The following is a 270992-nucleotide window of genomic DNA, read 5'->3' on the forward strand; positions in this document are numbered from 1 at the left end:
TGCTCACATGTGATTTAATGCTATACATCTCCCTTTGTATTTTTAGTACCAGACTCCAGTAGAATATGGTTTGTTTCAAGTAATCAAAATTGTGACCACATAAAACCTTGTTATTGTGTATGCACAAAACTGTGTGTGGGTTTAATTTAATGGGATTTTTGTTTTAACAGGGTTTAGCAGAAAACTGTTACTTTCCCAGGTTTAGAAATATGCTTTCATCTCTGCCTTCTTATTTTATCTTTTCTTAAGTCAGATGCAGCCTCCCATTATGTTTAACTGAATACACAGAAAGTGTAATAGAACGTCATCTGGTGCTAACCTGCAGGTTACGTCGTGCAATGGTGAAGACAGTAGGGTTTCAGTTTCATTTGTGTTGTCAAATTGACGGATTAGCCTGTGCTTGTTGTGGGTTATGTGCCAAATGATGTCTTGAATCTAATTCCAAAGAAAACAACAGACTTTCCAATCGATGAAAGCCTTGAAGGAGTTCTTTCTGGTTGTTAGAAATAATAGATGACTGAAAAGCTCAATCACATAAAACTGTACACACTGCTGTGTTCATTGTAGTTTACATATTGGGTGGAGCTTAGGAAATAGTATAGTATCATGATTTCATTAGGGAAAAAAACCTCTAACAATATTAAAACTAATGTTTTCAAAACCAGCATTATGATATGGTGATATTCTACACAAGTCCTTGAGGTGGAATGTATTTTCAGACCTTCATGAAGGAAATAGCTATGAAGGCTCTTTTAATTTGCCATAAAAGTAGGGGCATCTTGCATCTGAAGCCTGTTTGCACCATCAATATGTGGCTTAGAAGTTAGTGATGCTCTAGTGGAAATTACATTAGAACTGTGAGATTGACCTTTTGATTCTGAAGTGTTTCTCTTTTGTCATTCTGGACACACTTCTGGGCAGGGAAACCAGAATGAACGTGAAAGCACGAGAAGGTAAAGAAAGTATAAAAGAATCTGGAAATACTGCTGAACTGAAGGGGCACTAAGGAAAAATTAGTAAAGGAAGGTTTAGTCTCACATGAACACCAAGCAATTTCTGCTATCTACTATTGTGACTATTTCTGATAACCAGACAAACTCATTTAAAAATAATCAGTTTATGCTGAAAAGTGTTGTGGTGTGTGTATATTTAGGGCCATTACCTCAACACATAGGTGAATTGTCTCAGGTAAGTGAAATAAGCAGAACAAAACACTACAGAAGGTGCAAAACTGTGATGTTTTGGTTCCCTTTTTATATATATATATAAAAATATACCTTTTTTTTCCCCCTCTGTCAAGTTTTACAAGTTTATTCTGCCTCATTCACACAATGTTACCAGTATACTGTAAAAAAATATTTCCTCTGACATGTTTCAGAAATGATAGATGTAGATTAGATGTAATCTTGTTTTCTGCAGTGAAGTAAAACAGCCATCACAAAATTACCACTGAAACTTCTACTGCTGCAGTTGCAGAAATCTGATTTATCTGCATGTCTTTCAAAATGATGGAAGGTTTCCTGTGCTATATTTTGGAGCTTTGTAGTCAATGCATTGTCTTTAACAACTGGACGTCTTAGATCAAATTAATTGCTCTGGTACAGATGCTGGCAAGAAGTATGGGTGAATTAGAAACTTTGTTTCAGATATTTTGAGTCTTCATGTCACATGTTTGTGAGGTTCAACAAGGCAATATGCAGGGTCCTGCACTTGGGATGTGGCAGTCCCCAGTTTCACAGTATCACACAGTATCACCAAGGTTGGAAGAGACCTCACAGATCATCAAGTCCAACCCTTTACCACAGTGCCCAAGGCTAGACCATGGCACCAAGTGCCACATCCAACCTTGCCTTGAACTGCCCCAGGGACGATGACTCCACCACCTCCCCAGGCAGCCCATTCCAGTGCCCAATGACTCTCTCAGTGAAGAACTTTCTCCTCACCTCGAGCCGAAATTTCCCCTGGCGCAGCCTGAGGCTGTGTCCTCTTGTTCTGGAGCTGGCCACCTGAGAGAAGAGAGCAACCTCCCCCTGGCCACAACCACCCTTCAGGTAGTTGTAGACAGCAATAAGGTCACCCCTGAGCCTCCTCTTCTCCAGGCTAAACAACCCCAGCTCCCTCAGCCTCTCCTCAATACAGTCTGGAGGATGAAAGCACTGAAGTGAGCTCTATAAAGGATTTGGTGAGTAGTGGTGCTTGAAAAGTTGGACATGAGCTGGCAATGTGTGCTTACAGCCCAGAAGGCAAACTCAATCCTGATCTGCATCAAAAGAAATGTAGCCCGCAAGCTGGGAGAGCTGATTCTACTGCACTCTCATGAGACCCCAGCTGGAGTACTGCCTCTAGTACTGGACTCCTCAGAAGGGAAAGACATGGACCTGTTGGTGTAGATTCTGAGAAGGGCCATGAAAACAATCAGAGGGCTGGACCACCATTCCTACGAAGACAGAGTGAGAGAGTTGGGGTTGTTCAGCCTGGAGAAGAGAAGGTTCTGGGAGGACCTTAGTGTGGCTTTTCAGTATTTAAAAGGGACTTATAAGAAAGACATAGACAAACATTTCAGCATGGTTTGTTATGATAAAAGAAGGGGTAATGATATTAAAAGAGGGTAGATTTAGACTGAATATAAAGAAGACATTTGCCCATAGAGGTAGTAGAAGCTCCATCCCTGGAAATACTCAAGGTCAAGTTGAGTGGGGCTCTGAGGAACCTGATCTAGTAGAAGTTGGCCTTGTTCATTGCAAGGGGTTTGGACCAGATGACTATGTCCCTTCTTACCCAAACCATCCTGTGATTCTCTTTACACTTCCCTGTTCAGTTGCTTCATATTCTTGATAAATACCAAGTCCTTCAAATACTAATTATCTCTCCTAAGCCATGACAAATCCACATTTCACTGTCTGATTTGGTTACAAATGATACTGTGATAGAAGTGTCAGGCTATTTATGATATTGCTGGGAAAGCTTAAGGGATATTTTTGATTTTGACACATAACAAGAAAAAATAAGTCTCCAAATGAGAAGCTGAATGCAAACTAGCCGTGGAAGTGATAAACTAATATGGCATCCTGGTATCCAAGCATATTCCAAAAAGTTTTGTGAATTCATGTTGTCCAGTGTGCACTCTGTAACAGTTTGCTCAGTTAATTTGGTAGACATTGTCATTTAGAAAGGATTCTATTCTAATCAGCTGTGATTATTTGCTACAAAATTATTTAAACAGATTGTAGCAGTCTGGCTTGACTTTGTTTTGAGGTATTAACAGTATTTTTTCTTTTTCTATAAGAGGAAAACCCATTATTTTTAGTTTGGAATGTATTCAAGTGTAACTATTCAGAAGAGTGCCCAGTGTTCTATAGGCTCTAGGAGACAGCATAATGAGAAATCATGCTGGGGAAACATAGAAGTGGGCCACCAGTGCAAAATGAGATGTCAGCATAACATACTACTTAAAGATCTGGAAATAAGTTGGCATTTGTTAACAAACCTATTAATACTAATTTTATCAATGCGGTAAGGCTCTTCCACTCTGAACTCTTTGTTTCTTCTGTGTATTTTATTCACTTTAAAAGTGAATGCCCAAAGAACCAGATTGGCTCCATCATTCAGTTATGGGGCTTACAGAAGTGTAAATAAAATTATTTTAATCAAATTGAAGAGGCTTTGAGTTAGGCTTGTAGCTAGGTAGGAGTTATAAGAGCATAACATAATCCTGGTTATTCTATTTGATATCTGAACTCCTCTGTGCTGCCATTGTTAATTGAGCAGAACTTATATGACAGTGAAGAGATGTAAAACTGTCCCACAGTGACATTTTCTTGTTTGATACCTGGTCTCCTGGTGGTACAACAGACTGTATGGTGGTACAAAGGTGGAGGTTCCCAGAGAAGCCTGCCCTCTGTGATGCTTATAGCCCTCTTTGCCTTTACACAGCCTTGGCTTTTTCTTAATCAGTACTCCAGTGCTCAAAGCTGACCCTTCACAGTGGAGTCCTGGCATGAGTCAGGGATGGCCAGCTCTGAAAGTATTGGCATGTCTCAGAGTTAAATAGAAGCGACATGGGATCCATTTTCTTTCCCTACTGGGGCATCAGACAAGTGACTTGCAATTTTTGGTAGCCCACTGTATATTTACAGTACTGGTTTCTGCCCCTTAACAGACAGCATAAGAAATCTAAAAATGAAAATTAAAAAGCGATCACAGAAATGATAAAACAGTTGGATTAACACATGCACACACTCAAGTTTGTTCCCTTAGGAGACATCAAAAGAAGTTGGTTAAGACTGCTTTAGAAATGGACGTGATGAGATGTAAAAGTGCGTAGCTGTGTGAGTTATAGGAGTTTAGAGAAGCTCCTGCTTTTATGAGTTCAACTGATCAAACTTACCACAAAAGCCTTTATTCATAGTCCAGGCTGAGTTCCAGGATGAGTTCACACATTATAGTTTAAGAGTGAGTTGGGAGCAATTGCTCTGAGGTGAGTTATGGTAGTCAGGCAGACAAGCTGAGAAAAATTAGTCCTGGGTATGTGTGACTGCTCTTAAGAGAAAAGGGTCACAGATTGTTTACCTTCAGTCTTGGGCACAGATAGTTTAATGCTTAGATCAGTAAGGAAATAAGGAGAGGTGACATTTGCATTGGACACTGAGTTTTATCTATATAATCTCTGGTGTATGGTAATAAGAACAGTCAGAACCGAGATACCATCATTTCTTATTTTAATTCAGATTGAATTAGGAAGAGTTTCAGAAAATGCACAAACTTAGTTTCTCTCAAAATCTAGACAGCACAGTGTCCTGGTGCCCCAGATACCCTGAAACTCCTCTCACTCCGTGGTTCGAATGGGAGAGGACAGGTGCAAAAAGCCTGTTCCCCCCCGCCCCCTGCCCTGCAGGCTTGGAGCAGCTGGGAGCAAAGGGCCCTTCTGGCACCAGGGGTGCCCTGTGCAGTGCCTGCGCTGGGATCCGGCCGGGGACTGGCTGTGCTCTTTGTGCGTAGGCAGTGCTAACTCAGCTCTTTGTCTAGGAAGGGTATAAATAGTGGGGTACTGCCCGCCTTGGGGTGCCTGCCTTAGAGTTCTCCCTGCCTGGATAGTTCCTGCAGAGAGAGTTCCCTGGCGCTGTGAACGACCAGCTCCTGAGGGACGGGACCAGACCAGACGGGACCGGACCAGACCAGACCGGACGGGACCGGACCAGACCAGACCAGACCATCGCTCCTTAGGACGGCTCCCCACCGTAAGTAGCCTTTGTGCAAGCTTCATAGGCCTCACGAACCTCAGGAAAGAGAGAGGCGACAAGCATCTGGACTGCCCTTTCTCTCAGCCAGCCTAACTCACCCGTGAGTAGTACTTTCTGCTCGGCCTGGTTGACATTGGGAAAGCTGTGTGTATAGCTTAGCCATTTCTAAAACAGCCAAATTTATCTCCAGCATCCTTTGTAAGATATTCTCAATGAAACTGAGTCTGCTAATTAAACTAAATTAATTTCTGAATATAGTTTTGGGGGGCAGGGTTTCAGGAAAATAAAAATGATTCTATTTTTATATGTACATTCCTGACTCAGCCACATTAATTCCCTGCCTCCACAACACATAGTTCTATCAAATACCATTTTAAGTGGGTGGTTATAACTAAGTGTGATTTTGCTGCAGTCCTGTGAGCTTTAGTTTCTTGTTTTGTCTTCACAAAAATTTGGACTTGTGTGGTGGAAAGAGTAGCAAATAACTTGAAGTTGCTTTTTGTGAGTAAAACCAATGTCACTCATACATTCCCTTCGACCAGTGAAACTTTCTAGTGCCATTGTTTGTAACATAGACTGTGGTGGGAGCTTCTGCTCAGAACATCTAAATATAGGTAGTTATTAAAATAATGTCCTTTCCAGGTGAACTTGTGGAACTATGTATGTATAACATTAAAAGCTTATTTCTAAATTAATATAATTTGATATTGTGGTGGAAGATCCAAACGATGCCTGGAACACATATCCATCACATGCCCTAAACACCTGCCCAAATACCCATTTTGCGCCCCCCCCCCCCCCCCTTTCTGCTTCTTCTTCCCGGGTGGAAGAAGGGGGAAAACAGACAAAAGCTTTGGCGCATCTCAGTCTATCACGGACTCAATATTTGGCGTTGTTTTTCAGCTTGCTTTGTTTTGTGACAAACACAGGTCACGACCTAGGCTTGTGCAGCTGCCTTTTTTGGATAAATAACTGAGGAATGGTTCTAGGTGTGTTTTTACCTGTTGCTGTTGGTCAAAGACACTCGCCAAAACGCTTAAAACCTAGCTAAAACCTAGCAAATTTGCTTGTTTGCTGCTGCTGCTTTTGTTTTGTTCGCGGTTTGCCTTCCGTGCCTCTGTGTTCCACGACACTTCGCATCGCGCATTAAGTGGGGACTTGCCTGTGTCTGGCAGCCTGACCCTGCCTGACCGAGCCTGAGTATAGGTAACGACCCAGCAACGACCTAGCAACGAGTTGCGACACTGGGACCTGCCGTCCCGCCGCTCCAGCCCGCCGTGCCAGCCCGAGGGCCGACTCCTTGCTACACACAGCACTCAGTCGGACTGCTGCAGCCCGCAGACCTGGCCCCTGCTTGGCCCAGGTGGCTGCTGACCACCCGATGACTTCCTGAGAGCCACGGAAGACCTTCTCGTGTCCGTGGGCCTCCTCAGACGGCGTGCTCAGTCTGGACTGAGCAAGCAGCACAGCCACATCGCAGCATTACCACCTGAAGTCCACCACCTGGCGTTCACTATATTTATATTTTTTTTCCCGTTTCCGCTTTTGGTGCGCAAATATTGATACTTTTGACCAGTGAGTACCCTAACTCTCTTCACTCAAGTTTGGAAAGGTTTATACTTAGCCCTTCAGCGGCAGTTTGTGCTGGAAGTCTCTCTAGTTATAAACGTTTCTAAAGTTTTTTCCTAAATCATTTGACTGTATATGTATATTCTGCAAAACAGTTTCACCAACCGCATCATAGAATCTGTGTCTGTTAGTTGTAAATAAGTTTGGGAAAGTTTTCTTCGTGTAATTAATAAACTATTTAATATTAAATTTTTTACATCGGCCTCATTACAATTCACTCCTAACCCAGAATCAACCCCCTCCTTAACAGATATGGCCATATTGTACTGTTTATTTTTTATAGTAAGAAAAGCTGTTCTAATTTTTTGTAAGTCGGCATTCTGCTGAAGCAAAGATTTCAACTCAGTGCTGCTGTTAATTTTCGGAGGTAATCTGCCTCTTTTAATTAAACTGTACTCAAACAGTGAAACACTTGAAAGCATTTTAAAAAGGAACTTGCTTGAAATACATGATGAATGTGAATGTGATCCAATTTGGCAACCACGACTAAAGAAAGAAATAGTTTTGTAACTGAGTTCCCCCCTTTTCTCCACTGACTGAGACTTAGCGGGAGTGTTTCCTTCACAATAAGAGGAAATCTCATTTGTTACATGGCGACTTTTAATGTTATCTCTCTAAGCACTGTTTAAAGACAAATTACAATACCAAACGTAGATTTAATGGAAAAAACATGAATCAAACATGGGTAAAATGTATAGCTTGGTCCTAAGAAAATATATATGTGTAATATTTATTTATTTTTAAGGATAACCTGTTCTATGTAAAAGAAAAAAAAAAGGAAGAAATTGTTTTCTTCCATTTTATTTCATTTTCAACAGATGTTCCATGTTTCATCCTGTAAACGATACTTTAAAGTCATCGGTGGTGTAAAAGCTGAGAATAGTGACAGAAAATCAAAGCATTTGTTTTAAATTTTGGAAGAGGAGATTGGAAGTGGGCATGATATCTATAATGGTGATTCAGGAACAGTTTGCCACCGAATTTAATGAAACCTTGAATCTTCAGTCAACACATCCAAAACTACACATAATTAGCTATCGTAGTTTAAGGAAAACTAAGAGATGTAACATTTTCTAATCTCAATATCGAATACATTTTTTGTATTATTTTTTCTTAAGAAGCAAGATACTGATACAGCAAATGGCAGACAACACAGTTTACTCTTGTAAATGACACGATTGCTCTAATCTGAATTTCTGATCCTATATAAACCTGCATAACTACTTGAATAGACTTTGACTGAAAAGATTATATAAATCTTAATGACTTAAAATAAAGATGCTTAACTAATCTACCTATAAAATACAGGCAGTAATCATTATCAGAATCTGATTTATATAAATGGTACACAAAAAAACCCTAGATGTAGGCAACTCCATTCCTAATTCTATTTTGAGGTTTTCAGTGTGCTGCCACTGCAAAGTCATTTCGTGTGTGTGTACCTCTGGTTCTTATTTTGGAATATGAGGGGACTTAAACTTTCATCAACATATGGTTTTATAAATATTAATGTGTTAGTACTGCTATTGGATATAGTTTTGTATACAATTCAAACTGTGTTATACTTCATTAAATTGATTTATTATATATTCTGGCAAGTGCTGGAACAGTTAGGATTTCTCCCTTTAACAAAGTAATACAAGAAGAGGAAAACAACTGAAGAGAGTAGCAACTGAAACAGAAGAACACTGTAATGTAAGCAACAGAGTAGAACAGCTCTATGACCATGATTCAGAACGTAATCTAGTGTTTAATATGTGTCCTTTGTGTATTTACATTTATTTTCAGTGTCAATTTTACTTTTAATTCTGTTCCTTTGTAATATTAGATTTTGAAGTTATTTCACTTCCATATAACACGTATTTCTCTTGCAACTGCTGATGCTTTCATAAAATAATCTTTGTCAAAATGTTGGAATAATAATGAGATTTGTTGTATTGGATTGATACTGTTTAAATTTGCAGTCAGCAGGTAATAGACAAGTCAGTTTGAGTTTGCAGTTTTAGCCAGTGACAATTTCTTTGCTTGATTTTATTGAACTAAATAGATTTAGAATAAGAGTAATGTCTCAAACCTTGCCTTGTCACTGAGAGGAAGGAGGGTCACCTATTAGCGACAGGAGTGTATATATAGAGAGCAGATATGATAATACTTCTAAATTATTACTGACAACATTCTCTAGGAGATGTGTATAAATGTTGCCAGAAACTTAGAGCTCCTCTCAGGAAATTGTATTGTTCTCTGGAATTTACATATTAGAAATGGGACAAATGGACACATCTAGAAAGAGAAACTGAGAAATGGACATCTAGGGTAAGATCTACAGGAGTTGAGTTGATTTAGTGCTTTAGTCAGCCGTACACCTTAGGTTTTCCTACTTCTTGCAACTGAGTCAGAAGCATTTTTTATGTTTTAAAGAAATTATAAGAAAAATCATAGGCATAGATAGTCAAAGCATGTCAACAGTTTATTTGCCTAGTTTGTTCTCTTACCACAAAGCAGTATAATTTATATACTTATCTTCCTCAATGAATATTTATGATTAATCTGGACACAGACCTCCAGCATCCCCAAACAATTTGTGCTAATGCTTTGTTGTTCTTACTTCTGGGAAACATCTGTGTTAAAATGAAATCTTATTGAGTCATCTCTTCTTCACATGCTTCTGTAAAATAATTCTGCAATTTATTTAATCACCTTAGTATCTTCAAGATTTTGTGACATCTGAAAGGCCATTCTGTATTTGAAGACTGCAATATTGACTAAACATGGCTTCTTTTTCCAGCTTGCAACTACTCATTGCAGTTATTTCAGTTTTAGTTCGTAACGCTTTCACCTGATTGCTCTTCCTGCTAATGAGCACAACATGGTCTAAAATCATGCTTCTGTAGAACTTCCAAAGATTTGTTGCTGTTGTTCATTGTGCAACACAAGTCAAATGTTTGAAAAGCAATGATGCAGAGTCTAGAGAAAAAATAACTTGTTCAAACAAACATTTGCTGCTATCAGTAGTGTTGAAGACAGAAGAGTAATTTGCTGTGTACTGGCATTATGCTATTTAACTAGTCACAATGGCAATGCTTCTTAAGACTGGTAGGGCTTCAGACAGAATAATATCTCTGGATAAGCAATAAGGACTTTTATGAAATCAGGAAAACAGGAAACATGCTGTCAGGCCACTTTTCTGAAATATGAGATCCTTTAAGAGTCTTAATATTCTTAGCTAAGGATCTGTTTTCCAAAGAGAGAAAGTGGTAAAAATTGATTGTTTGGATAGAATGCCAGAAACAAAGCATTATTTTCCCTGGACTCTCCTGTTGCATCAACAGGCAGGTAGCTTAGAAAGTATTTCTTGTGTACTTTATAATAAGACTTTCCATAACTTTGTTTTGCCATTGATTACTAGTAAAGTTTCAGAAAATCTTGCCAATAAGAGAGTTGCTTTTGTGTCATAGTTGTGTTCAGTATCTTGATCTTAATATTTACTTGACCTGATCACCAGTTATATCTACATTAAATGGGTTTGTACTGTTATTCGAAATAGATGCGTTTTTAAAAAGTGATTAGCAGACCATGTTGTGGTCCTATAAAATGTAATTGGTTTATAACTGTTTTTGTTTATAACTTCTAAACCCAGTTTGGGTTAACATCCTGTCCTCATTTTTTTTGTGAAATAGAATTCCTACTTTGTGATAAATTAGAGGTTTCCAGAAACTGTGATTTCTGTAGTAATTGTATTTTCATTAATAAATGAATGATTAGTAAACAAATTCACAAGGGAAGAGAAAGAATCTGTGGATTTATGAAATGCCTAAATTATTGACTGGATAATTATGACTGAGAATAATGACACATTTTGTGCAATAATTGCAAACTATTTCATCAGATCATATGGTACATAAATGAAAGTCTTTTATTGAATGCTGTGCCAAAAGAAACTAAGTTGAAGCAGGTATCTTATCTCTCTTCAGATTTATTTCACCTGAAACTAAGCGAACAATTGTTGAATAAGGCTAGAGAGACAATCAAGATAACTACATCACTGGCCCTTAAATGACTATATTCCTCTATCAGAAAGCAGCTTTCATTTCACTGACTAATGGATTTTAATTTGTTTTAATGTTTTATTCACACTATACCTTTGACTAGGCTGTACCGGTAGTGTTAAATGCTTTGGGGAGTGTTCCTATTAAATGATAACTTGGATATTGATAAAAATAAAAATGCAGGAACAGTTAAGTTTTATTTCCACTTGACCATGATACAACAATTGTTTCCTTGAAAATACAGTCCAGTAATTAGTTTTCATATGTGCACAAAAAGATTGTAATCAGCCATCTTTGCAGGTTAAGCAGTAACTATGTCTCAATATTCAGCTAGTTATCTCTAGAGAGCAAATAAACTCCATTATTATAATAGTAAAAAATAGTTTTACATGATGCTATACTGTTCTTTGAATAGTTTGCAAATATATGTAGCTTTGGAGATACTACATGGAAGTGTAAAAAGATTGATTCTTACATCGTACCCAGAAAGTCACTGCTGTCCTGTTCTGAAACATAATAAAGCCAATTGTTTCTTTAGACATAGATTACTGTTCTCTCATTTGGTACTCATGAAGGTGAAAGGATTTCTAGAACAATCTGTTTCTTCCAAATGAGAAAAAAGACTGGAACGATTTAAGTGCAGTTTCTGTTAGGTGATAAATATAAGGTTCAAGCTTGAAATTTTAACTTCAGAAAATGGATCTACATTTAGGAGCCTCTGGACAGCAACTTAAGCTATCTCCAGGTATAAAAATGAAGCCAATACATTAGTGGATTAGAAGTGTTTGAGTTCACAAGAGCTTTCTCTATTCCTGAAACATTCATTTATAAACTAGCTAGAGTTCCTTACTGGAATTCAAGAATAATGTAATTTAAAATCATTACATGTGTTTCAGATGGGCACTTTTTGATAGCCTGAAGTTGATCTGGAGCTTATAAAGAGATAAATCTTTATCACAAGACTACCATCACTTTTGTTGGAAATGTAAAGCTGTTGTTTAGGCTAGGAAGTGCTGGGTGAAATTTGTCAGGACATTGGGATAGCCCTGATTGTGTTATACTCATCTACCTAGCAGTGAAATGCATCAGTATCTCCCACTTGATGACTAGATGCTGAAAATAAGTTCCTTTCTTTTACACCCAGACATGGGAAATCATGACCCTGTGAAGTCTAAATTTGATGATGGGGTGAGTTCAACTCAATAAATTTTCTCTACCCACTGGTAGCTCATTGTAACAAGTCACCAATGTAATTGTGAAGAGAAGAGGAAAATCTCTAGACAGGGCTAGATTGTTTCAAATTGGTTGTTTGTTTCTGACCTTAACCTTTTCAAATTACTACTTTCTGTAATGGACAGGCCTCTGTTTATTATAAATGAAAATGTCATGAGGTGTCTGAGGAATTTCTTTCTCTGTTATGCAGGAATAGATGGTCTCTTATTCATGCTGGGGAACAACTGGCTGCTATTTATGAAGAACTGACCACCAGTTCACTATCAATAATGAGAAGTTGTGTGATATTTGTGTGGACACATGTCCCAGGCTCATGCTGTCAGCAGTTACCAAAGAAATAATTTTGAAAACCTTTTGAAGGATAACATGATGCTGCAAACAACGTGGCTTTTCAGCCTGCTGCTTACAATCATCATATATATAGTAGCTTTTAAAGCAATTGGTAATGAAGCCAGAAACATGATGAATATAATGGAACAAAACTTCTTAATCAACATTCATCCCTGGAGTTTCATTTGAAAGTAATTGTTTCCTTTCTTTAGGGAAAACTCTTTGCAACACAGCCAGCATAGGAATCTCTGATCTTAAATCAAACCAGCCAATAATTGTTAGACTGACATAAGCATGATAACTTCTGGCAAATTCACATCAATTAATAAAAAAAATTATTAATTGCATTTCTGCAACTAAATCCTTATCTCTCACACACACCCATACATACGCATTTCATCATTTTTATTGGATAATATACTCCATTTGAATATTGCAGGATAGCTTATGTAAAGCATTCGCCCATATCCTTAAACCATTTTTTTAATATTCATCAGTATTCTTGCTGCTGTAGCATTGTAAATCCTTGATAGAGTTTTCTAATGTCACAGTTTGCAAATAATTCTTTCACTTACTATTTCTAAAAAAAGCAAGTTAAAAAAATGACCTTTAAAAAAGCTTTAAAATACTTATTTGGGTTTGAAAGGAAACATGAAAAGGAGGTTAATTAACATCAAGGAATGTAAATCATATGACACTTTATTTGTTTAGATAGGCAGACAGAGTTATGTGATAGGGTGGAGGCAGGATATCCTAGCCATCATAAATTTTTCCCCTATAATTATGAGTCCTAATCAACTTTTTGCGTGCATTTGTTTTACACTTATGCAAACACCCAGATGAATTGATGGTAGTCTTTACACAATTTCTAGTCCTACAGTGGTTACTGCTAACAAGTTACCTTTGCATGTGTTGTACAGGCCTAGATACCTTGAAGAGGATTACCATCATTTGTGTGCATAAAGAATTTTCTTAAATTTATTAATTTGAGCCTTAGTGCATGGGAAAAGGCTTTTTCTGTTTTTAATCTGAGTCCAGTTTTATTACTCCTGTTTGCATACAGAAATCTGAGCCTTGGCCATCTGATCTGAAACATACATTGTATAGGTGTACTTCTACTTTTGTAGCCTCCCTCCACTCAAGTTGATTTTCAGCATAACTGTTGACTGCCCATAACCTTAAACCTTTATTTATGGGATACAATATGAAGTCCTCTTAGGCTTTTATGGTCACAGAAGAGAAAGCTGGCCCAAATTATATGGAGCTTCCTCTCATTTGTGACTTGCATAAAAATGCTCAGAAACAGTGAAGAAGCTTATTAAAGTTTTGGCACTCTCCAGATTAGCATAGAGTGTCACTCTGAAGGTGTTTATCCTGTTTTCTGGATACCATGTGTTTGGGAAATGCCTCAGCCGTAAAGATATGCTCCAATAGAGACTGATGCCTGCCTGCAACAATGCTTAAATCATTTGTTGCTTCAGCTATCCTCTATACAGAGATTAGTAATATCTGAGAGATAGTATTGTATTGATTCATATTCCCTTCTGTTGCTCAGCTGACTCTAGTGATGGCATTTGGAGAGCCCAAGTGCATTGTGAGTGGGCCAGAGAACAGCAGAGCAGGCAATGCTCATGAGCTTATTCCAGAAGGCTTGCAGTAACAGTTTAAATAATTTTGTGGCTTATATCTTTAATATAGAAACCTTGTTTACTTTGAGAAAAATACAGGTACTTCTACTTCTCAGTTGCCAGAGCCAGTTACTGCCAGCTGATCTCATAGATTTCTATAGTAGACTTTCTTGTTTGGTCACTTCCTTTTGTCAAGCAGCAGCCAAAATATAGGGTTGGCTCAACAGAGAGAACATAAGATATATTTGAATGTTAGACATATGCTTGAATATGTTTTCATATATTAAGCATATAAAAATATTAACTTTAGAACTTTAGTTTTCAATCAGGATTATTTTTATAGAAATTGAGGTTTATTTTTTTCAGAGCAATATTTGTTACCCAGTGCTAGACATTTTCACAGAAATGTCACACATTTGTTTGAAAAAAACAACTCAAACCAAAATCAATGCAAAAAAATCCCAGCCTCCACCTTCCTGCTCCCTCCTGTATTTTTTTAAAACATAAATATTTTCTGACTGGATGATGCTATCTTACATCCAGCTGTGAGTTGGCATTTATCAAGACTGAATTTATTACACAAAAATATGAAAGCAGTAAGTTTCTATTGAGATTCAGTATAAATTCTGTTTGTTTTTTGAATAATTATCTAATCAAAACCAGTTGTGTCTTCTAATGCCTAATCAGTCAGACACTAAGACATGAAAGTTAAAACGTGAATGTAATTGAATGTGAATTTATAGAAAAATCAAATACTCGTTTAGAGTGCATGTCTGTTTGCAAGTGAATGTCAAATTACAATAAACCTCAGAGTTGAAGATTTTCCAGAAAATTAATCAATTGCAGCTCCAAGATGGCATGCAATTAGTTGCTTTTCCGGGTCAATAAAGAACAGTAGTCAGTTGTGTATAAGTGACAATGAAAGAACAGCATATCAATAAAATGAGAGATCACAATGAAATGGATTAAAAACCAAGAAAAATCAGCTGTAAATTACATATGACAGAAATAGTCATGGTAAATTGATTTAATGTTGATTTAGACTTCACTTGCAATCTACTTTCTGTTAAATGAATAGGTAAATTCAGATTAGCATATTTGGATATGTTTCAGAGTCTTTCAAACTTGCCTTTATTAGAAACTCTAAATATGTAGGGATTTTTAATTATTTCCCATGTGCTTATGCATGCTTTCTCTCTTCTTGGTTTGTACAGCCGTTCTGAAATGATTAATATGATATATACACTGTATACAATGTATTATTTGCACAACACAAACAGTATTGCATTTTAATGTGCATAAGTATATTCTTGTAGTGCTATAACTGCTAAATTTCTAGATTTCCTGTTTAGTATTTCCTTACCTTGCAGGTTTTCATAGGATATATAGAAACTAATAAACAGAAGTTAACTACACTAAGTAAATTTTAATTTCAATTCAAATTCACTTAGGTGTGTACTTCATAAAGATCTTTCACCCTAATGGCATCAGTGGACTGAAGTAGTTGAGGATAATGTTTGGTTTCTTCAGTTTCTTTGGTTTTACAAATGTAAAAAGCAATATATATATATATAAATATATATATAAATATATGTATAGTCTTAAAATCATCAAAATTCATTGAAAAATAGATATACAATCGTATACATATAATAAACATATGTATAGAAAATAGTAATGCACAAAACATAATAATATTTATATAAATTTATTCTATATTTCTACAATATTTGTTTTGTCTCATCTCAAATACAGATAAATTGTGGTATACATGACTTGTTAGATGTGAAAGTTCTTAGTCTCATCTTGTTTTGTTGATCTTAATTTATGTTACAAGTACTCTTTTCATCACTGAAAAATATCTCCAAAATATTTTAATAGTCACCATTGCTGTAGAAATCATTCCTTACACTTCACTGGCTTATAATCTTTCTTTGAAGTGCATATTCTTAGAAAATATTCTTTGATTAGTATGTCTGCAGGTAACCAAGTGTCCTTCATTGCTCTCCTGTGTGTTTTTTATAAGCAATTTATTGAAAGATAAGTATGTTTGTTTTTTTCTCTGAAGCTCACTAGGCAATATTGGAGCAGCTTCTCAAAGTCAGTCTTCACCAGTAAAGACAGACAAGCTGCTCTGGTTGCTTTATGGCACCTGAAAGACTGAAATAATGAGAGTTTTCTGATTTTTTTTCTTTTTAAACTAAGGTTTAGTAACTAAGTTGGTTAAGGTCTTGTTTAGCACCACACCTGGTAGTTAGATAATGACCTGACTCAATCTCAAAGGTCTTTTCCAATGGAAATATTTCTAAGATTCTGTGAATTTCCTTTCTGTTCATGTAGACATTTACTCCCAGGAACTGAACTATGGGTTTTACTTGTGAGAATTGAAAGAGACAGGATGTTGTACACTCTTGTCCTCAAGGCTCAAAAGGGTGTTCATCCGCAAACTGTTTGGTCTAAAATTTTAAATCCTACCACAAGCCATTACGAAGTGGGGAAAAAGCCCTGTATATTGCGTGTCTTCCTTCCCTTACTTCCTGACTACTTCATTAGCAGCCTTGTAAAATCCTGTGCTTTATCAGATTTAATTTATCTGCATTAAGGATGACCCCATCATGTTTGTCCATTGTCTGCTTGCTCATACATTAACTCACAGCTGTCAGATCTGTAATAGGTGGAGGTCCAGTGGGCTGGTACTTCCTGCTCAGTTCCAGATGTACTGATAAAAGAGCCTTTGCGTGGATGTCTCTAAGGGTTCGAGAGGCTGTCAGTCTAATGCTGAAAGGCTGTTTCACTCCCTTGACATATTTTAAGCACACATACACACATTTTAGCATCAAGAGCGTGAAAATAAATCTCCAAAAGCCAGAAATAGTAACTTGTTCAGTTATGGTTTCAAGTTCTTTCTTCAATCTAGTACTAGTAATGTCCTCCTTTTCCCTATGAAACATCAATTAATGGGTAGGAAAGTAATTCCAAGTGACAAAAGCAAGACAACTACTGCTTTGGAGTATTTTGTTATTTAAAAATGTCTCCTTGCCATTCCTGTGCACATTATCATGGCTAAGTAAGTAGAGCACTACCTACTCTACTAGCTTTTTCTCCTTGGTAGTAATATAATGCTGAAATTTAGTATGTGTCTTCAGGAAAAAATCTATGAATTTAAGATTCAAAAATTATTTAAGAGACACAACTTGCCATTAATTACAGAGATAACTGAATGATGATGAGGAAAAAAAGATACTTTTGAATATATTGACTTTAGATTAAAAAAATGCTGTATCAGTTTTGACATTGAAACTGGATATAGTTAGTATAATATAGATAGTAGACAGCAGTATAATATCTGTCCATAAAACTTCCACCGTAGTAGAAAATAATTTAAAAATAATCTTGCCTCTGGAATACTGCCCTAGAATTTGGCAGCTCTCTCTGGCTGTTGTGAAGCTTGAACTGAGCTGCTCAATCCCCACCAGGGTGTTAACTAACTTCATCCATAAATAAATTGAGAAATTATAGATAATTATAAATGCACACAACTGGCTCCATTTATCTGTGAAACTTCTACAGTGTTTGAAGGTCTATTGTCAAACTATCTTTCTGGGAATTAGAGGGTGGAGTGTTAGTGCTTCAAAAATAAATAAGAAAGGGAAAGGGTGTGTTGTTCCTTGATCAATTCCAAGCCCAAGTCAGTAAGATGAGACTTTTATACATTTGGACTTCTGTAGTGGATTGACTGAGTACAGTTACAGGGAAATGTTACATACTTAATGCTAAACTAATTTTCCCCAAAGATATTGCTCTTCCAAGGGGTGATGTGTCTTAAATAGATGTGTATCAGTATTTAAGATCATAAAATTCTGTATGTAAGAGAGTAAAAAGAGAAGAACTTCTTTTAACATTTTTGCAGCACACTTGTGATGATTTTTACATTTTGGAGAAGTACACAAATCAAGAAACTAAAGGTTACTTGGTGCAAAGCGATGCTTTCCGTTATTGATGCTTATTCCAGCAATGAAGACATTCTACCTAACTCATTTGGAATGGCAATGTTATTGGTATCTGCATGAAATACAGAGATGTTGTTTGGCTTGTTGGGGAGTCTGTTGCTGAAACTCATCTGAAGAGGGGGGAGAAAGAAATGATGGTCCAGGAGGTCAAAAGGGAAGGCAGGCAGGGAGTAGCTGGGTAGTTAGGCACAGATCAGAAGCAGGGATATGGTCTAATCCTAAAAGTGAGAAAAATTACCATATCAAATAAAGACTTCATTGAACATAAAACTTCCTTGCTTATATATAAACTGTAAAATATTTTAAGCATTTATTTCCTTACTTGTTCAAATTTTATTTGACTCTCAAAATTAATATTTTGGCTGCCTTAAGGATTATAGGATTTGTTCTAATGCATCTGATAATGGGATTTTAAATTTATTTATTTTTTATAAATGTGTTGAAACAGAGTATCTTGAAAATGTTATTCTGGTGGTCAATGCCAAGGTGAATCTTCACTTTTCTTTTTTTTTTTTTTTTTTAAGAAAAATCTTAACCAAAAGCAAAACTTATTTTCAGCATATTACTTCCTTCTGAGTCACAGAAGCTATTTTTAAAAGCATGTATTGACTTTGGAAAAATTTTGTTTGAGATTAACAGCCCACTGTGCTGTTCACATCGTTGTTTATGTTTTTGATTGTAGCTGGAATGTCAGATACACTTATACATGCGAGAGTAAGCTTGCAGAATTCGGCAAGAAACTAAAGTTTGTGGGAAAAAATTTGATTATTTGATTTTATGACATTAGAACTAATGAAAAGTACTCTGCAAGACTTGATGAGGCATTCTTCCTGCATTTTGAGCACTATGAGTATGAACTGTCATTTTTCCAACCTAAAAGATTCTATAATTCTAAAGAAGGTTGCTCTTTAACATTTCATAGGGAGAATCTGAAGAAAATTTCATGGCTGTTTCAAAGAAGGGAAATAAGATGGGAAAGGCCAATGTTTTGCTTAATTTATTCTTTGGATAAAAACACTTTTTTTTTTTTTCATTTTAAAATGACAATTTCTGCTTTAGAAGTCATCTTAAGTTAAAAAAGGAAGAAATAGGCAAAAATGTTAAAATCAAAAAATGCAATGAAATGTTACATCTTGGGTTAAGCTAAATAGAAATGCGCTTTTTAGAGCTGAAGGTTGGTTTTCAGTAATGTTACTTCCCTGCTTTCAAAACCCTAGACATCAGAGATGTCTGGGACAAGAGATGACATTTGTTTTGTTGTTTGCTTATTTGTTTTGCTTTGTTTTGTTTCACCTTTTCAATTACTACTGCAGGGGTACTAGTGGGTGGATATGGGTTAACATCACCATGGGCTGTCATTAGCATTTCTAAAGTTTGTTTTGGTTCGGTTTATTTCCTCTTCAGGTAGAACTGCTGCCTTCCTTTACGTTTAACTGACTTCAAGCCCTAGACTAAGTCCATGCTGCTTAGTTGCCACCCAGAAAATGTTGGCAAAGAATAATCATTTGACCAACTGTCAAAATCTGTATCTTCTCCCTTAGCTGAGAGTGTCTAGTTGCAAGCTGGTCAAACTGGCCTACATTAGTTTAAATTTTTTCAGTGTCACTAGTTGCAGACAGAGACTTTTTGAGACAAACCAGAAGATGATAATAGGGGAAAAGAAGAGATATTTTCTGGAGAATTAGGAAGAAAGGCAAATAGCAGGTGTGAAATAGAACTGGAGTCTCCTGAGGAGAAAGCTGTGACTGTCCTGGTATTCATTATTATTGTGCAGTGCCTTAAAGGTTAAAATACAAGCTTCTAGTTTCCATATATACATACATATATATATATATATAAAAAACACCAGGTTCTGCTTACTAAAAATGCTCTACTTGAATTTTAGGTTTCCTGAAAGGACTTGACACATGGCTGCATGGAATAGTGGGAGGTGATGGATCACTTAGGTATGATTTTAACAGTTCTACATAATCTTGGCTTTCAAATGTGAGAAAGGGATAAATACTCTGTTATATTCACTTGTACTTATGTGAGAAGAATCATGATAAGACGATCTGTGTCAGTGACAAGGTAGTAGGGGAGTTACTGCTTTATTAATTGCTCCCGTGTTGAATTCTGTTGCTACACCGACCAAACGTTAATCCCTAACCTAATGTTTAGTGATGATAGCTGTCTCCAAAGTGGCTTCTCTAACAAATCCCTGATAGATCTACAGACTACATCATCTGAAAAAAAAAAAATAACCAAAGGAAACCTATCCTCATGTGATTGGGATAAAGACAAAGACTATCCGATCTCTGCACTGCACAGTCTCACTTTGAGGGCCTAAAGACCTAGTTAACTAATAAATTTTCCATTATTGTTTTGTATTTATAAAAATGAATATATTTATGTTTCTATATCTGAGTCCTTGGGGATACTTTTACACCACAAGAAGATAGTGATTACAGCAAAATTTTAATGGGTTATCAAAGGCACCTTGAACATTAAAAAATATGTGAGATACTTAGGTAAAAAAGTAAGTAACTGAAAAAATAGTTCAGTAAATAGCATGCTTGAGGGATTTAACTCAAGGTCTTGGGCAGAAGCTGCGCTCCTTACATTCATGAGGTTAGTGTTTCATAAAAACCAGCCCAGTTTTGATTTAAGTGTGCATTGTCTTTTTTCTTTTTTAATTTGTTGCTGCTTACTAATTGGTTTTGCTTTTGTTAAGCTCAATTTAAGTGTTATTCATGTAGTATTTGATGGCACTATGCTTTTCATTTTTTTCTTGTTTTCTATGAGGCTCTCATGAGCCCTAAAGAAACTTTTCACAACAATGTTTACATGCCCAGAAGGTCAATTACACTTCCCACTGGCATATTTTCAGACTTTATTTCCAAATTAATACTTAGCTTCTTTGCACAATAGCCATCATGCTGTGCATGTAAAAACATGTTTTAGCAGGTGCTTAGCAAGTCTTTACAGATGATCCATCTTTTACCAATGCAGCCAAACACTTAAAAAAATTACTTCAGGGAAGAAATAAGTTATATAGTAAAGGCAGAGGAACAATAATGTCTTCAGTTGCCAGCATATGTTTATACTGGGTGGGCTATTGGCACAAGTAATCCTGAACTCCATTGCTAAGTGCATTTTCCTGTAAATTCCCTATAGCATGTTCTATTTCACTTGATACTGTACCTAGCCTGTCTCTAAGGCAACTAGGCTTGCTTTTTAACTTCTGAGACAAGAAAATCGTAAGACCTACATAGGTATATGCAAGAAAAAGAGACATCTGTAAGGAATTTAAATACTAACCATAAACTTTTCACTCTTATCCTAATTATCCTTGCTTATACATAGGATCCATTCCCATTGATCTGACCCAGATGAATATACCAGTCATGAGTGAAGCCTTTATTTGAATGATAAAGAAGTTTTTTGGGGTTTTTTTTGTGTTTGTGTTTTTTTTTTCCTGAAGTATTTTTATTTGAATATGAGGAAAGGCAGTCTCTCTTTAAAATTTTCCAGGGGAGCAAATAGTTGAAATTAAAAGAGTAGACTCAACTTCTGATGGAAGAAGGCTTACAGAAAGATTTTTTTTTAATTACATTTTATGTTTAAATTATCTTTAATGAATACAACTGAAGAAAGATTGGAGCCTTTACTGTTCTTAAATTATGCCACTGTAATACACTACAGCTGAATATTGCCAAGTTTCTGAGCTGCCAAGTGGTCTTTGTACTCAGGGCTCCATATGAAAAAAAATGATTTCTTGCCATATGATGACATAGAAATAGGAAGGCCTGTTTCCTTGGAGGATATAATTTTCTTTTAACTTGAGAGAATATTTTATCATCACAATCTCACACATAACTTTAAATGTTATCTCACACTTCACGTCTGTTTCTTTGTTTTTGTCTTCTGTCTGTTTTGATGAATATGTTCTCCAGGGTTCATTGTGTGTATGCATTCCATTTATGCATGATAAAAATTGGTGCTAGGCTTCATTTTTATCGTACAACTGCTTTCAGTCTTTAGTTTCCTTTGATTGCCTTTTCATTGCTTTTATTTGGTGTCTGACTACAAGCCAGACATTTCTGTAACCAATAGTAATAGAAAAAAGGTATGTAATTAGGATATGGCCCAGATCCACATATTAATTTAAATGAGGATTTCTAACTGGGCATATCTGTCTGATGATTTATAAATGATCACCTATCAGTTTCTGAGCATCTGGCCTTCTTAACCCCTTCAGACAGGTTGGGTTTGGTGGGGTTTTTTTGTGTTTGTTGTTTTGTTCGCTTGTTTTGTGAGGTTTGTTTGTTTTTTTCCAAAAAACTTTATTTAGAATTTGGATAGCAATGTAGAAGCAATAAAAATATATATCTTTAAATATTTAATACAATGTCTTTCTCCTAAGCTAGTTTTCTTAAGTATTGCCATATTTAAAACAACATTGCTCTTCTGAACTTCTGTATTTGTCAGCTTTGAGGATGATTTTCATTCCAGTTCCCTAAATGTGCTGACTTTTTCGTTGTTGGGTTTCTTTTCTTTTTCCTTGTGAGAATCTGACCAGATATTGATGTCCATAATACAGATATCCTCATCAGAGTTAGTCATCTGGTTTGATTTATTGGCAGGTTAGAAATAGGCACTTCTAGGCCATGATTGTTCTCACCCTTTTCAGTCCTCTCCATTAGCATGTTACTGTCCACAGAGTTGGGAGAGATCACCATTCAGCAACCCATATGTACAGTGTGTAATTAAAATCAGATGTATGTACTACTCTACACACAAATACAGGGTCCTATTTTGCTACTAAAAGTAAAAATTAATTAGAATTTGGTTTTGTATTTTATTGCACTTTCTTGACTTGTTAGGCTAATAAAATCCCAAGACTCTTCATGAACTTCATGGAATCCTTTCTTAAAATCTGAATCACAAGTACTATTATTGCAGTTCTTCTGTGCTCCATTTAAGTTATGAAGTTCAGAGTTGTTTTAACTTACTAATACAGAATTTGCTAGTGTATATAAAAATTTATATCAAAGCATCTAATATCTTGGCAGAATATTGTTGCTCCAGAAATATATGATCAGTAATTAGAAATAAGTAATGCAGGCAAAATTGATCACGATGAATGCAATTCATCAGGTTTGCAATTTTCCCCTTACATATTTTTGTTTGGTTTTGGTCTTTATTTAAAATTCAGTAAATTAAATATGTCTGTCTTGACAACTTTGAGGAACTTCAGCTTTGTATTTTTGTGATGAAGAAAATTCCATTGGACAAAGAAGACTGCATCTCTGATTCTTTGATAAGCCATCCTTGTAGCAGTTTGGTTAAAGGCATTGAAATTAAGCACACACAAGTGAACAAAACCAAGACCTCAGGGCTTCCCATGGGAAACGTCTTTCTTGTTAGGTCACACAATCAGGCCATCTCTTGTGCATTCCATATCTTCAGGACAGAACTTCTTTTACTACAGAGATGGAGACTAGTCCCATAATAGCTCACTTATAGTTTATCAGTTAGGAGGATATGCTGTTTCCTGGAAAAGTGCTCCACTCAGAAGGTTATTGTACAATGACAGGTAGTTTGCACTATTTGCAATCCTCCTGCCTGTCTTCAAGGCAAATTTCCTAATTTAGAAACTTCGCTACCTCTGTCTTCAGTACTGACTTTGAACAATGTACAGTAAGAGTAAAGCTTTGCATGAAGACTTTAAGGAGAAACAGTCATTTTTTGCGCAGCATTTATATTCAGCAGTAAGTTCACAGTATGAGAGAGGAGTGCTGAGAATAAAGTCTCATGCAATTATATACCTACTCCCCTTTGGTAATGGTAGGGAATAGCCTAGAAAACTTCAGCTTTGTATTTAAATACTAGATTTTGTGTTGTTTTTTTTTTTCAAATTCTACATTTTTTTAATATAGAGTACACATAGAACCAGACTGCTTGAAAAGATTGTAGGTTTTTTTAGTCACTCTGATCAGTCTGTCATGGAGAGCAAATTAAAAATGCCACCAATGCATCCATTTCAAATCCAGATGTCATTGGGTGGTACAACTGAACTGTGACTTCACAAACATGTGAAAATACAGAGGCTTGCTCGACCATGTGTCTGTCCTTCCTTTTTAATTCTACTACTGTATTTTCTTCTTGGTAAGTATGTTAACAAATAACCTACCTTCCCTAGCCATACCTTCCACTGTCCTGACTTGTTACATGAATTGCAATCACAGAAAATAAGGTATCATAGAATCAATCAGGTTGTAAGAGACCTCCAAGATCATCCCATCCAACCTAGCACCCAGGGCTATCCAGTCAACTAGACCATGGCACTAAGTGTCTCATCCAGTCTCTTCTTGAACACTTTCAGGGTTGGTGACTCCACCACCTCCCTGGGCAGCCCATTCCAATGCCAATCACTCTCTCTGGGAAGAACTTCCTCCTAACATCCAGCCTATACTTCTCCCAGCACAATTTGAGACTGTGTCCCCTTGTTCTGTTGCTGGTTGCCTGGGAGAAGAGACCAACCCCCACCTGGCTACAGCTTCCCTTCAGGTAGGAGACCAGAACTGGACACAGTACTTGATGAAAAGTAATTTACCATCATCAAGTATTATCAAATTGTGGTCAGGGTTAACTAGGATTACACTGTTCTTCAGGGAAAAAACAAACCAAAACCAGTTTCTTAATATGGAGTTTATTCCATAGCATCAGAATGCTTAGGACAAATATAAAGAAGGGGATATCCTTCCACCTCTTGAGCAATCTGAAAACCTAGAGAGCCATGTCTAGGTCATTATGAGGGTAGCCAATCTTACTGCTGGGTTACCTTAGTTTCACCAGACAGGCTTCTCCTTCTATGTCTGAAGAAAACTATGATAATTTCCTTAAAAACAGAGTCAGACAAAAAGAAGGTCTTGTAGATCCTTTCATTAGGTGATGGAGTAAGTTCTATCTTGGCATCACAGTGGGAAATGGTAATAATACTTAACATTTCCTTTGGTGGTGTTCTTGTGAATGATCCATGAATTCAGTGAAATTCAGACTGCAATTTTATAGTACAAATTACAAGAATCCTGAAAAACGGATTTTGACTTGACTTCAATTCCAAAGGCAAACATAAGTCAAAATTAAAAACACTTCTCTTAGGAGCAGTTCCAGAGCACACTAGATGGTGCTGTCATCCAAGCAGCAATTGTTGAATATACTTGACAGTCTTCCTGCTGTCAAGGCATAAGTTGTTGCTGTTAGCTTTTCATAATTTTGGTTTTGTTTTAATAGGAACAACACTGAATGCTCTGATTTTTCATAGCCTAACTTTTGCTTTAGGAAATAAAGTCCAATATTTTTGATTCTCATTGTATTTAGAACCCAGATTTTTAAATCATAGAAACATTTTGGTTGGAAAACGCTTTTCACACATTAAGTTCACCCGTTATCTAGCTCTACCAAGTTTGCTGATAAACCATGTCCTTTAGCACCACATCTATTATTCATCTTTTCATCACCTCCAAGGATGGTGATGCAGCCACCTCCCTGGGAACCCTATTCCTGTATTTGAGAACACTTTCAGTGAAGAAGTTTCTTCTGATATCCAATCTAAACCTGCACTGGTGCAACTCCAGGCCATCTCTTCTTGTTTTATCACTTGTCGCTTGGAAGAAGAGACCAACTCCCACCTCACTATAGCCTCTTTTTCTCCAGACTAAACAGCCCTAGTTCCTTCAGATGCTCATCATAAGGTCTGTTATCCAGACCCTTCATCATCTTTGTTACCCTTCTCCAGCACCTCAGTGTCCTTCTTGTAATGACAGCCCTAAAAGTGGACACAGTACTCAAGGTGTGGTTTCAGCAGTGCTGAGCAGTGGGGTACAATAACTTCTCTGATCCTGCTAGTCACTCTATTCCTTTTACAGGCTGGGATGCTCTTGGCCTTTTAGGTCACCTGAGCACACTGCTGGCTTATATTCTGTTGATCAGCACCCTCAAGTCTTTCTTTACTGGGCAGCTTTCCAGTCACTCTTCCCCACCAAGCATGTAGTGTTGCATGGCATTGTTGTGATACAAGCACAGGACCTGTCATTTGGCCTTGTTTAATCTTATACAATTGGTGTCAGCTCATCAATTCAGGCTGTCTAGATTCCTCTGCAGAAGCTTACTACTCTCAAGCACTTCCTCCTAGTTTAGTGTCATCTAGAACCTTACTAAGGGTGCACTCAATCCCCTAATCCAGATCACCAATCAAGATGTTAGGGAGAACTGGCCCCAGCACTGAGCCCTGGGGAACATCACTGGTGACTGGCTGTCAACTGGTTTTAGCTCTATTCATCACCACTCTTTGGCCCTGGCTATTCAGCCAGTTTTTCACCCACCAAACCATACACCCATCTAAGCCATGAACTGCCAGTTCATGGAGGATGCTGTGGGAGACAGTGCCAAATGTTTTATCTAAGTCCTGGCAAACAACATCCACAACCTTTGCTTCATCCACTAAGTGGGCCACCTTGTAGTAGATTTGGTTTGTAATTTTGGACACAGATTTTCCTTCTGTTGTATGTGTCTTGGGAAAATTGTGGCTATCATGCAAAGAACTTCTAACCATGAACACCATAATAATATGTGCCTGCTTCTGTACTAGCACTTTACCAACATCAGTGACATACTGCACATAGTCTGGGATAGGCATAACCAAAGTGCAGGAAAACATATCTGATTTTAGCTTTCCAATACCATCCATATTGCAGTCACACAGCCTTGTAGCCTCATATAGAAGGTGCCATTGCTAGACAAATATTGCAGTTCTTTGTGCTAAGTTAATGGCACAAGCTTCAGGTTTATTGGTCTCTGTCTGGACTTTCTCTCAGTCTTCCTGGAAGGCTTTTTTAGTTTGTTTAGCTGTTACAGCAATTACCTAATGAAAACATGACCATGAAACATTTCTTCTGTCTTTTTCTTAGCTTTGTGCAATTTTGTGGTATGGTGGTTACTGTTTTGTATATATTTAATTATAGGTAATAATATAATTAAGTTATTCTGTGTAGAATGAACTATGTGTGACCCTGGAATAAAATACAGAGCAGAGGGGACAGGGTATGACAATGGAAGCCTTTAAATTATTCTAGAGACTCTGCTGTTATAAACCACTCCACGTGGTCAGTCACTGGTCACCACAGAAATGCAGCTATGGGACTGGTCAAAACCAGTATCAAGGATTGCAGAGAGAACAGAAGTATGCAGTATGTAAAAACATGCAGTATACAGCAGATTTGTTTGTAGTGTGGAATTGTAAACCAATGGTATGAGCAACATATAGGACATGTTAGAAAGCACATCAAAATACTGTGATTAGACTGTTAACATTTCAGATTTATAGAAATTAGTTGTAATTTTTAATCTTTAAGGTGTTTCTTTAATGTATGTCATCTGCACAAATTTACTCATGAGCAGCTTGGATTGTAATCTGGGTGCAACATCCCCAGCATTTTTGCAGCACTGCATCTTACTTCTTCTTAGAGATCATTGCATGAGCAGGGGAAAGAAGATAAAGAAAATAAGTGGAAATGGTAGGATGAGAGAATGAGACTTCATAAATGCTATGTGTGTTTTCAGATGATGTGATGTTTAATAACTCTTCTATAGCACTTTCTCATTCTTCTGTAATTCAAGTGTCTGGGTTATCACTGGCAGATAAACAGTATTTCAACTTTTCTATTCATTGTTAGTAAGAAGAGTGAAAACTGACTACAGCTTTCAAAGAAAAAAGTCATTCCACCACTGGATGAAATTATCTTGGAAATATTACCCGTACTGCATTTGATATGTATGGTTTACAAAATAGCATGCATTCACAGTGGTCCTGTTAACATATCAGTAACAGCTGGAAATACTCTAGTCACTAGGTGAATAGGTAATGGTGTGGGAAGATGAGGAGCACTCCAGTTCAGCATTTGTATTAACACTTTCAGACAGTTTGAACCCACATACTGGAAGCAAGTCAAAAGAGCTACGTATTTTTATTAGCTCTGCACAAGTCATATATTACTTTACTATATGGGATTTTTTTAATTTAGAGTTCTCTTGTCAGCTGTCCTGTATTAAACTCTAGTTAAATGCTGACTGACATTCACTGACAAGGAAAGGTGTCACCAGATGTTTACTATCACGTCAGAAGGACTTTGCCTTGAGTAGGCAAATGTTGCAGAAATAAAATAATCTTAACCTAAAAAAAATGAAGAATTAATAGAATTCTTCTAAAAGTCCTTATCATGCTGTCAGCACTAATTATTTTTAGCTTTAACAGAAAAATTGCCAACCCTTTTTATGAGCATAATTTGCCTAATAGTACCTTTGCCTTATGATTTCTCTAATTTCAAAAATAACCCCTATCTTTTAACGTTTTAAGTGAAAACTATACACAGTTGACTCAAAATAAATTTCTACACTCAAAATTGAACCAAACCAGCCACAAATTCCATTTTATTAATATTTTTTCCCATTATAATTGGAAAGTATCTTTTTTGCTACTTCAAACTTCATATTAAAACAACAAAAAAAGACCAGTCAAGCGCCCTCTCTTTTTCTGACAAATTTTGAATTGATCTACTTCAGCTGATTTTGAGAAAGCAACAGTATCATGTAATTATAGAATGGTTTGTCTTGGGAGAGACCTTAAGGATCATCTAACTCCAGCCCCATTGCCACAGGCAGGGACAGCTTCCACTAGACCAAGTTGCTCAGAGTCTCCATAGGCTTCACACAAGTTAATGAAAAGGAATCTTATGGATGAGTGATGCTTTCTGACTGAAACACTGTGGTATTAGGTTAGCCTGAAAAATTCTGTGGCATTCTGAGTTGATCCACCTGTGGGAGAAGACTCAACTCCCTTGACACCTGCGCATCTAACCAAGAGACCCCTAACCATAAGAATCCAAACCTGAGCCCCATTGCTTTTGTGAGAGTTATAGCAATAGGGCTAGGTTTGTTTTTCCCATTCTGTGGGAGCAATGGGGGGATAAATAAAATGCTGTATTAATAAATGAAAAGAAAGTAAACATTTTTTTCTGGCATATGTTCTATCTGTGAAGCTGCTTCTGCTTGAAACTGTAAAATCTTTGTCAGCACCTCTGAAACAAAATGTTTACTTCCAGTGTACTACAAAACCCTAATGCCATTCTTTTGAACCAGTCTACAATCTGCTTCCTGAATGATTATGGTGCTTCATAGAGTTGAGGTCACCTTCGTTGCTCTATGTTTACCAGACACCTACTCTAGGCTACTGTGGTGGTTTTTAAAGAGAGGTGACAGAAATGAAGCTCTTGAATTGGAGAAAAAAACATAGAAGTATATTTGGAGAGACACAGAAAAGAAATTACAGAAGCAGATACAACAGTCATGGTGACCCCTCTTGAATTTTCCCGCAGCCCAAAACTAAATCTATAATTCCCAGTGCTCCAATCCTCCCACACCAATGCCTCCACCATCCAAGAGGCCTAAACACAAGCCTCTGGAGGCCTCAAAACAGGCCTACTGCTTACATGTTTCTCCCGATAAAGTGGCTCCCGCCAGACACAGGGCTGGGGGAGGAGAGCGAGCTGGCCTTGCTGTGAGTTTATAAAGAGATAGCAGAATTATGGGATTGAACAACAATCTTCTAGTCCCCAGAAGATTTTTTTAACCCTATAGTTCTCAACCTGGGACAGCTACGTATTCTGTGGCTCACCATGATCGTGGTGAGGATGCTTCATTACAGTGACTTGGGCAAAGGGACAATTTCAGTGGCATCAAAACCTGCAGTCTGTCAGGTGAACTTCTTAAATACTGTTAATTATGATACCGTATAAACTCTTGTATATTCTTTTTCTCTCCTTTTGTAATGTGGAATTTAGATAAGATTTCAGACTGGGGGGGGAAAAAAATCACATTTCCTTTTATTTCAATATCAGAAACAGACACCTCTTGTCTTCTCACTCTATGGCTTCTGAAATTATTCCTCCACAGTTCTGAGTACTATCCAGTAACTATGAAATCTTCAGGCTAATTTCAGTGGATTAGGAAAATTAACTAACTTGTAATGATTTGGATGATCTGGATTGTTACTTCATGTAACATGTAGTGTGCCAGAGTAAGTAAATGCCATTTCCACATAGGAAATTAAAACAATGAATACCTATTTTGAGATGAGAAAGATGCTGTCATTTTACATAGACAAAAAATCATCATCGCTCACTATTTTATGGTTGCACAACAATTACAATTAAAGATACTAAAAGATACTGTAGATAGTACTTTCTACTGTACATTGCTAGCAGCATAATGAAGCAATATTTGAAAAATCTCTACTTGGTTTGGAAAAGTTAATATAGCATTCTTGATCCATAACTGATCTCTGCAAAATGTAATTTTTGCCAAAATCTTTTTAGCTTTAGTTTCATATGCTCTATTTATACTTCTCTCAGTTTATACAAGGTGAAAGCTCTTTCTGTTTGATTAAACAGTAAAGCACATCCATGCTTATGCTCCTCTGGAATCCATAGACAAAAGAAGAGTTGGATCATTATAGGGCTTTCCTCTAACATTTTTTTTCTTTCTCTTACCCCTCTCCCCCCCCCCCCCAAAAAAAAAACCAAACCAAAGGCTGAATAGAACTTTTTAATAACCAGATACCACTTCAGTTCAAAGGCTAAATCTTTAGGGTCCTTCATCTATTCTAGTGCATCTTCCGTTGACATTCCTTTTGATACAATTATTCTGCTGGCAAAATTTACCTGTTAGTTAATACTCTGAGGTTTGGGAAGTCTTAACTTTTATAGGAGTGTGACCAACATTATGGAGTTCTTCCTGACAAAGAAGATGATGTTCGGCAATGGACAGCCTTCAATAAAAAACTACCACATGTGCTTTTGATTAGTTCCTTGGCAGACATGGAGAAAAACCTGCAAACATTACAAGTAAACCCAGAGAAACTAGGTGAAATCTGCTTTCTAATTCTGTCTGCCTCCTCCCCCCAGGATAACTAACTGAAACACAAAGACATAAAATGTTTGGAAAGTACTTAGGTAAATAGAAGCTCATATTAGTTGTATTCCTCTAGTGATAGAATTGAAAGCTATCACTAGCTTTTATAGGATGTTATTATTTACAAGTTAACAAAACACTGTTATTTTAACTAGTAACAATGCAGATGTGCAACTGAAATAATTTTACCTGAGAATAATCTTTAATGACCTAATCTGTTGGGTTTTTTTGTCAAGTCTAGCAACCTGACATCTTTGCAAATTACAATTAATATAAGATAATGGTAAGAGTGAAAAAAAAAAACAACTTTAAGAACAAATTTCTGCTTTTATAGCAATCTGCCAAATTTAGGTCTGGCAAACTCTGCTCAGAATCCATGCTATAACAAAATTCCTAACATTTCTTGCATGCTAATCACAGACATCAAGGCACCCTAAATACAGCCACTCTTATTCTCTAGCTTGCAGGTATTTGAAAGTTTTCACTATCTCCTTTTATGTCCATACTCCACTGAAGTTACTAAGAATCTGGCATTAGTACACAATTAGCACAATTTTGTTAAGTTTTGGCTTTTCTATTTAAATCTCTTCAACTTTCTTCAGCACTTCTCAGTTTTTGGAAAATCATCTTTTTTTTTTAAAGAGAATTTGAGAGACTATTTAAACTTATCATTGTACACTATAAAAAAATCATCACTGCAAATAACAATGTATAGTCAGACTATGTGATAGTTATTGACCTTACATCTATAAAATCTAAAAATGAACATTAAAAGTCCTCAGTGTGGAAGTCCACAATGTCACTTTTATCACTGAAACAGAGTATAAGGAATTTATTTCTGCAAAGAACATTGCCTCATGCAGGAAACATGTAAATGTAGTTATTCTGTTAACAATTTTAATTTTTACTTTGCTTTTCAACTTAGAAGTGCTCAAGAGTTTTAAAAGCTACACAGAGCAATTTGTAAGAGCCGCTTAGATCTGAATTATGGTCAGTTTGCCAAATCTTTGTGTTTGTGCCACTTGGCTTTTCAGTACTTTAGTTTATTTATTTTTGCGGTGCAGAGAGGTAAGTTGTTTAATTGAATTATATTCCTGTGGGAATGATGGTGATATATTCACTCAATAAAGAAAAAAACACCTCATCAAAAGAGGAGAATTTATTTGGATAAAGCCTGCAATATTACTTTGATTAAATACAAGTCTTAAATCTTTCAAGTTCTGAAGGTCAGAGAAATCACTCATTTGATCAATTTAATTCCTTCTCATAGTGTGTTAATACATGTAAGGGTAAAGCAGAAAGATGCAAACAAGGAAGATATTGATGTCTCATGTTCATTATTTTTTATTTATTTGTAAGGATTACAGATGGACCTTGCATAAATTGGTGTCTGTTATGTTTTAGGAGAAAACCTACTGATTTTATTTTCCTCCTCTGATTTATTCTATCCAGTCAAGCTCTCAAATGGCATCACCAAATCAGAATAGGCTGTGGCTTATTTTTTCAGGAGTTATCTGGTTTGTGCAATCAACTGCAATGATAATAGCTGTGACTATTTGCTGGTTTAAAATGTAACCCTGTTAAATATCAACTAAAGGCTTCTGTAGAAGGCTGCTGTCTTCAGCTGGTGCGTGACTTGGCTGTTTACAGAAAACTGACTGGATGTTTCTGAGTGTTTACAAAGTGCCTCCAAAGGTTTACTTAGCAGCGGTCTGCTTTCAACAAAGTTGTGCATGCTATTTCTGACTGGGTTTGTTGGGTTTTTTTTGGTGGTTTGTTTTGGGTTTTTTTGGGTTCCATGAAAACAGAGAACATTTGGAGTTTATTTAGGTCTACGTCTCACTTGTAAACTGGCTTTAGAGTTCAGAAGAAAGTGTTTCCCCTTCAGGGACAACCTTTTCTAGAGGAATTCTCTTCTGCAGATTTATAAAGGGTTTAGGTTTGTTGGCACCTACCTCAATTCTGTCTTCCAAAGAAGACTTTAAATGAGAGAAGTTTAGATTTAATGTTCATGTTTTAGTTTTTGCTTTTAGTAAGATTGTGTATTGTTAGAAGGTCCTCAGTGACTAGGAAGGTGCAGATATTTCTTGCCTGGTTTCACCCCATCATCGGTAACAGCTTTGTCTTTTTCTTAAATTGTTCTCAATATAATACACATGTACCCATCTAATGATGTATCTTGTTTCCTAAAGACAGTTCTCCACTTGGCTGTACTATGCTTCTCTCTCCATTTTTTTTTTCCCTTTTCAATTTATTGGTTCTCAACTCTATTGCTTGATACCAAAGCTGTTTCATCCTGATTCATTATCTTGTACATTCCTGCAGGGCATTCTCATCCCTAATGATACATTTATAATAGTACAGTTCTCTCCACTCTTAGATTTATCATAAACAAAAGGTCTGTACCTTCACCTGCAGGAATACATAGAAGAAACTTGGACTGTGAGGAAAAGAACTGTTTCAAAACAAATACTTTGAATGATGGCATTGCATCATGGAAAATGTGTGTGGCCAGTGTGGCCAGCAGGTCGAGGGAAGTGATTCTCTCTCTCTACTCCACTCTGGTGAGACCCCACCTGGAGTACTGCATCCAGTTCTGAACCCCTATTACAAGAGGGATGTAGACATGCTGGAGCATGTCCAGAGCAATGGCCACGAGGATGATCAGAGGGCTGGAGCACCTCTGCTATGAGGATAGACTGAAGGAGTTGGGGCTGTTCAGTCTGGAGAAGAGGAGGCTCTGAGGTGACCTTATCATGGCCTTCCAGTAACTGAAGATGCCCCACAAAAAAGCTGGGGATGGACTTTTTAAGATATCAGGTAGTGACAGGACTAGGGAGAGTAGAGCAAAGCTGCTGGAGGTGGGTAGGCTCAGACTGGATGTGAGGAGGAAGCTGTCTAGCATGAGAGTGGTGAGTGCCTGGATTGAGTTGCCCAGGAGGCTCCATCCCTCAAGGTGTTTAAGGCCAGCCTGATCTAGGGTAGGGAGTCTCTGCCCATGGCAGGGAGGTTGGAACTAGATGATCCTTGTGGTCCCTTCCAACTCTGACTGATTCTATGATTCTAAATACAGAATTCTTACTTACTCCAGACTATTTTTTAACTTGTATTGAGTGAACTGAAACTTAGTCTTCATATTAAGGAAACAATAAAGTAAAAATTAAAAGTACACCTGCATTAATTGCAGGCTATTCCATATATTATTTGATTTCCTTCTAAGAAAACTAGACTCTTTGAGGTGGGAAAATAAGCTGGTATAATAATAGTAGAGAAATTAAAAAATCCTAGCAGTCCTATGAGGTCAAAATTGTAAAATAAATTTTATACAACCTTTTCTGTGGTTTAGATGAGTGTGGTCCTTTAATGTTCTGTTTTAAAACTTTGAAACTACTTCTGTACGTGTGAACAGATTTCTGGAACGTCTTTGTTCTTGGATAATTATTTTGAGACAGCTTTAAATAAGGACCAAAACATGACAAATCCATACTCTGGATGTCAGAAATAAAAAGTAATTTGCTTTTTACGAGATACAAAACCACCACAGAATATCTTTGTGATTCTTCAAATTTCCATAGCCATTTATTCTATCAGGGTACGTAACAGCAATTAAATCTTGAAATACAAAGAAAGGATAAGTTAATGGTTAACAGCAGACATATTTAATTTTAGTATTTGATTGCAGAATCACTGTTGTTTTGGATTTACCACTTGTAGTTGTCCAGGTAGGGCATAAATCTTGCCAAGAAGGGTTAACCCTGGCTCTCCTCCTGTCGTGCAGGGGTCCGGGAGCAAGCAGATGAGCAAACAAAAAGGGTTTGGCCCCAGCAAAGCCTTGAGGGCTAGGGGGCTTGGCACCTCGTGTCAGGTGTCCTGTACTGCCCTCACCATGCCTGCCTAGTCAAAGGAGGCACAAAGCTTAGAATGCATTCGCCAGAACAACGGGTGCTAGTGCCTACTGGACAGTTTGATTTTCAGATGAAGTATATAAAGGGGGGATGATTTCGAAACCCGGCCTTTCTCTATTTAGCCTTTCTGCACCGTGCCTTTCTTCGTGAGCCTTTGTCTGCACAGAGCCTCTCCTCGTTTGCAGGTGGTTAGCAGGCAGCCACCTGTTCCTCGTTTGCAGCTCGTTAGCAGGCAGCCACGTGTGCCGTTTGCTGCTCCTTAACAGGCAGCCACGTGTTGCTGCAGCTGACACCAGTGGCGTAGCAGCATCTTCTTCCTCCTGTGCTTGAAATACCTGTATTTTACCCCGGGATCAGCAAGAGGTTGAAAGCGTCTTTCTTACGGGAGACTTACCGAGGGACCAAAGAGTCGTGAGTACATATGCTGGAGTGAATGCCAAAACTCCATAGGCATAACTAGACTTTCTCCTGTTCTTGTGTTACTGTCTTCCAAGTTCTGGTTGCTTAAATTGTTTAATTCTGTGCAGTAGCTTCCTGTTAACCGAAAATCCAACCTCAGGGAACCTTAGGGAATTTTCCTGATGTTTGGATATTAATAGAAGGTAATATACAGAAATTAATAGTCATAAATCATAAAGATTATTAATTTCTGTTACAGTAGTAATTTAGAATTGTGAGTATTGTTTCTTCAAAAATATGCAGTGAGGAGTAAATAAAATAGCAATTAAAAAACGCATCCACGCTTGGATTCAATGGAATTATGAGATCAAATATTTCACTGCTGCAGTTGGGATATATTGAATGATATTCTTCAATCATCTATCTCTAATCCAATTACCACTCGAATATTATTTAATGTCTTGAATAATAGGATAAAAATAATATATAGCATATTGGCAGATAACAATGACTCAAAGCCATAAAGCATAGAGGATTAGAGATTAGATTAGTTTTTAAAAACAAGAAAATATTTCAGAAGCATGTGACAGAGGGAAAATTTATACACTCTTTAATGAGACAAATTATGAGGTTGGTGGAAAGTAGGTGGGATGCAAAACCTTTTAAGGCCTGCTGGGAAATGTGAAGAGAGGGGTTACATGTAACATATATAAGTGAAGATTGCTTGATAATCTTTTTCTGCAAACTAAGTTTGAAAGATCTAAACATGTTTTTAGAAGACCCAGTTCCATGAAGAAATATGGCAGAACTTTAAAGTTTTTTTAGTTAAAGAAAAAAAAAAGGTGTAGGGGAAGGCTGGTTTGCATGGGGAAAAAAAAAACTGCTTGAAATGAGTATTTTTTCTTTCTATATCACAGAAATAACAGCTGATAACACAGAAAGCTGTTGGCTCCAACTTGCATGACATATATAGTCTGTCATCTTACATATGATATTTTATAACTGCAGACTTCCAGTTATATGGAGTGGTATATAAGTGGGTTTATTTTGCTCTTGTATATAGAAGAAAAATCTCAAGATATTAAAGAAGAAAATTGATAGATATTCTCAGGTGTTGTGAATATTGAGCTGGCAACAGTTTATGGTGTCTGTTGAGAGCTTTGGATTGTGAAATTAAACTATAGTGTTACTGAAATGCAACATATGTCAGAGAGAGCAACAGACTTCAAGCTAACCATAAAATCAGTGCCTAGCAGTAACAACACAATTTAAAGACATTTTGAAAGGTATACCTGGCATGATTACATTGCAGGTAATAAAATAGGACAAATTTTAAGTATTTGAGGTTGATTTTTAGATGGTATTCATACAGCAGTAAGCAGTCAAGCACTTCTGCGTTTGGTTTTGGTTGGTTTTGGTTTTTAAATCCCTTAGGTGGCTGTGGTGCTGAATATAAGAAAATATATACTCTTGTTTCCTAAAAAGAGTAAGGTGAATTCTGACAAAGCAAAAAGAGGTATTCTTATGTTGTGTATCAACCTCTATGTGTAGAATATAATGATATACTCTGCTGCAGATGCATAAGCAGCTGCATGCAGAATGGCATTATGATTGATGCATGCAAAGTAAATCTAAAATCAGATATTAAATATATTCAAGGTCTAAACAATAGAATAACTGGTTATTTCAAGAAGCAACATACATCTACTCTTAGGTTCCCAGCTGAAAATAGCTACATTCAAGTTCTTTCCCAATGATACAACATAGGTACTATAAAGTAGCAGGTACACATTCCTCTGAGCAGAAGGAAGAGAGGCAAGGAGGGGAGAAACTGTAAGACCTGAGAAAAGAAATAATACAAAAGCTTTAGCTGACTTTAGATTCTCCTGACTGTTCTGTGCTGTGTGTTTCGTTGGTTTGTAATAGTAAAGACAGTTTCAGTCCAAGTCACAGAAACATGTGCACCTGTTGCTTGAGAGGTTTTAGTTATATGCACAATTGGTGGTGTACTTAACTCTTCTAAATCTCACTTATTACTTAAAGAGAAAGCATCCTTGATTCATTAAAACCAAGCTGCAATCCTCAGGAGCCCAAACAAACTACCTAGTTACTGATTTAAGCGACTACTTCTTGGTTCTTCTGAACAATTTGATATTCTTCATAAAAGTTATCATGATCCTCAAGTACATGTGCTGGAGCTGTAATACATTTTCTTAATTAAAGAGTATGTGGAAATGCAAATTTGCAAAGATGTTGCTCTAGCTCAATACGGGAGGTAGGAAGTCATTTAGTATTGGCTGAGGAAAATAGATGTGCATGGAGCTGTACTACAGAGCTGGGAAAAATGACCTGGGCCTGCTAAGATGCTGCACTAGGTTGCTGACCCTGGAAAACAGGGAATTTTTCTTCAGTATAGGCTTCTAGCCTGTAATCACATAACACTCCATAAAACCACTTTCAAAGTCATACTGTAGCCTAACTCCGAGTTCTGAAGGTTATGTATTTCATCACTTTGGAATCTCAGTGTCACTGGAAATGGAAGGTAGCACTCAAATTTGGGCGCATTTGAAAATTATGTTGTCAGCCCAGTCCCTGAAGAACAACGGATAGTTGACACAGCTTTCAACAGACAATAGAAGGAAATGCCGTTAAGGGAGCTGTTAAAGAGCCTTTTAAAAGAGACAATAAGTCTTTTTTTTGACTCTGCCTTCAGTTCTGCCACAAGATGACAGTACATCAGGAACTCTTAGGGTGGTATTGAGGGGTTTTGCAAGGCTACTACATTAGATAAAGATGTGAACTAAAAAAAAAAAAGAGTATTTTGCAAGAGTGTACACAGAATTACTTCTTCAGAAAGTCACAAAGGTGAAGAGGGCAATTCTAGCCCATTTTCCTATGAGTCTCATTAAGAGCAAAATAAAATGAAATATTTGTCTTAAGGTTTCATTTCAATGAAAGTCAGCTATGGGGTAAGAAACATGCTTCGAGAAGTGCAACAGATGTAGTAGGTCACTGCTTCTGCTAACCTCATTTTGCTGTTGGCATAAAGCTAAGTCAGATAACTTGTCCACATTTCTTTTTAGTGACAGTGTCTTGATGTCATCACACTGTTTTCTGTATATAACTGAAAACAATTCAGTTGTTAGGGGAAATAATTAATTTATGTAAGCTCTGAAAAGTATCTTTGATGGAGTAAATATACAAAATTCATAAGCTTTTGTCAGAATTGACCAGCACGTATCATCTGTCTGTGTGTAATCAGTAATGCCACACGTAACCTTTGGATGGTACCTTTTGTAACTCCTTCCTTTCCCAGTAGAGGAGCTTTACTGGGGAAGAAGGAATCCTACAAAGGAGATACTGCAAAAACCCTTCTTCCCAGCCAAAATCTTTCTATCTGTACTAGATCAGAAAATGCTCCACCGTTTACCAAGTATAGCATTTCACCTCTGAAATCCACATGGCTATAGATGATTTTTCTCTCTGATGCAGACTGAAATATGTGGAAGTCTTGTTTGATATGGCTCCCACGAAAAGCAGGAGTGAGTGAGAAAAGCTTTTAATTTACTGTCTTTAAGAGTGCTGATGAAGCTCTCACCATTGGTACTCAGCAGAACACATACAAGGCAGGATTTGAGAGATTCTTCCTGTTTAATTTTTTGCCTCTGAATAGCTTTTTGAGATTTTATTTGACCCTTGAAAAACAGATTGCTACAAGCCAAGAAAGGGAACTTGACATGGGGAAAAAAATATTACCAATGAAATCTTCAAATTCTGGCCTGTAAAACTTGCTTCTAGATAATAATTCAACGTAATCCTTTACCTGAAAGCAATTGGTATCAGATAGTCTAAAGCTTTGCTTATGATATTATTTTTGATGCTTAATTTCATTAACTGCATTCTTAAACCATAATCCCTATTTGCTATTTTATCTGAAAGGATGATGCTTCATGCAGAAGGATAAATGTCTTCTCGGTTCCTCCTTTGAAATGCATAGTGCAAGCCTTCTTGGCTAAATGTACTGCTCCTTTGTATTGCAGTGACAGCATCCTTTCTCTCAGCTCTTCTCTTTTTTTCACTTGCAAAAGATCTACTGCTGAGACTTTTATATTCTTCTTGGGCCTTTTCCATCATCTATCACATAGTATGTATGAGGTATATGGAAAAGCCAAGATGATACAGAATTTGGAAAAGCAGAAGCATAAAATAGAGTTCATATTTCCTCTCTAAAAATATATATCTATTCACTTTAAATATAAACTAAATTGCCTCAGAAAAGATTTGTTTAAATATTTACATTAGCAATTTGATTCTTTAGTTGTTTTCAGAAGATATTTAATTAAACAAATGTTTTTTAGCTTATCCATCCAAATTAACAGCTGTCATAATACGTAATTTTAAAGGTCAGTGCTTAGGTAGTTACCTTCTAAATGTTGAGGTGGGCGGGAGAGGAAGAAGAGAGACAAAGATCACTGCTTAGATACTTTGCCTTGCTTTGAATTGAAAGAAAAACCCAAACAAACTGTAAAATGTTAACAATCGCTTTGCTTTCATCATGTTTTAAAAGACTTGTGCAAAGCCTTTTTCCTTTATGAAGCCAAGTAGGATTTTTCCTTTTATGATAATTGTCTTTGAGCAGTTAAAGTGCAGGAAAATAAGTTTCACAGCTGTCACAATTAGTGCAACTCCAGGGACTAATAAACAGAGAAACTGTAACGTTGACACGTCAGATAACATCCTTGAGATGTGGGACAACACCTAATGTGCGTTTCTTCTGACCTACTATACACGTGTGTGGCAGCCCTTGAGTATAGTCATTAACACAAGGAGAGATACTATGCTTAGGTTTCAAATTATATATACTACTTAAAGGAGAATAAACATTTTACTCTAAGTCGGGGGTGGGGGTGTCAAAACATACCCTGAATTCGTAGAGAGCTGCATTGCAGGAGTGATGCATTCTTAGATGCCCCTTGCAAGATGTGTGTACTTTTGTTGTCTCTTCAGTGTGTGAATGTGTGTGTGGTGATAATGCTCATGTTTATAAAATGTTTTTTGGGTGTATGAGTGACCATATGTGTTCAATATATAGCAGGAAACAGTAAGAATTACTAAGAATGCATGATTTGAAAGTACTTCCAGATGCTAAAATTGACAATAAAAACATTGGTAGAAAATAAAAGTATAAAAAAATGCAGAGTGGTATTTTAAGAGAAGTTTGGCTACAAATTAGTTTTAATTGCCTTGAACTAAATAGGCCAGGGATTTGAATGCAGAATATAATTGAAAGTCAAAATACCACAACAAACCTCAAATCCCAAAATAGCACCTTTGTAGGGAAGGTATCTAGGCTTATGTAGATGAACTTTCTTCCTCTCACCTTAAAGACAGCATGAAAGAGGTGTATCTTGTAGGTCAAAGAAAGTAGGAAGAGATTAGAATTGCCAGAAGTCAAGCTGAAGTGACCTTTGCAAGCAAATTAAACAAACAAAAAGATTCTTTAGATATATAAATAAGAGGGCAAGATCTGTTTGCACAAAGGAACCTGTATTTGCCCTTGACAAGAGTAGTGTTTTGAGTAATTTTTAAGTAGTGCTACAAAATATCTGCAAAAGCCAGATGTTAATGGTTATAAATATGCAGCAGTGGAAATCAACTCCTTAGCGATGGTACTGAAGTTCAGAATGAGCCATACTATGAGTGGATTGTGGCTGGGAATGGATAGGGGGTTTCAAGAGTTTTGGCATTTCGGGTCTGGTAGCAACTGTGAAAAACTGCTTGAGGAGTAAAAGGAAAGGGAAAAAGAGGTAGAAAACCAGTGCAAAGTACCATTTAAGCCCACCAAAAATACTATCTTCCTAAACTAATGTAACTTTTGACAAGACAAATTCTAATTTTGGTAATATACTTAGGTATTTTCTGTCTCCTTAATTAAAACTGTCCAAGTAACTTGGATGCTGAATATGACCTTGAGGTGATTAACTCTTCCCGTTGTCGGTGATTCATATCCAAAGCTCTCCACCTGCAGCATCTACACAGAGAAAAGCTGTGCCATGCTATCTATGGCATGACCTTCCTAGTCCCTTTTATGGAGGAAGATGAGCTTACTTTAGAAGTAGTTCAGCACAGCTCTGGCTAGACAAAACAAAGAACAGTGGCATATGGAGCAGTGGAAGAGCTGGTTGGACTCTTCAAGGAAGGCCTGCAAAGATTTGAAATTCTTTAAAGCAGCTTTACCACATTCTGAATGTCTTTGTCTACAGACACAGGATAGTTACACATTGGGTAAAAAGAGTACTATTTTTTTGTCTCTGAAGTGAGACAAAATTATCCCTGATTTTATTAAACATAGCTGCAACATATGCTACAAAACCTAAAGCTCAGTACACTCAAAAGTCAGTGCTAATAGAGAGTGCTGCTGCCTGCCCATTCACAGATGCAAGCTGTTAAGCATGATAAACTTTTACCTTTAAGAATATTATACCATATTCTCTTTGTCACATTTTCTGTTCTACTGATTAATCTGAGGAACAACATTTGCACATTTTTAACAGTGATGTTTAATTGGTGGGATATCCTTATCTATGTATTTTTCAACATCTTAAGACTAACATTCAAGATAATTTTTTATTTGGCTGAAGTTAGGGCTTGAAGGTTAAACCCGTTGGGTAGGTGGGTCTGGTCTCCCTTGTGCTCACACTTGGATTAGATTATTTTTGTAGTCTGCCTGTAAATTTGAATTAGCTTTTACTTGGCTACATGTCTTCTGCTGACAAATTCTTGAACTGTGGTTATAGGTTATTTTTGCTTTAAGGATATTTAAAGAGAATAAAAAGAGAAAATTGCATTGTATTAGGTATTTTCATTCCAAATGTTATTTTAATTCCAGAAGAAAAAAGAGTCTGTAACTTACTGCAAAAGAAAATAACTACCAATACGTGGAACACTTTCTGTGTTCATACACTCCTTACAGGTTGAAGACATGAAATTTCATTCAAATCAGCATATCATATGCACGTTTCCATAAAGTTTGAAGTCTTGTTTCACACTTCAGCACTGGGAATCGGGATTTCCCAACACAATGAGGTCACGAAAAATGAATTAGCATTGACGCAGAGCTCGTGACCTCCTTGGCGCCAAGGGGCTACATTTAGCCAATTTCCTGCAAGGATATGGTTCAAGGAAAGTTTCTCACCAATGCCTAATATAATTTATAGGATCACATTTACTTTTACAGGAGAGACTTTTTTTTTTTTTTAAATCTGCTTTTAACAGTTCAATACATTCCCTCATTGAAAATAAGACTTAATTCCACTGCCTTTCTACACGACCTGTTTGACTGCTAAGTCCAAGGTTTTGTTATTTCAGCAGACTTCAAACGTGTAATAAATAAATTTCCACTGGGTTGGCACTTCCTTTTTGCTTCCTGAAGTAGGGATTGATTGTTCTTTGCAAGTCTCTGGGGATTTTATGAGCTTTCTCAGAATGACTGACTTGACCATAAATTCAACTATCATAATTTTCAGAAACCATTCACACAGGAAAGCCAATAGAGGCAATTTTTAGAACAATAGTAGGTGCTGCATATTGTATAAGATCAAATGCCTTCTCAGGTGTAAATGGAGATAGAAACAATGATGGAATGAACTGAAATATTGTTAGCCATGGGGTTAGTTGCAGGGAAGGTTGTCAATATGAAAAGTTGTGTAAGAGAATATTCTTAGAATAAGGATTTCTCACAGTGAGTGTCTGTATATGCATAATATCACCAATGTGGTCACTTAGACTAATTAGCAACCTGGAAACAGCAAGTACTATGGAGATGGAACAATATTAAAACTACTTACTGAACCCACTTTAGAGTAAGAATGTAGTAAAAGCTAAATTATCTAAAAAATGTAATTGAATAAAATACTTCAAACTAAAATGTTCTTTTAAAAAGAAACTAATAAAAATGGGTAAGTAAGCAAGTAAAAGCTCAGGGTTAAATCCACGTGATGTGAGATGGATAGATCATATCTAGTGGCATTTTAGATGTCCAGGTGAGTCCTGGTCTCATGTATGCCTCACATTAATGCCTGGGAGGCCTGAAGTGTCAGATATGCTTCGTGCAGACAGTAGTGAGAAATAGCTGCAATCTACAATCACTCAATAGGTAGCAGGTCCTTAGTCTGGTTTTGGGCAGAGCAAGCCTGGTTACCTCAGTCTCTCCTTCTCTGCTTTGTGTACCACAACCATCTGAGTAGCTTGCCATTTGACTTCCTCCAGTTTTGCTCGGCTGTTGCTGAACTGGAAAAAAATCTCTTCCATGTTACTTCTGCTTATTACCTGTGAATGTCTTCACTCAGCCTTGCTTCTTTGCTGCAAGTGCACTTTTCTGGATCTGGTGAACTTTCTGGTCACCTGGATCTTCAAACTTTTTGTACAAAGCTGTTTTCTTCAGACTGTCTGCTCTCGGTCTGTAGCGTTGTGTGAGGTTACTCTGTCCAAGGTGTGGGGTTCTTAACTGTACTTCATGAGGATTCAGTCAGACTTTGTCCTTTAGGTTGTCTAGATCACTCTGAATGACGGCTTTGCCTGCACAAGGCTGAAGTCTCCTTCGGTGGTGTTCTGGAACTGTTGCCATGGGACAGAGGAGAAGCAGTTGTTTTCTCCTGCTTGTGCATTGCTTTCCGGGGTTTGGCTTGGCTTAGCACATTTGGGAATGTGGCGAGTTGTGGCTCTTTGAGATGTGAAGATTTGGATATATGATCAATGGATTTGAAAAATTAAGACATAGCCTTTCTTAGTCCAAATGTTAAAAAAAATACTGTTGGCAGAGTCATTGACTTGAGAATGGTGGTTACTTGACTGCACTAACGAGCAGAGTATAACATCACTTAATTTTGCTATGTTCCTAGCACAGAAAAAGTGATGAGGGCTTTGATCCAAAGCAATCACATTTCCTGTTTTCGTCCACTGGTTGTACAATTTACATTTTGACCATGTTGTGTGGAAAGACAGCTGGAATTACATCCTGTATAAGCAACTACTATACAGGTTTGTACTTGAGAAGTAAATGAGCTCAGAAATATTTGCACAGACTGCCGCATGCTGAAAAGAACTGAAACTACTTATTAATTTCTCAGTGTATCTATGTCCTATATAATCATGACAATTCAACCATTTTAATGGGACTTTCATGCCCAATGGTATAACTTTCAGTCTTCAGTTGTAACTATTAGAAAGGTAAAAACTACTTTTGGCACAGCACTTTTACTCATCCACCTGCATGAATTTAGAAAATGACTACTGAGACCAGAATTGAGAGTTTAATTTCTCTTGCTCAGTACTTAATTCAGAATGGGAGAAGCTATATGGAAAGTAGTATAAAGATTGATATTTTCACAATCACAGCTCTTAAAAGAGAAGGAGAATCTGATTAGAGGAGATGCAAAGTACTAGTCCTGCCAATATAAATATCTGATGTTCTGAATCACTGAGCTCAATTTTGAGACTGTGCTGTTTTATTAGGAAACTACTGGATGCCACATTCAAACCTTCATTACAGCTTACTACTGTGGAAAACAGAAGTAGTAAATGAGTTGGGTGCCACAACACTGGCTTGAGTTTAGGCATTGAGGGTGAACTGTCTGTAAAGTGTTTTAATCAAGGAAGAATTTCGCTTCTTAATAGAATGTGTATAGATGTGGGATTTTGAGATTACATATGGAAGGACGCATGAATTTAAGTCAGAAAGGAGACAACTGCTAGACTCTTGTGAAGATACTGGTGTTCCTCAGAGAAAGAGTAGCTGTGGGAAAAGGACAGAAATGCATCAAAAAAAGTTGGCTAAAGGCTGTATTGCTAGTGTTGTATGGGATAGGAGTATATACAAACAGAATATTATGATACACAGTGAGACTGCCTTACTAGTGGCTGAACATCAGGTCTAAACACCTGGTTGTGCAGCACTTCAGGCATTTTTAAATCTCCAAGCTTGCAGTGAAGCAGAGGATATGTCTTGTTTGTATTTTGTCATGGGAATTTGTCTGTGTTTTATGGACTGTTTAGCAAATAGACTAATGTTGGCCTGAAAATGCTTATCCAAGAGCAAAAAAGCCATTTTTATTGTTTTTATTTTTCATTGCATGTCCTTAAATAACCTTTTTTTCATTTGTTAAAAATCTTTGAAATACATGGAACTGTGTGTTCCAGAGCACTCCAAATTCCTTTCTTCCCCCTCCCCCCATTTGAATGGGGAGGAGAAGGAGGAGAAGAAAGCACGAAAACTACTTTCCCCCAGCCTGGCCCTGCAGGCTTGAAGGGACAACAGCAGGAGGCACCTTTCTGCATGTGTGCTGACCCGTGTGGGAGCCTGCACTGGAGTCGACCTGGTGGTTGGCTGGGTTTTTGCACCTACTGTAGAATGGCAAATGGACACTTTGTCTAGAAAAGAATAAGTAGAGCAAAGGAGAAGATGAGGTGGTTCCCACCTCGAAAGAGTTCCTGCCTTGACAGAGTGCCCAACAGGACAGGTTTCTGCTGTAACAGAATTCCTGTTTTGGACTGTCCCTGCTTCTGGACAGCTCCTACCTTTTTACATGGGTCTCAATTTTACGCTGTCCCTGACTTTATATAGTTCTCACTTTTGCACCATTCTGTGCAAGCTTGGCAGGTCCTGGGGTCCTTTGAAAGAGCTGCCAGTGGCACCCAAACTGGCTACTCTCGGACCATATCAGCAGCAAACTTCCTGGCTGCCTTTCGTACTGGGAGACCCTAGCAGTTCGGCTCTCCCCTGCCGCTGCTGAGGCAGCATTGCTTGCACAAATCCCTGTCTTCTGGCAGCTGTGTCTCGAGACACTTCTGAGTTTGGTGGCTTTGCCACTTGCCTTGGGCTTCTGCCACATGGATCCAGACTATTGGATATTGCTTGCAGCGTCAGAATCAGTTGAGCTACAGAGAAAGCCAGCAAGGGCTCAGCGACGAATACCTATCTGACCTCTGTGAGTAAAGCCTGCTGTTACCCTAATTGTCTGCTCAGCCTGATTGATAGTGGGGTAAAGCTGTGTTTATAACTTAGCATTTTCCATTTCCTGACTTCATAAATCTCTAAATTTTCACATAACCTCCTTTTGAAGAATTCCTGGTCAAATTAGAATCTGTAAGTAAACCTAAACTTGTTTTCTATATAGTTCTGGGGGGCAGGGTTTTCAGGAAAATAAAATCATTAATTTTTTTATAATTCCTGACTTGGTCACATTTAATTCCCTGCCTCCATGACAGCATGATTTAATTGGGTTCTATTAAAGCCTTGCAGTGTTCTCTATTTTATTTGTAGTTAAGTGTCCCTAGAGAATAAGCTTAACATTGGTTTTTAGACATTTTGTCATCAAGATGCTGTGTCTCAGTTAGAAATGCAAGATAATAATCCGTAAAGAAAACAGGACTTAGCAGAATTCTAAGTAGAAAGAAAAGTTACTGCAGTATGATTTTTGTACAATGCATTAGGGACATACTTGTTTGTCTCATAAATAGTGTGTTCCTGTAGATGGGAGGGTCCATTTGGTTATTAATGTTTTCTACTCAGTAGATGACAGTTTAAGTCAGTGATTGTTTTCTTGGGTGTGAAAACAAAATTAAATGTATGAAACACAAGTAATAAATAAGCAAAAATTAAGATTCTCAAAGGGAGGAAATAAACCCCATACTTTCAAGGCTTTAGAGGTAGACTGGATTGGTTCTTATCAATTCCAGAATACTGTTTTTGACTTTGAAAGACAATTGCATTTTTCTTTATTTCAGCTAAGCTAAACCTGGACATGTGAATACTAAGTATTAATGCACATGTGGATTGTGAAGATAGGCAAGCAGAATGTTATCTGATTGCTGCAATGACTGATTTTTACTGCAAGATAAACATTTATCAGATAGCTTAATCAGAAACAATGAAACGGAGGCTTAAAATAGATTCATGTGCTGTGTGTAGATCTGTCATATATTAGAGAAACTCAGGATAAGCTTTTTTGAAGCCCACTCCATGGAGTGCTAGCTCTTGTGACTCCAGCTCTGCCCCCTCCCCTGAGAATTTTATACTTTCTTTAGTATCCAAATTGTGTGGTGAAAAGTAAAAAAGACAAAGATGGATTTTCAGCTATTTGCATCCAGGAAAACAAGTTCAAAATTTGTCACCTCAAAACATTCTACCAGAATGAATTAGTCTCAGTTCTATGGTATTGTTGGTAAGTACTATGAATATGTGTTTCATTCCTGCACATGGAGCACTAAAATGAAATGTGCTCTTTGTATGAGCACATCTAAATCCTTGAGAATGTCATTTCAAGAAAGCTTCTTCTGTAACTTTAGTGGTTCATACATTGCTCACCATGCAAGCTGGCTGAAGCATCAAGAAAATGGCAGCTGTATCTCTCAGCTTTATACTGGCTGGCAGCAGTTTTACAGCATGGAGTGCAATTACAAGGAGGACTTGCAGAGTGGTTATCACAATCAACCAAAGGTAAATAGATGTTTATGTACTGATGTCAAAATGGAACTCGTCCTGATTTTTGCCACAAGTTTATATTATGAAATTATAATAATCTTGGAGTTGAACGCTTGACAAGACTCCTCCTGTGTGTAAATATAATCCAGTATTTTGCCTACTTCAAAGGAAAAAAACCCCAGACTTTTATTACTGACATACAAGATATTACCACAGCTTTATTAAAATCTTGTAACATATTTAAAAGCACTGAGGTTTAAGTAAAAAAACTCTATTTTTTTTTCCAGAGGTTTTCCTTTTATGAATTCTTTCAGTAGTTATACCTGACTAAATATGAAGATGAGAACTCAGGAAATGGAAATTTATAGTTTTCAGTGATGTCTATAAAGTACTAAATCAACAGTTGGTATTGTAAACCAAGAAACACTCTAAAAGGATCAAATGCACAGCAGGCAAGGCTGAACAAGACAGATGGAACTTTAAGCATAAACAAGTTCTAATTGTGCCAGCTTATTCTACAAATTAATGAAACTGTTACCAAAAATATAAAAAGATGTGGAGGTAGAACAATTGCAGCTCACAACACTAAGGTCTTCTTAGTCAAAGAAAATGAAACGTGTCTTATCTTACATAAGAAAAGCATGGCAAGAGTGAGAAATAGGGATTAGTCACATGAACTAGAGTAGGAGATTTATTGCCATACTTGTCAAGTCTCCAGAACTACAAGCTAACAGGAAGTGATAATAACTAGGACAGTTTATTCCCTCCTCTGACATCTCCTGGCATGTTACAAGAAGATGATAGTCAGTTAAACAGTACTTGAATCCAGATCTCTTATTTTAAAATCAGCAATAGTTTGGAATATTATAATCTCCATTACTGATCTGATTTTTGTCTACTTATTTCAAACAAAGTATAACCACTCAAACAGATGGGACTGACAGAAGCTTCTTCACGTGTTTTTGGTATAAAGATGTTAGTACATTCTCAGTATCTCCTGGATTTTACCTCACAGGATAAATACAGGGGTCAACAGTATGTGTATCTTGATGGAGTTTAGGCATACAATTATCATAGGAAAAAACAGGTTGGAAGAAACCATTCACCACCACTCTCTGGGCCTGGCCAGTTCTTGACCCATATCAGAGTGAATCTGTCTAAGCCACAAGCTGCCAGTTTTGCCAGGAGCTGTTGTGGCAGACAGTGTCAAAGACTTTGCTGCAGTCCAGGTAGACTACATCCTCAGCCTTCCTCACATTCACCAGGCAGGTAACTTAATCATAAAAGGAGATCAGGTTGGTCAGGCAGGACCTGTCTTTCCTGAACCCATGCTGGCTGGCATTTGCAGAAGCTAGGGACACTTGTTTTGGAAACTTGCCACCTATGAATTTAGGATAAATGAAGGCTGATTTTTTAGGGTCTAAACTTAGGATTTAGGTACCACTCACAGCAATTATAAAATCAGTTTTGGATCTAGTCTGTTGTGGATCTAGTCTCTTGTATATGTTTTCTTTCTATGCCCTTTGTGTTTCCTTATGTGTTCATCATTTGTCATGATTTTTCATGACAAATAATAAAATTTTAAGTGCTAATTCATCAGTATTTGTAGGACTTAGTTTTTTGTATGATATCTCACCACATGCAAACTCCTATGGCATGAACAACATAGTTATGAAGCCACAATTTGGTCTAAACTATCTGTTTTAAAACTTCCTAACCTTACTGAAAATAGTTTTGCTGTCAGTGGGAGTTGTTTCAAATGTACTTAATCTTAAAAATGTACTTAATTAACACTTCATTAAGATGTTTAGTTTCCTCATATTTTCTTTCAGTCCTTTTCCATTGGACATGCTTTGAGCTTTGCAGTGTTTTTCTCACTCTATTGAAAAGCTAACAACAGTTCTAGAAGACATTGGTCACTTAATTTTGTGCAAAAACTGTACCTGAAGTTATGGATGATGTCTTCTCACACTACAGAGTCCTAACAGCAATAGTTACCTATCTGGTAAACTTAGCGGGTTTTCAGGTACAATATTCATGAGTATATGTAGCTCTTCCCTCCAGTAATCAACCATGTTAGAGCAAACTGTAAAGAACAGGAGTGCATGATGACATTTACCAGGCCCTGCTACTCTGAATTGATCACAGTCTTAAGAGTGATGCCATTAAAATGAATAATACCGTTTAAGCCAAAAGAAACAATCATTGATATCTGCAACAAGTTATAGCCTGCATACATAATGGCTTCAACCTGCATTTAGCTAACATCTTCTTGATGTTATTTTCAGAGGACAAGAGAATATTTTTTTATTTAGTTAGTAACTCCCTCATTTTTGCTTTCCTGTGTATTGCTTTTTCTTCCTGGCAGTTTGAGAAGCTCTTAATAAAGATAATCCTCATCTAAGCTAAAAGCAAATTCAAAGAAGCTGTCTTATGGGTGACAGAAGAAGCCAGAATCTTGGCAGCATGGGTGGCGGCAGCTGCATGCTCAACCTGAAAGTAATGGGGGTGAGTATGCTGGTTTAGGAACCACCACATGCACAGTTCTGCAGGACCCTGGCTGGTGGTAGAGTGATTAACTGAACAACAACTGTGGGATGTGAAAAGTGAAGTTTTATTGAACTGTCTGGTTATTTATGGGCTTTTTGTCATATTATTGTTTGAGTTACTAAAAAAAAAAGTTATTTCATAAGTACTTTCCAAAATAAACTACAGGTAAAGAATATAAGGTACACTTCCTGTATGTTTTAAAGAACAATGGCAAATAATTAAGGGAAACATTAACTGGTAAGTCTTCAATAGCTAAAGACTTGTAAAGATATGTAAAATCTGGAAGTTTGTAATGTGCTGGAGTAATGCAGTACTTTACTGATTGTATGGATGAATTTTTATCACCTGGATTCTTTAAAGGATAACTTGGTACTGAGTAGTAATCTTTCAAAAGAATATAATGCTTTTTACACATAATACTTACAGGAACATTGTATCATCTTAGCACTTCACTGCCTGTTCCTGCAGATAAATACATGAAAGTGCTTTCAGTTTTATAGTTGCCCCCTGAGATGACAATAATATGTACATAATATGCATTTGAAAACTCAGTCTCTTATCTTTGAAAATTACCTGTAATGGATGCTTTATTTTACACAAAGCATGTACTTTTGTAGTTTAGAAGTGGAAGTAAATGTTAGTACTACATCTCCCTCTACTTGCTGTAACTGATTTGACCTAGCGTCAGAAAAAATATTTCACTGTTTCCTTGGTTTAGGCTTACTTAAATTTTACTTGAGTTTAATTCCAGATAAGGTTCCAAGAAGCATGTTCAGGTGTTTGTTTTTTTTTTTTTTTCCTGAAAGCAATACAAGCTCAAACTGTTTTAGTGCTTCAGTAACAGGTCGTTTGCTGTATTTTAAAGTATTTCTAAAATAGTTCTGTCACTTAACAGCTTTCTGCATCCAAGTTACTGGACACAGTAGAGGCTGGTGGAAAGCACATTCATCATACAAAGGAAGCCTGAACTTAAAATACCATAGTATCTTCAAAAATGGCATTATCCATCTGGGAAGGATCCTGTGACCACGTTTCATCTGTCTTCAGACTGATGTAAAGCATAGAGGTAAACATGCCTCTGAAACAGACCAGACCTTGGCTTTTTTTGTGGCATGTTTGAAAAGACTTCTAACCTGGCCTTGAGCCCTAGATTTTTTTTCCACACAGTGTGAATGAGATGTGAATATATACAAGGCTGAGTTTAACTCCAAAATACTGTGCTGGACATTGTTGAGGGTGCAGTGTTAGATTGCAGAGATAGTATCCAGCATCCCACAGAATTTAGGATTGTATTTTACAAGAGGCATGATATCTAATTGTCATTTATGTTTCAAGTGTAATCTGCTAGAGTGATTTATGCATCTCTTAGTTTTATTCGCAAATTTGCTCTGGGAGGCTCTCAGATACAATTTCTTAATTATTTGTTTGGACAGATTGATCTGCAAGTTTGGAATGTGAAGTTTCAGACTTCTTTTAAATACTTGTTCTTTCAAGCACGTGTAGTTAAGACTACCACTAGACATCTAAAACACTAATCCCTGTGTTTGCATAACTATTTAAGATAGAGAGAGAAGAAAGGTCTTAATGTCGACAGTGAGAAAAGCGATGCCTTTTTTAGTGAGAGATTTGACAGAAAAGGGAAATGCAAAGGTTTGAGTTAGTAGTGATAGGTGAGGAAGGCTGAAATAGAACCCATACAGAAGAAATACAGAAATTATGGGGAGACTGAGATATGGCCCAGATATCTAACAGAAGTAATTTGAGAAAGGGGGAAAAGCAGAACAGTTCATTGACTATGTACAACTAATTATAAGTGTAGAAAACGGATAAGGAGTTTGATGAAACTCAGTTGAAAGGTCTGTCAGGATCAGGTACCCTTGCCCAGGAGAAATACCTGAATTCTCTACACTCTCAGGTTGCAGTAAGGTTCCTGATTCACAGCTTCACACTATAGATAAAATAAACATTTAAGAAAAATCATTAATTATTGAGATCCTAGGAACTGTGCTATTGTAAAATGAGTGATCTCTTAATGACTGCTATTGTTCAGATTTCATTACATGTTCCAAATCCCTTACAACATTTGGATGTGAAAATATAAATAAAATTAATGCAGAGATGTTATTCTATGAAAATGCTTTTACCTAAGAACTCTGGTGTTGTCTGGAGCCTTATACCTCGTTGTGGAAGGCCTGAATAGGCCAGAGTAGGCCTGAACATGTCCTGGCTTGTCCAGACATGTTGTTTTGCTCTCCTTCCTTCTGTTGTTGGGAGAAGCAACCATGGGAAGGAAGACAGAAGGGCCTGGTGCCACCATGTCTGTCCAGACTTGTTTACAGGGTACCCGCACATGCTTATACACTTGTTTGTGTTCTGCCCTAAAAGGTAAAAGCAAGCCCTGACTTCACCTAGCCAGCGTGACACTGCCAAAACTGCACATCCAAAAGACGTTCTGCCTGCCCCTCTGCAAGCCTGCCTGCTGAGTCTGGAGCCAGAAGGAACCAGGACCAGGTCAGAGATTGTCTGCTCTTCTCCCGGCACCCCTGTTAAGAGCCTGGGAAGATCAGAAGCCTCAGCGGCTAAGAAGACCAGCATATTTCCCGGTGAGTGTTTGGCTGCTGTCTGAAGCTGTAGCTAGTCCCATGAGTCAGGAGCTGATTTTATGAGCAAATACTCAAAGCTTCTTTAATAAATCTTTGGCAAACTCTGTAATTGAAGCTAATTGAATCCGAGCCTTCTGTCTTAGAGAGGAGCCTCTTGAATCCATTTAGTGGGCAAGCAGTATACTGACTGCAAGAACTTCTCTTCCAGTTCAGTTGAGTCTAATGTTGTATTATTGCTAGTTACTTGTTCTAGATACAGTTACTCCTTTGTATAATGTTTCCATGACCCGTGCAAAGAACCTAATTACTTTTAAAAATTGCTGGGCAGGTGGCAAGAGTTCAGAATATCAAAACTGATAAACAATACTAATTTTGAAAAAATACCACCCTCCATTACAAACCTGCATTAAACTGGACTAATTTTATTAGTCTTTAGTAGTCCTTTGTATTTATTACATTTTTTTTAAATGAAATACCTGGTCCATTTGATCTATTTCATTGCTCAAGACAGAAAGTTGTCCTGGGTTTTTTCTCAGAAAGTTTGTCTGAAATAAGAAAAAAAAAAAAAAGGATTCTATTAAATAAATTATCAACTAATATTTTTTTTTAATAAAGTAAAAATCTGGTAACATTTATTGCTCTAACATTAGCTAAATCACAAAAAATCTGAAAATTCTGAGTTTAAAACCTTTAAACTTTTCTACTTGAGAGCAACCTTTTGTACCTCATGGTAATGTAAAATTAAAGAATATTTAATAAATTAAATACTTTTAATGGACATCTTCTTAAATATAAATTTTTAGAATATTTAAAAGAAGGCAGTCTGTTCCTCAGGCTAACCTACTGATGAGCTTACTGGCTGTGTAAATTATTTTGTTCCTAGACTTTGGCACAGGTGTGATAGCAAGTTCTACTTTCAGAAAATCAGAGAGGGAGAGATGTTAAAACTAATGGGCATCTGGAGTTGGCACTGAGATCTGAACACTGAAAGCAACTCTAACACAAAACCATTCAAGAGAACATGATACATACGCTAGAATGCATGCTGGTCTGACTTGCTGTCAACTTACTGAACGTTAATCAGCAGCACTATGACTTAAAGCAGTCATAGAGTCAATAGTATGTTCTGCTAATACAGGTAGCAGATGGTTGCTCTGTGTAATTTAAGGTCTCCATACAGTATGTTATTGAAATAGTACAGAAACAGACGAAGTCATAGAATTGCCTGGTCGGAAAAGACCTTAAAATCATGGAGTCCAACCATAACCTAACATCTCCCTGTATGCAATTTTTAAGACCGTGTCACCCAAATCATAAATCTGTTTACTATCAAATGTGATTCACTGTACTTAAAAGAGCTCTGTCTTCCCACTCTTGTATCATTTGTAGAAGTTACAGGTGTTTTAGACAAATTACAATTTAAGCTCTTTTTTTTCAGTTGGTGTAGAATAAATTATACACAGAATTAGCACCTGCATTTTCAGATTTTTAAGCTGTGTCTTTATATTTAAAAACACTAAGATTTGAAATGAAGATGCAAGAAAAGACACTAATGAAATAACACTTCAAAACTGAAGGCTGTGTAAATCTATCAGCTGCTTTATATAATAGATGCAGAGAAGATCTGCTATGCAGATTATACTGCCACTTTGTATTTCTCCACAGATAAAATACTTAAGGATGATTTTGTGATGGCACTGAGAAACAGAATCACCTTTTGTCACACAGAAGGCGTAATCTGTAGCTTACAGAGGTGATAATTGTGGTATTTATCGTGTTACAATATATAATGTGTTTTAAAAACCACACTATTTTCATTTAAAGCTGATTTGGAGAGCTTGTTTATCAGAATTGCTTGTAAATTTTTGCCCCATCTGGTTTTATTAGCTCTGTTGTCATGAATTTCTTTTAAACAGTTTAGACATGTAAAGTGAGCACAGCACTGCAGCATGCACTTTTTAATAATCTACATGGAATTACTTGTTGGAATGCAGTTTTTCGTTGTCTTCACTTATGCCTGCCTCCTTTTTAACCACAAGCACATATTTTATCTGTTAGATACTGCCTTACTTAGCTGTATTCCTAGTTTCAGATTTGACATGTCCTTCCCTCACTGCCTTTCTTCTATATTGGTCTTGGACAGAAATTAAAAAGCTTACTTTGAGTGTTTCACTTACAGATTGTTTTTTCAAGTCTTCATTGAAGTTTTCTCTTTATTGACTTCTTAAGTTTCCTTGAGGCAGCAGACACATAGACATAGATGCCTGGATCTTTACTAATGCTGAATCAACTTCTGACTCTTAACCTCTTGCTATTACACTGTCATTTCCAGCTTAGACACTGATGATTCGCATGATTTACTAATTCAGCCAATGGGAATTGTGAGCTGTTGTAGATAGAACTCTGGATGACAATTTAATTGTGATATGCACCTTTAGCTAGTACATTTCATTGGACAGGTAAAAGAGTAATAGAAGATATTCCTCAATATTTGTATGCCTAAACTTCATCCTGTTTGGAAAACAAATAGCTGGCCTCCTAGAAACAACGTTCAGGACACAAGACATGCAGTGGAAAGTGTGATGTCTCAAAATGCCTCTCATCCTGGCTACTCTATAGACTGTCTCAACCCACAGTGAGGACTCAGTAATCAAAAGTAGCTTTCACTCAGTTTTAGGAACTCCTCTACCTAAATATGCAAGAATCTAGAAAAGCAGCCCCCTATCTTTGGAAATAATAGTTTTATGAATAACTCTAAGAACAGCTGCTTAGAACCAGCATGGGCATCTAAAGTTATTTTTAAACATCTTCCCACTCCTAACACAAAAATCTTGTTTTACAGCTTGGCTTGTTTCACTGCTGTATCCAGTAACGTTTCTATAATTTCACATTTCCTTTCAAATTCAGATAGATTTTGAATAGATTGAATGGTTCTTTGTGCAATGCTCTTGTCGTGCAAATTAAAGATCTTACCTCTTTTTACAGTTGTAGAGATTCTCTTTAATAAAGAGAAGTAATTGACAACTTCTAATGTAGAAATTATGTCAATCCATATCAGACTGGTAGAGTCCTTTCATGTTTCCATAGAAATATATTGTTTTTTCCATTGCACACCCCTACATTGTTGATCAGAGTATCTGACTACATAAGTAAAGTGCATCAAAGCATTCTGAATTAATTCAGTTTTGTAAATTTTACAGTGCAGCATGTAATACTAAATGAAAAGCATAGCTGGCATTCCCATTTTCCTACTAATAATCTTCAGTAGGTATTTTATATTATTCTTTCAGAATGCTAAGAAGAAATAACAGAAAGTGAAAATACTGGAATGTGAATAGTTGCTGGTGTCCTTTAAACTCTGTCCCTATCCTTGGGTAATGTACAGAATCCCCAGTGTTTAAATTAGTTATTAATTCTAAATAGTTTGCTGATTTTGTTCTGCAGACAAAAATATCACTGAGCCATGAAAGAGTATGTACAGCTCTTTCTATTTCAAAAAACATATACAATAGTTAGGAGAAATGTCAGTAATCTTACTTTCATGAAAGTGCTTTCTCTTAATTGCATTTCCCCCTTTTAAGTATCCTGTTAATGTTGAATTGCAGTTCCTTCAGGCAGATGATGAAACATTCTCACCATTATATAATACAATTTCCATTTTATTTTAAACATACTTTGCATGATATAAAAATATTGATCACAGTGAGCTTTAACAATTGTTACTGCTATAAACAGAAATGCTGCACAATAGTTTTAGTGGAAATAAATTATATAGTCATTATCTCTTAAAAAAAAAAATCACAAGAAAGAGAACCTAGGCTGTTTGGTCATTGGCAGAAAATAGGTCCTTATCGAGTTCTTTACAAAACACGAACCCCAGTTGTTTTCTACATCTGCTTTCCACGTCTCGAGAAAAGCATCAGGAGTCTGTCTCTGAAAGCCCCACAGGGTCTCTGGTGAACACTTAATTCCAAATATCAGCACAGTTTCTGTTTGGTTTGTTTTGCTTTTTTTTTCTAATGGGAAAATATACCCCAAAACAGCAAGTAGTGCTCTCTTCACTAATTCATATGTGGTCTTTTCCAGTATGTGGGTACACAGCGGCACACTTCTTCACTGAAATAAAATCCAGCATCACAGCGTTTCGTTCGAACTGTACACGGCGGTCTGTAACAACTAAAGAAATGGAAAAAGTGAGTATTAACATAACATGGTCATTTATACTAACTTGGCATAGAAAGCTGTGTCCATTTAGATTGTTATTTCTTCATGATCTATTTAATTCCTGCAGACTTCTGCTCGTGTTCTTGCAAACACTTTTAACTGGACTACTCTTCACAAAAGACAATGAAAGAATAATTATTCCCTTTCAGCAGCTACTCATTAATAGTTCTAAAATACAGTCTGGTTGTAGTCTTAATTAGCATTTTTAAATTTAATTTTGACAACACAGTGATGACTTGCTGTACTCAAACTAGCTTGCTATGACCTACTGCATGATGTAAGTTTGAAATGGCAGTCCAGAATTATGTGATAATCAAGTCTACTGTCTTTTTACCCAGGACTTTCTCAGGCTTATTGCATTAGTGAATAAGGTTAGAGAGATTTGTCTACTTATGTTATGCTGTGACTCTGATCTTGAAAATGAGAACATACATCCTTTCTAGTTGCAAACTCCTATAGCCACTCTCTGAAGCCACAGGAAATGTACCTACACTTCATATTGCATCTGTGTGCATTCTCAAATAAGATCAGAGACTGCACGTTTATGATAAATCTTAAAGGGAAGAGAACAAAAATTGTCCTTTTTGGAATAAACTAAATTTAACAGGCTATTAAACTGCAAGTCACATCTACCTAAGAAACAGTAGGATTTTTCCTCAAAGATTGTTGACTGAAAAATAGAACTTACACAAAGATAATATCTATGGTTGTCCCTGAACTCTTCCTTTTCCTATTTTATTTTTCTATTAAAACAAGAACTTGACCTAAAATAACCTTACAATAACAATGCTAAATAGTTTCTGGTGTATAATGGAGACAAAGTACAAGTCTGGGTTTTTTTTCAGACGCTGGCAATGAGTCAAAAGACAAAAGTATATGTTTTGAATTTCAACACAGTTTTACTTAAAACTTGCATTTAAATAATGTGTGCCTGCTTGTGAAACACTGATTTGATGATTTATTACTGTAATTCATACTTAAGTTCAGAGTTAGCACAGTACACTATATTAAGGCAATGTCACTATCCTCTTCCCTAGGTCATTTCTGCTTCAAGCTTGTGGCTACTCTAATTATCTTTACAAGTCAATAATAAGTTAATATGTCCTCTGCTTGTTTGGGATACCAAGTCACTGCTCTGTAATAATTTGTTTACGAGATGAGGTCTAGATTACAGTTACATTAATTCACACCAGGTAGTTCAACCAGTGAATGTAGCTATGAGGAAAACAATATGGAACGAGGAAGACTGCAAACATGACATTTATTAACTAGTCACATCTTGTTCAGTGCTTTCAATGTCATTCATGATAGATCAGTTCACCAGTACGTTCTCTGCAATTAAAGGAGTACCATTATTTTGTGCCACTTGATATACGTATTTGAGATCAGTTTAACACACCACAGGAATCTCTCTCAAGGGCACAATGAGGTTTGTAAAAACACTGTAAAGGGTAACAAAAATGTCTGCCAAAGGCTCTAATACTCTGAGCAAATGGACAACAGGAGATCTGTTCTGGGAAAAAGAGGTGCAACAGATGAAACACTAAACTCGCTTGCCTTTTTTCACATCTCTGCCATGGAAGCTAGACTATTTAATGTACTAAAGGATCATAAAATGAAATAAGAGATAATAAATAGGCAACATCAAACTCTTCTTCTGTACAAAATTAAATGCTGTCACATAACTTTTAAATATGAGGAGTTGAGTTTGTTTGGGATTCATATCTCCTTGTGAACTGTGAACTTCAACTTAAGTTACAGTTGAGAGTGCTATTACAGAGCATCACTCCCATGTGAGTTTACGTCTAGCAGCAGTCAAGGTCGGGTTACTGCAGTCTTATCCTTATTTGGGAGGTTTCAACAGAGCAAGAAACCCCCTCTGCTCCTCTAAAATACTTTGCAGCTGAGGTGCCTGGTTATCAGGCCGTGCCAAAACTGACCAAAATAAATTTTTGAGGTGATAGCACAGGGTGAATAGCAGTGGAGGCATTGTAACTACATAAATGTGGTTTCCTTAGGAAACTCTGATGAACAATAGACCAGGTCTTTCAAAAGATTTGGGCTGAGTGTTGTTTACAGAGTGCTTTCATGTGACAGATGTCTGTTTTGATGAGGAGCAAGTCAGAGGTAAGATAGATGCTCAGTCAGTATATACTGTGCTGGGTGAATCAGTGTCAACCTTCTCTTTATGGTCAGTAATTGTGATTTTTTTTTTTTTTTTGTAACTGAATGCCCAGGTTTGTAATTTTGGACAGTTTAGCAACTCCATGGATGAAACTGAAGCAGAAATGCTACTTTCAGTGGTGGTAATAGCACGATCACCCTAAAAGCCAGTATGCTTTATGGTGCTTGTTTTTTATCTTACTTGTTTTCTTCTTTCTTCCCATCTTGTGCTTTGTAAATGACTTTGTGTCACTTTCCTCTGGATCAGGGTATAAAATACCAGAGGTAGAGATATTTTAGGCAGAGTGCTGGGTGCTTCAATCCCAGAACCTATGGGGCCTACTTTTCTGCAGAGGCAGCTGTCCCAGACATGGCCACAAGATTCTGTTTGTGTCTAGGTACTGGGCACCTTGCGCAAACCTATAGAGTCATGCCTCTGTTTATGCAGTCTCACAAGAGCAAGCAATCTATTTCAAAAACAGGGTATTGCAGGTTTTTTACTCCTTTTTGAGGAAGTTTGTGGTGGGCAGATAGAATGTAAGAAACCTGTTACTGGTTGTAGAGCTACAAAGTAACATAGCATACAAATATTTTTCTCCAAACAAAGATGAACTGCTTAGAAATAAAGAGCCAGCTAGAAGCATCTTGTATCTCACTGTCCTTGGAAGTGAGAAAGTGATCTGTATTTAACTACAGGATCACACAGAAATGCTGGCCTCAGTTCTCTCAGATATTAAGTCTTAATATCAACAGAGGTGACATCAGATATTTAATATGGCATTTCTTAGATTTTTAAACACTTTTCTCAGAGGTGATTGTGTAGCACTGCTGGAATTGCACACTACAGTAGTGTTAAGGCTTTGTAATGTGTCAAAGCTCATGTGATAAGGTTGGGTTTTTTTAAAGTCTGAAATTGAAGTAACTGAATCATACAGGAAGAAATTATTTCTTATGGTTCTAAAAACTCTTCTGTTTCGCTCAAAAACCAAGCACAGGAAAACAGGTAATACAAGTAATTATTAATCTCTCCCTCTACTTTAGAGACTTCAACATAGATGTCATTCCTAATGTTGGGCATTTTCTCTTTAAGAGAAACTAATGCATATGTATCTGGCAATGTAATTAGTCAGCATAAATATGTTACATTAAAAATGCATCATATTTACTTCTGATAAGCAACAAATTAATATAATAGAAATATTTTCCATACAATCAAATGTGATCTTTCTGTTCCAAATAGTACTGTGTCTGCTTTAACAAATTCACTTTACAGGAAAATGTTCCTTACAAATTATACAGAGCAGGAATAATATTGCTTGTTTCTCAGAAACTGAAGTAATGCAGATTATTATATGTAGACTGCTACTGTTATGGGTGAAGAAGTTGTGGAAGGAAAAGGTACTGTGATGTATAAAGTAATTATTCTTCTTCCTGACCAAATCCCATTTTAAATGATGAATGTGGGTGGTCTGGTTTACAGTTATCTGTGGCTATTTTTCACAGAAGTCACCCAGAGCTATGACTTTTAACACACTCATAAATCTTTAGTATCTGATGAGTGATTTATTCTATAATCCTTTTCTACCAGGGTAGTTGGACTAGATGGTCTTTAGAACATGCAATCCCTTCCACTGGTTCTTTCCAACCCTTACCATTCCCTGTAATTGCATGTGAGTGACATGACACATATGGAAAAAAAATTAGGAATTGAAAATTAATAACTAACCCCTGAAAGCTAATTAGGAATATTTGAGTTATTTGAACAACTTCAGTTCTTGGGGAAAAATAAAGTGAGATATTAAGTAGCATAAAAACCTACAGAGCTTAAACTTGCAGCTCATTTCACCAAAAGAAAAAAAAAATTAAAAACCACCTGAAGTAGTAGAACGTGTATAGAAAACTAGGCATGATTTCAAATACTCATTCTGCCTACTATTTTTTTTCTTGGAGATGGTAAAAGTCATTAAAAAACCCCAGAAGACAGGCTGCTTTCTTCAGACTACAAAGCATTAATTCAACAAGCCATAACCCAAATTTTTATACCATAAACACAATGAGAGTGCTAAAGACTGAGTTCTTACCTGCATGTTTGGTGGTGGAATCTCTTTCCTTTTAAGAAGCATTTATTGGGAGATTCTATACATTCACAGATGCATTTAGCAGGATTTAGTGGCTGATGTTTAGGACAGGTCTTTTTACATACACACTGGCACTTAGCTTCATCAAATTCCTTGTTGGGCCCACAGGAAGCAGGGAGGATTTTGTTTTTGCATGTGCACTGACATGAGGATCTGTCTAATTCTTTGTGAGGTCCACAGCTTGAGGGCTGCAAGCCTCCTTTGCAGACACATTGACAGGTTTCTTCATCCAGTTCTTTGTTTGGTCCACAAATATGGAATCCTTCAGATGTATCTAAAGTACAGCAGAGAAGTTGGACAATTATCAGAATTTTGTGTCTACCCTTCATAGAATCAACCAGGTTGGAAGAGACCTCCAAGATCATCCAGTCCAACCTAGCACCCAGCCCTATCCAGTCATCTAGACCCTGGCAGTACGTGCTTCATCCAGGCTTTTCCTGAACACCTCCAGGGATGGCAACTCCACCACCTTCCTGGGCAGCCCACTCCAATGGCAAATCACTCTCTCTGGGAAGAACTTCTTCCTAACATCCAGCCTATACCTCTTCTGGCACAACTTGAGACTGTGTCCCCTTGTTCTATTGCTGCGTGTCTGGCAGAAGAGACTAACCCCCACCTGGCTACAGCCTCCCTTCAGGTAGCTGTAGACAGCAATGAGGTCACCCCTGAGCCTCCTCCAGGCTAAACAACCCCAGCTCCCTCAGCCTCAAGTCATAGGGTTTGTGTTTCAGGCCTTTCACCAGCTTTGTCACCTACTTTCAAGTGAAGAAATTACAGCAAATCCATACCTTCCCAGGTATTTTAGGAAGAAACATATGTCAAAAGACAAGTAACAACCAGTAAAGTTTCTCATAATGAAAAACATCTATTTAATTTTCATGTTTTAAATGTCTCATTTAGGAAAACCAATACCTGGAACTGCATTTAATCCCTCAAGCAAAACTTCTTACCAGAATCTCCAAGGTGAGAAGAGAAACCAAAATCATGTTGTGACAAACATCTGCAAATTTGATTATTCCAGATATGATTTTTTGGACAGGTCTTGTTTGACACATGACACCTGTGGAAAGAAATATACTGTTGATTTATCATAAGAGCTCAAGAAAAAAAATGGATCAATTTTAGGTGCTAAGAGCTTTTGCTTCCTTCCATTACAAAAACCTTTCTAAGAGCTTCTGCTCATTCATAATCTCATTTTAAACTCCTATCAAATCTGTAACCATTAAGAAAACAGATCAGTATAAATATGTTCATATGCCAAATACTGCATAGGTGGTTAGCAGGCACAAATTTTGATGAGATGTTTTCTGAAGTACAACAAGGTTTTCTAACTTTTGATATATATATCAAAAGACAGTTTCTGAATGAAACCTGTAAAGAGAAAATCTGATTTCAAAAATCATCAGATTCCTTTCCACATTACATGGAGGTTATGTGCTATTAACTGTCTCTTTCTCATCAGCCACTCAAATCTTGGACAGCTTTCTTGAATCGAGAGATTTGGGCCTCAGCAGTGACATCTCTTCACTTTGGAAATGAAATACAATAAACGACAAAACAGTTTAGTGCTCTTTACCTGCAAGAGTTTTGCAGCCAATGTAGTGTTACCAAAGCAAGCAAAAAAACCTAAAAGCAGCTGGTATCTTGTTAAAGAATAACTGAACTAAGCAAGCAGGTACACCACAGATGGAATATGTATTTAACATATTATCTTGCCTTCCTTGATTGCAACTTCTTTATCCTGACAAGCGACATCACAACTTTTAACAAGTTCTGCCTAACTTCATGCATGCAGACTGTGCCACTTACTGCTTCTCTAGTATTTCTAAAATGCTCACCTATTAAGGAAGCACATACATTACCATTTTAAGCGTTTCTCATTCCCCTGAGCACCATTACTCATGCACTCAAAAATGCAAGCGCTGGGCCATTCCTCCATAATCACCGTTCAAGTATACCACTCCCCTTCACCACATTAAACAACACCTTGCTTGTAAAGACAGTTGTAGTTTAACATCACTCTGCATTGCCTCATGTTTTATCAAGCCAGTGTTTCTTGATTTCATTCCGCTAATGATCTCACACTTGCTCCCTCATTTGGCACGTATGTCCTTTTGCCTGGCTCATGATTCTGCTTGAGGAATAGCATGGATAATTTACAGACATATTATTGTAGTCTAGTCACACCTGGAGCAGCCTGGCATTTCAAACGAACCACAGAAGTCAGTCTGACAGTATGAAGAAAACAGCAAGCACACATGAACCCAGAAGAAGATGATGTTGATACAAACCCTAAGTTACCAGAATCTGAAGAAAACACTACATATTTCAGTGTCGGGGTTGAAGTCATCCAGCAAAAGGAACTAGAGTTGCTTTTTCACAAATTCTACTGTTTGCTAGTACAGAAAATTACTGGGGAATATGGCTGAAATTTTAAATGCCTTACTATAACAATTCAATAAAGTTCAGGAGGACTACTAAAAAGATTCAGTTAAACCACACTTTTCAGAAATGTTTACTACCTCTTTCCAAGTCATTGTATCTCAACAACAAAAAGTTTGCATACTAAATTTTAGAAAGTAAAAGAGAGGAAAAAAGAATAGAACAGGCAGAAAGCTAGACTTAATCCTCAGGATAAAGTTGTGCAGAGAATAGATTTTACACAAAAATATTATTGACTGTTTCTATTTATCTTACATGTTATTTCTCCATTCTTTCTAAGATGTGCCTGTGCATCAAGCCTTGAATTCTTACTACAACCTTAAAACTAGGGACTCTATTGGGTGTTTCTTTTCAGTAATACATATGAAAGTCATTCTTGTTTCTGTTAAAATGAGCATACACATGAATACATGCACACAATGCACAACTGTGAAAAGCAAGTACATCTCCAAGTTTTGGCTTTACACCACTTTCACTGGCATTGAAACAAGTAAATAAAAGTGTTGAAGTAAAACAAAAAGTTGAAAACAAATTGAGAAACTTAGTACAAATTAAAAAAAACACAGTAGCATTCCAAAAAGCACCTAGGTGCCTCCCAGGAAAATTCAAGTATCTTTGCTCTCTATTTGAGAGTGCAAAAGCACTCAGCATGAGTTTTTGGGTTTTTCAAGTATTTTATTGTAAAAACTCATCAATTTTAAACTTAAAGAGAGTACTTAACAGTAGAGAAGGCCGGTAAATTCTGATCTAGTACTACTCAGTCTTATCTTTGAAGCACAATTCTTATTCATAAGACAGTCTGTGAGTGCTGGTCAAGGTCTACTGTCTGTATGCTTTCTCCTCTCCAACTATAGATAGCCATTTGCTAGCCAGAAGAAACTCTTGCAGAGGCAATTAAATCTGCTTTTATTCTGGAGGCATTAAAAGGATGCCAACAGTCAGCATAATTTGACTCTGTTATTGACTTCTGGGGTATGCGTTTTAAATAATCTGCTAATTCTGCAAATTAAACTAGTAATACAAAGACTTCCTAATGTTTTTTCTAATCTACTGCTTATGATTCATATTTTGAATTAAAATAGAATATGTTTAGCTGGAATGTGTCAGAAAACATTCTGGATGAAAACATGGAGAAAAGAACCTGGCTTACATCTCCAGGCATTTTGCACTATTCGCTTGCTTTATTAATAACGTCTACCACCATCTGCAGTTCAGACTCTCGTCACTGCTTCTCCCATAAAGTCTTCTACTTACTTTTGGCCTCCTAAATATTTACACGTCATGAAATAATCACCTGGTCTTCTACAATGAAAGGAAGGAGTTTTTCAAGTGTTCTAGTAATGCTTGTGTCATTATTTTCTATGTTTTTCATTCAAGATCATAAAGCAAATCAATGTGCTAATTCTGTGGACTGCCAATTAACCCTTCATTTCCCCTTCCCATTTTGGTTTTGGGTTTTTTTTTACCTCTGGCATACCAAGACATCCAAAAATATTTCTAGGTAATGATAAAAAATTTGGAGAAATATACCTACAAATTAAGTGATGTTAGCTTTTTTGGATTACTTTCTTCTTAAAGAAGTTGACTTTATTGCTGCTTCCCTGTAAACAACATTATTCTTGAGTTTAAAATCACCTAGCTCCAGCTTATCCACTGGGTAAAATGGTAATGTCACTTTAGTAACACATCAGGTAAAACAGTATTAGCTCCTTAGCAGAAGGCATTCTGCCAATAGTAACGTCTAGGTCACCTATCTTAATTGTGAAAGGTCCCAGTAATATTTTACATGTAATTATATGGTCTAGCCTGTAATGTGAAAGGAGAGACAAATCTCATACTTACTGAGTTGGAGTTGCTGGTAAGGAACGTCTTATGATGGAATGAACTTGTCTGTAAACATCCAACTTTGACATGCATCGGCAGGACGTGTGATTGGCAAAACTGACTGTTACAGGTTTGGGGCCGTGGGATAGAGGCACTGTGATCTCAAACAGCTATAAAAGGGAAAACAAAACAAAGAACTTTTGTTATAGATCAGCAATACTACAAGTAAAAATAATACAAGGACATACAAAAAAGCTATAAGGAATTAAACTTTAAGGTGATGTTCTCTACTATAATTCAGTGGCACGTTCAGTTATACTGCTAAATAATTGTTGTGAAATGAATATGGTAGCTATGGAATGACAATATTTTTAATGTTAAACCCTATTACGTGCTTGTTAGCTTACTGTAACAGTTAAACTGACACTAAAAGAGGAAAATGTACAAAGCGCTCATTTTTCTTGAGGAAATAACTTCAAATTGGCAGCCTTTTAAAATACCCAAAATGTAACATTTGGAAGATAGTTCAGGAAGCAGGAAGATGACAGTAATTTTTTAAAAGGTTAAGCTACAGCCCAATACCTCAGTTGCACAACTGCAAGGCTTGTGTAAGACAGCAGTGTATTGGACTGAGATCAAAATGGTTTTGGATGAACAAGTTTTGAGCTGCAGCATACTACAGTTTCACCTTCCCAGTATTTGTATCAATGTAAATTATATGGTAATTATCTAGAATACCTCTTGAACTGTTAACGTTTTTCAATATATTAAGAAAAATACACTATTAATAATGTATGTGCTAAGCATAGTTCTCCTGGTGGAAGGGGACAGTTTTTCTCTAAGTGGAGAGCTTTTATTGCTGCAGTTTTTACAAAACTGTTAATAATTATAGCACATTAAACAGGAAATTGAATTACATTAAACAAATATTGCCGGAGTTAGAGGCAGATACTCAAAACTTAGAAGAAAAAAAAATAGAGTTGCCTTGTCAGTGCTGTCCTGTTTATTTGTGTTACCAACACCACGCTGTCAGGAAACCAGTAGAAAACAGCAGCCGAAGCAATATGTGGTAGCATAAAGAGTATACAGTTAACGTACTTTAAAAAGTTAAAGCACACAAAATCAGTCAAAGCTCTGTCCTGGCCTCTTACACAGAAGCTGATGTCATACAAGTCAGTAAAATCCTGTTAATCTCAGTATATAACACATAGTAATGAAGCTCTTTGTAACTATATTTGAAAGCCATACATAACCAGTGCGTTTCACAAGAAGTTAACCTGTGCTCTCAGTCAGTCCAAGGCCCTTGTGTCGTACAAAGCCCGGTGGCAAGTGGTCCAGTCTTTCTCACCATTTCTAGCATTTCTCTTCAAAATACTGTGTTCAGTCCTTGTCTCCTTGGGTCTTTGCCCAACACTGCATTTCGCTATGCCAACCTTCTCTTATTTCAAGTAGTTTCCCTTTCAGCTAGCTCACAAAATTTGGTTTCCCTTCCCTCTTTTGGGGCTCCTTAGCATAACTTACAGTGTTCAGACACACAGACATCTTGTATCAGCTACTTTCAGATCAGCCAGTTCCTTCCTAACAAGATAAAGGTGGGTATATAGATGACAGATTCTTCCTACAAGATGGAATTTAGGTGTCTAGATCTAAAACTGTGACAGATTTTTATTCTGCTCCAAATGTTTTACTCTGCTCCAAGTGTTCTAGCTACAAATTAATCCAAGTCTCCTATGTCTTTTTTGTTATAACACTTAAAAGTATGCAGACTGTCTCAAAGATCACAAAACACACATTCCTAACAGAAACAAACGAGTATCATATGTTTAACCTAAAATAAAGGAACATGACTTATTTTTAAGCTAAAAAATATTAAATATCTAAAAGAAAATTGTTCTTCATGATGAAGCTATATACACTTCTTTCTCACTCTGGTCTAAGAAAAAGCAGAACCATTACTTCTGCTGAAGTTAGAAAGCAAAAACAACACATAAAGCTGAGTCAGACATCTGGCAGAGAAAATTTAAACCCATGTTGTTAAAGGATATCTGAGTCAGACTGAGAATGAGAGTAGAGTCTATAATGGAATATTTTGGATAATCTTAGCATTAGGCTACTTACACTAGAGTTGTTTACAGTTTAACAAGATTATGCGTGACCATTAATGTTTTTTTCCCCAGTCTTCTGTCATGAAAAAATTGAAGAGCTTTGTACAGTAAATGGCCCGAGTAAAAATTGTGTGCCTAAACCAGGCACCTAGTAAGATATACTACAGACTTAACAATTTTACTACACTGCATCAACCAAAATGAAAAGGCAGCATGTCCTATAGACCCAAATGTTAGTTTCTTGTTCTTGTATTTTCTGCCTCTCACTACAGGCAACTATATAATTAAAGAACTTTTCAGACTAGTAAGAAGGTGAGTAATTGGATCACAATTATGTGTCCAATTATAAAAAAAAATCTTTTCCTTGGATATTAGTTCATTTACAGAACAGTGTTTTAAATCCATGAAGATCAGTGCACATGGTCTGTACTGTGCTTCTCATGTGAAAAGCATGGCAATAGGATGCTGGGAAAAGAGGTCTCTGAACAGCTCTGCTCAGCAAGTCTTGGCCTTTGGCACTCCACAATCTGCAATTACTGTGATGCAAAGTGCACCAGTCCACCTTCTTCCCAACCTTGTTATTTCTTCAGCCATCCTTGCAAGAGCTTCTAGGCCAGAGCTGCGTGGTCCTGCAGACCAACCTGTTGCAGGCTCTTTTCACTTCCCACACTGGCAGCGCTCTTCCTTTATCCATTTATAGAGCTGGAGTGGAGAAGAGAAATAAGGGTGGGACCAGAGTGTGGTCTACAACCTAAAGCTCAGCATGATTTTAACCATAACGAAAAAAATCAAACAGCAATCTGAATGTTTGACTAAAAGTACTATCAGAATTCCTGTAAAAAAACCCTCTTTCCATATATTCCTCAGCACGGACCCTTAAGAAGGTGTATAACTTTGATCCACTGCATTGACAGTTCCTTTTTTAGACTAGAAGGACTTCACGCCATACATTCCAGAAAAAAGAGTCTTTCTAAATTATATTTTTCCCTGGCTAAAGGAATTTATTCAGAATCATTATCATATGACAGTCAGCAGATAGAAGGTTAGTTATTGTACGATCACTTTCTGAAATACAAAATTATCAACACTGTTACTTTCATGTCAGAATGAGGGAAGTTTGTAATTCTAGAAAGTATTCAACTATGGGATTCATTTGTGGTTTTCCCCCCCAGATTTACATTAACTATACTACGTTATTCTGATGGACTGCAGTTTATTTTGGAGAGTTTCTCTTAAATTGATTGTCTCTCAGTTTCCACAGCTGATGACCTTTGCAGCTCCTGAAGTGCCAGTAAAGCTGGCCAAATGTACCCTGTGTAAGAGAGCACAAAGCATCTAGAGAAATCTTCAAGGTAAGGATGTAAGGTTGTTTGATTTTGATATTTAAACATCTCTATAGTGGAGAGAATAAAACCAAGCTATTTTAAAAATGGGACATCACTGTTACTTATTGTACTATCTAGCTTTGTGAAAACTCTATTTCAGGGCTTATGTGTGGTATAAAAGGCAACTTCTCTGACATAGTAACATTTCTCATACCTATTCAATACGTTCCTTAGTGTATCTTTTCATAATTGAATCACTTCCCTCCCTCCCCCTTTGAATTTTAACAAAAAACGTTCTGAAGTTTTACTGATGTATCTCCCACTATCAGTAGTACCCCTACAATCATCAGTCTGAAGTAGAAAAATGAATCAAAAGAGACATCAATGACAGTTTCAAACAACCGAAAATTTCTTGTGCCACATGCATCTCCAAATTGTGCGAAGGAACATTATGTACATCTCAAACATGTACATCTCAAACATGGCAAACAATTTCAAGCTGTTAACCCGTTTACTGCGAGACAAGCTCCTCTAAATTTGATTTCAAACTGCTCGGAAAGCTATTTTACCTTGAGGAGCTATTACAGTAACAGGAAATAAGAAGATTTAGGACTTCTACATCAAACAATCTGAAGGAAGACAAAAAACTGTCCATCCTGCCAGCCAAGTGGAAGAAAGGAATGAGATGGCTCTTTGACATCTGTTCACTGTTTTCATTCAACCTATAAACAAAGCACCTACATTTGGGATATAAAAAAGTACAGTGGAGGAAGAGGCTACTGCTCCAGGTAGTTACAATCTTTGGAACTACTGTCAAGGAAACCAGGAATGGCTGGTCGATTAGTAATAAATTAGAGAAAATAACCTAACACAAACACACCACAAAACCTGACCTACCACCTTCCTCTTAGACCTGTATTAGACAAACCACCACTTACAAGGTTGGGCTATTATGGTGCCAGGGATAAAAGAAAGGAATTAGTGTAACGGGCCCTTAAATATTTTCATAGACCTTGTACCATGTCTTAATTTATGACATTATCTCATGTCCCACTCACAGTTGTATAAACATCCCATAGCAACTACAGAAACAGTTTTTGTGAGAAAAAGGGTATTAAAACCAAACCAATATACTGTTCTGCTTTTGCTCTTTATAAAGTTACATAGCTAGAAACAAGGAACACAGCTCAGGGTAGAGAACTATTGACCTCTCTGGACCAGCAGTGTTTCACAAACCAACCTGGGTACATCTGACTTAGTCCATTCTGGCAATCCATGATTTGCTCCCCATAAAAGTAACTTCTCTTATTAGCTCTTTTCTTTTTAATGAAGTTTTGATGAAAGACAGTATCAGCTTTAGATTTTAATGTCTGGAACAAATGTCAAGGCTTGCCCTCCAGTAAGACCTCTAGATGAAAAAGTTAACTTCCCATTAAGCAATTTTTCTGCAGAGCAAGCAGCATATAGTTACTTAACAGTATTCATGCACAAATACAGAGCTACAAAAATACTGGTCTGTGAAAAGACAGAAGATGCCTGCTTACTAACCATTTGCTCTCATTTAATTCAAAAGGCGAACGGTAGTGAAAATAATTACTCAGGAGGGTCTCAAATCCAATACTTTTTTCTTCCTAATTTGCATCTAATATGAGCTCATCACTGTCAAGAAGGCTCGAAGTGTGAAGAAGTTTCATCACAGATGAACAACATTTCCATGGGTTACAATTTTGTAGATGGCTTTGTAGATGTGTTTTCATTATAAATATGCACTGCATTTTCAACTACATTGAATTCAACTAGTTGAATAAGGAAGCAAGATTTACTTTCTTCAAGTATCAGAAAGGTGAGGTAGAAAAGCCCACAACCAACAAAAAACCTGCCAAATACTGAAACAAATGCAAATTACCAAACATTTTGAAGAATGGCCATTTTACACAATTTTTGGGATAAATGTTGCTGTAAGATAACACTGATATAGCTACTTAGAGTAATGCATATTTTTCCTTTAAAGAGAGCTCACAGGCTCAATGCATACTCTCTGTATATACTCCCACCCGATCACTAGCCTTCACTGAACTTGAAGAGTAAACACTGCATGTACACCTAAGGAAGGTGCATGAAAACCAAACATAGAGGCACATTATACTAACATCTCTTAATAAAGTAAGTTGCAGTTCCTAAAAGGCATTACTTGCTGCATATATCCTGTCTGCACATGTCCTGAAACAGTCTTCATTAACAAAATTAAAGGGTATTTTCCCAGGGTGCTTGCCTTATATGGTAGGCAAATGGTAGAGAAAAAGGAAAAAAAGACAGAATTAAGTTTCATGGAGAATCTCAAAACTGAGAATGGGGCATCATCGCTTTTATTTCCCTCTCCCTTAAAATATATATATATATATATGTGTGATGGAAACAAGTGTTAAACACTTTCTTCCAGGCAGTAGTCTCTTCAAGATGTTATTTGTATATATTCCGGAACTGATTTTTCTCCTCCTTCATAGCAGGAATAAGAAGGTTTAAAATACACATGATCATCATACATGGCTTTGCAAGGAGTGAGAACTTACTGTCTTGCTGATGTAATTTGTGCTGATATTCATACACTGGAGTCCTTCACTATTGCAGCAACCTCCACATCTGTAGATGGATACACATGGGGGTTTAAAGAAGGTGTTTGTAGTTGCTCCAAACTCTTTTCCCACATCCACACACACTTCACGTGGCATGCACTGAGTTTTTCTCCATTCAGTATCAATACCTGCCAAGTTATAGGGAATTTCATGTGTTATAAAGTGACTGCTTAAAAACAATACTCTCCTGCAGTAAATTAGTGGAGGGTTTTGGGTTTTTTTTGTTCACTGGGTTTTTTTTTATAAGTTTAGAATCAGAATATAAACTGCAGGAGTCCCATCCTTTAGTCAGTGAAATACATATCTCTGTGCTAACTTTCAGCTAATATTTCTTCTTCGTAGGGATGAGACATATTGTCATGGAGCAGAAGAAAAGTCACAGTGGAATTAAAAGAAGGAACCTAACAAGGTTGGGCTGATCTTATGACACAATTATAGAATTTTTGGTTTGGAAGGGACCTTCAAAGGTTGTCGAGTCCAATCCACCTGCAATAAGCAAGGGCATCTTCAAAACTAGATCAACTTGCTCAGAGTCCCCTCCAGTCTGACCTTAAATGTTTCCAGAGGTGGGGCATTCACCACCCCTCTGAGCAACTTGTTCCAGCATTTCACTCTGCTAATCATAAAAGAAATTATGTTCTATATCTAGTTTAAATCTACTCTCTTATAGTTTAAAGCCATTACCCCTTATCCTATTGTAAGATGCCCAAATAGAATATTTGTCCCTATCTGCTCCCTACCTGGACCTGAGCAAGGCCTTTGACACTGACATCCTGGTCTTCAGGCTGGTGACACATGGGTTTGATGGGCAGATCACTAGATGGATAAAGAACTGGCTTGATGGCTGTACCCAAAGAGTGGCTGTCAACAGGTCCATGTCCAAGTGGAGGCCAGTGACAAGTGGAGTCCCTCAGGGATTAGTCCTGGGACCAGTCTTGTTCAGCATCTTCGTTGGTGACATGGTCAGAAGCACTGAGTGCACCTTCAGCAAGTCTGCTGATGACACCAAGCTGTGTGTTGCAGCAGACATGCTGGAGGGAAGGGATACCATCCAGAGGGACCTGGACAGGCTGGAGAGGTGGGCACAAGCCAACCTCATGAAGTTCAACAAGACCAAGTGCAGTGTCCTGCATCTGGGTTGGGGCAATCCCAAGCACAAATACAGGCTGGGCAGTGATAGGCTGGAGAGCAGCCCTGAGGAGAGAGACTTGGGGGTGCTTCTGGACAAGAAGCTCAACATGAGCCAGCAGTGTGCACTTGCAGCCCAGAGGGCCAACCAGATCCTGGGCTGCATCAGAAGTGTGGCCAGCAGGTTGAGGGAGGTGATTCTCCCCCTCAACTGTGCTCTGGTGAGATCCCATCTGGAGTACTGCATCCAGATCTGGAGCCTCTATTACAAGAGGGATGTGGAATTGCTGGACCGTGTCCAGAGAAGGGCCACTGGGATGATCAGAGGGCTGGAGCAGCTCTCCTGTGGGGACAGACTGAAAGAGCTGTTCAGTCTGGAGAAGACAAGGCTCTGAGCTGATCTTAATGTGGCCTTTCAGTATCTGAAGGGGGCTACAAAAAAGCTGGGGTAGGACTCCTCCAAGGTCTCCTTGGAGCTTTCTCTTCTCCAGGCTGAACAATTTCAGTTTTCTCATTCTTTCCTGGCTCTTGGCATAGAAGAGTAGTTCCACTCATCTGATCGTTTTTGTTGCTCTCATTTGGACTCAACTCCAATAGGTCTATGCCTTTCTTTGCTGAGGACTCCAGAGCTGGACACAGTACTCCAGGTAGGGTCTTACCAGAGCAGAGCAGCAGAATTTTCTCCTTTAATCTGCTGGACAGCAGCTAAAGTTGTACATATCCCTTTTTGTATGCCTGGGATGAGCCTCCCCTTGAGTGAACTCTAAAGAAGTACTGCATATCTCCACAAAGTAATTTTAATCAGTTACACACAGTACTTGACTTTAACACTCTATATTAGAAACATTAAATTTGATACCTACACGCTTGATGTGAAAGTAATTTGGACACATTTTTCCTTTGTTATCCACAAAAGACTAATTTAAGCAAAACATTATTACTTAGAAATTATATACACCACAGTATTTAATCTGAAAGGTGGCATTTACCTAGATTATCCATGCAAATTTGGGCAAACCTTTTATATCCTGTTATACAGTCTTTGGGCAAATTCAGCCTTACACTAAATGGATATGACACCCCTATTCCCTCTTGGCACCAGCTTTACTCTTCAGTAAAAATGGAAATTTCACCTAGTATCTACCTTAAAATGTCTATTAAGGTACACAACTTCCAGTATTATGTCCAAAAAACCCCACCTCTTGCTACAGATTCTCTGTTTCTCTACCTGCAAGCACTTGCTTAAATTGCAAGGTAATATATTTTCATCCAGGCCACCTGAAACACCAATCAGCATGAACATATTTGTTTGAAAGGGTTTTTTTTCCTGTTTTGAGCATAGAATCAATCAGGTTGGAAGAGACCTCCAAGATCATCCAGTCCAACCTATCACCCAGCCCTATCCAGTCATCTAGACCATGGCACTAAGTGCCTCATCCAGTCTTTTCTTGGACACCTCCAGGGATGGTGACTCCACCACCTCCCTGGGCAGCCCATTCCAATAGCAAATCATAATATCATGGCAACTAGTTAGATTAGTTGTTGTTCTAAAGCAGTAATGTATTAAGAGAAGAAAACATTACCCAGCCATGAGATAATTGTAGAAACTGAGCAGAAACAGTCCAAGGAATCCAACTACTGGTGCCTTCTTAGCTGTCTGAAAAAATATTGTGGCTTCTCTAAAGCAGGATCCCTTATATCTGAAGACAAACACCTCACTTCCTGCATCTGCTGAGCTGAGAAAGCAGCCTATGCCTTTCTTAGAATGAACGTACCAAAAACACACCTGTGGAGCAACTTGTTTCATTATGGAAGGCTGACTGTCAAAGATTTTATACTATAGACATGACATCAAATCAAGTTGCTGAGGCTGGACTACTGACAATGCTTAGCTTTCAGAATATTTCTGACCTAACTGGGAAGCCTTTGGATTTTACCATGTTGTGTTGGAAGGTGTTCCGTGCCTCTACTTACTTTTCAGGATCTCTGCATTATAGTGTGCTGCGGCAAACTTCAGGGAATCGTCTGATCTCGTGTCAAAGCTGGAGTGTTCCCTGTTGTGCTGCCAACCTCCTTTCCTCAACTGACACTTGAACATTTTCCAGTATTCTGGGTAAAGTACTGTCATGAGTTCATCCACACTGGACACAGACCGCAACTGCTCTTCCAGGTCTTTGCTTGCATGAGCCTGTCAAAAGTAACATGCAAGATTAATTTTTTCCCTATTACACCAGGTTTGCTGGAAACTAGCCTGAAAAACAACTCATACATTGTAAAATAAAGTTGTGTTCAAAGAGGTCCTCGTTGTAAAAACTGCTTCTCAGTCAATGCCAACGTTACTATACTGACAAACACTGAAATATTTTGCTTCTGCTGCTAGTATCATACCTGTAGTACAAAACATTCGTGTGAGAAAGGAGATGCAGAATTAAGCCTATACAGTTTGCAGATTTTTTTTTTAAAAGGCATTTTTATCCTGGAAATAAAAGGTTTAATGATAAAAGTCTGCATGCTTAAACCCCAACGTATTTTATGTTCATGTTATTTAGTATCACATACTTGTAAAGTAACACCTTTTTGTTCCCACCCATTTCCCCCTAATCTTAGGAAATCTAAATATCCAGAAATGAAAAAATAATTCATGTTATTCTGTACCCTATACATCTTAATGAGCAAATTCTACTATAAAGCACTAACCCTTAAATCAGCAGGACTCAAGGACTTTGGTACCTTTAAGAATCTGAACTGCACACTCTTCACGACTAAGAGTTTCAACTGAAACTCTTCAAGGCTTTAAGAACTATACTCCTTGGCTTCTTGTTTCAAGAGCAGCCTCAGATGCTGGAATCTCCCTTTCTTATTTGCTGACTCTTAGACAGACTGCTGCAATCGCATTTTCGTAGAAGACTACAACTGAGATTCCCATTATAATTTCTTAGATGAAATAACATGCAAGGATTGCTGTTACTTCCTGCCTGCTCTTTTCATCCATGAAGGGAGAAAAAAAAAGTACTGAAGAACCTTTAGTCACCTCTCAGCCTACGTGGCCCTTAGATGGCAGTATGAGACGCAAAATACAGAGGTACTCCTTATAAAAAGCATCTTGCAACAGTCTGCAAACTCTGTGCATTTACTACACAGCTGTTCTAAGTTCAAGAAACACCTGTAAGTGTAAACTGCATCTAAAACCAGAAATACGAAACTGCAGAAATTAAAACTTAAGATTCCTTAACAAAATCTACTAAAAAAAGTCTTTCAGCTCAGTGATTTTTTAACATGTGAATGAAACAAACAGTTCTGAATGAGCTCACCTGAATAAAATCTGCTCTTTGTCTCACAAACAACTGAACGGGTACAAAATGACATGTGCTGATGCATCCACTTCCTTATCAAGTGTCAGACGTAGGAGAAATACCTCCAGGTGAAGTGGATCATAGAACTCATTTCCGTAAATACAGTTACAGAAGCCAAAGCTAACACAGATTGCAAAGTGATCTTACATGTGAAAGTATTACCAAGTTAAAGGAAAATTTTCCACTAAAGCTTCACTAACCACAGTGCCATGACAACTACTCTGTCCAGAGAGATTTCAACAATCAAGCTATCAGTAACAGAAATGTGCTCATGCAGGACTTCCTCTTTTTCTTTGCCCCATACGAAGGGTCATTTCTAACCCAAGCCACCCAGCAAGCATTACCTTGGGGGCTTGCCTTCAAACTGCCTTCTGCAACACAGAGCATCGTGCTCCCCACCACCCTTCCTCTCCTTTACAGGATGCCACACAGGTTTTTAATCAGTGGGTCACAGACAAAAATCCAAGCTGAACAAACAAATAATCCCGTGATTGCTTGCTTTCATCTCTCCTGAGAGGTGAAGAGAGCAGGGTTTGATTAGCCTCATTCCTACCAGACTGTTTCCTCAGGGTGCTGCAGTATATGTGCCTTGACTAAAGGGAAGCAGGTCACTGTAGCAGCACAGTAAATGGCAACACCGCAGATGCAGGTCTGACACATGACGGGCATGTGCATGGCACAGAGGTGGCACAAGGCTGAATACCAGTCAATTATGTAAAAGGCACAGAAATGAAGACAGCTGAGTCGCCTAATACCCAATCCTAGGAGGTCCTAGCACATCATGGAAGTGACATCAGAAGGTTTGTCAAACTTTGATTAAAAGCCTGTGCACAGCACTGGGGAGAAAATGGTAGCTAAGTTTTTGTTTCAAGGTACAGGCCTAGGCCATCAGAAGAATGAGTACTGAAACTTGAATCACTTAGTTTATACGAAGCCAGAGTATGGAACAGAAACAAGATCACACTTGTCAAAAATAACATGTGTTGCTGAAAACCTCTTTGGTCAGGAAATCAAGTCTCACCTTTCCAGCTAGACAGAAAATCTGGTATACACACACAAAATACCCATGAAGAAAAGTCAAAATATGAAGAAGTTAGTGGCTTAAATAAAGTATTGTATCAAATTGAACAAGCTATTGTTTTCAAGTGCACTTCCTCCTGGAAATCCCATGGGCCAGAGTCTCAGGTGCTTACAACATGAAGTGATCATATGCAAAAAAAGAAAATAACTTCTGGAGTGGATGAATTATTTTTAAAAGTGAATCATCATTATTGCATCTGAATAATTTTGTGGTTAGTTTAATAAAGCCATTTGCCTGTAAAGATGGCTTCAATTCAAGCTTACTTTCCATGCTGTGGAAAAAAAAAAAGATCATAGAATCAGAATGTCAGGGACCTTGAAAGATCATCTGCTCCAGCCCCCCTGCCAGAGCAGGATCACCTAGAGCAGATCACACTGGAATGCTGAGTGCTCCCAATGACCTTCCTCTCCTTGATATGGCTAAGCACAGCACTGAGGATAAGCCACTCCGTTATCTTTCTGGGGATGAAGGTGAGGCTGACTAGTCTATAGTTACCTGGGTCCTCCTTCTTACCCTTTTTGAAGATTGGAGTGAGGTTTGCCCTCCTGCAATCCTCAGGCACCTTACCAAAGATGATGGAGAGTGGTTCACCAGTGACTTCGGCCAGCTCCTGCAGCACTCGCGGGTGCATGTCATCAGGACCCATGGACTTACGGATGTTCAGTTTACCTAACTGTTCCCTAACCCAGTCCCCATCAACCAAGAAAGCCTCCTCCTCAACCTTGTCTTCCTCCATGGCCTCAGGAGTGTTTGGGCTCCTGCGTATTAGATGGAGACAAAGGCGGCATTCCGCAGCTCTGCCTTACCCGCATCCTCCATCACCAAGGCACCCATCCCATTCAGCAGTAGGCCTGTATTGCATCTAGTGTTGGTTCTGCCTGAAATAAATTTGAGGAAGCCCTTTCTGTTGTCTTTGGCCTGCCTTGCAAGACTGAATTCCAAGGAGGCCTTAGCCTTCCTAGTAGCCTCCCTATATCCTCTTGTACTTCTCCCAGGTGGCCAGTCCCTCCTTCCATGATCTGTGGATTTTCTTCTTCCACTTGATTTTGTTCAGCAGCTCCCTACTTAACCATGCAGCTCTCCTGACTCCCCTTCTTGATTTCCTGCTCACTGGAATGCTCTGATCCTGAGCTTGGAGGAAGTATTTCTTCAGTATTAACCAACTATCATGAACCCCTATCACTAGAGGGATTTTGTTCTCTCCCCTCTTATGATTTATCAAGAAAGGGAGAAAGAAATACCTAATTGTATATTAAATTAAGAAGAGAACACCTAACTGTCTACTAAATGCAGTGCCTAGAGCTGGGGAGAGAGAGCTAATTTTTTAGTATGTTTCCAGTATTCCCTTGACACACAGATCAGTGATCCCTTCCTGGTACATTCACTGTAAGTCTATGTATTATTTTAACTGCAGCAGATTACTCTTACCTATGTCAAAGTGTTTAAAAGAAACATATGTGTAAGGAGCTTGTGGAGTGATTTTCTACAACAGTCAAACTTGACTGCTGACATGAACATCAGATGAAATCTGAAACTCTCATGGATTAGAAGTGTCCCCCCTGCATACAGAAGCATCAGATTATTAGAGCTTGTTAGGAAAAAAAAAATATACTTTTTAAAAGAGAGGAATGCAACTGCTTCTGTAAGTAAAATAACTGTCTAACAACATTTGCTGTATTGTAATTTCAGAAAAACACACTTAGTCCCTATCTTCTATTCCAGACTCCTTCCCCTTTCTTAACTGTGTGCTGCCTTTAGTACTAGTCACTAAGCTAGTTTTTCCCAAATAGAATTTTTATCTATATATCTATCTAATGCTATCAAACTTTGTGATAAGAGAAATTCTCCAACTTTTAAGACCAAAGCAAGCTTTTTGTACACTGGCTTTCATTTCATCAGTTGTAGTGAACTCTCCATGACATCCCAGACCAAGTATATGATGTTTTACTGGAAAGGCACTCTGCTCTCTATATTCTACATTGAGAAGGAAGCAGGAAATCATGCCCATCAGTGCCTGCAGACCAAATAGTTCGGGTTTTTTAAACACCATTACTGTTCTAATAACTGTTTGTCTCTGACCTTTGTCTGGCCATCCCTACGGTTCTTGTAATACCACCTGAAAACTCGAGAAGCTATATTCTAGAGAGAGACATTAAGCAAACCTTTGGCTAGTCAACCCTTACAAGGTGATAGATAATAATAGAGCAAAATAGCAACTTAAAATGCAAGAATTAACAAAGAATACAGTAAAAACAAGCCTGCTTCATTTCACTTGCACAGGATTTTTTGAGGAGCACAAGAAATGACAAATACACATATAAATAATGCAGTAAAGGTTGACAGCAAGTGTCCTCTCACTATTATTCACCTTGGGAACATTTTATTCCACTCCATTACACAGGAAGTTAGAGGAAGGGATCTTGAAAGATCATCTAGTCTGACCCCCATAGCCAGGAAAGGATCACCTAGAGTAGGTGAAAAACTGTTTATGAGGAACATCCTATGCTCCAGCTTGAACTGTTGCCCCTTGTCCTATCCTTGGGTACCTCTGAGAAGAGGCTGGCTCCATCCTCTTGACACTTGACTATCATGTATTTATAAGCATTACTGAGGTCACCCCTCAGTCTGCTCCTCTCCAAGCTAAAGAGACTGAGCTCCCTCAGCCTTTCCTCATCAGGCTACACCCTTAATCATCTTTGTGGCTCTGTGCTGAACTCTTTCAATCAGTCCCTGTCCCTCTTGAACTGAGGAGCCCAGAAGTGGACACAACATTCCAGATGTGGCCTCAACAGGGTAGAGTAGACAGGGAGGAGAACCTCTCTCAACCTACTGACTGCATCCCTTCTAATACAGTCTAGGATGCCATTGGTCTTCTCAGCTGCAAGGGCACATTGCTGTGCCTCTCTGTCCACCAGGACCCCAGGTTTCTTTCTGCTATAGTGCTCTCCAACAGGTCAATCCCCAACCTATACTGGTACACATGGCTGTTCTTTTCCAGATGCAACTCTACATTTGTCCTTGTTGTATTGGATTAAATTTCTCTCCATGCAACCCTCCAGAATGATTAGTTTTTCCAGAAAACTGAAACTTGCAAAGGGAGAGGCAGGATACCAAATACACTCTGTAGCCATTAACAAAATCAAATCTATAGCAGATTTTCCACACCATTACATTATTTGTCTTTCACATGTTTGCATCATCTGTCTCTATTATTAATAACAAGGGTCATAACACAATATTTGGCAACATTCTTGACACATAATTGATGGTGCGTGTGCTTTAATGACACTTTATGCATCTGTCAGCTTATTATATTTTCAGGGCTTTCACTGGAAACTCCCAACAGGAATATGCTGATTATGAACACCTTCATTTTGGAATGATTATATTCTGTATTTATTGACTGATGGAACTGTATTAAAAACCAAGGGGTTAATTCCAAACCTTGCAATGGTGTGCACGAAAATGGAAGTTGATGCCAGTAAAAAACAAAACCAAAGCAAAAACCCAAACCAGACCAAAACCACCAAATGAAACCCCTCCCCATGCATCATCTCCTCCCCCCAAAAAATCTTAAATAGCTTAGCAACACTTAAGAATTACTCTTTTGTTCATTTCTACAATCATACTGGAATAGCCATGACTTTGATTTCATATGCACTAAACTGTGACTAGTGAAACTGAATTAATGTAGTTTTGCAACTGTAAACTTTTAAGTTACCGTTCAACATAGCAACAAAACAGTGCTTTACAGAAGGAACTTTCTGGGTAATAGTGAGCATAATTTGTTATTTCGAGATAGAAATTTTAAGTAACTAGCAAACCCACTGCAGTTAATTTGAACTACATCAAAACATCATGAGAACAGCAAAGAGATCAGAATCAGTTTCTGTTCCAAAGACCTTACAAAACACATTAGACAAACATAAAAAGACGGAAAGTATAAAAGAAATAAAATGGTCTGATCTATATTGTAAGTGTTCTCTACTCATTCTGACATTTTAAAAGCCAAGAATAACACCAGGCAAAGAAACAAATAAAAAGGGGGGGAGGAGGAGGGGGAGCAAGGAAGGGGGAGAATGTACAAAGCTGATAGGCAACGAAAAATAAACAAGTTTGAGGAGAGATCTGAAAGTGAATTTGTTAAAAATGAAGAAAAAGAGGATAACCTTTAGACTACAAAAGTTTTGTTTCTATATTATATGTCACACTTTTTTCTCTTGCCTGGAATATTTTTGGAGATGAAGTCGTACAAACTGCTAGAAAATCATCCTAGGCTTATATTATTTAATATTGCTTTCCTGTTTATGCTTTCCTGAATTTAAGCTGAGGCAGGCAGTGTAACATTTCCATTTTAAGGGAAATTCAATTTTTATGCAAGTCAGCATTTTCCAGGTGGTATTTATTTTGATTCTTAGAAAATGCTGAAAAACATATCTATGATTATAGATGTGCACAAAGGCACTTAGGTTAGGTCCTTCAGTCAAACATTTTGCTGTTGCCGAGGTACTGAAACACAATTCTTGGCTGGTGCTTATTCCTCAAGTACCTGCATTCCTGAACGGTTCTCAACTTTCCATAATAAAATGCCAGTACTTTCATGCATTCAATGAGAATTATTTAGGAAAATACCATTTTTTTGATCTGAGTCTGATTTCCCTGGGAAGCAGAGAAAGAAGTTATTCTGGTCACTTTCTAGAGTAATGGCCTGTTGTACTGCCTGTTTTTTTAGAGGCTTGTCTTGGATGGCAAGCTCTCCCAGGTTTCTACAAGCTTGGACAATTAAACTGCTGTAGGCAAGAAAAGTATCTGATACAATTCAAGGTGGCAATGCTACAATGCTATATGAGAAATCCGCACTATCTAGACATGTATGCATGTGTGCAAAGAAACTGGAAAAGAGATGTCAAATACCATTCCTGGCTACGACAGCAGATTGGAGAAAGAGGGTTTGGTAGCACCTTAGCCAGACCCTGATTATCTGTGACCTTTTGGAAGCAATTTCACAACTCGATTATAGTAACAGAAAAGGTTTTGTTCTCATGCACGTCAGCTTGATCTTTGAAATTTGCATTCTTCCACAGCAGTATTCTTTAACTTGCATTCATAAATCCCTGCAAACTATTTCAAAGAATACAGCAAGTCACAACTGCAAAAGAAAATACAAAAATCAAGGCTGTTCTCAATAGACTTGATTCACTATTCAGGAGCTTGCACTAGATGAGCCCACAAATGAAAGGTCAAAGGCTACACCACAGCAATCATCTGTAAAGTGGTGCTGTAGCTAGATTATTTTATTCATCCAAAGACTCATACTGATGTTTCCAGCTAACACTACGAATAGACTTGGATCAATAAGGATTTGTATTAATGCTGCCAAAAGGCTTACATTTTGGAAACATTAGACAGTGCTATCTGTACCAAATGACATTTAAGTATTATTTCCTTGATCATCCCCAAATACAGTGGTCAGTGGTGACAGGTGCAAGGATCACCATGCATAACCAGAAGAAAGGGGAAACCAGTTTTAATTAAAAACCATTTGTATGTAAAAAGCATTTATAAAGTGAAAAATACAACACTGTGATGATTGCTGGCTTATCAAGGTGGTTATCAGACATATCAATCTGCTGGAAAGCAGACAGCTAGCAGCATGAGAAGGACAGCACCCTCTGTAACACAACCACTGGCATCAATTGCTTGAGCCCTAACTATGAGGCATCTGCCACATGGCAGTCATGCAAAATCCAACACATTATAAAAACAGTATGTTTTCAAATGAAAAAAAGAAGTTTGAATATCTCTGGATTTTTGAAATAGTCTGTGACTTTGTGTTTTCTTTCCAACAGTTAGATGTATTTCAGCAAAATCATTACACAAGTATGTTCCACCAGGCCTTTATAAGAAGATTGTTTACTTTCGGTCTTTACTGAGCTTTAATTGGTATTATCTTCATATTTATTAGCAACTGACATTAGCTTCATTGGTAAAAGCAAACACTATGGAGGCAGTTTCTGAAGAAAACTATTAACATGATAACACTGCAATTACCTCTCATCACTTCAGCAGATGTAATACAGGCAGTGAGAATTAAAAAGCTTCTCACTGTCAAGTAGAGATTTACTAAGTGGGAAGGTAATGGTCAGCCCCTTCATGTTAATTTGAATGCCAGCCCATTCTGAGATACTGCTTGAGCACAGTACATGTGCTATGCAAAGACATCCTAGACGCTAATTAGTTAGTGAGAATAAGAGCTCTGGCCATGTATCAAGTTCTGGGCTTCAAAAACACAGTAGGTACAGTTTTAATGTAGTGTTTTCTACTCAATGGGTCTATAGTACCAAATAAAAGGTTCCACTAAGAGCTGGAATAAGAAACTGCACACTCTTAAGAGCATTGCTGAGTTATGCTGATCACATAGGCTACAGAAAATTGTGCGTTTTCACTGTGATGACAGTATTCAGTTTTCCATTTCATGCTCTTCTTAACAATGTGGTCTCTTACAGGACAGAACACATCACCTCTTATCACTGCTGTACAGTCGCTCTCATTACTAAGTAACTTTCCTTTTTAACAATTTAAAAAAAAATCTCTATTTGAAGACCTGAGTGTTTGTACTTCATCTGTAGTCTAAATATTTAGCAACAGGTCAGAGAAATCTCTTGAATGAATGATACTTCTAAAACAGTTCTGAAATAATTTCACAGGCTATGAAACAAGGTCAATTCTATTTCAAAGAAAAAGTCAAACTTTATCTCTAAACAAATGATTTAATCTAACAGAACATGATTTCTGTGTTGTTAAACAAATCGTGCACAGTTTACAGATCTGCACAGAAATATTAATTAGAAGACCACCTACTTTGTCACATTGCCTACTTCAACAAATATTCCAGCTATAAACACAACACTACTTAAAACTCAAAAAAAAAGCTGAAGAATAACAATCAAGTTCTAAAACAGCATTTCCAGTTGCAAAAAAATACTTGTTTTAAATTACTATGAACAAGTTTTTTAATATACGGAAAAGGAAACAAATTTAAGGCTCTGAGAAATCTGCACATTATATTACATTTATTAACTGGTTATTTTACTTAGCATCAAGTTTCTTCAGTTTACTTTACTCAAGTCATTAAAAAAAATGGTCTGTTTGGTAAATCAAAGTAATATGCCAGGCTAATCAGCCTTTGGTAATTGAAATATTAAATTATGAGATTTCACTAATAAACAAAATACCAGCAGCTTTCATTTTTGTTGTTAAAGTTTATGTAAAGGTTCTTTGCTGTTGTAAGTAAAAGATAAAATGAATTTTGTTAGCCTGAGGTAGGTACACAGTGCAAAGGACCTGTTACTCATCATCCACTTGTGCCCACCCTGATAACCTGGATTTGAAATTTGCTCCATCCTAAATTCTGTGTGGAACATCCTTTGGATCACCATTTGACATCTGTTACAGAGGAGCTATACAGAAATAAAAACATTTGTTTAGACATTGAGCCTATAATACTTTTTTTCCTTGCCTTTAGATGTTGCAGGAAAAAAAAATAGCCAGACGAGAGAGAAAAGCACTATCCAACCTTAATCCAAAAATTCCAAATGGATTAAAGCCATACAAAGAGAAGATTTATCTTCAAGCCTTTAAGTACGACATTACATTGAGAGCATATTAAAAGCAAAAGAGAGTAACAAAATCCTTTATCCACACACAAAGCCATAAGGGTCTATTAGGAGAAAATGATTTAAACCCTTGAAAACACACTACTTTAACACAGCAGTATTTGAGAAGGACGGAACAGTGCGGCATGGAAGAATGCCACTGTGTTCTTCCTCTGTGTGAATAACCTATGCCAGGTGCACACTTGCAGGTACTGTAATCAGCAGCTGAGGTACTCCTCTCCACTGAAAGGGTAGCATGATGTAAGGCATACCTCTGCTTCTCCCGAAGTGCCTAACTTTATTGCAAACTATGATACAGAGACAATCAGTAGCTCTGTGGTGCTGTTGCATCCCATCTGAACTATAAGAAGGTGTGATGGTTTGGGTGTTACCTGCCCCCCCTCACTTTGGAAATCACCCAGACTAGACTCAGCTGCCTCTGGAAATTGAACGAAGATTATTATTTACAGTTTAGCAGAATATACAAGCAGATAACAGAAATAGACAAGAGAAAAGGTAACACAGAAACACAACTCCCCTCCCAGAAACCTGAGTCCCCAGGAGGGGCTTCCCACCACGACTTCACCTTCCCCCTACCCCTCTCAACCTTACCCCAGTCCCAAGGAAGAATGGAGGTTCAGCCAGGGGGTTAGGAAGCAAAGTGGATTAGTCAAAGAAATGGCAGAGAGGGGTGAGGTTAGAGATGTAGCTCAGCCAGTTCCCCAGTAGAAGAAGCAAGTGCCTTATCTATGTTTTGATTCTTGTTTTTATACATCTCAGCAAGCCTATGAGTGAGGTAGACATCAGCCTTGTTTTCCTTCCACAGCCTACAACCTAGTTCTTCTCACCAAAACATTCTAGCTAGGCTCAAACTAGCACAGAAGGAGAGAGGCAAAAAAAACCCAAGGGATTTTTGTTCACCAATGACAAGTAATATTTGTGTATTGAAGGAGAAAGCCTACTGTACCACAGAAAACCTAACGGGTATTAACAGATTTGTCAGCAAGCCATGAGAAATAGGGAAGGGCAAAAGAATCCCTGAGAATTGCAAAGCCAAAATCTAGATTGAGACTTGGTCATAATTCCCTTTCATGCAAGCACATCAAGAGAAATATATGTTGCCCATTATTTTGGGCTTATATTATTCTGAATAGTCTATTGTACTGTAATGTTACTTAAAAAGGGTCAAGGAACATCAGCAGTATTAAACTAGATGCTAATGCACACTGACAGGACACAAAGTAATCCAACGTTGAACATAGTAAGTTATAGGAAGACTTTCTGAAGAAGGCTTGACTGAAAGAATGAAGTTTTTCCAAGAACAGACTTTGAAGTGTGTCCTAAACTATCAATTTCCACGGGAATATATATAATTTCTAATGGAAAGCATAAATTTGGATCTTGAAATCCATGATAGTAGAAACTTGTCCTATACCACCTTGCTGAGTTGCCTGTAATCTTAGCCAGGCCCAGAAACTAATGAAAAAGGATTTATAGGGATTATATATATTAAAAGGAGGCATACAGAGAGCAAAAGAAGGGGGAACAGAGGCTCTACTTATTCAAGGTCTGTGGAAAGATGTAAGGAAAATGTCTGAAATTAAGCTAAGCATATGTTATATTGTTGTATTGAAATATTTTCTCATGATAAGCTTTTTGTCTGCTCTTAGAAGCAAATTATGAAAAAAAACTTCTGTATCACTGCATTTTGTATTCATCTGGTCACAGTCTCTTGAAAAGAAAATACATTAGGTAAGCAAACCAAGGTATCGTGTTTGTGAAGTGAAAATGGAAGTGGTGAGGGAGTATAATTTGGTTCATACCAGGACAGTGCAACATAACACCTGGTCTCAGCCTTGGCACCCTGAGATCTTATTCTTCATAAGCAAAGGTACAGTTCTTGAGATGACAGATTCTAATACAAAAGGAAGAATCAATTAGATCAGAGGGTTCCAGACCCTCTGAATAAACCAGCCCTATCATATTAGGCAGTGTCCTTAAAACAAAAGGCTACAGAGTTCCTTTGAGATTTTAGCAGAAGAAAGTGTCAAAGCAGGAGAATTCACACAGAAGCACAGAAAAGAACTTCCAAATTCCTCAGCACCACTAGTAGTTTTTCAAGCATATGAAGCCACTTAGCAAAGCCTAATCATTATTTAGAATGATTTGGATACAAAATCATGATGGGAGTTATGTGCACAAAAATGTAATGTAGTATGAAGTTTCTTTTGGCTTCCCCCCCCTACCCCCAGCAGTTTAATGTGTACCATGAAGAACATAAACATTACTTCAGGACTGTGGTCCTGTAAATTATAATTTTGGACAGACACTTGTTATTATCAAGAGTCCATTGTAATCACTGAGGTTAACATTCACCGGACCAGATGACGATGTTCTTTTCTAGTCTATTTCTAGCATCTCTTTTACTAAGCACTGCAGTTTCCTCAATACTCTGAGACAGCAGCTCGTTTCAAACAAAGCAGATTCAGACACAGGGAACACATGTCCCATTAGAGTAACTGGCAGTGAGAATGACATTTCTGGTATGCTGAATTCAATTTTATTTCAAAAGAAAGTGTTTTGTTTATCTTCAATTTTATTTGAACTAGGATTGCAAGAGAGAGGAAAAAAAAAGGAAATGAATGATCTTCAAGAACATTTTGCTTCATACTGAGAGTTTTAAAACAATTTGGAGAGCAATTATTAATGTCCCTTTATAAACATGTAAGGCAGATGCTGTTGTATATTTTTACTAACTGACCTCCCACACAATAATCTCCATCACTATCTCACATTTCTGAACAGATTAAAAAACTCAAGATATAGTATTAGGGACAAAACTAGAACAGCATCTATTAAACTCCTGTTTTGCCTGAGAAGGAGCAAAGAATGGAGAAGTTTGCTATTCCAAAAGAGTCGTATTTTAAAAGCATAGCCTTAATTGGTGTCTCCATAGTTATGTGCATTTGTCATTTGGATCAGTTAGAACTTTAACTATGGCATAACTGTTTGGGATTTTCTCTGAGTTCATTAAAATTGACTGTGCCTTTAAAAAACTATGCTCAGATGCTATGGGTATAGCTAATAAAAGGCACAAAGTCCCAGTCAAGATCAAGCTGCAAGCTTGTCTCTGATTGCCCAGTTATACATTCCTTGCTCACGCAAATCTTCTACTGACTTCAATGGGTTTTTTGTTTAGTGAGGATTACAGGATTCTGCATCCTAGCTTATGTATTGCATCTATACATCACTGTATGTAGCATGTTTCAGTCCCTACAGATGCAGCATCTGTACTTTCACTATCCCAAAGCCTTAAAACTCAGTTTTCTTTCATTACATTGACTTTCTTTTGCTCTTACATGATCAACACTACTGGACTTTGAAAATGAGTTACCTGGCAATGTTTGTCCCATTGCTGCCATACTTTTCATTTCAAACATACTAATTTGCTTCCAAAACCTACTGACCAAACTACCACGTTAATCACTCTGCTAAACCACAAAGACAGTATTTTTCCTGAAGCCTTTCTCTGAGATCCTTGGTTACATTGCTGCTCCTTATTAGCGCAGTCTGGCAATTTCAAGAGTATCTTACCAATGCCCATAATAGATTTGTTGACTTCTCTATAAACATTTTTGCCTGTCACAGCTCATTTGTATGATGAATTCTCAATTCCAGGTTTTTGTAAGCTAATTGCATCAGGTTGCCTGCAGTTCTTCCGTAGTATACTGCCACAACATATGCTCACAAAACATTTTTTCATCATTATGCAAACACTACAATCTAGACAAAGTGCATGCTATCATTTTTTATCAGACCAGCTGTATGATTCAAAGGCAAGGGTGTTTCTCTGTTGTCAGTTCAGGCCTGTTGGTCTCTTCCTCATCCAAATTGAACAAATGAGGAAAACCAGGCACAGCTGACAAAACAGTTCGCTCAAGGGCCTGCTTCTAATAGTGCAAACACAGAATGCCTCGAGTTCATCTTTGGCATATCCCAGCTGGTCCAGCTCCGACAAAGCCCTTCTACCACCTCCCAGAGCACACAATAGGCACCTGCAGCAGTATGCTCCACAAACACTTTTCCAAGGGGCTGAAACATACTCTTTGGCTATCAAAAGACCCAAGATACACTAAATACAAACAAAAAACCAACAACAGCAAAATCCCTCTGAAGAACCCGCCAAAACTACAAAAAACTATTATGCCTCAAAGATGTTGTGTGGGAGTTGAGGGGCCCCATATAAACTGCTATGCTAAATGCATGTGGTCAATCTGATCTGTGCAGCATTGTCACAGGTCAATCCATATCCATGTGCCTTGGGGGCTAGTCTGCTCTCTAACATAGTCCACAAAGACTAAATATTGTATTTCTTATGGAAGAAGCAAAGACTATGTACATGAGATATATAAGGCAGAACCATTTTCAGCATCTTAACTTCCAGTATCTCCCAAAGTAATGTCTGGCACATGGACTCCCTGGAAAGTAAAAACAGATCAATGCAATTAGAAGGCAACGCATAATTTACAACATGGTAACTTGCCATGCAGGTTACATCACAGGGAATCCAAGCAGCTGCAGGTCTCTACAGTTTATTCTAATAAATCTCTAGATTCATACTAATTTTCTGTTGTGTTTCTCAAGGTACTTATGTTTTTAGGAAATGGGCTTTTGCTCACTATTCACACCTGGGTAAGGCCTTTGTGAAAATGCAGCAACCTCAAGGTCCCCGATGAGCTGTAGTTCTAAACTTCCTGCTGGATTAATTTTAAATGTAAGTGTTAATACTGAAAGACTTTACAAATCACAGACTCATCTTGTGCTACTCCAAGAATTTCAAGCAAAATATCCAAAGTAATCCAATGGCAACTGTCCAGGCAGAAAGCTAATGACTTACTGCTAATTGACTGTTTCACATCCTTTGAACTCCCTCAACACTTTTCACTGTATCTCAGGTCTATACTGTCCACTTTAAAGTAATGTTCTCATCTCAGAAATATCTTCTCCACTGTTGTAGTAGAACACTTTGATACAAATGTAGAAAAAAACCCTGTGTTAGAAAACATATTAACTGTGCACCACAGACTGAGAAGCTGTGAGTTTTAAAGATTGATTTTTGTCTTATGAGAGGCTATACTTTTATCAACAAAGCTTCTTTTCCATACAACTGCATTTTAAAAGAGTAGGGGGGAAAAAAAATCATATTCCCTAATCTATGTTTTTACAGTTAAGCCTAGAACTATAATTTTCTTTCCTCTGGTGTACATATATGTCAGTTTAATTTCATTGTCATTTGAACAAGCTGTTTTGAGCAGTGGATGAAAGAATTGGTTACAAAGGCATCAGAAACACTAGCTAAAGCGACACACTCAGTAAAGTATATTTATTTAGTTAAAAAGTCACCTGCAAGCAACAGAAGATGTATAAACACTGCTCAAGTATCCAGTTTCTCTAAGATCACTACATGAGTAACCAGAATACAGTTTAACAGAGTCCTCTTTCAAGGTTACATTACATTCCAATGAGTGTGAAACAATCACTGCCAATCCACATGTGCACCAGTATTTTTCATGCTTGAAAAGCACAAGCTAACCAGGAGATTTTATCAGCTACTTACTTTAAATATAAAAGAACACTTGACTCCTACTAATAAGCAAGGGACGCAAACTTAGTGCTGAGTTTGGGACACTGCTACAAGGCTACAGTTCACAGGCATGGTCTGATTCGGACCATTTGCAGATAACTTTTGGGGGCTCAAACACCGGCCTGACCTTCATACCCTTGTCTTGGCACATACAGTAGCAACACAGCTAATTGCCAGATGATGTACACTTCAGTACATATTTACCAGCTTTGCATGAGAATTAAGGCTCCTTCAGTCTTCAGTATCACATTATTGAGTCACATCAAATAACACAGGTTGGATAACAAGAACTGGCAGACTGATTCAGTTCAAAGTCTAGACTGACAATTTAAATGAAAGATGTGTTTTATCTTGCTATTCTGTCCATAAGCAACATGGAACACACACAGAGGATATGAATCAGAACTGGATAATCCAATTTTTGGAAGGTACTTAGCTGCCCTGGTTTCAGGTAGGATAGAGTTCATTTTATTCTGAGTAGCTGGTAGTGCTGTGTTTTGGATTTAGTGTGAAAACGATAACACACTGATGTTGCAGTTGCTGCTAAGTAGTCCTTATCCTAAGTTAAGGATCTTTCAGTTTCACATGCTCTGCCAGTGAACAGGTGAGCAAAAGCCAGGAGGGAGCATGGCCAGGACAGCCAAAACACACTAGTCAAAGAGATATTCCATTCTGTAGAACATCACACTCAGTATGTAAACTGGGTGAGTTAGCCAAGAGGGACTGTTCTCTGCTCAGGCAAGGGTCAGTGGGTGGTGAGTAACTGCACTGTGCCTCACTTGTCCTTTCTTGAGTTTTATTTATATAGGTTATATCCCTTTTAATTGTAATTATTATTATATTTCACTTTAGTTATTAAACTGTCCTAAACTCAACTCACAACTTTGACTTCTCTTATATTCAATACTCCTCCCCATCCCATTGGGAGAGGAGAGGAGCAAACAAGCAGTTACGTTGTTCTTAGATGCTGGCTGGGGTTAAACCATGACACAAGCCCTGCCACGCAGATTCACACTTTTAAGGTAACTTCAGGTCTATCTTTTCTGTGAACTGAAATTCTTGTGTGGCTTGTTTCACCTTCTTTCTGTAAAGCCTGCACTAAGTCATAGTAGTCTGCATCCTGCAAACAGAACAGAAAATCTTTTTCCCTTTGAAATGTCCAGATGTAAGTTTTCCATTCTTAACTTTTTCTCCAGAATTTAAGGTCTGAATCCTGTAACCATACATGTTTAGCTTCCTGAGCTTAACTGCAACATTCTCTCTGAGCATCCCTTACATGAGATGCATAAAAGCTGGAGAGCTGTAACCAGTGGAGTCCCCCAGGGATCAGCACTGGGTCCAGTCCTGTTCAACATCTTCATCAATGACGCTGATGAGGGCACAGAGTGTCTGCTCAGCAAGTTTGCTGATGACACCAAACTGGGAGGCTTGGCTGATACAGCTGAAGGCTGTGCGGCCATCCAGCGAAACCTGGACAGACTGGAGAGCTGGGCACAGAGGAACCAGCTGAGGTTCAACATGAACAAGTGCAGTCCTTCAAGAAGGAACTCTCGAAGGCACAGGAACAGGCTGTTCGATTGTGCTGGGAGATGAGCTGACAAGGGAGATGCCAGACTGGATGGGCAAGGAACTCCTAAGGGAATTAAGGAAAAAAAAGAGGCTCTTTTGGAAAAGAGGGGAGGTATCCCAGGAAGAATTCAAGAATGTTGCTGGGTCTTGCTGGAAAAAAAAAACATTTGGAACTCAAGCTGGCCACTGCTGTCAAGGAGAATAAAAAATGTTCCTATAAATATATTAATGGCAAAAGAAGGGGCAAGGACAACCTCCACTCCTTATTAGATGGAGAGGAGAATATAGTAACAAAAGCTGAGGAAAAGGCAGAGGTACTTAACACCTTCTTTGCCTCAATCTTCAATAGTGGGACAGGTTGTCTCCAGGGCAGCTGGCCTCCTGAACTGGCAGATGGAAACAGGGACCAATATAGTTGGGAGGGTAGAAGAGCCCTGCAGAGACAAGACCTCAACAAGCTGAATGGGTGGGCAGAAGCCAATGGGATGAGATTTAATGAGGCCATGTGCAGGGTTCTACACTTTGGTCACAATGACTCCAAGCAGTGCTACAGGTTGAGGACAGAGTGGCTGGAGAGCAGCCAGGCAGAAAGGGACTTGGGGGTGCTGGGCAGTGTGCCCAGGTGGCCAAGAGAGCCAATGGCATCCTGGCCTGTATCAGGAACAGTGTGGCCAGTAGGACGAGGGAGGTTATTCTTCCCCTGTGCTCAACACTGGTCAGGCCACACCTTCAGTACTGTGTCCAGTTCTGGGCTCCTCAATTCAAGAGAGATGTTGAGGTACTTGAGATACTGGAACATGTCCAGAGAAGGGCAACAAAGCTGGTGAGGGGCCTGGAACACAAGGCCTTTGAGGAGAGGCTGAGGGAACTGGGGTTGTTTACCCTGGAGGAGAGGAGGCTCAGGACAACCAGCAACAGAATGAGGAGACACAGTCTCAAGTTGATCCAGAAGAGGTACAGGCTGGATGTTAGGAAGAAGTTCTTCACAGAGAGAGTGATTTGCCATTGGAATGGGCTGCCCAGGGAGGTGGTGGAGTCACTGTCCCTGAAGGTGTTCAAGAAAAGACTGGATGAGGCACTCAGTGGCATGATCTAGTTGATTGTATAGAGCTGTGTGCTAGGTTGGACTGGATGATCTTGGAGGTCCCTTCTTACCCAACTGATTTTATGAGCCAAATATGCTACCCATAATGTCACCCATACCGGCGTCGCATCTCATCCCAATCCACAAGCTAGCTGTCAGCTCACATAAAGCAAACCACCCATTCCTTTGTTTCCTTTCTTTCTATATGCACCCATGACAGTTGTTACAATGCCTTAGTGAGGTGTCTGCATACAGAGCTCTACCTCCATCTGACTGAATCCTAGGTTCCACACATTTCTATGCAGGAAGATCTTCCCTGACAGTCTATAAACCAAAGGACTTACGTTTTGCTTTGAAGTTCTTCCTCCGATTTGACCATCTGCTGATAGTATTCTCTGTCATCCCTGTTTTCTCCTGACAATTTTTTCCCTTCTATCTAAAATCTATTTCTATCTCGTGTCATTCCAGTAACAAAACATTAATTAAAAAGTGTGTAGAGACAATCTGACAAAGCAGCAGTTTGCCTGTCAATTATCACATGTTCAAATTAGCATTGCTACTTTGGGATAGCTGTCATGTGGTAAATCAAAATTACAAAAAACCTGTAGCAGTCTATACATTTGCATGTTTAATCAGTATCACATATGCAGTGGAAGGTAAGGCTATTGCTCCAAAAAGGCTAAAATCTCTTCTAACAGGAATTTTTAAGACTAACTGCAATCTTGGATGGAGAGAACAGCCATATAAAGTGTAGATATCCTTCACCAGTACTCCAAAAGCCTCATTTACAAGTTACTCAGGGGAAAACAACAGATTACAGTACTGAGATTACCTAGCTCCAGTGTTTTGCATGGGATACACAGGACCCCTAGCTGGGAGATATTGTTGAGCCTTACAATGGACAAGATGCCTTGCAGAGGGATCTAGACAGATCAGAACACTGTGCAATAATTAATGGGATGAAATTTACCAACTCCAAATGCTGGATTCTGCATCTGGGACAGAGTAATGCCAGGGGCAAGCACAGGTTGGGAGAAGAGTGGCTGGAGAGTAGCCCTGCAGAAAGCTGTCAACAGCAGAAGTGGAGAGGGGTGTGCTGACCCCTCCTCCCTGGGATCCAGTGGGAATAATTCAAAGCTGTGTCACAAGGGGTTAGACTAGACACTAGGAAGACCACCAAGAGGGTAGTCAAACACTACAACAGGATACCTAGAGAGGTGGCCAATATCTCAAGTCTATCAGAGTTTAAGAGGCATTGGGTCAATTCCCTTAACATCATGCTTCAATTTTTGGTCAGCCCTGAAGCGGTCAGACAGCTAGACAAGACGATCACTGTAGGTCACTTCCAACTAAAAGATTCTATTCTGCTCTAGTACCTGCAAGAGAACAGTGTTATTCCTTTGAAGCTGTACTGCACGCTGAAGGGCTAGTCTAGAACCACATTACAAAGAAGAGGTTTCTCAGGAATGGTGACTGCTGCACTGCCACAGAAAAGCAGAAAGCACGTCTGCTTCAACTCCTAAAGAGAGGCCCAGAATGGATTGCAATACTTACACTACCAGAGTTTAGGGCTTAGATATATAGAACACAAAGCAAGAGAACTCAAAATATGTCCCAAGCCAGAAAAATCAGCAGTGCCTCAGTTCTGCTGGGGATATTGCTCAACATGACACGGTAACAGTGAACAATAACGAGGATCACCAGGTCCACATTTATAAGAGGGTATGCTGCTTCTCTTCTAGCAAGTCAACTGACTGTTGGCAACTTAGTATTTGCTTAATGAATGGAGAGGACTAAAAATCCAAGATAGTACTGAATCTCTGAGAGGAAGAACAGATCCACATGTCAGTATGCTGATAAAAAGTACATTGTTAATGTTGACTACTATGCTGAAAAACATAGCAATAACTTCTCAGTGGAACTTGTCTAATGTCAAAATCACAGAGCACGCATAGGTCTTCATAAAAAAAAACCAAAAAAACCAACAGCTGCCACTCAAATTTCCACTCTTGAGGCCATTTTTATCCAGACATTAATACTGAGCACATTTCTTTCCAATTAAACCAAGAAGGTAAGCCCCAAGGTTAAAATAAAGCAATATAGATAGAGTTGGAGTACGGATTAGACATTATATTTACTGTTGAAACAAAGCTGTTAGGAAACACAAACAAATGTTGTCTGGTGACTACTCCAACATTTATAGACTCTTAACTGCATAACTGTTGACTGTAATTCCCTACATTTTTGTTATTTAGGGAAAAAAATTTACAAGGAAGTTCATAGCAAAATAGGCATAGAAAAACCAAAGGTGCAGGACCAAAAGATGCTATGTTCCACATCATTTCATGAGGTCTTTTTTCAAACTTCAGACAAAGGCTGTATATACACTGTAAGAGCACTAGAGTAAAATCAGACTTATTTCCATAAATAAGTTCTGCTCTGTTTTGAACTCTGGAAAGCTAGCCCTTTGCTACAAGCGCCCACAAATCAAAAAGCTCAGTCAAAATACACTTGAAGGAGCAATTCTGTCTTTACAGCTGTTGTGACCACAGCTACACTAATTTTAGTGGAGTTCAGGCTATTTACAGCAGCTGAAGATATGTCTCTCAATTTAAATTCTGTCTTGACTTTGAGTAATTCTGTTGAGGTCACTAGAACAGGGTTACTCAGGACATAAATTCGCCTCAAGGGCTTTTGTTGCCTAAGCTATATTTGTATTACATTAATGTATAAACAGAAAATGTCTAACAAGTTCCAGTAAAGCAATTCATGTAATTAGTTTGTAACTTGTGCTTAGGTCTCTCAAGGGTTACTGAGGGTCAAATTAGGGAAATATATTTCTGAAAAGCACAAGTCATGAAATAATAAAACTTCAGATTACATTTCAAAGTGGTAAGACCTCTGTCTTCTAACAACAATTTTAAAAGTAAATAGACTAAATCAACAGAATAAAACATATCTGAAATGATGGAACATCATATTAAAATGGAAATGGCCGGGGTTTGTTATTACAACTAAAAATGCTTTAGTTAGTTTCTCTTTAAAATTCAAAACATGAGGAAGACATAAATAACAGCACCACGGAAGTAATGCTTTCTCTTTTTTTTCATGTATTTTACAATGCACAAACAGTTTACATACAAACAAAAGTACCCTCTGTTTTATATTATCTGTAATGTATCCTAGATTGGAGTTGAAAATTCAAGTGAAACTTTCATCATATAGAGTACACATAAATTAGCAGGATTGAGCTCTAGAAATTAAAGTGGAACAGAGTGAGGTGTTTGAGGGAACTGATAGTACCTGTCATACCCACGTAGAGAGTAGCTGTGTCTTCTTTCACAAGCAGCAGTGCCTTGTCATTTTAGAAAGGGCAACAACTACATAACTTGAAGGTCACAAAACAGCATAAAACATGCATTATCTGTCAGATTCTGAGTGAGGAGATTTTTTTCTTATCAAGTAAACCTGTTTGAGAACCCTAAAGAGTCACTAAAGTATAATAAAAATAAATTCTCAAAGGTCACCATGAGCGAGTTGTTCATTTGGATAACTATAAAGGCAGATACCAGTCGTTGATAACTCTCATTTATTGAATTTACTAGCAAGCTGCAGGAATGTGTTTGCTGCATTACATGACTATGCATACTGAACAAGTGTTTTATTTCAACTTCACTTCTGTATTTCAACTTAACTTTCTTCCATTTCACATAGCCCACAATCTCCTGCACTATGCACACTTGTAATATTTTCTCTTTTCAGATTCTGTTACATCACATAATGACGTTTATCAACACACCTTTTAGCTAGAGAGAACTGAAAAGTAATAGCAAGGAAATGCAATCTCTCTAAAGCCTAAAGAGGACAGATAAATCATGATTTTGAGACAAATACTTGTAGCATACACTACATTTGCATGCCAGTACGTCAAACCTCTGGACTTTTTCATGCTAAATATGTAAATCCCTTATATAACACTTGCTGACAAAGCAGAAACGTTGCAAGTGGAGATCAAAAGGTATAAACAGTCAAACCTGTTTGAGTCCAGTTAACAATACAAAAACATGATGCTTCCATATATAGCTACAACACAAAGACATCAACTTTTACAGAGCAAGACAGAAATATGTATTGCTGAATCATGGGCAGAAATGGAAAATTGCTTCTGCCATAGCTCATCAATGACAGCAAATCCTGATAACACACAGGTATTTGTGGTGCTGCTTTAAGGCTTGTATAACAATGATTGTGTAGACAATTCTAATTTGTAACTAAATAAAAAGGCCTTTGAATTCAAAAAGGAATTCAAGCAAGTCAGACAGTTCACACTGAAACAAAAGGAAATATTATTGTTTCTGATTTATAGGGGAGGAACAGCTGGCACTTATTATGTCTATGTACCACATCAATCACCAGCAATGCATAAACTATGATAAATCTACCTTATGTCCCCATAAATACAAAGCTGTTTTCTCTTTCCTAGACCAGACTGTCAGCTTATGTAAAGTGGCACAGCTTAAAATCCAGCCTTGGATCTTCTAATCAGTTCAAGTGATTTACCAGGCACATTTTTTTCTAGTTTAACTTTTAAAGATTTTATTTTTTTAAACCAAACTATTTGAGTCCTGCATTGAACATTCCTATAGCACAAACGGTCTATCAGCACAAGAGGGTACAAGCAAGTGCTGCTGGTTTGGTCAAAGCAGCAACTAAAAGAGATGCCAATTGTTGCACCATTTCATCTGCTACTGTACATGCTGTTTATAAACAGGCAATACTGCAATTGAACAGTGACATCAGTGAAAAGAATAAAGGTGGTGGCGAGGATTTTAAGCACAGGAAAATGAGTAGGATGTGGCCTCTTACAATTCGACCCCCCAGTGCACTGGATGCTACAACTGAGAAACAAACGTGCTTTAACTTTCCAATCTGCCAAGGAAAGAACGAGGCAGAACAGATTGTTCAGCAAGCTTTCACTATGTGCTTATCAAAATTTTCAGCACAGAGGATACAAAAAAAAAAAGAAAAAAAAAAAAAAGAAAGAAAATCACTAGAGAAAACAGAGGTTTTGATTGAATAGTCCATTGACCTTAAAAGGAGCAGTTTACCAACAGATTATGCTGAGAAGACAGATTTAGATTTTCTAGTCTTTTCTTTCTTAAAAGTCTGCTGCACTCTGGCAACTAACATGACTAGCACTGCAACAAAGAGATTCAGCTACAATGGGGCATGTTAATCTGGACTTTAAAAATCAAATTACTTAGTCTTATTTACCCTAAAATACTCCCAATTTTGACAGAGAGAACCACAGAACTAGTAGTTGCTGTCTTTGAGAAGGATAACCAATCTGGAACACTGGTAGCTTCAGGAGACTGGAAAAGAAAACCAGAGTTTCTATCTCAGGGCAAATCCAACTGAGCAACTGAGTGAACAGTAAATTAGCAAGCTGCTTGAAAGCTCTTGGGAAGTGGAAGAAGAAGAAGAATCCTTACCCCTTACCCCTAAGAGATTGTAAACATCTGATACAGCCATGTACAATGCACAAATCATGTCAAATGAGTATCATTATCTTTTCCTGTTACAACACGGAAAGAGCCATTGTGATAAGGAAAAAGCCACAGGGATCAGATGCGTTAGGATAAGCCCTCTGCATGATAAGTGGCATTCTAACATTTTCACATGGGGAAGAGACACACTTCCTCCCTGCATGCCCACAGCCAAGCCTTGCTGCTCCCAACACCCTTCTCCCAACCTCATACTGTACTTGCATGCAAATGCAGGCACTAATCAGATCCAGGCAGCTTCTGCTGCTAGACAGATCATTCATACTCTTAAACTCACTATTCTTGCAGCATAATAAAAGTTTGCAGCTGAAACCTGTTATAGCTGCTCCACAGATACTTCTATAATAGTTCTGTTCCCCCTATCCTCCTCCCATGATCCTACCTCCCATACAGGAGTTTGTGCGGTCCTGTGGCCAAAGCCACCCATTGAAATATATTGTGATAAACAAGCCTGGCCCTTTCTTGAATGTGTTCCACTGATTAAAGACTACAAGAGATAGAAATCGTTGTCACAGAGCTGCATTTCCTCTTAAAATTATCCTTGAGAAAAAATCTCCGTCATTTTTTCCTGTCAGCCAAGATGCCTGGCCCTTGCTTTCTTGGAAAGCTTGTGACCTCACTGTGAATTACAAGCCACATCTTGTCCACTCTAATTTATTTTCACTTCAGTAAGACTTTTTCCTTGATATTCTAAGATGCAGGAAATATGATCTAGAGGAAGTTACTACAAAGAGGGAAGCAAAACTGCTGGAAAACTGTACCCTACATTGTTTGTCAGTGGCTCACTGTCAAAGTGAACACAGCTGTACTCTCGGTGCTGTGCTGTTTAACATACTTATTCTGGATTTAGGTGGCGGAAGAGGGAGATGCTTACAAAATATGCAGCTGACTACTTTGCAACAGGCTGTAAAAGCCTTAGAGGACAGGATCAGAATTCAAAAGAAATTTGGTCTATAAGAGAAACTTCTAATCCTCAAGATCTCTTAAGTTTTGTCCTTCAAACAGGAAAACTCATCTGGAAAACACAAACTGAAGAAGTTAACAGCTTTATAGCAGCTTTCCAGAAAAGATGTCTGGGATTCACAAGCTGAAGACAAATTAACAACTATAAAGAGCAAACCGAAGGAACCATTGTTTTGTTTAAAGAAGAGCCTGGGGGGAGTGAAGGCCTAAATACAAAGGAGGAGGAAATAAACCATCTTCCATATCCATATTACCCAGGACAAATAATAAGGGACTTAGGTTTACAAGCACACAATATTTTCACTGGATGTTAGCAAAAACAATTGTGTTGAATAGCCTCCTTTTCTAGTCATCTACACAGATAAGCACACAAGCAAAGTTTCCTATTTGTCTCATAACACCTCCCTTTTACTGTTCCATGAAAAGACCTTTGATATCTTCTCTGCTCACTTTTAACCTAGACAGTGTCTTGTTTTTCTGCTAGTCTTGGGTACTGTACCATCACACATTAAGCCACAGAAAAGAGTCAAGAAATACTCCAAAGCATATGTAACAAAACACATGATTTCTTGATTCTGAGGCTTTGGCTAGATTCAGTGGACCAAATATTGATTCAAAACCTACGCAAAAGCTCTATAAGGGGGTTTGATTCCACGAAAAAAAAAAGTCCTTCTGTGAAATTAATGCTACATATTAGAAGAAAAGGACAGTTACTTTAAAAACGCACAAGAAATAATCCCACAAAGTGTTTTTTCATTAAATGTGTTGGAAATAATCAGCCAACAAAATCTCTTTCTGAAAACACATGAAGTATCTCTAAGTAACTGTTTTGGGCTGAAGTTACAAAATGGCCTAACAGATGTTGTTTGGACACCTGTTCCAAAATCAGGACTCCATATGCCTGCCATACTGCTACCTGGTACTTTAAGAGGAGGAAGGGGAAGGAAGTGACTAAAAGGGAACTAGATCTTCTTCCAACTAATGCATCAATTCACAGTATCACAGTATCAACAAGGTTGGAAAAGACCTCACAGATCATCAAGTCCAACCCTTTACCACAGAGATCAAGGCTAGACCATGGCACCAAGTGCCATGTCCAACCTTGCCTTGAACTGCCCCAGGGACGGCGACTCCACCACCTCCCCGGGCAGCCCATTCCAGTGTCCAATGACTCTCTCAGTGAAGAACTTTTTCCTCACCTCGAGCCTAAATTTCCCCTGACGTAGCTTGAGGCTGTCCTCTCATTCTGGTGCTGGACACCTGAGAGAAGACAGCAACCTCCTCCTGGCCACAACCACCCCTCAGGTAGTTGTAGACAGCAATAAGGTCACCCCTGAGCCTCCTCTTCTCCAGGCTAAACAATCCCAGCTCCCTCAGCCTCTCCTCGTAGGGCTGTGCTCGAGGCCTCTCCCCAGCCTCGTTGCCCTTCTCTGGACACGTTCAAGCATCTCAATGTCCCTCCTAAACTGGGGGGCCCAGAACTGAACACAGGACTCAAGGTGAGGTCTAACCAGTGCAGAGTACAGGGGCAGAATGACTTCCCTGCTCCTGCTGACCACACCATTCCTGATGCAGGCCAGGATGCCACTGGCTCTCTTGGCCACCTGGGCACACTGCTGACTCATGTTCAGGCGGCTATCAATCAGCACCCCCAGATCCCTCTCTGTCTGGCTGCTCTCCAGCCACTCCGACCCCAGCCGATATCTCTGCGTGGGGTTGTTGTGGCCAAAGTGCAGTACCCAGCACTTGGAGCTACTGAACGCCATCCCATTGGACTCTGCCCATCTGTCCAGGCGGTCAAGGTCCCGCTGCAGAGCCCTTCAGCCCTCCAACCCAGCCACATCTGACCCCAGCTTAGTGTCATCTGCAAGAGACTGTCTTTCAAGGAAGACGACCTTGGTCTGACAACGCAGAATTCTGGTCCAACTCCCACTGAAATCAATAATGAAATATCCACCAGTGGGCAATGAACCAAACATATACACAGGGTGCCTACATCTATAAAAGCAGATTTGAGACACAGTAAGCAAGAGTACTGCCTTCATGACTTAAATCACCCTCCAAAATTCTCCAGTCTGTTGATTATACAGAAAGTGACCTGAAGTAGAAGATGTAAAAAGAGGAAATAACATGAGTGGCATTAACCAAGCCCATTCAAGCTTTGCTGCCGTCTGCAATAATTCATACAGCTGAGTCCACAGTTAGTCATCTCCTAAGGGAAGTTTACAGGACCACTTAAAGGAGCCTTTGCTATAGACCTTCTTTGTTTAAACAAGCCCATAATGCAATGATAATTGGTATTGACATTTAGCATGTGTGTGTGGCTACAATTTATCTTTCTTACATATCATCACAGCAAGGAAAAAGAAACATCTAATTAACCCTCCCAAGTAAGACAGATGAGAATTCTTAAAAATGAATGACCAGTAATTTGAGAACAGACAGACTGCTAATAAGAAGGAAGAAACCAGTGGGAACGCTAAAGCTGTCTTTTACTTTCAAAATAATGCTATAAAGCAATTTAATATTTAATTACGTTGGTGTTTTAAGTCATAACATCAGAAACAGTCCAGATGCATTAACAGTTGTAAAGTGAATCAGACAGAAAACTAAATGCTGTATTTCAATAAGGCAATTATCTAAAGCTTGATTTTCTGAACAGAAGTGTTTTAAAGTTCTAAATTTTTTATAAGTGTGAATTAAGATGATCAAAACACACTCAGTATCACTTATGGCTTTAATCCAAAGGAGAATTACAGAAATCAAATCATCACTCTGAGTTGTATGAGAACTTAGTTAAAACAAGCATCTTTCATTACGACTGCATCATTAAAAAAATGAAGTATTTGACTTTTCAGAATGAATACTCTTCTGTAATTGAGATATTTTCACTAAAATCTGGTTATACAACTATCTTGTTTTAAACTCCTTAAATTTAGGGAGAACAAAACCCAGAAGTATTTTTTTAATACAAATCACATTTAATGTAAAGCATTTACTAAAATGAAAAAAAGCCAAAATGAAACATTTAAGCACATAACTTTAATTTCTCTCTTTGACAGCTTTCACTCCAGCTAAATTCTAAAATAATTAAAGTTTCAAAAACTAACCTAATTTTCTGTGTGCAAGAAATTTCACTGCAAAAAGTATCTCCTTACATCTTTGTTCTAGACCAAACAATAATGAATTTTAAACCAATACATCAATGAGCTCATTTTGTTCTTTATGAGACACAACTTGTTTGGGTAAACAGGGTTACAGTGAAGTGGACAGGAATCCACACTGAACTGCTAAATGGACATATGAGCAACACTGCTTTGCTGTCTTTTTCAGTTTGGACTTAAAAGCATTTTGAGGCAGAGTTCTGTTCTTTCCACTACAAGATGTAGGGCAAGAAGAATCACACTGAAAGGACTAAACAATACCTACCAATGTTAAAACAGTTGCCAATAACGCACCAATTATTACTAAGTGAGCACAAATGCATGCAACAAAATCATGCACATAGCTCATTTTTCAGTAAGTCACTAACTTTCATAGTTTTTCAAACATGCCAGACACAATGTGGTGAGAATACACAAACAGAAACCTTTAACAGTAAAAAGCTTTATGATTTGCCAGGACACAATGTTTACATATTCAAACTGCTTTCCTTTCAAGGTGCAAACTCCAATAGCTGCGCAACAGTTATTTTCCTTTCTATTCATTGCACTCAAAAATCTAACTCAGAAAGTTTTAAGCAGAAAAGAACTCCTGTTAATAAGAAAACAGATGTGAGTCAACAAAAATGCATGACCTGCAACACCTGCTTGTGGACATTTACTTGGTATACACAAGTTTTAAAGCTCACTCCTGATGTTATTATTTTGAATAACCAGAAAATTGTTACATAACTCATCATAAAGTTATTATTGAGACTGCAGCAGTGATCAGCTCTCAGAAGGCTTCAGCTTTTAAACACAATTGAAAAAAAATATTTAGAGACATTAAAATTTTTTAAGAACACAAAATGCAGTCAGCTATCTAAAAAAACGGGGGAGAGAAAAGCAATAGCCAAAAAGATTAAACGTGTGCACAAAAGTATTATAAAATACACTAAATTGGCTTAATATGACACTTTGGATAACAAAAGACTGCACTAGATATAGTGCACTAAGTGCACAGAGCTCTGTTGTATCCCAGTGTACTCATTCTCAAGATGTCACCTACAGCTTTTTGTTTGTGCTATTGTTTATAGAAGATGCAACAGAACAACACACAAAGACTGAAAATCAAAGTAACTCAAATTCGTTAAAGGTGGAAAAAAGTCTGAACTGTCAGTATTCATAAAGTAGTGAGGAAAACAAAGGCACATGGAAAGAGGCTTCAGGAGGGAATAAAATCTGGAACAACAGAAAAGAGTAAGGAACATGGTTTCACACCAAAATATTTTGGACTACTACAGTGCCAGCTGAGGAAGAAGGAACTTCCATCTCAAGAGCCATTTGGAAGCAGAGAAATCTTGGTTGTCCTCCAAAAAAACTCTCTAAATGGGCAATGGTGAAGAATCGAAGCACATGAGAGCAGTGAAAGACTCTGTAATTGTAACCCCAACCACTTATCTTTATTGGAACCTACAGGTCTTAGAAACTTTCTTCACTGACTCAAGTATCTCCAGTAACTGAAACGAAGAAAACATATGGTTAGAGTTTATGGAAGTAGATGTTTAAGCTACTGAATGCCTGGGGTGTCTAAAAATTCTACTCTTAAACATGACAACATCTCACCAAGGCAGGATGCAGTGCTCCAGCCTGTCTTCATTAAAGGAAGTCTATGGAGATTCATTGTAGTGAGACACAAGCATCAGACACCCAAAAAGAGGGTTTGAATTGTGAACCAAGAGCACCAATATTTTAAAAACTGCCTTCAACAGAAACAACACAGGAAACAAACTTGGTCTTTTAAACAAGTTAGAAAAACAAACACACAGATACACGTGCATTCCACTTAACTTTAAGCAGTAAGTAATTGCAGAGTTCCCAATTTTTCAGTTGGTGTAAACAGAAGAGAACTTTCAGGGACACATTTAGAATTTTCACGGGTTAAGCTATCCTCTGAAGCTGTTCCCTCTTCCTGATCCCTCTCAAGACAGCTCTGGGTAACCAAGTTTCTAATAGAGCACTCAGTTAAATGCTTTTAGGTGTTGGATTACGTTAAGAATGCAACTTCCTTAACTAGTGAACTTGAAGTTCTCAGATGGTAATAACTATTCAACTCCTTTGATGAGTCTTGCAAATCCCTCATTTTCTAAAGGTTCCTGGAATTGTGGAATCACAATTGTGACATCACCTACTTGAAGTTATTCTGTATTGCCTTTTCATATTAATAGATATTGGAAAAAATGAAATGGCTTATTATATTTTAACATACTCCTAAAAATAACTGCCCAAATATATTAATGTACTTAAATCTTTGACTCTTAAGAATCAGGGAGAAAGAATTTTTTGGCAGTACTTTTTAACTTTGATATCTTGAAATACACATTTTAATGTCAATAAAATACTATCTACAGCCACACTAGAACTAATTTAAAGCCTACTGAAACAATTGTTAGACCTTTCACTAACTTCAGAAACTCTGAATCAGATCTTGACTCTCATGATTACCAACAGAGAGCTGATGATCCTCATGTATACCATGATCACCTCAAGGAAACTCAACTACAGAAACACAGCTTTCAAACTCAAAGTGAGGCGCCTATCTCAAAACGACAGCTGCTATCAGAAAAGGGTTGAAATAACTAGTCTGTAGTTTATGTAGCCAACATTACATACATGGAGATCAGAAGTATACTTTTGCATGCAGCACGTTTATGTTTTGGGTTTTTTTTGGAGGGGAACTAGAATTCCAAGTATATACTGCAGCTGTTCTTAAAAACTCTAAATATTCCACATAGGCGTTCAAATCACCAGTGAGACATCTGAATTAAGAAAGCTTAGCACTGTCTTCACTCTTCCTACCTTGCACAATGTATTTAATTATGTCATTTATTTCCTAAATTGGTATTTCCCTAAATTGGTAATTAGTCTGACCTGCTCCATCCTCTGCACATGATGCTTCAGCTGCGTTCACAGGGTATAAATGAGGCTCAGTGGCTCAAAGGGTTTTATGTGAACGACTGTAGGTTTTCCAAGTAGAGCCTTTAAGTGAGGATAGGAAGAATGGCAGACGAATGTCCAGAACATATTGCAGCCTGAAGTTTCAAAGCCACAAAGCCAACCTGCATCCATCTACATGTTCTTCATGCTTATTGGAATAAAACCAAAACAACCAAACACACACACAAACCCAGAACCAAATCAAAACAACCCCTCCCCCCAAAACCCCAAACTCAAAAAAGTAACACTCAGAATAAGGCTTTTTTTCTGACCTGTAATAGGAAATTTCTGATCCACACTGAAGATTTATCTACCATAATTTTACATCACTTAATCTAACTATATATATATGGATCACAAAACAACCTGGAGTTTCCTGCTCTAAGGGTGCTCAGTACCCTTAGCTACATTTCACCATAGTTAACTGTGCTTCATCACCAGTTTGAAAAGGTAGTGCATCCTAGCACCCACTGCACACATACAGTTATTTAGGACTCATGAAGAAGGGTCACCGAGGGGAACCTCTCCAGGAAGTTAATTATGCTGACATACTCTGAGCATATTTCACATCCTGACAAACTTGAGTTTTATGCAAGGTGCAACAACTGCTTCCATCTGAAAATACACTTAGCAAATGGATCAGCGACTACTTTTTATCTATGTTTTTGTACAGTAGATCTCTACTGCCTAGGATATAAGGATCCATTATTCCAGCCCAGTTCAAAACCACCTAGTAAGTCTTACCAAATGTCTGATCCAGGACACTGTCTTGTTTCGCACTGGATTGTTAATATAGGGTCTCAGTGCCTAAGGTTTAGGTATGAATATCATAGCTGCAGTCACCCTGGCTCACAGAATCCAGCCTCCAGCAGCTTCTTAAAGTTTTCCTCCCTTTTTGCACACTGAGAGATCAGACCCTTGATATTTTACCTGAAAATACAACCAATAGTAAGGACTTGAGATTTGTACTGGGGATGTTGGCTGTGTGTTTTGTTTCTTCCTACGTGTGGATCTGCACATAAGCCTGCAGACTGGGACAAAAATATGAATCGTGTTCTGTGTTCACATTCGTGCAAGCCCAGAGTAATTACTGACTCAATACATTTATTTGGGATATACAGCTAAGTAAGTAACAGAACACAAGCCAAAACAACTCTTAGAATTATAGATTTAACCTCCTCAGTTTATGACTCTTAAAACCCTTTGACAAATCAGAACAATTATGTATTTTTGATAGGCAAAGTATATTCCAGGCTGTATAGGGCACTTAGTTTCGGAAAAGTGGTGCATTTATATTTAATTATAAAATAAATTATCTTTGTTGATTAAATACACTGCTTGAAAGCTTATTTTTATTTCTGTCAGCAATTTTGCCAGATCTCATTCTCTTCAAACAGAGCTTTTACTGTTATAGTTAACAGTCCTGGAGGCAATCACAATTCAAACGTTCACATCTGCTTCTGTACAAAACACAGCCATGACCAAAAGCTCCAACAAAATTTAATACTTCTTTCAAAGCCAGAAAGGTCATTTGGACTGAGGTCCCCAAAATTACTGACTGGATTTGGCTCACTAGAATAATTCTTTCTGCATGCAGCTACAGCTTCCTCCCCCCATCCTCTTTTTCAGATACTTCTAGATACAAATATGGCCAAGCTGGGACTGCATTAATCATTCACACATCTTGTTCCCTGTCATAATGTTTACAGAAAGATCACAGCTCTTTTCTCTTCACTTAACTAGAAATGGACATGTCACGATATCTGCTCTCACATTACACATTAATTGGATCACCCCACCTAAAAATGAAAAGAGGAACTGAGAAGCTGACAGTCAAAGACAATAAGAAAAGCTTGCAATGCCAAACTGTTCCTGTATGTGGAATGTAAAACGTAAAATTATTAATACTGGCAATATGCAATTGATTATATACTATTTCTTACAAAATAAGGACCGGTTGAAATCTACAGAACCAATCAAACAACAGGATTAAAATAAAGTGGAAAGGTCCACCTCCCTGCCAAGACTCAGTTACACAGTACAACTCAAACTCATTGCTGTGGAAGACTGTGGAGACAAGAATTATCAACAGCTGTAACACAGCAGTTCTAAACATTTGAGATGGACAAATATATAAGTGGATAATAAACTAGTGAGCTAGAGTTACTCTATCTCAGCCCTAATTTCCTGCTTGATGGAAACCAAAGGATAGAATTAGGAAAAAAAAAAATCTATCCACTTGAAATGTAGTCCTCTAGGATTGACAACACACCAAATGAAATGCTAACCCATGTAAGATTTCAGTGTAGTACTTCTAATGCTTTTCCACAGTTGTAGTCAGACTGAGGAGGATTTGGCATCCCATACTCAATGTGCCTTTAGAAAAATATATTGCTTGGACAGTCAATTACACCAAAGGAAGATCATTTATTCCCTGCTTGCAAATGCTATTTTCATCTATGTATCTCAGCACTGAATCAAATGCCTTAAAAACATAAAGGCTTCTATTTGACCGAATCTAAACTTGACAATCACAACAGATGCTTAAAATCATAATTTCTCTTGACAGTTGATTCCAAAGATTAGTCAAGTTCAGAAGGAAAAAACCCAACCACCACCAAAAAACCAAACACAAAAACCAGTGTGTCTTTTAAAATGTCTGCTGTGTGTTTTCGCATGCTACATTTTCTCTTTTTCAAAGATTTCTACATGCTTTCCCCAGTTATCTTTCACCCAGCAACTCTCCAAGCATCTCGCTAGAGGCTAGTTTCCTTTCTCGTTTTGTTGTTACATTTCTCTTTCACTCAACCCAGTTTGCCAATGCAGGTTCATCTGCTTCAAAACTGGAGACAGAAACTCAATAGCCATCTTAGTAATGCTACAGGCAGAAAAGCAGGGGAGAATACATCTCTGCTGCAATTCACTGCTGTCCCCTTCCGTGCATGTGAAGTTCTTATAACTGTTTCTCAGTGACAATACTCTTAACGAAGGATCACACAGAAATGTATCTATTATGGTTCTTCAATATGCCTTCTAATACTACTTTCCATTATTTAGTCTTCTATCTTCTTAACAAATATATTAAAGCTTGAATAGTAGAAAACAACTCATAGTTCTGTTTCAAGTATCACAAATTTAAAATCTAATTATTTTGCTTTACTGGACTCATCGTTTTTCACATTTAGGACTTGCTAGTAGGGTAAATTTTTTTTGTGTCTATGATGTAGCAGATAACAGTGACATAGGAAGTACTTCTGCAATAGTAATGTATGTTTGTTTACTGCTCTCCCTATCTTTACAGGTTGTCATTTTATAGATTATATAAACCACTTCCAATTTATTCGACAGATGACCTATTTTGTAAGTTCAAGCATCCATGATTTCAGGAAGGTATTTTTTTCTAATGCTTTGTTTCTGTCAGTACTCATTGCCCATCACAAATATGAGGCTTGACAGCGTCAGGATTATCATGCTGAAAAATCAGGCTACTCCACTGTATTTGAAATAAGATAGGTATGAGTATTGATCTGCTGGAGGGTAGGAAGGCTCTTCAGAGGGACCCGAACAGGCTGGATCAAAGTGTTGAGGCTAACCATGTGAACTTCAACAAGGCCAAGTGCCAAGTCCTGCACTTGGGTTACAATCCAATAGAATGCTACAGGCTTGGGGCAGAGTGGCTGGGGAGCTGCCTGGCAGAAAAGGATCTGGGAGCGCTGACTGACAACTGACTGAATATGAGCCAGCAGTGTGCTCAAGAAGCCAAGAAGAACAGCAGCATCCTGTCCTGTATCAGGAATAGAGCGTCCAGAAAGAGAAAAATGGTGATTGTCCTACTGTACTCGGTCCTGGCGAGGCCACATCTTGAGGACTCTGCTCAGTTTTAGTCAGCAGAGTATATAAGAAAGATAGCAAAGTGCATGCTGGAACAGGACCAGACAAGGACAATGAAGCTGGTGAAAAGTCTTGAGAAGAATTCTTACAAGGAGCAGCCGAGAGAGCTCTGGTTGTTTAGTCTGAAGAAAAGAAGGCTATGGGGAGACCTTATCACTCTCTTCAACTACCAAAAAGGAGGTTGTAGAGAGATGGGTATTGGTCTCTTCCTAAAAGTCAAAACTGATAAGACAAGAGGAAATGACATCAAGTCATACCAGGGGAGGTTTAGGTTAAACATTGGGAGAAACTTCTATTCCAAAGGGTTATCAATGGCAAGAACAGGCTCCCCACTGAAGTGGTTAAGTCATCATCCCTTGATGTATTTAAAATCTATGCAGATATGGTACTCAAGTATACAGTGCAGTAGTGGCACAGCCTTGCTAGAGTTCGATAATGGTTGAACTTGATCTTAGAGGTCTTTTCCAACCATTGTGATACTATAAACAGCCTTTTGCCGTAAAAACATGAATACATTCCTCATTTGTCATATTTTCTATGAAGCTATCAGTTATGGCACTGGGACAGAGAAATGCACTTCCATTTCAGGGTACAAAGTACCTGGGGCTTTTTGTAATCATGGTCTAATAAAAGGATCTCTTTTAAAGTAGAGAGATAGGTCACATTACACTTCACAGTTCAGGGCATATATGATCAAAAAGTAAGGTAACCGAAGCACTTCTGCCTCAGATGAAATGAGTGTGAAGGCAGGTGACTAGTCTCACCCCTCCACTCACAATAAAACATTTACTGACAAACAATAAAGATGAAATGAGCTAGCGAGACAGATGCCAACTTTGGCATTTGAGTTAGTAAAGGGTAGGCAGTTGATTCACTACCATTCCTAATTAAGGAACATCTGTGAACAGTCACATTTAATTATGGAACAATTATAATCATGCACACACTTCAGTCTGTGAAAATCAGGGAATAAAACCTTGGAAAACTACATAAAGATATCAGATTAGTAAAAGGAAGGTTATTAAGATGATGACTTCCTTCTTGTGCATATCTTGATATATCAACTTTTGTACTATGAAGTGTTACATGATACGACACTGTATTTCAAGTTGACTCAACTCAGCCTGCTACATACCGACATGAGACAGGATGGACATTGTGATTTGGGAATCAGACTTAAAAATTTGGACTTGATAAACGTTTCTTCATCTCTCCTCCTGGATAATAAACATTTGCTGCATTCAACAACCTCAGGTTTCAATGGTAGGAGCATAAAGACTCAAAACTTGATGCCTGTAAAGCATCAATAAACATAGGAAGAGAATATTCTGGAGTCTTAACACCCCCCCCACACCCCTCAGTATGGTATTGTCAGTAAGAACTCTCATTAAGACTGTAGCAAGCATAACAGGCAGCTTCTGAAAAATTGCAGTCAGAGTCTATCCTTTACATTTATCAAAGGCTGGTAAGAAAGTTGGAGATATCATTTAAAAATAGGCAGTTAACAGAACAACAAACACAACAGAAAAAGTAAAATAAATAGCTATTTTTAAGACTAGTTACATTTTAATTTTTCCCCATAATTCTCTTGATTTCCAATTGCAACTGACCTGGATGGTAAACCATAAAATCAGAAGGAATTATTTCATGGAAATGTTCTGAATAATTTTACTTCAACTGCAGCTGACAGTTTTAAGTACACATTAAACATTTAAAAGGTAATAATAATATTTATTTTAAAGGGTGTACATGTATATATATATATGGACACATTCTGTGCATGTGTGTCTATACAGACAAAGCTAGCAGCATCACTATATTCTAAAGTTAGACCCAAATTAATTAACAGTATCCAGATACTGAACAATACATTAAAATAAAACAATAAGACCTCAGGAAATTCCATACTAAAATGATTTATCTTTCAATTGGATTGTATTAGCAGTGAATGGGATTCAAGAGAACAGCTGGTGTTAAGTATCAGATGTATTGACCTAATACACAGTTTATTTAAAAAACAAAACCAAAACCACTTTAGATTCTCTCAGCATAGAATACACTACACGATTTCTATTAAACCTACTTTCCAGCCACATGTTGCTACAGCTGTAGAAATAATTGCACAGCAGTTCCCATGTCGTCCCTGCTGCTACTCTTCTACTTTATACCTCTCATCACCTTCACCTCGAGCCACTTGATGTTTATAACACAGCACCAACCAACAGAATTTAAACATTAAGCAAAGCTTCAATACGTCAGCCACCACTTAAGCTTGGTCATATTCTTACCAAAATCCCTCAATTTCAGCAAAGAAGATAAGGAAAACAGTGAGTGCAACTAAAGTTCCTGCAGTTACACCAGATAAATGCACATACACAATCTTTTATTTCATTTAATACCTCACCCAATCAGTATGTCTACAAAAAACAGTAACTTTTGAAACTTGAAATTTCTGAAGAAACCTTGAAAATATGGATGATGAGGTCACGTCATGTATTCCTTGTAGGTGCCTGTCTTTCAATTACGAGTCCAGATAGCATGACTCGGTTGCTTAACCTTTAAGCAGATAATGTGAGGTAAAAAATAATCAATAATCACAGATATTTTCCAAAGAGTTACTGCCTCTTTCAAGGCATCTTCTGCTCTAAGGTTATTTTTCCATAGGATACTGCAAAGTGAAAACAGACCCTTGCAGCTGACTTAACAGTACCATGGTGAACTGAAGTTATTGATCAACAAATTACCTATACACTACACCACCAAAACCAACGCCCACCTCTATTCTTTTCTACTCCAAACAGCTTATTCCTCTTACAAGTCCTCATCTCCTGTGCTGACACAAGGATACATGAAGCTGAGAGCAACACCAGACTGAACAGGTGGTTGAACTGTGTACTCATAAACCCTGACAACTTATCCCATGAAAGCGGTCATTCAGATGGCATTCACAACTAAGCTCCCCAGGGACAGGGGACAAATAGGTAAGTGGGTGATGAGAACAGTTTGAGCTAGCAGCACCAACTATGTAGTTCTAAGCGGTTAACTTCAGCTGCAACAGCCCCAGTTTTTCTACTTCTAAGACCCAATTTCTAGTTGTTTATTCCAAGGTTTTGACAGACTATTTTTTTTCCCATTGGAGAACTGTCCTAATGCCTGTTTCTTGTCCACATTAGAACAGTGCAGCCTCCTCAATGAAGATTTGTGGCATCTTAAACTGACAGGGAATTCTGAGCTGGATTAATAAAGGAGTAAAAACCAGAGGGTATACTTCATCATCTTCAGCAGAATTTGCCCAACAAATAAGAATTATAGCTTATGGATTTTCAGGAAAGATTCTGGCAAATTGCTCCACTGAAACACAAAAAGTTTTAAGAAACAATCCCTGAAGCTACTTAAGACAACTTGCATGCAAGTATAACTCTGGTCTGCAACAGGTCATGAAGTGACAGCAGTGTGGTTTTTCTTTTGTGTACTCTCAGTGAATCTAGATGAGACAGTTAAAATGGAGGAAACTGAGCATAAAGGAAGAGAAAGCAGAGTAAGGCCCAGTCTGCCTTGAGAAGAAAATGAGAAGGAAGGAAGGATACAGAGAGGGAACAGTGTCTGTAGATAAAACCTGGATCTCAAAGAAGAATGTGGGAGAAGGAGGAAAAGTAATCTGTGATGTGAAACTAATGAAAGACACAATCAAGAGGGAGCTTGGTTGGTACTGCATTTACTATACAAAGTCAGAGCTAAAGGAATCAAGGAGCTGTGATGGCATGGTGTAGCTTCAATGTCATTTATTGACATGAGAAAGGAAAATTAAAGGTCAGGATAATGAGAAAGGGAGAGATGAAATCATTCCATTCTGGTGAAGACAAGAAGCAAGAAGTAGAGACAACAGCAAGGAACTAGAGATAGATTTAAAACAAGAGGAGCTGCTGAAAGGTGGAAGACAGAAGCCTAATCATAGAACCTGCTGCCCACTTCAGCTGTTTTAGTATTTACACAACTGTGCTATTAAGTCCATCATGGCTCACACATGCGGTGGTAAAGGAAGTGGAAGCATTTAGGCTGGCAACGCCTACTGCCTCCCTATGGCAACCCCATTCAGTCAGGCAGGGAAACAGGTTAAATAAGGAGGATGGAGCCAGCTAGGGTATAGGGTGGCAGTGAAGAGCGGATAACAAAAAAGGCATCATTTACAATGATTTGGGAAACTGGTCAGAGGCTCATGCTTGCTGAAGATTATCCTCTGGACACAGGACAAAACAGCTGTGATCATTTATCTCTTCAATGTCCCTGAACATCAGGGACAACTCCATCAGGCAACTCCAGAAAGCATGAGAATAACATCACAACTACCTCCATTTAGCATTAACACACCCACCAAGTGATATATTATGAATTGTCAGCATAAGTTTATAGCTGCTCATGAACTGCATGGATTTTGTTGCAATAATTAACCCATTTACAAATACATCTTTAACCAGATCATCCTCTTGTTACACAGAACACACCCACAGTACTATCTAATCACAAAGAGAGCTGAGTTGGAGCTTGACAGCAGATTCTGTGCTACCTGGGCAAGACGCATAGCTGACTAATTAACAATGTGGTCCAGTATTAGTGGCTTTTCACTTCACTATTATTGAATTTAATACATATGTAAGGAGGAAAAAAACACCTACAAAAAAAGCAAAATTAGTTTAAGACCTACATAAGCACCCTTACTACTTGCAAAGATTAAATGAAGAAAGACACTTTTATCAGAATAAACTGTTCACGTTGGCAGTCACAGTTTATGAGGAGGTAACATACCCACAAAGTAATCACTGCAACCAGATAGGTAACTAATCATAATCAATCTCCCTACACAGTAAGATCATTCACTACAAGTGACTTACCTAAAATGTTTTATTTAACATTTGAAATACTCACTATCCACTCACAGCATAAATCTGCGCTGATACCAAAAGGAGTTATTCTACCTCCCCTGTATCAGCTTTTCCTACACTAGGAGAGAACAAAGAACTAGGGTAAAAAGAACAGGCTTCTGGTTAGAGTACACCATCTGCCAAATTGATGTTGCAAGTGCAGCCTTATTTACCATAGCTCAGATGCAATGCAGTAACTTTTTACTGATATACTACTTCATCTACTATGGCAGGACCCAGAAAAGTATGAGAAATTACACTTTTATATTGGTGCTGTTTACGGCAGCGTAATTATAGGATAAAATAAATTTCTTGCAGAGCAGTGAAGTAAAAACACTGCAATTCCAGCAATAAAGTCATTAAATAAATTCATTTGTCCTCCCCAGGTGCAGCTCTGCCAGAGTGTTGAATGAAATAAAGAGTCCTTAAAGAGGGTAGGAGAAATTTCTCACACTGCTGTGATCATCACAGAGTAGAGCCTGAGAGGTTGTGGGGGGTTTTTTGTTTGTTTTCTTTCCATTCCTAGAAGACACTGAAGCTGGTATTGTGGTCTAACTAAAGCATTTCCACATCAGAATATAAGCATTCATAAAATTAACCAGATTGGAAGAGACCTCCAAGATCATCCAGTCCAACCTATCACCCAGCCCTAGCCAATCCACTAGACCACGGCACTAAGTGCCTCATCCAGTCTCTTCTTGAATACCATTATTGTAAAATAATTTCAATTTTATGAAAGGACGTGGAAAAATAATTAAGCAGTGGGTAAGATTAATTCTGCCTAAAATTCAGCCACTTAATGACTACCAAAATGAATATTTATTCCATTATTTTTCCAAGATTGCTAGTTGGCATCTCAGTAAAACTTTGCACTTATTTTAAATTCCTCAATGCTGCACTGACAGAGTGAAAATGAAATTCCCAATATAATGAAACCAGCTAAAGAACACACCCTGCTCTGGCTCAGAATAAGCTTTCTTTTTAACACCTTCCTCTTCAGTCATTTTCTTCAAATCTAAGTTTTCACAAGAGCATGTTTTAAACAAATCTGTCAGCTAGGGGCTCTATGACAATGCAGGTAGCAGAGATTTTGAGGAATTCACCATGTATGTTATTTATGGAAAGAAAGACAAAAAATTCAAAGCTAAATACAGTCTTCAAAGTTGTAATAAAGAATATGCAGAAGAGTAGCAGAATTCAATAGGTTAGCACAAACATGGAACAAATATTTAGAAAAAAAGAAAACCAAACAGAAATTCTTCAATTTTAGTCAATATATCACTTATTAGACAATCTAAGATAATAATAAGGATTTAAACATACGTGCCTCAGTGGGACCCCTCAGCAAGATGCACAAATTCCTCAGAGAGAGCAGCAAATGGTACTCCTCTACTGAAGTGGAAGAAAGATCTCCCAATAATACAAAGAAGGATCAACAAACACAAGCAGGAAAAAGAAAATTCTAGATGACAATTTTCTTCAGAAGAAGACATCCAAGATCATCCAGTCCAACCTATCACCCAGCCCTAACCAGTCAACTAGACCATGGCACCAAGTGCCTCAGCCAGTCTTCTTGAACAACCCCAGGGACAGTGACACCAACACCTCCCTGGGCAGCCCATTCCAATGGGAAATCACTCTCTCTGGGAAGAACTTCCTCCTAACATTCAGCCTATATTTCCCCTGGAACAACTTGAGACTGTGTCCCCTTGTTCTGTTGCTGGTTGTCTGGGAGAAGAGACCAATCCCCACCTGGCAACAACCTCCCTTCAGGTAGTTGTAGACAGCAACGAGGTCACCCCTGAGCTTCCTCTTCTCCAGGCTAAACAAACCCAGCTCCCTCAGCCTCTCCTCATAGGGTTTGTGTTTCAGGCACTTCACCAGCTTTGTTGCCCTTCTCTGGACACGTTCCAGCACCTCAACATCTCTCTTGAATTGAGGAGCCGAGAACTGGACACGGTACTCAAGGTATGGCCTGACCAGTGCTGAGCACAGGGAAAGAATAACCTCCCTCGTCCTACCAGCCACACTGTTCCTGATACAGGCCAGGATGCCTTTGGCTCTCTTGGCCACCTGGGCACACTGCTGGCTCATGTTCAGCCTACTATCTACCAGTACCCCCAGGTCCCTTTCTGCCTGGCTGCTCTCCAGCCACTCTGTCCTCAATCTGTAGTGCTGCTTGGGGTTGTTGTGGCCAAGTGCAGAACCCTACACTGCTCAGTGGGATATTTTTTACATCCCTGTGCTTTAGGCTAGGCATAACATTTGCATCCCTGTCTAGGTTGCTGATAGATCTGCTTATTCATACACACATGACAGAGCTCTCAAAACTCGCCTGATGGTCACATCTTATTGTTAATAGATATAAACAACCTTTGCAAGATGGCTGGTTTATTTCTCAGATTGCTTTGAGAAAACATCATTGCTTAAAAAACAAACAAACCAACCCCACCATAAAAGAACAAACAAAACCCCCAGACCCATTAAGCATATAGCTCACGTTTTACAACCCCAAATACAGCTAATCCCATTAAACGTATAGCTCATGGTTTACAGCCCCAAATATAGCTAATCCCATTAAACCTCTGACTGTGCACATATGGCAGGCAGAAAACCATATTCAAAGTATAATGACAACACAGGTTAAGTAATCATACATCACCTTGAAATAGGCACCTAAAGTCAGCTTTTATGTGAATTTTGAGGAAGTTGTAGCTGTGAAATGCCTTCATCCACCCAGATCTTCAGAATATATACAAGTACTTCTTTAAAAGACATTTTAATCATACTCATATGTGACAGGCTACAGCATACTCTCAAGACACACTTGTAAAATAAGTGTAAGAGAATAAAATATCATTGTGGTTCTATACACATCTATCATGTCCCGTATGCAGAATCCAGTGTGCACTCCTGCCTTTCCCCTCTCCTCATTCTGCAGTCTTAAAGAGAATTAATGTATGCAGTTGGATGACCAAAGGTAAGAAACAGCATCATTACAAAAGATGGGTTGCATAAGTTAAGAATCTTTAGCCTGAAAAAGAACAATGGAGCAGCAGACTGAATGAAACCACAAACAGTATGGAGAGAATTTTTTTCCTGACCTGTCCATGACATGGATTGGGGAAGTTTCATTAACAAGTGTCAGGCTCAAGACAAGCAAAAGGAATGGTTATTTCAGTTTTGTGTCTATTTGATTTTTTTTAATTACTATTATAGATATTAAACAGAACGTTCACTCAAAGCCACACTTCTTGATACAGAAAGGTGCTGATGTCAAAAGCTTCTCCAGGCACAATGAACAACTGGATAACACGCTGGAGAAAAGCCAACAGAAAGCGATTAAAAGAAAACTAAATAATTTGCTCACACCTCATCATTTAAGGCAGGGAAGTCCACAAACTGTCCTGCTGCCAACAGTCTGTAAGCATGCAGTGACGCTTCTTTGTAGTGACATTGCTTTGCTCAGGAGGAGGTTGTTGAGTAGGTCCTGTAACTTGGCAGGGCCTTAAATGGTAAGGGTGTAAATAAAGAGAAATTCAGCCAAAAAACAACTAAGAGGTACTGGAAGAGCCAGAAGAGTGGCTGTAGCCAGGTACACGTTGCCATGGCTGCTCTTCCACTACAAAAACCACAATGAGCCTGTGGACCCTGTGAACATCTGATACCTGATCTTGCGTTTTCCAACTGAAATCCTCAGCTGACCAAGGAATGAGCAGAAGGTACGTGCTCACACACCAGGGTTTCAGGGCTTCTCCTGAACATGGTCTGAGAACCAAAAGTGAAGAAATAAAGTGGACTATGAATCTTCCAAGCTGTTTCCATGAGATGGTCTCGGGACAAATCAGCTGAAATGTTGCACAACAAACCCCTGGAAGAAGAATTAAGCAGGACAGCTCACAGGACAGAGGAGGACTCAGTGGGCACGACTACTTGCAGAAATAGAAAGGCCCAGGGCCAAAGGCTTGTCTTCACCTGGCAGCAGTGGGGGGAGAAGGGGGTGTGAGGGGCAATGCGTGACAGATTGCTGTTATGTGCTGTGCAGAGTTTCCAGCATCTCTCCAAGCCATCCTCTGCTACACCAGTGGGGCATGCTGCGCACGTTCAGTGGCTGTGCAGCAGAGGCTGTCCAACAACACTGTGTGTTGGATACGGTTAAAAATGGCATATAGGACTAACCAAGCATTTTGTCTGACCAAGTACAGCCATTCTTCTACTCTTACACAACTCCAATACTGACAATAAATACCATAAGCCAACTAATAAGCAGTAAAGAAGCAACTTACAGGCTCAAGAGCAAAATACAAATCATCCTTCTGCCATAAGAAAAAAGGATCTTAAAGTTTCATTCATTTTCTGAAACCATTAGGATATTCAGAGTTTCATTACAACAAAGAGCCTTTTTATGCTATTAATCCAGATTAATAATGACTGTAGAGTTTAAAATTTGCCTAATTCTTTAGTTCTACCTGATGTAATGAAATACCCTAATTCTTCCTTCCTTTGAAGCATAGTCCTGCCCTTCCCAAAATCCTTCACTGGTCCTTTCCCTACTTCCTGCTCCAAGATCATGGTTCAATGTGCCTTTACTGCCTTATGAGCCTAATGACATTTCAGAAGTACTCAAAATTCAGCAGCAGCTCTTATTTCCATCTGTTTTTAGTGATTTGATCACCTGCTGGCCCAGTCACCTGAAGAAATAAGGCATGAGAGTTCTCATTAAAGATCCTCTTAATTTTCACGGTTGATGATCAGAGAGAAATGGGCACCTTTTCTTGGTTAAGAAGAACAAAAGCACTTCATGCATCACTTTCCACACCTTTCAGCTGTACAGGCTGTGTTTAAGATCATAGTGCTCAGGTCAGAGTAGAGGGAACCATAACTGCAGAGACAAACAATTCACCACTCTAAGTCAGACGGTCTGAGTCCAGACTGTTCATTCAACCCATCTGCCTTAGCAGACACAGCGAATTCCCTCCTAAGAGGCACCTGGACAATTTTATGCGCCCAGTACTATTAGCATGGCATTCCTGGCAGGCAAAAGAAAGTCGACTGAGGCAGACAGGAACTGCCCATCTGCAGGGCTCTGCCAAGCCCTTTCCAAACTGCAAGGTCAAAAAAAGCACATTCTTAATGTTTCAAGGTACACATGGGAACACTAGGCAGAAGGCATAAACTTGGCAACACTAACACTCCAGCAAAAGAGCAAGGAGATCAAGACCCTACATTCTTGGCTTCTGCTGCCTGGCAGTTTAGATGAAAACTCCATGAATGGCCATGAAACAAAGGAGATAGGCCAATACTCACCATATTCAGTCAGCTCAATGGGATATTTAGCAGCTGGTAATGTTCTCCTGAAAGCTGTGCTCTGAACAAGAAGTTTTTTGGTATTTTTAAATGAACCAATGTTTTGTTCTTCTCTAGCCAACAAGGAACACACCCAACTGGAAAGATAAAATAATTGTCCATCACTATCTTCCTTCCTGGAAAAGACACTTCTCCATGTTTACTGAATCTGCTGTGATTCAATGCTACAAGCCTGCTATTATTAACCAGATTGTCTTGTTTCCTCCAAATCACAGAGTATTTCAATATTAATCATGTAAAGGAAATATTTTTTTAAAAAATCCTTATAGCAAAAAGATTGTGAAATTTTAACATGAGTATCTTGACATACATGAATAAAATGAAACTAAGTACAGCACTCTCCCTGTTATGCAAGATTTGCTGGGGAGCGGGCGGGGTTAAGAGGAAGTCATAGGCTCTAATTTGGAAATATCTGTCCCTAGGCAAGGGACAAACGTCAGTAAGGCACTACCTTGCAAGTTTATTTGTTTCCTTAGTTAATTACACAGCTAATCTAACCATAAGCAGTGATTCTACAAAAATGATACCTACAGATTCTATCAAGACTCTTGGTACTATTGCAGGCAAAGCATGTTTCAGTCAAGCGTGTCTTGGGCCAGTAATAACTGGAATGCTTCAAGTTACACGATTTTCCTTTACTGCATTATTTGTAAAAAGAAACGGTAGAAGTAGTGTTTTCTAAGCACAGAAACAAGCAGAGATTTTATCCTTAGCAACATACACATTTTCTCGGTTAAGAAAAGCAAAAGCATTTTTGCTTTGCAAGCATCTTTAGAAATACAAACTACAAACATTTTCTTTAACTTCCAGCGAAACCTATTTCTATGGTATCCTCCTAGTCTCCAATTCACAGCAGCCACAAAGATGTTGCATAGTTTACAATACTTAAAGGTTGTTACTCGAGAAAAATAACAAGACAGACTATGGTGAATTCTTAAGAGCAATGCTTTCCAAGAAAAAAAAACAAGCAAACAAACTCAACAAAAAAAAATCAAAATGACTTCCAATACTTGTGACAAGAAATGTTCTTTTTTTTTTCTTAAGGAACAAAGCCATTAAAGCCATTTTTTTCCTTATATTTTTCTTCATTTCTTAGCCTTTATGATTTAAATGCCTCACACCTTTTTCCTTCTCCATGTTAAGTTTCTTTAATATGCATATAGGACAAAGTGAGACCACCTACACGGGCAGTTTCTGGAGCTCAACTTTGAGCACTTTTAAGTGCGAGTAAGTGTGAATCTGAATCCCTGTGTTCCATTCTCAGTACTTAAAAGGTAGTTCAAGGCAGCATCCATTTGGATTTCCTCCAAGTCACAGGAGGTCCAGAGAGGAGAACTCATGCACGCTACCCTCACATCACCTCCTCATCAAAAATCCTTTAAGATCCAGAATCTAGTTAGCAGATCAGGAATGTGGATTCCACCATCTGCAGACAGCACATCTCAACCAACACATAGCAACTTTTCTTCACCTGATTTTGAACGTGGATCCCATATGCAGAGGGTAATGAGCACTGGCCACTAATTTGGAAAGAGGTGCATGGCTTTTAATTGATAAAAATTATAATACAAGTCCTACCAAAATTAATCTTTGACCTGAAGTAATAAATACCTCAGTCTCTAAAACTGCTCCTCTTTCTCTCTCTAATGAGACAGTGTCTTGAGCAGACCACACATTACTTACCAGGTGTATGTATTTTGCCCAAATTGAAACAAAAATACCCATCAAACAAACAAAAATTACCAAACACTCCACTATCCCGACAAACCTAAGCAGACAGCTGCTAAGGTGTGAAGTTTCTTGTGGCTGTAATTATTGTGATTGATGCAGCTGCAGTAGAGCAGTCCACAACAGATGCATCTGATATGAAGAATTCAAAACAAGCTGAAGAACAGCTAGGGCAGTTTGCTCCTTCAAAATGATCGCTAATAGAGTAGACTATTTCATTTGGAAACAATCTACAATGATAATTTTGTTCATCTGCTTGACCAGTTCAAGGCTGACCAAAAGTTAAAGCATGTTAATTAAGGGCATTTACCAAATGCCTCTTAAAACAGAGAGGCTTGGGGCATCAACTGCCTCTCTAAGAAGCCTGTTCCAGTGACTGACCACACTGGTGGTAATAAAATGCTTATGAATGTCCGGTCTAAATCTCACCTAACGCAGTTTTGAACCATTCCCACTGGATTCCAGAGAGTAGGATCAGCATATCCTTCTCTGCTCCCCCTCCTTAGGAAGCAGCAGAGAGCAATGAGGTTATCCTGCAGCCTCCTTCTCTCCACACTAGACAAACCCCAGGTCCTTAGCTGCTCCTTGCAAGACACTCCTTCCAGCCTTTTCACCAGCTTTGTTGCCCTCCTGGGAATACTCAAGGGTATTTACACTCTTCTTAAACGGTGGGGCCCAGAACTGCACACAGTACCTGAGCAAAGCTGAGCACAGTTCTAGTGGGAGGTGTCCTTGCCTATGGCAGGGGGTTGGAACTGGATGCTTGAGGTCCATTCCAACATAAACCATTCTATATAAAAAAATGTTTATTAAGTCATCAGAGAAACTACTGGTGACAGATAAACACAAACCATGAAAAATAACTTGACAAATTCAACAAAATTCAACAAAACCTTCCCACTGCCCCCCTAAGCTATCAATGTTTTAAATTAAAATTCTTTGCAATTTATGCAGTCATTATTGCCTTTGAAGCAGACACATATATAACATGGAGGGGCACCTAGCATTATATATCACTCACATTAGCAGCCAGGTGGAATCGCCAGAAAAAAACCACCAAAATATAATTAAAGCAATCATACTACCCTACTCACTAGACAAAATGCAGCACTTTACCAAACAAAACTCTAAAGCAGTAACTTCAACTTTGAAAGAGCTTGCATCTTTCAAATAGCAACCTTACTTGGAATTTCTTATAATATATTCTACAAACAGATGTAGCACATTTTTTACATTAAACAAGGATATTAAACTTGATAGGATACCAGTCTGACTTCAGTTGGATTCCCTTTATTCCAAGCATTTTGTTTTAATGAATCATTGACCACATTCAAAAAGCAGCAGCTGAACATGAGGCTCTAGACAAGGCTTTCTATTCTGGTTGCAGCGTATCAATAGGAGAGAGGATTATTACCACTGCACTCCACTACAACAGCCTGAAGAACAAGTTCTGCCCTGTTTTTACTAAAATAAGCAGACAGACACCCTTGAAAAGCATGCAAGATTTTAAACACAAATTGAACCTAAATGAGCATAAAAATAACATTTTTGATGGGATGTTTCTGCACACTTCCAAGCACTGCAGTTAAAGTGATGTCCCAAGCTTTTTCAGAACCTTCAGAAGTGCAGTTATTTGTCAGCAGCAATCCTGTAAAGTCCCTCAGAGGCACACAAGTGTGCTTACACAAGACACCCAGGAATGCACATACCTACACTGAGAACTAGAAAAGCCAGGAGCCCTTAGAGCTTAGTTCTGCACTCTAGTCATACAAAAGGCTAGGCCAAGGTTTTATAATTGTATTTGTTGCTTAGTCTTTGCAATAGGTTCTGTTATATTACTTATGCTTATCCCTAAAATAGATAGCACCTTTCTCTGTGTGTACATTCATCTGAAAAAAGACAGTGGTTACACACATGAAAATGAAAGCTGCAGCAGACAAAACAACGTTCTCCCTACCCCCTCAGTTTAGTATTCTCTGTGTGCTGTGTGAGGTTTATGCTTGTTTACAGAACCTAGCCTCACCTGTCACCTGTGAATGTAGCACCACAATGCACAACAAGGCACACTTAGAAACTCAGAGGTGACCAGATCATTTGATGAATCTGAGATTACCCAGCCAGAGGAAAATTCCAAAAATTAACACAGTGCACAAAACTGAACATAGTACTCAAAGTGTCTTCTCCAGTGCTAAGCAGAGTGAGATAATCACTTCCCTAGTCCTTGTGATCACACTATTCCTGATGCAGACCAGGATGCCATTTGCCCTCTCAGCCACCTGAACACACTGATGGTTCCTATTCAGACAGCTGTCAACCAACAACCCAGCCACTGTCGTCCAGGCCTGCAGCACTGCGTGAGTTTGCTGTACTCAAGTGCAGGACCCAGCACTTGACCTTGTTGAAACTCAATACAACAGGCTCATCAGTCCAGCCTGTTCAGGTCCCTCTGTAGAGTCTTCCGATCTTCAAGCTGATCAACACTCCCTCCCATCTTAGTGTAATCAGCACACTTACACTCAGTCCCCTCATCCTGACCATTGGTAAAGACATTAAAAAGAACTGGACCCAGTACTGAGCACTGGTGACCAGTCACCAACTGCATTTAACTCCATTCACCACCATTCTCTGGGCTTGGCCATCCTACTAATGTTTTATCCAGCAAAGCACCCACTCAAACGAGCAGCCAGTTTTTCCAGGAGAATGCTGTGCGAAACAATACAACTACCTGAGGGGTGGTTGTGGCCAGGAGGAGGTTGCTCTCTTCTCTCAGGTGGCCAGCTCCAGAACAAGAGGACACAGCCTCAGGCTGCGCCAGGGGAAATTTCGGCTCGAGGTGAGGAGAAAATTCTTCACTGAGAGAGTCATTGGGCACTGGAATGGGCTGCCTGGGGAGGTGGTGGAGTCGTCATCCCTGGGGCAGTTCAAGGCAAGGTTGGATGTGGCACTTGGTGCCATGGTCTAGCCTTGGGCACTGTGGTAAAGGGTTGGACTTGATGATCTGTGAGGTCTCTTCCAACCTTGGTGATACTGTGATAATACCAAAGGCTCTGCTAAAGTCTGGGTAGAAAACATCCAAAGCCTTCCCCCTATCCACTAAGCGAGTCACCTTGTCACAAAACCTGCCCTTCATGACCCCATGCTGACTGGGCCTGACCACCTGGTTGTCCTGCATGTGCTGTGCAATAGCATTCAAGAAGATCTGCTCCATGACTTTTTCCAGCACGGTGGTCAGACTGACAAGTCTGTAGTTCCCCAGATTCTCCTTCTGGCCCTTCTTGTAGATGGGTATCACATATGCCAATCGCTGGTCAGCTGAGACCTCGCCAGTTGGGCACAACTGGTGTTAAATGATCCTAAAGGTTTGACTATGCAACAAAATAAAAGTGTAGCTGTGGCAAACCCTTCTAGCTGGGTGGCTTCTTTTCAGTAATTGACACCATACTACTACTGCCGTAACAACAAGTGTCTGCTAATGCTACCTGATTACCATTAGGTAATTTATTAGAAGCCCAAGTCACACCTTCATTTCAATAACACCAGTGTAGTCACAGAATGGTTTAGGTTGCAAGAGACATCAAAGATAGTCTAGTTCCAACCCCCTGCCATAGGCAAGGACACCTCCCACTAGAACAGGTTGCTCAAGGCCTCATCCAACTTGGTTTTGAACACCTCCAGGGAGGGAGCAGCCACAACCTGTCTGGACAACCTGTTCCAGTGTCTCACTCTCACTGGAAAGAACCTTTTCCTAACATCTACGTTGAATCTTCCCTCTTCCAATTTAAACCCATTACCCCTTGTCCTGTCATGACAAGATCTTGTAAATAGTCTCTCCTCAGCCTTCCTGTAGGCCCCCTTCAGATACTGGAAGGCCACTATAAGGTCTCCTTGAAACCTTCTTTTCTCTAGACTAAAGAGCCTCAACTCTTGTAGCTTGTCCTCATAGCAGAGGTGCTCCAGCTCTCTGATCATCTTTCTTGGCCCTCCTCTGGACTCGCTCCAACAGTTCGATGTTCTTCTTGTGTTGGGGGCTCCAGAACTGTACACAGTATTCCAGGTGGGGTCACACGAGAGCAGAGTGAAGGGGAAGAATCACCTCTCTTGCCCTGCTGGCCACACTTTTCTTCATGCAGCCCAGAGAGCAACCGTGTCCCGGGCTGCATGTGCACACTGCCAGCTCATACCAAACTTTATATCAACTCAGATCCCAAGGTCCATGTCACTGACAAAGGTGTTAAAGAGCACTGGTCCCAGCACTGACACCTGAGGGACACCACTTCTCACTGGTCTGCAGGTGAACATTGTTCCATTGATCACCACTCTCTGTGTGCAACCATCCTATCAATTCCTTATCCAGTTCATGTTGAAACTTTCAGCAAATAATAATAAATTATTTCATTTATATCATAGCTTCATTGAGTCATTTAAGTTGAAAACTACATTTAAGATCTCTGAACCAAACCATTACTGCCAAATTAATTATTAAACCCTGCCACTAAGCACCACACCTACACACCTTTTAAATACCTCCAGGTATGGTGACTCAACCTCTTCCTTGGGCAGCCTGTTCCTGTGCTTGACAGCCTCTCCAATTATGAAATTTTTCCTAGTATCCAATCAAAAACTCCTCTGATGTGACTGTGCTTTGTTATTTGGAAGCAGAAACCAATACTCTTCTTGCTGTAACCCACACTCTTGTTACAACCCTCTTTTGGGTAGTTGTAGTGATAAAGTCTTGCCTCAACTTTCTTTTCTCTGGTTTTCTCAGCCACTCCTCATTAAGATTCTCTAGAGGCTCTAGACCCCTCACCAGCTTCATTACCCTACTCTGGACGTGATCCAACACCTCAATGTTTTTGTTGTAGTGAGGGTCCAAAGCTGAACACAGTATTCGAGGTGGGGCTTCACCAGTGCTGATCACAGAGGTACAATTACTTCCCCAATCCTGCTGGTGGCACTGTCTCTAACAAAAGGTTGTCACTGTTTTTCGTGGTCACAGTGCTGGTTCACATTCAGACAGATTTGTAGTCTCCGCAGGAAGACTTTGAGGGGCAGGCAGGACCTCTTGAGGCGTGCAGAGTCTCACGCTGGGGGCTATGCAAAGTGACTGCATGCAGGCGCTTGGAGCCTGTTCCTGGTAAGCTCTCCAGGCAAATTTGGGAGACAAAACGAGGTGACAGCAGCCTTGTGCTACCTGTTGATCGCTTTTACCAATATCCAGCCCACATCTAGTGGGGCATTGGATATTGATTAGACAATAGGAACAGACTTTGCCAGGCCTCACCATATTAGGCAAAGCCAGAGCTTTTGCCCTCCTCTCCCAGGGTTGCTTCCCCAGCACAGGAGGAGCAGGGGCAAACATGTCTGGGCATGGATAAGCCCATGTTTGCCCCATCAATCCTACTAACACAAGGACCTAGCACTTGGCCATGCTGAATCTTAGACAGCTAGCCTTGGCCCATTGATGCAGCCTGTCCAGGTCCCTCGGCAAAGCATTCCCATCCTCGAGCAGATCAACACTCCCTCCCAACTTAGTGCCATCTGCAAACTTATGAGGACAGACTTGAGTCCCTCATCCAGATCACTAATAAAGATATTAAAAGACTTTGTCCTCCTGGGCAGGCAGTGCTTACATACCACACCTTCCCATTTCAAAGCTACCTAAAGAACAGGAGTCAGAGACAAGTTAGTAAAACATTCATATAGTACAGGACGGTAAAGTTTCAAACATTGATGTCACCCAACTGCTCACACTCTCCTAGCTGCAGATGCTCCAAGCATCCCTGCTGGGTGGCAGACACCTGTCAAAACGTGACAATTTCAGGAGCAGCAGGGTTGATTCCCCTAATTCTACCTTAAGCAGCGAGATAACTGAGGTACTAGGTTGCCTTCTGCAGCGGGCCACCCAGAGAGAGGGAGGTGGGACTACGCTACCTCCTGCCCTGCAGAGAAGAGGGATACAGCTTCAAGGAGGCTGCCTCACTGGGGCAACCCTCCTGTGCTGCAGGAAATCCGAAAGAGGTAATGTACACGCAGAAATTGTTCCCATCCCTCTCAGCAGACAGTTCAACTGAAAAGTATTAATCTGGGCACTCTAAGCTTGTTAAATGATGAACTTTACCCCACGCTGGGGAAAAAAAAAAAAAAAGGAAAAAGAAAAGAGGGAGGCAGGGTTGCACAAGCTTATCAGTGCCCACTTATTGTAGAACATGCCCTTGCAAGAGCTGCATACGAAAAATTACTGCTATTTATATCTGTAGTGTTTCCAAGTTGCTGTAAATCACTACGACTAGATTAACACATAACACCTGCATAAAAACACAATGTGTCATTATCTTCTGCCCAGCTTTTCCACCTGTGTTGGAAGACTCTCAATTTCATCCACACCTTTAAAACTGTTTCCAAAGCTGAAGTTTGTAAAACAGGAGTAAAAAGAAATAAATCTACTGTCTAAACAGTTCACCCAAAAGGCCGCATAACCTGCATTTAGGCATCAGTTTAGTAAGCAGAGTATGATACATGGATGAAAAGCCAAGGCAGACTGAAGTGAACACATGCTTTTTACTGAAATTAAGAAAGTTCAAGACTTTAAAACTAACAATGTAATCATTTTCCTTGAAACAATTACTTGCAGTTTACTTATTTAATCCTTTCATAATTACTGCAGACATTTATCTCAACATCCTTTCATCACAGGAACAAATGCACACAGTATTCACTTAAATAGTTCCGGCAAAAACAACAAACTCGCAAGTAAAGGCTTCCAAGATGACTAAGTCTGCTTGCATCCAGAGTAATTCTCTCTCTCTGCTACTCCTGCTACTCATTAGTAATCAGGCACAAACCCTTTTTTTCTGTTAATGTAATCACTTAACACATGCTATCCCACTCGCTTCCCAGTCTCCTGACCTTTATTCCTTTGGTTTGCTATTAGTTCCCCTTTTTCCAGGGAGCACTTGCACTTCAACATAACGTGCTACAGTGGCAGCTTCTGAAGACACTAAAATTTCTTCAAGAAATAGCATGACTGTCCACAACTTGTGCATGGGAACATACAGCATCACTTAGAACGTCTTCGCTATCAGCTGTTCTACCTCAGCAGTTTAAGCGTACAAAACATACACCATGCTCCAGTTTGGATTCCTTCCACCTTTTCAGCATAAGCTCTTCTGAGGCTTTACAACTCAAACACCAGTTCACACAGTAAATAAATGACCTACAGTCACGGGCTGGAATGAGTTGAGGTATTTCTACAATTCACTAAGTTTTGCTTTTTTTTTTTTAATAAACAACCTAAGTGACAATAGTGCCCAGATGAATTAATTCTGTGTTCTGATTTTTAAATACATGATAAACATTTAAGCAATATAATCACTGATAGCATATTAGCAATCATAACACTACAACGTAAGCATTCAGCTGTTACTACAGCTTCAAGAGAGACTACAGTATACATACAAGCTACAAAGCATGAGTTCTGTGAATAACACATGGTCTACAAGCGTTTGTATCTGAATTAAGTGTACTAATGTATACTATCAAAATTAGACTTCCCATGTAGTTAAGAGTAAAATCTTCCAAATAGCGTCAGCAAAAACCCCAATCAGAATGGCATCTTTTAATCCAAACGCCTTTCTCCCTGCCTCATACTGAAATGAGTAATGAATGAGGTGGGTCATGACTGCTTTCAGTAAGTATGCCAGAAATCTTCAAAACAATGTAAGGAAGGTAAGAGTTGTTACAAGCTCAGAGATCTTCCCAATAATGCCACATGCACAACCACATACTACGCATCACTTTCATGTATCAGCATAACGGGAACTGCAAAACTACAAGCGACAAAGACTGAATTCCATGTTACGAAACCTCGTATGCAACCCAAAATCAAGGCAGAACAGTAACTATTCGTGACTGGAATCTGAGAATTCGAGCTCAACCTTTACCGTGCACCTAGGCCGAAGGAAATTTTTCAGCTTCTAGCGTCACCTTGCATCTTCAATCAATTCTTGTCATGTAGCAGCAACTCATTCAAAATGTCAGGCACTTGAAGAGACTTTTCAACAAACAGAAAGTCCCCGGTTTTGTTCTCAGCGCGCACACCCCCTCCCCCCGGCTCCCTCACTGCTTCGTTCCTGCGCACAGCTGCTCCTCCGAGCCTTCCTCAGCCCCCTCCCCTGCTCTGTCCGCCCCAGTCCCTGCCAGACCCCGCACTTTCGCCCATTCCGAGGCAGTCCTAGCGATACCGTGAACGGTCAGCGGGAAGCGCCCCAGATGCCAGCGCCAGAGCTGGGGCAAAGTTGAAGCCCGCGGGTCGCTGTTCCGTCTGGGCTTCGCTGCAAACGGCGGGGCCGCGGCCGGGTCTGGTCGCTCCCGTCGGGCAGTCCCAGCACCGCGCCAGGCGCAGAGCCTTGGTGGCTGCCTCGGCCCACCAGGTGTTGCCAATTTCTCTGTACATACAGTTGTTCCCCGTGCAACCCTTCTTCCAGTAACTTCCAAAACCCACGCAACTTTTATTCTCCTTAAATAAATCCTTCCCCCACGTTTAAAGAAACCTCGCAAATTAAGTAAAAAGCTACTCTTAAATGCTTTCCTCAGTGTGATTTCCAAGCTGTCCGTTCAAACGGGCTCAGCCACATGCTCAGAGGAGTGAGCTGGCATCTACCGAAGGGATATGGGCTTACCTTTGCCTCTCCCGCGTCAGGCTCCTCATCGTAGTATCCCTGACCGGACTCGTAGGCGGCGGCGGCGGCCGGTTGCCGGGGTCCCAGGAGCACGGAGCCGGCAGCGAGGCAGCAGCCCAGGGAGAGCACCTCCAGCAAGTGCATGGCGCAAAGATGGCAGGGCGCGCGCGGAGCGGGGCCGGTGCAGGAACGCAGGCGAAATTATGAGGCTCCTCTCTTCCTTTCCCCCTCTTCTTTCCTTGCACTCTACCCCCTCCTTCCCCTCGCACTATCCGAGGCAGTAAAATCCGTGGGATGGAGAAGACGCGGTAGCAGCAGCTCCTAGACGCCTGCAGGGCAGTTCCCAAGTTTACCAGCCGCTTTGCAAATTCTCACCAAAGTTATCCGGAGTTTGCCAGGTAAAAAATCCACCAGGAAACCGGACATCCGAGGCTGCGCTCACTCGGGAGCAAGGGAGGTGGAAAGCACTGAGAGGAGGAGGAGGGAGCGAGAGCGAGGCAGAGCGGGAGCGAGCAGCTGGCCTGTCGCACCCGCGGAGTTCCGTTCCCCTTCCCGCGTGGACCGGGCCGGGCCGAGGGGCTCCGCTCCGCTCGCCGCGGAGGTCTCCGGACGCCTGTCAGCGGCAGCGCGCCCGGGGGGTGCACGGCGACGGCCGCGCATGGCGAAAGCGCCCTCTGCCTGCGCCTTTGTGCGGCGAGAGGGGCCGGCGGCAGCCTTCCTCCTCCTCCTCCTCCTCCTGCCGCGGCGGCGCCGCCTGCCGCTGGCGCTGCGCTGGCTGTCCGTGGAGCAGACCGTCCCGCACGATGCGCGAAAGGCCGCCCCGAGTGCGGCGCGGCTGTGCCGGGAAGGGGAGGCGAGCAGGCCCCAGCCCCTCCCCGCACCTCAGAGGGGCACAGGCGGACTCGCGGCTCTGGGCTTGTCCCGCCCCGGGTCTCAGTCCAGAGCAAAGTGCTCGGCTTGTTTTACTGGGCTTTGAAACTAGCGCATGAAGTTGCATAAAATGCACCCAGAAATCACGCAACAAAATTTCTGCTAATCCTAATCCGCTACTTGTTGAGCAGAGTTGGCAACTTCACAATTTTTGGCTTATTTGGTTTGGGTGGGTTTTTTTCTAAACGATTTTGCTGTGTTAGAAACCAAGTAAGCCAGAGCACCATGTTTATTGGTAAGTCTTCCTATCAGTGACATCTCAGAGCCATCTTTGAACAGGAGTTATTTCCCATTCAGAGCCCTAAATAAAGCAGAACGTCGATGCTCTGTTCCCGTCACACTGTGATTAAGAAAGTCAAGCAGTAAAACCAAACCAGATTGGACACTGCTAACTACTAACAGAGTCGGAACACACTAGACGCTGCTCTGATCTCAGCTATGCAAAAGGAGAAAGTTGTATTCCCTTTACTAGTATTTTTTGCTTGATGTGAACAGCACTTTTGAACCTTGTGCAAATACTTTAAAAGCTTTTCAGATTGTTCTGCATCACTTTTATACATCCTTTAGTAACAAAACTGTACGAGAATGAGCCGTGGGGGCAGATCCCTGGCTGCCTTGGCTAGATGCTGGCAGTCAGCTCATGTTACAGCGCCCTTATTCTTCGGGAATCTTACTATGTAACTATTCAGGGAATGACATTCTAGGTGTTAGGTGCAAAGGTGCCTCTAGCAAGCCTTTAGGTACAGCTCCTGTTCTTTTTTATTAGTTATAATTTTCAAAATAATATTTTAGCTTGCTGCTACATAATATTTTAGCTTGCTGCTACACAAATGATTTTAATGCTAGGAAGTAATGAAGAATTAAATAAAAAAAATAAAAGAGCTGCATTTTAAAAGTTTTTGTAGTTACTAGAAAATTATTAAAGCACTAACTTTTTTTCTTTTAGTTGTTAAAGACTGTAACAGCAATGAAGCAAAGACAGTGGTAGAAGCTAAGCAAAACAGCTATGAATATGTAACATTGTACATGTGAATAAAGGTGGCTATTGTTCATCAGTCGACTCTTACAGTGCTACAGATCAAAGCATAGGATTAAAGCCTAAAGAGAGTGTAGCTTAGGATGCAAAACCCATCTAAACAGAAATACAGCATTACTGGTTTGAGTTTAAACACTAAATTTTCCTTGTAACATCACAGACTCAGGTAGGAAGCAAGTTCTTCTGCAGCACATTAATAAAACCCTCCTGACAAACCACACACAGATATTGTTTCAATAATCGAGTGCCATGCAAGGAACACCTCCCCTTTACTACATCACAGAACAAAGCGGAACACACCACTCCTGCTGTGCTATCATAGTATCAGCTGACTTCATTATTTATTTCACCAGTTTCCCAGCACTTTCATTCTGTCCCTTTCCACATCTCACTACCCCCACCCCAAATCATAAAACATCCATCATGGGATCAAAGGCTTTTATGCAAGAGAGTATTTCCATCAGCTGCTCCTCTGTAGAGCAAGTTTAAAGTGTCATAATTGAAAGCTACTAACCATAGTTACAGTGCCTCAAATCCAACCATATGGCTTTTACAATGAAGTAGTTGAAATCTCTGATACTTTGTATTTTCTGCTTACAAATCACACTTCCATTGTCTCTGGGACTCTTTAAGACTTTTCTCAATTCAGGCTGTATGTATTCCCATCCCACAAAAGATGGTTGATTTAAAAGTTTACTGATTTAAAGATCTTTTCTCCTTTCCCTATGTAAAGATTATCTGTATTCCTCCTCATGTTTTTGAATTAAGCAGAAGTCAGCCTACAGGACAATTAAAGCTCTATGTGGCACCTTTATAAATGCAAATTACTAAAGAGATATCTCTAATAATCCAGTAATGCAAGCGTAAGTCTTGCTCTGTGTGATGGTTTGGGGGTTACCCCGCCCCCCCACACTTTTGTATTTGCCCCAGCTAATTCAGACGGACCCTGGGAATATAGATGAAGTAATTTATTTACAGCTAGCAGAATTTACAAGCAGCTATTTACAATATATACAGTTATATACAATTATATACAGAAATGTACAAAGGATAAACAATACAAAAGCACAACTCCCCTCCCAGAAACCTGAGTCCCCAGGAGGGGCTCTCAAACCACCCCAACACCTCCCCCCGGCCCTCTCAACCTTACCCCAGTTCTCAGGAAGAAGAGAGGTGCGGCCAAGAGGTTAGGGAGCAGGGTTAGTAGGAGCAGGGTTAATGAGATGTGACCAGGTCTAAGGCAAAAGCAAGAGTGAGAAACAAAATGGAGAAAAAGTCTTTCTTCTTCCCAGCGTTCTCAGCGAGACTGTGAGAGAAGTTGACATCAATTGTTTTCATTTCACTGCCTGTTATCTAGTTCTTGTACCAAACCATTCTAGCTTGCTTCAAACTAGCACACTCTGCTATGTTTCAGTGACAGCAGTAGCTACTATTGACAAACAAAGGTAATTTTTTTGTCAGATGCAAAATTCCTTCAAATGAATTCTCCTGATGTTGGTCTAAAATAGAATAAAACCAAACCAAACAAGCAAACACAAACTAGACCCCATTTGACTGTTCAAGTTGGTGTAATAAACATGTCAAGCATATTCTTCTCCTGTGTCTAGACCTACTTGGTGTAGTCTTTTCTCATACATTGTACTTCCAAAACAGGAATGTGTTTCAGTACTTGTTTCCTATCTCTGTTCATTAGCAGTAATAAAATGTGAGAGGAACCACTGTAATAAAAGTTAAGTTGAGACTGGGGAACAGAAAGGTATCAATAGCAGCAAGAAAAATCAGTATCATGCTATTCTAAGGTGGCAGATAGCATGGTCTGGTTTTGTTTCAACACTCCCAGTCCTTCTGGTGAGCTTCAGTGGAATTTAATATAAATTTCAAAGGTAGGAAGAATTGTTCCCTGAGAGCAGTAACTGTGGAAGTGCCATTCTGGAGAAATTAAAAAAGCTGAAGGCACTGTAATAAGCTTTTGTCTCTAGCTTCTCCACAGATGGGACTCCCCTATATTCCCTCTGATATTGGGGGGGGGGGGGGGGGGGGGGGGGGGGGGATTTGGATATCGATCAGTGTCTTAAACATTAAAGTTCAATGTACATACTGTAAACAAGCCTGACATACAGGGAAAAAAGAAAAGGAGGCATTTCAGTTTCAGTGTCAAATTACTGGAACAGCTACTCACTGTTCATTTTCTGCCAACTGAATCTCTCAATCCCAAGTTTTATTACACACTTCTTTCAGAAAAAGAACTGTGCAAGTGGAGTTTAGGTTATAGTCCAATTTTGCTCTTCAAACCATCTATGTATATGACTTAGTGGAAACATTTAGGACTGCAGATTTTGTGCATAACGGCCTTCCTTACAAGGAATTTTTAAATGTATGGGTTTGTTTTGGTCGTTTGGGGGTTTTTTTTTGGTACAAGCCCCCATTTGGCATTTCCCTATATAATCCCAGAAAAGGATCTAGGCATGTTGGCTTGAAGATCACCAAAAGTAGATGTAATATTTTCCTCGACTTTAATCAATCATCCATAAAACTTAATGCATGAGAAACTGTGCTACACCAAGTAGCCAGCTAATGATCCCAAAATGTATCTTTATACATTCATTTCCTCTAAAAATATTACCAGGATGGGTAACTTTAATTCAATGGAAAATACATCACAGCTGCAAAATAATTTTCTGCAATGATTGACTTAACAACCTGCACCTTATTATTTATAAATTTCTCCTTCATTTAGTATAAAAGTTGGTCTCTCTTGAAAATTAGCAAGGCAAGAAGCCTTTTACACTGCCTGATATTCAGGCATTACAGGATTATCGGGATTTCTTTGTTCTCAACTATTCTCTTCTCTAACCTGTTAAATTCAAGACTATTAGTTTCTAGCAATAGAAGTTCCCCATACCACAGATTGGACAACTGTAATAGCATTAACCCCCTTTTGCAACTCTTTCTGTAGTAAGGGGTTAGTATGATTAAAAAATGGACAGCACAAGGCAGCATCTCAGAAAAAAATGTTTAAATTATCCAAAGCAAACTACATATTTCTAAAGCCATCCTAAATTTAGAATGGAAAAAGTCCTATTGCATATTTTATTCTGCTGTTATACATTAGATTCTCTTTACCGTAGTTTTTCTTTCCTCTTGCCAAGTCAGGTCTCATACAAGAACAGGTATGTAGAGAAGATTGATTTATCACCCTGTAAACTGTTTTTTTTTCTCTCTCCATGTAGTAATGTTCATTGTTACAACCTCTGACTATAAACAAAAAACTGACTGATTGTAAATTTATGCTGCCTCTTAACTGAAAGCTATACACTATCTAAACTGTTATAACCAAAGCCATGTCACTATATAAACAAATTTAGCTTCAGCAAAATAAATTAGGACTTAACAGCACATGACCACTACATGTCCAAACACATACCACGTTACATCTCTTCCTACAGTCTTCCAAGTGACAATCTATGAGATAAAATTCAAGAGTCTTTCTTTCCTAATGACATTTATAAAAGTTTGAAACAAAATAATCCTAAGTGACTGCAAGAGATGATTATATATAATTGCTAAAACAATGGCAGAAATAAATATTTCTATAAGGAGATACAAATTTCCACTAACTTTTTTCCTGCATACCTTTTCTCCTCCATGTTTTCTTCTGCTATTTTACCCAGCAGAAAAAAATGTGAACACTTAGTTATCTTGCTTTAAGCTAGGTAAAATCAGGTTTTGCAGTACTTCTGTAAAGGTTTTTCTTTTCTAAATTTCTGCTTGGCCTTACGACTGATTTGAATAATCTTTACTTCTAGGGATTCTCTGCAAGATGATTCTCAACATTGAAAAAGGGAGCTTCAGAACTGACTTGGATTGTGCAGAACAAATGAGAGCAGAACAAAATGCCCCAACCCATTCTTCTGCATATACATTCGTTCCTGTGTGGTATTTGCCTATAAAACAGATTCATGTTCCTTTTGCAATCAGCTGTGACTCCTGTGTATTTTTTGAGGATTTTCTATCCAACCAAGTGTTCCCTTTCCTGTAGATTCAACTCTTCCAACATAAGTGGAGCACTCACCCTTGGAATGGTGTCCACTATCTCTTGCTTTTTTCTAGCTGCTGCTTGACTTTTTTTGGGAATTATTTCCAATTTTATATCTGTCTGAGCTGTCCTGGCTAACTAGATCTTGATTTTACATGTAACAAAGTAAAGTTGAATGCTGGAATTTGTCCTGTGAAGCTGGAGGCTGACAACTTTAAGGCTTAAAAAAAGAGTAGAGAAGTGCAACATTGCATTTGCATACATAATTCAGTGAATGCAAGTGCTGGGCAAGTGTGAGGGAAATGAACTGCAGAAGCAGTCCTGAATGTTCTCCCTAAATAGCATGTTCAGTTGAAACTGTTGGAGATAGAAACCTAGATAGACAGTCTAGACGGATGATCTGTCTGAGGCAGTAGGGCATTTCTTATAATTTGAGGGAAACTGAATCAATTTCTCATTCATTCAGGTCCAAACCACAAAGCAAATTTGTTCTTGTCATTTAGTCTCATTTTTAGACCATGCATACTTAGTCACAACACAAATACTTATTTTTACACATCATTATAGCACTAGAAGTTGGTCCAACAGGTAGGGTTGGAAGGAATTATATGGAAAATCCAATCCGTAAAATATTCTTTACAATCTACAGTGAAATGAATAAAGAGTACTACTGCCATCAACACTGAAACTAGATTTACTAATTCTGTCTTAAAAAGAAAAAAAAAATACCCCAAATCTCATACATCTGCTTTTAGGACACCTATCACAAAAAATACAAACAGTAAGGCAGTGGATTTATTTATTAAAAAAAAACACAACCAAACACCAGCAAAACAACATCAAATAAGACAAAATAAAGCAAGAAACTTACATACCAAGTTTTAGTCAGGAAGTTTCCATTACTAATAGTTTGAATTGGCACCATGTTTAACTTGGTTATTAAGAAAGTTTTGTTCTCTGTTAAACAATTGCTTGATAGATTTTAAAAAAATAAAGAACAAAGGTGCATTGATATGCAGATTGCATCAGAGGCCACAAATAATTCCTTCCTTCATCATCATCTGGCCAGGAAATTTGATTTGCCTAAGCACCCAACGCTGGGTGGTACAGATCCTAGTTTCCTGTATATAGTGAAAGCTGTGCTAATTCCCCCCTTATCCTTAATGAATTTATGTAATAAGACACATTCTTAGACCAGTTCTTTACTGTTTCTTCCTTTCAGCACAACCTGTTAATCTCTATCCTTTGACCCGTCTCTTGACTTTCAACATTTCAGGCTAGACTAGGCAGCTGACGCACACAACATGGCAGCATTCAGCACATGCATCATCCTTCTGGTTGCCTCTCTTTGTAATTTGAATTTAAGCAGCCACGACTGATCTAAAAAAGCGGGTAGCATGCTGAGCCTAATCTATTTCTGAAATTCCTATCCCATCACAAACCTACAGCTATACTCCACAGGGGCACTTCAACTAATCTGTGCCAACATAAAATTCTTAAGTGCAAAGGGTAGAGTCACAGACCATTTTCAGCAGCAGGTTCCAGCTGTGGAACTCAACCTAATCTTCTCTACTGATAATGAATATAAGCCTAAGTGTATTCAGATCTAAAAACAAACCCAGCTTCTTAGTAAGACTCCCTGCAGTGATGGCATCTTCCCAGGGTAACCAGCCCAGTTCTGGAGGGAGGAGGACAACAAGGCAGAGAAACAAGTAAAAATAGTGTTTAAAACCAAACCAAACCACAACACAATGAAAACCAACAACCCCCACACATAGCTAAAATGTACATATGTTATATTTTTTCAAATATTTTTCCAAAATGTGGATTGTTATATTAAAATAATTTTAAGAGTTGCACAGATGTCACCTTTGCTTACTTTTTCTCCTTTAAAATGTTGAGTTGTCAAATAGATGGCTTTGCCATCACTGTTCCTGGGAGCCAGATTTTGGGTTTCATATCTAGTAACCCCAGCAGGTTATGCAGAATTGTTTTCTAATCCCTTAGTGTAATTGTAGGACCATTCAGGAGGAATTTCTGTTCCTTCCTGAGAAAGGGCTGTGGGGTAGAGGAATAGCTGTGGAGGTAGAGAGAAGGTTCAACTGTCTGAGAAGCTGGTGAAATTCACTTCACCCAGATTACATGGCACTGCTGCTGTCTGCTACAAAGACAAGCACGAGAAAGGTGATGCAAGCCCATGGTGGTCTTACACCACTTAGAGTTGGGATTTACCCCAAAAGAGTAAATTACCACACTACTCAGAATTTGGAAGGGAAATGAAAATATTATTTACAGAAGTAGGCTAAATAGAAAAAGTAATAAACATATACAAATACATATATACATATACAACTAGACTAGAGCCCAATTACCCCCCTGGACAGATCCCAGGGGCTGTTACCAGCTAACACAATATTACCTTTCTCTTCTTACCAATAACCCAAACAATGATCAGCGCAGAGAAGGTAAAGCAAAGTTCAGAGAGGAGGAAAGGAGGAGAACAGGAGAAAGAAAGCATGCTCTGAACTCCAAACTATATAGAACTTTTTTAGACCAATGGAATTGGATAAATATATCTCTTATATTTTGTTCAGCCCCTTTGAGAGTAGAGTCTATCCCCTTGGACTCTCTCTGAATTCTCTAGAAAACTTTATTTTCAATTAGGACCCTAGTCCTAAACTGTAGCAACCACAGCATAGTTTTGAAAGATTTTTTAACACTTAGAAGGCACTGCAGATAGCAGACAAGTGCGCTATACACATTTGGGTTTGGGTTACTCCTAGTAAGTCTCTAATCTCTTATAATGAAAATAGGTGTTTACTGGTAGACCTTCAGAGTTCTAGTATTCTAGGTGGTAAAATTACATCAAAATTAAAATAGTTCAAAGGGATGTTTGTTTCCACACTTCTGAAATGAGGGTTATATTCCCCTGCTAGGCTAATGTTTATAGTCCACAGTTTTGCTCTGAAATCTTCAAAATAGCCAGATGGAATTAGGAACAATTATTAATCATATGTTTTTCCTTTTTAATAGGTTTCTTTCAAATCACATCTGATTTTTAAGGGAATTTTCCTTTTTATGCTCCTATTCAAGTATGTCAGCAATGGAGCCAAAAAGGATACGATTATTTTTCACTTTTAAAATAAGAGAGAGATGCATTCACATAGTGATATTAATAGCAGGTTAATATCCAGAGGAGGTCTTGAAAAACCATTTGGGTTTTATAACTACAAGGGAAGAGTGTGTTCTGTTCTTTTCCAAACAAAACTTCAAAGTCTAGACACTTCAGTACAGTAGTTTCAAGGGGGTTTCTGCATATTTATTGTGTGACCTATTGTTTAGTCAAACTGTGTAGCAGATGCCTTGTTAAGTAATAGTGCTGAGTGCTAGTAAGAATAAAACAACTTTTTGAGTTCAGTCTACTCTCAGTCAAGGTCAAAAAGAGCCAAGACTAAACTCAGTGAATTTTCAAAAGCTTACCCTAAATATACAGTATCAAAGTTCATAATTAAGAAGGCTCATTTCATCAGCCAGCTTCATGTTTGCACAGCAGTGGGAGTAATTATAACACTGCTCATTCTTTCAGGTTGACTTGAACACTTGACCTTACAAACAAACTCCTTTTTTCCCCCCTCTTAAGATGCAAAGCCAAGCCATTTGATTTTAACAAAACAGAGCTGTCAGTTTGACATTTCAAAGAACATTTAACTGCTTGCTTTCATTAAAAAGATAGTTTATCTTAAAAATAGACCTTTATAGACTATATCTCTCAATTTTACCATGGAAAGATTAGATGAAAAAAAAGTTTCTGCTTTTTTGACCTTTTTCTCAGTTCATCAGCTGAACTATATTTATTCCAGCCTTGACAATGCACAGAAATCCCCAAATTCATGCCACTGCCAGGATGCCTCAAGGGCACCATTGCCTTGATATTTCTGTTACATCATGCCAGCATTCACTGATTCACACAGGGCCAAGGAATGTGAAATCCAAAGTGAGAATTACAATTGTTCTCTGCGGTAGTCATGTGTGGGCAGATATTCAGTAAAACTAACCTCACCCAGAAAGAGTAAAACACATGGAAGAATATCCCACCTCCTTTTTCTCATATCAGGCTCTAGCCAAAAGCCAAACTCCAGTCAGGGGAGAGTGATAGGCTCCTTCCAAAGGAGAACTTATTCTTTATTTCTTTAGCACATCCTATAGAATGTGCACTAAAATATGTTATTGGTAATAATGGGAGTTTATATGCTAACTTCAAGGTCTCTTAAGTTGCACAGAAGTCTCATGCTGATAATTCACAATGGAAAATCTGTCCCTGGGGAGCCCTAGTGCCATAAGGATATATTTAAGAAATATGGAAGGAAAGGGGCTAGGAATTTAAGTGAGCCAAGCAATTAACTGATGAGATTAGTTTCCAATCTGACTATCAAAATGGAGCAAAGGTAACAGAGGCATACTGGAGAATGAGTTTTTGGTTGTTGACTGACTGGCTCCATGTTTTTACTTTAGATTTTTGTCCTGCTCATTGTTTTTCAGCTCTTTTTTGAGCAAAAATTGACAAGTGTGACAGATCTCAGATGCTGAGGTCCTGGAACATGTCCAGAGAAGGGCGACAAAGCTGGTGAAAGGCCTGGAACACAAACCCTATGAGGAGAGGCTGAGAGAGCTGGGGTTGTTTAGCCTGGAGAAGAGGAGGCTTAGGGGTGACCTCATTGCTGTCTACCTAATTTATCTAAACAAAAATTACATCCAGAGAGCAAAATTACACTAACTGTCAGTGTATATAGTGACTATACTATATAGACTATAAATCCTTTAGTTAGTAAGGAGAGTTTACAGTCACTTTAACTGTATGATTCTGTTAGTAGCAGTACAACATTCACACTCTACCAGCAACCACAATACACTCAATAATCAGAAATTCAAATCATTGCTGCCCTTTTTATCAATTACCCATAGTTAGATCTCATGTAGTCAGGGATAATATTCATGTAGAGGTCCACCAAGTCACACTCAGAAGGGATACTCAAATATATTTTTTCTCTCTCTGTATCTATTGTAATAATTTTCTCCAAATTTCACATTTTCTGATTTTGCCTTACTTCAGTCTGCTTCACACTCTCAAAAACAACCTCTCAAACTCAGTGAGCTCAGCTACATGGGGAGAGAAGAACAAGAAAACATAGATAGTCTTGTCTTTTTTTCTTTTTTTCTTGGATCTGTCCATTCAGTAGGCACAGATCTTTCTTTGGTTTAAACACTACTGAAGGAGTTCTGCAGAGTTGTCCATGAAGGAGAAGGCAAGTCCTAGAGCTATCAAGTTTATTTTATAGAGCTGGGATTTTACGTGTTCTCTCTGTACATCGAGCAGGGAGGTGGAGAGGATAGTCCTCTGAGAAACTGAGAAACAGGAAGCATTTTACCCACAGTTATGAAGTAGTCTAAGCTGGATAGCACAGATATTTGAGAAAAAGTGAAAAAAAAATCTCATCCTTTGATTCAAAACCAGCTCTGATCACCACTCATCCTGGTCCAGTTATACATGACTGATTATATAGCCAGATTAGCTTTTTGAAGTTACAAGATTTTGCAAACCAGTGGAGAAACAGTTACCTTATAGTCCTTACATTCTATGTCTATTATGGGATGGTTTTTCAGCAAAGCAGGTGTGAAAATTCCCCACAAGCTGACCTCTTCCTTCCATTGGAGCCAAACTGATGGTTACAATTTAAACATCATTGCTCTTCCTTTGTATCTCTCACATATAAAAGAAATAAATGGAAATAAGGCAACTATGCTCCAGACATTCTCTCATTTATAGCTAAATATCAATTATTTCATATAAGCTGTCTGATTTTCAGAAGTATCAAGTTTTATGAGCCACTAAGTTTAGTTTCTCTGACTGCAACACTTGGTTTCTCTAATACATGAGACCCAGCTCAGAAAATTCAATCTCTATACATGGATGAGGAGATGGATGAAGAGATTCTATACTCATCCACCCTAACTTTCTTGTGCAAGGAATGTCAGTTGCTCAAATGAATTAATACCAGAGTTAAAAGAGAGTGTCAATAGAGATACAACTTCCACATGTGAGATCTGTTCTTTAGAGGCACTGCGCTTTTAATCTCTATTTAGAATGCTGATTGTCTCTTACATAACTATGAACAAGTAATAACTCCACAGATTTTTTTCTTTTCTCCTGAGTTTATCTGGTCTGCCACATAATAAATTTCACAGCTGTGGTAATTTTTTTTCCCTAATGAGACTACATATGTGGCCATCATCATTACATAGTCCAGTAAGAAGCAGTACATAACCAACCTCCTTTTTTGCATTAACTACAGAGGCTTATGCTTGATTTTTATTAAAACAATAAAGAAATGTTATTTATATTTTTTGCCACCTACTTGAGGTAGTAATTCTAGGAAGTTGCAAAGACTGTAATTACATTAAAGCATTCATTACATATTCTTACTTCAAAGAAGAAAAAAATTGCATGAAGTAACATATCCTATTAATCACAGAGACTTGAATCCATCTAATATTCTTTATAATTTTGGCTTGAAATCTATTATAATGTCAAATACTATTAGTGATGCCTTAGCTACTCGATGTACACAACACAAGTTCTTGCATGAGAATTGACTCAAGAGAGTCATAAGACAATAAAAGGTTAGCAGGGCCCATGGCCTCTGCTCTCCAATTCAGTAACATGAAGAAAAAGCAAATTCACTAGGAGCTGTCAACTCCAAAACATCTCAGTTCAATATAATTTCACCAAAGATCAAATGGAAAAAGATAATCTTGTTTTCTAGACACTTAAATCCCATTTTCCCAGGCAGATTTACCCCCTGGTTTGTCCAAATGTGTCCTAAACAGAATATCTTACTCTGCAGTGGTTTGTTTCTTTTTTCCCCTAATACAACAGGCACAATATCACTGAATACATTAGTGTCACAGTTATTTTTTCTGAAGATTAGGCAGAAGGCCACAAGACATCTATGGAAATTTGCTAATGCTCTTACAGTACATTTATACCTTATGGAAATATTTACTGGAATATCAAGAATTTTCAGCTTGTTATCCTCCCATCCTTGTAATTATCCCGCACTGGTAGAAAGCAATGCAAATGTTTATTAGATCTGCTGGGGCCTCTAGGCTCTTTTTACTTTTGTTCAAATAAAAGATTGACAGGAGTGCTGTGTTATTAATATCTGTTGAGTGTTTTGTACATCAAAGACATCCTGCTGCTCAGTTATGTGTGTGCTACTAGAATAGTTACACTGACTTCTCAAAATGTTGCTTAAGATAGGTTCCCTACAGAAAAACTACAAATATTGGATTGAAATGGGTATTTTCCCCTTTTGGCGACTGATCTTTAACTCTGGAAGTGTTGTTTGGTTCTACAATAAAGGTTTGCCTTCTCTAGTTCCATGATTCTTGGCTATTTACCTTTAGTAAGATTTTCAATTCAAAGACTCAAGTATTAAAGTACTTAGCAGTGAACCTGACTCAAATGACAGTATTGTAAGAAGTTTCACTTTGGAGATAGTTTAGAGTCTTGCATTCATTATTTGCCTAGGGGGGAAAAAGCATCTGATATTCCAGTGAAATCAAAAGTCTACTAAACAAGAGCAACAACATTTGCCACTGTCCTCCATGACAAAGATTCACCCCTAGTGTTTTGCTTTTTATGCTGAACAGTACACGATTTAGAAATTTATACATGCTTTGGATTTCACAGTGCCCTGGTCTTGGCAAAATTTGTACCAGCATAGCTCCAGTATTTTGTGTTGCAAAACTCTGATTCTTCATCAAGTTCAGTCTTGTATTGAAAGCAAGGGAAGTACTTCTTTTCCAACTTGATATACTCTGTAACATACCTTTCTATTTCTTCATTTTATAGGAATGAAAATGTAATTTAAGGACACAATGAGGCTTACAGTAAGTACATTACAAAAATACATTCTTGTCTACTTCAAAACTACTACTTATTTTTAATAGAAGAAAGTAAGCCAAAAACCTAGACAGGTGATATTATTTTAAACATACAGCTCCCATAAAAATAATCTTTTTAAACTGTGGTGACTTACGAGTGTGTGCATTCAGAAAAGGAGGACAAGGTGTAACTGGTTGAAACAGGACCTTTTTTAATTACCTTCTCCCCCATTCCACACACACACACACACCCCTCCCCCAGTGATAACTGATGGAGCAGGAAGGCAAGCTCATATACAACTATGAGCCATAAAATTTCATCACAAGTGGGGAATCCGTACCAGCTTCTGTAAAATCTTAAACAATACAGCTGCAGATGGCTACCAGAACGCTGCAGTAAGTCACTACAGAGCATGAACCAATCCCACATGTTAGCAAGTTTCATTTCTTTGGTATCATGTAAAATGTCACAATTTTCTGCAACATCAGTTCATGTATAGTTGAGTCCTATCTTTCAGGCTCATGTAAAGCCATCACTCTTTTCTATCAGTAGGCAAGAAAAGCATATACTAAGCAGATGTCAAGAAAGGTAAGAGTCTAGTATTTTCAGGTGTAATGGACAGTGTAGCATGTTGCAAACTTAAGGTCCAGGGGTTTGCAAGACTGTACATTTACTTGTAAAATTGCATACTAAGTCATTTTAATGACATTGCTTGGACCACACAGAGGAAAAAAAATGAAGTCCATAATTTAGTGTTGTCAAGAAAATAAAATATTATGTGAGAATTGTTTTGTGTTGATTTTGAAGTTGAATTCTGGATGATTCAGATACAAAAACTTCCTGACTGCAAAATACAAAAAATGCAAGGAAGAAACAAAATCAGTTAAACTAAGATAACAAATAAAATTTATATCAGTTAAGAAAAAAAGCAAAACACCCAAACAAACCCCAAACAGAAATGCAAGCAGCTGATAGATGAAAAGCTCTATCCCCATTGAAGATCTGTCTTCCTCATTTAAAGAAAAGAAAAACCAAAAAAATCACGAACTCTCTGAGTTGCCACAACATTTTAACTTAGTAATTCCTTAGTAATTTCAGTGAGCATAAAAGCAAGACAGGAGACAAGAATACTACTAGTATTAACTCAAGCAGCATCTATCAAATTAGTTATTTTGCTTGTATGTAGCACACTATTATTTTTTTAAAGTGAATATTAAATATATTGTTGTCCAAACAAGATAACTATGAAAACTATCTAAGATGTCAATGAAGTAAACCAATAAGGAGCTGAAATAAATAGTCATTGCCTACCATTTTAATAGCCACCAGGATACAAAATAGCTTCCCAAAGAAAGAGATTTTTTTCAATATAACCAGTGTGGATCGGAAGTGATTGAGAAACAGTGAAATCAAACCCACAAGTCGTCTCTTTAAAGCAATGGTTCTTTTTTCAGAGAGCTAAGACTTTTTTTTCCCTCCAGAAGTAAATTCTGACAACATACAAAATACTTTCCTACTTTCTATGAGGTACTCTCGAGCATTTCTGAAAGAGATGCACATCCTAAAGAGTCTGTCTAGCCTGCTATTTTGACCCTTACAGTGACCAATAGCAGGTGCCTTGTGAAGATGAAAGCAAGTATTCAGCTATACTTCCCCAGAACTTTTTCTAGTCCTTGGCAAAAACCAGCTCAGTAACTTCTTATTCAGAAATGTTATCTTTTTTCTTTTCTTTTCTTTTTTTTTTCATGTAACAGTTCTTAAGTTATTTCTCTTCCAGGAATCTGAACTGTCACCTTTGAAGATTGTGTAATTTTTTGCTATCAATAACACCATGTGGCAGCTTAATAATATGCTGTGTGAAGAACCATGTTCCTCAGTTTGCTCTGACTACCACTGGTTTTATGTTTTGCATCTCATTCTTATGGTGGAACTAAATCAAATCCCTATCCACCTTCTCTTCATCACTTCTGATTTTGTAAATCTCTCTCCATATACAACTTACTTTTTTCCCCCTTGAAGGTTCCTAGTCAGTCTGCTTTTTCTTCACACAGAAAATAGTTGTGTCTAATTGATTACCTTTGTCATCCTTCTCTAGGAAGTAAAAAGGCTTGCATAGAGTTCTTGTATATTCATTGCAGATTTAAATAGCCTCTATTAAATTCCTAATAATTCTTAACCTTTCTTTCTTTCTTTCTTTCTTTCTTTCTTTCTTTCTTTCTTTCTTTCTTTCTTTCTTTCTTTCTTTCTTTCTTTCTTTCTTTCTTTCTTTCTTTCTTTCTTTCTTTCTTTCTTTCTTTCTTTCTTTCTTTCCTTCTTTCTCTTTCTTTCTTTCTTTCTTTCTTTCTTTCTTTCTTTCTTTCTTTCTTTCTTTCTTTCTTTCTTTCTTTCTTTCTTTCTTTCTTTCTTTCTTTCTTTCTTTCTTTCTTTCTTTCCCTCTTTCCCTCTTTCCCTCTTTCCCTCTTTCCCTCTTTCCCTCTTAAATATGTTGCTGCAAGTCATTCAGCCTTTTATGCTAAGCCTGAGCTCACTGTGACATTTTATGCTGCAATGACTCATTCTTCCTAAAGTCTTATCTAACTCACACAGACCATCTAGAAACTTCTTGCATGCACAAGCTTCTTAAGAAATAAAGACACTAATACCTCCACTTTGTGGATAAGAGGATATGCAAAACCTTTTGAGCCACTGAATTTGGCTATCAGTACAATTGCTGCTAGAATAAGATCAGCTACTAACTACTGTTTCTTACTACTTAAAGCATTTTGCCATGTAATGGACAGTAACATGTCTTAACCCCCTACCAGAACCAAGGCAAGAAAAATACACTTGCAGTAGCACATTCACCTTCTGTAGTGGGTGAAGTGATATCATAGCTATCACACTAGCCAGCACATCAGAAACAGTTTCACCTGATAAGCAACAGACAATGACATCTGTCAAAGTCATTCAATTGATAGTCATTACTGGAAAATTACATTCATAGGCAAAGATGTGTATATGTGAGATAAAATATTCTGTTGAGTTTGTGGTTAAGATGTCATTTGCTGCTGCCAGCCCTCAAAAGACTTATGGTTTGCAGTTTGAGCCATTTATTATAGCATAAAATATCACTTTAAGTGCTCTTCACTTTGAATTTAGTTAAAAGCAGAAAATCTTAAATGGTCGAGTGAGATGTGGTCTTGTTGCAAGCCCAGTGTTGCCTTTATTTCAGCTTCAAAAAGCTTTAAACAAATGAGAATTCAATGGAAGTTAAGAAATACAAATGCTTAATCTAGCAGAAATACCAGATGATCAATGAACTGAAGCAAGTACTAATGAAAATAAGACATCTACTTGTCATTAATGAGCATGACACTCACTGAAACAAAGCATCACTACAAGTCTCCTAGTATAACCTAGATACCCTTTTTGAGGATGTTCTTGGTTAGAAAACTCAAGGTCACTTTTTCTTTTTCCATACTACATTATGCTGGTCTAACAGATTTAAATCTCAGAACCTAGAATAAAATGGTTTTTTAATTGCTTCCCCCTTCCCACTCCCATTAATGTTTTCTAGGAAAAAAAATTACTTATTAGTACTATGTACATTGTTTAATCAGACAACTTTGCTCTCATAGCTGACAAAATGCAAAGTGTGTGGTGGTAAAGATCTGAAGGGTCTATTATCCTTCTTTCAGAGGGTACAGGTATGAATAGATCATATTTACTAGTGCATTCAAAATACCAAGAGAGGATATGAAGCAGAAACATTGCTTACTGTTTAAGCCTGTAGCTCTCAAACCTGTAATATGAACTCAGAAATTACAGTATACTTTTAATCATGTTCATCTTACAAGTTTTGTGCATTTCAGCTACTAGCTCTAGCTATATTAAATCACCAAGCTCCCAAATGTGGCTTCCTTTGCTTGCCACTTTTCTGCTCCTCTTGTTCAGCTGCACAATATGGAACACTTACGAAAATGCAATTTAGATAGCATAAAGGGATCTGCATACACTATTGAGTGAGCAAGCTAATTTGCACAAGTGAGTAGTACCTAACAAGCAAGTAGAAAGTCTCATTTCTGCAAGTCTTTACTTCATGTTTATTATTTGAAGTGCCTCTGAGGCCCTACCTAAACAAGAAGAGTTCTGAAGTAAATACTAAATTCATGAACTATTTAGAAGTGGAATATAATAAAAAGGAAGAGTCAAGAGCTTCCATTACCTTTCTGTAATCCCATGGCATAGGCTACTAATCCATTCAAATATATGTTAAACTATACATTATACAAAATGAATCACTATGTAAAGTGTCTTATGAAGGCAAGAATATCTGTGATCACGGCTCAAATTCATGAAGTCTTTTATTCTAATGTAACCATTTAAGAGTGGTAACTAACAGCTGCTACAGAATGAAAGTGCTTTAGTAATGTGGCCTCCAAAACTATGTTTCACAACTGATCCCCTTGGCCGAGGTTACTGAAGGTTGCATTGTGCTCTGCCCACACTGTGTAAGTGGTGGTATTCCAAAGGAATGCATGTGCCACACAGACAGCAGTTGCTAGTGCAACACAATGCTCGAGGGGAGCTTTATGGGTAGGGTGCAGAGAAAAAGGAGGTCCTCAGTTTTAGCAGAAGTACACATTATCAATTTATGTTCAGAATATCATCAGGTTTAATCTCTTCTGGAGCAAGACAGGAAATTATAGCACAGGTTTGTAATGGATAAAGCACAGGGTTAATACAAAAGACAGTTTAGTAATCCTAAAAGAGGAAAGCAACTGTCATGGTTGATTGTAGTGAAAAAGAATGTTTTTATTTGTCTAATAACCACCATAACAGTTGGGCAGTGTATGGTCTGTATTAAACAAAATAGGACAAGAGCAGACAAGACAAATTGCCTGCCACAACTCCACAGGCAGTGATACATGTTAGAACATACCACATGCACCATCTAGCAGGATTTCAAAGACACTTCAAGGTCTTCAGGTATCCATAAGAAAGAAGTTCTAAAATTCAACTTGTAAATCTTTTTTATCTGCCAATGCATAAACCCCCAAATACGAATCTGTTTCTCCTAATTTAGTGTCCAACTATATTTTCCAAATTCTAATGAAAATGAAAGTGCAAAGATGCCACCACATTGAGAAGAGTCACATTTTGACATTTGAAGACAAGGTAGAACAACTAGAAAGAGGTCAAGTGGTCAGTGCAAGAGGTGGTAAATGCAGTACAAATAAATCTGTGATGAGAAAAATACAATTGATGAAGTACAGATTTCCCCTCACCCATTTCTGGCTTTCTGTTTTCTAATCCTAAAAGTCTGGGATAACAGGAAGAATTTTAAATGGGAGGAAATATTTTCAAACAATTGTCATGAGATGATTTACAGTGAATGGATTAATAGTAAATATTAAAAAAATCAATCAAAAAACTAAGCAACAAAATAAAAGTGCTGGTGACAGCACTAAAAAGCAGGCAGTTAGGAAAAGCATCAAAGCACAACACTCAGCTCAAAAGTGAACAAACTTCAGTTTACTGGATTTAGCCTTTAAAAGACAATGGGTTCTGTTGTACACTGCCTACCCAAAGATTAGAATGATTTATTGCTGAAGTTTCTATGATATATAGGGTGAAGGAGTTATCAGGTACTCAGTTTAGGTTATGTATGTAGAATCCTGTATAGTAAATCGTTAGAATTTCTACAAACTCCAGATAATTTTCTAATACAAACAGAATCAGGTCCAACATACACTCTTTCCAGGAGACTGTAGATTAAACACCAAGCCAGAAACTAGTTACCTAGGGACCACTAAGTATGGTCTGTTTATATTAAGGATGAGCAGAGGATGTTTCCAAGCAGCACCCACTCACTCATTCTCATATATCACATACACAGTACATCAAAAGGACTATAAGCTCAGTGACCTGGATATAATGAGACAAAGTTAGTAGTAAGCTAGTAGTACTACTCCCGAGAGACACAAGTGTTTATTTGCTGTGTAGGCCTGGGAGCTTGGGTCATATTCCTAGCCTTAAAATGACAAATAGCATTACAATTATGAGTAGCTTCCAAAGTGAAAAGCAGTCCACGTGGTGAACAGACTGTCTGACTTTCTTTGAAACTAAACGGTGATTTCAAGCCAGCACTGACCTCTAAGTCCCCATCCTTTCGTGGAAAATGAATAGTTGGTTCTAATCTAGGAAAGACTAAGAGCCATGTATAAAAGAGATAAAATGTTGCCAGCTACAACAATTAAAGATGTGACAATCACTAAATGCAGGCTTGCCACATCAGTCTCTGAATTAAAATTAAACTCTTTATCTTAAGTGACTGACTTTTCATCTTATACTTTCCATGTAAGAGTACACTGGTATCTACTGCTAAAATATATCATGCTATGCCTTAAGATGCCGTTTGAAAAACACATTATGTTCCAGTTTACAGGAGTTTTCTCTATCAGTGGCAATTGAAACAAATAAAATAGGAATGGGAATAATTTGCAAACCCCATAGAGAAATGCACTCGGGTTTTCCTTACATCTAGGTTTGTCAGTTTTCATCCTACCTTTAGCCAGTTTGAATATAACAAAAATTTCAACTGAACAGAGATTTTGTAAAACACCAGAGAAATATATCCTCAACTGCACTGTTTGAAACTGTTGTTTAATCATATGAACATCTGTTCAGTTGTGGGGCTTTACATAATGAAAGGTTCACAGCTTAGAGAAATTCATGAAAATGTTTTTCTGAAGTTTCCTTGAGAGAACCAGAACAAAAGAATTGAAACCAGTAATTTACAACAAGGTATAGTAATGAATTAAACATTTGATTTACATAATCTGCTTCTAATAATGAACTGCCACACTCGGGAGTTTTCTTTCTATCTCTGTCTTTAAGAACAAAACATAAATGCCTTAATATTGGGTGTATATACTTTACTTTAGTCGCTCTCTCCATAAGAAAGGTTGGGGGGAAAAATAGTGTGAAAAGTTTGAGAAGGAACTGACCCCACATAATAACTTAAGTCAAATGTAATAATTCAGTTGGCTTATGTACTCAATCAGCTAAATAGGCATGTAAGCAGAGCAATATGGACACTCTATTTCTTCAGAATACCAATCAGACACCAGATCTGAATGATTTATTCTAGAGTAGCTACAAGGTCCCGGGTGTAAATTCTTATCCTAATCTCACTTCACTGTGACTTGCCTACTCTATGTCCTGTTTCAGCTGTGCATAGTGAGAGGCCAACACAGTGCGCAAGAGAAGCTCTTTGCCAAGGTAATGTCAAAGAGAGCTTTTCTGCTTAGAATTAGCATAATCATATCTTACAAACAACTGAGGGAAGAGCCCTGCTCTCCCCATTATCCTATCATTTCCTTGTTCCACAACATACCATAATTCCTTTTTTTTTTTAATTTTTTTTTCTTTTAAGACTCTTTTTTTTGCTACCAGTCTACATTAACTGGTAGTAAAAAGGGACAAATATGCAAATTGGAGACCTAATGAGATTGTCTCAGAACTATTTTACATAGTATGGATTTACACTCTATAGTTCTAACAGGGCTCTTAGTAGCATAGTAGTACCTACCGAAAAAGGACTGTTGAGAACTGACACAGAGCCCCAAGGCAAGCGAGAGATTCAGTACACCGTAACTTCATTTCCAAGAACCTTAAATAACCACCACATAGTGGTTAATGTATTTTAAACATAAAGAGCTAAAATGTTCCTGAAATTGCCCTCAAAAGTGGGAGAGAGACTGCACCAAAATTCCTGCTTGTGTTCAAAATTTTCAGTGTATTTTTGGATCAATTTCCCTTGCTGCCTGGTCCAGCAGCTGCAGTGATAAATCCCAGATCAGTTGGTAAAATCCTTTCCTGCTCTGAGCAGTACCTAGGCTTAACCAAACCAAGTGCTTTTCTTAGGTAACATGCAAGTTATTTTTACATATATATTGAATTCTTGTATGCTGAGATTTTATGGAACAGAAAACAAAGAAACAAACCCCAAAAAGCCAGCAAGACTAGCTACCATTCTAAAAGTTGCATAGGTCATTAAAGCCACAATGACAAATACTATCTTTGAAATCATAGTTTAGCCTACTGCAACACAGTAACATAAAGAAAAAAATTATTAGAGTGAGAGTTTGATTATGACAGTGCATGTGCTTTTTATCCACACTCTGGGAGGCCAAGCAGTCCCTACAAGATACTACTTTAAAAGGAATTTTTGACACAATTATTGTTGAGAGCAGAGTCGCATAGAACTTCGGAGGCACAGCACAGGCACATTCTAAAGGTTTTGAAATGGTCAAACTTTATGTACACAGAAAGGCTAAACATTTCTTGTTTCTGGGTCACAGGCATTCAAGACCTTTGACCTTCATGCTATAGATCTCTTATGCAGGCAAATTACTTACACTGCAATACTTCATAAACAACAGAAGGCCTAAGTGTCCCACCAGGCATTACAAATAGGGTGGGGTTGCACTTGGGATAGATTTGATTTGGATGGAAATGAGCCTCCCTGGGAAGTCTACTTAAGCCTTTTAAATAATGCCTGAGCAATGACATGATGGTTGAGTTTTAGAATTGCAGATAATGATGCTGTTTTCGTTGTTTTAAGGAACTTAGCTAATATGAGTCAAGATAAACATTCAAAATACTCAAATCTTGTTTTGTTGGTTTTGGGTTTTTTGTGTGTGTTTTTGTTGTTGTTGGTTGGTTGGTTGGTTGTTTAATAGAAATATTATTCAGTAGATAAAAAGGAAAATGTATCAGCTCTCCATCTCTAATTTGGTAGAATGATCCTTGTTTTAGCTGAATGAGTATTTAAGTGTGTTCTCTTTATATGGTCATAAAGAAATACTGAAAATCTGATGTGTAAATGGAACAAAAATACAAATCAGAACAGCAGCTTGCCTAGATATGTTCATTTCATATTGCCACTGTAGCATCTTTTTAGTTGTATGTATTCAGTAATCAAACCCAAAAAAACTTACATTAAGAGGCAGACAGAAGACTGCACTTTCACTAGAAGAAAAGAGCAGTCACTCTATTTCACTTTTCTCCAGCTAATAACATGCATATGTAACCCTGTCATATTTCAATAGATAGTGTTTCATCCCCTCTCAATTATTTCTCCATTGATTTACTGTCTTTGGGAACCACATTAAGTTATCAATAATTAACAGATATGTCAATATTCAGTACTGCATATTCAAAGGGATAAACAGACAGAAGCCACAGGACAACAGCCTATGATTCAGTACCTATAATTCACTCAGAAAGAGCAGTAATAATATTTTTATTATTGTTACAAAATAACAACAACAACAACAACAATAATAATAATCTTCATTTTCTTCTGTTTGGGATGCGATTTAAGCTGCTAGAACACTAATAACAAACAAACATTAAAGTATGCTCCAGCTACATTAAGCACATCAAGATATGCAGAGCTATGGTCATTTATCCTGGATGCAAAAGCCGTAAGATTTATCTTTACCCTCAAATGAGTAGTAAATCCCTAAATTCAGCCTATATTTTGAACTGCTTTTCTCGAGCTGAAGAGCTCCTGAAACAGCATTTGAAAACTTGATTTTTTTTAGGCCACAACTCCAAGCAGAATTTTAAAAACATCCAGTAAATGGGGAGCTCTGGGAGATGAGATACAGATGTCACACCCCTTTTTTCAAGGTTTAGCAGCAATAACCATACTTCCTTCTTGTGTAGCTAATACTAACTTAGATACTTAACACATTTAACTCAATTTCACTCAACTTTTAGTACTGATATTTTGAAAAAACTACTCTGAATATCTTAATATCTTAATAGCATTAACAACATATTTAGGAAACATAGGCATTAAAGAAGGAGCTTTCCCTGTCCCTATTTTAAGAACCTGTGTGTCAGAGGCTGAGAGTTAAAAACTGGCCATTTGTAAAAGAAAAAAAAAATAAGCCCATATGTTTAATATAGAAACATAAATGTTAGTCCTTCTAAACTTAAATTATCACAGAAAATTAGATAAATGTTTACAGTCATCTCTAATCTGTCTCTTGAGTGCCTGGTACCATTTAGTTACTATTCTACTACCCAATTAAGCTATTAAAAGGTTGCATTATTTTGTTACTTATTTTCCCTTAGAGAAACCCACACAGCTGAAGACTCTATGACTTAATATTCATTCTATATATCTAACTAAAAAAGGAAGGGCTTTTATGACATTTATAAAGCTCTGGGAAAACAGCAGAACAGTCTCAGACTTTTAGCTAACAAAACTTTCCCTCTTATTTCACACAAAGGCTTTTCAATGGCATCTTATGATGACTACCTTTAAGACTTGCAGGTATGGCAATTAATAGCTTTTTGACTGGCACCAAGTTTTTTAATTCAAAACATGAGTACTTCTGAAACAGTATAAGATACTACTCTGAAAAAAATGCATGATCAATACATTAGAGTCGACTAAATCAGGCAACATACTGGGCTTATACTACCAATACTTTCATCCTTATAAAGTTCTAAACATTTTAGAACAGTGATTTAGCTTTGTGACATTAAAAACAAAGTTCTTCATGCTAAGCAGTATCTGGTTTCATATTTTCGTGTACATTAAGGTAATTAGTGTACATGCCATAGGTGTAGTTCTCTGTGCCCCAGTATTAAGGATTGTATTAACTGATGACAACCTCCTTACAACTATAGTGCCCAAAATAATTATAACCAGGAGATTTTCTTTTCCTAAATAAAATGAACAAGGTTAAACTAATAATGAATGAAGGCTTAAAATCTTAAGTCTTTAAAATTCAATGTCAACATGAAACCACATCAGAAGTACTGTAAAAACAATTTAGCAGAATCTTTCAAAGTGATTATAAAAGAAAAAATATCAAGAAATGTATTAAAATGATCTAAATTTCCATAACCTTGACTATATGCCAGATTTCTTGAAAATCATCTTACCTGTTGTTTCTTGTTTCCTTTATGCACTGATGATTCCTTTCAGGGACCAATGTTGCATACAGTATTTTAGAAGAGTCTTGTTGCAGAGTCTATTTATTCTGCAGGATTACAGAACAACACAGTGTTATTCCAGTTACAAAGTAGCCTGTAGCAGTGCTAGAAAAAGTAAGTTTAATTATCCCTAAAAGTGATTTCAAGTTTTTTTAAAGAGATGCCAGTTTTAAAACGCATTTTCTAACCCATTTATTTCAGTTGTCTAATTACTAAATACATATTTTACATATGTTATCCAAGTTGTCTGAATTTATCTTTCTGTGTTTTGCTTCTTTATTAAATACTGAGGAGAGATGTGTCCTTATCTAAGACATTCTAATCTTAAGACTCCCTCCCTGATGAAGGCACTGCCTTTTCTTCTCTGTCTGCCTGGCAGTCACAGACCACATGTAAGCTGGGAAGAGAAGTGGTTTAAACAAACTGAATGATTGAATGATCCTTGCATATTAATATCCTGCTGCAATGACCATAAAAGTTTAGTGTAACGATGATCTCTCTGTTTGTGTGGATCTGCTAAAGGCTTATGGCATGCACCATACTTTTGGTTGTGAACAGGATAGCCATGATGTTTTTTTGAGGGCTAGGTAGGTAATTTATTTTAAGATGGTGAAAAAACATTACATTTTATTTACTCATTCCAAGGCTGAATGTGAGCCACCAAACTCTATAGTCTGGTAAATCTTACACTTTTTTGAAAGTAAGAAATCTGATAGCTCTAAACCCTGTATAATCTCACAGTGCTATTGCCTTAGTTATTGACCAAAAATTAAACAGAATTTAGGTTTCTGTGACAAACGTATGTTTTACATGATACACTAGTACATGATGATATGGTAACCATGGCACATGTGAATACCAACAGAGTTTTGGATAAATGGAAATTAAAGCTTAGGTGTTCTGCTTCTATATTAATATCCCCTGAAGTATCTTTAATAAAATGAGCAGCTGCAAGAACAACACACAAAGGAACAACTAAGGAGGCAAGATTATTATCCTCAGAGGCATTCTTTTATCCAGCTCAGCAGTATTCCAAAATGAACCAAAGCAGGTATGTCTCTTTCACCAAAAAATTCTCAGCTAATCAGTTACTCATTTCCCTTTCTAGCTTGCAAGTTTCCCACACACTCACCTGTACTGCTCTATATACAAACTTCTGCAGAAGTTTTAGTATAAGAGTTATCACAAATTTGCAGTAAAGAAACTTTTGGCCCTTTTTTGGCATTCAGAATGCTTTAATGAGATAATAACATTTTAAGATTCAGAAATAACACTCCCTTTTATTGTCTATAATGTCAAATCTCTCCGTCCTTACTACAAAGACAAATACATTTGGACCAGCTGTTTTGGTATCATTTTTCTGGTTGGTGCTAATGGCCCAAATTTTGCCTGCACGTAAATGTTCCAGACTGTTAAGCTACACAGAATGTGATAATAATAGCCCAGAGCCTGACAAAGTATGTCATGATAGTTTGCTTTTTGTGTGATCTCTTCCACTGAACTTTTGCAGGACTCAAGAATAGTTACTTAACAGAAATCTAATTGCATGGAAGAAAACTCAACACAAAGTCAAATACATAAATAGCAAAAAAGCCCAAGTAACACAGAAGTCCAATGAACAAAAGCAAATGAAACACAACAAAACTAGAAAAAGCCCAACTGAACAAAAACCCAACAACACAGACCCCCAAAACCGCCCCAAAAAACCAACCATAAAACCCAACTACAGCTGCATTCATTAATCAGATGCCAGCCAGCAAGATCTCAGATGAGAAAGGGGAGGGAAATTAAACTAGCCTCTGTCTAAACTTCATCTGCTTGCCATTAAGGAGAAAAAAATCAAATTACAGAATACAAAGTGGCATATTTTACACATTGAAAGTTTTCTTTTCATAGTACGCTTGTATTAATTTGTGCAAATTCACTGAGCGAGGAAGAATACAGGAATTACTTTGACATTCAAGTCCCCAATTTTTAATGAGTAGAAAACAGAATAACAACCTAAAAATAATTATCAGTGCTACTATCTCAAAGAAGAAATCCAGCTTTCTACTCTGAGAAGATAAAGAGGACGCTTTTCACAGGAAGATCACATTTCATTCAATTTTTTCTTTTCACTTACTCCATTAGTTTTCCTCCAGTTACTGATTGTCAACTGAGGTGTAGTTTCTTTCATTTGCCCACCCAACTTCTGGCACTTAAATAAAAAATCCAACCCACTACCTAAAACTAATTAGAGCACTCAAATTGCATTAGAAAACATCTGTTACACGGATTAAAAAAATCTTTTAAAGGGTAGTGTATCAAAGTACTACGTCTGCCTGCATTTTGACCCAATCCTCAAATCCCAAAGGATGAACATGACTTTTCACAGTTCCAGAAATTACCCTGGATCTCATTCTACCTACCAGAAATATACTCAGCAATGTAAAAGCTGTCAGAAGGAAAGAAAAAAATTGCCTTGAAAGTCTCTAAAAGGTACCTATTTAAAATTGTTTTATACTTTTAAAGTCACATTTCTGTAAGAATCAATCACCCTTAGAAAATTATGTAGTGTTACACATCATAAGATAGGAAGACTCACTCAGTGAGGTGAAGTCATTTCAGTAACAACTGTCTGGCTGAAACACTATCATGCAGAGCAAGGTAATAAGCTTGATTAATTTAGATGCTTTAGGAAAAGAAGACATAGGCCAAACTGTAAAATGGTTCATTTGTTTTAACATAAACAGAGCTATACTGATTTTGCCTGCAAATTATCAGTATATAATTAATGATATGTTGACTCCCATTGGTCTAGTTTCACATTACTCCTTCTGAAACACTTTTTTTCTTTTCCACATATTTCTTGTTCATGTTCTTAACTTTATATTTTCCTCCATGTTTCTATTTAATGCAGTTCCACTACTCCCCCTCCTAAAGGTTATAAGAAGTAAACAAAGCATTTAAATAAGAAAACAAATACTCATTAAAAGCACAAGACTTACTCCTACTGAAATAAGAACTATATCAAGTAGGTGGTAGAGTCACCATCCCTGGAGGTATTTAAGAGGAGGCTGGATGAGGCACTTAGTGCCATGGTTTGGTTAATTAGAAGGGTAAGGAGATAGGCTGAACTCGATGATCCTAGAGGTCTTTTCCAAGCGGATTAATTTTGTGACAGTACTGTAAAGTGAGCTCTTCTGCCAGCTCCCACAGTATCCTTGGGCTGATCCTATCTGCCTCCATCGATGTGTGAACATCTAAGCTGGAGTGGCAGGTTGCCAATTGTTTTCTCTTGAATTATGAGGTCTTCATTCTGCTCCTTGCCTCTGTCTTCCAGTTCAAGGGGCTAAATACACTGAGGCTAACTCATCTGACTACTAAAGACTGTGGTAAAGACAATGTTAAATACCTCAGCCTTTTCCTTGTCCTTTGTGTCAATGTTTCCCCTCACATCCAGTGAAGGAAGGATACTCTCTTTGGCCCTCCTTTTGTTGCTGATGCATTTGCAAAAACACTTTTTGTTACCTTTTATGGTGGTGGGCTTTCATCTTTCTATTTTTCTCCCTCCATAATATTACAATATCCTTATATTCTTCCCGGGTTGTCTGGCCCTTCTGCCAAAGATGGTAAGCTCGTTTGTACTCCCGAGTACCAGCAAAGCTCCCTGTTCAGCCAGGCCACATGATGTATCTGTGAGGGAATATATGAGGCTAGAGAAGCACCTGTCAGGAATTATGTAGGTTTAGCTGACCCTGTTTATGGACTGGAGTTGAGCCTGGTGAGCTTTTAAAGTCTGTTTATTCCATGCTAATTCCCTTCCTCTAGCAGTTTTCAATAACTTGGATAAACACCTTCTTCAGCTTAGCTGGATGCTACAAAAAATAAAGACAATTTCTGAATATTCCCCATATTCAGTCAAAGTTTCCCCTTTTTACTCTTTCATTTTTCCATTCAGAGATGTTTCTTTAAGACACATTTCCTCCTGTAGCATACATTGTTCACATTATATGTGATCTGAAGTACCTAACCTTTCAATGAAAGAAGAAAAATGGGCAGAAAGATAATTGTGGAAGATTCAGCGAAAACTTTTACTCAGTGAATGCCAGCTAGCAAACCCAAAATACTAAACTGTTATATTCATAGCACTGTATTATTTTGTGTGTTCTGAGTTCGATAATCATACTTTCTGCTGGCCCTCCTTGGAGGTGAGGTTCACCTGCACATGACAAAAACTTAACTTCAGACTGACCTAACCACCTGTGCTAGTTTGAGACTAGCTGGAATATTTTGGTGAGAAGAATTAGATTATAGGCTCTGAAAAGGAAACAATGGTGATGTCTACTTCACTCATAGGCTTGCTGAGATGTATAAAACCCAGAGCATAAACATAGATTACACAGTTACAGTGGCTCTTTGCTGCAGCTGGTGTCCATACTTTCCTCCCTAACCTGCTTTCTGAGTAACTAATCTTTCTGCTTTCTAACCCCCCTGGCCAATCCTCCAAAGTCACCTTGCACGTAAGGCAAACTCTGAGATAAGGTAGAGAGGCGGAAAGGAGGTGGAAGTGTGGTTGGGAGCCCCTCCTGGGGACTCAGGTTTCTGGGAGGGGAGTTGTGTTTCTGTATTGCTTTTAACTTGTGTATTTCTGTATATATTGTAAATATCTGCTTGTATGTTGTACTAAGCTGTAAATATAAAGCTTCATTTCTTAATTTCCAGCTGGCTGAGTCTTGTCTGGGTGATTTCATAAGGGGGGGGGCAGGTAACACCCAAACCATCACACCACCTAACTGAAGGATCATCTGCAAGCATTCTTGAAGCAATGCCTGTAAGAAGATTCCTTTTCATTCAGTGAAAGAGATTTGCCAAGGGAAATTAGTGTTGTTCCAGTTTGCCACCACAATATATGCCACCACAGTATGGATCATTTTCTGGGTGGAATAAGGGCACAAAGCAAGATCCGACTGTTTTGTCACGCAGTTCAGCTAGAGTAACTCTCTGACATTCAAATGTAGAAAATAAAATCAAACAGCACATAGTAAGCCATGGCCTAGGAGAATGACTGGGAGCAAGAAAAAACCTTTACATTGTGAATTACACAGAACATGACTGCCAGAGAGATGACAGGAGACATGAATGATAGATTTTTTTTTCCCCATTCCCCATCTGAAATACAATTTTCTCATGCTATGGGGCTGTAAAATACTTGCATATTCAAGCTAGTAGCTAGGAGGTAGAAGTCCTTATTTCTCAGTTTTGTCTGAGGCAGGTAAATAAAAAATACAAAGGTAATGTAAAAAGTTGTGTGAGAGATATGAGTTTAATCAAATTAACATAATTCACTTATAACTAGCTTTTGGTCAATAAAAAATATGTTTGGTAATGCTGATGAGAGAAAGTTTTTCATTATGTTTTAACATCACTTTTTGTTAAGAGTATTTGCTCTTGTTAAAATAAGAGAGAAAATTATGCCCAAATTCCCTATGCTCACTTTACACTTTGTGAACTTTCATAATACATGATATATATATATAATATATACATCAATAACGAAGTACATTAATAATGGTATTATTTAGAATTATTAAGTCAGTGGCTAAATATATTCTACAATTCTGTGAAGAATACTGGTAACATTAATAATAAATCCTTCTTCTATTTTCTCCATGGAAGGAGGCAAATTTTTCTCTTACTGTGAAGATGGATGTGACTAGAAGCCCTGTAGAGCTTTATGTATCATAAACCCAGGTTTAAACATGATTCTGTATTTTCAAAGAATACCTTTTTTTATTACACTGACTCAGTCTTTTCCTAGAAAATTTAATTCAGGTGTCTAGGTGGATATTTTTCTTTGTTCTCTTGTAAGTAATAATTCATTTGCCCTTGAAATACAATTTTATTTATCCTAAACCAGTTTCCAAATGGTAATTGGAATAGGTGAATACTTTACACTTTAAACACATTTTGGCATGAGCTGATATTCCTTGGGCTATCTGATAGACAAGAGAATTCATAAGTGAGCTAAGAATCTGCAGTAATGCTAAAATGCTTTGGAAGTTTTTCTCAATCTCTTTCGCTGAAATTCTTTCAATTTGAGGAAATGAATTAAAAAGCTGTAGTGAAATGTTTCACACTGATGTCTTTAGATTAAGTTTTAGAACTGTAATGTAGTGATTTTACTTAGGAAATCTCCACATCCATTTTCCCTCTGGCATCTTTTTCTCTCCCTTGCCGTGTTCACTGCTTCCCTCAAGTCATGATGATGCACCTGTTCTGTAAGTCATGCCATAAACTACAGCACTGACAAAAGTTCTAATTGACAACATCAATGAAAAACTATTAACTAACTAGAGAAATAAAAAGCCAACCCAAATTGTTATGCATATTTTGAGCAATTCTACACTAATGCTGAAAAAAAGAAAAAAGACTTTAAGCAGACAAATACTTTTCTTATAATGAACAGATACTTCTTCTAAAGGGCAGCCTAGAGAGCTAGAATAGAAATGGCACTATCCTTTCATTCTCCAAGCTTCTGACAGGGAACTATTCATTATTTACATCAGAAAGGATTGAGAGTCATATAGTACATAGATGTCTATGTAAACCATGCATTATTTTTTTTCCAGAAAGAAATCAGGTAGAAGCATGATTCAACATTAGCTGTTGCACAACTTATAAAGCTACAAAAAATGTCAGAGAAATCAATAGGAGCCAAACATGTGAAGTTACAGTCCTCTCCAGTCATGTTTTCTGGCTAGCTCTACATGGACAAAGAGCCTCAGAGTGAAGTATTGTAACATAAGAAAGAAAACACAGATTTATGACTTTGTTTCACAGTTCTCAATACTGCTGCAGATTTATTTTAGGTCTTCTACAGTACAGTGATGTTTCTGCATAATGATTTGACTAACTGTGGAGCTCAGTTCTGATTTCTTTTGGGACTGTATGGCTCAGAAGGCCATGGGTGTTTTGTGATTGGCTAACTCTTAAATTGCTAATGTCAGTGAGGATGAAGGGAATAACTGCAGCTGGTATGCCTTCCTTGTATATGTTTTCAGACAGGATCTCTCTATACATTCCATAAATGCTTTCAGAATCGCTTCCCATTAAACAAACCAGCATGTGCTTAGGGATTTCGGTAGCTGGCTAAAAGTAATTTTCTTCCAATCAAGTCAGTTTTAAAAGGGTATGTGTTTCCTCTATTATAAACATGCTGTTATGCTTTGGAAGACAAAGCCCTAGTTTTCCTCTCCCCGCTGCTCCCTCCCCTTTCTGAGTATACCCCCTGCTCTGGAATGCAAGATTTTTTATTCATGTCTTCTTTCATTCTGAAGTTTTCAGAGTCATGCCATGTTGGTGGGAACAGTGAAATCAGGCAGCATATCATAACTTTCACATAACAACCACAGCTCAAAGGAGAAGCCAGTGAGTATTAGAAAATAAAATCTCTCTCCCCTCTTCCTACTTTAAGGTCATATTGTAAAACTGGGAAAAAAAAAGAGGTAATGAGTAGAATAATCAACAGCAGAATGTATAGAACAAAAACGTTTGTTACTTTAGACTGGCTAAACAGCTACATTTTATTTGGGTACAAATAAAGTTATTCTAATGAGGTTTATTTTTTTGCAATAAAACTTTACATAGACATGCTGTCAAACTGCCAGTTTCAAAAATACCTAAGTCAAAAAAAAAAAAAAGAAAAAGAAAGAAAAGAAAAAAGAAAAAAGAAAAAAGAAAAAAGAAAAAAGAAAAAAGAAAAAAGAAAAAAGAAAAAGGAAAAAAGAGAAAAAAGAGAAAAGAGAAAAGAAAAAAGAAAAAATAGAAAAGAGAAAAGAAAAAAGAAAGGAACTGGGATGCCTTTGAATTACTACAGCCAGGAAGACTGAACTCTTTCTTTCCAATTTTATTTTTTTTTCCCCTCTCATGACCTGCTTTCTCTCCTTCACAGGTTTGTGATTTGGATGAGAACCATGACACTCCCTGAACATATATCTAATTTGGACTGTAGTGTATGCCATAATATGTCCCAGCAGGAAGATGTAAACGCTGACACAGAGAGTAAGAGAGGGAGTGCTGAAGAGAGGAAATGAAGTAACACTGTTTATTTATGTTCCAGATCACAGTTAACTTAAATACTCTTCACATTTAGTAGCACTAATGATACCTCTTACTAATATTAGCGTGGTGCCCTGCCAACAGCTGGAGGCCAATGCATTAAAGTTCAAGGACAAGCTACAGATGATAGTGCACTTAGGGAGCAGCTTTATTGCTCGTTAAATGGCTGTTAAACAGTACCTTTTTTTGTAAGGCAAAATTATTTCTTTTTTATTTACGCCTTTGAGGCTGATCGTTTTGGATTTCATAGATTACTTTTGTTTAGAACAAAAAGTGGCATAAGCAAGAATCACTGGCAAAGCCTCAGTGACAAAGCATATATTGACAAATACAACTACAATTCAGAATTCTACAGGCATATTTTAAGAAAAAACTCCTTTTCTGTTGCATATACTGCCTACAGAATGCCTCCTCGAACTGCTGAAACTATGCTGTTATGAAATAATACCACTTATCTGCTCTTTCTGCTGCACTGTTTCAACTGGTGAAGGATTCTTTACATCCTTTTTTTTTTTAAACCACTTTGCTGCTAAGTTTAAGAGGCCACTGGGGTCCTCTAGGGATAAAAGTAGCTGTTCAAGTCCAAGGTCATCATGAAAACCTGGAATTACCAAGTTAGTTGTTATGCCTCCTATTAGGAAAGATGACTTCAAAAATCTGTTTTCAGAACCATGACATTGATCCAAAACAAAAATTGGCTATAGTACTATTAATGATACAATGGAATTTCAATTCCAGAATTAAAAGCAATATAATAGTAAAAGGAACATGGAATTGAAAAAAAAAATGCATTCATAAATGATAGGTTTGTAAATTCACCCATGAACTCTGTAACAAGTCATGATTCCCTTCTTAGGCACCGAGGTGACCTTATTGTGGCTGAAGGGGGCCTACAAAAAAGCTAGGGAGGGACTTTTTAGGCTGTCAGGTAGTGACAGGACTAGGGGGACCGGAGCAAAGCTGGAGGTGTGGAGATTCAGACTGGATGTGAAGAGGAAGTTCTTCAGCATGAGAGTGGTGAGAGCCTGGAATGGGTTGCCCAGGGAGGTGGTTGAGGCCCCATCCGTGGAGGTGTTTAAGGCCAGGCTGGATGAGTCTGACCTAGGGTAGGGTGTCCCAGCCCATGGCAGAGGGGTTGGAACCAGATGATCCTTGTGGTGCCTTCCAACCTTGACTGATTTTGTGATTCTTACCAGATCTATTTTCCCATGCAAGCAACAATTATCTCCATTCTTAATTCTGGGCAGAAAATGTCTGATTTAATTGACCAGTTGCTAGCAGATGGGAACATCACACTTAGATCCCAAAAGAAACGAAGATTGGAAAAAAATATTAATGAATTTTCCCTAATTATCAAGCTGTCCTAATCCTCACTCAGATACTAGTTTAAGGGATACTCTTATCTCCTTAGTAACCATCTTCCTCTTCTTAAACCCTATGTGTGAGCTATTGTATTTTTTCCTCTATGCAAAGTAGACAGAAGTCTTTACCCAACACTTCTCTAAAGAGAAGCAATGCAAGTGGGTGACACAAACATTCTCCTTGTTAGTAGATACAAAAATGATGAAAGGAAAAAAACAACCATTCTAGAAAATTATTCCTAAAATCCTAATAGATTGATGTAGACCTTGTTAGTTTCTGTAACACCACTCTGAATAAACTTAGTATTCTTTGACTTCTGAAACCTATAGTCAGATTTTATACTTATCTATTCTTGATTCCTTTCTTAATCAGTGTAAGTATTTGCCAGAATAAGTACTTTTACACAGTGGAAAGGTTTATAAAACGATGTAATTTATCAGTTGAGTGAAGGTACAGAATTCAACACAGCCAAACTCTGAGTTACTGTATACCAAGACCTGAACGGCACATTATTAGCAGCTACACAATTAGTTAAAAGTTGTATTATATTGCTAACATAACAAAAAAAAAAAGCTCTAGAAATAGTAATAAAATCTGTTCGTGTTGTATAATAAGATATGTGTATTATTAGGAATAGATGGACACATAAACTCAGTGCTTAAGCTCAGTGTAATATATCACTTAGACCCTCAGTATTGATTGAAACTGAAGTGTCTCCTTTGGGAGATGTCTTTAATCTAATCATCCTTCAGTGTTAGGGAATGAGAGGAATCATGACGGACAGGGACTGTTTGTTTCAGGTTTAGTTCTGATAACCAAAATTGGATCCAACTGGCAGAATGTTCTTTCTGACATTTTGCCTGAAATCTGGCCTGTCATTTACATGGCTGTGAGATGGAGGTTATAAAGATTTGCTTGACAACACAAAAAGCAGACATAGTGTCTGCCTTGAAGATCTTGTTATAGATAGCTCAGAAATACTGAACAATAAAGCAGGTCTCCATTACCAAAGAACTATTTTACTGAAAGTGACCACCCACATGACCTCCAGTCCATATCAATAAAATAGAAAAATATATATGAAGGGTAATCTTACTAATACTAAGAATTAAACCTACATGGATTATAACACTGTTAATGTTTGTATTTCTATGACCCAGAGGAGAAAAATTCACAAATGCATATGAAACTGTATTGATGAGGTGGCCACTTCAAATATAGAGTCCTAAGCAAAAAGTGGAGTGCAAAATGCCTGTAAAAGGAAAATCAGTTAATGGAATGAGGATAACAACAAAGTACTGTTTTCAGTACTTACTCACTGTTGTGAATAAGAACAGAATTCCCTATCATTGAAACTTGAACAGACTCTCAAAGATAAGGGCTAAGTGCTCAAGGAAGAAAACAAATGCTGAAAAGTTGATCAAGATGTGAGTGCTAAATGTGGATATTAATTCAAGCTGTTCCTTCCTCAATGAACTAGAGATCAAGAAGCTAGAAATGGGATAGCCTGAGTGACTAATAGTCACAGTCAACAAATACATAATATACAATGGGTTTTTAACATATATTCCTACATTATTATTTTAATACGTTCCTGACAGCTGGAGGACCTACAGCTAATTCCTTCTTTGAAAGTCCATGCTGATCACCTCCTGTGTATCTGTATGAAACTCTGGCTATGCTGACCTCAAGGGTGTTGACTATACAGTGTTACTAGTGGTCACATTATTGCTTTTTATCCACCATGTTGATATTTGACTCCAGCACTGTCCTGCTTCAGAAGATTTGGCTGCCTTAGCTGGTTAGTAGTTCCACTGACACTGTGACTACAGATGTACTAATGAGCTATTACTAACACCCTAAATTAGACACTGATGAAAAACACATGCTGAATTTGGCTAAAGTTTATCTTTTTTGTTGGTCTTGAAAGACAAGATTTTTGTTTCTGGAGAAAACTACTAGTCTTATGGACTATACTACAAAGTTGCACTCATTTCCTCTCTTCATTAAAATGTTATATTGATCTCATAATGGCATGATGTGCTGTACATGTTTAGAATCTAAAGATTCCATAAATCAAGTGGAAGAAAGCTGAACAAATGCAGCTATGATAAAGCCAATTTTCCTCTGACTTTGTCTTGGTTATAATGAATACAGTTGTATCTCTAAAAGTCCAGTCAGCTGTGCCCAGCTGTTTTGTCAGGACATATCATTAGCAAACTCATTACATCAACGAAAAAATGTATCTGTTTTATTTCATTATTTTAAAGAGTTCTGTACACAAAAATAGGTTAAAAATGAGTATTGTGAAATGCGTTTTTCCTGGTACAAATGTAGATGTAAAAATGTGCTATGTTCTTTAAAACTCATGTACAAATATTAAAAAAAAAACCAAACATTTGGTGTGTTCTTTGAATACTGCAAAATCCCCAAGGTTTCTTTTTTTTCTGATTTCTCCTCTGTATTCACACAGATTTAACAGGCATCTCCCTGAAAGTATTTTTGGCTAGATAAAAGACTTTTACAGCTCTGGGGAAAATAACCTTACTATTGCTCTTAACTATCCCCTTGATACTTTCATAAAAATGTTAGACCAAACAGAATCTCTCCAGGAAATTCCTAAACTCTAACCTTTCAGGGTCAGAGAATGCAGCAGACAGTTTGTTGTCTTGAACAGTGACCTCAGTGCAGTCCTACTCCAAACAAACTTTTAGATGCTATCTGTGAATTATCTCAAGGGAATTCAGTGCTAGCCCTTAGAGATCAACAGTAGCACTTTTTATACCACTTTCTTCACTTTCTACAAAGAACGAGGAAATGGCTCTTGAATCCATTAAGTTTCAAGTATGTTGTAATCATCGATTCTCTTTGAATACCCCTAGTTACGCAAGAAAAAAATGCATTAGAATTGTTTTTTGGACAAACTAGCATGTGCAGTAGTTCAGTCCTTCTGATGTGAATAATTATGAAGGCAGAGCAGTTTTTTGTGCATATTTAGGATATTATAGGACCAAGAACATTTCTGTTGTAATACAGAACATGCATAATTTTTAAAACTATTTTTTATTGTAAGAAATTCATTCTCACAGGTAGTTTTAAGAGTCCCTTTCTTACTTCATATAATCCCTTGTCAGCCAGAATTTACCTCAATATTCTTATATGAAATACAAATTAGAAAGCCTTGCAGAAATCACTACCTTTTTTTATCTGATGGAAACAAAATTCTACATCAAAATTCCTACTTTGATGGTTTTTGAGGTTTCAGATTCTGTCCGCTGAAGTCTACATGTTGTTATTCTAGTAACATTAAAATAATGTAAAAGTTTTGTCCATATAATTATATATATATTTGTTAATATTGAAAAAAAATGTGTATAAAGAGAAAATTATTCAATGATTTTGTCGAATACACTAAAGCCATCAAACTCATAACTATTGCTTGTATGAAGTCATATACTAGAATAACCATAAAGTTCTAAAATAACAGTATATTCCTTTTGATACAATCAAGTTTTCAGTCAACAAAAAAGTTGGTTTAGAGAAACTCCTGTGAATTCTTGGGGCTTCTCAGGAAAGGACACATTCCAAACTTTGATCAGTCTCTCCTAGAGAAAATTACTCAGTGACATTTCTTGCTATTTTACCTACTGTTTTTTTCCCAGAAGGCCAAAACTTAAGTATCTCTGTACTGCTCCAGCTGTAAAAGCACATCTGTCAGTTTAAATTAGATAGACAGCTTCCTATAGTCAAGGGCCAGACTAATGCCATTAACCTTCAAGCTTCACAAGAGAGTTTTGGTGTTCAGTTTTCAAATGCAATACACAGCAACTGCATGTGAAGGTGATAAATGCCCTAAAAAGTCAAAGTACATAATAGTATTTGTGAAGGACTTCAGACCAAACATTTATTTTTTATTTTCATAATAATTATAATGTCAATGTAAATTTTTTTAAAGTATGTGTTTCTCTTTAAGGAGAAATATGTTCTTGTGGTTTACTGTATAAACCCTAACTAGACAGGAGCAACATTCAGTTGGACAAGAGAAATCTTTCTTGAACCTCTAAACCCTGCCGTGTTTGCTTGTAGTAGTAGAAAACACATGGCATTCTCACACTGATAGCCTGATAGAAGGACTTTTCTCCCCTCAGACAAACTCTGTGCCTGAAACATTCTGAGCACAATAGGAACAGCCTGAATTATCTGGGTGGCAAGAAAATTTGCAGTGTGGTAACTGCTTCACAGTACTAGATAAGATTATTTTGCCTTCCTTCAATAGTTTAAAGTTGCAGATCCTTTGTATCTGCCATTACAGATCTGCATATCCTCATTAAGAGATCATGTTTTAAACAACAACCACATTATACAAGGTGCTTATTGTTGTCACATATAGCACAGCCTTCATGATAAAAGTGGTTGTTGGTATTGGTTTGTTTGTTTGTTTGTTTTATGATACATGTATAAGCTAATGCTAAGTGGAGACAGAAATCTAAACATTAACGTGTCTTAAAACATAGATGAAAGTGTATAACCATAAGCAAAGGTAAGCTTATTAAAGCTGGAGTTCATATAGGATGTTATTCTATGAAAAAGTACACTGAAGTAAAAAGGAGAGGTTCACTAAATTCAGTGTTGCAGCCATTCCTATCTAAAACAAAAGGAATATATGAAAGTTTTGTAATAAATTAACTCTTTATATACATTCTTTAGTGCATTACAATTTGCCCTTAAGTTGGATGTAATGAATAATGGAAACAATGAGCTCAGTTTTAAAATGAGTAGGTGAATCCTTCTGTGAAGTGCAAAAAAACAGAGTCTTCATCTCGTTTACTCCTGTGGTACCTAAGGACATTCAATTATTTGACAGACCTAAACTAAAGAAGTGTGGCAGACAGCTTAGTGCAGAGTACCAGAAAAATGGTTCTCAGGGGAAAAAAAATCAGATGTGTCAATTAATATAGTAATATAATCCTTTGATTTTATGAATCAGATGTATTGCCCAGTCCTATGGAGTGTCCTTCATTACTCAAAGCTGGTTTCTAAAATCAGATTTCTGATGGAGGAATTCAGATTCATTAAACAGTTGCCAAGGTTTATTTTTTGGTACATACATTTAAGACTACTCCCATACAGATAATGAAATTGATTGTACTATTTACCTGTTAGATTAGACCGCTGTTGCCAACACCAGAGCTATGCTCTATTGGAGATTATTAGTTATCAGCACAATGTAAGTGAGCATTTGTTGAATAATATCAGTATTGAAAGGAGAGGAAAACCACATCAGTGTCATGCTAAAGACAGCATGAACCAAAATACCTTATTAAAAAAAAACATTTTGCAAGCTTTTACAAAATACATAATGAAAAACACCAAATGTGTTCAAGTTGCAAAGATTTTTAGTGTCAACAACTGCTAAAGTTCTTTATCCTTTTATCTTAAGACTGCTGTCTGCACAATTCTTTTTTTCTCTCATTGAAGAAGACACCATATATTTTGTAGAATTGGCTTAGGAGAATTGATAATGCATTATCACTTGAAACTAAATAGAGTTTTGATTAAGCAAGAATCATGAATACTCACTTGTTTTCAAGATGCAATATAAATCCTAATTCTATCTGTAGTTTCTACTCACATCCAAGTACAGGTGACTGCAAAACTTAAATCTGTGCTAACTAGTGTTGTTTTGTACTGTAGTGCTCTAGCCTCTGTAGTTTCATTATTCATAGTAGAATTTCTTGTCAAAAATGGTCTGTCTAATGGAAGTGGGGAAAGCAAACTTTTCCACAGACAACAGAAACAGGAACAGTTTTAGAAGAATGTTTTTTATCTTGCTGCATTTAGTTTAAGGCTTTTACCACTACGCTAGGAGGCCAACTTGCTTTTGTGACATTGTTTCTGCCCTAGCTAATGTGTTTGTTTTTTTCACAGCAGAATAGTTTAAATAAGTGAGGTGGAAACTACTTACTTATCTGTTAATGACCTATATGCTGGTCATTAGAACAGAGATTAAAAGGCTGAAAAAAACTTGGTTTCAGTTTTCTCAGTCAAAATAGTGTATTGAATCTGGGTCTTATCTTAAGAGAGTGCTTTAGCAGTAAGGTACTGTATAAAAAGCAAAAGTGAGAGCGCATCGCTATCACTTCTGCTAGACAGGTTTTTAAAGAAAGGATACAAGCAGCTCTCTGAAGAGTCGCATTTAAGCTTGAATAAGAAGAGGCACTTCTCTACAACACTGCGAAAAGCACTTACATATAAGATAAAGATTTGAATCAAATCACATTCCTGTTTTCAGGCTTATGTTGGGCCAGCAGGAAGCGGCTCTCTGCTACATGTGCTGTTGATCATTTCCTATGCATTGTATAGGAATTGGGGGAGCAATGAACTGAGTTAGGAAAAGAGCTGCTCAGTACTGCAGCGTCGTTTGTTTGTCTGCTGGTTTAATTTAACCTTCAGATCCAATATTACACAGGAAAAGTAGTAGAACATGTATTTGTCATGTCACAGTGCCCTATTGGAACCACAAGGCCAGTGTTCCTTTGATGAGCTACAGCAGATACAAGTCACTGTGGTTGGGGTTCTTCAAAGTAACATTTTACCTCCTAATTTAACAATTCTCAGATTATACTTATCTCAATTTGTACATTTAAATAACACTTTGATTTGGCTTATGATTTTTTCCCCCTTATATTGTTTGTTTCAGAAAGACTGTTAGAAAAATTTTATTTCAAAGAAAAACATTTCTTATAAATTGTATATAGTAGATCTAGAAATAAACAAAGGTATTTCTCACACTTCTTCTGTTAACAGTTCAAATTAATTATTATGGCATTTCAAAAGTAATACCAATATTACATAAAGCTTTTCACTAGAATAATGTTTTCGAATCTTTACAAAATAGCCATTGGATGCTTTCAGCATGCCTACGTTTTGGTGAGATTAAATGACTTATAAAAGCTGTATCTCACAATGAGCTATCAGTGACCTGACATTAATATATGCTTTGTTGTTCATTTACTGATGCTGATAACTATGCTCCATGCTTTCTAGTTTTTCTTCTCACTCTAAAGGTTTTCCAAATGCAAGTCTCTTAAGAGAGTGTTCTTAGGTGCTCTTCTATTAGTACCACATAAATATCACTAAAAGTCCCAATTACAATAGGAAAACAGAGCTGAATTTTTGATCACTTAAATATTTGGACAGCTCAGTTGAACACTAAAAGTCTGCGTTTTCCAAGTCAGTACACAGTGGTATCTGAAATAATAAAAGGGTAAGAGGCATTATCTTAAATCCCACAATGTGGTAACTGTTGGGAAATGGGCTGTCTACTTAAGTAAAGACAGTTGACCACTAGATACTTTTAGCACAGTAGCTGTGTTTAGTCCATACTGAAAATACATTCTGAGTTAACTTGGTTTGTCTGTAAGCAAACATCTCTAATTCTATTGCTAATCCAAAGCAGGAATGTTTATGTGTCTCTTGCATACTATCAGTGGTCTTTAACGGAATATCTTTACAACTACATAATCTAACAAAAGTGCCAGAGAAGCCTGTCCTTTTGCCCTCTTATTTATATCTGATTCCTTTAGAATTATTACTGACTAATGATGCTAAAATCTGTGGTAGATCAAGCTGATACAAGGATATTCTCATATCTCTTTAAAACCAGTTTACAAATTGCTCTCCAATCCCTCGTGATTTCTTCTAGTAAAGGCCACATTGAATCTCAAAAGAAATGAAACACAGCCAATGTGTGTAGCAGAATTAAGAAATCCACTCAAGCATTTGCTAGTCAAATGCTATTTCACACTACAAATACATGTCTATTCTTCAAGGATGAAGTACTAAAGGGTCCTTAAAGAGAAACATTTCCTCTTTAGTTAGAACCTACCCCCAGAAAAAAAAACCAAACCAACTAACAAAAAACCCTCTTCATTTCAGAATTATTTTCCAGTTCCAGTCTGAACAGTACTCTGATGTACCATGGTGTACCATGCAATCCATAGAAATAAAGTGTATTTCCACACTTAAACTGAGTTAAAGAATACACACTTTGGTATTGACCTAATATACATAACATGAGCCAAAATACTTCCGTACTATACATGTGGATTTCCTGAAGTTCTTAATGTTCAATACCTTTTCTTTTTGTTTTCTCATCTCTCATGCTCATATCATTTTAGTATGAAAGGGGTTATTCTTTTAACAAAGTATAAAGATTTATTCAGATAGCATTATGCTGTGACATTATACAAAGAAAAATGGAAACCAAGCAGACTCTTACTAGCTGGATCCTAAAATATCCCAGAATACCACAAAGGCCAGCACTGCACAAAAATAACTAACAACCCCACACATTCCAAGTTCTCTCAGATGCTTTTTCTTCTCTAGCAGGGGTGCAAGCAACACAGTTTACAGTTCATTATGTTATCTGTTATATTCAGGACACGCAGTAGTTATGCTGAGCTATGGTAACAGAAAACTAATTAACCAGTGGTGTGCTTGAGGTTGAATTCAATCTTTGCCAGAAATAATGTACATCAGCATATTTTGGCAGTAAACCAAACCTGAAGCAATTTGTAGTGGACTATTATTTGTTGAATTAATTGTGTTATCTAGCTACAGACTTATTTTCTTTAAATGTAAATTTGCATATTTTTTTCCCCCATGTAATAAACTGATATGTCATATGGTATGAAAGTACTAGACTATGAGAAACCACGACTTGGTATTATGTAATGTTCAAAATTTTAGTTTCTTTCATAAATAGTAGGGAAAGATTTATTTTCCATAGAAGCCTAACTCTGTAAAGCTAGACACTGTCAACCACAGCACTCCATGTAAGCATTCTGTAGTCAAGATGATTCACATGCATTTATACAATATATAGACATGGCATACATATATGCTATACATAATAAATTGTTTCATTGATGTATTACATAAATAATTGCTAGTCTCTTTCTCTAAAACGAATTATAAATTGCATAATTTATATGATATATAGTATATAGAGTATCCTGGATAGCTTACAGTATACAGTATTTAGAATATAGTGTGTGTGTGTGTATGTATACATATATATATACATATAAATATTATATAGGTTGATCTAGACCTATTGAAGAGAGTATTTCCTAAAAGAAGCCTAATCAAATAAACTTCACTCAAGGTCTTAGGTAAACAAGACATGAACAGTGATTAAGGATATCTAGGGTCAACATATGAAAGAAAACAGGGATTTCATGACCAGGAGCATCGCTTAATATTGGCATGGGCTCCAATCTGTTAGTGTCAGAATAAGTCTCAGCTGTAATCAACACTTTCTGATCTCTATATATTATGAATTACTAGCCAAGTATGAAGGCATGAAACCAAAGAGGTGTATATACACTTAAAAAAAAAAATCAGAAACTGGTCAAGAAAAGTACTTTTCCTGCTTTCCCAGATACAAGAGAAAACAGAATGTGAAACATAATTATCCAAAATACCTTCACCCTGCCTAGTGTATTGCTGAATGACAAGGCAATTCTGCTGGCAAACAAATTCTCTCAGATTGAAGACATATTAAAAGCATCTTGCAATCACAGATCAGCCTGGCTAAGTTAATCACAATAAATCTTACTCTTGCATATGTTCAAAATGACATTATCACAGAATCACAGACTCGCACAACCTTAGGGGTTGGAAGGGACCTCTAGAGATCATCAAGTCCAACTCCCCTGCCAAGGCAGGATCATCTAGGGTAGTTTACACAGGAACGTATCCAGGCGGGTTTTGAAAGTCTCCAGAGAAAGAGATTCCACAACTTCTCTGGGCAGCCTTCAGAGTCTTCAGATAGCACACCAGTTTTCAGTGAGTGCATAGTATCAGCAGGGAGATTTAGATGCGACTGAACAAATAGGTATGATGTCTATAAACTCAATCTTAAAAACAAATACGAGGCATTTCTGCCCCTACACTCCAGCTTTTATTTGATTCTTACTGTTGCTGTCCAAGTAAAACCCTGAGTGATTCTTGTTCACCAGTCAGGACTGCTCACAGGTAACAGGACTGCTCACAGATAACTCTTTTTCATTTACCTGCATCAGTTAATTTTTCTCTTCACAGAATCACTGAATAGTATGGATTGGGAGGGACCTCTGGAGATCATCTAGTCCAACCCCCATGACTAACATAGGTATGACTAGAAGCAGATTGCACTGGAACATGCCCAGGCAGATTTTAATAGTCTTCACAAGAAGAGGTCTCTGCAACCTCTCTGGGCATCCCGGTCCAGTGCACTGTCACTCTCAAAGTGAAGATGTTTTTACTTAAAGAGAAACCTCCTGTGTTCTAGTTTGTACCCATCCCCCCTTGTCCTATCACAGGCCAACACTAAAAAGAGCCCAGAATCATCCTCATGACACTCACCACCTAGATAGCTATAAGCATTGATAAGATCCTCTCTCAGTCTGCTTTTTTCCAGGCTAAATAGCCCCAGATCTCTCAGCCTTTCCTCATAACAGATGTTTCAGTTCCCTAATCATTTTCAGTTGTTCCCTGACCTCTCCAGTTATTCTCTGACTCTTTTGGACAGAGGAGCCCAGAACTGGACACCATACTCCAGGTACAGCCTCACTAGGGCAGAGTAGAGGGGAAGGAGAACCGCACTCAACCTGCTAGCCACATTCTTCTCTTCTAGTTTCTCACAGACCTCCTACTAGCTGCCTCCTGGAGCCAATTTTACACTTGGTACCTTTGCCTTGTTCTTGACTCCTGAGTGCTGCTAGCCAGGCTGTGCAGTTTAGTGAAAAGTGATATGGGCTGGTGATTTACATGTTCAGTTACAACTTAGTAGGCAAAGTTCTAGTTCCAGTTGTGTCTCTTGCTTGTAGTGTGGCTCAGAGAAAATCATCGTTGCCACGGTCAACTGTTCTACAACCTGTAAAACTAACACCTACCAGTGAGGTAATTAGTGCCATGCAGGTAGACAGTTACAGAGAAGAGCTTGATATTAATAGGGTACTAAAGACAAGCTTAACAAATGGATTTTGCCATAACTTTAAGACACTTGTGTCAGGGTGCAAACTAATGACTGGCAATCTAAAGACTAGGGAAGAGATGGGTCAGTGCATGCTATGAAATATTAAGGCAGCCATTGAATATTTTTGTTGGAATTATTATTTTGTTTTTTCACTTGAAAGCTTTATCTGAAAAGATCATCACACTGACTCAGTATGACCTCTGCTGGCCAGAGTCCTATGCTAGCAGAAAGCAAACGTGCAACTGAAATGTAAGCTTCTAAAGGCCTGCTAAACTGGTCATGTATTACCTTTGAGTGAGGTTTAATATCCCACAAATTTGTAATAAATTTCAGAAATCAGCTGAAAAGTTCTGGCACTTATTTTGGAGTATGTTAAATCTAGTAAAATAGAAAGCAAAAACTAACCTAAAAAATTAATTGTTTAAAAAATAGAAGATGTTCAACAAGCAAATGTAAGAGAGCATTTTAACACTACACTCAAAATCAGCCATCTGGTAAATCACCATAAGGATTGTAGACAGTTCTGGTCACTTTGAATAAACAATTCAATGGAACTACTACATTTTTAATATAATTTAAAAATATATTGAAATATATTAATATATTCAAATATATATTTTAAATATATATTGCATAGTTTAATCTACCAAAATAAAAATGTAAACACAAAGAAACGTATAGGTTTAATATATTAAATGTACATTTATATTAAAATATATTAAAATATTTTAATAGAACAATTGTATTTTTAATTCTCATCAAATTAAAAAACGTCTCTTTCACTTAGATGATGAACATTTTGTGCTGTACTGAAGTAAGTAGGGACATGGTTTAGTGGTACACAGCAGACATGGGATTGCAAACTCTAGGTGAGTGGTAAGACACAATGATCTCAAAGGTCTCTTCCAAGCTCCACAGTTCTATAACTCTATGATTTTATATATATCCTCTGCTTTTCATGTAGGTATTTTGTGCACAATAAATGATTGCCTGTTCCTTTACTATTTCAGATCTGTGTAGTTTTATGCTTGGGTTTTTTGTATTGCTGGTTTGTTGTTTTTTCTGGGGGGGTGGTGTTGTTGGTTTTTTTTGGAGCTGTGAATAACAATGTCAAGTCATTTCCTAGGGAAATGAAATGCATTGTTAAATTTTTATTGCTAGTATATAATAGAAAAAATAATGTAATGGTGCCTCCTTCAATGTAACTCAGCATTTAACATTTCAGTTGGTCCTGGCCGAAGCTAGAGGCATATTTCAACTCCATATATAATAAAGAAAATTGCTGTGACAGCTACAGCTGCAAATGAACCAGCCCAAATACATGAAGGACTAATTGGTGAAAGGCAAAACATGCAAAACAGTGAAAGAAATGAGTGAAGCCATTTAGCTTCAGTCTCATGAGGGGTTTTATTAATTACTGAAAGAGAAAATGTCTTTTATGGGCTAGATTCATAGAAATATTAGAGAAAGATAACAAATTGCCTAGCTGAATATTTTGTTGTTGTTGAACTTCAAAAATTTTAGTCTCAGGGTCTGACCCTGAGAGATACCCTGAGAATATCTTCCTAACTTCATTCAGTTATTTCACCTAATTCTAAATCATTAAGGAACACTGGATGTCTACCTCAGATTCCACAACAGATAGGTATTTTGACAGTAAGATCTGCAATGCTTAAACTTGGTGAATCTAGTCCTAGCTTCTGATGCACTGACTGCATACTATTGAGTATTCCAAGCCACCTGTAAATCCAATTGGTATTTAGCCATTAGATTCATTTCAGCAGTTTAAAGACAAAAAACAGGCACTGGTTAGAGTCAAGAGTTGCCTAATCTAGATACCTCTTTCTTACAATTCATTGTGTTTTATCATCTTGGCAAAAAAAGTAATTAATAAAATACTTACAAATAATTTTTTTTATAAATTACTATGGATGCATTTTATCAGTAAAAAAAATGCAACAATTACACTGCAGAAAGGAAAACATGAACCTATAGCTGACCGATGCTCATGCAGCAAACGGGGTCAAATTTTTGTAGTGGAATTTTAAAGAATGTGAGGGATAATCTTTCCCTTTAAAGTAATCTCGGAACATAGAGACACTAATCTCATACTTATGGTATCCAACAGCTTGGTCCTTGTTAGTAATTAATAAGACTTCTTTTAAGCTGCTGCTAAAATTAGCTTAGTCATGGTTTCCAACTAAATGTCTCAACTACAGGCCTGCATAATTATGTTGTTTGATGTAGTGTAAATTATAGCACTCATAAAGATAATTGCTATTTTGTAGCATGATATCAATTGTAATATCTTTTTATTGTTTGGCAAAGGTCTTGATCAATGCAACCATTTTTCCCAAGGGGGGCACAAACAGCTGCATCATGGATGAATAGGCTGGTACTCACAAAACTGACAATGCGAAACAGAACTGCGTTCCACATCTACAGGAGAGCAGTCTGTGATATATGTTATGATGTCATAATGTTAAATACATAAATAAGAGTTGTTTGGTTCATATGCTCAGAAAATCTTATGCTTTGCCTTATCTCTGTTTATGATAGAGATGTTTTTCCCAGAGATAATGAAATAGCCACATAGGATGAACACCCTAAATGAACAACACATCAGAGCCCGTGTTGAGCACACTGCAATACAAAACAATGAAACAGAAAATTGTGTACCTCCAAATAATTCCCTAAAAAATAGAACCCAAAACTTCTAATCTAGTGTAAGTATTTAAGACTGCATGTAACATTTTAGAATGAGGAATTCAAATATTCTGGGTTGGTAGATAAATTGGGATGACCTTACTGCTTTTACAGTTCTTTGCTAGCACTAAGAAAAATGACTAATCGGAACATCGCTAATGCAGTTTACTACTGAAGAACATGATCAAATCGAGTTTGCAATTCAGGGACTGCAGTGATATTGCATGCTTTTTTATTACTACGATTACACTCACATAATTTTGTCTGTAATACCTGAGCATTTCTCAGTAAGTGCTAATTCCTCTACTGCTGGACTCCCCTCCGTTAAAAGTAAGTACACATCCATTAGCAGCCTCTCTCTGTTGCACAGAGATCCTTAAAACTGGCAAAATGAATAGGAGTGACTATGAAATCATGGACTACATTTTACTTACACTTTTAAATACATGTCATGATAAGCTTAGTCTGTAAATCACTGCCTTCATCATTGTCTCTGCTACAAGGCCACCAGACTTTTATGAATAACATAACTGAGCACTGAGAAAGGTGCTTAAAAATATGTATTATCAGTACTCCGTTAGTTTCATTTTGGAACTGTCTGTAATACAGATTCTATCTGAACTACTGACCTTCTCCCATAACAATGAGAGCAATGTTTCATGTCAGTGTTACAAGAAGTTTGAATTCCTTCTAATAACAACAGCTCTGACTTTTCTTTTCAAACATATTTCAGAATCTGAACTTCATGTTTCTATTTGAAAACATAAATAATGTGAACAAATATCTTCCTATTCTGTGGGGACTGGGATTTATGATAAAAGAAAAACAGGCACTAGCAGCAATGTGTGCTCCATGCATAAAAAGGGAACAGTCAGCTAAATCAGCATAGTGATGGAAAACAGAGTGGCCTTTGATAGATGTTTAAGTATATGTTTCTTCATCATGAGAAAAGGAAACATTCTGGAGTTGTGGAAAGATCTGTAAGCTCTATGACTAAAATTCATTTCAGCTCAATACACATCACAAATGGAGTGTACTAATAAAATGTAAAAAGAGACGAAGGAATAAAGGGAAAGAACAAGGTCTAAGTTTACTTCCAGAGGATATGGACTAATTTTGTTTAAACTCTGACATATGTCCCAGTTTGTTAGTGTCTAAAAATGTCATAATATTTTACCAAAACTCTGCGAAGCAATATAAAGTAATTTCATTAAATGTAACAGAATATAAATCTCTTAATTTACAACTTTTTATGATTTCAGCCTTATGATTTATTTCCATAGAAGAACATCCAAATCCTCAGAATGACTTAGGTACTTAAATCCTATCTAGACACATAATTCCCCTTTTGACAATGTGCTCTAATATCTTAGTGTTTTATTGGGGACACAGGCTTTAAACATTTTCAGTACATATTTCCATTGCTGATGAGTGCTTCCTACGTGAAGTATTTTTAAGCTATGTTAACTTAAAGGGAAGTTCCATGTTTTTTAGCACCTTTTTGCTTAAGAGAGTATTTCATAACGACTGTTTCAGAAAGCAAACATCTGATTTCAACAGCAAATGAATAAAATGAAAAGGTAAACCAGTTAAAGCTAATCACTGTTTACCCTTTATTCTAAATAGAGATACTTCCAGGCAATGCACTTAAACCCCTATGGCCACCAAATTAGTTTCTGGATATAAGATCAAAGCATTGTTCGAACTTGATGTTGTTGAATTCAGATTGTTCTTCCAAATAATTCCTTATCTCAGATTTATGATATTTTGCACACCCCCATTGCACAAGCTTAGTTACTTATCTATATTTTGGTCATTATTTAGTGGATATCATGGAAGAATATCTACCCTGGATATTGTACTTTTGGCACTAAGTGAAAACTGTAAGAACTGCTCAGATGGTAAATTGTGATAGGGTCATTTTCTCTTAAACTGTAATGCGATAGAATGATTCACACCAGTACCTGATTGTTGATTCTGTATCTATTACAAGCTGATTTAAAGAATGTATTGTGACCATCTAATGAGAATTTGCATCAGCCACACTACTATTTCACACTTGTGGGAATCAAATATTTTCTTCTCAAAATGCTAGTACAAAGTAAGCACATTCTCCTGAATCTGACCTGTTTCCATTTTATATATAGAGGCTGCTTTTTGATAAACTTTGCATAACTAACACAGATGTTTAATATCTTCAGCAATTTGATGACATATAATTTCTTGGACCTCTACATCTCATTATAGTCTGTGTATTTTAGATAATGATTGTATATTATACTTACCATAATTTTAAAACTTAACTTTGTAGGAAAAGAACAGTTTATCTGAATAAGAAAGGATATCTGAACTAACAAAATGTTAAAGTACAGGCTGAAGTGGCATGATTTATGAAACATTCTGTGTTCCTATCTACATGAATACTCCCTAGATTTTTCTTGTTGTTTATGACAGACTAGTCAACATTTCAACGATGTAGAAAAAACAAACCAAAACAGCTAAGTAGGTCAAACTCTACTCTCAGTTATACCAAAGCAATCCAAAATTCACTACATGAAATCTCAGCTGAAAAAAAAAAAAATCTGAATTATGACTTCTAGATAAGAAAGTTCCTGAAAATTATTCCCTTAAATTTTGGATCTGGAAATATGACCTCTTCCTATTCTAAGAATCACTGTTTCTTAGAAATATTATCTGGCCTGATTTAACATCAGCCATGTCAGCCACATTAAGTGAGCTAAAAAACATTATTTTGTGGGAGGACTCCAAAATGTTGTGATTCTTGAAGGCAGGAAAGCAAACATATTCTGTTATTTTAGGACATGTATGTGGCAATGAACAAATCAAACTGTATGTCTCATATGGTAAAATTCCATATTAGATGCTATTTTCCGTACTGCGGGTACAGGCTTTAACTTGGCAACCTGATATGCAATTAGTTAAGTCAATTGAGAGAATTTTGGTAATGTTAATGGACATTTTATCAGACTCTGGATCTGGTAAAAATTAGTTTCCTGAAAGTGGAATGGTTATTTTTGAACATGTAGCTATTACTGTGTCAAATCTGTGAGCCTCACATTAGTTATATGATGACTATCTAACATAATTAGCCACAAGTCTACCCACTCTACCTGGCATGTATATGCATAGAAAATAAATCACACCTGAAAGTCAGACTCAGTAAACAAATTCACAAAATTTCATACAGACTGAAAAGTGACATGATCAAATGCTTTCGTTAATGAGGACTGACGAGTCTTTTAATCACTTACTTTTGAAAATATCAGCCTCAAAAAGTGGGATGGTTTTGCTGCTACTGAAAATTATCAGAAACTTTAATTACTTCCTTTATCTCCTAATTTTTTTCTCTCAAAATATTTTAATGACTGAGTGCATTCCCTTTTGGCTTTTATTCAGAAGCTAGAATAATCCAGAAGTTCATTTATAAAATTTGACAGCTTGTCTCCTTGTGACCCATCAAAAGACTGGATTTGGTGAAATGAAACAAGATGTCTGCCACCTAAGAAAATCCTCCTGGGAAGGTGGATTTCTTTTAAGCAAAACTTAGAATAATTCTGATATAAGTAGCATATTATAATGGCCTTGTCCAAAGTATTTGTTAAAACAGTAGCAAGTACACAGTCATTTTTAGCTGGCTTGGCACCTGATGTCTAAAACGATTTTTTTTTAAAACCAGAAAAAAACCCCAAACCTTAGGTTGTATAGGTTGACATATGATAGGTAAACTCTATAGTCATCATTTTTGACAAAGTATTTCCCTAAAGAAGAAACTTCTGAAAGCGATGTTCTTAAAAGAAAAAAAACATCTAGAAGTGCATGCTTAAAATGATTGCTTGAAGTTAACAATTAACTGCACTGATAAATCTTGACCATTCTGCTAGTGCTGCTTTGTTATTTATGTAAATAATATGTCAACAAAATATGTTAGGACCATGAGAAAAAGCTAAGAGGTACTACAGTAGATTTTACACTGCTCGTAACTCCCTTGAACCAATAAGCCAAAGTTGCTAATATAAGACAACATCCCAGTTTCCTCAAATTGCGAATCTCCTATGACACATCTATCAGAACACTTAGATAGGAGGAATAATTTCCCATGGGTGAGGCATTCCAAGATGACACTGGTGCATTCAATCAGACAGACTAGTGTTCTTTTATATGATAAGAAGCATATAAGCTTAATTCTATAATTTGTTAATTTGTGAAAATAAGCACATTATATACAACTTACTTTTAGACTAAAGGCTGTAGTGATTTTAAAGTGTATAAGAAACTTCAGATTAAATTTTATATCCTGTGACAATATTTGCATAGTGTGGTTAATTTTTAATGCTGTTGATACTTTTACTCCTTCAAAAAGAGTCTCTTTAAGATTTTAATAAAGCATGAGTAATAATTACCATTCCCAAAAATTAAAAACAGAATTGCTTTAGTCCATTTATCAGTGATTTCTAAGTTAAATATTTTTCATTAAAAAAGAAAAAAGGCAATTTACTCTCTTATGAATTTCAAGTGTGGTTCATTAAGTCTTGAAAATCTTGAATGTGTCTTTATTCTGACCTATGAAAACAGTGGATCTGGCAGAATGATCAGAAGAATCAGCTTTCTCTGGAAAGAGGATGCCTACTACCCAAGAAAATTCTCTTGGGAAGATGGATTTTCTTTAAACAAAAGTCAGAATAATTTGAGTTTAAAGTACCTGTTAAAGCAGAAGCCAATTAGCCTGGAGAAGAGGAGGCTCAGGGGTGACCTCATTGCTGTCTACAGCTACCTGAAGGGAGGTTGTAGCCAGGTGGGGGTTGGTCTCTTCTCCCAGGCAACCAGCAACAGAACAAGGAGACACAGACTCAAGTTGTGCCAGGGGAAGTATAGGCTGGATGTTAGGAGGGAGTTCTTGCCAGAGAGAGTGATTGGCATTGGAATGGGCTGCCCAGGGAGGCAGTGGAGTCGCCGTCCCTGGAGGTGTTCAAGAAAAGACTGGCTGAGGCACTTAGTGCCATGGTCTAGTTGACTGGATAGGGATGGGGGAGAGGTTGGACTGGATGATCTTGGAGGCCTTTTGAAAACAGGTTCATTCTATGATTCTATGATTTCTAGTCTTCTTAAATTCTTGATATAATATGAAAATACTGCTATGTCTAAACACATACCTTTCAAAGGGGTGGGTTTTTTTTCAGACAGGTAGTATTTTACCTTTTACTATTATCAGACAGAGATCAAGAATCTTACTCTTGATTTGTAATCCCTCACTGAAAATTCTTGAAGTTACATCTTTTTGGGGATTTTTTTAAGGAGTTCTGTTAACTGTACATTTTGAAAGCCCTAATGACATTGGTTGTTCTTGCCAAGCACTCAGTGGGAAGCTGGCATTTACTTTTTTTCCCAAGGCTGTATAAATGTCTGGTTGTTTACATTGCTGTTATCTCAGGAAATAGGCTGGATTGTCCTTCTGTACTGCAGTTCATGTGCCCTTATTTGTATTAGTAGAGATTGCAATATCTTTTACTAATTCTATTTGTGATGGGTTTTTTTCTGTTAATCACTTCATGTTACTTACTGCATTTTGCTTTCATTCTGCATAAAACAGCATAAGATTAAGACTTAGTACTATTTATCATGACATGCTGAGTATCTACTTGTAAAATATGATTATAGTCAAACTCCAGAATACATGCCTATTAATTAGGAATACACATCTGTCTGCAGAACTATGTATCTATATATTCTATACTTAAAATACATAGTGTATATGTGTAAATAATAGAATATGATAGGGGATATACTACTCTTCACCTACTAAGAGACAGTGGATAAAGTCAGAAAAATTGAAAACTGACTCTTCATTTGTTCTTCTATTTGCTTATTTTTTTAAAGTTTTTAACTTCTTTTTAAGTTTTTTACTTCTTAGACTCAGAAAAAAAAATCATTTCTTGTAAGGATGTCCCCAAAATTACAGAAGAAAATTCCCAGGACTTCTAGTTCAGTTTTCACTTTTCTTATACATCTTGAACATTCTAAGCATGGGTATTTTCTCACTTCAATCCAAGTGCACTTTATAATAATGACGAAGTTGAGACCTAGCAATGACAGAAAGACTGTGCAACTGGTTGTAGTTAAAGTTAACATTAGTAGTTAAAAATAACATTTTTATTTCATACACACTTTGGAGTAGTCAAATTGGTAAAAGAAATTCTCTCCAGAACATGTTTTCCTTTAAATTTTATTGCATATATTAATTTTATGAAAAAAAAAGAGAGAAAAGTCTAAATGCAGCATCAATTGCTGGAACATTTCTCATGGAACAACTGGTGCTATTTCTAGTGGAGAACATTGACAAATCACAAATTTGGAATTTGTATTTTTAAAAATTAGCTTTAATTTTTTTCTTTTTTTTTTTTAACCCTATAAGTCCTTATTCATGATGGTTTGCAGTCTAAATTTCAAAAACAAAACTTCTGTTAGCACTTGGCATGTTTCAAAGGGCTTTTATCTCATTTCCTGCTTTTAATTTCAAACAAACTTATGCAATAAGTAGTTTTTGGCAGCATTTTGCAGTAGCCAATTTGCTTCTGCAAATACTAATTGAGATGTTTTGTTGATAAAACCCACAGTAAATAGCTGATAATCTCAGTGTAAAGTATTTGCTGTAAAATGGTCTGCAGAAAGATTTTTATGTCAACATTTTCCTTCCTGGATATTTTCTTTTACCTGGATATTTTGTTTTTCCTGGATACTTTTCTCTCTGATACAGAAAGTAAGCCTAAAACTCAGGGCAGCCACATGTATGTGTGTTTCTTCAGTCCTTGTCATAATCAATTAGTATTTTCTATGGGAAACAATCCTTTCAGAGAAAATAGAACTAAGGTAAAAAAGGAGACTAATTCCTGTTTCAAAATGATCTGAATTTGGAACAGAGGTGTTCAGATTAGCCAACATAATCACAGTATCACAGTATCACCAAGGTTGGAAGAGACCTCACAGATCATCAAGTCCAACCCTTTACCACAGAGCTCAAGGCTAGACCATGGCACCAAGTGCCACGTCCAATCTTGCCTTGAACAGCCCCAGGGACGGCGACTCCACCACCTCCCCGGGCAGCCCATTCCAGTGTCCAATGACTCTCTCAGTGAAGAACTTTCTCCTCACCTCAAGCCTAAATTTCCCCTGGCATAGCTTGAGGCTATGTCCTCTCGTTCTGGTGCTGGCCACCTGAGAGAAGAGAGCAACCTCCTCCTGGCCACAACCACCCCTCAGGTAGTTGTAGACAGCAATAAGGTCACCCCTGAGCCTCCTCTTCTCCAAGCTATACAATCCCAGCTCCCTCAGCCTCTCCTCGTAGGGCTTGTGCTCGAGGCCTCTCACCAGCCTCGTCGCCCTTCTCTGGACATACCTTCATTCTTTCTGGATTCCTAATAAAAACTGGTCTGAAAATTAGTTTTTTATTTTTCTGTGGTTAATATTGCTGAATCATTGTAATGTGTGAAACAACATTAAGATATTATGCCTATGTTCTCTGTAAAAATGTAATGCATGAAATGTGTTGGGAAAATGCTCATATCCTACACAATAATGTATTATATGTAAAGCTGAAACTGTGTCTGGGCGTTAATCCAACAGCTAACAATGCTTTTCTGGAAAAAAAAAAGTTTCTTTGAATTGTAAATGTAGCAACACATGAAACTCTACATGCCTTATTTGATCTTCACACCATCCTTTAGGCAATGCAAATGCACATTTTGCATTTTTTTAATTAAAGGATGGCTTTTCCAGTCCACTTTAGGAAACAGTTGTAGAAGTCAGGCATCAGAATTCACCAAACTATTTTAAACTAGATAGTGTTGCCTTAAACATAGCTCTACTTAGCTGAATATCTGAATATTTACTGATTTTAAGTAAGACAAAAGTCCTTTCCTATAGCCTAGCCCGTTTCCACACTCCTTCCAAAGCAGCAATTGCTTCTAAAAAAAGATCCTTTCAAAGACATCTCAATAATTTCCTGTCACATCTATATCTGACTCTCACCAGTACACTAGTATGGAATTCAGTTATCAGCTGGGAAATGCAGACATACTAAACTTCAGTCTGTGCTAGGAGGTATTCTGCATGTTGTTAGAATTGGACAATACCAGAAATCATATAAGCGCTAATGGCAGAAATATGAAGCACACACTTACTCGGCATGGCATTTCCAATCAAAATGTTGTTCTCTGTCTCAGTAGTAAATGCAAAGCCAGACTTTTTCATTTCTTCAGCCAATGCTACAGGATCTTCCCTTATAAAGTTTGGGAGCCATTGTAACCATAATTCTTTCCTAAACTGAAAACCTTATAGCACCACAACTCTCTGCAGATATTTCATACCTCCAGTGGGAGGGTGAGTTAAAGAGGAAAATAATCAGATAGTAAGAAGCTCATCTATAGATTGAACTTAGCTGAAAGGAAAATATCAGTGGGCTTAAACTCTGCCAGGTGCCAGGGTGGTCTGCCCCTCTGGATTCCTTGTTTAGAACATCTTCACCAAGTGCTTAATTAAATTAGTTTTCAGTAGTCAAGAAAATTTTATTATCTCAGAGATTACACCCAACAGCATGATGGGTAATTAGGCTGATTTTCAAACTAGACAGATATGAATCTGAATATTTTCATGTAAAGTTGTTCAGAAATACCTGTAGACTTTTCCACTAATTCTGATGCAGATATCTAACTAGTGACATCAGTAGGTGCTGCATTTCATGGAAGAGAATGCATCAAGAAGGATAATCAAAACTGTCAGAATGGGCAATCTTTTATACACACCTACAAGCAGGATGCACCTGTACACTTCCTTCCTGAGAGCAAGGTGAAAAAAACAGTTTTCCTTGTTTGTGTTTGAACAGGCAAAAGGTGAACACAAAACAGAAGGAATAAGCAGAACCGTACAACAATTGGCCCAGCTAAAATACTTGGGACATAGCTTTCAATTTATTCTATATCTAATTTGATGCAGGAATTTCAGTGGAAGTAATTTATCTTTAAGAAAGTGGTTTTACTTTCTAGGTGTTCTGGACTATGGCTAAGAGTAAAAACAGTTGATCAATACCAGGAGCAATCTTATTCGAATCTTTTTTTCATACCTGTAGTCAGAATATTCCTACAAAACAGTCTACTAAGGAAGAAGGTGCTTAGACTGGGAATCCTTATTTGGGTCTGAGCTTCATCTAAGCTAAACAGCTGGCTGGAATCAAAACTGATGCTGTGAACACAAACTCATGGGCAGAAACTGAAATGCAGAGAATGTACCTGCCTTTGGACAAAGGTGACAGTCAGAGATATCAGTGTTGCCTAAACGGGTAGTTAAGTGCCTAAAGTGGTGTGTATTATCACTAAAGTACTTTTGAGGAACCTGTTTGAGGGAAAATCCAGCTATACATCTATCTCTAGGTATCTTCTAATGGAAACACTGTTCCATGGCAGTTTTATTTTGGTCATATTTTGACTTTATCTGTTCTTTTCTCAGGCACAGTATTTGTTCTAGTAAACTCTGATAAAAAGAGGTTAGCTGTGTTGTTTATGTAACTTCTATTTCTGTCTTATTCATGTTCCAACACTACCATTACACTTTGCAATACTTGAGCACAGGATTATGAATCTCTGGTTTCTGGCATTTCTCTTGAGCTTTTTGACAGTAAGAAAAATATCAAGTAGAAAGTCTGGAGGAGGTCAACAGTTTACAACTTTTTATTATTTTAATAATAATAGCACTGCGGTTTTTGCTTAGATTAACATGTCACTAGCACCATCAATCTAAACTGCAACCCTTTCCAGGCATCCCTCACCAAGTAAGGAAGGAAGGAATAGATAAATAAATAAATAAACTATGTGTATGCTTATGTATTTTTGCACTCTTCAGCAAACTAACTGAAAGACAATGGGATGGACTTCTGTCTGCTCACTACAGCCACTGAACTCTTTATCCTAAACTGCGCTCATTTCTAAAACACATCTGGTGCTAACTTGACTTTAGCAAATATTGTACAGCAATCTGTACAGGTCAGGTTTATGTATGGATCCCATGTATTATATTCACTTTTCCAATACACCTTAGAAATACATGTGATTAATAATCCACTTTTACAAAATACAGAACCTGCAGATTGTGGACACAAAGTAACATTTGGGTTTTAAAATCCCAAGCAAACAATAGAGCCAATAATTAGGCAAGTCAAAAGTATATCCTTAAATACATCCCAGAATGAAATTCACTAAGGTTAAGGTATTGAGCAGAAGTTATCTGAGCTATAGGTAAGTAAACTTTACTCTTTGAATAACCTCTTTTCTGCTAGAAGTTGGTTTTCTTATCAGCAGAACGAAATCTACAAATTCAGATGAACCTTATGGTGAATGTTTCAGTCACAGCTATTTTCTGCCTCTGCTATAGGCCAAATGTGGAAAAGTTTCTCTCTGTTCATTTTACCTATTCTGGTCTAAGTATCTCACTCTGCTTGTGTAATGAAATTGATAAGCATCCTAGCTGAATGAGTCCAGGAAATTAAAAGCCAAACATTTCAATAGATATTTTTTGCTGTAGTCTGCTTTGCTGTACATTGCAACTAATGGTGCTGTCTGTGTTTGAAATTTTCTGTATGAGGGCTTTCCTGATGCTCTTAAACATTTGAAGCATTGCTGACAAATAGGTCTCTCATTTTCTGCAAAATAATGCATACTCTTTTTGTGCAGTAAATAAACATTATGAATGGCCTTAGTTACATTTCATACTTTTACCAAAAATTATTTTGCTTAGCAACTCACTTGACCATCTCAGCTTAGCTATGGTAAATACTCAATTAATTCATGTCACCATTGTATTGTTTCTCAGATTATCTGAATAATACTTTCCATATTTGTTCCATACTAGCTGGACTCTGAACAACTTTGTGTACTTGGCTCTGAAATGAACTATAAAATATAATCATTATGTTTTCAGGGAAGAGGAATTAATATCTGAGGACAAAAAGCCCTAAAATTGCAACTATGTAGACAAAGGACTAGTTAATGCAGTAAAGAAAGACCTACTCTAATCAGTAACTTTATCATATTCATTTTTTGTACAGCCACATATTTGTTATTGCATTAAAAGATGTTTCCTTGAAAAATAATTTGGAGAAGATAAATTTTGAAATAATTATGCACAAACATCAGCATTGATAGAGATTCAGCTCTATCTTAATTTCTCCCCAAAGGTTTTGTTTGAAACTGAAAAAAAAAAAAAAATAACAATATGTATTTCAAAAATACTGTATTCTCAGGACCAGACTGAGGATAGTTTTTATGGGGAGTGGGTTGGGAACTTAATATTTTGTGGAGTCTGCAGAATTTCACAGCACTGAGACACACAATGCGAAACAGGCTATGCCTCTTTTTACAGCTGCCAGTGGCATAAAGAGGGATTAGGACTTCTTGAATGACTCCCCAGATGTACTAACTAGGTCCCACAGGTCATCAGCATCCATCTAGATTTCAAGTCAGTGAATATCACATGTGGATTGTGTGGGCATGTCTTCAGCAATGCTGCAGACTAAAGGGGGGGATTGCCTTCAAAATCTACAGAATTAAGATCCTTTAGAAATCCTGCTTCTTCTTTTGGATATATTAGTTTCAGTGTATACTGTACCTTCTGTAATGTAAGGATATTTGTTTTGATTTGGTCTGGTATAGCCATATGAAAAACCTATTATTAAAGACTTGGTTTTAGCAATAGGTCCTGTTGTAGGACAATATCATCAGTCTTTTTTATAAATTAGGATCTGAAGTAGAAGTATTTACATCCTCATCCAATATCAAAGTAGGTTACCAGAAATTAAAAAGTTTAATTTCATTGCAAGCTGTGTGCCACACAACCAAGGTCTCACATCACATCTGCAATAGATATCCCCTTGGTCTATGTGCTGTATCCCAGACCAGTGCTTCAACAACAGCTTTTACAAGTTCATTGACTGTCTTTCTTCTATCGCACATTATGTAGTTAAGTAGAGGCAGAAGCTTTTAAAATGCATCTAACCCAAATACACTGCCTGTGTTGCATCAAGTGTGAGAATGCATGGTCTTATTTACTAGAAAGTACACTTTAGTAGCAGAATGGATTTCCAAATTCTGAAATTTACTTCAGTGCAATGAAAGAGTGAAAGTGTAAATCCACAGATTTGACAATTTTTTTTACACAACTACATCATCAGAAATTCTAGAAAGAAGTTAGAAACATCTCTCAGTGTTAGAACTGTGTCTTCTGTAACAGATGCTTGGCAACAGTATGACTCAGTATGAACAGAAAGGAAAAACACAACATGTTGCTTTTCATTCCAGACAAGATGAAAGTCATAGAGCAAGACTGAAGGGAAAAGGTTGGCGAGAAGGATGTTGGCTGCAGTTTCCAAAGCAGAACCCTTCTTCATCTGTACTTCATGTCTAAAGCTTTGTATTCACCCTTGGCTTTGTTTCTAGTTGGATGGGAAACAGTTTTACAAAGCTATTTTCTCTCAAAACCAAATGAGATTTCATTAAGGGGAAAAAAAGGAAAAGATTAATCTGGTGATTTGCCAGATTAGCTGTGTGGAATACACTGGTCATGTTATTCTTACATTTCTCTTATGCCTACTTTAATTTTTGTATCTTTAAGTGCATATGTTTCTTATCCTCACCTTCCTTTCTGTCAATGAAAAAATTGCCACAACAAAAATAGTTTAAAAAATATTTTATATGGAACTACTCACATATTTGTGCATTGTTTTTGGTTTTCTTTTTTTTTTTTTATTTCCCACTGGAAAACATCATCAATCTATTCTTTCACACTGTTATCTAGAATTATTTCTAAATTATGATTTGATAGTTGGAACTAGAGATACTCCAAGGACAACATTTGACAGAAACCTTGATAATAGTGCTAGTAGAAGCAAATTTATACAGAAAGGATTATTATTTATACTGATCATGTACTGACTGACTTCACAGACCTAATAACGTTTACAAGATAAGCCTGTTTTATTTTTGTCCCTCTTTACAGACACTGAAACCAATGGTAAATTGGTAGGATATTGCTGGTTCTCTGCACTGCATTACTTAAGAGTCCACTTCACTGAAAGTTTCCTAGCATAAGCAGTGAAACTGAATAGAAACACTGAAATTAATATTTTGATAAAAATGGTCTGTAGGACTATGTTCCAAGTACAAGAAAAAAGTTTTCCTTGCTATAGCAGCAGTGTATTTCAATTTAAGAGGCATAATTTTTCCATATACTTAAACTAGAAAGAAAGAAGTATTAAAGGCTGTATTAGCATTTCCCTGATAGGATTTTTTGCATACTACAAGGATATTAGGCAAAATGAAATAAGTCAGCAGGACTGAGGCCAAACGGAACATTTCTGTTTAGCATAGAAAGTTTGTAATAAAATAATTCAGTGAACCAAAAATTCTGATAGAACGTAGATGCCCATACTGCATCAATAGTGATCATCAGGACATATTTTCACAGACAGTTGAACAAGAGTTCACCAAGGAAATGACAAAAACCTGTGAAAAGTCGCAAAAGGATAGCTAATACTCTTCCGATATACTTTATAAACAGAGTAGAAGAAATAGACTGTTTATATTCAAACAGTTGGGTGAAATTCATTAACCTGTTAGATCTTGTGATATGGTGCACAGCATTGATTCAAGCTCCTACTTTCTGTGTTTTCAAAATACACTTTTCAAAGATAAAGGATTGCAGTAATTAGTGGGGAAACTTCAGTTTCATCTAGCATTAAATGTCAGTCTATTCTAGTGTTAGTTCTAAGAAACAAGCTGAATTTAATATTTTTCTCAACATCATTTTTTGATGGAAAACAGATTTCAACAATAGTAAACCTCCAAATGTATCTTTTCTCCATGGAAACTTAAAGCTGCTGCAAACCAAAATATTTTATTAAAAAATGTATGGCAAATTTTCAACGTTTTATTGTGTATATGTGCTATTGTATAGACTAAGAAAATATGCTGTTTAATTTCCTCTTCTCCCATTCTTCTTTATTTACTGGGAACTACTCTTGGAAATCCTAAGAAGAAGCTAGAAATATAATCTTAAATTACAAGAGAAAACCTCAGTAAATCAGAAGATTAAATAATCTCACTAGAAAGCCCAACAATTAGAGACAAAAAGGGAAACTATATTTTCTATCAGATACTAAACAGAAATGACATAAGAAATATTTGAGTTAGCTATTTCCTCCAGAAAGTTGCAATTTTGTTCTCATTAATATAAATAACATGTATTTTCCAATAAGCTTCAGTTAAGTCTAGTTTCTTTTAGTGTATAGATGCATAATGAAAAGTGATGTTTTCATATTTATAAACTGAAGACCATATATTACTTGCAATACTGTTAATGCTTCTTTCTGGAAATCCACATGGTGGATCACACCTACTAAGAATGTAGCTAGCACTGGTAATTCACAGAATCATAGAATCACAGAATGCTAATGGTTGGAAGGGACCTCTGAACATCATCTCCTCCAGCCCCCCTGCTAGGGCAGCATCACCCAGAATAAACCACACAGGAACACATCCAGGCAGGTTTGGAATGCCTTCAGATACAGAGGCATGAAAACCTCTCCAGGCAGCCTGTTCAGTGCTCTGCCACCCTCATAGTGAAGAACTTTTTCCTTATGTTTATGTGGAATCTCCTGCATTCCAGTTTGTGTCCATTGTCCCTTGTTCTCTCACTGGACACTGGTGGGTCTGGCTCCACTCTCCTCACACTCTCCCCTTAGATATTTATTGAACTTTAATAAGAGCCTACCTTCTTTTTTTTTTCTGCTTGGAGAGCCTCCAACAGTAAGTCAGCAAGCAGAAAGAAAAAAAACACTTTGAGATTCAGATGATCAGTTACACCCACTAGGAAAAATGAGTAGCAGAAAGGTGTGTTTCAAAGCTGTCAGCAGGAGTATCCTGCTATGTTCATAAAATGCTAGGAAATTTTATGAATCACTTAGGTACATGAATGATATATTAAATTTCATTTCTAAACATGTTTAAGAATCATCCTCAGTTTATTCCTGAAACAGAATAATGCAAGAAAGTGGCACGAGGGGTTGTGACACCAAATTTCACATACATGAGCTCACCAATGAACCTCCTTAGACACTGCTTCACATTACTGCACTACTTTGGGCCAATAAAGGGTCAATTATTCACACTAAGTGACAAGCATGACACTTCTCAATAATAGCAATCCTAGTGTTTGTGGCATTTGCTATAATGCAGGGATCTGGTGTTTTACCAACCTCACTGGAGTCTTCAGGATAATCAGGAAGTGTATGCTAGGTCTATTTTTCCATAGATTTGGCTAGAAATCATAGTTTGCATCTAAGAAACACTTTTCCAATGAAAATGTTCTTCCAGAAAGGTTTTATTTTTGCCAAAATGACATTTTCTTAGGAGAAAAATTGGAACATGTTCCCAAACAGTTTTAGAGATGATTCATGGCAATAGGCAGCTGCAATTGAACTGCAAGACAAAGCTGAGATCTTTAGCTAACTTGAATTTCTTAAGCAGCCGAAGCAACAAACTGAAGGTTGAAGAGTATTTTTAAAGAAATATTTAGAGACTGACCCAATTCTTACCATCATGAATCAATTTTGAGTGAAAGTCCTAATGAGATACAGGGCTATCTTCCTTGTGGATTGTTCCACCATAGACAGTCTGTCAGAGTGAACTGTTGGGAGTCTGACAAAGTATATAAAAATGAAAAAGCCCAGGACTATCCATGTCACTTCTATAACAACTGAAAAGTGGTACGAGATAAAGAAATGAAAAAACCTTTAACTTGGCCTCTAACTTTGCCAAAAACTCATTAACTAATAAATTGTTCAGCAACCTTCTTACTAAGTGAAAGAAAACTTCTACATTATTGTGATAATGCATATCTAATCTGTTTTTTGCTGTTTGCTACTGTATTTTTGTCTCACATTTGCACTATAAAGTTCAAGCATCAGAGATGTGAGGGAAGCATTTGACTTCCTTCTGCCCTGAGTGGCCATTAAGATGTAGTAGAGAAAAAAAAAAGGAGGGAAAAGTAAGTATAATAAAGACCTACAGATTCAGCACTGAGCCCAATCTGACTCTGTAAGAGTTCAATTTTTGCAGCAGTGTAACTAAACTTCTCCAGTAAAAGGCCTAAGCACAGAACTGGAATTAGATCAAACCTAGTATGTCAGATTCCCTATTCAGTTAATATGCACTCTTTTATTAATGCATCTCTTTGGTTTTTGAACCTTCACATCTATGGAAAAGTGCCTTGCTGCCTGAAAATTTCATAACTATTCCTTGATCTTTTATTGGAATATATAGTGAATGACCTACCCTTTACTTCTTTTCTAACTTTTGATTATGTTTTTGCAATTGCTCCTGACCATCAACCTGATGTTTCCACAAAATCTTCTCTCACAGTTTTAAGACCATTTTCCTGGCAGCGGATATTGCTTTTTAAATGTACACTTATTTACATTTAAGTATTGTGAATTTCATCTGCCTCTACTTACATACACTGGCCCAGAAGTTGATGTCTGTGAAAACACAAACCCTCAAGTTGTGATACTTTTTTCATCTTTTTTTAACATTTCCTTTTCAATTTATTTCAATTATTTGACTTCCAAGATGCTGTTTTGTGTTCTCACAACACTGTGTGTTCTTACCTAATCTTGTCGTCACATCCTCTAGCTCCTAGCTCCTTCTTCCCCCCCTTCATTGTATTTTATCTGTACATCTCTATAAATATGTCCTTGCATGTACTTGCTGCTGTCTGAGCATTCTTTCGCCCTCTCTCTCTCTACCATCTTTTGTTCTATCATATTTTTCCCTCTTCTGCTCTATTACTATGTATTAATTATAACCGTTCAATTAATCTTGCAATTATTATTTTAAAACCAGTACCTATCAGTAGAAACAACATAAAGAGGATATTTTCTAAGAAATCTGAATGAAAGAGCAACTTAAAAGATAGTACCAACAGTCTAGAGTAGTACAAAAACCCCTTGTTCTTTAATAATGTGATGTGGCTGACACCACAGTTTCAGCTAAAGAAAAGGGGTAAAAAAGGTAAAACACATCAACTAAACTCGTATTAGGGAATGAGAAAAAACAATTTGACCCAGGAAATGTTATTTCAGGGCTACTGAACAACACTCAGACAGATGCCAATGACCCTCAAACTCCTTTATACTGTGTGCATAATTGCTTTATGTATTCTTAACTTGGCTTTCATTATTCTGAGGGTATGAACAGGATTACCTCATCATACATAAATAAATGGTATTTATTTAACATAGTCAGTTAATCATTGTTGAACAAACTCCATAAATCTTTTAAACACATTAAAGCCTCCAAGGCATTTTATTCTGGCACAGAGATATACTGTCAAGCATTCTGGTAAGTCTTTGATACTGCAGTAAAATCTGGGCATCACTCAAAGCAATGGCAGACCTCTCATTGGTTTCTAGAAATCCAACTAATATTATACATTATAAATACAAATGCATATATATACACACAGAGAAATATATTTTTGTTTCACATAATGTTCAGTAAAAATAATCACTTCCATTCTGTGATACTGTAACTAGTTTCTTTGATAGGAATGATAGGAACATTCTGTGATGTCCCTATACCCACTGAAACACGACACTATGCCATACATGTATTCTATATACAAAAGTCATGTGACCCTGTAAGAGGGAAGAGTTACAACAGGCTGATAGATACTAGGTTACTAAAAGGTAAGACCCAGGGGAAACATGGCTTGCCAGTATGTGCAAGAGCAGTAGGGAAAGATGGTATGTAACAGACTCCAAAATAAAGGAAGAGCTCAGCTCTCCATTCGGCCATTGGGACACCCTGGCCATACATCATGGAATTCTTAACCCATGTATAGAGAGAGCCTAGGTAACTGGGTTGGAGCAGCACCAGTCTTACCACCATGACGGTGCGGTTCCTGGTGGGGATGCCTACCTTAAGGTAAGTGCCTGCCAGCTCTGCAACCCACACATCCCAGGAATTTTGCTGGTCAGTTGGATAGGGTGAGTGTAACCTGCTCTTTAATCAACAGAGTTACTTGGCATTCTTTGTCATATACCTTTCTCTCTTTGATTTTAGCATTCAAGCTATAAGCATTGTAGTTTCCAGTATACCTTTCTCCCTATGATTTTAGTATTCAAGCTATAAGCATTGTAGTTTCCAGTATACCTTTCTCTCTATGATTCTAGTATTTGAACTATAATAAAGTGTTGAAACTGCAACTAGAGGGGGGGTACCCGTATGTGCGTGCATCCCCTGGTTCCCAAAGAACCCACTGGAACAGACCCTTAGTAAGATTGCCCACATGTGTCATTTTAGCACACTGTTCCTAATACAATACAGAAGTTTCTAGATGAATACTTATATTGTAAATTTCATCACGATGAACCCACTTCATAGTATTTATTATCAGATTTTCCTTGTCATGATGGATTTTGCATTTATATGGTGCGAAATCTAAATTGAAAACCGAAATTTGAGAAAACTCAACTGACTTTCAGAATAGTGTAATCACAACAGCATTAAAATTCGATGAATGAGCTGAAATAAATGGTTTGAATTAGCCAGCTGTAATTCCAAATACACAGTGAGGAGGCCAGCACTTCAGCTGGTATAAATCAGAAAAAAATCATTGAGGTAATCTGAGCCACACTAATCTCTATTAGACAAAGATTCGATTTCCATTTTGTTCTTCTTCATCATCCATCTCACTGAGCATGAATTTCAAACCACATTATTATTTTATTGTATATTTTATTTTCATAATGGCTGAATAATTTACTGGATTTGTCTGTGTCGTGTAGACTTCTACTGATCAGAAAAGTGTGTGTGATTTAGTAGCATAAGATGAGGTATGGAAGTTTTAAAATCAATTCACATTCACAGATAGGAGCAGGGAGGTCGTTCTGCCCCTATACTCTGCACTGGTTAGACCACACCTTGAGTACTGTGTTCAGTTCTGGGCCCCCCAGTTTAGGAAGGACACTGAGATGCTTGAGCATGTCCAGAGAAGGGCGACGAGGCTGGTGAGAGGCCTTGAGCACAGCCCTACGAGGAGAGGCTGAGGGAGCTGGGATTGTTTAGCCTGGAGAAGAGGAGGCTCAGGGGTGACCTTATTGCTGTCTACAACTACCTGAGGGGTGGTTGTGGCCAGGAGGAGGTTGCTCTCTTCTCTCAGGTGGCCAGCACCAGAACAAGAGGACACAGCCTCAGGCTGCGCCAGGGGAAATTTAGGCTTGAGGTGAGGAGAAAGTTCCTCACTGAGAGAGTCATTGGACACTGGAATGGGCTGCCCGGGGAGGTGGTGGAGTTGCTGTCCCTGGGGCTGTTCAAGGCAAGGTTGGACGTGGCACTTGGTGCCATGGTCTAGCCTTGGGCTCTGTGGTAAAGGGTTGGACTTGATGATCTGTGAGGTCTCTTCCAACCTTGGTGATACTGTGATACTGTGATTATGTTAACTTCCAAACCAGCATCAAATTCACTACAAAACACCCAGGCAAATCCAGTCTGAGTAGCTCAAAGTTCAATTGCATTTAGAAAAATGTTTGCCTATATTTTGAACAGAGAATGACAATTAAAGAATAAGAACCATTCATGTAGTTGTCACAAAAGGTCCATTTCACTTTCCACTGTTCCTACTCATACAAACATGATTAACAGTACATCTTTATCTATCTTAGGAACTATTCTACGAATTCCTGTGATCAGAAATTATGCAAGGCAATTAAAATGCTATATAAGTAGTAAAACTGACACAACATGCAAACAACAGGACTGTTTATGAAGCCCACATACGGAAATAAATTCTAAAGATGAAACACAAAATGTATCCATTTGTTATAACAAAGAGCCTGTCAGCACTTTGTTCTTTTTTGTTCCATTTCAAATGACACTATGGCTGTTTCAATAAGTAAAAAAGTGCTACAACTCAAGCCAGTAGGCTTCAAACCACTTCAGTCCACTTATGCATCTACTTAAGGAGCTTCTGTCTCACACTCTCTTGTTAAGCTACTGTAAATAATGCCAGATGTATGTAAAACAGAATAATATTTTAGTAGTTTATGAAGCCTGTTAAAATTATAGCCATGGTCCAGGTCACCTTTATATGCAAATACACAAATTTTCTCAGTAGAATTCTTAAAATTATTAGCATGGCTGCAGTTTTGTCACAGCACAAATACTTTGCTGGATCAGTGTGTATGCTATGAGACGCACCTTTGTCTCACAAGGAGATCCTAAACTGGCTGATCCAGCAGTACAGATTCACTTCAAAAAATGATAAATAATATATATAACCTGGAAACTGTAGGAAATTAATTTCATTTACTGTGTCCAGTAAGAGGTTAAAATATAAGATAGTCATAAATAAAATAGATATATGTGGTTTTGTAAAGTCCAGTAGAATGGCCAAAGAGGAAAATAACTCAGCTTATGCCAATAAGTAAGTACAGTGCTGATTCAGATAGCTCATAATTCTGATTTAAAAGCATTAGGATTTTTTCTCAGTTGCCCAGAAACTATCATGCTATACTAAATTTATCAGCTCTGCACAAAAGTAGGAGCATTTATCCTAGACACAGGCTCAAATCTCAGCATTTTCATAACGTATTCTACAGAGGAAATAATCTGGCTGTGATTTATCCTTATAAAAGTTGATCAGATTTCAAAGGAAAGAAAGTGTTTGTTACCCAAAAATTAAATTCTTTTGACAAACCAGTCTCCTGACTAAAAAAAAAAAAAAAAAAAAAAAAGTTTTATAGCTTACATGACTTTAAAGAAGATAAGGCAAGTCATTAAAGACACAGTTAAAAAATTTATGGCTGCAGCTGATTATCAGGAGAAGCCCTTATTTCACCATAAATATAGCATTGTTGTTTCATAGTACATTTCTATTAATCCACATAAATCTGCTTTTGAAACAAGCTAAACTCTGACATTTCTAGACATCTACCTGATTTCTATATCTTAAATCATCAAAACACATAAATTAGCAAATGTTGGCTGCCTTTTACACATACAGCCCATAGGATTTTCTGCTAAATACTCTGTTTTGGGGAGAGAACTTGTTAAGTTATTAATTCAGTTGCTTTCACTAGAATGAGCCCTGCAGCAGGAATGGGTAATTGTTATTGCTATTGAAGTCAAAAGAAGCATAGCTATGATTTTTATAAATTCAAATGTATATGTCATATTCCTGATAGTTATCTTGGGTTTTTTTTTGCTTGTTTATGTATGCTCTTTATATCCACACCAGGTTCTGCTCACACCTGTCCTTTTTTTCCCTATCTGTAGTCTCGAAAAATAAAGAAAAGATGGGACAAAATTAGTTATTCATTAGATCTAAATAAGCAGAACTGTCAAGTGACCAAGCTGCCAACCAAAATGCTACTCTTAAAAATTAGCTCTATTCCAGTATAACATTTGCCATTATATGATTATTCCTTCTGACTTACATATTCATATGCAATTGGATAATTCTCCTGGAATATCATAGACTTAGTTACGCATTTCTGTTAATATCTCAAGTTAGATATACAAGAAAAATCCTGTGTGCAGGAATTGTAGAAAATATAAAAATGTACATGAAATCATGTAAATTTAGTTTGGCTGTCTTCCCTGAAATTTAATAATTATTTTTTTCTTTTAGCTAAACCCTTTATTACATTTTGAATCTGGCTCGAAATGCATTTATAACCTATTTTTATAGCATATTTTGTAGGACAGAACATGCAGTGAAAATTTTCCATATTTAGAAGGTTCTCGTTACTGTTGTAATCTTTTTTGCAGCATGGTAAGTCTGGACAAAAATTTAGGACAATTATTATGGAATCTTCTTTTCTTCCAGTGTTATGCCTATTTGTTCCTGGCTTCTGCTAAGACTCTATTTCTGTTTCTGCAATCTGAATTTCTAGCAAGGACTGTATTTACTTTTTTCATCTGAAGTGACCTTTGTCTATCACTGAACCATACACATATGGGTCATCTTGGAGTGGAGTAAATAATTTCCTACAGGAAAGCTGTAAGATTGGGATATTCTCTTCCAAAAATAAGTGAAAATATACATCTTTTGGCTTGTATTGGACTATCTTGCATTCCTATGAGCTTGTCCAATACCACAATATATTTTGCAAATTCTGATTTAAATTCTTTCCATGGAAGAGGAAGCCATAGCTTTCCACTTCATCCATCTGTTGCTTCACTTGGTTGCACATTATCCAGAGAATGTTGCTGTGCTCCCACTTTCTACCACAGAAGAAGAAAATTTCTACATGTTATATGTTCAAAAATTTGAGAATTTGTATAGAAATGCATAGGAAAGATGTAAAGCAAGATGTGATTGCTGTAGTTGTAATAGATATCTAACTTTGTGAGGTTATTTCTGAAGAGAAAAAGTAGTGAGGAAATGTTTCCAGTTCATGGAAGGTGCTTGGAAGGAAATAAGAGTGCTGGGAATACGCAGTGTTTTCCTTGTATGAAATTAAAGGAGTCTGTGAAACACTGGAAAAATGTTCTCAAAATCAGTTCCTACCAGAACTGTTTCTGATAAAACTTCTCCTGTACTTCCTCAGCCTTTCCTCATGAAAAAGATGCCTTTATGTATTCCAGGGGCCTTTCACTGAACTGTCCTGTATGTCCTGTTTCCCTTGTACTGGTAATACCACAACTGGATGCAGTATTCCAGATGTGGCCTCCTACTAATACTTCTAAACTCAGTCCATCAGCCAGTTTTCAGTCCACCTCGCTGCTCCTCCAGCAAACTTCATCAGCTTCTCTACAATAACTTTATGGGACATAATGTAGGCAATATCCAATGCTTTCCCCTCATCTACCAAACCAGTTGTTACATCATAAATACATCATAAATAGTTAAGAGGCTGGGCAAGTGTAACTTCCCTTTTGTGAAGTTGTGTTGACTATTCCTAATCCCCTTTTTGTACTTGTCTGGTTTTCATGTACTGGAAGCATGCTATAAGGTTTCCTCATAGTCTTTGTTTCTCCAGACTGAACAGCCCAAACTCTCACAGCCTGTCTCCATAGGTTAGATGCTTCAGCTCTATGATCATCCTTATGGCACTCCCCTGGACTGGCTTTAGCAATTCAATGTCCTTCTTATGCTGTGAGCACCAGAACTGGACACAGTACTCCAGGCTAGGTCTCACAAGACCAGAAGATAGAGCAGTGGAGTTCCCCAGAGTCTGGTATTGGGGCCAGTTCTGTTAAATATCTTTATCAATTATCTGGACACAGGTATCAAAGGCAGATTACACCAAGTATTAATATGCCTGAGAGTGTAGGAAGGCTCCACAGAGGGATGTGCACAGGCTGAATTGATGGGCCCAGGCCAACTGTATGTGGTTCATGAAGATCAAGTGCTGGGTACTGCACACTGATCACAATAACCCCATGCATTAGTACAGCCTGGGGAAGACTGTCTGGAAAGCTGCCTGGTGGAAAAGGACCTGGGGGTGTTGGTTGACAGACAGCAGTTTGCTCAAGTGGCTAAGGCAGCCAATGACATCCTGACTTGTACCAGGAACAGTGTGGCCACCAAGAATAGAGAGCTGATTTTCCCCCTGTACCTGGCACTGGTGAGGCCATTCCTCCAACACTGTGTCCAGTTTTGGCCCCTCACTACAAGAAAGACATTGACATGCTGGAGTCTGTCCAGAGAAGGGCAATAGCACATGTGTCATAAGGAGTAGCTGAAGGAACTGGAAGTAGTTTGGCCTGGAGAGGAGGCTGAGACCTTATCACTCTCTACAGGCACCTGAATGGAAGTCTTCTCCCAAGTAAGAAGTGATAAAACAAGAGGAAATTAGCTCAATGTGAGCAAGGGGAGGTTTAGATCACTGAAAGGTGTATTATACATTGGAAAAGGCTATCCAGGGATGTGGTTGAGTCATCATCTCTGGAGGTATTTAAATGATGTGAAGATATGCTGTGTCATGACAAAGTTCAGTGGTGGACTTGGCAGTGTTCTTTATGGTTGGACTCTATGATTTTAAAGGTATTTTCCAACCTTAATGATTCTTAATATAACAAACTTTCCTTATTGAATCTTGAAGTTACAAGAAAAGAAACCATATATTGATTATTTTAATCCAGAACACTATGACATTATTTACTTAAGAATAGCCTTCAATGATTTATAAACAACAGATTTCTTAAAATAAAGCTACAGAAACTGGATTATATATTTCAGCAAACCCAAATCATGTATCCAACAACAGAGAAGTCAGAATCCTGACTTATGGCACAGGTTATATACACAGGATATGTAAAGTCAAGAGATGAAAGTTTGACTTCATATCATAGCAACACCAGTAGGTAAGTTTAAATTTTCTTTAAAATTGGAGGCAATCTGTTCAGAATTCTGCAAGAATTAGATGCTTACACAATGAAGTGTGAATGTTTTATGAAAAACGACACTAAATTAGTTCTATTTCATCTGCACAGACAAGTAGTATTTATGATGGGCAGAAATCCAGCAGCAAAGCTTAAAGCCAGCCTCAGTCAGAGTGAGTGAACTGCCAGGGAAAAGGGAGGTCTGTGTGTGTCCCTGTTACCTCCAGCCCCTCTGGGTCATATTACCTAAATTCATTGCAGGAATGTTAAGCACATTGCTCTGGAGTACTGATTGCACAAGGTTTATACTCCATCAAAAGCTGAATTATGGAATTATTTTGACAACAGAGTTATTTTGACAATGGAATTATTTTAAATTCTTTCACAACTCTGAAAATAGAAACTTGGTTGAATTTGGTTTTCTTATATGGTTATAGCAATTATTACTTAACTGATGCAAGACAACTAATTTACAGAGTCCGCTTGCATAGCTGAATTCTAAGTGAGATACCTGTGCTATGCCTCAGCTGATTAGCTGGAGTGCTGCTAGCAGTGTAGCTACTGCAGCTCAACAAACAGCTGCGCCTGAGCCAGCTTACATTTGACCTGCTTTTAGAGCCTGCGTGGGATCCAGACTATCACATATTGACTAACTCATCCCGACAGCGGTGGAGACTTGGAGGAAAAGCTAGCAATAATCTACTGGAAGACTGAAGTTTATTTTGAAAAGCAGCATAAGTCATGGTTGATGGTGCCAATCCAGCTCTATTAAACTTGGTGCCAGAGCTAATGATTCCTATCTGTTTTTTCAACAAATGTTAATCTATGAACATACAGAGATTGCCTCAATGAGTTGAAACTGAAATATAAACCACAAAATACAACTTAATATTATTTATAACTCTGTATTTTTGTTATGACCTTTAGATAGATTATTATACCAACTCTTTTAACATGTCTGTAAGCTTCAAGGAATCAAAAAGAACCTAAAATTTGCTGCTAGAACTTTGGAGGCACTTTCAGGCAAAATATTCTAAATAACTAGCCAAGAAAGGAGATAAAAGTAACCAGCAAATAATTGACAACTCCCATTTGTTAGCCATAATAAGGGCAATAAATTTTTTTAAACCTTTTTCCCATATGTAGAGTAGTGGCTAAAAGAGTAAATCCTACTTCAGACTCACTGAAAATCAGTTTTAGTAAGTTCTAGGGAGGATCCATGAGGAAGAATCCCAAATGTAATAAAAAATATTTATAATAATGTTAAAAGAAGTGGGAGTAGTAAGTCCAGTTCTCACTTGACTAATAAATTCAGCATCATTCACTAGACTATAGTGTAAGACACGTCATAAAAGAGCATGAAAGAGTGAGAAGCTGAGAAAGCCGCCATGGAGTTTCAGATAATGCCTATCATTTGTAGCCTAGGTGAGAGATGCTGAATGTTGCCAGTAAATCTGCATGGTTGTGACTGTCTCTTTTTTCCAGTTTGTGCCAGAAATCTGAGGGCAGCACTAAGGCCTAGTATTCCTGCCTGGCTCCCTCCAGGGCCATCAGTCCCTGCCCCAGTGATGCTGCAGCAGCAGGTTGAGCCCCCTGCTCCCCAGAGCTGTGCCCTGCTTCATCATGGGCTGTGCCATGCTGGGCCACATTCCCAGGGAGATGCCTGCTGTCCAGGATGGGGGTTGCTTACAGTTGCCCCATTGGCTGTCCCCTAATGAGGGCAGTGGGATAGGCTCTGGCTGTCAGGCCCTGCCCTGCCCACCCCCATGGAGACCCCCGCCAATGGAGTGCCCTTATAGTAACTAAGGGAGCACAGGCTCAGGGCTGAGCTGAAATGGGGCTCCTCCACCAGGGGGTCAGTATTTGGAGTGCAGCTTCCCAAGACCACTAAAGCATATTAGTGCACTCAGAATCTTGACACCTTCTTTTGGTAACAACTTCACAATTTAAACCACAGTTTGGCGCTCTTAAGCTAACTTAAATACTTCTAGACTATGCTACAAGCTGCAAAGCAATCAAATGGGAAGATTCCTGAAGTTAGTTCAGAAATATCAGTTTACTGAGATGACCAGTTTAATGCTCTATGTTTTCCAAAAGGGTATAAATAGGTTATAAAGTTTTTTTGTTGTTATTGGCAACTCCAGTGAAAGTCAAAATGTTTTGCAAGAGCATTGTTTCTTTATTTTCACTTTCAGGATGCTATACGAAGAATGGATTACAACTGCTACTGTATATTGTGTCAGCTTTGCCAGCTACCACGTTTAAAAGCCTAAGAGTCTTCTGTATGTTTAAACATTTTTCTTCTTTTAGCTGTGTCACTGCTGCTATTACTTTTCTGCTGACTGACTATATTGTGTCTGGACATTTAAAAATCATTACTATTTTGCCTGTAGAAATTATTATCATTAGGGTAGACATTTCCTACACAGGCATACTCTAATCACATAGAAAAATCACTGGAAGAATATGTGGTTTATTAAAGATCCTCTCTAAACTACAACAACTAGAGAGAGAGGGATAAAAAGTAAAAATGTTCTCATCACTTTAATTCTGGTAGTATTTTTTTATTCACCCTTTATTGCCTCCTGATAAGATATTAATTTCCACTGTAGCTACAATAAGTTTGAAGTAGATGCTTAAAATTATTGAATAATCCAGGACTTTTCCAGAATGTGAGGCTGACTGTGATTGTTTTGGTTTCTGGTCATAAGTTGAATCATCTCCAACAACCTGGATTCATGCCCAGTAAAAGCCTCTTGAGTTGGTACCAAAGAAATGCACACAGCTAAAATCATTAACTCTTTTTCAAAATAATTGCTTATGCCTACCTGCAGAATAAACAAAGCAACAAAAAATAATAAAAACTCACTGAACAGCTTTAACACATACAGTCCAAATGCTTTAGGCATAAATTAGCTCACTGTCAAAGGCATTAACAACTTTAAAGACTGGGATACAGAAGCATGTCTCAGAACTATGCAAGAGTGTGAAAACCTAATGTTATGACATAGGTTATGCTTAGGTAGTGCTTAGGGAAACTACCTACACAGCAAGAATTTGGTTAGAGGAAAGAGGCCTAGTTTGAGGTCAATTGGTTTTGCAGTAATTTAACAGATCTATGTGTTGTTCATCTCCACATCTTCCAGTAGAAAATGGTATAATTATGAGCACAATTCACTAGATTTTTAGCAGCTATCAATAATTAGAAACACTTTTGTGGTTTTGTTGCACACCACCTGTGAAGAATCAAGAAATGTGTGGATATTGTGAAGAATCATTTCTTCAAGATTCTGTAAAAGACATTTTTCAATATTCTAATGAATACTGCATATATGAACATAATGCTCTTCACACAAATGCCTCTGTAAATACAATCAGTCACTGTTTGAAAGAAACTAGGCAGACTTTTTATGAATTATAACTTGTCATGTGATGAATACAGTGAGGTGCACAGAACTACAAAATGAAATCATTTGAAATTTAAACTGAACAGCTAAAGAAATGTTTACTGACAGCCTTCATTCAGTAAAGAATAGTTGAAAGCATTTAGTATGAGCAACAGAACCCTTCAGAACCCTCTCTGCAGAGAAATAGGCAGGAAAGTTTCCTAGTCATTCAGTCTGGTCACTTCAGATTAGAACAATCATTTTTTTAGCTGTTTGATTGCCAGCTGTGGTTGATTGCAAGCACAACAGTTCAGCGGCTGTCTCTGAAAACGGATATTGGTATCTAAACCCTGTGTCAAAAAATGTAGTCTAAAATACTATACTGGCTGAGCATCTAGACACTTTTATTCCACTTGAGCTCATCTGGGACACAGTGAGAAGGTGGAATTTCTAGGGATGCCTGATCTGGCTCCAGTGAAAATGTAATTGTGCATTTTTTGTGGTGTAAACTCATCACAGACCAAAACTTTAGTTAACAAAGTTAATGGTCAGAACACTTACCTAGGCAACAAGAAACTAGCACCAAGACATCCTGCCACTTCATTACCCCCAGTAAGTAGATTTCAGAATAATTTTTCTTTCACTAGAATGCACTTTAATTTTTTGTGCACTTCAGTATAAGAGGAAGTGAAATTATATAACCTCCTTGATATTGGTTTTGAATTATATTTTACTCAAGTTGACCTCAGAATGCATAGACAAATTTATCTACTCATATCCTTCTGTGTGTGTATAATCAATAAGCAAAGAAATATCAATAATATAAGCATTAAAAAGTTCTCTGCATGATAATGAATGTTATTTATAAGTGCATTTCTCCCCTGCATAGCGACTATAACGTTTTAATATGGCAATTTAAACACTCTGTAGGCTTCCATTATAGAGTAATGTTAGCTAGGCTTTCACTCAGATTTTTGTGGGGAAATAACTTCTTTCTTGGCAGCAGACTAATAATTTTTTAACTTTTTTCTTTAGAAGACAGCCAACAAAACAATTTGCCTCCTTTCAGGTTGTTTACAGAGGTCTAAAATACAACATAGCAACAGAGGAGTGTGACTAACAAAAGACAGAAGTATCGAAGTCACAGAAGCCGATGGAGTAAAATCATTGACTACATCTTCATTTTTCACAAAATATTGATCTTATACTTAATAAACTGGTTCCCTACTTTTTAAACGGATTATTTCTTAGTTCCTTTTAAGACTAGGATTACAGGGAATGAGCTGCTTGGCAGAAGGTTTCTCTTATTAGAGTTTATCTCACAATTTTACTAACAACTCTTTCTTGCCTAACTGAATATATGTTTCCTTTCAGTTGAGAAAACATTGCACAAGTTACAGAAAAATCAGCTCTGTGCTCTCCTGCTGTCTTGAAGATCTGTATGGTATTATGCTCATGGGGAGATCTGTATCACACTTATTTGTTTCAGACCACCTCAAAGTGGAATAAATGTTATTCACCAATGTATATACACTTAATGTTATCACTTCATAGTTCCCTATGTAAACAGCAACTGATTTGTTCAAATATTACTGTGCAGACTGTGCAGTGGTCACACTAAACATTTTTCCTCACAAATTATATAACTCACATCTGGTGCCTCAGCCTTGGGATCTCTGCCAGGTGCTGCTATATCACTGCTTTTTTGGCATAAACCTTTCCTTCTACCAGCATTCAAACTTCAATGCATACTTTTTACATGTTGTGATAAATATGCACTTTAATTCCTGCCTTGTGCCAAGGTCAGAGACAAAGTTAATTGCTGCTCTTGCTTTGAGAACTCTTTATAAAGACTTAGTAACACAATTCAGCACCAGTAACATTCTTTGGAGGGCATCTATGAAAATTTTTGGAAGATAAACTTTATTTTTTTTCCCCCAGTTAGGAATGTTACTGAATATAGCAATCTGCAGCAACTCTATTTGCAACTCAAGAGATGTATTTCAGTTTCTGAAGTGGCCTATAGTGAATATATGCTACATGAATATTGAGGGGATTATAAGCAGAGTGTTTAAGACCTGTATTTATCCAGTCCAATAATAAGGGATCAGATTCTCTTTCACCTCACATATCCCTTCCTGTTGTCTGAACTGTGGCTGCCCAGGGAGGTGGTTGAATCTCCATTCCCTGGAGGTGTTTCCAAGAGGCAGATATGTGGTACTGAGGGACAAGAAAGCTGGGGAGGGACTTTTTAGGATGTTAGGTAGTGATAGGACTAGGGGGAATGGAACAAAGCTAGAAATGGATAGATTCAGACTGGATGTTAGGAGAAGTTCTTCACCATGAGGGTGGTGAGAGCCTGGAATGGGTTGTCCAGGGAGGCTGCTGAAGCTCCATCCCTGGAGGTGTTTAAGGCCAGGCTGGATAGGGCTCTAGACAGCCTGATCTAGTGTGAGGAGTCCCTGCCCATGTCAGGGGAGTTGGAACTAGATGATCCTTGTGATGCCTTCCAACCCTGACTGATTCTATGATACTATGATAACACCAATATTTCAAAATTTAAGCTACAGCTTCACCATTATTTATTTAAAAACAAAAACAAAAACACCCCAGCTCTATCTCAGTCCCTTAAGGCAGTAAGAAAACTTTGGTAGTGTTAGTAAACACATATTACTTTATCATCTAATGACATCCACATACTGTTAAAATAATCAGATCAGTAAAAATTTTTTTTTTACTCCCCCCTTTAGTATAGAAGTATAAAAGTATAAAAGATTTTGTAATCTCTATTCAGAGAAATTAACAGTCCAAGTTCAGATTATCAATATTAATCATATTGGTATTTTGATAACTGGCAATATATATATATTCAGCAATATCTGTCAATTATATGAAAATACAGTTTTGTTCTAATAAGTTGTTATTGAATGCATGCTTGGATATTCATGTTTAAAACATTAACAGATTATTTATTCATGTCCATTTGGAAAACTTCAATCATCTTTCCCTGTGTTTTCTGTCTTGAACTGAGACAAACCCCTGCTAAAATAAGAAACAGAGTTTGGAAAATAAACCCACAGGAGTTTGGAGGCTGCAAGACTTCATCTTGAGAAGTTTAAGATACTAGATTATTTCTAGTGAACTGAGATTAAGAAAAAAATCACATACTATTTCACGATTGTATAATAACAAATAAAGTATGTTTTTAAAATTAAAACTTTCAGACCAAGTTACCACTCAGAGAGAAGGAAACCCATCCAAACTGCTGGAGAAAATCCATTTTCCTTCCATTCAATTAAACCAGTAAGGAAAGACAATACAGTTATTATGCCAAAAGAGAAAAGAAAGTACCTCTCAGACGAAAGGAAAGACAAATTGCCATTTCCAACATAGAATAATCTCTTTAAAATAAAGAGACTATAATATATAAAAAAAAAAGAAAGACTTTTACCATTTTTATGAGAACTCTATTCATAGTACTTAAATGTTAATTTATCTACTCTTTTAAAAAGATTTTTACATGTATCTGCCATTAATGACTTTGAAGAATCCAAGCAGTCAAAATGAAGGAAAGAATTAATGACTACCATGAGCTTTAGATCAAGTTTCTGTTTCCCATAATTAAAAAAGGACCAAAAAGGTATGAAAACAGCCAACCAACCAAAACCCAAATAAACAAACAAACCAAACCACAAAAACACCCCAAACCACCACCACCACAACAACAACAAAAAAACCCAAACAAGAAAAATCAACAAAAAAAACCTGACCAAAGAGTTGGGAGGTTCCTCTGTGTAAGGTGTCACACAATACTCACAAATCTGGCTTTTTACATTTAAGTTTCTATTTAGCAGTTTATATACATTTAGCTAGACTTCCTAATCTCCAGGGGTATTTAAAATCTACTGCCATCACAGTTTCTTTGGAAAGCAATACACTCTAGTTAGAAGGATGCATTCCTTTGGTTTGAGAGATTGTGTAGCATTTCATATAGAGAAGACAGGATGAGGCACTTAGTACCGTGGTCTAGTTGACTGGCTATGGCTGGGTGCTAGGCTGGATTGGATGACCTTGGAGGTCTCTTCCAACCTGGTTGATTCTATGATTCTATTCTATTCTGGTTATGACAAAATTGTGTACCTTTTGTAACATCATATTAACATGTGAGGTTATGGGTTTATGCTCTATGGAGCTATGATAGCTGTTAATTAATTCCTAGCATTTACCAGACAGGATGAATATTTAATGTTTATTTACCAGCATGATCATTTAGTAAAAATGTAATGGGTTGCAAATATTACAAGAAGAGATAAAAACTGCCAGTGTGTTTTTGTCTTTATATAAATAATTTTAAAGCAGAAATTTGGAACAGAATGCACTTCACACTCAGCTTAAAAAAAAAAAAAGTAATTAGACCTTTTTCTTTTTACACAAAGTTCAATTTTTCATTCCAGTTGGGAAAAAAAACTGTCTGTGGAGATTCATAAGTATTTCTCTTTACTTCAAACTATACCTCAAGCATTTATTTCCCAAGTAATGCATACAGCTCTCTTAAGAAAACGCTCTAAATAAAACCAGCAAACTAAATTCTAAGTAGCTTCAGCATACTAATGATGGGTACGTACACCTTTCTAGTGACCAGAGCTTTTCCTGACTTATAGCTCACTCTGCAAAAACATTCACAGAGAAGAGAAAAAAAAAAAAAAGAAAAAAAATTCTCACACAGTTAAAACGTAGTGATGCATTTCATCTTCTTACTTTCAGGGTTGAAACCTTGGCTTCACTAAAAAAAACCAGCAAAACTTCCAGTAGTTAACCTGACTTGATTTTTTTTTATTTTATGTTTTCCTTGCACTAGGGACTGTGGAAATAAAATTCATACTTGTATAACTGCTCCAATAAGTCGTTTTCATAGTAAATTTCTACTTTCTTTTAAGCAAAGTATAATTTTTTTTCTCCTTTAAACAGCATGAATGAACTCTTAAGATGCTAAGTTTATTTCATACTAATGACAGAGAAGGTCTAATGCTTCCATAATAATAAAGTATAATTTAAGTGCATTTTAATACCGTATGTGGAATAATTGTAAAATATTACTTCAATCAAACTCAGAAAAAGGCTTTTGTGTTCTTTGAAGCTAATTATTGCTATTTTTGGTGCTAATAATAACAGCATCAAGGGTAGTGTAGTCATCTAATCTCAGATGTAAAGTGATGTTTATGACACTTACTGATCCATTACACAAACAGCAGTGGTTCTTTGTCATTTCATCACAAATAAGCCATAATAATCCTTGTATTTAGCACTACAAAGCTCTAGATAAATACTGCATCTGTACTAAGTCATTTGAAAATGTAATTCATGGGGAAATGGCTTGATAGAATCTAACAAATACCTCACATGAGTATTTGGAGTATTCAGTCAGCAGTAGATTATTATTCCTCTCAGACTGCTTCACAAAGGTGCTCCATTTTGAACCTTGATAGCTTTGCTGATGTCAGTACTTAAAAATTCCATATGATTTTATTTTTACAGGGAAAGTGCAATTTCTGTGAAAATATCTCAGTACAAACTTTGTTATAAACTTTTTTACTGTTTCTTATGCTGCAGAGTGAAAAAAATTCTATTAATCTATGAGAAGGCAGCCCTTTCTGAAGCATGGTAAAAGTTATGAAGCTTATAAATAGCTTTTCCTTGCAGTCATTGCCCTTGCTACTGTCAAGGAAAATGTAGTACTTTAGTCACCAGTCTCAACATGATACAGACCAAAATTTGGGCACTTAGTGCTAATACAATAATGCCTATTTTCAGTTTGAAGACAGTGATGCAGTTTCTACTTAGCTTCACACTTCATCAGCCCAAAGGTGAAAGTTTGAAGTTTAGCACTCATAAAGTCACTTATTGGCAGTTACTACAAAAATGTATAACAAATATAAGAATTTATACAATCAAGGAGTAATTCAACAGACAAGTGGTAAGCATGACTTCTAAGAATGAGATGCCCATCAAGCAAAGGTGCATAGTCATTATATGAAAACAAAACAAAACAAAACAAAACAAAAAAAATCACAACCCTGAGGGTCTTACTGACACTGTCCTAGCCTGACCTCTTCGAGGTCATCCCTCCACCCTGTCTGCAGCCCAAATAAATACAGTTTTTGAGAGAGTGAACGGTTGCACCTCATAAAAGTCTTGTAACTGAATCAGTTATTGTGATTATGGGCAATAATTTCACCAGGACATTGCAAGCATAGCGTTGAAAGAATCTAACCAAATTTAGTTCAGACCCTCAACTTCCATGATGCAAGAGTCACAGTTGGCTGCAGATAATATGAAAGCAAATCATCATCACGTATAAGAACTTTCAAACCATAAATATGTCATTATCTTTAAACATATTGTTTTTTAAAATAATATATTTGACAACCAAAGATAATTTGGCAGTGGTATTCTTGCACTGAACAAACAGCAAATTGCTATAGCTATGTAAGTTAGCTCAAGTGTATGTATTCTTTGTAAAAGTTCAGAACAAAGAGGTGATGTAGGTGATGTGTTTTTCTCATATTCTGAAAGTTTCATTGCTATATACTGGCCTCCCACCAACTTTCCCCCCCCCACACAAATAACCTAACACCAAATTAATTACAATATTTCAATTATTTATGAATGACATAATCCAAGAGACTGCACTGTCCTAGGGCTCTTTGAACAATCTGAAGAAAACTCATCACTCAGATATCCAGAAGAAAACTAGATTTCTAGCAGATTAAAAAACACAAACTTACCAAACATACAAAGTATGATAGAAAATACCAACAGAAATTAAATGTTCTTTTGGAATACCAAAACATTCTTAAAGTACTTACACCACCTGCAGGCTCTGAAAATGAATGAAAGAAAAGGTACTCTTTTTCCATTATATTTAACAGTAATCCCTATTATATTTCCCCTCACACTTAGAGCTTTCTCCTTTAAACGACACTTATAAAGGCAATATATTTCATCTTTACACCTTCCTTTGCATTTTACTTATATTGTAAAAAGTGGAATTTAAGATAAAGTGAGACAGTAGATACTGTAGAATATTCTGATATTTCTGGATTGTAAATGTCTATATTTTGGTTTTTAAATTTTTGTATAGAACACTCAAGTCAGAATTACTTTAACCTTCATCTTGGGAAAAGCAAAAAGAGAATTTCAACATTTCACTTCACCAAAATTTATTTCTGATGTTTACCTTATTTTTTATTGAAATATGGATGTACATTTGGCTTTGGCTTTCAGTATGACCAAAAGTAGACTCCCTAAATTTACTACTTGTTATAGAAAAGCCATTGAACTTGTCATTGAAAATGAAGCTTACTTATTTCCCTTTCCTATGAGTATTTTGAGATCATTATTTGACAGAAGTAAATGTCTATTTCTAAACAGATTATTTTATGTGTTTACAAGCAATTAAAGAGAACATCCACAACACAAATGCCCTGTTCTTGTTTTATGAAAGTTTCACTTTTCAGTACACATAATACCCTCATTAATTCCAGCTGCTGGAGAAAAATACTCCAAACCAGATTTACGTAAAAGTTAATTCCAGACAGGCAACATTGGGTGTGGGAAGCGGTGTGTGCAGGAGTGTCATGTATATTTGTGTGTGTGTGTGTGTATGTAGGGGTGTGAGAAAGCAACTTGTGTAAAGAAAATGACAAGAAGAATCTAAGACAATGAGCCGTAATATTGTACTACAAACTGTATAAGCTGAAACTTCTACATCATTGCAAGGAAAGCAAGCTGTAGAAGCACAAAAATAATGCAACGAACTACTATGTGCATCACATGAGAAGATAGCAGTAGATGATGAAAATGTAGTGGCAGCACATGTTTTTTTTTAAATCACCACTGCTAGGGATGTAAAAGATAACTCAGGAGTTAGTCTGCTCCTGACATCAAATTACAAACCAGAAGGTCCTCAATTTCTTTTGTGTAGACCTTAGGTTCTTTCTACCACTCCTAGTAAAGAGATGCGATGATACAACGTTTTAGACAAGTGAAAGTGGTCATTATGGTTGCAAAGAAGCATAGTAAAACTAGCTGTGTGAATTTCATTAGTTATTTGTCAAACCTAGGTTAATTTCTTAGAGTATTTTGAAACTGCCATTATTAACTTTTGAAATATTTATCTCCAGGGCACCTCACTGGGAAATAGGCATTTAAAGCATTCATATGAAATGGCCATAAGTAAAGATTTCTTGTCACATTATTACAGGACATCTAAGCCTAGGTGCATCAAACAAAGCAGCATTTCATAAACTGTCTGTTGTGTCATGTCTGGAGAGTGCACGAAGTTGAGCTTACCACAGGTATTTTCAGGGCTAATATTCTTTGAGTTTGGACATTTTTTTGAAATATTTTTGGAATCTTTGGGCTCTGGAATGCTCTTCATTCAGTTAAATTATTTCCACATTACGGGTTTTGCTTCATGCCAGTCACTCCATTACTCCAGTTAGGAGGTGTGTTGAAGGGGTAATTAATTAATGTGAGATGATATTTTTCCAAAATTAATATTGTTTATTAATTTTGGTATTCAGAACTCTCGCCGTTCCCAATCACTAATTTTTACAATAATTGGTTCTTCACATGGCCATGGAAACGTTTTACAGATAACAGAAAAAACTTGCAAAAATATTTCAACATTAATTGGACTGGAAGAGAATGTTCTTGTGGCCAAATACAGCTTGCAATCAATATACTGCTTGCCCACTAGATGGACGCAGGGTGCCCATTTCTGCTTATGGCAGAAGGCAATGGTGAACTACAAGAGGCTTTTTTACTCACAAAATATTATCGCCCAACTCGTGGGGCTAACTACAGCTTCAGACAGTACACAAATGGTTTCAGGGAATTCTGTTACTGTCTTGTCAGCTGCTGAGACTTCTGATTCTTCCCAGGCTTCTGGGGAAAGGAAGCAGACAACCTCTGACCTGGTTCTCTGGACGATCTGTATATCCAGGACTTCCCGTTGTGGCAGGAGGCTTTCAGGTGTAGGCAGGATGTCTTGCAATGTGCAGTCTCAGCACAACATCCCACTAGCTATGCAAGCTGATCGTGTGGAGACATTTAGAGCCTGCTCCTGGTATACTCGAGGCAGTGCAGTTTCCAGGCAAACAATAAGGCAGTAAGGCTGTATACTGACAGAAACAAGTCTGGGCAGGCCAGAGTCCTTAGATTCAGTGGCTCCAGGTTCTTTGTCCTCTTTCCCGTGGTTACTTCTCCCCAAAACAGAAGGGGGGAGACCAGAAAAACATGCCTGGGCAAGCTAAGACATGTACAAACCTATTGTTGAAATATCAGGCCTACCACAACAGGAGGTCAGCTGGGAGTGTTAATACTGTATATATAGAATTTACCTGTAGGGTATAATGTATGTCTCCCACTCACACAGTGCAGAAAACGGTGTCTACTTATCAGCAGTCAGATCTGCCTTAATAATGAATTCTACTCAGAAGTCAAGGAGATGTTAAATATTTCTCACACCCATGAAGTTCTCTCTTCAGAGAACTGCTATTATTTTGGCCTTACATAATCAAAAGCTAAAGCTAACACATCTTTATAAAACACAGTACTTGCTTACACACTGAAAAGAACTTGATAGAGTTTGTGTTACATTGCCCCCTGGTGAACTTTTCTGTAATATGTTCATTTTAAAACTTATAAAATGAATTTTTACCTCTGCTATTGTCGTGTTGTATTCTTTTTGATGACAAAACATAATTTCTTTAATAATAATAAACCTGTGTGCATTTAAAGGCAAAATACTCAGATTCCATTAAATAGGGAAGCCTAAAATATTCTAAAGTTATTTCTTATTAATATCATCAGTGAGGTTTCCAGGGCAGAGTGGCAACAGCTCAGTGTTCCAAATATGCTCTCACTTTAAGGTCATGTCAGTAAAAACTTTAAAATGACCTATTATTTTACATAATACTATTGGACATATCATAAAATGCAGTACTTCATTTACCAGATCAATAAAATAATAGAATAAATAGTTATATATAAGAAAACATAACTTAATAAAATACTCTATGTAAGATACAAGCTGAATTTTGGAAGGCTATGAAACACTGAATCTATAATTCTGCATGCAACAGTTAAGGTCATTTTAACAGCAAGGAGGTAGATAATGCACTGCAGCAAAATTACTCTGAACTCCACTCCCTGCCTAGATTGCTGCTAGGCTTTTGGTGACATTGATTCTATCGGAAACATTAGATAATGGATGGCCACTTCAGAAGTGCCTGAAATTCAGCATCTCTTATTTGGCTGAAACCTGTGTTTTCCAAAGAGTTTTCTGGGTATAAAGAATTAGTATTTTAAGACACTTAAATCTCATCCCAGGTGCAACTGCTAAATATTCTGAACTATACCTGTCTTATGTGACTTCAATGTGCCACTTGCCTGGTTAAAGATGAATTCTCAGTCTTCGTGAAAATAAGTAGCTGTACACACCTGTCAGAAGAGAAAACAATGATGTGATTATACATAAAAATGGGCGTGTGCATATATAGCATACATAAATAAACATAGACATGGACATATAAAGCCATTACATGAAATTTATTTGAAAGTAAACCAAGTTTTAACAGGATTATGTTTATTTTTCCTTTGTAAATATTCTTCCATTGTAAAATGTTCTTACTCTGTTGTTTTTTTTAACCTAAAAATGGGTTAGGAAAAAAATGCTACTGGCTAAAGTCATTTGGCACGCAGGTGGCAGTACTGCCATAGAGAAGGCAGTGCCTATATCATGAAGACCTTGCTTTAGACTCAGCTTCTGAGTGGGCACCATGCCAGTCTAACAGATGGGCATCAGTAATGGCAGCAATGTGCCCTTGCATGTGCCTGTGCATATACTGCATTTGCCTTGGGAAAGGCTTTCATCCAAGATTGTCCAAACAGCTGTTCATTCTGAGTTTCTATCTGTATTGTTAAGAAGAGATGTCAACACTAATCTATTTTTAAGCTAGATTAATTATTTTTTAAAAGAAAAGTAAAGTAGCTGTTGGCTGGTAAAATATGAGCAGAGAAAAGGCAGCACCTTCACACAAGCATGTTGACTTCATATGGCTCTCAAGTCCAGCTGTCAAGTGAAAGTGAAAACTGAAGAGGCTTGGTTACCCAGGGTAAAACAAGGCAGTAAAGGTGTGTCATCATGGACAAGCCCAAATACAGATGAGACAGTTTAGCATGACACTCCAGCTGGATGCCAGTACATTTTCTGTGTTCCTGTAACCAAGTGGTGGCTGCTTGGACACTTGGACTTGGTAGTTCTTAGAGGGATGTTGCTCCCCTTCTAGTCTCATTTTTTTTTTTGTGGTTTCTTTGTCCTGTCCTTTTCCAAAATATGTCATTCACAATGTGACAACGGAGAAGCAGAAAGAGGAGGCAACAGTCAGGTGGTGACAAACCACTATGTGCCTCACAGTGTTGTACCAAGCTTAATCCCACCTCCACTTTAGCAATGGGAAGAAAATTCCTAAATTGACATGAAGTTTTCTGGTACTCCAGAGTCTGCTTTCTATATCCTTTCTCCCTGGCACCTAATCAAGACCTGCTGTCCCACAGCAGATGACTAAATGAACTTTTAGACAATAACTATCATTACATAAAAGACACGTTCCTTTCCCATTAAATTACTTCAGATAGCCTTCACTAAATTTTCATAAGATCACATTCCAGTTCTGACCAAGGGGGAAAAGAGGAAAAAAAAAAAAAAAGATTCTTCACATAGCACTATTGCTCTTAAAAAAATCTTTAATGTGTGTAGAAATGACTGAAGAAGTTAGCTGGAGCTCATTTCAGAAAATTACTGTATTTCTTCTTTGTGCTTGATGTTAAAATTGTCTTTGCCACTTATCTTAATGTTCCTTGAAAACTCAATAAAGCATTTACAAATAATTTTTTTACATCAAAACCTTGGGTATCCATGCAGTGTTTTGTTCTATTGTGAAAGCCACAGGAATTACAGAACAGTCTGGTAGATCTTTGGCTCCTGTCCCTAATTTTTCTAAAGCAAACATTTTCTATTGTAATTAATTATTATTGTTTCCCTTACAATCTTTCTCATCTTACAATCTTTTTCATCTAGCCTTCAGGGCACAGATGACTACAGACTTGGCAACCCTAAAACATTTCTCATCAAAATTCTGTAGAACATTTTGTTAATTCTGTATTGGTGTCAACATAGCAAATGGGGAAAAGAAAGGCAACAAGAAGAACTTACTACTCCTGCTGCTTGAGGAAAGGAAGTGTGTATCTATCTGTATATATGTCTGCAAATATTCCTACGTATGCACACACCATAAACAGTTTATGCTCTCATTTGGGAAGCACAGTGCTGGTACATTGCTCCCTAACATCAGGGACATCGGCAAAAAAAAAAAAAGGGACCTTTTTGGCTTCATCTAGATAATGGTGTGATAGTAGAAGATATTTTTCTTAATGTCACATTTCAAATTGGTGGTTATTATTATAATAATAACTAAAAAAAAAAAAAAAAAAAAAAAAAGGAACAACCAGTAAATTTATTTCCAGCATTCCTCTGGTTTTCTTAGTAAGAAAAATGATGAAAATTGATTTGAACTACTCTCTAAGGTCTACTCAGAGACACTAATAATAATTCAATTTACAGTATTTCTTTTTCTTGAGATCACTTTCCATTTATGTGTACTGCTACATATTATGTTCTGGATAACTGGTTTAATATATCATTCATACATTACTTTAATGAAATAGAAAATATGAAAGTTTATCAAATTTATATTTTAATTGCTATAGTCAGATGGTAACTGAAGTGCACTTCACTCACTGTTTTCAGAAATCTTTTACTTGGGGGCTGCTGAAGACATGACTATTAATGACTGCAAAGAATTACAGTATAGTACAGTCCAAAATGTAATTCAAAATTCCCTAATGGTGTTTTAGCTTGATGATCAGACGGTCAACTGGAATTGGGAAAACATGAAACTTAAGGTTTTGGTTTGAATGAGTGAAGTAGAGCTTGATGATCCTTTTCAAGAAGAAATTCTTCTTAATGTCCAACCTAAATCTCCTTTGGTGCAACTCGAGGCTGTTCCCTCCTTTCTGTAAAGGAGAGTTGTGAACATAACAAAAACCCATGAATTGGTAGCATTCGGTGTTCTGGTTTCTTAACATCAGCCTGACTAAACAACTAAACAACCGTGCTGATGAGAGTTAAAGTGAAGCACATGTATCAGAGGAACAAATTACCATGAGTGAGGACTAGTTCTGCAAGAGTTGCATACATAGGATGAGTGTATAGTAGTACAGGTGGGTAGTAAATTGTCAGACAAATTTGGGTTCCTCACTGAAATCCACATTTTCTCATCATTTATACTTTGTCTAGCATTTGGCTTTATTGTCCTGTAAATTCAAATGCAACAAATTAAATATCGTATTGAATGTATCATCTGCCCAAAAACAACAGCAACTAATATTGAGAAGGAAAATTTTTGACAGCTTACTTATTTTTAAATTATAAAAGACTTCCCTATAGTAGTCCTCATCTGCCTTTTGTTATACTGAAAAATACTTTCTGCTACAAGCTACTGAAAGCTGATGCCTGGCAGGATACAACTGTATCTCAAGATGTATGGCAAATGCTGGCATACAAATTGTTCTTTAGCTGTTGTGAAATTATTTTTCATGTAGTATTGATTTCCCAAGGGCAAAAATAAAAGGCAAATTTGAGACATACTGGATATTGTACAGCAGGGAGGTAGCATATTCTCTATATTTCTGTTGTCACTGCCACAGTCTCATTTAACAGATTGTTCAGGTAGATTCCTTCACTTAAAATTTCATAGATGAAACACAGATATCTTTTGTCTCCAAGAGTTAACTCTGAGTACATTTAAGTAATAACAATAATAGCTAACACCTTTTATCTTCATAAAGATCATAATCATATCTTCTACTTGTTTTGTATAGTTCACTTTTCACACAAGAAAGAGAACTCTGGAACACCCAAAATGTTTCTTGGCTTCTGGAAGAAGATCTACGTATGCTTCTTCCTCTGCATTCTCCCAGGACGTACACATATTCTGGCTTCCCTCAAAAATTACAGCTTGAGGAATCTAAAGACGTGGGGGTGCTCCAGCCAGGTACCTGATACAGCAACAAGTAAAAAGGACTCCTGCACGCAGTGCATATTGTTCCTGCCTGGCACAGTCAGAGAGTGTTGTCTCTAAAAAAACCACAACATATACTGCCTGGAGATGTGTTTAGATTGTCAAGGACCTGCACAGTGTGTTTGAACTTATAAATGATCTGAAGCAAAATCACGTGTTTTATGACTTTTCCAGGGCTGCAATTCTTTTCAGACAGAACTTTCCATTTACTGAAAATTATTCTTTCTTCATTCACCTATGTAAGTCAGAGCACAAATATAAACATGTATCACTTCCTATTCTCTTTTGCTGAGGCCTATATGGTCTCTGAAAATAGCCATTTCTTGATCATTTATATTATACACAGCCATATAAATCCACTGAAGGCAGCCAAAAGAAGATGCAACGTGTGTAGTTTTAGAATAATTTAGATTACAATATAAATACTTTAAATATTTAAATCAAAGGATTAAAAGCAAGCACTTACTTATCAAACATTATTTATAAGTGATCACTGTAAAGATATGTATAAGCTTTTTCAATTGGGACTTTAAGCAGAACTGCTTTGTCTGCACTACCAGGGTGCTTTATAAGGATCCATGGATTTGTCTTACTGCAAAGAGCACTTTAAGTTGAAAAAGTAAAGTCTGCAAAATACCAGGAGACCTCTTTTTTTTTTTTTTAAATACCCTTTTTCTTCTTTTTCAGAAAAGTAGCTGTCTTACATGACCTTTACATTGCTTCTAACATGGTGCACACAAGCATTTCCAGTAGGGACCGTAAACTTTATCTAAATGCTACTCCATTATTCCTTAGCGTCACAATTAAAATGAGCTTGTATGCTCATTTACTCTTCAGATTAAGAGATTATTTTATTAGCCTTTGATTAGTTTTCACACTGTAGAATTCAGACCTTAAAAGCTTCTATCTCTTCTGCAAATACTGATGATCAAACACCTATTTGGATCTTCCATCCCTAAGAAAATATTTCTAATGCTAAATTTATACTCATAGTCTATATCTTATTGCATATTATACTCAACCAGATGGCCAGTGATTTTCTATCCAACAATAACAACAATTTCATACCTAGTTGAGATGCCTCGTGTTTTATTATGCCCAGCCAACTCTATTTTTTTCTGCCAGGAAACGCCTAAAAGGTCTTCAAGGCTTTTCAGCTCCAGTGGTTCATAAAATCAAAGTGCAAAACCAGATTTGAGGACTTATAGTGGCCTTTTCATAAGACCAATTATTCTCTTCTATTTCTTATTATTTGCATGTGATTGTATTTATATAATATTATGAGAAATCACTGATAGAAACTGGAACACAATTGAATATTTGGTGTGCTGGTTTCCAGGAAATATATATAAGTAACATAAATCCAGATTTTCCCAGAATAATTACCTTTTGGGTAACCTTACTTTGAAAAAAATATGGCTAGATGGGCATTTACACAGGATGCTCAACAATTCAGATAGTATAGCATTTGCAGCATATCAAGAAATGACAGAGAAGTTTTCTATGCATTTGAAGACAAGCCAGCTGGGCCTGTTGCATGTTGGACCTCTTCAAACTTTATATGTGTGGTGGCAATAACCTGTGTACAAGCTCCAAACCCCATGGGCTTGGTAAGAGGTACTGAAAATGCCCAGATCACTTGGACAGGACATGTACCAGACATGAAAACCACAAATGCTTTTGGAATCTCTGCTGAGTTAACGGTCTGCACATAACTTGAGTTATTCACATAGCTCAGATTCTCTGCACAGATTGTCTCCCTGGAGTGTAGGCATATACAGCAGAGACACTAAACACTCACAACTTGGCCTGTGCTCCTCAGAGAGAAATAGGTATTTTTTGTGGTGTGATTCACCTAACTAAATATAGTTGCCAACTTAATGTGAAGTAGACTCCAGATTCTGCTGACTATGTTGACTATCAGACATTGAATACGGAAGGAGCTTCACATGATAAGCTAAGTAACAGACATATAAATGTACAGGAGATCGACTTAATCTTTATTTGTGTGACACAGAATGTGTTCTCATGCAATAAAGATAATACAGTTAAGTAACATTTGCAAACTAGAATTATCTAATTTTTAGCATGTAATATGTCTATTGCTAATGTGAAGCACAGGCTAAGAAAAATGTTAACAGCAACAAAGTATAGTTTTCGCTTTATATGGTCAAGTTGAAGAATGCTGAAACCAAGAATGGTTGAATTTTCATAAATTTGATAATGCATTCATTGTCAAAGGCTGGATACACAGTTGAATCAAATTACAGGGGATTATTTTTGCCTTACAAAAAACCGATGAGACATAATGTTAATATAAGAAATACAGATTTCTGCTCAGCAGCTGGCAAGTCACGTGTACTTAGTAAGAGCTGCCATAGCAAGTTGCCAAAAATCAGTAAGCTTCAAGAAATGAAAGCATAGCTGCAAACAGTTTGTGCAGTTTGGAGATCAAGTGGTATGACAATTGATGAAATGGAGAATAAATTGCAGAGAGAATTCAATTGTTTACTAGCCAACACTTTTGATAGCAGGAATAAACTAATTTGAGTCATAAATTTGTATAATAAAGAAAGTAACATGATTTTATAAAGGAAGTAAAATTCCTATGTGAATGCAAAAAAGGAGGAATATTCAAGCACAATAATGGCATGACAGTTTCAGAAGAGGTGAATATACAAGTAATGTTTTTTCCTATTGAAGGAAGGAGGACGGATGAGATCTCAGAAGAAAACTAAGCAGTTCACATTCTGTCATAGTACACTCATGGCAATGGCACAGCATGCCTAAGGAGCTGAACAAAAGAGATGTATACAGACTGAAGTTCCAAAAAGAGGCTCATCTTTCAGAACTAGTGAGAGCAACTGTATACAAAACCAAAACATGAAACAAAAGTGTCAAGTAAAGCTTAAGAGTTAGCCAAGAAATGTAGAAATAAATGATGTTATCATTGAATGTAATTAAGATTTAACAGCCGATTGGACAGTAACTTTTTGACTAAGAAAAGTTATCAGACTTTGAAAATGCATTTGGAAACTCCAAGTTACAGCTGTGAATAAAGACAGCACAAAAAGTTTTATGTTTCTTTTCTCACATTTCTATTTAATATCTGCTCCAATTATAATATTAAAATATTAAAAAGAAAGTTATAGGAAATGAATGTACACTAAAGCACCTCGAAAGAACCTGTGTGATTTATTACTTGGAAATAGTATGGAAATTAAGAGATAGATTCTGAAGTGCTCTTGATCAATTCAGTGTGGTTCACTTCATGACTAAGATTTCAAACAAATGTGCAGATGATCAAAACTGGTATTAAGAAAATGTCAAATAGGGTATTGATCTTCCTTACATTATGAGCTGTACCTGATTTATAAACCACATTCCAGAAGGTGATATATGACATATGCCTGATCCCTCTTTTATGTTTGACATATCACTTTTAAATTTGTGTTACATAAGTCAGGGTCTTCCCTTAGGTATGCAGTGTAATTCATATTGTACTAGATAAAGAATTAAGATATCTTGAAGTAGAAAGTAAAAGAAAGTCCAAACATAACAAATTGCTATATAGTTTGAAAGCTATTGACTTGGGATAATGAAAGGAAAGAAAAATAACCCTAAACTCATGTGGTGATCTTTCTCACTATCGTTGACTTAATTTCAGAGACATTCAAAACCAGATGCATGACTGTGCTTTATATGGTTTAAGTAAATATTCATTGCTAGAAAGGCTTTATAGGATTTTACAAGATAAGTAATTGTGATGGAGGCATGAAATTGTGAATAAATTTAATTTTATACACTACATCTGATATGTCTTCTGTATACTTGATTCTTAATATCCATTCTTCAGTATGCTAATGAGAGTGGTATCTGTACTTGGCTTAATGTAGGCAGGAGTTTAACAGCAGTTTAAATAGCACCTTTAGCAGTGCCTCTGGTAAATGCACCCTCAGCAAGTTTGCTGATGGAACCAAGTTTTGTGGCACATTTGACTTGCTGGAGGACAGGGATGTCATCTCTAGGTCTAGGGACCTGGACAGGCTGGAGAGGTGGGCCCAGGCCAACCTCATGAAACTCAACAAGACTAAGTGTAAGGTCCTGCAACTGATTCGGCACAAGCTCAAACACAACTACAGGCTGAGGGTTTGGGTTGATGGAAAGCTAAACATGAGCTGGCAGCAAAGCTAAACATGAGCTGGCAGCATGCACGTGCAATCCAGACAGCAGCTGTGTCCTGGGCTGCATCAAGAGAAGTGTGGCCAGCAGGGCAAGGGAGGGGATTCTCCCCTTTTACTCTGCTCTTGTCAGATCCCACCTGGAGTACTCTGTACAGTTCTGGAGTCCCCAGCACAAGAAGGACATCGAACTGTTGGAGCAAGTCCAGAGGAGGGCCACGAAGATTATCAGAGGGCTGAAGCACCTCTATTATGAGGACAGGCAACAAGAGTTGAGGGTCTTCAGCCTGGAGGAGAGAAGGCTTCGAGGAGACCTCATAGTGGCCTTCCAGTATCTGAAGGTGGCCTACAGGAAGGCTGAGGAGAGACTACTTACAAGGTCTTGTAATGGCAGGACAAGGGGTAGTGGGTTTAAACTTGAAGAGAGGAGATTTAGACTAGATGTTAGGAAGAAGTTCTTTACAGTGAGGGTGGTGAAACACTGGAACGGATTGCCCAGGGCAGTTGTGGCTGCTCCCTCCTTGGCCAGGTTGGGCGAGGCCTTGAGTGACCTGTTCTATGGCAGGGGGTTGGAACTAGATGATCTTTGAGATACCTTCCAACCTAAACCATTCTATGATTCCATAAATGATGATTTTACTGATAGCACGGCTCTAAACACATTCTTCTTGTTGAATAGTTCCAGATTTCATATTTACTAAGGAAAAAAATGCTACTGAACATTATTTCCATTATAAACTCATTCACAAGCAACTGAAGATGAAGAAAACGTCTTTGAACTACTGGAAATTTTAATGCAGAATCCAGGAGACAAGAGGTGTAGTTCCTGTTACAAGCTTCTATTCTACTGAACATGTCAGATGTTTTCCAGTTAGTATCTTGAGGAAACAATGCACTTTGGAAATTTGATTATTTGCTTTGATGCTTACATCCTAGAAGTTTAGACTTTATGTTTTGTTTGGTTTTGTTTGTAGGGTTTTTTTTGGCTTTTTTTTTTTTTTCAATTTGAGTTTGAAAAAAGAGTTTTATAAAGCAATAAACAATAATTTAGAACAAACAACAAATATATTTTGATTACTACTATCCAACAAGTTCTTCGTTTGAAATATTCAAAATAGAGGAAGCATTAACATTCAGCTGACATTAAATATTGTATGTACTCCAACAAAAGTAGCATTTGAAAGCACAAACCCCATGAAATATCAATAAATATGTCAGAAATATAGAAATGCTTCATTTAGAAACACATATTATTTAATTAAGTATTCAAGTAGGTCATTTGATCATAGCCTAGAGAAGAGGAGGCTCAGGGGTGACCTCATTGCTGCCTACAACTACCTGACAGGACATGTGCCGGAGAAAGTAGAGGCTGGATGTTAGGAAGAAGTTCTTCACAGAGAGAGTAATTTCCCATTGGAATGGGCTGCCCAGGGAGGTGGTGGAGGCACCGTCCCTGGAGGTGTTCAAGAAAAGACTGGATGAGGCACTCAGTGCCATGGTCTACTTGACTGGATAGGGCTGGGGGATAGGTTGGACTGCATGATCTTGGAGGTCTCTTCCAACCTGGTTGATTCTATGATTCTATGATAAGTATACTGCTTTATCAATGGAAAATTCTCAAGAACAGTAAATAATTTCTATTTGCTTTTGCTTGTCTTCTCATGCCACATAATTGTAATCAAAAATCTTGATTACTTTGAGAGGAGAAAATCTATATGGACCAGCTACTGCCAGCAGGGAATTCACAAAACCGGAACTATGATTTTGATAAATTACAAATTAGGCAAAACCTGTCTACAGAGTCTATAATCTTTCACTTCTTACAAGATGCTCGATAGGGTAATCCTTATATAGATCTACTCACACAGAGAACTGATTTCTCATTCTCTCAGTAGGAATTGTGTGCTTCTTGTTAGAATTGTCCTTGCTTCTGTATTTTCTTTCTAGAAAAGAAATCTATGAGAGCATTTTGCACTTTTGAGATAGCAATTTGCAATAGGCCACTTCTTTGCTCTGTCCATGCAGTTTCTGACCACAAACTTTTGCTGCCTCAGTCTGAGGTGTCAGAAGAACATAAGAATACCCTAGAGATCAAATACGTGTGTTAACGTTCGATATTTAGTACTCCAATTGGAAGGAGAACATAAGAACAGAGCAAACGTTATTCTCTCAATTGCAATTCTAGCCTGCTTTCCAGGTGGAAAATCTTTACTTTCCTCAGTTTTCCCATAACTTTGTGAATGTGTTCTATTCTTTTGATCTTCCTTACACGTTTTTTCCTATAATTTTTAAATAGTACTACCTTCTTAGCAGGAACCATGGTGGAAGAGCAAGGGGGTGAGGGCAACCAGAATCACATAAAATACTCAATAAAGTAATGAATGTTGAGTAATATAATAGCACAGACACAGGAGTTTGTAATTTCTAAGTAAAAGTTTAGATGCAGGGACTACCTGTCTTGTTTATCATCACACTTTTACTTCTTTTGCATATATCACTGCTCATTTTACTGAAGACAGTCTCAAACTTTTCCAACTTGAATCAGAACTCACCTAAAAATCATGCAATACCTGAAGCTCAATGTAGTAGGTTTGGATTGGGCTGAGTTGGGGTTAATTTTCCTGAAAACATCTTTCTAATGCTGTGTTTTGCAGTGCTGCAGCTGAGTGTTGATAGCACAGCAGTGTTTTGGCTACTGCTGAGCTGGGCACCCAGGCTGTTTTTTTTCCAGCATCTCCCTGCCCCAAGATGCTGAGAAGACACAGCTGAATCAGCTGATCCAGACTGGCCAAAGGAATATTCCATGCCATATGACATGACATGCTGCTGATGGGAAGTAGAGATTAACATCTCTCTCTGCTTTTGCTTCAGTGTGGTCTATTGCTTTATTTGTTGTCATTATTAAATTGCTTCTATATTATGACTGGCTTTTGTTATATTATCCCCTCTCCCCTATCTATTTAAAAGGGAGAGTAACAGTGGCTTAGGTGGGCATTTGGCCTGAACCAGGGCCAAACCACCACACTCAAAAGAAAAAAAAGATGTGTCTCTGTTCTTCAGGAACCTCTGAATTTGCCCTAGACTTTTACCTATGGTTTTTTCAAAGATCCATTACAAGAAGTCTGCCAAAACTGTGTGGGCTGTCTTCTCTCTGGGTTGGTCCTGACCTCCATGCATGACATTATCAGCAAACCAGGATTAACAGAGATGACAGCAGCTTGTTAAAACTTTGACGTTCCATGATACATTTGCATGCACATTACAATTTCCCACATGAAAAAAGGTCAATCTTAACTGAAACGAATTGGTATTTGGAACTTAGTGGAATTCTTTCAGGTTGCTAAAGAAAAAACAAATCAGAAGAGGCACTGAGATTAATACATTTTCATATCTTTAGGTTCAAAAGACGTTTATGTCTATTTAAACATACTGAGCCTCTCCAAATGATAAATTAGTTTCGTGTTTATATACTTCAGTTATATTTGATATTCTTCACAGTTACCAACTAATTCCTTTGATATATTAAAAAAACAAAACCAAAAACCAACCAAAATAAATTCCTACACCATCTTTCAGTACTGCAATAGGGAAATGTTTATATGCCAAAAATAGTAAAGTGAGAGATCACAGATAAAACACATGATTTCTTTCAGATTTGATGTCTGCTTGGATGTTACCAACACTAAAAGCAGTATCTAGAGCAGTGATTTACAGTCACTGCCTTAATAGTTGTTGAACCAGACTGGAATTCCTCCACATAATTCCACAAGCTCTATACTAAGGGTTCTCACAGATTGCTTTAATTAGACACTTGAGGCCTGATTTTCTAAGAAATGCTCCATATTTGACTTGTACATTATAAATGCTTGCCTGTTATTCACTTCCCTATGTCCTTAAAAGGGAATCCTGTTGTTATTGTTGTTCCCTTCATAAATGAGGTTTTCAGCAGCAGAGGTCATAATTTCAAAAAAACCCCAACATTCTCCGAAGTTAATAATGTCTGATTAGAAATGGTAAATTGGTCTAGTTATTCCTAATTTTAGACTCTAATTTCTTCAGATAACAAACACTACAGGTAAAGTTACATTTACTATTTTCTTGTACATTTTCTTGTAAATTGAGAGATCTATGTTTTGGTTGTTTGTTTTTGTTTTGGGGGGAGAGTTTTTTTGGGATCTTTGTCAGAAACTTATTTCTTATGATCTTATTTGCTATGTTAGAACTCTCACTGTTGCCCTTTCGAATTGCCCTATTTAGTCAACATTTTACAGGTACTGGCAGTGTAAATTGTGTAAGACAGTTTTACGGAGCATTTGTAAATTCAGAGGAGGAGGGTGGACACATCCAAGACAACAGAGAACATTAGACTCTTTTTTCTGTCCCTGGCATTATGGACTGGTTAGGAAGGAACAAGAAGACTTTAACCCATATGATCCCCTAGCTTTATACTGAATATGACATATATGGAACATCATACCTAGTTGGCTAATTTAAAACCAACACAATTGTCCACTCCTCCCTTCAGATACAATCTCTTACTCTGCACCCACGATGTGGTGCTAACTGGAAATATGGAGCATTACCATTCCTAGGAGAAGACACTCTTTGCAAACACAGTGCCATTAATTCCAGAGAGTGCAGTTACTTAGAAGAGATTGAGCTGAATAGTAAAATCACTGAATAGAATTAATTCTAACTCAAACCAGAACAATTGGAGTACTTCACATGTGTTCAAGCTATCAGAGTCTCTAGAGATCTCTTGATTACCCTCAGCACACATCTACACTGAGAGATATACTACTACTGTACTTGAGATTTGTCTAAGGCTGCTGGAAAATATTTGAAACATGATTTACATTTTGCCACACAGCTGTCTGTCACCAGACAAATGCCTCTGTCTGCAGAAGCAATTCAGAAATGATGAAAAGTAAAGGAAGAGTGTGGTCAGGAACAAGACGGTAACATCTACGTTAAACTTTGTTGGATTATGTGATAAAAGCTCATGTGCATACTCACAAGGGAGTCCAGGAGACAATGGCCCACCACAGGAGCCATGGGCCCATTAACAGCCCATCTCTGCAAGCCCAAAGGAGCATAAAGCCATAACAGCAGTTGGGAATCTAGTTTAAGGACTCTCAAGGAAGGAACAGCTTTCCTGGCCCCTTCCCAAGGCTATCCCATCAAATGCACAGACTCACTGGCCAGGTGAGTAATGCGTAACAGTAATCTGTCCAGATTAATTTTTTTGTCTAAGGGCATTTGCTGCCTAGGACCATGGGACACACCATAGGATGCAGTGGAAGAACAGAATTGCAGAGGATTTTTTCAGGATGTTAAGGGTAGGAATAAGAGATGGGGGAAAGAGAGGAGTTTAGGGTTCTAGAGGAAGAAAGGACAGGAGAGAACGGTGCTTTTTCTCCTCTTTACTAAATTCCTGTCTAAGTCATTCTTGGGTGGGAAGGTCTCTTGTCTCATCTGCACTGGCAAAATGAGAAATCTCAGCCAGCTGCATACGTGCAACAGCCTGTAATAGCAATTGGAGGGAGGCTGCAGCATTATTAGCTTTTATTGTCAAGGTGCACTCAGCTGGGGAGACTTGGATCCAGAAGCAGAATAGGTGCCTGAGGCCAGCTGCTGGAGGGATTCATATTGTATATATGTGTGCATATAAATATATGCATGTATCCTCAATAGTGGATATCCATCCTCCTTCTCCTCCTCTTCCTCCTCCATCTGAAAGTCCAGAGAGAAACACATGATTGCTTCCTCAACTGGACTTTGAAAAAATCTAGCAAATAAATCCCTGGGCTGCTTTTAATGATAGATTTTAAACAAATACTGAGTATTTGCATATTGAATGATGCTTGGAATTTTTTTTTAAGGAAAAGCAGCATGTGTGTCTGCACTTGAAATCTGTATGACTCTGTATGTGCACCTCCACTAAAGCTGCATGAGAATCCTAAATGTTAATCTTCAAATTATTGGCTTTGCAACACTAATATTTCTACTGAAAAGTCTTTCAAGCTGGCAGATTAACTCCTGTCCTCCTCCTTCCTGAAAATTACCACATGATATTGTCCCCTATATGGACTCTATCAGAACTTCTTACTCTACCATATATGCTTTCTTTTTCTCAGGTAATAGGCACACTGAACCTAACTATTATGCCAGCTGGAAAAGATGTCATGAAACACTTCATCTGCCATTGTACAAGAACTGTTCATATACTCAAAGTACGGTCTTAGAGTAGGTATTTTTTTCTTACAAGCTGATAAAACACAAATCAATGGTAAGAATAATATATTGAATCTGAGATTTCATCTAATCAATTCACCCTACTCAAACCTTTCTCCCTCAAAAATTCATGTTTTAAGCAAGCATCAGAGAGCAAATCTTTCCATGTCAGACAATTCTTATGTGTCTAGGAGATGCACTGCAATAATTGGTGTTTGTTTTTTGCAACCATAGTGATGAAATGTGTTTATTGGCTAAGATCATAAGAATTCAAAGCAAGTATCTGCCTTCACTTAATTTTGGAAATTCTGAACAGTCCTCTAACACCAAATAATAGGGATTTGGGGAATAGAACTACAAAACAAGTTTTGTAACATTGTTCAGATATCAGTCTACCAATCTGATTAACAAAAAAATTATTAAAAACATGAAATATAGAAAGACAGTGCAAATCTGACTATTTTACCAATTCTTTATTTAGTGTTGTTTTATGGACATGTTTTCTCTCAAATTTCTCAAGTTCTTATTATTGAAGACATAGTTTATTTCTGTTAACCGCTTCCTAGATCTCTAATTTTCAGACCACTCTTATCAAAGTCAACAGATCAGCAGATAAAATTTGCTTCTTGTAAATGTTGTGATCCACCAAATTTAACATAGAAATGCTTAAGGGAATTTAGGAGTTCAAGATTTTGTTTCTACTTGACAATCCAAAGCTCATGATCCATTAAAGTCAGCAAGACCATTAGCACAGCTGGTCAGAATTCTAATGACTACATGATGCTGTAGATAAGATCAATATTGAAAAGACGATACTACTTAAGAAAGACTGCCAAATTTTCCCAGCATCTTTGCACAGAATTATAGAGTAGAAAGTATGAGTATTGTGAATTTTAAAGACATTAAAAAGTACAACATGCAACAAATCTGTACCAAAAAATTATACACCCAGAACAGTTACTAAAGCACAAAGTTACTAAAGGACGGATTTAATGCAATAGCATTAAATAATTAAATGAAGTACCAGCACTTTTTACTTCTGTACAAATTAAAAGTAAACAAACAAACCCTTCCTATTCTAGTACCACTTCAAAAGTTTGAGGTTACAAACAAGCACAAACTGCAATCATAGTATCAACTAGAATTTTCATGGCATTGCAGATTCCGTTAATATTTCACATTTTGGTGATCTGTGTGATTTACATCCCTCAAAAATGCTACGATTTACCTCTTCTTGCAAAGTTACAGAAACAAACATTATCCATAGTACACAGCATAAGATAGCTTTCAAGACAAAACATGACAAAACATTAACTTGAAAGGGATAAATTTAGTTTATTCCTTCCATACTTGTTTTGCAAAATGCCTGACAGACATGAAACCACACAAAATAGCACTGTATGATTCAGAAGAAATGAAAAATACACTTTACGTTTTTCTCACTGGATTAAATTCAGTTGATGAAAACAATGGAGTAGCTCTTGATTAAAAAAAAAAAGCTGACTGAAAATAGAACATACTTTTTGCATTATTAAAAGAATAATCGCCTCCAAAAACAACAAATAAAAAACCAATCCCTTCTTTTCCTCAGCTGCTACAGAGAATCCAGTAAAAAACCTACAACAATATTTTTTGGCTGAGCTGTTAGACAGAAATGTTTACATGTCTTTGCAATCATTTTTACATGGTTTTAGTGGAAGGGTTAGAGGTAGAGGTCTAGTGGAGGAGTTCTAGGTGCCAAAAAATTTTGGGGGAAGACTTGCTATTTAAGGGACTACGCTAGTCTATGAATTCCATAAATTGTAGTTCCTGAGGGGTCAAAATCAAAACATGAATTAATGGAGTTATAGTGTCCAGACAATATTTCTCACATATCATAAAACAGTCAGTATGATCAACTAACAATTTAACATAGGAGAGGTGATACTCTACGTAGTGCACAAACTATATGACATGAAAGCATTTCTAGGACATCTACAATAATAGCATATTGAAGTGTGAAAAGTTGCTAACTACTGTCAGCAGGAAAAAAGAAATCCAAGTTTTTACAACCACTTGATCCTCTTTCCAATTACTTTGATCATTCTGCCTTACATCCTAGTTTCAGACCATTTTGTGGGCAAGTGTATTGCTGCATGGCTGTGTAAATATTCTCCCTTTCCAGGCCTACTGTCTGCTCCAACAAGAAGGCCAGCACATTGATAGCTAGGTTATTGCTAATGGCCTGTCCCTCTCAGTATGAGTTCCCAGTAGAATTTCTACATAAAATAATGCTGAATTGTCTGTCTGAAATAGTGACACATTTATATGTTTTAAACAGATGAGCCTTCTCTAGCTAGAGATAAACTGGCATCACAGAAGGTCCATGATGTCAGATGACAGTAATACTAGTTTCGAATGCTACAATAATATCCTTTTAAGTAACTTTTGTTCTGAGCACAGAAACAGTGTCACAAATCACCTGCCACTAAAAAAAAAACCCTAAATTTTCAGAGAAAATTAAGCAACTGACCTTGATAGCTAAGTGATAGCTTCAAATGAAATTGTCCTTATTTGTTTCGCTTTTCAGTAGTTACCCTTTAGAATAGCACTAAAAATACATATTATTATCTGACTGAATACTGTTTCTAAACACAGATTTTGTCTGCTGTGTAATCCAGGTACAGTCACAGAAGTTCAATGTGACTCAGCAATTGAGTTTGGTTTGTCTACCAGCTTTCTGTTCAACAATTTACTTTGCACTCTCCAATAAATGCATGGCCTGTTAGATTCAGCATTGGACTGCAAGAGGTAAATATAAGCTGCTTTACATTTAAATACAATACATAACAGATTTTCAAAAGAACTGAAAAAGCAGTGAGAATAAAAGGTTTATCTATTGTGAAGCAATTCCACTCTTGTTTTCCTGGGATAACTCAGTTTGGCTATTATTGAAATTAAGTCTTATAAGAATTTTGTACTCTATTCCTGGTCCTTTTGGCTAAGAATAACACGGGAAGCACTGCACTGTGTAATTTCTTGATATCTTTAACATATTCTCCAAAATCAACTTTCATTCTTAAGTATTTTTCCTCATGCTGATTTTTGTTCACTTTAATTTTGAGACAGGATATTTGTCTTTTTAACTACAAAGTTTTAGAGACATTTGATAATGTTATTACAAATCTCTCTACAACCAGCAATAAGCAAAATGAGAAAACCCCTCTTTTACAATCCAAACTGTGTTTTTAACTCTCATTGTTATTACTACATTGCTAAAGCATGATTTTACAAAGTTAAATTAATAATCAATAAATAGCATTAAAAATTAAATTAATTCATAATTTTGGAAGTATAAGCTTTGTTTTAATATTCTTAAAGACGGAAATTGTGAGCCAAGAGTGTGAAATAGTAACTCACCAATTACAAATCCAAAACCTGAGTGCTTGGCTTTGGACAGCTTGTTCTTCCAAAAATCCCATTTCAGTTTAGGGTAATTCTTAACCAGAAAATACTTAAATGCTAAAGATCTGAAAATTTTGTTCACGGCTACAGAAATGCTATGAAGAAAAGCCTTCATTTATCTTCTAAAAGCTTGCTCTGTGTTTATTACCTTGCCATAGAATTAAGAAAACAATGTATAGAAAAGCATAAACTTTTGTGAAGATTCTGATTTGAGGAAGTTCACAACTGCTACATTCCTTTTATGTGTTTCAAACACTTCTTTTGTTATACCTAGATTAATTAATGCAATTCCTTGCATGTGATATACAGCCTGATTTTTTTTACCAGACCATTTTAGGCAATTCCAGGCGGATTAGTAGTTGCATTTATAGTTTTATAGGCCTATTTTTGGATGGCTCTTTTAAAGTGTTTTAGACTAATCTATCCAACATATAACATAGATACACAAGTCTGTGCTTAGCTTGTCTTTAGCTTTATGTAATTCAAACTTCAAAGTGATTTTCTCCTGCTAATAAGTGTCTAGATTATGTGTGTAATCCCTCCAAGACTCTACCTAACTGGGTCACTATTTCTGACTTTAAATTGACCCTACATAGAGCTATGGTGTAAAACAAGTAAAGCATCAAGCTTTCCGGATGCTAGTGGAATTTGTAAGGCAACAATATTAATCAGGTGGAAATCAACAGCCATCTTTGCATAAGGTTCCCAGCCCAACTTACATGTCTTTTTCAATGATTAAGATCATATATTTCAGGAAGAAAGCAAGCTTGTAACAGAAAATAACTATGAAGCATCTTTTCAATCATTAATTTATAGTAAAGTAATATATTAGGTCCAGTTAGTTAACCATAGCATAAACTCAAATCATCTGAATGTCCAGTGAGGGCTCAGAGACATCCAGTAAAAATATTTGCAATGCTACTAATATGTCCCAGAGCTGATAAGGGCAGATTTGAGAGATGCACATACTGTAATCATAATTGCAGAAGTCAGCTGCAGGTATTTGGCATAGGGTCTTCACAAGAGAACTTTTTGAACGCAACTCTTAGTGAAAATAGTAAGATCCTAGTATACTACACTTAGTGCAGAAGCTGTCACGGCAGAATTACTGATTCTATAGAGGCTGCTTCTAATTCAGAGAGCACAGTTAAATTATTTTCATTTATTTTGATCAGAAGAACAATGAATATATTTGTTAAAGAAGCTTTATATTTTTCATTTCTCATCAGAAACAAATGAATGAAAAATTTCAGCAACTCAGCCCTGCTCTTGTGAAGGTTTTATCTGTAGAACATCAGATTAACAGCAAACACAGACCTTCAACAATGGAGGATATTATCTTTCAAAGATATAGAAATTATTTCTACTGAGCACAGTACATTTCTACCATAATAATCGTTATGTACCTGTTAAATGTTTTTTTGTTACTCTTGGGATGTATTCTAGTGTGACCTGAGATGCTTTCTATGATAGTGGAATAATTTGAACAAGAAAGTATACGTAATTGAATGCATTGCTTGGAAGACACAAAGTGAAAAGATTGATAGAAATGCATGGAGGTTAAATTCTGAACCCTAAACTAGACATTTAAGTTTCTCATGTAATGCATAATATGGATTAAGAACATACGAGAAGATTATAAGAAATTAACAATGAGCTGGGAATGTCAGGCAGTAAAGAGTTATCTGGCCTGACTAGGAATAACTACTTCAGCTATGCTTTTCATCAAAACTACCTGATTGTAGTCAGGCCTTTGACAATGGCAAAATGCTGTAAAGACAGTCACTGCTGACTGCTTGTAGTTAAAAGACATTAGCCCCACTTTGCCTCTACAGAAATAGAAACAAGATGTGCTGTCAATATTTTAGTGATGTTTTTTGACCTATGGCAAACAATGCATACTGAAGTGAGGCAGAGTAGGAGTGAGAAACCATCAATTTACTTTTCCAATTTGCTGAAAAATACTTTCTTTTACTACACTGATAGGCAAAAAACCTTATGGGCAATATCTCATCTATAAGCAGCTTAATAGAACAACTTCAAAATTAAAATGTCCCACACATTACAGGTAGGAAAAACACATCTCCCTATTACACCTCTCCAGCCTTCTTGTATTTTGCATTTTTTCCTTTGCTTTCTTTTCTTCATTTTTCTGAATGACAGTTGATATGTGGTACATTAATACATTTCCAGTAATAATTTTCGAGCTTGAGGAATGTTGTCTCAAGAACTGCTAAACTAGCATTATCCAGAGAAAACACAGAAATGGCTTTCTTGGGAATGAAGCCAGAAGTATTATGACAATGTTCTCTGAAAAAGCATTAAGAAACTATCTCATATTAGACACAGAGCTAAAATAGTAAGAGCCAAACTTCTCTTTAAAGTGCATACTTCCCAGGCCATGTAATTTCATTAATCAATGCTGCTTACCAATACTGTTTCATCTAGAATCTAACATGGGTAGTATATCAGCAAAACATATTTTTGTAACCCTGAAAAAAACATAATAACCATAAAAAGTATTAAAGATGTCAAATAAACACATTATGTTTTTTAAAGGTTTATGTGTGAACCATACACAGAAATCATTGCTGACGATGGAATTAGATAAAGCAGAGAAAGTAGTATATTACTTCCAAACATTGACTATGTCTAAGAAGAATATTCTAGGCAAACTTGGGGCAAACACCCTGATTTTAAACAGGTGGCATAAATATATTGTCTGTATCTTTCAATATCCAATTGCAGGTCAAATGCAAAATATCTGGATTATAACAGAGTTCTTAGCCAGACGAAGATTGTGTTCTTGTAAACAGTGCATATTCCATGTATCTTAAAACATTGGTTTGTTAGGTGGTTGGATGTAAAGTGATCTCTTAACTAACAATAGCTGCAATTACAATAACAATACAATGCACAAACAAATGTCAAACAAATTTCTAAAAAACAAAAATAGAAAAAACAACCCCACCAAATGATGCTTTTTCTTTGATGCTAAAACCTCAAACTGAATGTCAAATATTTGTTTAGCATGGGTTTATACTTCTTCTCAAATAGTGGCTAGACCAGAAATAACTTTGTATACAGAAACAGGTCAACAGGCAGATTTAAACAGCAGAGCTTGTAAAAGATCTCTCAATAAGACAGCCTCATTACCTTGCCTTTTTTAAGTGTTAGGATTTACAACAGTGTATTGCAGGATATTTGAAAGAAAATTTCTAGCTCCTGGTATGTTAGTGAAGACATAATTCAGCAGCAAGCTACTTGATTTAAATTTGGAGACAACCTTCAAATAGTCTTTACAACCCTCAAAATTATCATCAATCATCCATTAAACCTTTACAGGGTCTGTATCTAAATATTTCCTTCAGAACTAATGTTTCACTTGGTCTGTATGGTTATTTCTCACAAATTAAAACATGATGATGTTACCAGGCTGCTTAAGTTCATGTGCTCATGTCTCCCTCTAGTGCCTGTATATGTTCCGTGTATTTTTAACTGGATTTCAGAAGTTCCAGTCAATGCCGAAATGGGTTTGGTAAGGCAGGTCAAAGATTTCAAGGAAGGAGAAGTAGGTTTGAAGGTATTTGCTACATGCCTACAAACAGTTACAAGGTTTGATTTGAACTGTTTTGCTGGCTTTGTTTGTTTGTTTGTGGGTTTTGTTTTGTTGGGGTTTTTTGGTTGGTTGGTTGTTTTTTGGTTGGTTGTGTGTGGGTTTGTTTTTTGTTTTTTTGGGGGGGAGGGGCAAAGCAAGAGACAAATAAAGCAAATAAAAGCCTAATTCTCAAAGAAGGACTTTAGTCTTGAGGATTCCTTTGATCTCACCTCAGTCTTTAGTTTAGATTTACTAACTTGTTTCTTCAAGGGGAAAATATATTACTAAACTCTTTTATCTACATTTTTTCAGTATGCAAAAATACTGTGTCACCAGTGAAAAGTTCATGTTTGGATTTAACTAGAATCACAAAAGCTTGGGTTTTTTTTTGGACTTTCCAAGCAAGTGGCCTCCTGCAAAGGAATGCATGTAAGGATGTGAAGAAGTTCACAAGGAAACAGCTTTTTTACCTATTCTTAGTATTTAAGACAGGAAAATAGGTAACTGTTTGCAGTACCTCGTAGCAGTCACATGTAAGTCTACTATTATCAGATATTACAGGTTCCAGTTACTGTTGCTTAATATTGTATTATAAGACAATATGAATTGGACAAACATATTTGAATTAGACTAAAATATTATTGCAACATTCACCTTCCTCCATCAAAATGCATTTGTAAATGTAACTGGACGCAGTTTCAGAAATGTCTGTGTTCACAGACTGAAACATAAGTTCATGTCTTGTAGAGCTACCATGGAATCACTGCTGTACTCTGACATAATTTGTATTGAAAACACTAATGTTCAGCTCATAATATTAAATCATTTTATCTCTGTGTCAGAGTAAATAAAAGATATGTAACTTCTGAATGTATGAATGCTCATTATCTTAAGCTGTTCATCTCACCTAATAAAAGCCATTTCTACATACTGGTTTTGAATTCTGCAGGACACTATATTCTGGATTGCATGCACAGAAAAAAGATTTTGTTTAATAGTATCACTGATTTTATCTTATATAATAGAAAAATTAAATTGAAAAATGCTAAGTTCTTATCTGTCAAATATGATGTATTATTTTTTAACCTTATTTTCCTAGGTATATCTGAATCTAAAAAGGCAGGATGCTCTTCTGCTACTTAATACTTCTACTATTACTTTGTTAGACTGAATCATGTGACACTGTATATGCAGCCTATTTACTTTATAGCTCAAGAAATAAAATGACTGGCCAGTATATTAGAAATGTAGGTATAAAACGGACATGGAACATCTAGTAATTTAATGTCCCATCAAGTCTTAGTGTCCAGTGAGCTGGGTGAAGATACTTGATTTGGAAAGTATTTCTACTGTGAATTTCTGGCTACTGTATTTCCCATCAGTTGTGTTTCAGAAGAATTTTGGTCAGTTACACTAATTTTTGTTTGAGTGTTTTTGCTTGCAGGGAAGATTTGCATAAACAATCTCTTGGGTAGAAAGAAATTTCATGGAGCTATCACCACTATTTCTATTAGAAGATATTAAATGAATATGCACAGTATCAATAGTGAGAATACCCCAGCATTTATCAAGAAAGGAAACCAAACTACCTCCAAGGCAGTGTGTTAATAATATCTAATATTTGTAGAGCTTCTTTATTTGTAGAGCTGCTTTTTAACTAAACAGAATAAATAAACAGGAAAATACTTCAAGCTGTTTTTAAAAACAATATGATAAATAAGTTTACATTTCCATATATTTTATTGCAGTTAGATCTCCCCAGAAAGTTACTATCTTGGTTTTTAAAAAGCAGCTTCCCTATTTTTTACAGAAGGCACATTTCAAATTGAACTACAAACATATGTTAATAGAAGTAACAAGTAATTTTATCTGGCACATTACTCAAAGCCTGTGTTTGCGAGGAAATGGGCAAGACAATCTGAAGATTTATTACCTCATTGTCTCAATGAAGGTGCCTGTGCACTACTAATAATCTCTGGGCCATTCAGTCTCCAAACAGTTTGAGTACATATGCTTTCATGATTGGAATGCCAAAAGTCCAAGAACTTTGTACAAAATTTACTATGGTAAGAAAATGAATTTACAAAGCTATTTCTGGCTAAAGCAGTCTATCAGGATAAGAAAGTAACAGTCCTAAGAAGAATATTTTTCTTCTCATGTTTCGTAGCACCATACTTCATTGCTGAGAAAATGTATGCAATAACAAAACACTTATCATACTTTTTAAAATGGAAATAGGAATATTTTTACATTACTGCTATCTCCTTCTCACCAGTCATTCTTTCACCCTTCTCTCCCCTTTCAGTTTAATGTCTGTTTTTCCTTCTACAACCAGTGTGAATCACTCCTAGAAATAATTCAGAGGTATTCAGAGGACATGAAAACTAGGGAGAGTGCTGTCACATTGTTAATTTAACTTCTCAACCACAAGGACAATTCCTTGAAGAAAACTCCACCGATGCTGCGAGTGTGCAAACTACTATGTACAATAACAGGACCTCATGAGTGCAGCAAATCATCACTGGGCAAATTAAAGTGGACTGTTAAACTTTTTAAGTGGGTATTTATTTTTGTTGTGCTGTTGGCTTGCTTGTTTGTTTTAAATTATATATTTTTTTCAATAGAAAAGTGCTCCTTAGAAGAAAACTTTTAGGAGAGAGGGAGTTTTTAAATAAAAAATACTTCCATCACAAATGTGCGCACTATCAAACAGAAATAATGACATTTAAACCTCCATGCAGGAAACCTTGTGCATTTATGGATCCTCTGAAGAGCTGAAACAGAATCTGTTGTATCTTCTGAGATCCACTTCTACCCAAAAGAATGTGAAGAAAAATCAGAACTAGTATACTCTCTGTGGGAGTAGCTGCTCAGCTGTCCAGTTACGTTCTCATCACCTACAACAATCAAGCTCACAGGAACCTTGGCAATCACACCCTTCTCTGTATTTAATATTGGCCTCCCTTTGTTCAGCTAATTCAGTTCTCTTCTCCCATCTGAGCTTCAAACAAAGGTTTAGGAAAAAAGAGTGAAGCCAAGAACAAACTTGAGTCCAAAGACATAATAATCTCTCTTTTTTCATGTTAAGTCTGATGGCTGTAACAAAGTTCCTTTCTCAGTGCTTACAGAGTCAACAGAAGATTCCACCAACTACAACTAATTAAGCTTTACTAAAAATCAGCAGTTAATTAGACCTTGAGTTTTTCTTTTACTTTAGACTGGGTTTACATTTTATTACAAAGTCAGAGGCTAATTATGATTAATCACTGCAAAAAAAAGAAGAGGTTGACGTATCACTTTGTGTCAATATGTTTCTTTGTTACTGGCTAATTAAAAATCCTGAAATGTGGTATTATTACACTTGATGCTCAGTTTATCAGCTCTTACACATGCAATGAGTGATCAGCCCAGAATTATTACTTCCTTGTAATTTTCATAAAATTATCAGAAAGTGGATAGGCAGAGTGTATACTGGAATGCATGCATGCTTCATAAAAATGACCTTGGCCTCAGTAACTCATGTTGATTTGGAGTAATAGTATAAAACAGAGCTTGCTTACATATTTGTTCTGTAAGAAAAAAAAAACCAACAACAGCATTTTACTCCCATGGAAATCAATCAGCTTGCATTCTGCTGCAAAGCAGTGTATGTAGGCTAGGATGCAAACAAAGATAAAACAGATCTCCGTAAATCTATGTCTAGACTTCTATAGCATACACATAGTTCCTATTAGAACTAAGAAAAGCAAATCTTTGTATCTAGGAAAGCAAATCTTATTATCTCATACTGTCTTATGACTAGAAAGGCCCAACTATGTCTATAAAATCATGTAACTCATGCAGACTTTATCTGTAGCTGCAGCACATTATTTAGTAGAATGGAACATTTTCTACCCATTCCAATATGATAAAATGTGATTGTCATAAATCTTTAGAGATCATCTTAAGAGTAAACTTTCAGTAAAGTCCATCAGATGAAAATCAGCTGTTTAAAACACTTATTTTTCTGCAACAAACATAATTTTCACATCCAGTAGTGTGATATGCACCAAGGCAGAATATGTTTCTGAAGGTATTCACACTGGTTTAAATGTTTTCCTACATGGAACAAAGCAAATAAAGGACTATCTCATTTCACCTCATTTTGAAATATGGTCTTTGAAAATGATCTGAGATTTTCATAAGCCTGTTGCCTAGCTTCGATTGGCAGCAAATAACTATCAAAAAATGAAGGTTGCATTCTATAGAATGGATTCTGGTACACTTGTTCTGGAATGTTTTTCCCTTGCAATACTGGAGAAATGTGTACATTACTATGACCTTTTATTGACTGCTTATGGAGATAAGAAGAAAGTTTACAGGGATGTAAAAAAGTGTTAGCTCTTATATTTAATTTATTTATAAAGACAGAAAACCAAAGAAGCAAAACTGACATGATACATTAGATAATAAGATATTACATGCAGTACATTTTGCTCCTACACATGAAGAAATAATTTCAAGGTAAATGTTTTGCATGTCTGAACTGCAATCTTTCCAAAATAAAGAATATCTTGAGTATGGGATCACTGTAAGGCAGCATGAAATACCAGACCAAGGGCAGATTCTATTACTACCAATAAGAAATCGTACTTTGCAGAACATTTTATTGCCCCCAGAAGCAGAACACCACTTTTCGTGAATACACTTATTAGCAATACAATCTTTCATCACTGAATATTCATTATTATTATTCTTCCTGACTCTCCCCATATACATTCTTGAGTGAGGTTTTGACACTTGCTAGCCAAAGTATTTGGCTATTTATATAATAGCAAGAAATCTGCAACCTACAAACAAGTGGGGTAGTCCCACAGTTCCACATAACAAGAAGGGAAAAGCACAAGAGAAATCGTGCTTTTGAGTCATAATTCTTTCCCTGGTGTGCTCAAGTGTCGCTTCCCATTGCTCCCTTGCACAGAGGAGATCAGAGAAATACAACTCAGACAACAAATATTAGATGTTAAAATGCGATTGAATGAGTATATAGACTCTCAGTTCTAAATGCAACTTTGTCTTCTGCATACAAAATTAAATACTCTGTGAACTCAAAAGATGAAAATCCTTCAAACATCTTCTTAAGTTTTTCAAAGTCATGAAATTAAAAACACCTAATGGAGGGGCTTGACAAGCTTCCAACAAAACCATGCTTTTTCAGAAACGTTTGCTTTCTAATCAAAGTTAGACAGATTGCTTTCCTTTAGCCTTCAGCACAGAGAATGCCTGCTTCCTAAATCCATGAACTCAGAGAATCTCATTAGTGGACTACGTGTGAGGACAAAAGTGAAGTCTTTTGGGGTTCTATAGAATTTGATAAGCATACAATTTGAATCAGAAGTGAGACAAATTCAATTTTTGGGGCCCTTATTTCTTAGATATCACAGAATTCACAGAATTAACCAGGTTGGAAAAGACCTCTAGGATCACTGAGTTCAACCTATCACCTAACACTTTTAATTATCTAAACCATAGCACCAAGTGCCTCATCCAGCCTCCTTTTAAATACCTCCAGGGATGGTGGCTCCACCACCTCCCTGGGCAGCTCATTCCAATGGACAATCACTCTTTCCATGCCCTGGTGCAGTTTGAGACTGTGTCCTCTTGTTCTGTCACTGGGTGCCTGGAAGAAAAGACCGACACCTGCCTGGCTACAACCTCCTTTCAGGTCTCCCCCAGGATGAATAATCCCAGCTCCCTCAGCTGCTTCTCACAGGGCTTGTGATCCAGCACCCTCACCAGCCTTGTTGCCCTTCTCTGGACACGTTCAAACACATCAACATATTTCTTAAATTGAGGGGCCCAGAACTGGACACAGTACTCAAGGTGTGGCCTAATCAGTGCTGAGTACAGGGGCAGAATGATCTCCCTGGTCCTGCTGGCCACATCATTCCTGATACAGGCCAGGATGCCATTGGCCTTCTTGGCCACCTGGGCACACTGCTGGCTCATGTTCAGTTGCCTGTCGATCAGTACCTCCAGGTCCCTCTCTGCCTGGCTGCTCTCCAGCCACTCTGTCCCCAGCCTGTAGCACTGCATGGGGTTGCTGCAGCCAAAGTGCAGAACCCGGCACTTGGCCTTGTTAAAACTCATGGCGTTGGACTGCACCCATCTGTCCAGCCTGTCCAGGTCTCTCTGCAGAGCCCTCCTGCCCTCCAACAGATTAACACATGCTCCCAGTTTGGTGTCATCTGCAAACTTACTGATGCTGGACTCAATCTCCTCATCCAGATCATCAGTGAAGATATTAAATGGGATTGAGTCCAGCACTGATCCCTGGGGCATGCATTGCGATGTGCAGTTTTGGCACTATGTCACGCTGGCTATGCAGGCCGATTGCATGCAGGCATTTAGAGCCTGTTCCTGGTAAGCTCTCCAGGGTGTGGAGTGTTCAGGCAAATTCAGGATGCAATGAGGCAGCAGCAGTAGGCATGAATAGAACGGCAGAGCACGGCAGAGCACACTGCATTTACCTGCATATTTCTTTTATCAATGTGGGCCGAGACTAATTGGCCTTGGGACATAGATTAGCCAATCAGCATGGCACTTTTCCAAGCCTGACCATATTAGGTAAAGCCAGGCTTTTCATTTTCCTTTCCTGCACTTGCTTCCCCCAGCACAGAAGGAGGGGTAGCAGGGGAACATGTCTGGACAAGCCAGAGTCCTTAGACTCAATGGCTCCAGGTTCTTTTGTTCTCCTTCCTGCGGCTGCCCCCTACCCAGCACATAAGGAGGGGGAGCAGAGAAACATGCCTGGGCAAGCCAAGGCATGGATAAGCCAAATTTTGGCCTATCAGGCCTACCACAACAATGTCCATCTTCACAATTCTCTCCTGTTCATTGCAGCAGTTCTGCATACCAGCTGATGCTATAATTCTTTGCCAAATATCATCACGTGAAGTAGATGGCAGTCTAAGTCAGCTTGGATTGAAAATTCTACTCATCATCTGAGATGCTTACAGTCTTGTGACAGATTTTCCTATATTCAACTCATGTCTCTAGATGCTTAGGTCTGAGGGTGTTTTAAAGGGCACATTACTTTTTTGACTAGTAGCTTGACTTGATGAATGCTCTTGCTGAGTAAAATCAGTTCTTTGTGAAGTGCACTAGCAGTTCCAATTCACTACCGGATATCTGTACAATACACATAGTACTTATATTCTAAAAAGAGAAGTCTGAAAACAAAGGAACGCTGACAGATAGAAGATTAATGAATTTTTTTTTCCTGGCAACATAATTCTTTGTTTTGCTAAAAATATTTTAAACTATTAATGTATTATTTTTACATAGTTGAGTAATTTTCTATAGAGAAACAGACACATTGATGAAAGGAATTAGTCATATTGAATGATTTTACCCTAAAAATAGAAGTCAGAATTCAAATGGATACATATACTTGTGATTCAGATCTTTCTGCAAAAAGAGCTTTAAAAAATATTAGTCCTAAACCTTGTGTTGCAAGTCAGTTTAAATATAATTTTCAAACAAGAATCTGACGAAAAATTATTTCTTATTCTTAAAGAGATTTACAAAATTTATAGGAAGCATGTGAGAGAGAAACAAACAAAAAAAGTAATTTGAAACAAAGCAGTTCAAAGAGTGCAATTATTCTGGTAAGACAAAATCATAAGTTCTGCTTTCAATTAGAGTCACTAGAGCGACACTGAATTTGCTGAGCTATGAATGATATGGCATTCAGGAACAGAGTTGTTATGCTCAATAACAATCCAGATTTTACCTTATACAAGGATTTCAGGGAAAAGATTTACTTGTTTTCATTATCTCTGAACACTCATGAGAAAGCAGAAAGCAAGCAGACTGTCCCCACAGTTTACATGAGGAAAAGGTTTCCGGTTATCATAATGATCTCTTGAATCTTTTTAATCCTCTGTTAAAAAGAGCAAGACAGCTGCATTTGAAGCCCTTTTTCCAGCTGTTTATTTCTCAGTTGTTGCTTTTTCATGGAATTTGGGGATTGATGCAATTAGACTGAAGGCAGTTGGGTCACGCTTAACAATTAACTGTGCCAATATAGTTAACGTGTCCAAATGTTCCTTTTGGGTATCTCTATAACATTTTCTTTTGATAATTATCTACTCTCCACTTCTTACAATAATGAACTGGCAGTTCCTTCCACTATCTACTTTCCATGCTTATCAACATGTAAGCTAAATAGATGATAATGCAAATTCTTTACTACTAAACTGAGCAAATAATGATATTACAAGAGATGGATAAGGTGATCTCACAAAGCAGATTATACAATTACATTAGCGCAGACTGGACACCAACATTTAGAATTAATCAGCAAGAACTGGAATTCTACACTACTGAATACTTCTACATTTGCAACTTGATTGACTTCTCAGTGAAATCCAATTCAGTTATTGCAGTCTTTAAGATGGACTGTTCACATTGCAGTTACAAAAGGCCCAATCCTGGAAGGAATTAAGTAGAGTTAATTGAACTCAGGACTTTACAGAATCAGGCCAGAAAAAGCAAACTTGGTAGCAAAGTTTGCCCAAGGAGGGCACTGTAATTACAAGAAGGGCTAGAAGAGGTTACAAGAACGAAGTATATTTGAAACCAGGTTATGTTGCCAAAAAAAGAAAAAAAGGCAAACATTGTAGACATAAGTTATACAACTAAATGATGAGTCATGTTATCATTACCATCACACAGCAGCAGTGCATGGAATATACTGTATTGGGAAGCACAGTGACATGGACTGAAGTGCAATCAGACTAATGAGACAAATATTCTTTTCTTTGTTCCACTGCTGAAACAAGAAAAGGTATTTCAACTCTTTTTCTTCTGCCATTTTGATATTATATTATTCAAAGCTCTGTTTCTCATTATATTTTATACAGTGCTTAACAGGACAGCTCCTTAATCACAATTCTAGTCACCAGGTTCTAACACTAACCCATAGAATATGTGTGTTAGTTATGGATTCTGTTCTTCTTGAGAAAGAGATGAAAGCACATAGAAATATATCTAAATTAGAAGTCATAATAAAAACGTGTTGCTGCCAAACACTGGAAGTGTCCAACTCACTGAGTACGGCCCTGCTCGAGCTCTGCACATAGCATTTCTATAGCAGGCTCTGGTTCAAACCCAGAACTGATACACTCAGCACAGATTAACTCCTAATTTCTGTGTAAGTCTGGTATTCAGGAAACAAGGACTATGCAAATCCAGAGTACAGATCTAGCAGGCATTTTCAGATCACACATAGCATGTACTGACAGGAGCAGCTGATTGTCAAGCTCCAGCTGTGACTGCTTTATGTCTGCGGAGAGAAACAAGGAATGCAGTCACAACTTTCATATCAAGAGTGAGGAAATTAGAGCCTGCAACTTCAATTGTCCAACTTGTGATTCTCTGAAATCTCTGTCTCCTCCCTGACCCACACTTTGGACTTTGGTCTTTCTCTGATTAGTCACACAGGGCATAGCTGTATTTAGTTTTCAGCTTAGAGCTGTACTACACTGTTATATGATCTTGTCCATCAGCACTACCTACTTTGCCTTCAATCAGACCACGTAATTTCTTTCCTTTCAGAGGATGTGCAACTGGAAGATTCAGTACAGCTGTCATCAAATGTGTTTGTGGTAGGTTCTCATGGGAAACAACTACCACTAGCAAGAGAATCATCACTCTTTCCCTTCCTGCTCCTTACCTCATTTTGTAATTTTAATTAGTTAGTTCTGCAGAAAATCAAAACACTTAAGCAACAGTTGCTTAAATATAAGCTAAATATCATTCAGTTGCATATCAATCAATAAGCATGCTACATCTGATTAGCATATATTTAGTATGCTCCAATTCTTGATAATGGCAACAGAAAAAGTATAACTAGCAGGAATTTGAGTAAATCCTCAGGAAAAGTATATAGTACCAGATGAACAGCAAGGTGTAAAAGTGCCATTGTTATAATCTTTATCCTTCATCATCACCACCTACTGCACACTTGTGCTCCTGAATTAGCTTTCCCCATTAAAGGTGATATATTCCTTCAGCTACAGACCCTGCTATGGAACCACTGTGCCTGTCTCTGTGACTTATCCTCTTTGCAGTAGTGACTGTTCTCCCTGACATCCTACCTTTCACACTGTTTTCTGCTGCTTGCTTTCCACCTACTAAGATACCGATGAGTAACAAAAGGAAAAACAAACAAACAGAAGAGGCTCAGTTAAAGCAAAATCTCACAACTAATCTCTGTCAATGAATGCTGTTGCTCATATTGCTTAAAGACAAAAAATGCTTTCCTGCTATTAGCTCATCATGAAGGAGGCCTTGCTCATTTGTAGTGCATGAGATTTTCTTCAACTCTTGAATCTTTCTAGACATGCTGTGAATAGCTCTCTGTCTTCATGAACTAAAGGATAGAACTGTGATATAAAGGAGATGATAAGGCTCCTCTGGAATAGCTCAGATTCTGCCTGTCCAGCCCATAAAATTCTAGGAACATTTGTACTTCCTTTCCCATGGTCATAAACTCTGGAGAGAATGTGGAACTTGTGTCAAAGGGGAAGACTTTTTATTTAATGACTTCTGTTGCTTATCCTTATCCTTAAGAATTTGTCTCAATCACATGATTGCTATCAGAAATACCCTCCTCTGCTAAGAACTGTGGGGGTATTTTTGTCTTGTAGGCCTTTAAGATGGGGAAAATCCTAATTTAAAACTTCCTGGACTCTTTTTTCTTCTTTGTCTCCCATGTACAATCTTGGCTCTTGGACAGTTGTGGTAAGGGTTCATATTTTAGTGCTCAAAAGGACCAAATTCAAACTGAGATGCATAATGATATTCCAAATGAGTTGATAATAACTTGCAATTCATAGCAAGATCAAATGAACAATGAGGAACTCAGTGCTGGACAGAAAGGACAATATAAAAGTAAACAAGAAAATAAGGTAGCATTAACAGATGAGCAGAGAGCTAACACTTGTTCTGACTAATTCTTCTGCTTCTAACCTTGAATACTCAAATTAGCAAGACAGATCTCTCTCTGGGTCCATTGATTACCACTGAACCACAATAAAATATGGAAGTAAAAGCAATTCAACTTACCAGAGTTGGTTGTACAAACATTCTCTTTCCCTATGTTCCTGGGAAAGTAGCTATTATGGATGGCAACGTACAGGTCACTACTCCCTTAGGGACAACGAATACCAGCAAGAGAGACTGGTTTTATATTGGCAGTATACTGGCAGTATTTAGCATTTGCCTGCATTTGGACAGACTCCAGTCATTGTTCAGTTTTGAACAAATGTCAGGACATTGGGTATGTAAGAAATTATTTGTATAATATCTTTTATGAATATGGCCCTACTTTTAAAATTGATATATAGTTGATTGGGTTTTTTTTACTGATTGTAGAAGTTGCATCAATTTAAAAAATGTACATCTGTAAAATTTCAATTCATCATATAAAACAAAATAATAATAAGTATTACAGTCAGGTTTACTAAATCCAAGCATAGTGACATTTTCATGTGAATTGGTTAATTTATTATTAGTTAAACAAAAGTAGCTCAAATAATTGCCCTTTCAATCTGCAACAAGCTTGCATGATGTAATTAATTGGCTCTTGTGCATGAAGGGTATAAGAAATGCTTGCTTTGTGCCAAGCACTCTCATAAAAGTGTGATTTGACATCAGCTACTCTGGATTTTTTCAAAACACAGAGATGCAGTGCAACTTGATCAACAACGATTACAAGTTACGCTTCAAAAGTGGCATTTCCCTAGCATGATCCTTTCTATCTCTTTTCTAGACCCGAGAACAATCTTATTTCAGTTGCTACTCCCAGCATGAATCCTCTTGCAAACCTTCTGGAATTTGCCACTCTGATAAATTCATGTGCACCAATATGACATAATTTACTAAAATATTCCATATACATAACTGGAATTTTAAATAAAAGAAAGGCAGTATCTTGGGATACTCAGAAATATCTCCATCCGATATCTTGTATTTTATTCTTTACACAAACAGGTAAATTCTAGAGAGAACATTCAAAAGCTGGAACAAAGTCTGTGCCAAGTCAGAGCTAAGATTCATGGTACACACAAGTAACAACAGTAATCATCTCTGAAACAGGCACTGCAAATGCAAGTATTTTAACTGTTAATACAGAAACACTGTAACATATATATATATATATATATATATATATATATATATATACACGTGCATAGTGAAGATGCAATTACCAGTAAGAATATGTGGAAAAAATACAATTTTCTCTCATCTAGGGTCAAACACTGTGGACTGCATGTTTATAAAATGTAATTACTATAGGACAGAGTCGCAGGGTTTTTTTTTTTGATTGTTTAGCCAGGCAAATCAGTGACATTTTGTCAGGGAGTACTGTTGGATCTTCAGATTCAAGAAAACATCCAATTTCTTGCTCCAGGTACAATGTTGTTAGCAGTAATATTCTCTACAAACTATTGTTATTTTCTTACAGTACTATGTAAAGGTTGTGCTCAGGGAAACTTCACAATATGCTGTAGCAAAAAATGACAGACTATAAGCTAATAAATATGGTGTAAACATAAGAAGTCAACTTTGTGGGTTTTTTTCAGAAGTAAAAGAATTTCAATACTGACATTTTAGAAATGTATCCATGTTGATGACAAGTAGCCATGCATATCAGTGCAGGGCTGCAAAACACACCAGTTACAGTTCATAAGTGTTTTTTTCAGTGGTATTGTGACAAAGAGCAGGGCTTTATTTTGATAGATCACCCAAACCACATTAACCAAAAAGCTTATTGTGAACTCGCTATAAAATGTAAAGACCTTTTGGAGAACAGCATATTTGGATTTAGGTAAATGCAGAAATTTTGTAACATTGATTGAAATGTTGCTAGGCTTTTTGCCAGTTGGAAATCTCATTATGAAAAAAGAAAAAAAAAGTTGTGAGAAAGTGTTCAGGTCTCAAACTGACCCATGTCCTGCAGAGGCAAGGCATGCCAGCATGCCTCACACACAAGGTTCTCTTCATCATTGGACAGGATGTATAAGCCTGTGCCTTAAAGAGAATTTACAACACTAACCTGGACTCACACAGAGCTTAACACCACAGAGGTAAAGAACAGGCCATCTGCAAGGAACAAGTAGGAAGATATTCTTTAGTTTATATAAGAAGGGAAGAGCAGTAGACTCTGGGATCTCAGTCAGGAGAAATGGTTTATTCCTGCTATTTCCTAGACCAAAATATCCTTCCTTAGAGCTTACAAAGAACAGGACCCTATAACCAGCTTCCAAATAATTGCATTCCAAGGGCAACAATATACTGGTTAAAATGACTGTGTCTCCACATCCTGGAATACTCTGAAAATAGGTAGCTCAGAACTGGACTCCTGTTCCCAAAGGATGAAGACACTTTCTCAGAGAAGCAATACCAAAAGGAGCCTCTTCAGCAACTGTCTATCAGTGAACAGCATTTGACCTTCAACATTGATTCCTACCACTGATTCTGCTTTACTGATGCTGCTGGATCAGTTGAATCTCCAGACTCTGTCTATCAGTGTAAGCATATACTTATAGATCCACAAAACATTTTATAGAGATATGCAAGTGCAGACAACTTTACTGTAAATTTAGGTAAATGTACAGTGAATCTACATCCTTGGAGCTTTAGAACTATAAACATGAAAAAAAATTCTCCTCTCTAAAGTAATTATAAAGACTTTGCAACAGACTGTCACTTCTAGAAACAGGAGCTTCACTGACCTTACTGAACTTATTTATTCTAGGTATGTGTTAAATCCTTCATGTTCTACAGTTTCACAGGAATAATTCAGGGAGAATGATAAAGTTAGAGAATGCTATGCACTTGCACTTCAAAACACATCTAGCAGAACTAAAGAATCCTGTCAAAGCAGTCAGCTTGTTTATCCCTTCACAAGTGACAGGCATAAACTATTCTAGATTACCAAACAACAACACAAAAAAAAAAAAAGCAGACTGGATTGTAAAGAATGACAAAGCTTGTAGACTTGATATAAGCTATGCTGCATTGGGCAGGTGTCATTTTCTCAAAAAAAACCCCAACCAAACCGGGTAACTAGTAATTTAAAAAAATATTTCTTTGCCTGTCTTGAAGACCATCAATAACTAAGTTGAATACAGAATCACAGAATGGTAGCAGTTGGAAAGGACCTCTGGAGATCATCTAGACCAAAGCCTATACTGGGCAGAAAACTGGTACATAAGAAAAGTCAATAATTTTTAGAAAAATCATGCTCATAAATATATTTGTTTTGTTAGTATACAAGGCCTAAGATTCTACTTCAAGTTTCTCGTTTCCTTGCACAGAACTCTGTCTGCTACCCCAAGGGCCTGTAGAACATGTTCTTCTCTCTGATTTCCTACAAAAGAAAATTCTTTTACCTATCTGTGATAAAAATTGTAAAGTTCCCATATAAGTAACAGGGAAGGAAACCTCATTCTTTCTAGTGTTTGTTTAGCAGCTAGACTTCAAACATTCTCTGAAAAGCAAACAACTCCAGGAAAAGGAAAATTGAAACACAACAAGCACAGTGAACAGATGAAAGGTTTTAAACTGCATTTGTAGATTAAGTAACAGGTTAACAATGATGGGAACAAAATACATAGCCACAAATTCAAAATAAAGGGAGGAACCAAACTACACAAGGTTCATGGAAAGTATTAGTTCTTCTACAGATAATTTTTAGAGTTACTGTTCTTATTTTACCCTAGAATGAGAGATTTCTTGATCATGAAGCTTCAATGTCACACACAGCTTTTAACTTGTGTATCTGAAACAAACAGCAGCTGAAAACATCTGCACTGTAAGGAAAAACTGCAGATTTATCTTTATCAGATAAATAAGGAAGCCAGGAAATGCCACAATATTGTTGAATGCTAGGGGTTTTTTTGCCTATAGAAAACAATCTTCATCAGGACTCAAAACGTGTCACCGCCCAGCAACACTTAGTGCATTACTGTATAGGAAAAACGAAGCAAGAGCTCCCTCTATGTAACGCCGAACGCATTACTTTGTTGTACTGTCTTAAAAGATAGATTTGTTTTACATTTTACAAGTCTCACTGTTGTGAATCATGCACGTAACATATCGGCAACATTGTAAAAAAACAAATAAACAAGAGTTCTCAGCAATACGCTGATTTTTTTCCCTTCAATAAAATTACAGAGAATAATTACAGGCTAAAAATGTTAGATTGCTATATTGTTAGTAGTAAAGGGCCATTAAAGGTACAAGGCTATCATTTCAGATGAAGCATGCCTAGTTTCTGAAGTACGCAACACTTCTGCTCGAAAGGAAGTTAAACCAGACTAATAAGAAACATGTGAGGAGGCTCACTGTTATTGCTACTGTCAGATGACAGTAGAATTTACCATTCTCAGCTGTCTTCCCTGCCTCTCTATTGAAAGCTTCTGCTCCCACAGCAGGAACAACTGAACCATCACAGATGGTTCGCTATCTCACCCAGATTACCATATCAAATTATATTGATGCTGCTTACGGTTGCTGTAATATTCTGGGTAGTAAATGGCAGTTGTTCTGAACTTGTTCCATTTGTGATTGCTTCTGCTGCAGAAGAAAATCTCCAAGAAAATGCCAGCATTGCTTCAGCCAAGTGAACTGCAGTCATCTGTGTTTGTAAATTACAATTCTGAACACAAAGGTGATTCTTCAGTAATGCATTGTAGAAATGGGAACTGTTACAACATTTCCAGCCTATCATTGCAAGGATACTCCTGCCTTATGTAAACAATTCCTAGAGCTATTTGCAATTTTTTTCACAGAATGTTGGCAGACAACTCCACAATGAAAGGGAGAAAAATGCCTTTCTTCATGAAAAAGAATCAATAATGTATGATGTTAACATATAGCTACTGTAGGTATTATTTACTGCCTTGAAGCTGTGTAAAATGTTTCAAATTTCTAAATAGACAAGGCCATACCTTACTCATTCTCTCCTTTCAGAAACAACATTTTTATCAGCACAATTCAAATTTAAGGTGGAAAACAATCCTCTATCTTCTAGCTTTTGCATGTTCAGTTTTAAATGTAACAAGCCCTGGGACTTAAGTGATTAGCATTATACATAACTAATATACTAACAATATCAAAGTCTTACTGTTTACTTTGAGGTTTTCCCCCCTCTTTTGCACTGGCTAGGCTGACAAGCATTTTGCACAGAGAAAGAATAATGAATGATGGTAGAACGCAGGTTTCACAAATTCCTTCCCCATACCCTGAGAAAAGAGCAACTTTTCCTTCTCTTCAGAAACACTAGTTACCTAGCAGAAATACTTCTCATCTCTGCATCAAACTTTCATTAGAATGCACCGCTTTGACCATGAATTATTTTTTTTGTCAAACTGTTCTGAGACAACTGCAAGCGAATTGCTGAAGACATCCTTCAAGACTACTCTAAGAAGTTTCAAATACTGGACATTCTTAGAAGCCTGTTTCAGTGAGATCTTAGTATTTAATCATAAAAATGACAGGATGGTAACCAGTCTGTATCATCTGATAACAGCCTTTTGCCGTGCTTGCATTTTGTACAGTAGTATATTCTTTTCCCAAAGAAAGATTGTGAGAGGCTTAGTGCTTTAGAATTAACAAACATCTTACCCAGATTTTCACCATAGCAGTTTATTGCTGAGGTATTAATATGTCTCTGGTTTATACTGTAGCTTTGTGTAACTTTTTGTGTTGACAATTCCCCAGTACTGAATGTGGTTCAATAACTGCTCATCTGAATAACCCACTCTAAAATACCAAGGTAGTGGGTTTTCCAGACAATGAAAAATGTATCAGAAGAACTCAGACATTATGATACGAAAGATACTTCTCTAAACAATACTGACAACTCTGCAATTGTAACACTAGTAAATTAGATTCCAAATTCAGAGTTGGAAGGCATGATCCATGTATGATTACGAGACAGGTGGGCATAATTCTGATAACTATAAACTGCCCACTATGTGTAATTTGTTGGCAACCAAAGTATCAGACCTCTGGCAATTCTGTGCACATTTTCTGGCTATTTGAGCCTGTGCAGTATTATCTTCACTGCCTTCGTGAGACTAACTAATTACCTGTGATGTGATTACATAGTTATTTGGGCTGACAGGCATAACAAAATTCTATCAATCTTTCCAACCAATGGTGGAAGTGTTGTGAGGAGGGACAGCCAAGAGATAGTTGAATATTACTTGGCTGCCAGAAAAGTGGGAGGTAGACCACGGGCACCTGCTGCCTGCCAGAGGAAGTAGCCTTTTATTTTGAGTAAAAGATGAATATTTATTCCAGGATCCAAAAGTGTACACTGACAAATTCTATGTAATAACGAAACTTTTAGAAGAAACATATTGTGTTGATCTGTCTCTACTGAAAAAGGACATCTTAACACTGAATTGTATCTTTTGTTAATATTTAAATACTAGTCAGGTAACACCAGTGTGAATTTGCATTCATAATTCCTTTCAAAAAAAAAGAATGACATGATCTTCCTTTTCACTTTGCTGAGTATTCAGCTTTGGTTGCAAAGATCATTTACTGTGATAATGCCTTTCCCCTTCAAAAATGTCTGTGCGTGCCATGTCTCATGATGAATACCCATTTGTAAACAAAGTAGTGATTCATTATTATAGCTGAAGGGCATCGTTTTACCTGGATGTAAATTCATCATTTTTTAATGCCCCACAGCTTGATGCTTGAAATCTCATCAAGCACTCTGAAAGCTTTGTTGACACAGATTGATGATCCAAACAATTAACTTAATAGTGGCATCAGCAACTAGAGGTTAGTATCAACCAGAGAAAGGATCAACCAAATCAATCCCTAGTGTTTGCCTAATAAAGTCAAAGGACAGAGACTTAGGAACTATTTATTACAATGTATTTGACCTCTTTTTTCCAAGCTAATATGATGAGTCTAGTTATACTGCATTGAGCACTCTATGGACAACAAACTGAAGCTTTTTTTTTGTTTAACACATTATGTACTACTAAACATTATAACCAACATTTTTTCCTCAGAATGGTTTCAGAAAAGCTAATAATCTGTGAATACTCTGCTAAAGCCCAGTTGGCTATAGCCACTTTTCAGTTTCAACGCACCTGAGATACAGACATGTGGTAACTGCCCATGTATCCAAGTGCTGGGAGATAGATGTAAAGAGCTTAGGTATTGCCTTGAAGCAAAGCTATTTCATCCTTTCTTTAATAGTAATAACTGAAATTCCTAAATAAGATGACTATAAAAGGATTTCAGATACAAAGATGACACAAGACACTGCCTGCCTCTTTTCTCTTTTAAAAGAAAGTTGTTGTAATTTTTATAATGTTCCTAGCTCCTACAGCCTCATCACTCCCTTCCTCTACCAGTTATTTAAACTCAGATTTGAAACAAATTATTCAGATTTTTCACAGCAGTTGATAAGTCTTTAACGGTACAGTTAGGGTTCCCATTGTAACACTAATTATTTTTCTCTTGTGCATCTGACACCACATCAAAAATGAGGGTACTTAGCTAAGTAATTTTCCTACTTATGTAAGAATGCAGGAACGATTACACACTGACAACTACCTTTAGTTGCCAGGTCTGTTGCATCAGTGACCATGTAGTTCCAACGTAGTTGTAGGAGCAGCAAAACCTTACCTTTTAGAAATGAAGATACTATTTACTATTTTAGCAATGCTGATTTTAGTACAGTTGTTAACAAAGTAAGACAAGCACTGTGTAACACCTGAAGTTCCTTGAACTAAGATGCTAGGTATGTTCAATATGGGATTGTTTTTAAGAGATGCAAAAGTCAGATTAAAGTAATTCTAAAGGAACAGACGGTAAGAGACAACACTGCCCTCAGATAAAGATGAAGATACTCCAATACACAGTCAAAGTATGTACTTGTTTAATAAAGCTTAATGCATAAAAAATAACTACTAAGGAATAGAGGATGGTGACCAGTACAGAGCATAGACAAAAGGAAACGAAAATATCAGGGAGTTACTGGAGGTCAAAGTTATTCTCCTAAAATAGGATAAAACTGTAGAGAAGAATGCAAAGACATGCATATATCATATATTTTAAATTAATTTCCTCATTCTAAAAAACAAAAAATGAATCTAAGTTGAATCCGATGAAGTAAATGTGAACATTTGTTTACCCTCTTTTGTAACATAAGAGGAAGGAGCCATTCAGGAAAATAGAAAGGCAATAAGCTTGAAGTTAAAAGAGAATATTATTATAAACCACATAATTAATGTGTTGAACTCTCCACTACAAGATAATACATAAAGATGCGCTAATATATTTCCTGTGTTCTGTGTTCTCAAGTTGGAGTTTTCTGAGTTTTCTAGCACTGGTGTTTTTAAAGAGGTCTCTATCAAGCAATGTGAAAAGCCTCACATTAGCTGATTTTTTTTTTTTTTTAATATATTGCTGGAGTATTTGATGATGGCCATTGTCAATTCATTTAAAAAAGCAGATAAACAGACTACTTCTTTGGCTTGACTTACTGATTCCTATGACAGGTCAGCCTATTTTACCTCTAGCTTTCTCTAGCAGTATGATTATCACATTCTTAATAGATGCTCATTAGGCAACTTGCCTTTTCTGTGCACAGAATAAAGAAAAGCTAGTACATGAAATGGTACATTTCCTTTTAGACTAATGCAGTAAAAGGACATAGCTAATTCTTAATTTCCAAAATCACTACGTCGTGATTTTAAGACAGAGCTAGATGAGTAACTCATAGGTTCTTTTCACATTCAGTGATTTATATTAGTACATGAGCGTTTCCAATATAGGATTATGCAGACGAAAACTATTATTTTATATGTTAAAAGTAATTAATTGTAATTAATTTTAATAATAATGATGAAAAATACCTGCCATTAGTTTGTACTGAGAATACAAGAAAGACCAGCAGCACAAAATATACATTACCATATCATAGGCACAGCAATAATGAAAACATTGCTAAAGCAATGATACTTGCCATCTCCTGATGAGACTCAGGAGAAATTCTTTAACAGATGTTTCCTACATCAAATAGTTACTTTGTCCTCTCTGGTTACCATGATCTTGAGAATTTGTGACTTGATTCAGTGATCAGCACTTCTTCAGTAAACCCATAAAAAGCAAGTTATTCAGCTAGGTTTTCCTTCCACACAGCAGCTGGTAAATATATATTTATGGCCTTGTGTCCCTTATGGTGAAGTTGTACTACAGCATTCTTGTGATTGTGACATAATTAGGGTTCTGTCAGCACATCTGTCATATGAATGCACATCCCATTTTCTTTCCCATTTTAAAAAGCTGATATCCTCACAGTGACCACTGACTAGTGTACCACAAGCTGACCTGACCACTTGCTTACTTATTGATAATTTCAACTGCGGTACTCCACGGCTATTTATTATTATTTACTGCAAACTCACTTCATCAAGCTTCTTTTGACAATCCCCTGACACACAACACACTGAAAACTATTCCCTTGGTAACTTCTTCTTTAGCTTCAAGTTTCATCAGTAAACATTGTTTAGGCACCTTTCAAGACAAGATATCAATTCTAGAGCAAGACATCATCACATAAACTGAGCTTAGCAGGTTGCCTAAAAAGTGTGATTAGCAAGATAATATAGTTTGAGACACTAGGTCAGCCCAGAAATACAGATAGTCAAATTAATATTGTTTTAACAGATCTATTTGATTTTTCCCCAGAAATCTTCAAATCTAGGTCATGCTAATAATATTTTATATCAGTAATGTACACCTTGTCCCAACAATATTTCCGCAGCTCACAAAATCCACATTGCATATGTAACACCAATGAAGCATACTCATTTCTGAAAAAAAACAACCAATCTTGAAACAAACAGCATCAGACACCAAAAAGAAATTCTTCCAAAGGAAATGTGAGAAACTTTTTAAATTTCATATTATTTTAGAGTTCTGTTGTCGCTTTTTGTAAAAGTTTATAGTTCTTCAATTTTCCCTGATTTTCATAAAGAAAACACCACAGTTTGCTGTTGCTTTTCATTTCCTTTAGTATTTATCCTGTTAATAAGCGGTACCCAGAATGGCAGGGTTTATTTTTCCCATCCAGCACATGTTAGATTTTCTTATGAGTGGGATGAAAAATAACAGGTGTTTTAGGTAAGAATGAATGACTTATTTTAAAAAATATATCTTTAAAATAAGTATTTTTAATTCAGTTAAACGTTTTTATCTTTAATGGAGTAAGTCAGGAGTAATGATTCACTTTAAATTAGTAGACCTTTTTTACCATAGAACTAGCATAACAAAATCTAACCCTTTGATTCTAAATAAATATTTCTTAATAACAAGTGATCTCATTTGGACTGGAACTCTGAAGACAGAAATTCACTAAATAACTGGGTAAATCCAGCAACATAGTTTTTATAATAATATACTGAATAACAGTGAAATTGAACGTCTGAATTTGGCCTGGGAGTTTTAAACATACACCTCAAAAAATATCACCTTGCCAGCTTCTTGCACATAAATCATAGACTGCCACCTTGCCTTTGCAGCCCTTACCTTCTCAAGTGCTAAAAATTGCTGGCATCATTAACTCATTTCATATTACGCTATTTCTCTTTCTGCCCAGCCTGTCACCACCTCATTTTCTCCTGCGTCCCCCAGTTTGACAGATGCACTTGCAGTAATACTTCTCTAGTTATTGACTTACTCAGATTCTGCTATATTGCCAGCTTCCTCCTGAGAGCGCTGCTGTATCAGAAGCCTGCTTCCTGTGCCTGAAAGTAAAGCAAAGTAGACTTCTAAGCACCGCAAGAACTGCAATACTGTGTCCTACAGATACGCTGCTTACTTCCAACTTAACCCACGCTGTAGGTAATTACCCATGATTTGCAGAAACAACTGACTTTTCCAAGGAAAACACATGCAGCCCACATTACTGTTACTGCGACAGCACTGTCTCAGTAGACATTGGTGGGGATCATGTACAGTCTGTACAGAACATTACACACGAAATACATTCATAACTTCTGAAAAATCAAGCAGATTTGTGTTCTGTGTTTCTGCCTGATTTTTAGAGCTGCTGATCATAGCTATTTTGTTGTATACCTCACAAGGATAAAAATTGCTGTATAACAAATAATGAGTTCATTTTTTCTTGTAAAAATAAAATTGAAAAGTAGACTATAGTGGTGATGGTAGCATGGACAGATCAATATGGAACCCTATCAAACCCATGAAACTGCTGATACAACATTAACTTAGTGAGGAATTACAGAATTTTTTGAAAATCCAGTAAATCTTATAATCTAAGAATTTTGGTGACCACATGTCATTCTGATCAAAAGAAACTTGTAAAAATATAAATTAGTAAATGAAACCATCTGAAAAATCGAAAGTTAAAAGCATCAAGTTGGAGTGTCTGTAGACAGCTCTATCATGTGCTGCTCAGCCTTGTTCACTTCAGTGTTTTAGGAATGGATAAAAATTACTGTATTGATAAAATGCATACTGATACTAACAGGTAACCATGCAGAGTAGACAGGATCACTTAAACTTCATCTAAAGATGTGTGGTAGTACACTCTGTTGATCAAGTAAGAAATACTCTGTTTCTACTACCTTAACCCCTCATGCCTGGTAACAAGAAGGAAGCTTTATACAGCTGTTAACTTCTCTCAAGGTGACAAGTGTTTAATTGTAAACTGGTTTAAAGTGCAGACGACACAAATATACATGCAATCACAATCTGTAACATGATCCAGAGGTGGCTGCAGGCAAAGTGAAACTGTTTTCCCAAATTACTCTTATTTTCTTAATATTTATCTCTTTTCAGCCTGCCTTTGCTTCTACTTTAGCTAGGATCTTTGAATTATTTGTGTGTAATATCTGCCAATTTAATTAATGATCTGCTTACTCCCTTTTCCAGATCATTAATGAAGATGTTAAATAAGACCAGTTCTAACAGTAATCCCATGGTGCCTTGGCAGACACCTCTCCTCACAACATAATTTATCACTCTTTGTTTGGAGATTGTTTGGATGATATAGTTGATGTAAAAGGAGGTTGCCCACCTGCTTGGCTATGTTAACCACAGGGAACATATTACACCAATTACTGAAAAACTTCACTGACTTTATTTGTGTCTTGCGGCAAGTCAGAAAATGGAGAGTGTTGATGTCAAGTTCCAGAGAAGAGCTCTAAACTGTAAATGCTCTAGACAATATACAATTCATAGAAGCAAATCCCTACCTTTTGAAAAGAAGCCTTACTGAATTAAGTGACAGAGATATAAACTCTCAATTAAAAAAGAAAAGATTCCAACCCTTTAATTCCTTGAGAAAGCAACCCATTTTTCTTAAAGTGATCCCAAAAACTGAGCATATTAGCTTGCAACTGAGTTAGAGGAAAACAGTTTCCTCTTCTACTTTGAAGGAAAAACCTATTTAGCAGTAGTTACTTTAGACAGTGACTTCAACAGATAGAGGATTCTCAAGATAATCTCCCCTACAGATTACTATCTAAGTAATGTTCTCACCAGAATGGTAGAACTAACTTTTTTCTTTTGAGTGGTTTGCCTCCCTTCTCTTATCATAGCTTGTTGGTGTATTTTCACTTTCTGGTAAACTGGCCTACAGATGGTCAAATGTCCTTCCCCATCAAAAGAAAAAAAAAAAAGACATGTAGTGGTCACTGTGAATCTCAGTAATTTTTATTCTATTTGTGTATAAATTTTATATTGGCTCTTGTGAGCCATACTAGAAGCTTGCGACTATTACAAAAAGAGTCCTTGGGCCCTTCTTTTCAAGATAGCAGTCTGCTCAGACCCAAGACTCTTGTAGTTGCTTATGACTTAGGGCAGCTGCACAAACTAAAAAATGTGTACTTTAATGGCTGAGATATTATTCATGATGTTTGTAGATCTAAATGCCACAAATCCTCATCTAGTGTGTTTCTAAAGTCCAGTCAAGAGGTCATCTTTGGTTTATTTTACGTGGTTCTTTCAGTTTTGTTTTGTTGTTTGTTTGTTTTTTCCTTCACCAGATTCTACTTGCTAGGAATCAACATAAATCTTTCCCTGTTATTCCAGTGTCTAAAAGCCTTTACAGCACTGACATTTTTTATTTACTGTTTTACAGATCTTCTCTTTTCCTTAGATCTGACTTAAGATGGGTAGCAGAACAGGCATAGTTCACAACTACTTTCTGAGCAACCCTCCTTATGCTGTTACGGGCCACACTCTATTAATATAGAATCCTTGCCATTTATGAAGACTGAATGAGGGAATGGAAGGCAAAGGTTGAAATACAGTAAAGAGAGTTCAAAATATCCAAAGGCAATGGGAACAAATCATTCCTAGTACTGCAGTGTTGCCAACCCTTAAATTGAAAAACTGCATCCAAAAGCAAGGTTTTCTCCTGTTTGAACTTTCCAGTACTCCTGGCAAACATCTTCCTCAACAGCTTCCATCACGTTAGATCCTGCCAAATAACTTCACCGCCAAATCAACATTCTCCCCACTTCACAAATCACAAGGAACATTCTTGCACAGAAGCCCAGATCTTACTACTATAGCAGTTTAATCAGCAACACTTTACTGACAGTCCTGTGCCAACACCTCTTAGATATAGTATTTCATTATTAGAAGGGGAAAAAAATAAATAAGGCCTGCAGCATGTGCAAAATACACTTTAGAATTTGTTAAAGTAATGTGAAGGATTTTACACAGAATTAAAAAGCACAGTGAGAAAAATCTGGCTGACAGTGCTGACCTTAGATCTGCAAAAACATGTAGATTGGAAGAGACTTCTGCTGTTCACCTAGTCCAACGTCCAGTCAAAGAGAGGAAATATTCAAAATGAGACCACGTTCCCCAGGGTTTTTGCCAAGGCAGTGATTTCACATGTATCCTGGACAACCTACTTCTGTGCTTAACCACTCTTCATGAAACGTTTTCTTATAATGTACAAATTACCCTTCCTGAATGTGTTGCACCACCTCTTGTCCTTTCATTTTGTACTCAAGGGGGAAGCTTCCTCATGCTTAACAGCTTTCTCTTTAAGCAAGTGAAGATACAATCAGGAGTGGAGAATGCCTGGCTCTTCTGTTTTGCTAAGCAAATACTGCTCACTCATGTTCTTGATGTCCAACATGTGTTCCAGGCCCCTAAAAATGAAGTGGAGCTCAGCTGAACTCTCCATTTTTTCAACGTCTTCCCACTCTAACTAATCCAAAACAACACACCGGAGTCCGGATATAGCTTCCCCAGACCTAATGGCAGTTAGCCTTTAATGCCACAAGGGGCAATCCAGGCTCATTTTCCATTTGATCAACATGACGTCTGCAGATTTGCCCGGCAGCGTTGCTTTTCTGTGAAGTCAGTGCCTTGGCCAGCATTTGTTGCTAGGGTTATTCTACCTCAGTAGCTGAAAAAGAAGCACCCTCTCGCTTCTGTACAACTGGGGGCTTATTTCTGAGTTCACTCACGTCTACAAAATACACTACATCTTGTGCACTCTGAAGCTCAGCAAGTTATTAACCAGTTTTAGTCTTTGAAAACCTACATTTGTTTTCTTTTTTGCTTCCTTCTACTCCTTTGTACTTCTTACTCCTTCAGAAAAATATAATCTTAGCTGATCCATCTCCCCTTTCCAAAGCTTACCCTGGCTTGAAAGCCAGGAATGAAATGAAAACCTTAGCTGCAGTAATGATGCACTGCTTCCTTCCAGCCAGGAGAAAAAATCTTTTTCCACTCTCCACAAGGACAGGCAGAAATTCATACAAATCCAAAGCTTTTTATTCTACTTCAAAACTATCTCAGACTTTACCGAACTCAGCAAGGTCTATCCTTTCCTTCCAATCTGTTACCCTTGTCTGAGGTTCAAGAGTAAAGTAGTGATTGTAAGAGATTTGGGCCAGTGCTTATACAGCTTCACTATGAGACATGACACCACTTTTGGACAAAATGAGTATTTTAGAAAAAAAAAATCAAACAACAGAAATGAAGTTCATAAAAAGGGACAGACGGTTTGAGTTCTGTTATTGCCTTCTTACATGACTTGCTGATAGGGGTGCAAGTAATAAATTCATGTATGGAAGGCATCCAGTTTTGTTTAATTTACCGGCATTGTTTGAGAAGCTATGAATCATGTCAGAGATTTAAAGGGATTACTGATAGAGAAGAGTGTAACCTTTCTTCCAATACAGCAGCTGTTCCAAAAAATTTCCATAATAACAGTTGCTTTTAATTATATAAAGAACTGCAAAGCCTTTTTAGCATCATATCAATAATACAGCCTTGATTCAAAAGTTGCTAAAGAGATAATCCTCAGCCTTTTCTTGTGAAAGACATCTTGTGAATAGCAATGATTTAAATCCTAATGTCTGGGTATTTTTTTCAAGGGAAGGAAAGAATAATCTTTATTTCCCTGGAACTTGGAATGAAAACATTATTCTTCAAAGAGTCCTTCAAGAAATGCCTGAACAAATACATTTAAAGTAAAAATATCAAAAATATGTCAGACATGAGAAAAAAATATACTGAAATACCTAGTCCAACACTGTTGATAAGAAACAAAAAATCTCTGTGTCTGGAATTGGCGTTGTGCTAAAGAAGACTCATTTTTAGTAATTTTCAAGGCCCAGACAAGTCAGTGAAAATTGCATTTCTTCATTTCCCACTCTTCTTGCTTTGTCTGTGATTGAACACTGGTCTCTGACTGTTTAATATTTGTTCATTCCTCATTTTCTGAGCAGATCACTAGTTTGTGGAGATAATTAGAGGCCTCTGCTATTTCCTCTAAGTCTTGAATTTTCAGGCTAATTAAAATGGAGTGCTGCATACACATATGCAGCTAATAATGGCCTTCAGCAAGGTACTAAGAATTGTGCTATTTATGTAACAGAGAAGTAAAAACTAGTTGCATCTGCTAGGACAGTGATTGTATTTTGCCCAGAAACCCTCACTTACTTTGATCTGTTATTATAGCTCCCTGGATTTTAAAATATTATATATATGCTTCAACAAATATTATCCTAATGTTTTTCAGGACAGCCTTAAAATACATCTAAACATGAAGGAGAGATGGCAAGTTCTTCATCTTAAGATCGTCTTTTCCTAAACTCTCTTATTTTTCCTTGAGGTATGAATCTCAAATGTAAAACGTCCAGGGCAAGAGAATACAACTCAGAGCATTGTATGTATTGACAAGAAGACTGTTTCTGCCTCTCTCCAGGTACCAATTTTCTCCTTTTTCGTCTGTTTTAGCGCATAGATAGCCTAGAGGCACTGCTAGACACTTTTACTCAAACATCTTCAAGGCTTTACCCTTTGAATAAACTCCTGCAAGTTTTAAATACATTCTTTTCTCCTCCAGATGAATGCCATAACTTTTACTTAATTTAACAGGAGCCAATATCCATCAGGAAAACAAGAAAAAGTACAAGGACTGAATTGTGTCTCAAGATGCAGTGTAAGTTGCTAGATAGGTTGTCTGTACTTATTCCACGAATATCCAGCTTTAGTAAGACCTCATCTTCTCACCCTTTGGCAGTTGCACATTGTTGTCAAACCCATTTCTCCACTATGACTGTAAATTAGTTTATGCTACTGTGAAAGGGTAGAAGCACCTGCATTATGGATCCAAGCAGAGGATTTAAGTGAGAAGGAAACATTAGTCTTTAAGAAGCCTATAATTTTTAGCACAAATTTACAAAATAACATTTTTTTAACAGCTATTTAAAAAAAAATCTGAATATAGGCTGGGTCTTAAAAAAATCTTCTTGATTATTACTCTGCAGCTTAAGAACTGCAAAATGTGTTTTCTCCTTTGGGTATAATATTTTGGAAAGAAATATTCAGTAAAGAAACTTGATATTGCTTAATATAGTTATAAAATTCTGAAATGTTGTAATTTGTGTACGACACTGAACACTTCTGAAGGAATCCATCTATTTTCGTATCTTTCTTTTTTCTCCAGTTTTGCTTTCTAACACACAAAATAAATACATACTTAGTCTGCATCAGTTTAATTTCAGAGGTCTGATACTGAGACATAATCAAAAAACTAGGGCTTTCCACATACAGTGTCCATGATACCTAGTCTTGAACACACCTGTGCTACCAGGAAGCCTAATTTCCTCTGCAGCCATGTTTCTGCCTTTAGGAAGAGCACACACCAAAACTTAAAGATAATCACTTTATATATCATATGTAACTGGAATTGACTATCTCTACTTATCTTGCTTTCAAAGTCTGCTCCAGAAGATGTAGTTTCTTGTAGCTTATCAAGTTAGTTTTTGAACAGAAACATGGTGAGAAGAATATTGTAGTGGTTTCCACAACTCTTTTTCCTGTTTGATTAAAATAGTTGCACAAGGAATAATACAGCTAGGTTCAAAGCATTTGAGTTGATTTGGAGCAGCATATGGACTGTTGAGCTCCTGCCACCAAAGGAACTGCCATTATCACTGGGTTATTAGGTACTCTGATAGAGAAAGGAAGAGTAATCTCTTTGGGAGTGAAGTGTTTCCCTGCTATAAAAAACTATTAATGGGTGAAGATGGATACTGAATACTTGATAACTATATACCACCTAACTTTATAGATTTCATAACTGCAGGGTAATACAAAGTATATTATGTAAAATAAAATCACTGATGAGAGAGACTGACTTAGACCCAGTTCAGATCACTGTCTAGTCTCCTATATACGTTTTTAGGGGTTAGAAACTCTAGGATCAATTGCTTTCCACTTCCCAGGGAAATGACACAGCACTAATTATTAAGGTATCAATGAATTCATTTAAAGATGCTGCCGCAGTCTCTTTTTTTGGAAAAAAATGGCTTCTTAAGCACTGATAAGAATCCACGCTGTGGAGAGGCATCCAGGCAACTCCATGGAGCTTCCAGGCAGCACTCAGTTCAGCCTACAAGTGAATCATATTCTTAGACATAAATCTCGCCTTACTCTGCATAAAGAAAAGTATGTGATTGCTTGAAGTTATGCAGCAGGGTATTCAAGAGCAGGAACTGGTGTTGTTCTTGTATGGCTAATGAAGAGAAAGACATAATGAGGCCTCTGTTCTAAATCACTCTCCTAAGGTGCCTGCTTTTAGCTCTTGATTAGATAGGGAGTTCAGTTTCCATTACTTTACAAATACAGTATAACCATATACTTCAATTATTACTAAATTTTAGGGAATGTGAATAGCTTGCCTCTCTCCTTTTAAGTCTCATTCCCTTTGAATGAACCACTTACTACAAACAGAAGAAAAAATCATATTTAAGATGGATTAGTTTTTCTTTCTCCTTCTTTTTTTTTTTTTTTTTTTTTTTTTTGTCCCCCCAGCAAAGACCAAGAGAGATGAACACAATACAAATGTCTCTGAGGAAAGAAGTGATTTCCAGTCTTTGAAAGCAATCCAAATCTAATTCATGACTGAAAATGGCAAAACTACTCTGAAAACTAACATGTCAAACTAGCCAAGATTTTCTAGAATTATTTTTTCTCTCTGTAGGGAAATCAAGAATTGATACAGAGACAAGAAACTATTTTTTTCTAAAAGAAAAACCAAACAGTCATTGACAGGTGAATCTGTCATACTGTTAATCACCACTCAGGGAAATCCTGGTAATATTGTGACAATATCAAAACACTAGTAATTTAAAAAAAAAAGTAATTGCACATATAATGAAGTGGGTTTGGCTTTTGGTTTTTGTATCCTCTGTCTTACTCTAACTTGTGTTGCTTTGGCAACAGAAAGTATGATATATTAAACTTACAAATAATAAATTCACTTTCTTGTTTAATATATGAAAATGAACTCTAGGAACATGCTTATCGCTGAGGTATAAATTAGGATGCTACTATCAACTATTTTTTTACTTCCATCCCATTAATTAGAAGTATTTTCTACATACTCAATGTTCAGCAAGAATAGTATGTAAGTTGTATTTTATTATGGCTGCAACAATCAAATAAATGCAAGAAAAATCCATACTAAAAGCATTACTTGCAACTTAGTTCATAATTTTAAATTGAACTCTAGCTTTAGGACAACTGCAGCTGTGGAAAAACAATGTTGCAATGGTATGTTTTTTGCAATAGGAAGTAAGAACTTTCCACCACTAAGAGGACCCTGGCACTCAAGACATTATTTATTTTGAGATAATTGACAAAAAATAATTTAACTAAGCATCAGTATCAACTGTTCATGACCATCAAAAATCACTGGCAGATCAGGAATTTGTAACCAGAACACATTCCCTCAACAGTGCAACTATTTGCATTAATTGCCAGTAGCAGGCATAATTCAGGAGGATTTGGGATGTTTTTACAAGGTTTAGGAAGGATTTCATTAGGATTACATGATGAGCAATTTTGAGTGTGCTTAACTGTCCACATGATTCCCTCTCTAGGTAACCATGAAACATCAGTCACCCATTGCTTATTAATTCTTATGCAAGATTTTGTCACCATAAAGGGAATGTCTTTGTAGTTCAGTGTATCCTTCAATCATCCAGAAGCTGAAAAAAAGCTATACCTTTGTGAGAATCAAAACGATGATACTGTTTCTCACACTGCTGGATTAGAAGATCAGAGCATGCTTGTATTCTGAACTGCTTTCATAGAAATACAACTTTACCATTTGGTCTAAAATGACAGTCCATTTCAATTAGTCTGTATTTGTCATATGATAAAATTCCTTGCCATCATCTTTTTCAAACCTTTGTTAACTGTAAATTTAACTTACGTATTTAAACTGCGCACCAACATTCTAAGACTAACACATTAATCCAAGGGAGAAAATGTTTATAAACCAGAGTTTGAGCAACTGGATGTTGGTAGCTCTAATAGCAAATTAACCACATTGATTTTATGACAATGCCCCGTGATGTGAAGTGGTATAAGGTAGGGAATCAAGGCTTCTGTATATGTTCTTTGTGATGAAATTAAAAACAGGATTGCATACATTCCATAATGTTGAGAAACCTGACATTTTAGAAAGATTTTTTAATGAGATCACAACCGGAATAATATACCAGCTACATCAGCAAAAATGAGTGTCCAGTTCTGAGCACACTGTTCTATTATATACTATTATCTGATTATAAATATTGCAAATGCACAAATCAAGAAATGGTGCATCAGAACACCACTGGAAAAGCAAGAGAGGCAGCTGAGTACACAGCTACAGTAACAGCGGACAAATTTATGAGCTTATGTAGATTTACTCAATTTCTGCTTTAAAAACAGATTTTACCTTTCACTGTAGGTGACTTGCTGCTATTTGCTATATCAATTATCATAGACATAAGAATGCTACAATTTTGTTGATGTAAGAGCAAACAGGAAGTAAAAAACAGTCAAATGTTAAACTTACACTCAAGTGAGATTTATGTGTTTGTTTGCTCTTGAAATTTGCACATTTAATTACCTGTGGGAGAGATTATTTCTTGTGGACATATGATTTTTCAAACACAAAATAAGATGTGAACAACTATTGATTGAATTACCTGCCAAGAAATGTTACATTCTAATAAAAAACTCTGAAAAAAAATCTAATGAAAGCTTTTATTTTGTAAGCAATTCATCACTCTTTTAAAACTTGCATCTTACACAATATGTTTTCTTGTAGCCTGGGAGCTGTAGTATTGAAACTGAATGGCAGCAACTGAGATTTCTTGACTCAAGGAATTACTGTTATAAAAGCAGCTAAGATTATTCTACTCGGAACACTGTAAACCACAACCAATTCTATCTCTGTCTTGACTGCAATACAATGTCATGAAAAACTGCATCAGCAATAATTTTGCCCAGTAACTGTCATTCAGCTTCTGTAATTTAGATACTTCATAGACTCATAGAATCAACTAGGTTGGAAGAGACTTCCAAGATCACTCAGTCCAACCTATCACCCATCCCTGTCCAAACAACTAGACCATGGCACTAGGTGTCTCATCCAGTCTTTTTCTGAACACCTCCAGGGGCGGCAACTCCACCACCTCCCTGGGCAGCCCATTCCAATGGGAAATCACTCTCTCTGGCAAGAACTTCCTCCTAACATCCAGCCTATACTTCCCCCAGCACAACTTGTGATTGTGTCCCCTTGTTCTGTTACTGGTTGCCTGGGAGAAGAGACCGGCCCCCACCTGGCCACAGCCTCCCTTCAGGTAGTTGTAGACAACAATGAGGTCACCCCTGAGCCTCCCTTTCTCCAGGCTGAACACCCCCAGCTCCCTCAGCCTCTCCTCATAGGGCTTGTGTTCCAGGCCTCTCACCAGCTTCGTCACCCTTCTCTGGACACATTTCAGTATCTCAACATCTCTCTTGAATTGATGTGCCTGGAACTTTTACCTAAAAATCATCTTCATTTCGAGTCCAGCACTAGGTGTTAGTTTCAGATTATAAAACTGTCAGACTGGTACCTCTCACAGTGCTATTACCTGTCTTTCCTTTGTCACAATTGAATCCATTAACACCTTCCTCAAAAACTAAGAAAGTCTCAATTGTTGATTCACCACCACCTAACGCTTCAATAGATAGTTCAACTGAAAGAGCAGCAATAGTAGTTTGTACATACTTGGAAATCCAGTTTTAGTGGAATAAAAGTGCATGC

General features: G+C 37.3%; 1 protein-coding gene and 1 long non-coding RNA gene across 2 annotated transcripts; one reads left to right on the plus strand and one right to left on the minus strand.

The window, feature by feature from the left end:
* The first annotated feature begins 47521 nt into the window (after nt 1-47521).
* LOC135178219 (uncharacterized) lies at nt 47522-52411 on the plus strand. Its single transcript, XR_010303435.1, has 4 exons — nt 47522-47652; nt 47777-47927; nt 50281-50420; nt 51358-52411. It is a non-coding gene; the product is annotated as an uncharacterized LOC135178219 (long non-coding RNA).
* A 3881-nt stretch (nt 52412-56292) lies between these two features.
* On the minus strand, nt 56293-155598 carry VEGFC (vascular endothelial growth factor C). The gene is made up of 7 exons (XM_064148892.1): nt 155578-155598; nt 75022-75235; nt 71857-72047; nt 65875-66026; nt 62541-62650; nt 61534-61864; nt 56293-57241 (listed from the first exon to the last, which is right to left on the minus strand). Exons 2-7 carry the CDS (start codon nt 75173-75175, stop codon nt 57127-57129), a joined length of 1053 nt encoding a protein of 350 aa, XP_064004962.1. The 5' UTR covers nt 75176-75235; nt 155578-155598; the 3' UTR covers nt 56293-57126.
* Between the last annotated feature and the right edge of the window lie 115394 nt (nt 155599-270992).

This window comes from Pogoniulus pusillus, chromosome 9, assembly GCF_015220805.1.
Source record: "Pogoniulus pusillus isolate bPogPus1 chromosome 9, bPogPus1.pri, whole genome shotgun sequence".
Lineage (NCBI taxonomy): Eukaryota > Metazoa > Chordata > Aves > Piciformes > Lybiidae > Pogoniulus > Pogoniulus pusillus.

Excerpts from the sequence above, each read along its gene's own strand:
- VEGFC (XM_064148892.1), bottom strand. The coding sequence starts at position 75,175 with ATGACAGTACTTTACCCAGAATACTGGAAAATGTTCAAGTGTCAGTTG. Across the intron at positions 62,651-65,874 it reads TTACCAGCAACTCCAACTCA|GTGTCATGTGTCAAACAAGA; the intron begins GTAAGTATGAGA and ends TTCTTTCCACAG. Across the intron at positions 57,242-61,533 it reads TTCCACCACCAAACATGCAG|TTGTTACAGACCGCCGTGTA; the intron begins GTAAGAACTCAG and ends CCATTTCTTTAG.